The sequence below is a fragment of the Phocoena sinus genome, chromosome 12, assembly GCF_008692025.1.
Source record: "Phocoena sinus isolate mPhoSin1 chromosome 12, mPhoSin1.pri, whole genome shotgun sequence".
NCBI classification, from domain to species: domain Eukaryota; kingdom Metazoa; phylum Chordata; class Mammalia; order Artiodactyla; family Phocoenidae; genus Phocoena; species Phocoena sinus.
In genome coordinates, this window is record NC_045774.1 from 19,343,681 (window position 1) to 19,632,038 (window position 288,358).

Consider the following 288,358-nt stretch of genomic DNA (forward strand, 5'->3'; position numbering starts at 1 on the left):
TTGGCAAAGAGTCTCTCCTTGACCGAACTTTAGTCAGGCTCCTCTAAATCCTCTTCCCAACTAGATCTCAAATTTTGAACTTCTGTATCCTTCTTTGCATGGCCCAGTTTTAGCAAGAACCCTGCTATGTTGGTTTACCTAGAATCCCCTACCTTCCATACCTGATTGCCTTTGATATCTAATTGGGTTCCTCATCTTCCACTATCCCCCAGATGATGCCTGGTCATCCCAGCCTGCCTTTAGCAAGAACCCTGTTAGGTTGGTTTAGCCAGCATCTCCCCTTACACCTGGTGTTTCCACTTAGTAATTTTTCATCTACCCACGCCCGCACCCTGTTCCTTGGCTATAAATCCTCACATTCCCTAGCTGTGTTCAGAGTTGAGCCCAGTCTCTCCCCTACAGCAAAGCCCCATCTCAACAGTCCCTAGACCTATCACTATAATCCTTAATAAAGTCTGCCTTACTGCTTTAACAAGTGTCATGAAAATCTTTTCTTTAACAAAATTTATTTCACAGATGAAGTTAACAAAGGCTTCGGGGGGTTGAGTATTTTTTCAAGGGATCCCACCTAGTAGGAAGCAAGGCCAGATTTGAGCCCAGCAGTCTGACTCTGGAGTCTTCCTCTTATAATACTTTCTCCCAATTAGCCTTTACATTTGTTTTCAAACTGAAAGCCAGGGATTATCATAGCTCTCTGCATGGCAAGAGTCTGATATTTTTCAGAAGATGAGAAGCAAATCTCTCACTCCTTTCAGCAGTGCTCATGTCCAGTTATTGGGCATAGCCCATTATTTCCTCATTAAGTTTCTTTGCCAAGGTTCTTTGTCTTCTTCAGGGCAGAAATGATACTGCAGAAAGCTGAGTTGTGAGTTGTCCATTCAGTGCTGCCCAACAGAATGTTCTGTGATGATCTAAATGTTTTACATCTGCACCATCCAATATAGTAGCCACCAGCCACATGTGGCTATTGAGTGCTTGAAATGTAGCTAACATGACTTGGGGACAACATTTTAAATTTATTTTAGTTTTGGTTAATTTACATTTAAAATAAACAGCCACAAGTGGCTAGAGGCTGCTGCATTGGGCAGTGCAGATCTATCATGGAGAAGTTTCTACTTGTCATCCACAGGGTAGCATAAAAAAGCTTTTTTAAGATATTAATTCAAATCTATGAGAACCAAATAAAGTCTTCCAGCCACTCTCTATGATTTCATTCCAGCCATTCTTCCTTTTCCCCCTTCCCCTCCAGACAATACATACACACACACACTCTCTCTCTCTCTCTCTCTCTCTCTCCTCTCTCTCTCTCTCTCACTCGCTATCACACTAGATGAATAGCTATTTCCTGAGTATATCTTGGACTTCCCTGTGGCCCAGACCTTACTGCTGTTGTTTTACCTGTTTGACATGCCCTTCCCCCCTTGCCTTGCAAATGTCTCCTTCCTTCTCAAAATGTCATCTTCTCTTTCTTGCTCCCCTGGTTTCCCTGGACAGAACCGATTGTTCCATGTTCCTAGGTAGAGATGATATAAAATGAGTATCTATCTATCAAGTCGTGCGCAGAGAATGGATGGATAGGGAAGCAGGGAAAGAGGAAGCAAGAATATCAGAGTCCAAACCGATGTCACAGAACTGCAGAGGGGCATGAAATGTCCCTGGTACTACATCAAACGTCTTTTTGTAATAACCTCAGCTTTGCCACAGTTATCCGTGAGATGGTTTAGTACATATTACCATTTTGAACAGTGTTGCTTTATTTCCTCCAGTTGAGAAATACGAGTTTGTGTCATAAATGTACATCATCATCTCATGCAAAGCTTTCCAGTAGAAAACTATGGCCCCCAGGACACTCAGATATGACTCTCAAGTGGGTTGAGTTCAGGAGCCCAACAGCCTTTACTCTTTTACTATTCAATACGTTCACAGTGTCCCTATAGTTGGTAAGGATAGTGCAGACTACAAAAGAAATCTTTAAAGGCATTTTTGAAGGAGTTAAACATAAAATTTAAGATATATCTCATTACTAATAGGACAGCCGAGATGTGCCACACAGATACAAAGAACCTGCCCTTCAGATGGAGACGTGCAGTGAGCTGACATCCTCCAGCTCTGGTACCTTCAGGAGCCTGGACAGCTCTCAGGCACTGCTTGGGCATGGCAATTGCCATCTCTCTCCAACGTGGAGCTCCTCTTCAGCCAATCTTTCCACCAGAGCTCCCTTCTGGGATGGCCCAAAACAAAATGAAAATAGACTCATAGATGAGAAAAAACAGGTGATTGCCAGAGGGGAGGGGAGGGCTGGGGAGGGCAAAATAAATGAAAGGGATTAAGAGGCACAAATCTTCAGTTAGAAAATAAATAAGCCACCAGGATGTAATATATAGCATAAGGAATATGATCAATAATATTCGAATAACTTTGTATGAGGATAGAGGGTTACTAGATTTACTGTGGTGATTATTTCATAACAGATGCAAATTTCAAATCACTATGTAGTATACCTAAAAAACAAACCTAATAAGTTTTTTCCATATTCACACAGAAGGTTGATTTAGAGAAAATTAACAGTCAAGTTGCAACCAGAAAGGCATAAGACCTGAGAAGGTGGTTAACTGTTGGAGCCCCTGAAAGCAAAAAATATAGGATTCTTTGGGCTATTTTCAATTTTTGATCTGTTCTTTAATATGCCAGGTGCATGGCCTCACCCAAAGGGGTCATTAAAGACCGTATGGATTACAGAAGAAATCTTCTTGGTTTCCCCCCTACCCCAGCACACTTTTATGCACATACTGATCAAATAAGTTTAGCCCACTTGACTAGACACAGCTGTTATCTTCTGAAACATTGTTTCAAATAGATAAGGTGGAAATATTTCAGTTTTAAAGACCATATACAATAGTGTCCCTTTCTAACCAGGAAGAAACGTTACTAATATGGTAGATATTACTAAGTTATGTTCCTTATTTTCAAGTTCAATTCTTCATCTGGGTTCAGATCATCATACAAGAAAAAATTGAGAATATGGAATATTATTTATGAAGAATTCAACATTAAACTTTTCATGTCATATTCATTTACTTCTTTTAGTCAGATTTTAGGTCTATAATTATCCAATTTGAAAACTGCCGAGGTATCCTTCACATAATGCCAGGTTTGATATGCAAAACCCTGCTAGTGAAGAGAACAAATAAAAAAACAGACAAGTACCACACCATATATGAAGTTCTGTAATAGAAGAAATACCCAAATCTAGTCTGGGGAGAGTAAAAAAGTAAGATAAGAAGTGGAACCTGAACAGTGAGGGGGGATTAGCCAGATTTCAGCAGGGTTTGGGGAAAGGGGAAAATGCTGGGTCAGAGTGAACAGCATTTGCAAAGCTTCCTGAAGCAACAGATACCGGATAGCGTTTAGGGTTAAGTATAGAGTTTGGAGGGATGAGGACAGGTGATGGTGAAAGGTAAGATTGGAGAGGCAAATGGGACCAGATCCCAAAGGAAGGACTCATTTGTCAAGCCTTAATTTCTAAACTAAATTTCCTCATGTATACTGACTCTTCATTGATTCTCCACGACAAACATGCTTAGAAAGTGTATTGTCATTTTTATAAAAGAGAAATTAAGGCTCAGAGTAAAGTGATTTGCTAGCATTTATTTCATAAAGGTGCTCTATATTCTGTGCATGAGACTGTCCTTTTGATGAGGTGGAATCTGCTCCTGGTGAAGATGCTGGGAAGATTGTCGAAATGACAACAAAGGCTTTAAAATATTACATAAAATGAGTTGATAAAGGAGCGTGGAGTTGGAGAGGATTGACTCCAATTTTGAAAGAAGCCCAACTGTGGGAAAAATGATATCAAAGAGCATTGCATGCTACCGAGAAATTGTCCCTGAAAGGAAGAGTCAATCGATGCAGCAAACTTCAATTTTTGTTTTCAAGAAGTTGCTGCAGTCATCCCAGGCTTCCGCAGCCACCAGTCACCCTGATCAGTCAGCAGCCGTCCACATGGAGGCAAGACCCTCCACCAGCACAAAGATTATTACTCTCTGAAGGCACAGACGATGGCTAGAATTTTTAAGCAATAAAGTATTTTTAAGTTAAGGTATGTATATTGTATTTTTAGACATAATGCTGTTGCACACTTAACAGGCTACAGTCTAGTGTAAACATCACGATTATGTGCCCTGGGAAACCAGAACAGTCTTGTGACTCGTTTTATTGCAATACTTGTTTTATTGATGGTCTGGAACCCAACCTGCAATATCTCTGATGTGTGCCTGTAATTAATCAGTTATCTATCAGTTTGTCCACATTTTCCACTTAACCTGCCTGCCCATCCCCCTGGGCCCTGGACAAGAGACACTGTGCACACAGGTGCTCAGGGAATACAGGGCTGTTTGGGAACCAGGGGAAAGTCTTGCACCAACCAGAGGAACTGGGAGAATATCAGCTCTGGGAAGAAACTCACATGTTTTTGAACCCAGAGGTCATCACAAAGTGATGAGTGCAGAGGGGAGGGAAGAGGTAATAGGAAATCACAAGTTGCCTTTGCCTGGTTCTGCTCCTGCCTGTTTTGTCACAGCCTGTGGCAAGGGGTGGGGAATTTAAAAGCACTTGTATTGCCTCGGTCAAGCTTAGAATATACTCCGCCCAACATCCCACCAACTGTCCAGGACAAACTCTTCCTCGTGTCCCCACTCCTGCTCCCTCCATTTGTTTACTTCCAAGAGTAGAAAGGAAGCTGCAGTGCAAGCATAAAGGTGAGCATCACCTGGGAAACAAGTTCCTGATAGAATGATGGCATCGTCAGTGGGTCTGTTCTGTTGTCTAAACTACAATTGGGACACTCATAGTCGCAACTGAAACCATCAGAATGTTTAAAACCATAATCATCACTTGAATTGCTGGGAGGAAAGAAAAGCATGCAATTAAAAAACACTTGTTAACCCAAAGAAAAGAACATTGGTCAGTATTTATGCAATTACTTGCTCCATAGCAGAAATGTCTAATTTTTAAAATAAAATTTATTTCTGGCTTTAAACAACCTATTTCCTGTGGTGTTTAATACATAATAACACGTTATGAAAGCAGATCAAGAACAATGAAGGCTACTTGGCATTACTTCTTGAGGCTATTCAGATTACACTGATCAAATAGGATAAAAAGTCAGTTGTACTAGTCAGGATTCTCCAGAGAGACAAAACCAACAGGAGACATATGTATATTAAAAAAATGTTTTTAATAAAAATATATTAAATTTTTATCTAATATATAACATTGTACATATATAATTTACCATATAAATTGTATCCATATGAAATACAGATAAGAAATTATATATATAATCTCTTCTGATATATATAACAGAGAGAGATTTATTTTAAGGAATTGTCTCATGCAATTTTGGAGGTTGGCAAGGCCAAAATCTGCAAAGTAGACCAGCAAGATGGAGACCCAGGGAGAAGTTGCAGTTCAAGACCAAAGGCTATCTGCTCACTGAATTCCCTTTGTCCCTAAGAGGTCAGTCTTTTTCTGTTATGACCTTCAACTGATTGGATGCAGCCCACCCACATTAAAGAGAGTAATCTGCTTTACCCAGAGTCTACTGATTTAAATGTTAATGCTCCATCTCTAAGCTAGTTCTACTTTGATCTTAACTTATGAAGTCCTGAGCTTCTGAGCCATTATTATCACAGATTTACCTCATACTCTTACATTAACCTAAAATATTTAAGGTGTTCCGTACAAACCATAGACCTCTGTAAATTTCTGTCATTGTTGCTGTCTGTTCTTAGAAATGTTCTTTGCCTTCTGGTTTTAGAGCTCTTTCTCTTCTATTTAGAATGACTATACCTATTGCACAAATTTTATTTCATGTAATCTTGCCTCAAACTCTTGAAAATGCAAATGTATTCATAGGGGAAGATAGTAGACACATATATAGGATCTTATTACAGAGTACTTGATAGTTTTATGCTACATAGTCCTCTTATAATGGAGTCACTTTTATTTAAAAAAATCCTCCCAGTGTATATAGTCTTCGGGTTTTTAGTACGCCTCCGTTCTTCATTCATAAGGAAGTCAGGGAGGACAAGGGTCTGGGCAAGAGGGTCAGAGCCACAGGCAGGGGATCACCACCAAACCAGTGGACCAGGGCCAGCCTGGCTCGAGCCAGAGCAGGAGGCAGCAAGCAACAGCCAGGCCAGAAAGAGCTGGCGCGGGAGCCAGGTCATGCAGCCAGAGGCAAACAGGCTGGGGGAGGTTAGAGCAGAGCAGGGCCTCTCAGGGCTCACGGGACAGAAGCTTGGCCCTGGCCCTGCCTTCTCCTGTGAGCGGGCATCTGTAAAGCGGTTGTACTCCAGGCACTGCCTCTAATTGCCTTGCTTTTCTCTCCTTGCCTCCAACACTTCTGAATGACAGTAAATTCCTGGATTTTCGCACCTTCAGCAGCACATTCTGAGTCTAAAGTTGCTGTTAATATTAATCAAATATTTAACTAATATTAATCAGGGCAAATTGCAGAAACTATCAGTAAGCAATTTGGACTGACTGACTTCTGCGAGAGATGTGGGATTTTTTTTTTTAAGCTTAAATGCTTCATTTCCAAACATGATCTTTTTCCTGTATTAAAACATAGTAAGTAGTTTCTTTCCTGTGTGGTTTATCGTAGAAGCCTTTTATGAAATGCTTTATTATTTAAATGAATTTATGAATGAAACGGGACACTTAAAGCCTTTGTTCTCTAAATCACAAATACAGTAAAGCATTATTATAATCTGATGCCTTTTTGAGGTGTCTTTCAATCTAAAATTAGAAACCAAACTACCTTTCTAATTGATTTAATCTAGGCACCACTTTAAAAAATATGAAGTGGTTGGTTTGTTTCCCCTTCCAGGATCTACTTATCCTCACAATCACCATAGGTATCTTTCTCGTTCCACTGAACCCCCTTGTCCTTAACCCATAAATCCTTGATGCCTATAGAATGGATTTAGGACCTAGTTCTTTTTTGTTGTTGTTGTTGTTTATAATTTGCTATTTTTCCATTCTGCTTTTTTTTAATTTAATTAATTTATTTTTTTATTTTTGGCTGTGTTGGGCTTTCTCTAGTTGCGGTGAGCGGGAGCTACTCTTCGTTGCGGTGCGCAGGCTTCTCATTGCGGTGGCTTCTCTTGTTGCGGAGCATGGGCTCTAGAGTGCAGGCTCTGTGGCGCACGGGCTTAGTTGCTCCACGACATGTGGGATCTTCCCGGCCCAGGGCTCAAACCCGTGTCCCCTGCATTGGCAGGTGGATTTTGTTTTTTGGTTTTTTTTTTGCGGTACGCGGGCCTCTCACTGTTGTGGCCTCTCCCGTTGCAGAGCACAGGCTCCGGACGCGCAGGCTCAGTGGCCATGGCTCACAGGCCCAGCTGCTCCACGGCATGTGGGATCTTCCCAGACCGGGGCACGAACCCGTGTCCCCTGCATCGGCAGGCGGACTCTCAACCACTGCACCACCAGGGAAGCCCGGCAGGTGGATTCTTAACCACTGTGCCACCAGGGAAGCCCTAGGACCTAGTTCTTACTGTGCCACCAGGGAAGCCCTAGGACCTAGTTCTTAATCTTCTCATCACCAAAATCTCCCAAGTAGGTAATTCCTTTGCCTCTTCTCTCCATGTGCAAAGTTTGAAGCGCTGATTTCATTGGCACGCTGAGAAGATATAATATCACTTATCAGTAAAGAAGCTCGATCTTTCATTAGCCTGTATAGTATATAATGTGTAGCGGCTATCCTGAGGTAGGGCATACTGGCCACCTCATTCGGAATTGCTGGTTGTGAGCTACACAACTCCATAAAAAAACCTTCTAAACGCTGAGAAAAGAGGCATCAGTTCCACACAGTATGTTGCTCTTTTTCACGTGAAGTGCTGCCTCAAAATGGTACGGGTGTCAGACAGTTGGTTTGCTGAGTTCCAGCTGTTCTGATTCTGCACTGATTAACACCATGACCATGGACAAGAATTCAGTGTCTGCATTTAGTGTCTTCATTTATAAAATGATGGGTTAATTATCTCTAACTTATTTGTTTGTCTTGTTCCTGGAAGAGGGCCAATACAGAATCAGCAGACCCCAGCTCTACTTTCTGTTCTGTGGTTCTGTGCTGTGAGACCTGGAGATCGAGCTCGATTGAATGCTGTTTGTCCCTATTTCCCCAAATGCTAAGTAGGGACAACTTGAGTTACTCATGAGATTGATAGTGAAGTTACAATAATTGGTCATAAAAACAGTTTGAAATAATTTTAAATGAATTATACAAAAGTAAGGGGCTCTTCACTTAAAATTAGCTTAGTTTAGGGCTTCCCTGGTGGCTCAGTGGTTGAGAGTCCGCCTGCCGATGCAGGGGACACGGGTTCATGCTCCGGTCCGGGAAGATCCCACATGCCGCGGAGCGGCTGGGCCCGTGAGCCATGGCCGCTGAGCCTGCGCATCCGGAGCCTGTGCTTCGCAACGGGAGAGGCCACAACAGTGAGAGGCCCGTGTACCGCAAAAAAAAAAAAAAAAAAAAAAAAAAAATTAGCTTAGTTTAATTGTACTTATCAAGGTGGATTCACCTGACTTTTTTGGGGGGAAAGACTTGTCTCTGCTGGTGAAAAAAGCAGAGCAAAACAATGGTGTCTAAGTCAGGACTTCAAGGGAGGAAGCAAGAGCAGAGGGTGAAGGTAAGGATATATCTCCTGACCCAGTGTGTGGACCAGTCCCATCCCTTCTGGCTCAGGGCACCTGCTCTGAATGAACCAAAGTCTGGCTGAGGCTGGAAGTTACTGTGGATATTTCCAGGTTTGCATGTGCCTCAGAGGCCCGTAGGGAATGAAGAAGACTTTCTTGACCAGTTCCCTCTTCAGCCAATTCTTTTACCATCCGGCCCCTCCCATCCCTGATCCTGAGGTCCATATCTTCTCAGACATCTAGGACAAACTCAAGGATGCATTAATGTTGCTGTTTATATTATGCCAAGCCAGGGCTCTCTTAACTATAAGCTTGTACAACAATTAGATCAGGTGCATTTACTGTGATGCACTTTGCATTATGGGCAACCCTGTAAAGTATTACAGTTGTCCCTTGGTATCCATGCAGTTATGCTTCTAGGACCCTCTGTGAATACCAAAATGTGAGGATGCTCAAATCGCAGAGTCGGCCTGCTGCATCCACGGTTTCACATCTGCGTTGGATTAAACAAACCCCAGATCCTGTAGTACTGTATTTATTGAAAGAAATCTGTGTACAAGTGGAGCCACGCAATTCAAACCCATGTTGTTCCATGGTTACCTGTATTTTCCTTCTGTCTCTTTCTAAAGCCTGCTTTCCTCTATTTCATGTTTATGTTCTTTAACAAACATTGAAAGCATTTAATCAAGTGTGGGAAGCAACTGAAATTTATTCTAGTGCTGAGGCATCAGTAAGTTCTGTTTCTCCAAGGAACATTATTGTGTGACCTCAACAGGAAGGGGAGAGATAGACGCGTACACTGTTTGTCATGTTTCTCTGCATAAGATATGCGGAGCAGCAGGCAAGCAGAATCGGGGCGTGGCTGGTTTAACTCTGGACACAGATTAGGCACCTGAAAAAGATGATGAGGCATCTGAGTTGTGGTGATATAGGCTTTAATGAATGACCTATGTGGGCTTGCGCTAGATCTTTCCATTTCAGGTTGGAAATGAAATTAAGCTTCTGATAAGTGAACTGCAAGTCAATTTAGGGTTAATTTAATTTTCTATGTGTGTTTGTTTTCAACATCTTGTTAATTAAATCACAGTGTGTGGTAGTCAGGTCCTAGACTCAGGTCCTGGCTCACAAATTGATTTTACCGTCCTTTCTACTTACAAAATATGGGTGATATGAAAATCCATAATGCCTTGAGGAACATAAAATGCCAGTGAAGCTAGTTCCAGGACTTCCATGAGAAGGATATCAAGGGTAATTCACTTGAGTTCTTCCTCTGTGTCCAGAAAGTCAATAAAACTTCTATACGGAACAAGACTTGCCCAGCAACGTCAAGGAAAATTTAGGAGGAGGTTGTCAGAATTGTACCCTATGCGGTTCTGATTATACCATACCTTAATGGGCAATTCATAGAAAAAAAGAAACAGATGCAGACCTAGGCTTGGGATTGGGGTGAGAGTCCACAGGTGAAACAAATAGGATATAGATATAAACTTTCAGAGCTAAATTTGGAGGCTTCCACCTCTCTTTTTAATCCTTTCACCATCCTGAGACCCTGAGGCTTTCCTAGTTCCATGTTTCAGACCTTCAACTGTCAATAATCCTTCTAAATAAAGTACTGCCTAGTCCAGGGTTATTTATCTTTTAATAGGTGATTCTAGAAGACCTCATAGTCAAGAAAGAAACACATTGATAATCTGGTGTCCCACCCAGAGGACTTGTCTTTCACACAGCTGTGTAGACCTCAGACTTCCCAACCTTGAAGAAGACAAGAAGACACATTCTCTGTTAGAATCTTGTTTTCTTCAAAGGAGAGTCAGTCCAGAGAGGAATCAGGAGGCCATCTGCCAGACACTAGCTTCAGCTTTGTAAGCTGATAGGAATGGAGAAGACTCTTACCCTTTAATCCTTTGAGTTCTGGAAGAAAGAATTAGAAAGGCCCACTCTTGCTTTCTAGGTCTTACTGTTCTCTCATCTACACTCTGAAAGACATCTAACTCTTCTTTTACTGGGAAAACTCCCCTAAGTCTGCATTTTATCTATCAATCCTTACGTGATAGAACTTTTCCTATTGCAAATCTTTCCTACTTTCCTGCTGACCTACTTGAGTGATCACTAGTATCAACTCACACTTATTGATTTGCTTACACACATCTTCCCTCCAGCCTCATCTTCTATATTCTGAACACATTCTGAATTGTTTGTCTACCTAAAGAGAAATGGAAGTAATCCTGGTTAATTTATTTATTCAGGAAATGTTCTGTCTTAGCAAGATAGATTAACTGGTGTGGTCATTTCAGATATTTCACTGGAGTGGAAGATAATCCATTGACCCTGAGGACCAGCTTGCCTCTGCTCCCAGAAATATGCCAAGGTAGCTGTGGGCAGATGAGGGTCTAGCCTAATGTCATTATGCATCCTCTTTCCTTTATTGTCAGTGTTTAAGGTCAGGCTGTGAAAATTGTTCTGCCATCTAAAAGTACCGAATAATAACAATTTACTACTATTGGGGTAACATAAATGTCATTTAGCGCACATTTATTTAACATCATCTGTATCATAATCCCCTAGGTTCTGGGGGAATAAGCAATACAGACAACATACCGTGCCTCTAGACCATTTGGATTGGTACTCCAAGGCTTACTAGAAGGATTTAGCTATAAATCTTGATGGTAGGACTCACCACCCTTCACAGGCTTACCTCACAGGCTGGCTCAGTTGCTTCTGGGTTTTCCCAGGGAGTTTGTCACATGTGCTCAAGAATAAATCCACTGACGATCTTCTGCACTGGTTCTTCTTCAATGCCCAGTGCCCTCCATGAGGACATGGCCCCCCTGCCCCCCGGTTTCCATAGGTAGCCCTGTCACTCTTAGGTAGTTTCCCCATGGTTGTACACAGGTGGGAATGAATTTTCCTCTGCCCAACATGAGGTCACAATTTGTCATTTGGGCTTGAAGCAGTACAGAAACAGCTCTTTCTGCTTCTGCTGCTATACCTTCCTGGCTAAGATGCCTGAGTTCACCTCTAGAATCTGCCTAAGGAAAAGATGCCTGCCATTATAGAGTGCTCATATGTGCCAGGTATTGTTCCAAGCACTTTACATGGTGAACTCATTTAAGCCTCACAATAGACTATGCTGGGGGTAGGGCTGGGCAGTACTATTATCTTTCCCATCTTAAAGATGGGAAAAGTAAGGTGTAGTATATTAGTCATCTACTGCTACACAACAATTGACCGCAAACTTAGTGGCTTAAAACAATAAATACTATGTCACGTTTCCTATGGGTCAGTGCATGGCTTAGTGGTGCCTCTGCTTCAAGGTCTCTCATACGGCTGCAATCAAGGTGTTGGCTAAGGCTTAGGTCTCATCTGAAGGCCTGACTGGGAAAGGATCTGCTTCTGATCTCCGGTACATAGTCATCGGTAAGATTCAGTTCCTTTGGGACATTGAATTGAGGGCCTCAGTTCCTAGCTGGCTGTTGTCCAGTAGATATCCTCAATTCTATGCCACATGAGCCTCCCTAACAGGATGAATTGTTTCATCAAAGCCAGCAAGGGAGACAGTCTGCCAACAAGACAAAAGTCACAATCTTTTGTAACCTAATTGTGGATGCGATAGCCCAACCCCTTTGATATATTCCATTGGTTAGAAGTGTCCATACTAGGAGACATGAGTCATTGGGGGTCATCTTAGAGTCTGTATGCCACATACAGAGAGGTTAAGTAACTTACTCTCTTAGCCCTTTGGGGCTGCTATAACAAAATACCACAGACTAAGTGAGACGTTTATTTCTCACAATTCTGGAGGCTGGGAAGTGGCAAAATCATGGCACCGGCAGATTCAGTGTCTGGTGAGAGCCCACTTCACTGCACCCTCACTTGGTGGAAGGGGCGAGGAGACGGCTGTAGAGATTCTTTTAGAAGAACAGTAACTTCATTTATGAGAGTTCTGCCTTCATGACTTAATCACACCTTAAAGGCCCTAACACCTAATACCATCACCTTGGGGATTAGGTTTCAATATGTGAATTTGGGTGGGGGACATAAACATTCAATCTATAGCACTTACCCAAGAATGAACAACTAAGAGACAATTGAGTCAAGCTTTTGAGTACAGGAAACCTAGAGCCAAAGGGAAGTGAGACTCAAATGGTTTGGAAATTACGCTACACATAGAAATAAGTATGTAGTTCTTTCATCATCTTTTGGATGAGTCACTAAAATAAGAGTTGCTGAAGATGGAGGCTTTTTTTGTGGTTGTTGATTTTTTTTTTTCCCATACAAGTTTTCAAAAAACATGAAAACACTATGTGACTTGAAAACACTATGTGACTTTAACCCAATTATCTAGATTTCCAGGAGCTTTAAAAAAATAATCAGAAGATGTGGTAACCCTATTTCCTTCATTTTCAGGTTGCAGCAACTATTGACTAGAGCTAATTAACAGCTTAGTAACAGTGTGCTTGTCTGATTCCAACAACTCCCTTTGAGCCCACTTCCTGTTTCTAGCATGCCATTTGGCTGTAGGCATTTGACTTTATTACCATTGCAATTGAATAGAGAGCACAGTAGGCCTGAGCACTGAATAGCTAGCCCATTTATGGGATAAATTAAAACTGGTTTCTCCCATATATCTAATCTATATCAAATTTCTTTGAATAATGTGAGATTTATACATAGAAATTAAATGTCACCCCCAAGATGCGTTGTCAGCTTAACAAAGTTACATATATATTTGTAGACAATTGATATGACAACATCATCTGAGAGAGGGCTACCTGCTTATCTGCTCGTGCACAAACTAGTTCCACCTGAAATATAAATGCAACACCTTAGAGGTACTCAACAGCCTTTTGGGAAATAGAATTGTTCATTTGTTCCTTTATTTGGTCAGTGGACATATAATCTGTATGCTAGGAGCTATATTAATATGTCAGTTATAATAGCTCAAATTGCAAAACATTGAAATTTACATGATTGCTAATATCAACAATGTTCCATAGCAAGTCTCTGGTGTACAGGAACAATACCTGGGTCTTCTACTTGTTCCAAAATTCCAAGCTGCCCTGGTTCAAATTCCCTTGATTATTTATATAAAACTGCAAGGTTGATTTGGGGTTATGAATATTATCCCTGGCAAGCTGTTTCTAAGTTACCATATAATTGTATGTTATTTGTCATATTCTCCATACTCCAAATAAACTATATAGGAAGTATAATTATAGCTATTAGATTCTAAATTCTGGCAATTAGGTGATTCAAACTGGCTCCTTCTCTTTTATAATTCCTTAGGAGCATGTCATAAAAAAGGACTGGTATTCCCCACCGCAGTCCCAGCTGGTAACTCCAATTGTCCCATGATTTCACAGCCATAAATCAGGCTCCATCCTCACACGTGTCTCAGGCCAAGGATGCTTTCTTTAAGTAGCACATGACAAACTTTAGTCCTAACTTGTCTGTTGCTTTGGTCCCTGGGTTACCTGAGTGCAGGCCGGTCTAATTGGGAAAGAAAACCTACTTTAACGGTGGTGCTATTTGCCTGACATTGAAAAAAGGGAAGAGCAATTTGTCTGCTTGTTGAATTTGCTTTATCAACTGAATTTGCATTCTCTGACAACTTCTCTCTCTTACAATCTAGTCTGGTGTCTAGGCTTTGTTTCTCTTGTTATTTTTATCCTTATGGTTTTTACACCTTCTCCAACTTGAAAATAGCCTCTAAAAAAAGCCAGTAGGAGCTAAACCTGTGAGAGATGGTCTGCAGAGTATGATTTGAGGAGATGCAAGGCCCTCCTTTTTTAGGGCAGTTGGTAGGTCAAACCTAATACTGCTCTTTCTTCTTTTTTTACTTTAAATTGCCAGGTTTGCTGTCACTTCTCTCCATGGTTAAGCCACACAGATGATAGCTTTGTTCTAGAAGTCCATGTCAAATACATGCATAGTAGAGAAAAGAGCATATTTGAGGAAATTTGTGATTGCTGCCATTCTTTCTGCTTGTCACTAAACTTTAAGATACATTTTCTTAAAAGTTACCAAGAGAAGATTCTCTGAGGAGTTAGAACATAGGACAGAAAGTGAAAATGGGGATAGGATGAAATGAGAGAAGCATACATTTTATTTGTCTTGGAAGTGACAAATAATCATTAAGCATCTACATTATACAGGAGGTATGCCAGATACTGAGGGGAGATACAAAAATAATGCAAAACATGCTTCCGTGGGTCTGGAGATAACTGTAAGCTGACATACATTTGTGAAGCAGGTAACAGTGGCGTGAAGCACAGGTCAAAGTGCTGAAAATAGGTAGTATGTGCTACAGAAGTCCCTCACAGAAGACATGGGGTTAGAGCTGCACAGTTAACAGGGAGGAAGTTCAGGCATTATTATTACACGAGCACAAATGACCTGGAATCGGATGGTGTATAGTGTTTGATGGAGAAAACATGGAAACTAATCAAGCTAGAATGAGAGATTTACTTCGAGCAGTTGAAGACAGGAGTTGAGAATTTACCCCATGAGCATTAGATAGCCATCATAGATATCTGAATAGAGAAGTGACAAGATGAAATGGATGTCTTAGGAAGAATGTCTTAGGAAGATGTTGGTGGTGGGTTTGAAGTGGGAAGCTCTGGAGGAGGAAAGACTGGTTCGGCAACAGCAGAGGTCCAAATTTGCCTAGGATGGTAACAGGAATAAATGGACAGGACAGGAAGAAAGATTTTTTTTTTAATTGCCTGGACACAAGAAATTATTGAGCTGGAGGGGGCAAAGAAGACTGTGAAGTTTACAGCCTAAATGACTCAGCTTGAGGGAGTGAGAGGGTGATCCCGTGTCAGCTAGGCGACTTAGTAAAGGGGAAAGCCCCAGATTTCAATAAGTATAAACATGGAATCAAGAGATTTTAAAGCTGGAAAGGGCTTCAGAGGTCATCTATGCTAGCCCCTTCATTTGATAGGAGGATGGCTAAGGCACAGGGCAGACGTGTGATTCAATCTAGGACGGTGAACAAAGGAGGACAAGTGTAGCAGCTGGAACCCACGTCTTCTCCTGCAGGGTCATCTGCCTGCTTCACTATCTGTTCTGTCTAGTTCTCTGGACAGTGGCTCTCAAACTCGGGACTAAGGACCAGGGCACATCTGCAGCCAAATTAGGCAAAATAAGAAAAAGAGACTGAATTTTTCAAAAAACTAAAATTATTCTTTTAAAGAACTAACCTTTACTGGGTGATTATGTCCTTGCTTAACAATTGGTGTTACAATCTCCTTTCATTCAGGAAATGAAGCACTAATACGAATGGTACAATCTTTACTGTCTTTTTTAGCACAATTAAAAACTAGTAATTTAAGTTCTTCTTCCAGTTCAAAAAAAAAAAAGTTCTTTAAAATCTAAATGTCTGAGAGCCATTTCTCAGCATGACGAATCATGTGTGATCTCTTTTCCAAGACACACCAGTTGTGGGTAAAAACCTAGTCACACAAAGAATTACGGAACAGTGTTTTCCTGTCTCTGCCCCCGTCGGCAAGGGCAGGACTACAGCCGTCTTCTCTTTATCCTTTTCTTGCCTTAGAACTGGGCAGGAGTCCAGGGATGGACACTGGGGTAGAGGTGAGGGGATGAGGGACACCTACTCCCAGCATTTGGAATCACTGTCCCTTCTGTCCCTTGGCCTTGGACCAAGGCATGGTAGTAGTAGCGGGGAAGTGGACCCCAATTCTTTGATATGGCCCTGTGACATTTCTTCAATCCTTTTGTAAAATATCCTGCAAAATCAGCTTCAAGCCACCTTTCCACTAGATCGCGTTGTCTTTCCCACGTAGACAACCTCCCTGCTGTGGTCTGTGTGGAGGATTACAGTCCCTCAGAGAAGCAGACCTTGGTGGGCTGCCCTGCCAGGGCTCCAGAAAAGATTGGCGACGCCTGAATCCTGTTGGTCTGAGCTCGGTCCCAGGGCAGGTAGAACCTACAAGAATCCGGGCACTGAGTCACGGGACTGGAGCACTTTCGGTAAGCCGGCAGGAAGGCCTGATCATCAAAGATTCAAGGACAGCTGCCCCGTTTTTTCCTAAATGTGACCTAATGAGAAGACCGATGCTCCCAGAGTTAAGGGACTTGGGCTGCTTCTCCTACCATTTAGGGAGTTAAACAAGTCACTCTTCTTGGGCCTGTTCTCCTCATTTCCAAAACTACGTGTCTAGGATTCCTTTCAGGAATACAGCATCCTAAAATCGAACAGGATTTGGTAGACCTGCTGGGCAGGAGCCACGTGGGGTCCGGTGGGAACCCCCTAGGGGGAGGCGCTGAGACCACACTCCTCTGGACCTGACTCTCGGTCACTTCCCTTCCGGGGAGGCGGGGGAGTGTCGGTGGGCGGCGTGCGCGTCCCCGCTGAGCTCGGCGTGAGCGTCTCCTTCGGGCTCGGCGTGCGCGTCTCCGCCCGGCTTGCCACGGGCCCCGGGCCCCGGCCGGGTGGGCGGGGCAGAGCTGGGCGGGGTGGGGAGGACCCACACCGGGCGAGCAGGCCGAGGAGCTGTAGGAGGAGGAGGAGGAGGAAGACAGGGGAGGGAAAAGGCGGCGGCCCGGCTGGGCAGAGAGGCGAGGAGGCGGCGGGTTGCACGGGGGTGTGGGGCGCGGAGCGGCGCCGGGACAGCGGGGAGCAGCCGGGCACGGCGGCCACGGCAGCCAGGGTCTGGGCCGCGGTTCGGCAGGGCCGGCCGGTGAGTGTCGGGGAGGCCCGCCCGGGAGGCCGGCGCCGTCCGGGCTGCGCCGGGGCCAGAGGCGGTGGCCGGGCAGTGCGAGGCCCGCGGCCGGGGCGCAGGCGGCCGTGGGGCCGGCGGGCCGGGCCTGGGGCGGAGCAAACGCGGCCCCGTCCGGGCGCCGAGAGGAAGTCGGCGGTGTGGGCGTCCGCGCCCAGCCCGCTGCCCGGCCCGCCGTGGAGGCCTCCAGCAAATGGCGACCCAGGCCCCGAGGGCCGACCCCAGGGGCACCCGGGCTCGCGTGTCTGTGTGTTGGGGAGGGGTGACGCCGGAGTTAAACTTAGGGAGCCCCAGGAACCTCGAAAACCTGGCTTCTCTTTCCTTTTGCTCTTTAGAAACTTGCTTTGTTTGGGGACAGACGGGTTAAAGTAAGCCTGGGAGGCATCATCAACTGTCTCCACGGGATGAGTGAAGTTGGTAACTTTTCCATTCATGGAAGTGAGAGGATCTTAGTCTTAGCCTCAGTCCCTATTAAAGAGAAACATCCTGATTTTATAGATCGGAGGCGTGTGACCATTTACAAGTTATTTGTGTCCTGTCTCGTGGAAGTGCACTGCTTGGAAGGGGGCCATAGAGTGCACGTTGAATTTAATCTCCTTTGACTATGTTTTTTACACGTGTATTTAGAGAATAGAGACAGAACAGCGTGTTGTTTACCATGGTTCTGGTACTCCATTCCCCTCTCCCTGTGTCTTGTTTTTCTTTCTGAGCCATGTCGTAAGTCTCGGATAAAAGATGCTTGGGAAGGAATTGACCTTTTATTCCAAAATTACTTTGTTGACTGGGATCCAAGATGAAGTTATTTATGGGCATGCTGGTATCAGTGTAGATTAACTTAAAACTGTAGATACAAAACCCCAAGCTTTCTTAGCTTTTCATTTCTATTTGCTACATTTCAATACAGTTTTGTGTCGTTTAGAGACCTAGTAAATTATATTAACAGAATTTTGTATTTGCTCATATTTATTAAGCTTTTCCAAAGTTGTTGACGGGCAGAAGGGAAAAGAGTAGCATAAAATGTAAGATGAGGGTTTTTCTAAGGGTTCAGTTTTTCAGTATGCAGTTTTTGCTGAATCACTGTTCTTTATGCTTAGTCACTGTTTCTTACTACAGAAGTTTAATTGGGGATAATATGGTGTTTTGCTAACTTTTTAAATTGTCAATTTGTTTTTATCTGGTAGTGTAATGCGGTGACATAGCTTTTTTGGGTGTGTGATTCTGGAAATGTTAGTGGGTGGAGTTTTGTGAGTGTTACCAGAGAACCGAAGTTTCCGATATAGGCAAACTTTTATGCATTCCAAGTGTACTGGATATTTAATTTCAATCCAGTATTTCTCTATGGTTAGCATTGGAGACTTTTAAAAAAGTATACAAAGTGTCCTAATAAAATACGCTGTTGAAGAAAAATAATACGTATTTTGAGATAATGTATATAGTTAGAGAGGTGCTTTAAGGTCACCAAAGTAGACCTTTTTAATGTATTTACTGTTTGATATATTACTGAAATGTGAATTTTAATGGCATCAGCCTTATGCTGTTCTGTATGGTTTTTGATAAATCTTTTAACTAAGTTATCATGACTACCATGCTGTGGAATGACATTGTATTTGTAGAATTCATCAATATTAAAGTCATCAGTCAAAAGGCTGTATAAAATATTATTTAATTTCAAATTTATTTTGATGAAATAGGTGGGATTGACCTTGGACTGGTGGTTTTTACACTGTAGATAACTAGATAGTTAAATACAGATGAGCATCTCTTAATTACAGCCCAGTCTGTGAAAATCTTTTACAAAAAGGGTATGTCTTTTTCTTAAGAGTGGGTAATGTTAGCATCAGGTAGTTCCTCATATGATTGCTTTTAATCAGCTTCCTAAGTATAAATGACCTGATGTAAAAGTGATTGTACGTAACGGTTTGTGCATGCGGATGTGGCGGTTGTGTAAAGCGGGGTGCGTCTGTTTTCTGAGGAATGCGTGCTTGTATCTTGCTGGACACACGAATACTATAGCCGACTTTTGTGGAGTATGAGGTTGTTTTCACAGCACAGTAATCACCTCAAGGTCACCTCAAGCTGAGATTCCTTGGAAGCCCATATTCCCCTGTGCCGTGCTGCCCCTTTTAATAAGCTGAGTTCCACCATTTGGGCAGATTATTTTTATCTGAGTCTCAGCTCAAATAGCTTCTGGTATGAATATTAAATATTTATTAATATATGTTATTTTAATTTCTGATGTAAGTCTGCAGTAATTTTGCTTGCTTATTTAGTGGAGAACAATTGCACGTAGTTAGGACTTCCACTTTGGAATAAGCTACCCATGTCCATATTTAGAAATGGAGGAGGTATGTTGTGATTATATCATAAATGGAAGGGTGAAAAGTTGAAAACAAAATTCCATATAATTAGGTCATCATTCTGTAAATAAAAAGTCAGAACCAAAATTTAATAAAAGAATGTATACAGTGTAACCATCAGTAGGGCACTGCTTTGAGTTGGGAGTTTAATGATCTTGGATTTTGATCTTGTCTAGGCACTTCACCCCCCTTTTTTAAACCAGTGAAATAAAACGTCCAACTGAGGTTGTAGATTTATTATGGTTTTTAAAACTGAGTGCACCTGATCAGTAAATCAGCCAGCAGATGTTTGTATTTACTATGCAGTAGCACCTCCAACTATACAAGAAGGATGAGACTTGCTCTGGAGGAATTAAAAGTGATTGCTAAGTATGAAATTTCAGTCCTACTTGTGATTATGGTTAACTAATTGAACAAGTCTGTCTATGGTTCCATTTCAGCCTTACATTGAAGCAACATTTTATTGTCTCAGTGGAATTCTTTTTTATCTAATATCATATTAATTGTAATATTAAGGAAGTAGGCTGACGCCACTTCCTTTTCTGAGCTTCCTTTCCTCACCCTCTATATACTCAGGCAGCTGCATACTTGCAGACACCTCCACCTCTGCTTTTCTTTTTGAATCTAATGCCTCTATAGTCAGTAACCTGTAACCAGACTGCAGGGTTGATTAAGGAATTTAAATAGTGCAACAATATACAGGTAGATGTTTCCTTTTGTGACTTTTATTACTATTATTTTTTAAGATTTTAAAACAATGGAATATTGAAATTAATTTTACTTGATTTACTTTTCCCTTTAATTTGCTTTTTTGATGGACAGTTTAGCTTATTTCCTATAAAATGCCTGGAACATATCACCTAGATACTCAATAAATGTTTGAGTACTTTTGACTTTTTATAGCTGGTACAATGAGGTAATTTTGACTCAATCTGCTTGACTAATTCTAGATTTATAAAATATCTTTTTATGAAGTATGTAGTTTTCCATGAAGTCAAGAATTGTTTTGGAATCCATCTGGTTATTTCTTGTATTATAATAATTTCATTTATTCATGTTTTTTCGATAAGTGAAGCTCTAATTGAGGCACAGTTTTGAATTCAGGGAACACAGGAATGAATGAGACAGAGATGGTGCCTCCTTTGTGGAGCTTATAGTTTTCCCGTGGAGATAGATAGTAAACAGGGTAATGATTTACTTCAAGTTATGACTAGTATTACCAAGGAAAAATGCAGTGTGTAATGAGCACATAAGTATAATACGGAATCCATACCATACCTTGCCTTTGGGTATGTGGAAAAGTGACATTTAAGCTGATAAAGATTTGAGGTAACAGTTGGGGAAGTAAAGGAGTGTGTAAAGTATGTGTGTCTGTCTGTCTCTTGGAGGCAGAGGCAGACATTAAGAACAGCCTGAAAAGCTGTGTTGAATATTTGGGTGACTTGATTTAGCATATTTAAAATCGTGCTGATTTGCAGTGCTTTATTTATTTATCGCCTTATGTATTGTAATGAATTTGGAAAAATAAAGGAATTCTTTTTTGAGGGCAATATCTTTCTGTCTAGAAATAGCCTTAAATGACAAAGTCTCATTTCATTGTATGTGAAAATGCCATGCCTTAAATTGTTTTTATGGATTGCTTGTCAGCCACAGATTATGAGTTGGCCTAGAATTTCTGTTAGAGAAAATTGAAACTATTGTAAAACATTTAATCTTTTACAGTATTTTCTAGTCTAATGAAACTTTTTCCAGTCATTCAACTTTAAGTGTAAATAGATATGTTATTTGGAACGTTAAGATTCTTTTTCAAGAGAGTTTATTTTAAAAAAGTTAATACTGAGGAGTTTTAAATTAAGCTCGTCTTGACCTTGAAGCCTCAGTTTTAGCAACAAGTTTTCTGCTGGACCTGCTGTGTCACTGTTCAGCTGATAAATCAGGGATTGACATTTTAAACCCGTTTCATAGGATTTGTGAGCAATTGTGCAATACTTTTTGGAGGCATATTTAATTTGATAATAGCGATCTTGAAAGAGGGTGGATCTGGAACTTTTAAATTCTGAAACAGTACCCCAGAATACTTTTTGGGTATTGTCTACTGCATTTTAAAAAGACTTATTTCTTAATATATTTAATTGTAAAATGGACTTAAACTTGATTCCTTCTTTGTATAGCTGTTTTGAGAATGGTTAAATTTGTACTATTTCATATGTTTATACTGAGCGTTATAAATGTAAGTTATTTTTAAAATAATTTAAAACTCTTATGTTCAAAGCAAAGTAATGTGCTATTATAATTAGAAAGGACCAAAAAGACTCTCTTGACCACAAGGGTGATTAAGTGTTGGAATAAACTACAAACAAAGTTGTGTAACCTCCATTCCTCAAATACCATCTTAAAATTGGATCACCAAGTTACTGAAGTGCTGTCTTATTTTCTTAAACTTTATAAGCATATCTGTTATCGTCCATATGTATTGATGAGATATAGATTTCAATCCTAGCTCTGCCACTTACTAGGTAGATGACCTTGGGTAAGTCACCTACCCTCTGTGTACCTCAGTTTTCTCTGGGTTGTTATGAAGATTAAGTGACATTGACATGATTCTACAAAGAAGGATAAAGTAGGGACATAGTGTTCCATTTTCCTTGAAGTCTACTTCAGTAAATAATAAATGTTGTGGACTCATTGCTGTGGATGCTTTTATTTTTATTATTATTTAATCATTTCTTTTATTCAGAGGGGGAATAGTGTGGAAGAGGGTATTTATTTTGAATCTTGAGAGCCCTCTACTTCTATTTACCTTTCAGAGTTGTTGCTGTTTTGCATTTAACTCAGTTGTTTGTAACAGTTGCTATTTTAAACACTTTTGAATTAAGCATGTTTTGAGATGTGTTCTGCCTGGTATAATCATGTGATGTGCATGTAACATAAGGTGTTCCTACTAGTTCTGAGAGCCTTGGTCACTTCTGTTGGAACTGCTTGTGTTTTTAGGTTTCTCTGTTAGTAACAGTCACGTTTATAACCTTCAGCATGTGAGATGAACTCAGTCTAGTTGTAAAGTAAGAAAGCTACAGCTGTTTTCACAATCTAATCACCCAGTAAAATTTGTCTTAATTCTTATTAAAGTTTCTCTTTGCTTAACTTACAAATGTCATCATTAGTCTGTCATTTCTTCTATTTTAACCCTTTTTAGCATGTCTATCTTCAATTTATAGGTTCTGTCTTTAGCTTTAAAATTTATAGGGATAAGCATTCAGAAGTATTTAACTCATTTGTAATTTTTAAACACAGTTTTAAAATGTAGTTTTGTTGTTAAGTGTGTACCTTGTTTTTTTCTGTCCCTGGCATCAGTTCACACCATAATATCAACTCAGAACTTTTCTACTTAATCAGCAAAGCTCTGTCAATAATAGACTTTTGCTGTTTGAGTTTGAGGAAAATCAAGCCTGGACTGGAGAAAAAGAAATAGCAATTTGGGGAATGATTAGTTTACATTAGCCACCTAGAAGTAAGATAGAATTAATGGAAGAGAATATGTGAGAGAACTAGCAAGGCTTTATGCACTAAAGTGAAGAAAAATAGGCTAAGAATCGGCTTCTTATCCAGAAAATTATTATTAATTTAATTTGGAAAAATTTTAGGTGAGTTGCCTGTGCCATATACACCTAGAGATATATCATAAATAAGTAGCTGTAGAGATCTGAAGTTTGGAAGAGGGATCTGGGCAGGAGGTATAGATGAGTTTTTAGCATATAAGTGGTAATGAAGCTTTTGAGAAATTGGGAGGATGTATAGAATGAACCAGAAATGACATGGATCCCTGAAGAAGAGTAATATTTTAGAAGAAAAGATTAAGGAATAACCAAAGAGGTAGGGGGAACACCAGGGAAATGTGAGACCATAAAAACTAAAGAAAGATAGTAGTTCAGAAAGGAGGAATTAGTCAACAAAATGATATAATGGCTAAGGAAGATGAGGTCTGGAAAAAATGCCCTTTGGATTTAGCATTGAGGATCTACATAGAGCGGTTTTAATGAGTGGTGGTAAAAGTAAACACACATTAGAGGGCTGAAGAGTATATGGGAAGTTAACGGGGTTTGTTTGTTGTTTTTCTTTTTTTTTTTTTTTTTTTTTTTTTTATGCGTTACGCGGGCCTCTCACTGTTGTGGCCTCTCCCGTTGCGGAGGACAGGCTCCGGACGCGCAGGCTCAGCGGCCATGGCTCACGGGCCCAGCCGCTCCGCGGCATGTGGGATCTTCCCAGACCGGGGCACGAACCCGTGTCCCCTGCATCGGCAGGCGGACTCCCAACCACTGCGCCACCAGGGAAGCCCTGTTGTTTTTCTTTTGAAAGCTTGACTGAAAAGGAAAAAAAACAGCAAAAGGGGGATATTGCTTTATTATACATGTTTTTAAAGATGAAATAGTCTTTTAAGTTTTTGCTGCTAATAGGAACAAGCCAATAAAGAAGTTGAAGATTATAGAAATAAGACATTGAATAGGCTAAGTAATTATAAGTAAATCAGTGCATTGTGCCAATACTTTCTCTTTTTTTGTATAAAATTTTTCTTGCTAAAAGCAGGAAAGAACATTAGTTATCTGTAACCCTCTTGTGTTATTTTGTGGGTACTATTTCTGTGCTTAAAATCCTCAGCGGTTTCTAACTGCTTAAAAGTCTGAACTCCTTAGAGTAGCGTATAACACACTTTCCATAACTTTCCTTATTCCTGTCCCACCTCATCTCTCACAGCTACTTTGCATTTCACCTTGTGATCCAGAAATACTGGGAAACTTGAGGTTCCCTCAACATGTTTTGTGAATTTTTGCTTTTCTGTATTTGCAAATGCTGTTACTTCTGCATTGAATGCCTCTCTTCGTTTCTAACCCTACCCTCCTGCGCTTAAGACTTCTCATCTTTCAAGACTACTGTGAACTCTTCTCTACCCCCCACCCATACTGATTTTCTCTGTCATATTGATCATATAAAAATGTGACATGATTTTACTTTCATCTCTGACCTCCTGCTGAAGCTCCTTGAGAGGAGGCACCATGTCTTCTAATCTTCACGTTGCCATACCAAACACAGAGTCTGGTACATGGCAGTTAAACAATAAATAGGTGTTGAATGAATGAATGGAAACTGTGGCCCTCAGAAGTAAGTGATTCGTCCACTGCCACAGAAGTGGAGCTAGAGCTTATATTTTTTGGATAAATGCCCTCTTTGTTTTAATTAAGGCTTACTCTTTATTTGTTGTAAAATTTATTAAGGCGTAGGTAGAAAGAGAGGTCGGTAGATGAAATCATACATCAATTTATGTATTTGGAGGGAATATTAAAGAAAACATCTAATCAGGTTTTAGTTAAGTATATTCATGAAATTCAGATTATTCTCTTTTAGGAATGTGATGAGGTCTCTGCAATGTGGAGTGCATCATAACCAGTTTAGTTAAAATTAAAAAGGTAAAAGCTGGAGCATTCTCTGAAACCTAAAGTTCAATATTCATTAACTGGTTTTTGGCATTAATTTATATACTATACAATATACTAGAATTTAAGTATTATATTGAAATGTTTGGCCTGTTGGGCAGATTGTTATATGGTACATAAAAATGAACTTTTGACTTACTTCTTGAATTAAAGTGCTTAAGCTGTTTCAAGATGGATTGATTATATGTCAAATAAACTTGTTAAATGTTTATTTTATATATTTCATCCTCATATAAGCCAATAAACCTTCATGATTTGATGTTTTTCCTTAAAAGTTTTTAAAAAGCGACCACTTTTTGCCTAACTTGTTCTTTCTTTTCCATCTCAGTAACTAGAGCTGGACTGGCCATTATGGAGGAGGGGCTGCAGCACTCTCACTGCGTGAATTGTGTCAGTAGACGGTGTATGACCAGACCAGAGCCTGGGATTTCCTGTGACTTGATAGGTTGTCCATTGGTTTGTGGAGCAGTTTTCCATTCTTGTAAAGCTGATGAGCATCGACTTTTATGTCCATTGGAACGAGTGCCTTGCTTAAATAGTGACTTTGGATGTCCATTTACAATGGCTCGAAATAAAGTTGCCGAACATCTAGAAATGTGTCCTGCAAGTGTGGTGTGCTGTACTATGGAGTGGAACCGATGGCCAGTTAGTTATGCAGACCGGAAATCATATGAAAATCTAAGCAGAGATGTTGATGAAGTGGCACAATTAGATATGGCCTTGGCCCTTCAAGACCAAAGGATGCTCTTAGAGTCTCTCAAAGTAGCCACCATGATGTCAAAAGCAACTGATAAAGTATCAGAATCTAGAGAACAGATCTCAGTTAAATCAAGTGTCCCAGAAATACCACATACTAATGGTTTGGTGTCTGTTGATGAAGACTCTTATGGTGCACTTTATCAAGCTACTGTTGAAACAACCAGAAGTTTGGCTGTTGCTTTAGATATCCTGAATACCGCCACAAGAGACGTTGGCATGTTAAGTACGAGTCTTTGCGCTTCCCCAAATGAAATGAAAGAAGAAGAAAATGCCAGAGAAAGCTTACAGAACAGAAACTTGAAAGACCAGGACCATCTTTATGAGGATGAGATAGGAGCAGTAGGTGGGATTGACCATAATGACACAAGTCAGAATGCCCAGTCTGAACAAAATGGTTCAAGTGATTTATTATGTGACTTGGATGCCAGTTCCTATGGCACTTCTGCTCTTTGTAATGGCTTTCCTTTGGAAAAGATATGTACACAGGTCATTGAGCAGAATCAGAATTTACATAGTGACTCAAAACAAAGTAACTTAACAAATAGAGAATGTGTAGCATCAGATGGCCCTTCAGAACCTTCTAGTTCACTTTCAGTAGCAGCACAAGTTAGGGAAGTAATACCATCTAATGCTTTGCCTAATGGCACAGTTCAGCATATCCTCATGCCAGATGATGATGAAGACTTGTGTTGGAAAAAAGTAGACTTAGGGGACCTAAGGAATGTGGATGTCTTATCTTTCAGTCATCCTCCTTCATTCACATTTCTTTCTAATTCATGTTGGTCTAAACCAAAGGAAGATAAAGCAGTAGACACATCAGATTTGGAAGTTGCAGAAGATCCAATGGGTCTCCAAGGAATAGATCTAATCACAGCAGCATTACTGTTTTGTCTAGGAGATTCTCCAGGTGGGAGGGGTATATCTGATAGTCGCATGGTTGATGTTTATCACATCGACTTTGGGACTCAGACTTTTTCACTTCCGTCTGCCATATTAGCTACAAATACAATGGTTGGGGAAATAGCTTCAGCTTCAGCTTGTGATCATGCCAACCCGCAGCTTTCAAATCCAAGTCCTTTTCAGACACTTGGGCTGGATTTAGTATTGGAATGTGTCGCTAGGTACCAACCCAAGCAGCGTCCAATGTTTACATTTGTTTGTGGACAGTTATTTAGAAGAAAAGAATTTTCATCGCATTTTAAGAACGTGCATGGTGACATTCATGCTGGACTCAATGGCTGGATGGAACAGAGGTGCCCTTTAGCATATTATGGTTGTACCTATTCTCAGCGTAGATTTTGTCCATCAACACAAGGAGCAAAGATTATACATGACCGCCATTTGAGGTCATTTGGAGTTCAGCCATCTGTATCTACAGTGTTAGTGGAGCCTGCTAGAAACTGTGTGTTGGGATTACATAGTGACCATCTAAGTGGTCTTCCTTTTGAAGTCCTGCAACATATTGCAGGCTTTCTTGATGGCTTCAGTTTATGCCAGCTCTCGTGTGTATCCAAGTTAATGAGGGATGTGTGTGGCAGTCTTCTTCAGTCTCGTGGAATGGTCATACTGCAGTGGGGGAAAAGGAAGTATCCGGAAGGAAATTCATCATGGCAGATAAAAGAAAAGGTTGGTTTAATTTAATTGTATCAGTCCCTTATTTGACATATAATAGGCACTTAATAATGTTGTTGCTGAATTAATAAAATTAACCTTGTTGCAAAATTGACTATCCTTAAAACTTAATAATTCAGTATGATGACAAACCTTTTTATAATGATAATGAAAGCAAGAATAGTTAGAATTGTTAGTCATAATCACATATTTACTGCAGACATCCTAGAACTAGATTCTGATGTCATACGACAGAGGCCACTTCCAGTTCTTCAGTTGAGGGGTTCTGTACCTAGTTACTTCTTCTGTAACAGCTCCCTTTGCTTGAGTCCATGTTAGCCACCTTCTAATTTGGGCTCCATCTGAAACATTTTCACCATAGGACAATGGAGGAAGCAAGGAGAAGGTTTTTTACTGCTTGCAATTGGCAGTTTTGGTCCATTCTTAGCAATTTCTTTCTTAGAACTTGGTTATTACAGGGAGAACTTAAATAAGGAGACATGAAAAAAAATCTACTCCTAGTAAGTGACCAGTGGAGTATTTGGGGTATAGAGAATGTAAATGGATGGATGTGGAAATGTGTTAGGCTGAGGTGAGATAAGGGCAGTAGGATTTGATACTGTTGACTCTGCGTTTAGTACAGTACAAGGGAGTGTTGCAGGTTGGAAGCTTGAGCTGGAGATTGGGAACAAATCCTGGCTCCACCATTTTCCTCCTGTGATATCTTACTTTTGCCCAGCTTCTGTTTGAGGTACTATCCAATAGAAACTAGAAGGCATTACAAATACCTTTGATTGAAGGCGTTTTTTCATTTTAGAACATTTATAATATGAAACTTTGATTTTATAAAGTAGAAAAAAATTTGATAAACTTCACATTGGTTGAACAGGGTTCACATTTCTGGCTACTTTGTTTTTACCACCCTTAGGTTTTCTCTTATTTCCACTCATTGCTCCAGTTTTTCAGAATTCTGCGTCTGCTTTTGTGTTCTCCTGAAGCTTTGACCAGTAAATGAGCACGCTAATTATTTTATGTAGAAAATTTCATACTTGCTGCATATATGTGGGTATGTGTGTATTTTCATTTTCTACATGATTTGGTGTCCTTCTGCCATTTGGGATGAGACACTCAGAGCATGGCCCGTTTTTGTCCTTGCCCCCCCCCCCAGTATTGACCTATGAGGTAAAATATTTTCTGGGGGTTTTATTGCTGCAGAAAACCTCATCTACTCTTGGAGTTTGAATTGCCATCATTTATTCAAATAACGTGTGTATATCCTGGCCATTTTCTCCTCTGAACTCCAATCCATTATATACAAGCATCTACTGGACATCTGCACTTGATTATGTCACAGCTTCAGCGAACTCAACAGGTCCAACCTACTCCACTTTTCTACCCCTCTTAATCTCAGAAAATGGCATTTTCATCTCTGAAGCTGCCTAAACTAGGAATTTGGGAGTTAAGGTTGACCCCTTTTTTCCCCCCTTTATTTCCATATCCAGATAATCACAAAGTCCTGTTGTCTCCCCTTCTTCATAACCTCTCAGGTTTGCTTACTGTTTCTACTGCGGTTTCCCTAGTTAGTCCCGCCTGTAGTTGTCTCCTGGGTTCCTACAGTAGCCTCTTCCTTACTGGGTTTCTGTTTCCAGCTGAGTCCCTCTCCAACATATTCTCTATAGAAGAGGTAGAGTAATAAATAATTTCTTAAATACGGTTCTTATGCTGTAGTGCTTGAAAACTTCTTAAATGTCCATCCATTGCCCTGGGGTAGAGGCAGACTCCTTAATGAAACATTTAAGACTTTTCATAATCTTGTCCTCACTTACCTCTTCAGTTTCCTTTTGTCACTTTATATTCCAGCCATGGAATTTATTTAGAGTTGGCTGATGTTTTCTTCTTGCTTTAAGGTGTTTGAGTACACTGTCCCTGATACCTATATTTGAACACTTGAGATGTTCTAGGCAATGTGTACTTTACTTTCGTTAATGTATTTAATCTACTGTCCCTATTTCATGGATGAAGAAACTGTGGTTTAGAGAGGTTAAGTAACTTGTCCAGTTGGTGGATTCAGACCCTGGGAACCTGTTTCTGGAGGTTGTGATCATTATCTCATTGCTATATCCTGTTTACTCTTCAGATCTTACTTTGTCAAGAAAGCCTACTCCGACCCTGTTGAAGCCCTTAGGGAGGTGCACTGCTCTGTGTTCTCCTGGTGTTCTATTATGTACCTCCTACTCTATATACCCATACTGAAGCACTGACCATGCTGTTTGGAAATTCACTGACGACTTGTCAGTTTCTTTCATTAGACTGTAAGTTCATTGAGAAGTGAGACTCTCTGGGAACCAAAGTATTAACTGCTTTGCATAGCACCTCACATATAGCAGGCACTAAGTAAATACTTGATGTATACTTGGATGCAAAATTGGCCCATGACTAAGAAACCTTGTCATCAGGAGATGGGAGCTGTCCATTTTTTCCTGAGTTTGTTTCACCAGACTCTTGACTATGTGGAAGTAGGGAAACTGTCTGCCACCATTGAATCTTTCAGCAAATTCATTCTGTGAAGCTTAACAAAAACTCCTAATTCTTAGTATAGTTTTGTGGTTATGGGGAATTGTAATCTATAATGTCTATTGTTAGCTGCTGTCCGGGCCTTCACTGACATCTGGGAAATGACTCTATGCAGGGTAATTGATATCAACTTAAGAAGTATAGCGATTAAGTACCTTATGTGCTGAACTATTCTACTGCTGGCTGAAAAATAATTGTGTTCAGAATTTGAAGGCATCTGGCCACCCCAGAATTCATAGCATTCTTTTCTGAGAAGCTCTAATGAGTGCTGAGGGCATCTCTCAAGTTCACAGCTGCTTTCTAGAGTATCTTCTGTTTGCCACGGGTTCAGTGTTCTCTAGACATTTGCTTGTTGATTAGCTTAGCTAGGATGCCTGGGCCTGTCTTGCTTGTTACCCATGTTCAGGTAACTTTATATTTTCAAATTGTAAAGATGAGAGGGGGCCACAACAGTCATTGCTGGACCTATAAGGTGACAGTGCTTCAGGGCTTGGAGCTGCTGAGTGGGCAAAAGGGAAAGTAGTTCTTATTTTTACCAAAACAGGGATGGCATATAAATACTTTTCCCAGAAATGTATTTTACAATGATATGGAATTAAAAAATGATTCATTTTAAAAAAAGCTCTATAAAAATTTCCAGAAACGTTGAACAAATTGAAGCACTTGTGTTCCTCGTTATTACTAAGTGCGTTTACTACTTATAAATAATGAAAAGAAAAAGTACCTTGGCACAAAATATTCTAGAGTATTTTTTAGTTTACTTCATATGGTGTAACAGGAATGGGAGAAAAACTTGGAGAAAAAAATAACACTTGTATTGTCAATATCTCCAGACTATGGATAGGTCTATATATATATATAGAGAGAGAGAGAGAGAGAGAGACATTTGGATAGGATGAAAGCCTGGTGTACAATATGCAGTATTTTAGGAAGTAGCTCTGAATATTTTATAAAAATTGCTTAATAAGTAAGCCAGGTTGGATGTGATTTTCAATGTTGAGCTTTGTCTTTTGTTTTCTTTTTGGTTATTATATTTATTGAAGTTATAATGTCATAGGAATGATTTATCTTACAAATATTTGATAAACAGATTTGTACCCAAATGGATTACTACTTCCAGTTTTGTAGCTAACTACTTGAAACTTTATATTAGATATTTCTCTTAACAGTTAGAAATGTGTGCAGTTAGAGCAAGAATTATGTTTTGATTCTTGTAAGTTGACTTGTTTAAATCTGAAGTAGAATTTTCTTCTAGGTATGGCGATTCAGTACTGCATTTTGTTCTGTCAATGAATGGAAATTTGCTGACATCCTAAGCATGGCTGACCACTTGAAGAAATGCAGTTACAATATTGTAGAGAAACGGGAGGAAGCAATCCCATTGCCGTGTATGTGTGTGACACGAGAACTCACTAAAGAAGGACGTTCACTTCGCTCAGTTTTAAAACCTGTACTTTAAATACTATAATTCCACTTGCACATACATGCAAGCACCTAGTATAATTTCTTGGTAATATGTGACACTTTATTAATGTATTAAAGATTACAGCTAGCTAAATTCATTGTCACTATGTATATAATGTTTTGAAGTGACCTATATTTTTATAAAGTACTGTTTAGTTGGAAAAAAGTTGCCTTAATGTTTGAAATGTGTGAATGTTTTGGAACTTGCTGGACAGGGTGATTTAATTTTTAGCTACGTAATTTTCAGAATTAGTATTTTTAGTGGTGTGCATATTTTGGTTCTTACATTTTTTGCTTCTTAAATAACAAGATCCCGACCAAACAATTTATTCCTCATTTTCCGTGGGTTATAACCTATGCATTCAGAAATCAAAACTTTGATTCTAATTTTTACATCACAGGCTTTTCAGATTCAGAAAACATTCAATTGCTTAAACACTGCATAAGACCATTATAAAGTTTTTATTTTCTAGTTCTCCCCTTACATAATTGTTGATATGTAGATGATCTCTAATATATACATAATATTTAAAATCATGAGTAATGTTGATAGTGCCATTTATCATGTTTTAAAAATAGTCCACAAAAATGTTTTCACCTTACATATTTACAACTCTCATACAGAGAGTTGACCATATGCAGCTATTTTTGGTTAGATGCCACATCCAGAGACTCATGGCAGTGTGTTATGTGACAGGTTAAAGGAAAATCAACAAAAGAGCCCTGTGAATTTACTTTAATTTGAAACTGTATATGGTATTATATGCTAGGTATTTGATATTTGGAGAGAAGAAAATACAGTTGGCCCTTCATATCTGCAGGTTCCAAATCCATGGATTCAACCAAAGGATGGAAAATATTTGAAAAAAAAATTCCATGAAATTTCAAAAAGCAAAACTTGAATTTGCCACTCATCTTCAACTATTTATATGGCACTTACATTATATTTACAATTACTTACATAGCATTTATATTGCATTAGGTACTATAAATAATCTAGAGATGATTTCCAGTATATGGGAAGTATGCGTAGGTTATGTGCAAACACTATGCCATTTTATGTAAGGGACTTGAACATCTGTGACTTTTGGGACCGTAGCAGGGTCCTGGAACGAATCTTCTGCAGATCCTGAGAGATGACTGTATACCTCATCTTAAGTTTGAATTGGGCATATTCCGTGAATAAATTTCAGATATTCAGAATGCAAAGGGCTTAACTTTTTATCACAGGTGTTTAAAATTTTTGCCTTTTGATGTTTATAAAAATCACAATTATGTTGTTTTAAGACATTTTAAAATGTGACACTTGGTATCTTTGTAAGATGACAATCATGAAATGCAGAAACCTTTGCAGGTTAATATTCCGTAGACTTCTCTACCAAGAAAGTAAGAATTGCATCTTTGTGTAAAACCAAAATACAACAGAAAGATATTCAAAGACCTATTCTTGAGGTATTTTATTATAGTTTTCAAATTGATTTATACTGTTATTAACCTGATGTGGTCAGTTTAGAAAAATGAGTATATCAGTATTAAGAAATAGATTGCAAAGATGGAGATTTGTACTTAAATAATTTAGGTAACTTGTGGCATTTGGTAGTCTGAAATGGTTACAAGTTACTTTGCTAAAAAAACTTCAAAACTATTTTGTCTTCTTTTCCTACATTTGTCCCTGAGAATGCTCTGTTAACTAGGTTCTTGATTCCCATGTATGGCAATCGGGCAGGGCAGAGCCCTTCCTTGGGCATTACAAAAGAATTCTGAATTGCTTTAAGACTTGTTTTGGTTGGATCAAGGCCTCATTACAGTTGAAAAGTACAGCATTAAAGACTAATCAGTTGTTTTGCCTCACCTGTCATTTTAATTAGAAGAATATTTATTTCTTAGTGCTTAAACCAACTATTTCAACTGTGAGATTTGAATTACATAACCAGTCTCTTTCTGTGAAAAAGTCAGAAATAAGATATCAAATACTATAGAATATAACTCTGCCTTTTAAAGTTTTGCTGAAGAATGTGTCTGGTTAGGATAGCACAAACATTAACTTTTTGTTTTATGGTTGTGCTTTTTTAAAATCCTTGTTTTTTAAGTTTAGACTCCATGTTTCCACACTGGATCATGAGATATTTAACATTTTCTACCTTTTATTTCTTTTACACGTCTTTGGCTGTTTTCTTTTTTGTTTATGCCACCATACTATTTTGTTAAAATGTTTTCTTTGTGCAGCATTTGTTCAAATTCTAATAAAATTAATATTTTCCTTTATATGGCTCAGTAACTTAAAAAGAAAAAACTTATATTTAAATAAAATTTTAATCCTTGCTTGACAAATTCCAAACATAGTCATATTGTTTCTGTAGTGGGGATTTTCTGTGTGTTGCAGGAGTTGCTTGTTGATTGTCATTGCTCACCCATGTTTTACTGGTGAACATTAACTTTTTTTTTAATATAGAAAACTCATCAGTTAGCTTTCTCTGCCCCTTCAGTGTCTTCTTGAAAGTAGTCCCACCTCGGGGTATTGAAAGGCTGAAGAGTTTCTGGCAATATTATTTTTCTAAAACTTTTAATGGGAACAATCTATCTAACCTTTTAAGCATGAAAAGGTTTGTGTTTTGGCCAAGTAAGTTGTCATTTGAGAAGCCTTTGTTGATACTTTAGTCTTTGCTAACCAGCAAGATAAAGGGCAGGTATTAGGAAGGAGGGAAATATCTGAATTCACTTTTCTCCTCTGCCTTTTTCCCCAGAACTGCCTGTTAGCTTAATCTCAATGCCCACCGCCCCCCCACCCCACCCCCACCACCCTATCTGTCTCTCTCTCTCTCTCTCTCTCTCTCTCTCTCCCTCTCCCCTCTCTTTCTGTAGCTTCTGAGAATCACAGTTCACTTAGAGTAGTGGTTCCCAAAGTGTGGTCCCTGGACCGTCAGCGTCATCTGGGAATTTGTTAGAAATGCAAATTCTTGTGCCCCTTCACAGACTTAGAGAATCAGAAACTATGGGGTGGGAACAAGCAGTCTGTTAACAAAGGCCTCCCCAAGTGATTCTGATGCATGGTAAAGCATGAAAATTTAGAGGAAAGCCTGGGACTATTGCCAGCTCTTCTGAATGATGTGTTACTGGGACAGATATATGTGTGCATGTAGCTACATGTATGATCCAAAATTAAGAGTAATAGTAATTTATTAGTATTACTTAAATGATCAAATTTAATGATATGTGTTGTCTCAATGTTACAGCCATATGACAAAATACATTAGGTACCATGGTTGTTGGACATTCTTCTAAAAAGCTAGTATTTACTAGTAAATTTAGTATTGCACTCGTGTTTCTTCTGGTCAAGGTTAATTGCAGATTGTTCATTAGCACTGACATTTAGCCTAGTCATCATTCATTCTCTTGTTGAGTGGTTGCAGAATCATGTGAACATATTAGATTTCTAGGATAGAGTCTAGGTAAAACGATACTGGATTAAGTTCTACAAGAATTCTGTAGGAATTCTTTCAACACTGTCAATAAGAGGTATTAAAGATTGGGTTTCTGGTTTATCAGTAGTATAGAATCTTTTTTGGTCTTTGACCCTGTGCTACATGTCCCAACAATGTTGTTGCTATTATTAACTAACCCTTAACATTGGAATCCTTGAAGATATGTTAGTTTATACTGCCATATTAATAGCAGGTTTTTAATCTCTGGCAATTTGAAGGTAGGTTTTGGTGTTCAGAAGCAAAACAGATTTCATGTTTTGCATCCCCAACCTAAAAAGACATGGAGCTTATTTATTTTAAAAATTTTCTAAGGAATAGTTATACAAACATTAAAAAATATGTTTGTTTCATGCATGACATTGGAAAGTGATAAAATTGACACCTGCAGAGGTGGGTGTTTAGAATTACAGTAGAAAGAAAGCGATTGGCCTTCGTTCTCTCAAAAGGCTGGATAAAGCCTTCTGATGGAAATAATTTCTCTGATGTGTGTTTGGCTGGTTATCTAAATATAGCTCTTAGTAGTCTTAACATGCTTGTGAGGCCTAGAAAGCAAGAGTGTATTAGTGATAACCTTTAAAGAAAATTAATCAGTGACTCATCCACTGTGTTTAAAGTAATTCAGTGATGGGTTTTTTAGGATTTGATCTAAATCTGATTTCCAAACAAAAAAGTTCAAGATGTACAAGTAAAGGCTAATGCTTGTAAACTCCGTTTTAAATGAAATAAGGGGAGAGGAAGAATGGTTTCTTTTAAAGTCACCTTTTTCACAAATTTCCTTGATTTAAAAGATCAAAGTAAGTTTTAAGTTTCCATTGTATGGATGAAAAAACCTAGGTACTCAAAGTTTAAGTACCGATGAGTGTTTTGGACACAGTTCACTTTTCTTTACAAATGCAGAAAGAGAAGGGAAGTTTAGATGTAGGGAAATTATTTTGGAAAATATTGTTGCCTAGAATATTTGATTACTAATAAGTGTTTTGGAAAGAGTTATTGGGTAATACCAAAAGGAGACAAAGTAGAAATTAAGTACCATACGCTGTTCTGAAAATCCTTTGTAAAAATAGGAACTTTTGTTGAAGTTTTACAAGTATTTTATTGCATCTGTGATTGGTAAAATCTATAAATGTATTGCATGTGTTATCTCCATGAATCGGCCAAGTAGATTTTAATACATCTTGAGATATACTAATGGAGATACATCTCGAAGTGCTGTTTTACCTTAGAACATTTCAAAACTGACATCTTGTATTCAGAATGTTTGACGTTCCAATGTATTATGTGGGGAGTAACTTTTCATTAATAAACTACAAAGAAATGAGTTACAAGGATGATTCATAAACTATAGAAATACAGTAAAAACTCATTGATATGAATCTCCTGTTTTATAATTTTTTATCTTTGATGTACTGTACTGAAGCATCTGTTACTTACTATGAAGAGCATTTCTGAAGCAAACTGACAACAGAAACAAGGGAAATCTGTTTCCTTTTCACTAACACCAGTAAAATTGTAAGCATCCCCCAGATCATATTATTAACCAATTTGCATGCAAATATGATAGGAAAGGAACTACATGGGTAGCTCTAGTGGTGGTAATAGTGTGTGTGTTTGAAAGTAATATAACTGCATTTGTGTTGAACTCTTAAGACTGACCAACTAATCAGGTCAAATTGTCCTTTCCCAGTAAAAGCAAATTCCTCAGGTTTAACCTTTTTCTAATACAAATTGTTAGAATTTTTTTCTCAGACAAGATCTTCAAACAGGTAAACAGGTTGATATATGTGTTGGTTCATCCTTGGGCAGAGGAACTGACTAGAGTTAGATGGCTTTCTAAACCCCTTCCAGTCAGAGAGTAACATTGTTAGATTATTATTCAGTGGTCTAATGATACAAGAACAGTAGCAATAATTTGTGATTGCTCAAAAGGTTGAAGTTGAAAAGAGATCCTGCCTTCGACTGTCCTAGAATTTTTTCTTCATTGAAGTCCTCCATTCCACATTAATTGTCATTATTGCTTGTTTATCCTATGACTTCAATTTTCTGATCAGGTGATCAAAAAACCTAGATTAAGTACACAGAGGTTTTAAAAACTTGTTTTGCTGATCAACCTATGTTTAGTAGTTTTGATCAATAAAGTTTAGATTTGATTAAGTAACTTAGTTTCTTTTAAAGTCTCAGCTCACAAATAAGTTTGTAGTGTTGAAAAATTGAAATATCAGCATTCAGGTTTAATCACGTTATTTGATTAAAAGAAATCAAGCTATAGAAATAGAAGCAATAGGGTACTACACCTGTTCGAGTGTAAAATTACCCAGTGAATATTTAATTATGTCAGCTGGATGTCCTTTTTATCAACTGATAACTTTAAAAAATTGTTACCTGTATTACCTTCCCATTTAGGTCACCACAGAGCATTGAGTAGAGTTCCCTGACCTATATAGTAGGTTCTCATTAGTTACCTATTTTATACATAGATAACTCAAAGTTTAGGTATTGATGAGTGTATTGTAGTATTTGAGAGCAGTGTGTTCTGACTTTTCCTTACAAATGCAGAAAGAGAAGGGAAATTATTTTGGAATACATTGTTGTCTAGAATATTTGATTCCTAATAAATATATGTATACATACAGCTGATTCACTTTGCTGTACAACATTGTAAAGCAACTGTACTCCAGTAAAAATTAATTAAAATGGTTTCCTGTATTAGAGATCTGAAATAAAAATAGAGAATAGTATTGATTCCCTACAACATTCCAGTAGTTTTATGATTAAAACTGACATATGAAATAAATTGCTTTAAATGGTTAATAATTTGGTGGATATGAATTCTAAAGATTTTTATGCTGCATTTAAAATGTTAAAGCTGTATTGTTCATTTGATCAGTGTTTAAGCACCAATCAGTCCTGAAAACTTGAATTGGATTCTGAGAGGTAATTGCACTGACTCATTAACTTACCTCAGATGTCATTTAGTTTCCAAAGTATCTTCTTTTTCTCATGATTAACAAAATCATTTTTTATCTTAATTGCAAAAGGATATGGTATTTATTGAAAAATAATGCAAAGTGAAAGAAGCTAGACACAGAAGGCCCCATACTGTAGGATTCCATTTATATGAAATAATCCAGAATAGGCAAATCTATTGAGAGAAATCAGATGAAGGGTTGTGGGGAGGGAATAGTAGGAGGTGACTGCCTGATGGATACTGGTTTCCTCTTGGTGGTGAAGATATTCTAGGACAAAAATAGTGTTGATTGCACAACATTGTGAATGTACTAAATGCCACTGAATTGTTCACTTTAAAATGGTTAAAATGGTAAATTTTATGTTATGTGTATTTTACCACAATTTTTTTAAAAAGGGAGTATTTGCAGTCATTACTCAAGGTAAAAAGTACAGTGTTCTCAAGTGTGAAATGCTTAAGCTATGGTTTAGAATTAAATTACAGCCTTAGTGATGTAACACATTTATTCAGAGTCCTAATGAAATTCATGAATTCCATCACGGAAGTACTGCTGACAGCAGTGGAAATAAAGTTGTAATTCATCACAATTTTCTTACATTTAATACAACTGTAACAGTGAGTAATTGGCTTCCATGTTAATGTTCACTTTTTACATTTTCTTATGATTCCTTGCGGCACATCTCAATCACATTTTTTAAAGATCCGTATTTAAAATCATGCTTTGAAAAAACATTTGTATAGTTTTCATGATCATTTTTTATGGTTTTATACTTAATGTTCCTTTTAAAGAGCAAATACACTGATGTATTAGGTAAGACTAAATAAATTGAACTGATGTATACATTTTGTATTCTTTTGAATTGTCTTGTGGGAAGATACTTGAATCTTGGCATTGGTAGGTACTTTAATGATCATTTAGTTTCTCATTTTATATTTGGAGAAATCAAAGCTGAGGTTGTCAGTGTTCGTTCATTCAACAAGAATTTCTTGAGCACTGATGCCAGGCACTGTGTAGGCTTGATTCTGGAGGGTTGTGATATGCCTCATGAATTACTACTACTTCCCCCTCCTCCTATGACTACTGTGTATCTGGTAACGTGGACAAATGGACAAGTTCCAAAGAAGGAAAGGCTTTTAGGCCCTTTAAATGGTTCTTCATATGTATCTTCCTCAAACACTAAAGACATATTCTTTAGTACAGTAAAATACACATGATTATAAATAGTCTATTACTTGAGGAATGCATTTATTAACAAGTTTGCTTTCATGACTTTAGGAAGGAGGTATTTTTAGATTACATTAAGCCAATTACTTTCCACTGTGTTCTAAGTAGCTGACTAGAAAATTGTTGGTTAAAATCAATATTTAAAAAGTTAAATTGGGGCTTCCCTGGTGGCGCAGTGGTTGAGAGTCTGCCTGCCGATGCAGGGGACGCAGGTTCGTGCCCCTGTCGGGGAAGATCCCACATGCCGCGGAGTGGCTGGGCCCATGAGCCATGGCCGCTGAGCCTGCGCGTCCGGAGCCTGTGCTCCGTAACGGGAGAGGCCACAACAGTGAGAGGCTTGCGTAACGCAAAAAAAAAAAAAAAAAGTTAAATTGCTTTGCAAATAACTTTGCCTCTCCTATGATTGGGGTGTATGTGCCAACTAAGGTGTGTGTGTGCTCCACCTTGAACAACAATAAGTATAATTAAATGAGCTGAACAGATTGAGGCTGATAGTATGATCTAAACTATCAGGATAAACAGAGTAGACAAGAGGAGACTTACACCACAACAGGTCTACTCAGACACTGCAACAAGGCCCAAGGTCAAAGGGTGGGAGGAAGGGAAATAACTGATAATTCTACTCTCAATTTGTTGGGATTTTTTACTTCAGTGATTTCTCAGCAATTTTGTGATATTTCTACAAGACTTAGGACTTTTATCAAATAGGTTATTTGACCCAGATTTCCTTAGTCATCACCTCTTATTCTGTCCTCTTGCAGGCTACATTTCTGCACTATTTCCCAAACATTTATATCCTTTCGTGTCTCTGAGCCTTTACATATGCTGTTTATTTGGCCTAGAATGGCCTCCCCCAAATTCTTTGGTAAACTTCAGATACTTGGTGAGGATCCACTTCTGATGTCACCTGTTTTTTTCCTAGACCTTCCCAAGCCAATGAGTCGCCCTCATCTATGTCCCCACCCCTTTTTAAAAAATCGTACCTTTTTTCAGTATTCAACACACTGCACTGCCATTATCTCTCTGCTGATATCTGTACACTGCTGTATATTGTGGGCCCCTTTAGGCAGAAACCGTGTCTCACTTGGCTTTGGATCTCTGTGCCTAGCAAAAGGCCTTACACATAGAAGGCCTTCAGTAGATGTCTGTTGGACTAATCATGAAAAATGACTGAATATTTTTAAATGCTGTTTCAGTTAGCTTTTGCTGCATAACATGCCACCCCAAAACTTCATGGCTTGAAACAAGTTTAATTAGCTCATGATTAGTTGGCTAGGTTCGTTTGGTCTGGTCTGACTTGGCTGATTTCTGTCTGGTTGGCTCGTGCATCCGTGGTCAGCTGATGGGTCAGCTGGAAGTTAGGTGATCTCAGACAGCTTTACGGACATGTCTGGCAGTTGGCAGGCTGTTGGCTGGGGTGATGGGGATGATTAGGCCACATGTCTCTCATCATCCATTAGGCTAGCCCAGGCTTATTTACGTGGCAGTAGCAAGAACAGCAAGAGAGTAAGCCCCAATGTGCAAACCACTGCTTGTCACATTTGTGAATGTCCCATTTCCCAAAGCAGGTACACGGCTAAGCCCAGATGCAAGGGATGGAGAAATAGACTCTACCTCTCTGTGGGAGAAGCAGTAAAATCATGTTGCAAATGAGTGTGTAGATAGGAATGGGGAGAATCTGTCCATTTAAATTTACCATAAATGCCCAGGACATTTCTAATTTGATAGTCCCACCTTTCCTCTTTAGAGTTTTCTGGCAAAATCCCCTAAATGTTAAAAAGCTATTCAAAAATGAAGAACTAATTCAAAAATGGAGGAGGGCATCAAGTTTTGTAGGGACAGCAGGGAGGAGCTGTACAGGACAGAGAACAGCAGCAGGCAGGGAGCATTGTGGTAGAAAAGTGACTTCTTAAACTTTTAATGTTTACAGCATCTGTAGTCACCACCACCTCTCATTGCTAATATTAGTAACTTGTAAGTTCTTTTTTTTCTTTTTTTTACTACTTTTGATAGGGGTTTATGAGTTTATTAATTTTTTCAAAGAACCAACTTTGGCTTTCTTAAGTTTCTCCCTTGTTTGTCTGTTACTATCATTTATTTTTGCCTCTTTTCTTTATTATTTCCTTTGTTTCTACCTCGTGTTTAATTTGCTCTTTGTTTACCACCTTCTTACTGTGGAAACTTAGATCATTGATTTTAAACCTTTTTTCTTCTATAATATAGGCTTGTACGGATACAAATTTCCCTCTTAATCACTGCTTCAGTTGCATCCCACAATGTTGACATGTTGTATTTCATTATCATATAATTCAAAATATCTTCTGATTTCTCCTATGACTCATTCTTTGTTTATGTAGAAGTATTATTGTGTCTTCTTGACAAATGGAGCTTTTATCTTGAAAACATTAGCAATATGGCTATCTAGGGGAAGAGTGCTTCGGGCAAGGGATAGCGGCAAGTATAAGTGCCTGAAACCAGTGTCCAAGTATTTTCAAGGAGTAACAAGAAAGCCAGAGAGACTGGAGGGGAGTGAGTGATGCGGAAAATAGTAGGAGAGTCAATGAGACAGGCAATGGGAGACCAGATCATGTAGAGCCTGGGGGGTTTTGTGAGACTTCTGACTTTTAGTGAAATGGGAGCCGTGACAAGCCTTTAAGTATGGCTTACTCCATGTTCTTTCATGTTAAATGGGTTGTCTGGCTACTGATCTGAGAGTAGGTTGTAGTGAAATGAGGGCTAAAAGCAAGGAAACCTGTTTGCATCCTATTGCTGTCATCCAGGAAAAAGAACAGGATGTTGTGGGCCAGGGTGTTAGCAGTGGAAACAGTGAAGTATATGAGAAAAAGAGGGATCAGGGATGACTTCAAGTCCTTTGTGCTGAGGAAGTAGAACTGTTATTCCCATTTACAAGTAGGAAACAGATTAAAAAGATAACTCTTGCTTGTAAACTTTTTTCCTCCTAAAAGACAACTATCAAGCAATAATTATAAATCTGTGTTCAAAGGCATACAATGTATAAAGATGTAATTTATATAATAACAGCACAATGGAAGGGGAAGGAAAGGAGATATGTAGGAACACAGTTTTTGTATACGCTTGATATTAAGTTGCTATTACTCTGAACTAGATTGTTATAAATTAAGATGTTGTATTAGTTTCCTAGGGCTTTCATATCAAATTACCATAGCGGATGGGCTTAAAACAATAAGAATGTATTCTCTCACAGTCCTGCAGTCTGGAAGTTTGAAATCAAGGTGTCAGGAAGGTCACGCTCCCTCTGAAGACTCTGGGGAAGAAGGCTTCCTTGCTTCTTCATAGCTTTTGGTGCCTTCTGACAATCCTTGGAATTCCTTGGCTTGTAGCTGCATCACTTCAACCTCTGCCTCTGCAATCTCATGGTCTTCTTCCTTGTGTCTATCTCTGTGGGTCCTTTCAGTGACACCAGTCATCGAATTTAGGACCCATCCTAATCCAGTCTGACATTATCTTAACTAATTACATCTCAAAGACTTTATTTCCAAATTTAGTCACATTCTGAGGTTCTTATTAGACATAAATGTCTGGGTAGACGTTCAACCCTATGTTAATTGTAATCCCCAGGGTAATCTTTTAGTTAAAGAAATAACTAAAACTACAATAAAAGAGACAAAAATGGGAAAAAGTGGTACACTGGAAAATATTTAACATAAACGAAGGCAGCAATAGAGGAACATAAAAAGATGTTTAGAAAACAAATAGTAAAATGGTAGACAGTCTAAACACTTCAATCAGAAGGAAGAAATTGTAAAAAGCAATGCAATCCAATGATACACGAGACACTTTTGGATTCAAAGACATGCATAGGTTAAAAATAAAATAATGCAGGGTCATATGGTAGTTCTACTTTTAGTTTTTTAAGGAACCTCCATACCGTTCTCCATAGTGGCTGTACTAATTTACATTCCCACGAACAGTGTAGGAGACTTCCCTTTTCTCCACACCCTTTCCAGCATTTACTGTTTGTAGATTTTTTTGATGATGGCCATTCTGATTGCTGTGAGGTGATACCTCATTGCAGTTTTGATTTGCATTTCTATAATGGTTAGTGATGTTGAGCATCTTTTCATGTGCTTTTGGCAATTTGTACATCTTCTTTGGAGAAATGTCCATTTAGATCTTCTGCCCATTTTTTGATTGGGTTGTTTTTTTGATACTGAGCTACATGAGCTCTTTGTATATTTTGGAGATTAATCCCTTGTCGGTTGCTTTGTTTGCAAATATTTTCTCTGATTCTGAGGGTTGTCTTTTTGTTTTCTTTATAGTTTCCTTTGCTGTGCAAAAGCTTTTAAGTTTAATTAGATCCCATTTTTTATTTTTGTTTTTATTTTCATTACTCTAGGAGGTGGATCAAAAAAGATCTTGCTGCGATTTATGTCATAGAGTGTTCTGTTTTTCTCTAAGAGTTTTATAGTGTCTGGGCTTACATTTAGGTCTTTAATCCATTTTGAGTTTATTTTTGTGTATGGTGGTAAGGAATGTTCTAATTTCATTCTTTTACATGTAGCTGTCCAGTTTTCCCAGCGCCACTTATTGAAGAGACTGTCTTTTCTCCATTGTATATTCTTGCCTCCTTTGTCATATATTAGGTGACAATAGGTACGTGGGTTTATCAATGGACTTTTTATCCTGTTCCATTGATCTATATGACCCAGCAATCCCACTCCTTGGCATATACCCGGAGAGAACCGTAATTTGAAAAGATACACGCACCCCAATGTTCATTGCAGCACTGTTTACAATAGCCAGGACATGGAAGCAATTTAAATGTCTCTCAACAGAGGGATGGATAAAGAAGATGTGGTACATACAATGGAATATTACTCAGCCATAAAAAAGAATGAAATAATGCCATTTGCAGCAACATGGATAGACCTAGAGATTGTCATACTGAGTAAAGTAAGTCAGAGAAAGACAAATATCATATGATATCACTTATATGTGGAATCTAAAAAAAGGGTACAAATGAACTTATTTACAAAACAGAAGTAGAGTCACAGATGTAGAAAACAAACTTATGGTTACCGCGGGTAAAACGGAGGAGGGTTAAACTGGGAGATTGGGATTGACATATACACACTACTATATATAAAATAGATAACTAATAAGGAACTACTGTATAGCACAGGGAACTCTACTCAATACTCTATAATGGACTATATGGGAAAAGAATATAAAAGAAGAGTGGATATATGTATATTTCTAACTGATTCACTTTGCTGTACACCTGAAACTAACACAACACATTGTAAATCAACTATACCCTAATAAAATTTTTTTTTTTTTTTTTTGCGGTACGTGGGCCTCTTACTGTTGTGGCCTCTGCCGTTTCGGAGCACAGGCTCCGCATGCGCAGGCTCAGCGGCCATGGCTCACGGGCCCAGCCGCTCCGCAGCATGTGGGATCTTCCCGGACCGGGGCACGAGCCCGTGTCCTCTGCATCGGCAGGCGGACTCTCAACCACTGCGCCACCACCTAATAAAATTTTGAATAAATAAATAAAATTAAAAAAATAAAATAATGCAAAAAGATACATCCTGCAAACAGTAACCAAGAGAGAGTTGAGTGGCTATATTACCATACAAAATAGACTTTAATAAAAATATGTTACTAGATGCAAAGAAAGATATTTTATAACGATAAAATGAGCAATCCATCAAGAAGATATATCAACTATAAACATACACGCATCTAATAAGGGAAACACAAAATACATGAAGCAAAACATGTCAGAATTAAAAGGAAAAATAGACAATTGAACAATAATAGTTAAAACTTCAATAATTTATGTTCAATAATGGATAGAATGAGTATCCCAGAAAATCATCAAGGATATAGAAAACCTGATTAAACACTATTAATCAATTAGACCTAACGGACACCTATGAAATATTCCATCTAACAATGGCAGAATACCTACTCTTCTCAAGTGCACATGGAGCATAATCCAACACAGATCATAATTTAGACATAAAGCAATATATTTAAAAGGATTAAAACCACACACAATACATTCTCTGATCACAATGGAATGAAATTAGATAACAATAATAGAAGGAAATTTGGGAAATTCACAAATATGTGGAGACTAAGCATCACACTCCTAAATAACCAATGGATCAAATAAGAAATCACAAGGGAAATTAGAAAGTTATTTGAGATGGATGAAAATAAAAACACAAAATACTAAAACAAATGGGACTCAGCTAAAGCAGTGTTACAAAGAAATTTATAACTATAAATGCCTACATCAAAAAAGAAGAAATATGTCTAATCAATAACCTAATCTACATTAAGAACCTCAGGGAAAAAAAAAAGCACAAACTAAACTCAAAGCAAATAGAAAGAAGAAATAATAAACTCTATAGGAGAAATAAATGAAATAGAGAATAGAAAATATCAATGAAACCAAAAGTTAGTTTTTTGGAAAGATCAACAAAACGGACAAACATTTAGCTAGACTGACCAAGCAAAAACAAAGAGGACTCAAATTACGAGAACAAAGAATGAATGAGAGAACATTACTGTGTCTTTTACAGAAAGAAAAAAAAAATTGGGAACACTCTGAACAATTTTATATCAACAAATTAGATAACCTAAATGAAATGGATAAATTCTTAGAAAGACACAAGTTAACAAAACCGACTCAAGAAGAAATAGTATATCTGAGTAGACCTGTAACAAGTAAACTCATTTAAAAACTTCCCATAGAACTATTAGAACTAATGAATGGGCTCATCAAGTTTGCAGGGTACAAGATCAAGTTTAAATAAGTTGAATAAAAAATTTTTTTAAATCAACGGCATTTCTATATACAGTAGCAATGAACAATGTGAATTTGAAATTAAGAAATCAATTTCATTTACAGTAACATTAAAATAATACTTAGGAATAAATTTAACTGAAGAAGTTCAAAACATATGTTAAAATGCTACAAAATATTGTTTAAAAGATTGAAGAAGATCTAAATAAATAGAAAAACGTCCTGTGAGGACACAATATTAAGATAGCAGTACTCCCCAAACTGATCTACAGATTAAATATAATCCCTAACAAATCTCCTAAATGCCTTTTTGTTTTTTCCAGAAATGGACAAGCTAATCCTAAAATTCATATGGAAATACAAGGGGCCCAGAGTAGCCAAAATAATCTTGAAAAAGAACAAAGCTGGAGGACTTACCCTTTCCAATTTTAAAACTTAGTTCAAAGCTACAGTAATCAATACAGTATGGTCCTGGTATAAGGATAGGAATATAGACCAATAGAATAAAGTTGTGAGTTCAGAAATCAACTCTTACATTTAAGGATTTTCAACATGGGAGCCAAGATAATTCAATGAGGGTAAGACTTTCAACAAATAGTCTTGGGGCAATTAATATCCACACAGTAAAGAAGGAAGTTAGACCCTTTCCTCACAACATACACAAGAATTCACTCAAAATGGACCAGCAATCTAAATGTAAGAGCTAAACTATAAAACTTTTAGAAGAAAAAATAACATAGGCATAAATATTTGCAATCTTGGGTTAAGTGATGTTTTCTTGTATATGACACCAAAAGCACAAAAATAAAATTAAAAACATAAACTGGACTTCATCAAAATTAAAAACTTTTTGTGTCAAAGTACACTATCAAGAGAAGGAAAAGATGATCTACAGAATAGGAGAAAATATTTGCAAGTCGTATATCTGATACATGCAGTATAAAGAATATGTAAAGAATGCAAAACAAAAAGATAAATAACCTAAATAAAAAATGGATGAAGCATTTGAATAGACAGTTCTCCATAGGTGATATGCAAATGGAAAACTAGCACATGAAAAGATGCTCAACATCATTAGTCATTAGAGAAATGCAAATTGAAACCACAATGAGAGAACTTCACACCCATTAGGACTGCTATAATTAAAAAGTAGGGAAAGGCTTCCCTGGTGGCGCAGTGACACAGTGGTTAAGAATCTGCCTCCCAATACAGGGGACACAGGTTTGAGCCCTGGTCTGGGAAGATACTACTTGCTGTGGAGCAACTAAGCCCATGCACCACAACTACTGAGCCTGAGCTCTGGATCCTGTGAGCCACAACCACTGAGCTCACGTGCTGCAATTACTGAAGCCTACACAGCCTAGAGTCCATGCCCTGCAACAAGAGTAGACACCACAATGAGAAGCCCACACACTGCAACAGAGAGTAGCCCCTGCTCGCCGCAACTAGAGAAAGCCCGCCTGCAGCAACAAAGACCCAATGCAGCCAAAAATAAAATAAAAATAAATAAATAAGTTTATAACAAAAAAACTGTACATAAAAAGTAGGGGAAAAAACAAGCATTGACAAGAATGTGGAAAAATTGGAACCCCCATACATTGCTGATGAGAATGTAAAATGCTGTAGCCATTTTGGAAAAAGTATGGAAATTTTGTTTTTAGCTTTATTTTATTTTATTTTTATTTATTTATTTATTTATTGGCGGTACGCAGGCCTCTCACTGTTGTGGCCTCTCCCATTGCGGAGCACAGGCTCTGGACGCACAGGCTCAGCGGCCATGGCTTACGGGCCCAGCTGCTCCACGGCATGTGGGATCTTCCTGGACCGGGGCACAAACCCGTGTCCCCTGCATTGGCAGGCGGACTCTCAACCACTGTGCCACCAGGGAAGCCCAGTTTTTTGTATTTTTGAAAATTAAAAAAATTTTTATTGAAGTAACATTGATTTGTAACATTATATAAGTTTCATGTGTATAACATTATATTTCCACTCCTGTGTACCCTACAGCATGCGCAACACCAAAAATTTAGTTCCATTGATCTATCACCATACAGTTGATCCCCTTTACCCATTTCACCCTCCCCCCCTTCCCCTCTGATAACCACTACTACGTTCTCTATATGTACATGTTTGTTTTTGTTTGGTTTGGTTTGTTCATCTATTTCAGTTTTTTGGTTTGTTTTTCTGTTCATTTGTTTATCAGTTTTTATATTCCACATGTGAAATCATACAATATTGGTCTTTCTCCATCTGAATTATTTCACCTAGCCTGATACCCTCAAGGTCCATCCATGTTGTTGCAAATGGCAAGATTTCATCTTCTTTTATGACTGTGTAGTAGTCCATTGTGTATATATACCACATCTTGTTAATACTTTGATGGACACTTAGGTTGTTTCCATATCTTGGCTATTGCAAATAATGCCACGATGAACATAGAAGTGCATAAGTCTTTTCAGATTAGTGTTTTCATATTCTTTGGATAAATACCCAGAAGTGGGATAGCTGGGTCATATGGTAGTTCTATTCTTAATTTTTTGAGGAATCTTCATACCTCTTCCATAGTGGCTGTACCAATTTACATTCTCACCAGCAGTGTATGAGGGTTCCCTTTCCTCCACATCCTCACCAGTAAATACTTATTTCTTGTTTTTTTTTTTTTATAATAGCCATCCTGACAGGTGTGAGGTGATATTTCATTTCAGTTTTTATTTGCATTTCCCTAATAACTAGTGATGTTGAACATCTTTTCATGTGCCTGTTGGCCATCTGTTATATCTTCTTTGCAAAAATGTCTATTCAGCTCCTCTGCCCATTTTTAATTGAGTTGTTGGGTTTTTTAGTTGTTGAGTTGTATGTGTTCTTTATATATTTTGGATATTAACCCCTTATCGAATTATTATTTGCCAATATCTTCTCCCATTTGGTAAGTTGTATTTTTGTTTTATTGATTGTTTCCTTTGTTATGCAGAAGTCTTTTAGTTTGATGTCATTCCATTTGTCTATTTTTGCTTTTGTTTCTCTTGCCTGGGGAGACATATCTAGAAAGATATCACTAAGACTGATGTCAAAGAGTGCACTGCCTATGTTTTCTTCTAGGAGTTTTATGGTATCTGGTCTTACATTCAAGTCTTTAATCCATTTTGAATTAATTTTTGTGTATGGTGTGAGACAGTGGTGTAGTTTCATTGTTTTGCATGTGGCTGTCCAGTTTTCCCAGCACCATTTATTGAAGAGACTATCCTTTGTTTTAATTTTAATGTTTAAAAGTTCTTAATTTTAAAAAGTTAAAAATAAAGTTACTGTATGACCCAGCAATTCCACTCTGAAGCATATATCTGAGAATTGCAAACATATGGTCACATACAAACTTGTACAGAAATGTTCACAGGAACTTTATAATTATTTGTCAAAAGGTGGAAACAGCACAAATGTCTGTCAATGATAAATGGATTTAAAAATGTGGTATATCCATACAATGAAATATTATTTGGCAGTGAAAAGAAATGAAGTACTGGTACATTTTATGACTTGGTTGAACCTTGAAACGTTGTGCTATGTGAAAGAAGCCAGACACAAAAGGTCACATATTGCATTATTCCATTTATATGAAATATCCAGAATAGGCCAACTCATAGAGAAGGGAAGTTGATTAGTGGTTTCCCAGGGCTGAGATAAAAGGAGTGTGGGGAGTTACTATTTATGAGTATGGGGTTTCTTTTTGGGGTGGTGGAAATATTTTGTAAATATACTAAAGAGCATGGAATTTTACACTTAAAAAGGGTAATTTTGTGGCATAAGCCCTATCTCAATTTAAAATATCCACTCACAGAGTTTATTACCATTGACCTACATAGGGTTTTGAAATTTTCACGTGTGCTTTGTTCTGTCTGCTCTTAATTTGATCATCAAAATTGTGTGTTGTTACAAACAGAAATGTTCAGAACATTAATCTCATTTACATGCTGCAGAGTAGATGTAACACTCATAATTTCTTCATTTATCTTTGCTTCCTTCTGCATTAAAAATTTATCCATGGGGGGCTTGCCTGGTGGCGCAGTGGTTGAGAGTCCACCTGCCGATGCAGGGGACACGGGTTCGTGCCCCGGTCCGGGAAGATCCCGCATGCCGCGAGGCGGCTAGGCCGGTGAGACATGGCCGCTGAGCCTGAGCGTCCAGAGCCTGTGCTCCGCAACGGGAGAGGCCACAGCAGTGAGAGGCCCGTGTACCGCAAAAAAAAAAAAAAATTTATCCATGGGTAAATTAAAAAAAAAAACTGATTACAGCCTCACAACTCATAAGCACTTAATAATTGATAATCCTGCAACAGTAAATGGTTCAGCAGTGAGAGTTATCCGTTAATGAGTGTGGCACAGAAATAGACTTAGGTTATTTACCATCCTCTTCATGTTGACCGTAATGTCCTCTCCTTTTTTCCTACTCAGCCAAACTTTTCTGGAAAGCCAGTGAGTGGAAATGATGTTTACATAGTGATGAACTTTAAACAGTGCATTATTGTCAAACTTTGGATCTTTGATACCATAGCAAAATTAGCAGTATAAGAGACACCGGAGTTGAGAACTTGAGGACAGCGCAAACCTTGGGTTACTGAAACATTTACCTCTTACAATAATTTCCTAAAAATAGTAACTCTTTATTGTATTATGGCATTGGCATTACTGCTCTCTACCATCATTCAGCTCTTCTTTCAACTTTAATCAATGCTTTCTTAAGGAGGTATACTGTGAACCCTAGAAAGTCCTGGTATCAAAGGGTACATGGAAACTTTTAGCTCACTGCTCTCATTGAGGGTCAATGTCAAGAAAGTATTTTCTAAACAAAACACCAAAGGGCAGGCAGAGCTACTCAGCCACTCTGCATTCCCTGTCTAGAGCATCTCCATTCCTTCCCTCTCAGTCAGGAGACTTGCTTGTAACATCACAGGAAACTGAAGACTCAGTAAGACGACCCAGTATTTTCCTTCCCATATTTATTCTAACTTTTTCTGCATGTGTACTTATCTTTATTTCTCTTCCCCCTTGTTTTTTCTTAAAATACTATTCCTAATTGGTTACAAAGTTAATCTCTTATATCAGTGCTCTGGCTCCCATCTTCCTCTCCTACGCCTTAGGGGAAATATGCTCCATCAGTCAGCATTTGTTGCCTTGTACATTCAAATTCCATCTCCATACTAAACATTCTCTCAGCTTGTAAATATGATGTGTTCTTCATCTTAAAATAAACAGAAGCTTCCATATGTGCTTCACTGCCCTCCTTCCTTCTCTCTATCTCATCATATCTCTTTATGGCAAGCTATTCTTGAAAGAATAGTTTACCCTCACTTTGTATTAATTACTTCATGTCTCATTCACTAGCCATCTTGAGCAATTTACTTTTCCTTACAACAATGGCAAAGAAACCATTCTCAGCAAAGACTTTTTAAAAAAATTAATTAATTAATTTTTTTTGGCTGCGTCGTGTCTTAGTTGTGGCACTCGGGATCTTCATTGGGTCATGCGGGATCTTTCGTTGCTATGCAGGCTCTTTGTTGTGGTGCGCAGGCTCCAAGGTGTGTGGGCTTTGCAGTTGTGGTGCGTGGGCTCTGTAGTTGCGGCACACGGGCTCTCTCGTTGAGGCACACAAGCTCAGTAGTTGTGTCACACATGGGCTTAATTGCCCTGTGGCCTGTGGGATCTTAGTTCCTCAACCAGGGATCAAACCCACTGCCCCTGCACTGGAAGGCTGATTCTTTACCACTGGACCACCAGGGACGTCTCATCAGCAAAGACTTTTTAATTGCCAATTCCTCTGTCCTTATCTTACTTGAACTCTGTGACATTTGAAACTCTTGTTTCCCATATCTTCCTTTAACTACTTCCTCGTACTTTTCCTTTAATTTATTGTGGCTGCTCTTAACTGGACTTCTGAAGGGCATAGACTATATCTTCTTTGTCTTCCCACTACCAAGCTCCTGCATCACATAGAGCAGACACACAAATATTTGTCAAATGAATGAATAAATGGTCTTTCCCAGTGTCAGGGCTCTTCTCTAATACCAGGGCACCCCAGAGCTTCATCCTTGAAGCTGGCCCTTTCTCCACTCATTCTAACCATTTAACTGGATAATTACATTCACTTTTCACCTTCAGGCACTCTGGATTTGGTGACTTTCAAATCTAAACCTCCTTTAAACTCTATAGTGATTGACCTAATTGTCTTTCAGTTCACATCTCCTGGATGGCCTGCAAGTACCACAATTCAACATGGACAAAGCTTTCCTCATCTTTCCTTTCAAAATAACTTCTTTATATCTATATGAATATCGATTGGTTGTTAGCAGCATAGACGCTGTGACCAGATTACCTCTTTTCCCATTTAGTTTCTTCCTGAGTGGAGAGTGCTTTGATTCCTTTAGTTTTCAAAGAGAAACATCCATGAGACAAATCTTTTTCTTACTAATAGACTGCTTTTTATAGCATAACCTATGTGGGTCTCTGAATCTTTTCTATGCTCTGTCAAATCCTAAAATTTTGTTTTGGATTATTCTGTTTTGGGATGGACCAGAGCCTGAAGGGATCAGTGGGATAAGAGTGTGTGTGTGTGTGTGTGTGTGTGTGTGTGTGTGTGTGTGTGTGTACATCATTAAGTGAAAAAATTTGAGAAGAAAGGAGAGAAAAAATTCCATTTTGCCACACATATAATAAAATGTAAAAGCATCTTTTAAAATATCTTTCTATTTATCTAGATACAGATAGCCATTAAGCATCAAAAAGTTTGACCTTATCAAGCACAAATGTAATGTTTATGTTACAGTCACATTGCTAGCTCCTGACAATTGACATTTACTAAATAATTTCATTTTTTAAAGCATATTCAGCTACATGTCATCAGCCCATCTGCTTGTCTACAGTTGCCTCAGATACTGATTATAAATAACCACTGGTTTAATACTAATAAACCTAAAGTTTTTCCCGCTTATATATTTAAGTAAAAAGCCAGTTTGTTCACAATTTGTAGATTAAATATCCTCCTGTCATTTTACCCCTGAGGTGATCTCCTAGTAGCCACTGTTCATATCCATGTCCTTGTGATTTGGAGCTGCTCATGTCTGCTTCTTCCCACAACGAGAGTGATCTCTCTTCCCCATTCCTAGGCCTGTTAGTGCTCTTAAATACATGTCCCCCCACCCCGCACAGAGCCAAACTACTTTGAAAGGTTATTATTTATTTTCTACCTCATTACTCTTCTAATGGCTTACTTTTCTTCTAGTTATTAATCAGCAGACACACATCCTAAGAGATGTGTGTTTTTGCCATCTTATTGAAAAAGACTCACAAATTCTCTTTAGGATTTGCCAATCCCAAACCGTATGATATTATAATTTAACCAAATCTTTTAGGCATTCAAAATCAAATCTTCACTGGTCAGGGATTGAAATGATATTCCTTTTGCAGAATCAGACAATTAAATTTACTTTATTACTTTACAATTTTCAGAAATCCAGAAAAATGCTACCTAACATTGCCTTTTAAAATCATATGAGTTTCTCAGAAATCTATCATTCTTGATTTTTTTTTTTTTTTTAATTAATTTATTTATTTATGGCTGTGTTGGGTCTTTGTTTCTGTGCGAGGGCTTTCTCTAGTTGTGGCAAGCGGGGGCCACTCTTCATCGCGGTGCGCGGACCTCTCACTATCGCAGCCTCTCTTGTTGCGGAGCACAGGCTCCAGACGCGCAGGCTCAGTAATTGTGGCTCACGGGCCCAGTTGCTCCGCGGCATGTGGGATCTTCCCAGACCAGGGCTCGAACCCGCATCCCCTGCATTGGCAGGCAGATTCCCAACCACTGCGCCACCAGGGAAGCCCTCATTCTTGATTTTGAGACACTAAGTTAGTAATATTGTCCAGAGTTTCCTTCATGTGTTATCTTTAGCTTAGATAGCAATAAAAGAATCAGTGAGCAGAAAGTTATCTTGACATTTTTAATATTTTTCCACTGAAGATGTGGCATGTATTACATTTGGGAACTTATATGTAATTTTACTACTGAAAACTTTTTTCCTTAAACCATAATACTTTATTTTGTATTTATCCTCAGTAAGGCCAAAGTTCAAAATAAATATAGTTCTTTAAAGTATGACCTTTGTTTTTAATAATGGATCACTTTACTATGAAGAAAGACAGCTAATGTGGTTCAGGCATTTCAAAAGAATTTTCTAGAAGTTACAAAGTAAGATAAATAAAATAAACAAAGGTAAGCCAGAGGGTAATAAGACTAGAGAAAAATGGTGAGTAATTTATGGAAATTAGGTGGAAATTAGCTGGAAATAATAAAATGGAAGAGAAAAAAATTCTTATGCATGATGGGCAATGAGCAGAAGAACAATGAAAAAGAATAGTTTCTGCTTCAATTCATCTTGAAAAAGTTTATACAGGGGCATTATTCCAATGATTTCAAGTTTTCTGCTTCAGAATAATATGAGACTTTGATGTTATTGCCCATCATGCATAATAAAGTTTTTCTCTTTCATTTTATCCTTTCCATCTAATTTCCATAAATTAATCACCATTTTTCTCTAATCTTCTTATCCTCTGGCCTACCTTCTTTTATTTATCTTAGTTTTAAACTAAACTAAAATACAAAAGTACAAGATGAACTAAAAGTTTATCCACCAAAGTGAAATTTTGTCATAACAAAAATTGGATAGACTTGAGAGGCAACCAAAAAACATGTCTTACCTCTGTAAATTTGGACGTTAAATTCCTCCTACTTGATTATCTACATTATTCTACTAATTAATACATATTTTTTTCTAAATTGACATTGTTTAAATTGACTTCTGAAGAATATGAAATTCAATATTTATTTTAAAATAGAATTTTTTCTATTTCCTAGATTACATCAACCTCTTTAATGTTTAAGTATTAATTTTTTTAAGCTTAGAAATATACTTTCAAGGAAAGTGTAGATTGGTTTTTAAAGTGGGCCCCTAAATCTCTGCTTAAATTATTTTGAATTGTTTTGGTAAACTAACATCCTCAAGTCTCAGTAATATGTTTTCTGTCTCTATTAACTTAATGTCACCTGAACTGTAGCATCTTTTATGTGGTAGCAAATAAAACCAAAGCCTTGCAAATATCTTATAAAAGACATAAGGCCTTTGGAGTCAAAAAGCTTTGGGTTCAAATATTGGCTCAGCCACTTAGAATTTACTTAACCACTTGAGCTTCAGTATCTTAAACAGCAAATGTGATCATAATTTCTAGTTAAGAAAATTAAGGAGATTTTATTAGGTGATGTAACTGAAGTTTGAAGCTTAGTGACCACCACAAGGCAGCTCCTATTAAACGGCCAATTCTATTATTATTACCAAATTATTTGAGAAAATCCAAGTATTTCTGAGGCAATTAGACTTTTCCCCAAATATTTTACTTTTTTATTCAGATATTTCACTTATCTAAGCAGTGAGATGCATTGTAGGCTGTTCCATATAAACAAATACTAACACTGTGAAATTTCTTTTTGCCTAAAATAGTTTTGTTTTGCACATTTCTTCTTGCAGAAAAGTGTCACACTTTCAATTTCCCAGGTACAAATTGTCAAACGGGTCCTATCTATAAGAGAACTGTTTTCTGAAGCCAGTGAATACAAGGGTAGTTAGCAAAATTTCCCCCATTTTACCTTCTTTCTTACCGTTACTTAGCAACCAGCTAATACTTTTGAAAAATCTCCTTTGAATACTAAATTACCATGAGATTTGTGTCTATTACTAAATGGAAGATCAAATATGCAGTCACAATTTCCCTAAAGGGCACAGTTGAAACCTAGTTAGTATTTTTTCGTTGCTGCTAAGAGACCAATGTTTTGTCCGTGCTGTTTAGGAATACCATTATGTGCCGTTACTTAGGCATAATAAATTCACAGTAATGTCTCTGAGACTGAGATTGTAAATGGGAATGTGTCATGTAGCCAACCCCTTCTCTTTAATACTTAATATGAGCCAGTCCTCCAGAAGCATTCCTTATTTGGTTCGAGAACACACACATAAAGTGTGATATGAATAAAGTACGTTCTGGTTTGCCTAAGATGGATCTTGTTTACACTGTTGTTAGCACTGTTAATTATTTTAACACCTCTTTCCATTCTCAAAATTGACCTGCTTTGGACAATACATTTCACAGTTACCCTAGATTTGAAAAATTTGAGGGCAGTCCAGAAGAGATTAATGGAAATAATTAGAGGCATAGTCTCTATGAAGAAATAACTAAAGGAATTGGGTTTATTTATTTGTAAGAAAAGAGAAAACTTACGGAGATTACCCTCTTCGAGGAGAAAATATAGAAGGCGATAACTCTAAGAGGAAACAAAAGCCCCTGTTTTCTTTCCCACCCAGGGCTGCATAGAATTAAAATTCTCAACTCGGAGATATGCTGTGTAGAAAGCAGGGGTTAGGAAGATACTGTACGCACTGGATTGTACCCTAGTAAAGGTTATTTTTTCTTATTTTGAGTATTCTTTAAAGAACAAGTAGAATACAAACATATGCTGTGGTTTAGCAATTCTGCTTCTAGTTATATACCCCAGAGAAACTTGTGCATGTACATCAGGATGTATATACCAGGCTCTTAGTAGCTCCACTGTCTATAATTGGACCACACTGAGAATAATGATTCTCTCCATTAACAACAAAATGTATAAAATGTGAGATATTCAAACAATGAAATATACTGTACATAAACAAAATTAATTGAACTTCCATGCCCCAATATGAATGTATTTCAAAAACATAATGTTGAGTAAAAGACTTAAGTTACAGAAGAGTGTATACAGTATGGTTGCATTTATACAAAATTCAAAAAATAGTGAAACAATTTTTTAGTATGAGTGTCCCCAAAAGCAGATCCTAAATCAAGGATTCAAGCTCAAATATTAGGTTGAAATGTATGAAACTAGTGATATTCATTTTTTGACCTGCAAAAATGGCAACTATGGGTCAATCCAATAGTTTATTTGGGAAGGAAAGAAAAATAGCAGTAGAAGTGGAGAAATAAATAGACAAGAAGTGGAAGCAGAGAATATATGGTGTTTTTCAAGCCAGCTACCACTATGGATGACTAGAGTGTAGTCCCATTAGGGAACTCAAGGGAGCCAGTGAAAAAGCACCAGAATTAACTTATTTTAGGGGCAAAGCTAAGATATTTATGCACCTTTTCCTGTTAATTTTTGTTGGAGAGCTGCTCTAGGGTTTGCCGAGATGCCACACAGCATTGCTGTCTACCTCGGACATCTCTAGTTTGATGGGATCAGATGGGACCTACGTTACAAAAGGCATTGTCACTTGTACCATATACTGGAACTGCTGCAGAGACCTTTTTTGTTCTGGCTCAACTGCAACTGGTGATCTTCCAAGTTACCCAGTGAATGGGTTGAGGCAACATTCTCATGTGGTATGTATTCTCCAAAATTCAAAAAGGCTTACGAAAGTGCCGCCTTCTTAGTTGTAGGAGTTGCAAGGTGCAATTCTTTACTTCCAAGGGGATATGCTGGCATATCTCAGACTACTGAATCTGAAAACACTCTTTTGGCATTGCAGACCTCTGAATCTTTGAAAGAATTATTTCCAACCCTCTGGTGTGCATTTTGCCTTGCAAAGGCATCCAGAGTATTACAACTTCTTGATCCTCAGTTCCAATTATTTTACTATCGGATACAGTGGAGTTCTGAGAAAAGTCCAGATGACTGAGGTACCCTTGAACTATGTTGTGCTCGAGATCAGGAGAGTTATCATAGTTCCGGAAAGGCTGTGATGTATTCTGCCATCATCCATCATGATCCATATGATTTTTTCAAAGGCCAGATTAGTGAATTAAATGGAGATGTGATGGAGTCGTGTCCCTGCATCTTTTACATTTTTGAGGGAGACACTAATCTCTCCCATTCATCCAGGATAAGAGTCTGGCTTGGGCTTCCCTGGTGGCACAGTGGTTGAGAGTCCGCCTGCCGATGCAGGGGACACGGGTTCGTGCCCCGGTCCGGGAAGATCCTACATGCCGCGGAGCGGCTGGGCCCGTGAGCCATGGCCGCTGAGCCTGCGCGTCCGGAGCCTGTGCTCCGCAGCAGGAGAGGCCACAGCAGTGAGAGGCCCGCGTACAGCAAAAAAAAAAAAGAAAAAGAAAAAGAAAAATAGAAGAGTCTGTCTTGCCTGAAGTGAAGGTATTCAAGGACATACATAATTTTCTACGAACTTTTATACAATTATGATTTTACTCCACTTATTAGTTAAGTTTCTCCAGAGAAACAGAAGCAATAGGATATATATAGAGAGATTTATTATAAGGAATTGGCTCACATAATTATGGAGGTTGAGAAGTCCTCCAATCTACCGTCTGCAAGCTGGAGACATAGGAATGACAGTGGTGTGATTTAGCCTGAGTTTGAAGACCTGAGAACAAGGACCACGAGGGCAGGAGGTTTATGTCTCAGCTCAAGCATCCAGGCAGGAAGGAGAGAATTCCTCCTTCCTCCACTTTTGTTCTGTTCAGGCCCTCCCTCTGCGGGATGACACCGCGCATACTGGGGAGGGCAATCTACTTTACTGATTCCACTAATTCAAATGCTAATCTCATCTGGAAACACCATCACAGACACACCCAGAAATAATGTTTAATCTGGGCACCCCATGGTTAGTCAAGTTGACACATAAAATTAACTATGGCGTTCCACAATTACGGAGCCAATTTAAGTTTAACCAGTTCTACCAGTTACTAAGTACATCCCTTCCAATTATACACTCAAGGACTGGGGAAATGACCATGGATGATTTCATGGACCCATTGGACTCATTGTGAAATGGACATGGACCAGGACTCCAATTGTCAACAGATCTCTGAATGCCTCCTTTCTGATTGAATATCCATGATATTTTGACTTCCTGACAGTTTCAAGTCAGATCCAATAGCTAAGAGCTCTTAAAAGATATAGGTATTTTCTTTTCTGCAGTGTACTTGTGTATGGCCCTTTGGTGGAAGGATTTGGAAATCACTATGTAAGTACTTGCTGAGGCACTGAAAAGTCCTTCCTTGAGGGGACATGTCTCCCCTTCAACTGATGATATATCCACTTCCCTTCTGATGTCAATGGGCTGCCTGCCACCTGCCATTTTCTCTTCCAGATTCTTATTTTTCTCACTGACAATGAAAAGCTCAGTCCCAAAGCAGTGTCTTCCACCATTAGCCCTGGCTTCAAAGAAGAGCTGCCACAGAAATTCTCAAATACTGATGCTTCCCTTAGTACTGCATTCCTTATTGCTTTAGTAAAAGGATATCCTCTGGGCACCCCCAAGGAGCATGGCCAGCTGGTGGCTTCTCTTACCCTATATTCTAAATATTTAGTCTAGCCTGCTCACCCCGTTAAGTTCTCTGATCCCTTCCTCAATACTCTCTCTGCCAAAGCAGTTTTGAGATTCACATCATTCACTATGTACCATCTTTTTCCCCAAATTTGAAGGAGCCATTCCAACAATGTATTGGGACTGACCTCTCGAGACCTTGCTAAAGATGGTACATCCTGAATCACAGGAGAGGGCCTTCAAATTAATAAGCCAATACTATATCCAGCTTATATTCCACCCCCTCATTTTCAGGCATATCCTCTCAATTTCTTCCTGTATGTATTAGGCCATGTAGCACATCTGATAAATTGTTTCCTCTCATAGAAGAATAGTTCATTTCCTATCGTGAAATGATAGGGCTTGAGACTTAACCCTAGTAATTGCTAGGGGATATGAGTGGGATACTAGTAACCTCTGCTACACTATATTATGGTTGTGTATGTAGGAAATAAAACTATAAAGAGAAATAAGGAAATGATTATCACCAAATGAAAGTTTCAATGTTCTTTAATAGACAGGAATTATTTAACTAGTTCTAAGACTAGTCTGGATTTGCACAGGTAGTTTTCTCCTTGGCATCTCAAACTGCTGAAACATTAATATGTTTTAAAGATTAATGGGAAGAACCTAAGGGCAGGACAGGAATAAAGACGCAGACGTAGAGAGTGGACTTGAGGACACGGGGAGGGGGAAGGGTAAGCTGGGACGAAGTGAGAGTGGCATGGACATATATACACTACCAAATGTGAAATAGATAGCTAGTGGGAAGCAGCCACATAGCACAGGGACATCAGCTCAGTGCTTTGTGACCACCTAGAGGGCTGGGATAGGGAGGGTGGGAGGGAGACATAAGAGGGAGGAGATATGGGGATATATGTATATGTATAGCTGATTTACTTTGTTATAAAGCAGAAACTAACACACCATTGTAAAGCAATTATACTCCAATAAAGATGTTAAAAAAAAAGGTTAATGGGGACATATTATTGGATATCCAATTTACTAGTGAACATATGCCAGCTAGGTGATCTGTGTAACTTAGCTAAGAAATAAAGCAATCTGACTTTTAAGCCCTTGCATTTTAAACATAGACTTCACTTTCCTATTCTTATGGCCCATGTATTCCTGAATTCTGAAAATATCAGCCTTAAAATCCATATTATTGACAGTTCTTTCCTTCCTCTGCCATCACAACCCTTATTACGAAGGGAAAATTAATAAGCTAGATTTGCCAAGGAGTTTTGCCTGTGTGAACTAATTGTTCTGTATTTTAATGAAAATGTAACATTCTAGATTTATGTTATATTTTTGCAAGCAACCAAATTCTTAACAATGGTAATGACGATAATGATGATAATATTTGCATAGGGTTTATTATCTGCCAAGCATTGTTCTAAGCCCTTTCCTGTATATGATATCTCATTTGATTTCCTCATCAACCCAGTGAAGCAGGTTCATTTTTGTTCCCATTTTATTAGTGAAGAAAGTGAGACAGAGTTTGGGAACTTAAATAAGATTGCATAGCCAGGGATCATAAGCATAAGAGAACAAGTTGAATCAGCTTATGCCTAAAAAGTGAGGGCTTCCCTGGTGGCGCAGTGGTTGAGAGTCCGCCTGCCGATGCAGGGGACACGGGTTCGTGCCCCGGTCCGGGAAGATCCCACGTGCCGCGGAGCGGCTGGGCCCGTGAGCCATGGCCGCTGAGCCTGTGCGTCCGGAGTCTGTGCTCCGCAACAGGAGAGGCCACAGCAGTGAGAGGCCCGCGTACCGAAAAAAAAAAAAAGTGACTAGGTAGGTACATATAACCAAAGCACAGAAGGCAGGGGAAGTGTTGACCTCAGGAAAAAGTTGGATTTACAGCCTTGAATACTGAGATGATTCTGTCTCTTGTCTTTGTTAGCTCCATTCTCTCAGACTAATTGTCCTTATGAGGCTAGAAACTTTGATACAAGTAGCTCTCAGTTTTAGTCTTAAAGTCTGATATTTAAAGAACTTTCCTTTTCCACTTGGGGAAGAAATCTTATTGGACCAGCTTAGATCATGTGCCCATTCCTTCAATCAATACCCTGCACCTGTTTTTGTAATAAAGCTTTATTGGAGCACAGCCATGCTCATTATCTCTACATATTGACCATGGCTGTGTTTGTGCTACAAGTTGAATATCTGCAACAGAAACCATATAGCCCATGAAGCCTAAAATATTTACTATCTGGCCCTTTACAGAAAAAGGGCCTTGGGGCAAGATTGCCTTGGGGCAATCACTGTGGAGAATTAATCATAGCCCTTCATATTGTTGCCACTTCATTTGAACTGTGTGCTTGGTTGTTACTACACATGTTTGAGTTTGCCCTTCAAAATATCTTCAAAAAGATTACAGCATGATCCAGACTAGAATCTGAAAACTTCTTGTGTACAAAAAAGGCAAGGAATCAGCAAAATGTAAATTTTGTACTATTGAAACAAGTATTTATCATTAGTGGAAAGATCACAATTCCCTATTTTCATGCAAAGCAATATCCAAGTGCTTTATGGAACCTGATGAAGACTGCCACAAGTAGGTGAAGCAGAGTTGTTTTGTTACCAAGATACATGCAAAAGGCTTGTTTATCACATGCCAGGTGATGCAACTAAAGGCGAGAGAGATGCCATACCCCTTCAAATAATTATACAGTATTTAAAACAGGTACAGGCTGATGTGAACAACTATCACTAAGGTATCAAACTTCAAATTTCAAAAACTACCTACTGCTTTAAACAAAAGGTGGGCATGTGATTCGGGTGAGAGAAAACAATGCAACTATAAGTTCAGTGAAAAAAGAAAGTACCAGCATCAAAGTTTGTAGGCTGGATATCAGTGGCTTGTAAAGACATCTCAGAGACAACAGTGGAACCCTTAAGATGATTCCAATTGTATGAAGTTTCCAGAACAGGCAAATCCATAGAGACAGAAGTTGAATAGGGATTGCCAGAAGATGGAGGAAGAGGGAAATTGATTATGAATACGTATGGGGTTTCTTTTTGGATTGATGAAAAGTTCTGGACTTAAGATTTTGGTGATGCTCGCACAACATAATGAATACATTATTATCAATCATGGATTGAGTATGTTCCGGTGGATGTATCATTGACATGAGGTTACCACACAGTTAGTCCTTCAGGAAAGGGAATGAGAATGAAAAGCATGGAAATAAGAGGAAGTGTGTCTCTCAGATAATCCTTCATGTTTTAGGAATCTAGATCTATAGGTGAAAACAAATAAACAGAAACTTTAAAAATTGGTTTTATAAGAGCTACAGTTTGCTCGTATATGAAACAAAGAGTCTGGAACATGGAGGTCCAGACGGCTCTTAAAAATCTGCAGTTCCAAATATAACAGTCCTTTGAATTTTCTAACTAGGGGCAATGTGGTAAACTAACTATATTAAACTGACTGAATATTAAAGCCATTAATCTGGTGAAACAAATTATGTTTTCATTTATTCTATGGAGGAATTTCTAAATTGAATTATAGAATCAATTGCTACTCCACCTGGGACATACAAACTTAATTAAACCACAGAATTTTTTTTTCTGATGAATTTAGTGGCGGGGCAGTGACTATGTCAGAGCTGGACATTTATTGAAAATTAAAGACTGGAAAATTGACCCTTCCCTCAAAGTGATAATAAATCACACTTTCTAAAAAGAATGTTACTGCATCCCAAAGATATTTACTTAAAAAAGCAATCTTGTGTACCTAACCTAATACTTCAAAAAGTTTGATAACTAAATGAGATGATTAAATGTATCTTAGCCTTGCCATGATTAATACTCACTGAAGGAGGCAATGAGCAAATTATAAGTTTGCAATTTACTCATTTTTGCTGTTATGAAATAGCATAAATGAACTCATCTTCATATTGAACTAAGGTACATGAAATGCCTCACCTCTTGATTTTAATAAGTTTGATATTCTCTCTATGGACATGAAACACCCAAAATATTTTCTTTTCTCTTTTATTTTCCCTTTCTTCCTTATAGAACTACTATAACATGCTTGTCTCTTTATCCATTATTTTTTATTACAAATTGTAAAATGTGGAACATATGAGTTAAAGCGCATGATTTCTCTAAAATGTAACCAAGGCAAAATACATGTTTGTTATATAATTATCTGAGAAAAATGATTTTTGGAATCCTTATCCTTTGCTCCTCTAAAATGACTTTACCTTAAACATGTTTTGAGGTTTTCTGCCTCTGCTTTTGTGGATGCATTTCTCTGACTTGGGATATCCGTGTCCCCTCACGTTCATCTCTTGTTTATTGTCTCTCCCACATTCTGCTTCCAGGGTCCTTTACGACCTTTATGCTTCCAAGGACCAAACCATCCAGGTCCTTGGTGCTTCAATCCTGTTCTGACCTTTATGATTCCCGTTTCTAGTTGTCAGTCATTGCTCTGTGACAAGTAATTTAGTATCTTTATATTGAAAAAAATGAATATCTGTGATGTAACTCAACTTTTCATGTGTATTTATCTCTAACAACTGCACCAGAAACTCCTTGAGGGCAAGGATCACATCTTATATTTGTGAGGTCCAAGTCACCTAATCCAATGCTGTCTACTTCGACGTTATTTGTATATTGATTGTCTGATGTGAATTAGTTGCCTCTTTTGGAAGGATTTGAAAAAACCTGAAAAGGTCTTTTTTCCTATCCACCACTGCAAAGTGCAAATCAGTACCTCTGTGTATGCTGAAGGGAAAAAATTCTTCTCTTCTAGATTTTTAGGAACCAGGTTTATGTGTTTTCCTTTGAAAAGCAGGGGTTCAAAACTCAGATGACTTAAATGTGCAATATAAGCTGGTCTAATAGTTTACTTGCTTTTTTTTTGGTACATTCTGCAAGTTCTTTTTTGTGCGGTGGCCTAGAGACTAGAGCCTCCCTCCATCTGGTAATATTTATAAATTGAAGTGAAATGTGCTCAGTCGGGTTCAGTAAACTGTTTCCCTCATCATAGCCTTCTCTGGCCTCCTTTTAAGGAAGGAAGCAGTAGAATTTTTGTTTCCTGTTTCACTCATCTCTCAGAGTTCCCAGAGCTACAGAACGGCTGTGAAGTTTCCTGTGAAGTTCTTGCAGAACTAGGTCTTAGCAGAGGGAGTGGAAGCCGCTGCATGGCAGACCCCTACAGCCAGGCAATCTCGTCACAGCGCATGTGTATAAAGTCTAGGCTACTGTTCTACATTTAGTTAGATACATCTGTATTTGTCCAGGCTGTTATATATAATCTGCTTATAGCTGTAATTTTGCTAAGGATCTGTGTTAATGAGTAAAAATACTGAGATTTACTAAACTGTGTCTATACAGTTGTCATTAATTTTTTCTAATTAATTCTTATTGGGGTATGGTTGCTTTACAAGGTTGTGTTAGCCTCCACTGCACAAAAAAGTGAAACCTCCATACACATACAGATACCCCCTCCCTTTTGGACTTCCCTCATTTAGGTTACCACAGTGCATTAGGTGAGTCCCCTGTGCTACACAGCATGTTCCCATCAGTTGTCCATTTTATACATAGTGTCAATAATGTATATGTGTCAGTCCCAGTCTCCCAATTCTTCCCACCCCACCCCTTTTCCCCTTGGTGTCCATACATTTGTTCTCTAGGTCTGTGTCTCTATTTCTTCTTTGCAACTAAGATCATCTAAACCATTTTTCTAGATTCCACGTATATGTGTTATAGTATACAATATTTGCTTTTCTGTTTCTGACTTACATCACTCTGTATGACACTCTCTAGGTCCTTCCACGTCTCTACAAATGACACAATTTCATTCCTCTTTATGGCTGAGTAATATTCCATTGTATATATGTACCACATCTACTTTATCCATTCCACTGTCAATGGACATTTAGGTTGCTTCCATGACCCAGCTATTGTAAATAGTGCTGCTATGAATATTGAGGTGCATGTGTTTTTATGAATTATGGTTTTCTCTGGGTATATGCCCAGTAGTGGGATTGCTGGGTCATATGGTAGTTCTATTTTTAGTTTTTTAAGGAGTCTCCATACTGTTTTCCATAGTGGCTGTATCAATTTACATTGCCACCAACAGTGTATTAGGGTTCCCTTTTCTTGTCATTAATTTTTTTTTACATTTTTTTAAAGAGTTTTTTTTCTTGTCCCCTTCCCCTCCCTCCTTCTTACACAAACTTTGCACTGTGGTACTGTGTCTATGACAATATTATGTGGCAGACTGTCTGGTCTGCCTTTATTTTTGTTCTTGTTTTTTTGGCTACTTTTTAAAATTGAAGTAAAGTTATAGTTGATATACATATTATATAAGTTACAGGTGTACGATATAGTGATTCACAATTTTTAAAGGTTATACTGAATTTATAGTTATTAGAAAATATGGCTATATTTCCCATGTGTACAATATATCCTTGTAGCTTGCTTTATACCTAATAGTTTGTACCTCTTAAACCCCTACCCCTATATTGTCCCCCACTTTCCTTTCTCCATTGGTAACCACTAGTTTCCTCTCTATATCTGTGAGTCTGCTTCTTTTTTGTTATATTCACTAGTTTGTTGTATTTTTTAGATTCCACATATATGTGATATCATATGTTATTTGTATTTCTCTGACTTATTTCATTTAGCACAAAGCCCTCGAAGTCCATCCATGTTGCTACAAATGGCAAAAATCTCATTCTTTTCTATGGCTGAATAGTATTCCATTGTGTGTGTGTGTGTGTGTGTGTGTGTGTGTGTGTGTATAAACATCTTCTTTATCCATTCATCTGTCAATGGACACTTAGGTTGCCTCTATATCTTGGCAATTATAAATAATGCCATTATGAACATTGGAGTGCATGTATCTTTTTGAATTAATGTTTTTTTTTTTTTTCGGATATATATTCAGGAGTGGAATTGCTGGATCATATGGTAGCTCTATTTTTAGGTTTTTGAGAAACCACCATACTGTTTTCCAACTTACATTCTCACCAACAGTGTACGAGAGTTCCCTTTTCTCCATACCCTCGCCAATACAAGATACTTGTGTTCTTTTTGATGAGAGCCATTCTGACAGGTGTGGGGTAATATCTCATTGTGGTTTCAATTTGCATTTCCCTGATGATCAGCAATGTTGAGCATCTTTTCATGTGTCTGTTGGCCATCTGCATTTCCTCTTTAGAAAAATGACTGTTCAGTTCTTCTGCCCATTTTTTAATTGGGTTGTTTGTTTTTTTATACTTTTGGAATCAGGGCTTTAGCTTGTACATACCTTTGTGGGAACTGGGAGTATTTCCCTCTGGGAGAAGGAAGTAGTGACATATGTCACTCCTGGGCACTCTCAGCCCCCATGGCTTTCTACAGATTTACCCTGTGGCACTAGGATTACCAAGGAGCAGGTATTTTATGGGAAGGAAAAAGCACCCAGAGGAAAAGGCTTTGCAAGCCGAGCATCTGCTATGTTTCAGCCCCCACTGATCCCTCCAGCCCAGTGCTTCCGTGCAGTATCTTAACTGCACAACCATATGCTGAGTCCCTGGCTAGAGAGACATTCTTGGGTAGAGTTCCTGGCTCTGTCATTTATTAGCTGTATGGCCTGAGGCAAATCCGTTAATGTTTCAGAAACTTTCATCCTTCTTCTGTCAAATGGAGATCATAACTATGTCATGGAAATGTGGAGAGGCTTAAATAAGGTATGTTAGACACCCAGCGCAGTGCCTACCTCATGGTAGATAGGCACTCAATAAATGAGAAGTTATTATTATTATTATATATTGCTAATAAAAAGTATTCAAAACTTAGAGGTAAGATGCAAGATTGACTACATGTTGGGCAGTCTGGAGCAGTGTCCACCAGATGCATTCAAGAATTATTCAGCTTTTTATGAGATTCTTCATGTCTTGATTTATGTTACTGTTTACCATTGATTAGGGCCCTACTCCCAAAGTTATATATTAAATTTTCTAAATGTTTATCTGTGAAAGACGTAAGTGATTTCTTTGTGGTAGAATAGATAAACCCAAAGGTCACATTTTTATTGCCTCGTGGGAAATCAATCAATTTTGTGTTTAACCTAGTAAACTTCTAGCAGTCTTTCAGTGTCTATATACATTGCATCTTGAATTCTTTTTGAACCGTCTTTACCATCCTGCTGGTTCCCTCCTTAATTTGCAAGAGATTCATTCTGGAAAATTATACTTGGACAATGTCCATAATGCATGCTTGGACAAGTATATGTCTTTTAAAAAGTGGCTTGTTCCATTGATTAAAATACGAGGACACCCCCTCCTTCTAACTTATTTCTGCATTTCCAGGGAGCTCCTGAGGTCTTAGTAAGAACTAGAGATTTGGGGAAGGCCCAGAGCATTTACTCAGATCCTGCTTTATCCTTTCTTTCCTCTTGAAGGCCGATGGGGTTTCACCTCAGGCTTCTCCTTTATAGCTCCCACCAATGCTTACTTTCCTCTCCAGGATCCTGGTCTTTGTCCAGCTGATGATGTAGTAAAGGAATGTCTTCTAAACAACTTTCTGCCTTCCTTCCTCTCCCAATCTTAGAAATAGGCACCCTAAATGGTTTCATGTTTAAAGTACTTTTATTCTTAATGCAAACACATACAATGGTGAGGAAAAATAAGCAAAGGGTCAATTACAGTGTGCGCAAATTCTTAAAAAGTACTTTCAGGTTTGCCTCCTGGCCTGCCTCCCCACTAACAATTGCCCACCTCCTCCACTTTAGTCTCCATTCTCCATTTAAGGATAAATGAGTCAGCTCTGCTTCCAGCTAACCTCCTTCCTTTTTCTCAAACTCTTTGAAAGTTCCCTTGGGAGTTTCAGATCTTCCCTTCCAGCCATGACTCTTTTATTCCCAAGGGTTGAGTTATCAGGCCCTCTACCCTCCTTGAGAAAGGTGTTAATGAGCCTGCCATTCAAGTTACCCCAGACCTAGAAGGATCTTTTTACCACTGAAGGACGCTCTAAGCTGGTGTCTCTAACCTCAAGGTCTGGGCACCTGGCTTGGCCCACTACTTTCCCTAGGAAAAGTCAGCTGAGGTCATTGCCTAACAGAACCCAGGCTCGACTGACCTGTTGCGTAGAGGTTTCCAACTGAGAAGTGTAGGGAGGTGGGTTTTACAATGCGGATAGTGGGAAGGGATGTGTGAAGGAGGGATGTTTGAGGGGAGGGGCAGAGTCAATGTCTTTGGAAAAGGCATACATTTCATTGTAATTTTATACTTGGAGCATTTCTAACAACATTTTTGATCATATAAATTACAGAGAAATATGCATGACAAAACTGGCTGTTGCTGATGCACTGAAAATGCAGTACTTCCCTATGACTGTGTGGGGTGGGAAGTCGAATTATTGGAATCTCCTGGAGATAGAAGATTTTTTTTTTTTTTTTTTTTTTGTGGTACGCGGGCCTCTCAGTGTTGTGGCCTCTCCCGTTGCGGAGCACAGGCTCCGGACGCGCAGGCTCAGCGGCCATGGCCCACGGGCCCAGCCGCTCCGCGGCATGTGGGATCTTCCCGGACCGGGGCACGAACCCGTGTGCCCTGCATCGGCAGGTGGACTCTCAACCACTGCGCCACCAGGGAAGCCCCAAGAAGATTTTTATATATACCAAAAAGGGACATGGATTTTTTAAATAGTTGAGAAATGTTGTGGGATTTTTGAACAAAGCCTGGTATAGCTCAAATCCTATTGCTCCAGATCCTCAAAGAGATTTCAAGTAGCCTAACCTACAATTTTCCAAGCCAGAAAAGTCAGTTGCAATATGCAAACATCTCTAAGCTGTATTCAAATTCTCCCTGGAATGTTTTGTCTGGTTTTGCTTTTATTATTTTTTTTTAAGCTATGAAAATGGAAATAGTATATGTGACACATTTAACTCAGTATGTTCTGACAAGTAATAAACTAATACTTATAATGGTCCCTAAACTACTTGGTTGAAATATGTTTTACATCAGTGAGTGTGTGGATACATACACAATATTATAAGGAAAGACTTATGATAACTCACTGACTAGTGAAAGATTGCTTCAGAAAACATAAATTACCAGAGATCCAAGTAAGAGCTTTCCCTGGGGGGGCTTTGAAAGAATTTGCATTTGAATTGGATCCTGAAACTCTAAATTTGAACTTATCACCCATTCTTTAAGATACATTGTAGTTATATACAAGATAGCACTATAGAAATGAAATTCAATGACAACAAATTAGTTTGGTCTTTTAAAAATTATTATCAGAATTATGTTACTCTGCTGGGCTAATTCTTGTTCTAAATTCAGCTTGTCATTATAGCATCAAGAATCTGACCCCAAATGGATTTCATAACTAATCTCTTTTAATAAATATCCCGAGTCATTGAAATGTAAAAGAAATCTTACATAGAGAACTCAACAAGGAAAATGAGTTGGGAATAACACAGCTTAATAATTGGTGAATTTTTTCACCTTGCCTTCTTAAATCTGTGTTACTACTGCCAACAAGATAGGCATATTAAGGCATAAAAATGACCATTTTCTAGAACCTGAGGTCAAATCCACTTTAGATACCAAGATATTTATGTCTTTACAGATCTCGTTGATCAGTTTAGACTGCCACTTACGATTCTTCTATTCCATCATTCCTAAGCATGAATTTGGTCACAGGAAATATTTACAGAAAGTTAATTTCTTTATTAAGAATTAATGGAGAATAACTTATTTAAATATGCTGGGATTTAAATGCATTCTGTAAATGATTTACTTATCAGAAATCAAATATTATGTTATATTATCTTATCTTTAACTATAAGATGAATGGGTGTCTTTTAGCATCTGGCTCTGCCCCTTCCTTGCTGTGGGCTGTTTACTGGACCTTCCTTGCTTGTTTTCTCGCATATAAAAATAGATAACAATTGCAGTTATCTCATAGGATTGGTGAGAGAATTAAATGAGATAATATGAATATGAAAACCATGTATCTGGCACATAAAAAGGGCTCCATAACTATCATAGTTAATAAATTAAAATGATTGACAGTCAAAGTATGATTGAGACTTTAAAATATGTATTTTTATATTTTGGTATTTCTCTCTTTCCAATTGCATTTTACTTGGGGCGCAATGTAGCCGTCACATTCGTACTATATTTAAATCCATGCATGCCATAAAATAAGCTGTTATAAATTTTATTTACGGGCTTAAAAGGGTGCTTCCAACTGTTAAAATTATGCAACTTCTTTACGAGGAGAGAGGAGAAAAGGAAATAATGTCTATTGAAAAAATATATTGTCTTTTTTGTCATTGTTTCATCTACAGAATGGGCAGTATTCCCTTTGGAAGAGCTGATGGGAATAATGCCATTTGGAAAGTAAACAACACAGCAGCATGGCAGAACACAAGAAAGTTCTGAACTGTCAACTTCCAGGGTCCTTGCATGGCCAAATGACTCTTATTTTCCTAAAATTACTCTAAGAATATTTTGTAGCAGCAATTTGAATAAACGGACTCACTCGTCACTGTGATTTAATGTCTGCTTTGCTACTGAATCAGCTGTATTTGGCCAGCCCTGCTGTCTTCACATTTTTCTTTGTGTTTATCCCTAAGCTTAGCAACTAACCGAACACTGAGTGGAATATCGATATTTAAAAGTGAAATGTATTAATAGTTTACTAATTGTTCCACAGAGAGACTGAGTTTGTATGGTTTACATTTTTGTATTTCTTTCTGTTCTACTTACGATATTCTGAATGTCTGAAATTTTTTGACTTCCCCCCACTATTCACAAGCTTTCAAATACTGGTAAAGACGTGTCTTTGTGTGTCTTTAGTTCACGTAAGATTGCTATGTTAAGTGCTGATGAATATAGAAATGTTAAGACCACAAGAACAATTTTAATAAAGAATCAAAAAGTAACAGATTATGTAAACAGGACAGGTGGTTTTCTTAAGGTAGTGACCAAAATTAAAGCCTCCCTCCTCCACGCCCTACCCCTAACAGTTTTCTTTTGATCAAATAACTATAAGCCTGTGTTTCTGGACACAGAATGATGTTTTAAGTTGAAAAAATATTACTGACTTTTACTGAAAGCAAATTCAAAGCAAAAAGCTTTATTTTATGCCATTTAAAAATTGTCAGCCATATATTTACAGTCATAGAATTACCGTTTTGGGGTTTTGTTTTACCTTGGAAAGGCTTGAAAATATTTACTTTAAACCCATTTTTATACGTACTAAAGTATTATAACACTCTTTCAAAAAAAGAAAGTGATCATGTGTCATTTCAGGCATCAAATTGGTCTAGGCAAGGGAAAAGTATTCAGTGTTTTTGCACTGAGCTCTGGGCTCTGAATGGCACCTCTTCCACTAATCAGAAAAACTTTAGAGCCGGCAGGGTCTTTAAAGATCATTATTTTATACCCTCAGTTTAAAGGCTCAGAGAGTGTAAGTGACCTGTTGAAGGTCCGGAGCTCTCCAGACAGCGCTGCAGGATCTTTCCCCAACTTCACTATTGTGGAGGCTGCTTTCTATATGCCATTCTCTTCTTCCTACGACCCTCACAAAAATAATTTCGAGGTTTTTGGAAAGATTACTGGAAAATCTCGGGGCTTATGAGATGTTTTATTCCTTTCCTAACCCCTTTTCCTTGATTCCTATGCGTCCCCAGCCGTCCGCGGAGCCACTGGAAGAGGCAGCGGGCAAGAGCCAGGCTTCTTTTCCGGGAGACACGGATGGTGGCCCCAGCTGACCACTTCCCGCGGCCAAAGGCCCAGGCCTGGATCATCCTCGGGCTCCTGGGCCCCGTGATGCAGCCCAAAAAAGGTACAGCATCGCACGTGTCCCTGCCAGCGTCCGCGCCTCGCGCGTCCAGGCCTCGCGCGCCGCCGCCCAATCGCCGCTGCCGCCTGGCGCTCGGGTCGCGTCCGCCGGTCGCAGGGAGACTGGAGGCCGGGAGCCGCGACGCCCGCCGCCATGCGGTTCCGCTTCGGGGTGGTGGTGCCGCCCGCGGTGGCCGGAGCCGGGCCGGAGCTGCTGGTCGTGGGGTCTCGGCCTGAGCTGGGGCGCTGGGAGCCGCGCGGGGCGGTGCGGCTGAAGCCGGCGGGCACGGCAGCGGGCGCTGGGACGCTGGCGCTGCAGGAACCGGGCCTGTGGCTCGGGGAGGTGGAGCTGGCGGCCGAGGAGGCGGCGCAGGACGGGGCGGAGCCGGGCCGCGTGGATACGTTCTGGTACAAGTTCCTGAAGCGCGAGCCGGGAGGAGAGCTCTCCTGGGAAGGTACTGGGAGCTGCGCCGGCCTGCATCCCGGCCTCGGCCTCGGCCTCGGCCTCGGCCTGGGGCGGGCCCCACAGTCCCCGCCGCGACTTCCCGGGCGCTTTGCCCGGCTCTCGGGCTTCACAAGCTGTCTGAACTCCCCGGACGCCCTGGGCTGACCCTTCTCTGTCCGCCCAGCTGTCGCCCCAGCCGCGCCTCCCGCACCCGACAGGTTCGCTAGATGGAGGCTGGGTTTCTGTCCTCCCGCCCCTTCGGTCTTTGCTCCTCCGACCTCTTTCCCACAAACACAGGACCCGGTTCAGGCCTCGGTCCCCCTCGCCCTCCGCGTCCTCCCTGCGCGGGTCCCCGGACTGCCAGGTCCCCCGCCGCTCCTGGGTTCGCTCCTCAACTCTGCCTTGACGGTTTTTGTGCCCTCATTTTCTTGCCCCGATTCACTAAAGAATGACCCAACCAGTGAAGCTACCCTTTTCGCTAATCCTAAATTGCAACGTACTATCTCTAGTGTATTTTTTTTTCTTCTTTTCGATTTGAGAATGAACTACTGGAAAAACATTGAGCGTTTCTCTTTTTGATTTTTTTTTAAAGTCCCGAATATATGACAGTTGAGATATGCTCTGATTTCTTAAAATATAAAAACAATACATGCTGGCTGTAAAATATCAAAAACAAAAGCAAAAAATGTACAAAGTAAAAACTTGTGTCCTCCACACACCCTGAGTCCACTGCACACCGACCAATATATGACATGTATCTATCTCACACATAAATTGGTTAATATATTATTCTCTATCCTGCTTTTTCTTGCTCTGTAAAGGTTGTGGATACCTTTTAGTGCCAGTCGTATAAATGTATATTTCATTTTTTAAATGGTAACGAAATATTCTGCATCTACCAATGTGCATTTAGGTTGTTTTCTGTCTTCCTCTGTTATAAACAGTAATAGCTTAATTGGAAATCCGTGTATAAAGTTATCTTTGAGCATTTGGGAATGTTCCTGTATGGTAGATTCTGAGAAGTGAAACTGTTAGGTCAAAGCGTGGCCATATTTTACATTCCAGTAAGGACTACCAAATTATTCCCTGAAAACTTTATGCCAGTGTAGAATCCTGCCCGCGATGTGTGAATTTAGACAGTCCTTTCTTTAAATGAAATGTGCAAAGTTGGGGATTGGAGTATGTGTGGCTCAGTAGTTGTCTAAAGTGGATGAAATGTCTCTGTGGAAGTTTATATGACAAAAATGGGCCACTTAGCCCATAATGATGTGGAATCAAAGAATCTGCAAAGAGCATGAGTGTTCTGTAATATGTTTATATATATATATATTTTCCTTGTTCCTCTTTTTGTACCCCACTGAGTTTCATGGTCTGGTGACATTTATTGTCCTTTTGTATTATGATGCCGGAACTGAAAGGTACTCTCATCAATTGTGCCCTTCTTTACAGGATATTACTATTATTAATAGTATCATATAATTATTTTTCATAATAAAGTAATATCTGATCATTTTAATAAAAATTAGGATGGTAAAAAAGAAAGATTCTTCCCTTTCCCCAGTCTGTCTCCTTTTCTATTTTTAGTTTTTCTGCTATTCCTCCCAAAGTTCTGAATAATTTGCTTATATTGCTATTTCTTAATATAGCAACTTGAATTTTTCTGTTTTTAGATTTTCTGAGTTACCATACAAGTTATATATTACATTTAAATTAAAATTAGACAATATCTATTGACAGCTGCTGTATACCCATTAAATTAACCATCATACTTGCTGTGAAATATGAGGAATTTAGCTCAAGTTCATTATCTCTCTCCTCCCTGCTGGTTTTTATATTATTATTTTATACTGCATATATGTAGTTTATTGTTGACTTTCTATTATATAGAAATTTCTGTATTATGCTTCTGTTACATAGAAAGTTACTCCTATGTAAAAGGATAAGAAAAATAACTCACCTACACATTCCTCCCCTTCTCCTTACTTTGGTTAATCATCATTTCTACATTAAGTTCTATTAATATATGATTTGTATTCTGTTTTATAATTGTTGCTGTGCCTTCTTGTTTTAGGTGGATAGGTTGATTCTAAGAACTGTAAGTTAACAAAGAGCATCACGAGGCGCAGCATAGCCTATTTTGTTTGTTTGTTTGTTTTTTTGCGGTACGCGGGCCTCTCACTGCTGCGGCCTCTCCAGTTGCGGAGCACAGGCTCCGGACACGCAGGCTCAGTGGCCATGGCTCACGGGCCCAGCCGCTCCGCGGCATGTGGGATCTTCCTGGACCGGGGCACGAACCCGCGTCCCCTGCATCGGCAGGCGGACTCTCAACCACTGCGCCAGGGAAGCCCGCATAGCCTATTTTTAAGAGCAAGGATTCTAGAGCCAGAATGGCTTCACCAACCAGTGTGTGACCTTGGGCAAGTCACTTTACTGGGCTGTTGTTGAAAGGACTAAACTGGCTAATAAATCTAAAGAGCTTAGAATAAGACATATATTAAGTGTTAAATAAGTGTTTGTTATTGTTACTATTATGATTAGGAAATAATTAGTGTGGAACTAAGTAGTTCAGTTGCACTCATTAAAAGTTTGGAAATATAATTCTGTGACATGAAACCTGTGTACCAGGAGGAAAAGCTCTCTTCTCTCACACTGTAAATCATGCTCAGATTTTTATTTAAAGTGATACCAGAGTTCATTTTACTTTATATTTGGGTGGCCATGCTCTACACCTTGTTTCAAACTTTCTAGTTACTTTTTAAAAACAGAAACAGCATGTTGATCGTCAAAATTTCCTAGCTTAAATGCAGTATTGGATGAATGCAAATTCCCCACTTTTTGAAAACATCCTTTTCCTTGAAGAATTAGGATTTTTGTTCCAATTTTCACTAATATATAGCTTTCTGAGCACAGCTATCTGAGACTTTTATTTTTGTTGTTTTTAATTGAACTCTGATGTGTGTTGCATTGTTAAGGATTCCAAATCTTCCACTTTCTTGAATGTCTTAATCATTTCATTGGATTGTATCCTCAAATAATTTTTTTTTATACTTTTATTTTTCACATACACACCCTGTATTTTATTTTTACAAGCGATAAATAAACTGACATCAAGCATTGTAAATGGATGCCCACAACAGAAGCAACAATGATTGCAATTACCAAACACGAAACACACTCACACTATGTCATAATATTGACATTCAGTCCAGGAATCCTCCACTGTAACAGCTCCTTTACTTTGCAGTGAAAATTGATTTGTATATTTTTTGCCTCTGAGTCTTTGTGGGATTTTTTTTTTATTCAAGCAGAAAGTCACAAAAATTATAATCATCCTCATCAGTTCACTCAGTCCCATGTAATTAATTTTTATTTCATCTTGATCTTTTGTTAGCACTTTTATAAATTCATCAGTTTTCCATTAGAGTTCTGAAAATCCTTATTCATTCAGTTCAGCAGTATAGTCAGTTACCAGAAACCTGTACTTGTCAGAGTCTTTTCCATGAATTCCTTGAAGATGAAACCCTTTTATAGGAATATATTTGCAAAAGCATCAGAGTACACCCAGAACTGTCTGCAAATGACAAAAGACTTCAAAATGACTGTGGTTAAAGATTTGATGAAAGTTCATAATAATGCAATTGACAAGGAAATTTAGTTATTTCTGAGATACATATTTTAAAATAATAACTAGAATAATGATATAACATTATACCAGAACATATAAGATTTTTAGAAATTTCATGTAATGTCTGAAACATTTATATTAACATATTTCCATACAAATAACCCAAAGAAAATTTAGTATTAGTTGTTTTTGTTTGTTTGTTTTTTTATACTGCAGGTTCTTATTAGTCATCAATTTTATACACATCAGTGTATACATGTCAATCCCAATCGCCCAATTCAGCACACCACCATCCCCACCCCACCGCGGTTTTCCCCCCTTGGTGTCCATATGTTTGTTCTCTATATCTGTGTCTCAACTTCTGCCCTGCAAACCAGTTCATCTGTACCATTGTTCTAGGTTCCACATACATGCGTTAATGTATGATATTTGTTTTTCTCTTTCTGACTTACTTCACTCTGTATGACAGTCTCTAGATCCATCCACGTCTCAACAAATGACTCAATTTCATTCCTTTTTATGGCTGAGTAATATTCCATTGTATGTATGTACAGCAACTTGTTCATTCGTCTGCCAATGGGCATTTAGGTTGCTTCCATGACCTGGCTATTGTAAATAGTGCTGCAGTGAACATTGGCGTGCATGTGTCTTTTTGAATTATGGTTTTCTCTGGGTATATGCCCAGTAGTGGGATTGCTGGATCATATGGTAATTCTAGTTTTAGTTTTTTAAGGAACCCCCATACTGTTCTCCATAGTGGCTGCATCAATTTACAGTCCCACCAGCAGTGCAAGAGGGTTCCCTTTTCTCCACACCCTCTCCAGCATTTGTTGTTTGTAGATTTTCTGATGATGCCCATTCTAACTGATGTGAGCTGATACCTCATTGTAGTTTTGATTTGCATTTCTCTAATAATTAGTTATGTTGAACAGCTTTTCATGTGCTTCTTGGCCATCTGTATGTCTTCTTTGGAGAAATGTCTATTTAGGTCTTCTGCCCAGTTTTGGATTGGGTTGTTTGTTTCTTTAATATTGAGCTGCGGGCTTCCCTGGTGGCGCAGTGGTTGAGAGTCCGCCTGCCGATGCAGGGGACACGGGTTCGTGCCCCAGTCCGGGAGGATCCCATATGCCGTGGAGCGGCTGGGTCCGTGAGCCGTGGCCGCTGAGCCTGAGCGTCTGGAGCCTGTGCTCTGCAATGGGAGAGGCCACAGCAGTGAGAGGCCTGTGTACCGCAAAAAATAAAAATAAATAAATAAATATTGAGCTGCATGAGCTGTTTATATATTTTTGAGATTAATCCTTTGTCATTTGCAAATATTTTCTCCCATTCTGAGGGTTGTATTTTGGTCTCATTTATGGTTTCCTTTGCTGTGAAAAGGCTTTGAAGTTTCATTAGGTCCCATTTGTTTATTTTTGTTTTTACTTCTATTACTCTAGGAGGTGGATCAAAAAAGATCTTGCTGTGATTTATGTCAAAGAGTGTTCTTCCTGTGTTTTCCTCTAAGAGTTTTATAGTGTCCGGTCTTACATTTAGGTCTCAAATCCATTTTGAGTTTATTTTTGTGTATGGTGTTAGGGAGTGTTCTAATTTCATTCTTTTACATGTAGCTGTCCAGTTTTCCCAGCACCACTTATTAAAGAAACTGTCTTTTCTCCGTTGTATATCTTTGCCTCCTTTGTTATAGATTAGTTGATCATAGGTGCGTGGGTTTATCTCTGGGCTTTCTATCTTGTTCCATTGATCTATGTTTCTGTTTTTGTGCCAGTACCATATTGTCTTGCTTACTGTAGCTTTGTAGTATAGTCTGAAGTCAGGGAGTCTGATTCCTCCAGCTCCATATTTTTCCCTCAAGACTGCTTTGGCTATTCGGGGTCTTTTGTGTCTCCATACAAATTTTAAGATGATGTTTTCTAGTTCCTTAAAAACTGCCATTGGTAACTTGTTAGGGATTGAATTGCATCTGTAGATTGCTTTGGGTAGTATAGTCATTTTCACAATATTGATTCTTCCAATCCAAGAACATGGTATATCTCTCCGTCTGTTGGTATCATCTTTAATTTCTTTCATCAGTGTCTTATAGTTTTCTGCATACAGGTCTTTTGTCTCCCTAGGTAGGTTTATTCCTAGGTATTTTATTCTTTTTGTTGCAGTGGTAAATGGGAGTGTTTCCAGAATTTCTCTTTCAGATTTTTCATTATTAGTGTATAGGAATGCAAGAGATTCTGTGCATTAATTTTGTATCCTGCTACTTTACCAAATTTATTGATTAGCTCTAGTACTTTTCTGGTAGAGTCTTTAGGATTCTCTACGTATAGTATCATGTCATCTGCAAACAGTGACAGTTTTACTTCTTTTCCAATTTGTATTCCTTTTGTTTCTTTTTCTTCTCTTACAGCCGTGGCTAGGACTTCCAAAACTATGCTGAATAATTTTGGTGAGAGTGGACATCCTTGTCTCGTTCCTGATCTTAGAGGAAATGTTTTCAGTTTTTCACCACTGAGAATGATGTTTGCTGTGGGTTTGTCGTATATGGCCTTTATTATCTTGAGGTAGGTTCCCTCTATGCCCACTTTCTGGAGAGTTTTTATCATAAATGGGCATTGAATTTTGTGAAAAGCTTTGCTGCATCTATTGAGATGATCATATGGTTTTTCTTCTTCAGTTTATTAATATGGTGTATCATATTGATTGATTTGCATTTATTGAATTTGCATATATTGCATCCCTGGGATAAATCCCACTTGATCATGGTGTATGATCCTTTTAATGTGTTGTTGGATTCTGCTTGCTAGTATTTTGTTGAGGATTTTTGCATCTATATTCATCAGTGATATTGGTCTGTAATTTTCTTTTTTTGTAGAAAAAAAGAAAATTTCTTTTTGTCTTTATTTTTTTGTAGAAAAAAGAAAATTTCTTTTTCTTTATCTGGTTTTGATATCAGGGTGATGGTGGCCTTGTAGAATGAGTTTGAGAGTGTTCCTTCCTCTGCAATTTTTTGGAAGAGTTTGAGAAGGATGGATGTTAGCTCTTCTCTAAATGTTTGGTAGAATTCACCTGTGAAGCCATCTGGTCCTGGACTTTTTTTGTTGGAAGATTTTTTTTTTTTTTTTTTTTTGGCAGTACGCGGGCCTGTCACTGCTGTGGCCTCTCCTGTTGCGGAGCACAGGCTCCGGACGCGCAGGCTCAGTGGCCATGGGTCACAGGCCCAGCCACTCCACAGCATGTGGGATCTTCCCGGGCCAAGGCACGAACCTGCGTCCCCTGCATCAGCAGGCAGACTCTCAACCACTGCGCCACCAGGGAAGCCCTTGTTGGAAGATTTTTAATCACAGTTGCAATTTCATTACTTGTAATTGGTCTGTTCATATTTTCTGTTTCTTCCTGGTTCAGTATTGGAAGGTTATACCTTTCTATGAATGTGTCCATTTCTTCCAGGTTGTCCATTTTATTGGCATAGAGTTGCTTGTAGTAATCTCTCATGATCCTTTATATTTCTGCTATGTCAGTTGTTACTTGTCCTTTTTCATTTCTAATTTTATTGATTTGAGTCCTCTCCCTCTTTTTCTTGATGAGTCTGGCTAATGGTTTATCAATTTTGTTTATCTTCTCAGAGAACAAGCTTTCAGTTTTATTGATCTTTGCTATTGTTTTCTTTGTTTCTATTTCATTTATTTCTGCTCTGATCTTTATGATTTCTTTCCTTCTGAGAACTTTGGGTTTTGTTTGTTCTTCTTTCTCTAGTTCCTTTAGGTGTAAGTTTAGATTGTTTACTTGAGAAAAGATGCTTGATACGATTTCAATTTTCTTAAATTTATTAAGGCTTGATTTGTGACCCAAGATATGATCTACCCTGGTGAATGTTCCATGAGCACTTGGGAAGAAAGTGTATTCTGTTGTTTTTGGATGGAATGTCCTATAAATATCAATTAAGTCCATCTTGTTTAATGTATCATTTACAGCTTGTGTTTCTTTATTTATTTTCATTTTTGATGATCTGTCCATTGGTGAAAGTGGGGTGTTAAAGTCCCCTACTATGATTGTGTTACTGGCAATTTCCCCTTTTATGGCTGTTAGCATTTGCCTTATGTATTGAGGTGCTCCTATGTTGGGTGTATAATATTTACAATTGTTATATCTTCTTCTTGGATTGATCCCTTGTTCCTTATTTAGTGTCCTTCTTTGCCTCTTGTAATAGTCTTTATTTTAAAATCTGTTTTGTCTGATATGAGAATTGCTACTCCAGCTTTCTTTTGATTTCCATTTGCATGAGAAAGTTTTTTCCATCCCCTTACTTTCAGTCTGTACGTGCCCCTAGGTCTGAAGTGGGTCTCTTGTAGATAGCATATATCTGGGTCTTGTTTTTGTATCCATTCAGCCAGTCTATTTCTTTTGGTGGGAGCATTTAACCCATTTACACTTAAGGTAATTATCGATATGTATGTTCCTATTACCATTTTCTTAATTGTTTTCCATTTGTTATTGTAGGTCTTTCCCTTCTCTTGTGTCCTGCCTAGAGAAGTTCCTTTAGCATTTGTTGTAAAGCTGGTTTGGTGGTGCTGAATTCTCTTAGCTTTTGTTTGTCTGTAAAGCTTTTAATTTCTCCTCCAAAACTGAATGAGATCCTTGCTGGGTAGAGTAATCTTGATTGTAGGTTTTTCCCTTCCTTCACTTTAAATATGTCCTGCCACTCCCTTCTGGCTTGCAGAGTTTTTGCTGAAAGGTCAGCTCTTAACCTTATGGGGATTCCCTTGTATATTTTTTGTTGTTTTTCTCTTGCTGCTTTTAATATTTTTTCTTTGTATTTAATTTTTGATAGTTGTTTTAATGTGTTGTGACATATTTCTCCTTTGATTTATCCTCTATGGGACTCTCTGTGCTTCCTGGCCTTGATTATCTTTTCCCATATTAGGGAAGTTTTGAACTATAATCTCTTCAGATATTTTCTCAGTCCCTTTCTTTTTCTCTTCTTCTTCTGGGACCCCTATAATTCAAACGTTGGTGTGCTTAATGTTGTCCCAGAGGTCTCTGAGACTGTCCTCAATTCTTTTCATTCTTTTTTCTTTATTCTGCTCTGTGGTAGTTATTTCCACTATTTTATGTTCCAGGTCACTTATCCGTTTTTCTGCCTCAGTTATTCTGCTATTGATTCGTTCTAGAGAATTTTTAATTTCATTTATTGTGTTGTTCATCATTGTTTGTTTACTCTTTAGTTCTTCTAGGTCCTTTTTAAACGTTTCTTGTATTTTCTTTATTCTATTTCCAAGCTGTTGGATCATCTTTATTATCATTACTCTGAATTCTTTTTCAGGTAAACTGCCTCTTTCCTTTTCATTTGTTTGTTGTGATGGGTTTTTACCTTGCTTCTTAATCTGCTGTGTGTTTCTCTGTCTTCTCATTTTGCTTCACTTACTGTGTTTGGGGTCTCCTTTTTGCAGGCCGCAGGTTCGTAGTTCCTGTTGTTTTTGGTTTCTGCCCCCAATGGCTAAGGTTGCGTTGTGTAGGCTTCCTGGTGGAGGGGACTGGTGCCTGTGTTCTGGTGGATGATGCTGGATCTTGTCTTTCTGATGGGCAGGACCATGTCCGGTGGTGTGTTTTGGGGTGCCTATGACCTTACTATGATTTTAGGCAGCCTCTCTGCTAATGGGTGGGGTTGTGTTCTTGTCTTGCTAATTGTTTGGCATAGGGTGTCCAGCACTGTAGCTTGCTCGTCGTTGAGTGGAGCTGGGTCTTAGCATTGAGATGGAGATCTCTGGGAGAGCTTTCGGCATTCGATATTATGTGGAGCCTGGAGGTCTCTGGTGGACCAGTGTCCTGAACTCGGCTCTTCCACCTCTGAGGCACAGGCCTGGGACACCCAGCCATAGAACCAAGACCCTGTTGACCACATGGCTCAGAAGATAAGGGAGAAAAGAAGAAAGAAAGAAAGAAAGAAAGAGTAAATAAATAAAATAAAGTTATTAAAAGAAAAAAAATTTTAAATTATTTTAAAAATATTAAGAAGTAATAAAAAAGAATAAAAAAGAAAGAAAGAACAACAAAACCAAAAAACATATCCACCAGTGATAACAAGTGCTGAAAAGTATACTAAAAAAAAAGCAACAACAAAAAAACAGACAGAACCCTAGGACAAATGGTAAAAGCAAAGGTATACAGACAAAATCACACAAAGAAGTATACACATACACACTCACAAAAAAGCAAAAAAGGAAAAAATATATATAAAAAAAAAGGAAGAGAGCAACCAAATCAATAAACAAATCTACCAATGGTAATAAATTCTGCATGCTAAACTATGATAAACATAAAATCAGAAACAAATTAGATGCAGAAAGCAAGGTTAAGTCTACAGTTGCTCCCAAAGTCCACCGCCTCAGTTTTGGGATGATTCTTTGTCTATTCAGGTATTCCACAGATGCAGGGTACATCAAGTTGATTGTGGAGCTTTAATCTGCTGCTCCTGAGGCTGCTGGGAGAGATTTCCCTTTCTCTTCTTTGTTTGCACAGCTCCTGGGGTTCAGCTTTGGATTTGGCCCCGCCTCTGCATGTAGGTCACCTGAGGGCATCTGTTCTTTGCTCAGACAGGACAGGGTTAAAGTAGCAGCTGATTAGGGGGCTCTGGCTCACTCAGGCTGGGGGGAGGGAGGGGTATGGAATGCGGGGCTTCCCCCTCTCCCCATCTCCACCAGTGAAGCGGCTTCCTAGTGTGTGGAAAGTTTTCCTCCTGCACGGCTCCCTCCCAGAGGTGCAGGTCCCATCCCTATTCTTTTGTCTCTGGTTTTTCTTTATTCTTTTGCCCTTCCCAGGTACTTGGGGAATTTTTTTGCCTTTTGGGAAGTCTGAGGTCTTCTTCCAACGTTCAATAGGTGTTCTGTAGGAGTTGTTCCACATACAGATATATTTCTGATGTATTTGTGGGGAGGAAGGTGATCACCACGTCTTACTCCTCTGCCATCTTGAACGTCTCCCCTCAAATAATTTTGAAGAAACAGTAAGTGGGTGATAAAATATCTGAGTATTTATTTATTTATTTATTTATTTTGCTGTATGCGGGCCTCTCACTGTTGTGACCTCTTCCGTTGCGGAGCACAGGCTCCAGACGTGCAGGCTCAGCGGCCATGGCTCACGGACCCAGCCGCTCCACGGCATGTGGGATCTTCCCGGACCGGGGCACGAACCCGTGTCCCCTGCATCAGCAGGCGGACTCTCAACCACTGTGCCACCAGGGAAGCCCTCTGAGTCTTCAAATGCCTGAAAAGGTCTTTCTTTTGATTTCACACTTGATTAGTCATCTGGTATTCCAGTCTCAAAATAATTTTCCCTTTGACGGAACTGCCACAGTACCTTTTAGCACCTGTTGTAGCTGATATTTCTGATGTCAAACTAAGCCCATTTCTTTGTAGCCACTTTTTTCCCCTCTTTTGAAGCTTTAACACTTCTCCTTGCACTATTTTACCAGGAGGTATCTGAGTTTGTTGTTGTTCTTATGACTTGACAATTGGTTGGTTGTGTTTTGATTCCAGGAATTGTTTTTTTCAACTCATGGAAATTTTCTATTATTCCTTTATTTCCTCCTCTCTGTTTTCTCTCTTCTTTTGTCTGAAATGTCTGTTGGCCATATATTGTACCTTCTGCTTTTATGTGAGTATCTCTTAACTTTTCTCCTGTATTTTCCATCTTTTGTTTGAATAGATTTCCCTGGCTGTGTTTCCAGATCACTGTTTGGTTTTTAACACTAACCATTCCATCATTTACTCTCTACACTATATTTTTGAAATTTTTGGCAATTGTATTTTTAACCTCCCACCTTTTTTTCTGTTATTCTCTGATTACTTTTTTTCCAGAGCTGATTGTTTTTCTTGTATGGATAATTTACACTTGAATCTTTCTGAGGACATCAAATAGAATTGATTAAAAGTTGTTTTTGTCTTACATTAACTTTTTTTCCCTCACTGTAGTCAATTTTTTTTTTAATGCTAAGGGTTTTCCTCAAGTATCTGGTAATCCCTAGGTGACCATTCATTTTTATGAATAAAGGTTATGTTGATTTGTATAGGCAGCTGTGCTGGTTCCCTGTTGAAGTTGCTTATGTTTATCCAAAATCTTCTCTAAATGGGTGGACACTCATGGGCTACCATGTAATCTGGCAGATTTTGTGGAGGGGAAGGTTTCTTCACTTAGGGTTAATGGTTGAGGATCTAGCAGGCTCCAGGTCCTTATCATTAGCAAAGTAAAGAAACAGAACAAACAAAAACTTGACTATAGGAAGAGATATTTCAGTCTGTTTTATTCCTGAATGGTGTTGCCTTTTTCTCTCATCTTCAGGTATGTCATTGGGTCCATAGATGTCTCAAGATCTGTTCTGTTCAGATATCTAGCCCCTATACCCACACTAGGGCCCTTTCCAGGAAAGCCATTCTCTACTGTGTTTACAGCACACTTATTTCATGTTAGGGGTAAGGTGGGGTGGAAGGAGGCAGGTGGGAAACCTTTCCTTCAACTCCTTTCCAGGTTGGCATCTCTCTATTTATTACGTCTCCTCTTATAAGTCTTCCCTAACTACCTTCTTATTCTTTCTCACAGCACCTGTTTCTTTCCTTATATCTCTTATTATAGTTTAAAATTGCATTAGTTATTTTGGCTTGGACTCTGATTGCAAGTAATAGAAACTGAGTATGAACATGCCTATAAAAGAAATATTATTAACTCATATAACCAAATTAAAGACGCATGGGGTCCAACCTCTTTCCTCACCTGCCCTCTAGTTTTCTGTCTCTTCCCTGTGCATTTGCCTTACTCAGGAACTTCATTTTCTGAAGCTAACTGACTCTGTCAAGCTGGATTCTCCACACAGAGCTCCGGGCTTACATACTTAGAACCAGAGAAGAAAAATATAATCTTCCCTGCCAGCTCTAGTTAGAAAAATCTGGGAGAAAGACTGAAATTCACCTTGTTGGAACCAATCACTCTTGCCAAGGAAGTGGGAGTACAGTGATGAGCATTTCCAACAACAAACACTTCCTGGAGTTGGGAGGAGGAACTGCCCCCCACCCCACCGCCGCCCCAGAAAGCATGTACTGTTTCAGAGGCAGATTGGAATGCAGTGGGCCACAGGTTAACAGAAAACACAACAAGCCCTTGCTTTAAAAAATAAGGGTTTGTTTTTCTGCTGTAAAAAGTTCATTGGTGGGTGGCAGTGGAAATGGGCCATAGCTCATGGATGTCAGGTGAGGTGTTATTGCATTTTCTTGGCTTTTCCCTCAAGGCAGCAGCTGCTGCTCTAATCATCACATATGCATTCAGTGGAACATGGGAGGAGTGGGAAGGATGGAAATGTCAGCCGTGGGTATCCCCATTTATCTAGAAAACATTAACTTTGCCAGGATTCTCCCCACCCCTCAACATACATACAGGTATACCTTGTTTTATTGTACTTCACTTTATTGAGCTTTGCAGATATTACAATTTTTTTTCTTAAATTGAAGGTTTGTGGCAACCTTGTGTTGAGTAAGTCTTTAGGTGCCATTTTTCAACAGCATTTGCTCACTTCATGTCTCTGTGTCACACTTTGGTAATTCTTGCAATATTTCAAACTTTTTCATTATCATTATATTTTTCCTGGTGACCTGTAGTCAGTGATCTTTGATATTACTATTGTTATTGTTTTAGGGTGCCACTGACGGTGCCCATATAAGACAGCAAACTTAATGCTTAATGGATAAATGTTTGTGTTCTGTTCCACTGACCTGGCCATCCTCCCCTACCTTAACCCTCTCAGGCCTCCCTATTCCTTGGGACACAGCAGTATTGAAATTAAGCCAGTTACTAACCCTACAATGGCCTGGAAGTGTTCCCATAAAAGGAAGAGACACATTTCTCATTTTAAATCAAAAGCTAGAAATGATTTAACTTAATGAGGAGACCATGTTGAAAGCCAAGACAGGTGAAAAGCTAGGCCTCTTGCATCAGTTAGTCAGGTTGTGAATGCAAAGGAAAAGTTCTTGAAGGAAATGAAAAATGCTACTCCAGTGAACACATGCATTATAAGATAGTGAAAGAGCCTTATTGCTGAAACAAAGAAAGTTTTTGTGGTTTGGATAAATCAAACCAGCCACAATATTCCCTTAAGCCAAAGCCTAATCCAGAGAAAGGCCCTCACTCTCTTCAATTCAGTGAAGACTGAAAGAGGTGAGGAAGCTGCAGAAGAAAAGTTTGAAGTTAGCAGAAGTTGGTTCATGAGATTTGAAGAAAGACGCCACCTCCATCACGTAAAAGTGCAAGGTGAGCAACAAGTGCTGATTGGAGAAGATGCAGCGAGTTATCCAGAGACCTAGGAAGATAATTAATGAAGGTGGCTACACTAAATCAGATTTTCAATGTAGCCTTCTATTGGAAGAAGATGCCATCTAGGTCGTGCATAGCTAGAGAGGAGAAGTCAATGCCTGGCTTCAAATCTTCAAAAGACAGACTGACTCTTTTGCTAGGGGTTAATGCAGCAGGTGACTTGAAATTGAAGCCAATGCTAATTTACTATTCTGAAAATCCTAGGGACCTTAAAAATTATGCTAAAATGACTCTGCCTGTGCTCTATAAATGGAACAAGAAACCCTGGATGACAGCACATTTGTTTACAACATAGTTTATGGAATATATTAAGCCCACTCTTGAGACATACTGCTCAGAAAAGAAGATTTCTTTCAAAATATTACTGCTCATTGACAATGCACCTTGGTTACCCAAGAGCTCTGATGGCGATGTACAATGAGATTAATGTTTTCATGCCTGCAAACACAACATCCATTCTGTAGCCTATGGATCAAGGAGTAATTTTGACTTTCAAGTCTTATTATTTAAGAAATACAATTCATAAGGCTATAGCTACTGTAGATAGTGATTCCTCTGATGGATCTGGGCAAAGTCAATTGCAAACCTTCTGGGAAGGATTCACCACTCTAGATGCCATTAAGAACATTTGTGATTCATGGGAAGAGGTAAAAATATCAACATTAACAGCAGTTTGGAAGAAGTTGATTCCAAACCCCGTGGATGACTTTGAAGGGTTCAAGACTTCAGTGGAGGAAGTAAATGCAAATGTGGTAGAAATAACGAACTAGAATTAGAAGTGGAACCTGAAGATGTGACTGAATTGCTGCAATCTCATGTTAAAACTTTCACGATGAGGAGTTGTTTCTTATGGATAAACAAAGAAAGTGGTTTCCTGAGGTAGAATCTACTCCTGGTGAAGATTGTTGAACTGACAACAAAAGATTTAGAATATTACATAAACTTAATTGATAAAGCAGCAGCAGGGCTTGCGAGGATTGGCTCCAATTTTGAAAGAAGTTGTTATGGGTAAAATGCTATCAAACAGCACTGTATGCTACAGAAAAATTGTTCATGAAAGGAAGAGTCAATTGATGTGAGAAATTTCACTGTTGTCTTATCTTAAGAAATTGCCACAGTCACCCCAGCCTTCAGCAACCACCGCCCTGATCAGTCAGCAGCCATCCTCATCGAGGCAAGACCCTCCACCAGCACAAAGATTATGACTCGCTGAAGACACAGATGATGGTCAGCATTTTTTAGCAATAAAGTATTTTTAAGTTAAGGTATTTAAATTGTTTCTGAAGATATAATACTAATTGCACACTTAATAGACTACAACATAGGGTAAACATAACTTTATATGCACTGGACAATAAAAAAATTCATGTGATTTGCTTTATTGTGATATTTACTTTATTTTGATAGTCTGGAACTGAATTGGCAGTGTCTCTGAGGTATGGCAATACTTCTTTTCATGTTTAGAATTGGACAGAACGGTTGTGCTGGGCTACCTCTACTGCAGAAGAGACTGGAAAAGTACATTATTTAGCCTAGCACATTACTGCCCTGAGGAAAATTAGGATTCTATTTACCAAGAATAAGGAGAATTGATTTTAGGGAGGCAATTAACAATGTCTGCTACATTTTAAACAAAAGATATCAACTACAATATTTATTTGTTTAATGTATACCTTCCCACCAGACTGTGAGCTCTTATGAGGGTAGGGACTATGTCTGCTTTATTCACTGTTTTATATCCTGCAATTGTAATTGGCACATAGTAGCTGCTCAATAAATATTGGTTGAATGAGTGAAGCACAAACAGAAAGATCAAAGTTTTTCTTAAGTATCTATCATGTGCTAATTACTTCTTAGGTGCTTTCAACTAAATTACCCTTTGTTCTCCCCAGCTATGCTGTGAGGAGGAAGAAATTCAATTGCCTCTTACACAGATGAAGAGACCGAGGCTTTCTGCAGGGTCTAATCTACAATCTGCTGTTAACCTCATCCAGTGAAATTTTTTTTCAGATATTGTATTTTTCTTCTCTGAAAGTTTCATTCATACTCTTTTGCATATTTTCCTTTTGTTCTTATTTAGTTTATGTTTTTCTTTAAATTCTTGGCCACATTGAAATTATAGCTAGAGTCCATATCTTCTAGTCCCCTTATATTTGTTTTATATTTGGGTCTGATTTCTACTGACTAATTTTCCTATTGGTTATTAATAATACTTCTCTGCTTCTTTTCATGCCTTTCCCCCTAATATAATGGAGCTTTATTTGTGGATTTTATTTTTACACATTTTGGACCATACTGCATGTATTTTTAAAATGTTAACTGTATTTGGAATGGTTTTAGCTTTACAGAAAAGTTGCAAAGATAGGGCAGAGTTCCCATACACTCCCCACCCACTCTTCTATTGTTAACGTTTTATATTAGTATAGTATACCTGTCAAAATTAATTAACCAGTGTTAAAAAAAAAAATTAATTAACCAGTGTTGATACATCATTATTAACTAGGGTCTATACTTCATTCAGATTTTTTTTTTAAAACATACCTTTCCTCTTCCAGGATCCTATCCACAATACCACATTATGTTTTAGTCATCATGGCTGTGTTGGTTTCTCAGATTTCAGTTGTTTTTGAGATGACCTTGACAGTTTTAAGGAACTCATCAAGTATTTTGTAGAATGTTCCTCAACTGGAATTTTTATGGTGTTTTTCTCATGATTAGACTGGGGTTGTGGGCTTTTGGGAAGAAGATCATAGAGGTAAATTGCCTTTCTTATCACATCATATCAAGGGTACATACTTTGAACATGATTTACCTTGATCACCTGGCTGAGGTGAGTTGTCTATTAATCTTCTCCCCTGTAAAGTTACTCTTTCCCCCTCTCTTTCAATACTGTACTCTTCGGAAAGAATTCATTATGCACAGCCTACAGTTTAGAAGTGAGGAGTTATGCTCCACCCCCTTAAGGATGGGCTATCCTCATAAATTATTTGGGATCCATCTGCATGCAGGATTTGTCTCCTCCAATTATTTATTTATTCAATCCCTTTGATTTTGGTATGGATTCATAGATATTTATTTTATACTTTGGGTTATAATCTCAGTATTTATTTTTTATTGAGGGATAATTGACATTTAACATTATATTAGTTTCAAGTATACAATATAATGATTCAATATTTGTATATATTGCAAAATGATCACCACAGTAAGTCTAGTTAACATTTGTCACCATACATAGTTACAAAATTTATTTATCTTGTGATGAGAGCTTTTAAGATCTGCTCTCTTAGTAACTTTCAGATATGCAATATGGTATCATTAACTATAGTCACCATGCTGTACATTACATCCCCATGACTTGTTTATTTTATAACTGGAATTTTGACCCCCTTCATCCATTTTGCCCACCCTCCCATCCATCCGCTACCCCCACCTCTAGTATTTTATTTATTTTGTTGCTCAGTTTGATCCAGCTTTGGCCACTGAGAGCTGTTTCAGTGGCTCCAGTGGCTCTTTGAGCTGCTCGCATCATTGTGTATGTGGTTTGTTTCTTTGTTTGTTCAACTTGAGCACTTCCTTACTTTCTGGTACTGCAAAGTACTCCAGGCTCATCTTTTGTATTTCCTGCCCTCATGCTAAATCAGCCATTTTCCCAAAGAGTTCCGGTTTGTTTTATTGTAGAATGGTATTAGAAACCAAGATCTGGGCACTGAGTATGCTCCTTGCTTCCGGGGTATTGCTGCTTGTAGGCCCTCTTAGCCAACAGAACAAAGAAATATGTATGTGTATATATGGGGAACAGATATGCAGTTTGTAATATAAAGTTTTATGGGTTTTGACAAATGCACAGTTGTATATCATCCACCATTATAATATCATATAAAATAGTTTCAAAATTCCCTTGTCTTTTGTCTATTCAAGCCTCCCCCATCCTCAAACTTCTGGTAGCCACTGATCTGTTTACCATCTCTATAGTTTTGCTTTTTCCAGAATGTCAAATAATTAGAATCATTCAGTGTGTAGGCTTTTCAGACTGGCTTCTTTCACTTAGTAATATGCATTTAGGATCTACCCATGTCTTTCTGTGGCTTGTTAGATGATTTGTTTTTATTGCTGCATAATATTCCATTTTGTGGATGCATCATAGTTTGTTTATCCATTGTCTTATTGAAGGATATCTTGGTTGCTTCCAGGGTTGGTGATTATGAATAAAGCTGCTATAAACATTGATGTGCAAGTTTTTTTTTTTTTTGGTGTCTTTTCTTTCACATTTTAAAAAATTGAAGTATAGTTGATTTAAAATGCTGTGTTAGTTTCTGGTATACAGCAAAGTGTTTCAGCCATATATATATTATATGAATATATATTCTTTTTCATATTATTTTCCATTATGGTTTATTACAGGATATTGAATTATTGAATATATTGATAGTTCCCTGTTCCATAAAATAGGACCTTGTTGTTAATCCATTCTATATATAATAGTTTGCAATTGATGTGCAAGTTTTTACACAAACCTGAAGTTTTCAGATCAGTTGGATAAATACCTAGGAGTGGATTTGCTGGATCATATGATAAGACTATATTTATCGTTGTAATAAACTGCCAAACCATCATCCAAAGTGGCCATAGCATTTTTCATTCCCACCAGCAATAAATGAGAGTTCCTGTTGCTCCACATTTTCATCAGGTGGTTTTGTTCATTTTGGGGGTTTTAACTATTCTAATAGGTGTGTCGCGGTATCTCACTGCTTTAATTTGCAGTGCTCTAAAAATAAATTATGTTGAGCATCTTTGTATATACTTATTTGCCATCTGTGTAACTTCTTTAATTGGATGTCTGCTCAGTTCTTTATTTTTTAGTTGGGTTGTTTGTTTTCTTATTACTGATTTTTAAGAATTCTTTGTGTATCTCAGATACAAACTCTTAAGAGATATGTTATTTGCAAACATTTCCTCCCAGTCTATGACTTGTCTTTTTATTCTCTCAACAGTGTCTTTTTTAACGTAAAAATTTTAATTTTAATTGAGTCCCATTTACCATGTTTTTCTTTCATGGATTGTGCTTGTGGTTTTGAATAAACAACTCTTCCCCAAATCCAAGGTCATCTAGATTTTCTCATATGTTATCTTCTAGAAGTTTTGTAATTTTGCATTTTATATGTAGGTCTATAATCCATTTTGTGTTACTTTTTATGTGTGGTGTAAAGTCTGTATCTAGGTCTTTTTTTTTTTTTCCACCTATAGGTGTCCAATTTTTCCAGGACCATTTGTTGAAAATACTGTTCTATTTTGAATTGCCTTAATCAAAAGTAGGTTGACTAGATTTGCATAGGTCTATTTCTTGGCTCTTTATTTGGTTCCACTAATCTGTGTCTATTCTCGCACCAGTGACACACTGTGTGGATTACTGTAGCTTAATACTAATCTTGAAATAGTGTAGTGTGTGTCCCCCAAGTTTGTTCCTCTTCAGTATCATGTTGGCTTTTCTTGTTCTTTTGCCTTTTCGTATACATTTTAGAATCGATTTGTTGAATCTACAAAATGGCTTGCTGTAATTTTGATTAGGGTTGCATTGAATCTATAGATCAAGTTCAGAAGAATTGACATATTAATACTATTGAGTTTTTCAATCTGTGAACATGGAATATATCTCCATTTAATTAGGTCTTTGATTTCTTTTATCAGTGTTTTGTAGTTTCCATATACAAATCCTGTACATGTTTCATTAGATTTATACGTAAGTTTTTTAAATGGGGGGGGGGTGCTATTTTTAATGGTATATTTAAAATTTTTTCAGTTTTAAATTTCAATTGTTCATTGATGGTATATAGGAAATAAATCAACTTTTATATATCTCTTGATTTTTGTTTGGATTGTAGACATTGTAGTTTTACATTGTTTCAAAGAAAGTTTGGGATTTTTTTTATAGCAGTTAAGTTATTGTTTCTTCTGAGGTTTATTTTGAAGGTTTATAAGAGAATAACTGCAGTAGCTTTTACTGTAGGACTAGTTTAGCCCCACTACTAAGCAATGATCCTTCTGTGTTCTCTGCTGGATGCTTCACATATTAAACAAGATCTTCCCACTCTATCTGGTGGAAACTCAAATGTTTCCCAGTTCTGTGTGAGCTCTGCCAATTCTTTGGCTTACAATTTTCAGAAATTGTTCTTTTCTTGTCATTTGTTCTTTGTATGGCTCTGTCAAATATCAACTTATGCATCCACAGATAGGCATGAAACCAAAGAATCTAAGAGACCTTTATGAAGATTTTTAAAAATTAATTATTTGTTTTTATTTTTGGCTGTGTTGGGTCTTTGTTGCTGCACACGGGCTTTCTCTAGTTGAGGCGAGCGGGGGCTACTCTTCGATGAGGCACACGGGCTTCTACTGTGGTGGCTTCTCTTGTTGCAGAGCACGGGCTCTAGGCACGCAGGCTTCAGTAGTTGTAGCACTCAGGCTCAGTAGTTGTGGCTTGCGGGCTCTATAGCGCAGGCTCAGTAGTTGTGGTGCACGGGCTTAGTTGCTCTGCGGCATGTGGGATCTTCCCGGGCCAGGGATCGACCCTGTGTCCCCTTCATTGGCAGGCAGATTCTTAACCATTGTGCCACCAGGGAAGCCCGAGACCTTTATGAAGATTTATGGACCTCTTTGTATGGCTTTCTCATCTCTAGAATTTGACCCTACAAATTCTAGTTACTTCATTCTCCCAAATTTGTATTTCTAGTTCCTCGATCAGTGACACTGTTGGGTTCTCTTTGGGATTCCATCCCTGTGTCATGGTTCAGAAATTCTCTATAGGCAGAAATCTGTGGCATTCATACTGTTCACTTTGTTTTTCTTTTCTCAGAGATTTCACTCCTGCACTGCCTTTTGTTCAACATCTCAAAACCGTTGTTTCATATATTTTGCCATTTTTCTAGTTGTTGCTTTTATAGGCAGGAGAAGTCTCTGACTGATTTTTAAAAGTTTACTGTTAGATATTTTTATAGCCTATTATTAAAAATTTTGTGAAATGGCAATTCCTGATTTTGTCATTTAATTTATTTCTAATATATTTATGTATGTGTGTATATATGTATATATGTGTATACACACACAGACACACACATATATGTATAGTCTAACCTATATCTTTCTTGTTAAAATTAGGTTATTTTATTTGGTAATAGCTTCTTTCATGCTGAAGATTCCTAACTAATTATAAACTGGCATTAAATTCTGTTTCTACTGATTTACACTCTGGCTTAGGCATCCTAGTCTTAGATTTTAATGGCCATAAATTCAGCATTCAAATTATCACTATTTCTTACTCCACTTTTATCCCTCTGCAAAAACTGTAATTTGTCTTCATTTCATATTACCTTTCATGCCACTACAAAGATTGTGTTAGAGTAGAATTGACATGTTAAAATTTCTAATCCTTAAATAATCTATTATTATAATTTAAGAAGATTAAGCAAATCAACATGCAATTTTATGTTTTTAAGATAATGCGTTAGTTTGCTAGGGCTGCCATAACAAACTATCACAGACTGGATGGGTTAAACAACAGAAATTTATTATTTCACAGTTCTGGAGGTTAGAAGTCCAAAATCAAAGTGTCAGCAGGATTTCTTTCTTCTGAGGCCCATGAGGGAAAGATCTGTTCTAGATCTCTCTCCTCAGCTTGCAGGTGGTTTTCTCCTCCCTGTGTCTTCACATCACCTTCTCTCTATGTGTCTCTCTGTCCAAATTTCCTCTTTTTATGAGGATACCCGTCAATATTGGAATAGAGTCCACCGCAATGGCCTCATTTTAACTTTATTACCACTGTAAAGACTCTGCAAATAAGGTCACGCTGAAGAACTGGGAATTGATTAGGGCTTCAACCTGTGAATTCTGGGGACACAATTCAACTGATACCAATAGCGCATCTCTTCCAATATTTATTTAATTCATCAAATTGTTCTTTACATTCTAAATTATTAAAGAAGGTTATCATTTGCCTTTGGGTAGAAAAACTTACCCTAGAGCTACTTCACTGTTACGTGTATTCAAGATAAAAACATCTATTTGGAAGGCAATATAGAGGGACACCATAGTATAAAGAACAAATGTTTGCAATAAGGTAAACCCAGATTAGACTCCAGGTTCTGCCATAGACTTGTTGTATAACCTCACATGAATTACTTAACCTCATGAGTTTGTTTCTTTCTTTCTAAAAAGGGATGATTAACCACACCAGGCTTGTTGTGAGGCCTAGTTTGTAAGGTGTCCAGAACAAGGTAGTAGGTATAACTTTAAGATAGCCAGCAGCTCTGGCAGCTGAATTACCTCTGCCTTTCCATTTTTACTAAGACGAAATTTCTTGATCTTAAAGACAGTTTATGTTCACAGAGGCATCAGTTTTATGTAATATTGGACTATTGCATACACTGACCCCAAACTATACCAATGTTCCAGTATATTCTAGACCATGCTGCAAACTCTTGAAAATTACTTGCATTGCCCATTTCTACTTGTGCTTCTACTCTGGCTGTGCTACGCCTTGGTGAAGACTGGGTTTGACTATGCCTACTACGCTCAAACTATCAAAGGAATCATTAAAAAGGGAATATAAACTGGTACCTGGTAGAGAGTTACATGAGATAGCTTAATGAAATAGATATGAAAGACAAGTATAAATAAAACTTTGAAGAGTGACGCATTAAATGGTCAAGAGAAATATTCATTTTGACAATAGTTTATTGCTGTTGAGTGAAAAATGCTACTCACTAAAAATTACAGTAGGTTTAATTTTCCTGTTCCTTGATCACCTGAAACCATCCAAGGAAACCTGAATCTATGTTGAACCATAACATCATCAAATTAACCCTCCTTATTTTTTTATTTTTATTTTTTGCGGTACGCGGGCCTCTCACTGCTGTGGCCTCTCCCGCTGCAGAGCACAGGCTCCGGACGCACAGACTCAGCCGCCATGGCTCACGGGCCCAGCCACTCCGCGGCATGTGGGATCTTCCCGGACCGGGGCACGAACCCATGTCCCCCGAATCGGCAGGCGGACTCCCAACCACTGCGCCACCAGGGAAGCCCCCTCCTTATTTTTTGATGGAGAAAGTGGGACCCAGAGAGGTTAAGCTCACACACTGCTAGCCTGTGAGAAACACTGGGGTAGAAGGCTGGTGTCATGATTTAGCACTTTTCCTTCCAGATTAGATTACATCACCTCTGCTAGGCAGGGCATGGAGATTTGGTGAGTGAATCTTAATGTCCTGTATATAAACTCTGAGCTCTGGGACTTCATAGGTGAGAAGAAGTTCACGGTGGCTGTGTAATACCTGGGATATCTCTGCATGATCAGTGAGAAGGGAACTGATGGAGAAAAATGAGAAAAAAATGGAGAAGTGAGTTGAGACTCTGTTCCAAATGGTTCTTTCTTTTAACATTCTCTTAATCCTCTTCCCACCTTCTTTTTCTTCAGAGCATTTATTTAATGTGTTGCTTCAGCTAAAACGGCCCAAAGTTTTGAGAACATCAATAAGAATGGTATTTAAATCAGAATAAACAGCATTTTTTTCTCTGCTCTTGGACCAAACCACGGTCTACCATATGTCCAGAATAAGTTGTGCCAGACTAAAATAATCCAGGAATAGATATTACTGCAGTTTCTCGTTCCATCTTCCCCAGTACCTGACCCTCCATCATTTGCCAGAGAGCTGAATGGGAGCTGAAATGAAAATCCTTGCTGCTTTTAGATGACTTATTCATGTCCCCAGAAGCAGAATGGGGTTCTCATTTTAGGGAAAATTAAAGAAAATGTTGTTGGATGCTCACACAGTGGAGAGGGAGAGATGCTCTGGAAAGTTTTTTTCAAAAAGTGGTAGAACAACTAAATGTTCCTTTGTGCTCCTGTGGAGACAAAATAATAAGCTGGATAAAGCATTGGTTTAAACCAGTATAACATTCTGTGGTGGGGAGTTTAGGGTAGTGAAATGCATACGGTGCAGATTTTATACTTCATTAATTATGTTTCTTTGTGTAAAGATAATGCTCATGAGTGTTTGGGACATGAGAGTGAATGAGAAAAAGATTTATAAATTGTGATTTGTAGAAAGCCAGAGATGGAGAGCTTAATGAGATGAAAGAAGCCTGAGGAGATTTCAACTTTCTGTGCAAGAGATGGGCTTGGCTGGCAGGTCAGGTCTGACTAGCTGTGTGGGTCGCTGCTGGGCGTGAGAGGTGGCTCTGTCTTGGTACCAGTGTTGGTGCCAGTGCTTCCATACTCGTAAGCTCCTTAAAGTGTTTTGTTATTCCAAGATGATCATCAATTCGAGTTTCATTATGTAGAACATTTCTCAGTTTTCTGCTCTGATGGTGGGATCATGGGCCAGTATCCAGCTAGTTGAGGTCTGTAGTACAGCCAGTATACAACAAAATGAGAAGCTTAACATTTTCAATTCTATGACCTTCATGTTTTTAAATGTTAAATCATAATGTCACATTAACATAGAGCTTTATTCCAAATTTTAGCTAATTAAACCATAGAGAATCAGAGGAATGGTTACTTTGAAATCATTTCCTTTTTCAGTTTAGTTGTAAAAGGCTCTACGCTATTTCTAGGAGAAATAATAGATCATCATTTGATCTGTTATTGCCAAAATTTCTGTATGTTATAGTTGTAGATTTGTACCTTTGGAAAAGGTTAATATAGCATTTACATTTGTGTCTTTTGCCATAAATTACCAATTTACTACCACCTTTATTGACTGCAATCACTAAAAATCTATTTGATGAGTGTGAAAGTCATTATCCAGAACTAGAATAATTCAGGCTCCCATATACAGAAAATTATATTTGGGAGTTAACACTGTTATTTCCCTGATCTTAGATTCAGAACTATTCTATACATCACCTACTGAATTTTGAGGTTGTGCAAATTCTGAATGTGGTGCAAAAGACATCGGTTTAAAGTGTTGCTTTAAAACTTACTAGTTCAGAATAATTATGGGGAAGAATTGAGTTAATATATAGGAACATTCTGTGTAAATGGAAGTGATAAATATTTTGTATTAAAATATTGCCAAGATTTTGTCATTAGTTTATTTATCTTTATTATTTTTTGGTGACATTTCACATTTTATTTGCAATGAAGGAGTATCCCATAAAAAATTTATTAGAAGTCCTTTACCCCTGAGGTGTGTATACTTTTTTGCACAGACTTCTGTCTTTACTTAATCTGTTTTGTAATCTGAATCTGAGATTTTCACTGGATAATATTGTCTTTTGATTGTGGTTGAAGAGGTTTTATTATTTCTCAGAGAGATGTACTTAGAATTCATTAGTGGATCAAACTAATTAGGTGTGGGCAATGTAGAGGGACATAATCCAAATCAAACTTAAAAAAGTAACTCTTCTAGGTAGTCTGCTATTACAAAGGGAAAAGGTGCCATGAAAATACAAATATATTAATACCATTAAACCTCGAATTTTAGTATTATTAAAAACCTTATTTTGGTTTTAGCCTTTGAGAAAGGATCTCTTTACTTTCCCTAACTCAATTAGGAAAAACAACCCCTAAGAAATCATAATCAGTATTGATTCATTTATTCAACTCATCTAACACAATTTTGAGGCTCAGTTATCCACCTGGAATTGCAATAAGTGCTGGCAAACGAAGATGAAAAATCACAGGTCTTGCATTTAAGAGACATATTCTAGCAGAGGGAAAAAAAAGGCTTTCAATCAAGTAAGGACTGTAACAGAAATCTGAAGATCTTTATGGAGTGTAGTGGAGCAAGTTTATCCTGGTGGGAAATCAGGAAATGGAGGAGGATGGGAAAGTCTCTATAGAAGGCAGAATATTTTGAACTTGGTATTTAAAGAAGAGAATCTTCCCTCGTTTATTTTCTTTCTGTAATTATGAAAATAAAAACAAAATTATTTTTTAAAACCTGCCTGATGTGAATCCAGCAGGAAATTGGTGCCCTGACTTTATCCTCCACAAGCGAGAGTCATGGTTTTACTAAACTGAGAAGGAAAAAGCCCAGATCTGAGGGCTCAGAGGCACGTAAGCCTTTCACACTTTTGTGGAGGGGCTCCTTGGGAGTCCTGGGATGGGGTGGGGTGAAGTGTAGGAACATCAGTTTTTGGTAAAGGAATCCTGAGGGAGGTGCTTTAGGGGCATCTGGTGAGGAGGGTGGGAATGGGGTCTGCAGGGGTCTGGGGGCATCCACAGGAGGGCCTTCTTTCTCGGGACCTGGAGGACTTGGGCAGAGATAGCCTCTCTTGCTGCATTGCTCATTTTGAGCTCTCTCTGTTGGCATCTTTTCTTTTTCTTAAAATGTAACTCAAGTAACTCTCTGGTGAAGTTTCTAGGTACATCAATGATTCCCCAACCTGACTGAGCATTAGGATCACCAGGGGAGCTTTTTAAACATACAGATTCTTGGGTCAATCACAGACTACAGAATATCCAAGGATGAAGCTTGGAAATCCATATTTTTGTTGTTGTTGTTGCCACTGTATTTATTTATGTGGGTATAGTTGCTTTACAATGCTGTGTCAGTTTCTGCTGTACAATGAAGAGAATCAGCTATGCGTATACATATATCCCCTCCCTCTTGGACCTCCCTCCCACCCCCATCCCACCCATCTAGGTCACCACAGAGCACTGAACTGAGCTCCCTGTGCTATACAGCAGGTTCCCACAAGCTATGTATTTTACACATGGTGATGTGTGTATGTCAATCCTAATCTCCCAATTCATCCCACCCCCGCTTCACCCCCGTGTCCCGTGTCCGTATGTTTCTAACAGTTTTACTGAGATATAATTCACATATCATAAATTTCACCCCTTTAAAGTGTACAGTTAAGTGATTTTCAGCCTATTCACAAAGCTGTGTAACCACCAACACCAATCCCCCGATATTTTCACCACTCCAAAAAGAAACCCTGTACTCATTACTAATCAGTTCCCATTCCTCCCTCCCCCATCCTCCGGCAAACACTAACGTACTTTCTGTCTCTATGGATTTGCCTGTTCTGGGTATTTCATATAAATGGAACCATACAGTACGTAGCCCTGTATAACCTACTTCTTTCACTTAGCATAATGTTTTCAAAGGTTCATGCATGTTGTAGCATGTCTCAGTTCTTCGTCTCCTTTTATTGCTGAGTAATATTTCATTGTGTGGACGCACCACATTTTGTTTATTCGTCAGCCCATACAGACATATAGGTTATCTTCACTTTTTGAATTATGCTGCTATGAACATTTGTGCTCAAGTTTTTGTGTGGATGGATGTTTTTACTTCTTTTGGGTCTATACCCAGAAGTGGAATTGCTGAATCATATGATAACTCCATTGTTTACCTTTTGAAGAACTGCCAGACTGTTTTCCAAAGTGACTGCAGCATTTTACTTTCCCACCAACAGTGTATGAGAGTTTCTGTTTCTCACATCCTTGACAGTACTTGTTATTTTCTGTATTTTTTATTTTAGCCATCCCAGAGGGTGTGAAGTGGTATTTCATTATGGTTTTGATTTGCATTTCCCGAATGATTGATGATCTTGAGCATCTTTTCATATGCTTATTGGCCATTTGTCAATCAGAAGATACACGTGTCTGTGTATCTTCTTGGAGAAAAGTCTATTCACATCTTTTTACCCATTTTTAATTGGGCTATTTGCCTTACAGATGTTGCGTTATTGAGAGTCCGTGTTTTTATTTTATTTTATTTTGTCTTCTATTGCATTCTTTTTTTTAACATCTTTATTGGAGTATAATTGCTTTACAATGGTGTGTTAGTTTCTGTTTTATAACAAAGTGAATCAGCTATACATGTACATATATCCCCATATCTCCTCCCTCTTGCCTCCTGAGGTGGCATGAATGCAGATATTTGGATGGATAATAGAAAACTATAGAATAGGCAGCTGGTACATCTAACTTGGGCTGAACATTGAAGCTTTTACTTTGAAATGCATGAATTGGTTTTCCATAGTGCTTCACTTGTAAACAAGTGGAGCAATTTGGTTTAATGGATTTATCTGTTAAATACATTTGTCCTTTCTTGGCCAACCCTAATATTAACATGTTCATCTTTCTGTGCACTACTGTTCAGTGTAAGTGCTCTTTAAGCTTCTTTCCTCGGATCACCTGTTATATTATGTTCTTTCTTTGGAAGACCTCCTCCAATCCTGTGATGCTATAGCTCTAGCTGTAATCCCTTTTTTTTTTTAACATCCTTATTGGAATATAATTGCTTTACAATGGTGTGTTAGTTTCTGCTTTATAACAAAGTGAATCAGCTATACATATACATATATCCCCATATCTCCTCCCTCTTGCGTCTCCCTCCCACCCTCCCTATCCCAGCCCTCTAGGTGGTCACAAAGCACTGAGCTGATCTCCCTGTGCTATGCGGCTGCTTCCCACTAGCTCTCTATTTTACATTTGGTAGTGTATATATGTCCATGCCACTCTCTCACTTCGTCCCATCTTACCCTTCCCCCTCCCTGTGTCCTCAAGTTCATTCTCTACGTCTGCATCTTTATTCCTGTCCTGCCCCTAGGTTCTTCAGAACCATTTTTTTTCAGATTCCATATATATGTGGTAGCATACGGTATTTGTTTATATCTTTCTGACTTACTTCGCTCTGTATGACAGACTCTAGGTCCATCCAGCTCACTACAAATAACTCAATTCCATTTCTTTATATGGCTAAGTAATATTCCATTGTATATATGTTCCACATCTTCTTTATCCATTTACCTGTCGATGGACACTTAGGTTGCTTCCATGTCCTGGCTATTGTAAATAGAGCTGCAATGAACATTGTGGTACATGACTCTTTTTGAATTATGGTTTTCTCAGGGTATATGCCCAGTAGTGGGATTGCTAGCAGATATGGTAGTTCTATTTTTAGTTTTTTAAGGAACCTCTGTACTGTTCTCCATAGTGGCTGTATCAATTTATATTCCCACCAACAATGCAAGAGGGTTCCCTTTTTTCCACACCCTCTCCAGCATTTATTGTTTGTAGATTTTTTGATGATGGCCATTCTGACTGGTGTAAGGGGATACCTCATTGTACTTTCGATTTGCATTTCTCTAATGATTAGTGATGTTGAGCATCCTTTCATGTGTTCGTTGGCAATCTGTATATCTTCTTTGGAGAAATGTCTATTTAAGTCTTCTGCCCATTTCTGGATTGGGTTGTTTGTTTTTTTGATATTGAGGTGCATGAGCTGCTTATACATTTTGGAGATTAATCCTTTGTCAGTTGCTTCATTTGCAAATATTTTCTCCCATTCTGAGGGCTGTCTTTTTGTCTTATGTTTTCCTTTGCTGTGCAAAAGCTTTGAAGTTTCATTAGGTCCCATCTGTTTATTTTTGTTTTTATTTCCATTTCTGTAGGAGATGGGTCAAAAAGGATCTTGCTGTGATTTATGTCATAGAGTCGTCTGCCTATGTTTTCCTCTAAGAGTTTTATAGTGTCTGGTCTCAAATTTAGGTCATTAATCCATTTTGAGTTTATTTTTGTGTATGGTGTTAGGGAGTGTTCTAATTTCATTCTTTTACATGTAGCTGTCCAGTTTTCACAGCACCATTTATTGAAGAGGCTGTCTTTTCTCCATTGTATATTCTTGCCTCCTTTATCAAAAATAAGGTGACCATATGTGCGTGGGTTTATCTCTGGGCTTCCTATCCTGTTCCATTCATCTATATTTCTGTTTTTGTGCCAGTACCATACTGTCTTGATTACTGTATCTTTGTAGTATAGTCTGAAGTCAGGGAGCCTGATTCCTCCAGCTCCGTTTTTCATTCTCAAGATTGCTTTGGCTATTCAGAGTCTTTTGTGTTTCCATACAAATTGTGAAATTTTTTGTTCCAGTTCTGTGAAAAATGCCATTGGTAGTTTGATAGGTATTGCATTGAATCTGTAGGTTGCTTTGGGTAGGATAGTCATTTTCACAATGTTGATACTTCCAATCCAAGAACATGGTATATCTCTCCATCTGTTGGTATCATCTTTAATTTCTTTCATCAGTGTATTATAGTTTTCTGAATACAGGTCTTTGTCTCCTTAGGTATGCCTAGACATTTTATTCTTTTTGTTGCAATGGTAAATGAGAGTGTTTCCTGAATTTCTCTTTCAGATTTTTCATCATTAGTGAATAGGAATGCAAGAAATTTCTGTGCATTAATTTTGTATCCTGCTACTTTACCAAATTCATTGATTAGCTCTAGTAGTTTTCTGGTAGAGTCTTTAGGATTCTCTATGTACAGTATCATGTCTTCTGCAAACAGTGACAGCTTTACTTCTTCTTTTCCAGTTTGGATTCCTTTTATTTCCTTTTCTTCTCTGACTGCTGTGGCTAAAACATCCAAAACCATGTTGAATAATTTTGGTGAGAGTGGACAACCTTGTCTTGTTCCTGATCTTAGAAGAAATGGTTTCAGTTTTTCACCATTGAGAACAATGTTGACTGTGGGTTTGTCATATATGGCCTTTATTATGTTAAGGTAAGTTCCCTCTCTGCCTACTTACTTTAGGGTTTTTATCACAAATGGGTGTTGAATTTTGTCGAAAGCTTTTTCTGCATCTATTGAGATGATCATATGGTTTTTCTCCTTCAATTTGTTAATATGGCTTATCACATTGATTGGTTTGCATATATTGAAGAATCCTTGCATTCCTGGGTTAAACCCCACTTGATCATGGTGTATGATCCTCTTAATGTGCTGTTGGATTCTGTTTGTTAGTATTTTGTTGAGGATTTTTGCATCTATGTTCATCAGTGCTATTGGCCTGTAGTTTTCTTTCTTTGTGACATCCTTGTCTGGTTTCGGTATCAGGGTGATGGTGGCCTTGTAGAATGAGTTTGGGAGTGTTCCTCCCTCTGCTATATTTGGGAGAGTCTGAGAAGGCTATGTGTTAGCTCTTCTCTAAATGTTTGATAGATTTGCCTGTGAAGCCATCTGGTCCTGGACTTCTGTTTGTTGGAAGATTTTTAATCACAGTGTCAATTTCAGTACTTGTGATTGGTCTGTTTATATTTTCTATTTCTTCCTGGTTCAGTCTTGGAAGGTTGTGCTTTTCTAAGAATGTGTCCATTTCTTCCACGTTGTCCATTTTATTGGCATAGAGTTGCTTGTAGTACTCTCTCATGAACCTTTGTATTTCTGCAGTGTCAGTTGTTACTTCTTCTTTTTCATTTCTAATTCTATTGATTTGAGTCTTTTCCCTTTTTTAAAAAATTTTATTTATTTTTGGCTGGGTTGGGTGTTCGTTGCTGCACGCAGGCTTTCTGTAGTTGTGGAGAGCAGGGGCTACTCTTCGTTGCAGTGTGTGGGCTTCTCATTGCTGTGGCTTCTCTTTTTGCAGAACACAGGCCCTAGGCACACAGCCTTCAGTAGTTGCAGCACGTGGTCTCAGTAGTTGTGGCTCACGGGCTCTAGAGCACAGACTCAGTAGTTGTGGCGCACAGGCTTAGTTGTTCCGTGGCATGTGGGATCTTCCCAGACCAGGGCTCGAACCCGGATCCCCTGCATTGGCAGGCAGATTCTTAACCACTGCGCCACCAGGGAAGCCCATCTTCTCCCTTTTTTTTCTTGATGAGTCTGGCTAATGGTTTGTCAATTTTGTTTATCTTCTCAAAGAACCAGCTTTTAATTTTATTGATCTTTGCTATTGTTTCCTTCATTTCTTTTTCATTTATTTCTGATATGATCTTTATGATTTCTTTCCTTCTGCTAACTTGGGGTTTTATTGTTCTTTCTCTAATTGCTTTAGGTGTAAGTTTAGGTTATTTATTTGAGATATTTCTTGTTTCTTGATGTAGGATTGTATTGCTATAAACTTCCCTCTTAGAACTGCTTTTGCTGCGTCTCATAGGTTTTGGGTTATCGTGTTTTTGTTGTCATTTGTTTCTAGGTATTTTTTGATTTCCTCTTTGATTTCTTAAGAGATCCCTTGGGTATTTAGTAGGGTATTGTTTAGCCTCCATTTGTTTGTATTTTTTACATATTTTTTCCTGTAATTGATATCTAGTCTCACAGCGTTGTTGTCAGAAAAGATACTTGATATGATTTCAATTTTCTTAAATTTACCAAGGCTTGATTTGTGACCCAAGATATTATGTATCCTGGAGAGTGTTCCATGAGCACTTAAGAAGAAACTGTATTCTGTTGTTGTTGGATGGAATGTCCTATAAATATCAGTTAAGTCCATCTTGTTTAATGTATCATTTACAGCTTGTGTTTCCTTATTTATTTTCATTTTGGATGATCTGTCCATTGGTGAAAGTGGGGTGTTAACGTCCCCTACTATGATTGTGTTACTGTCAATTTCCCCTTTTATGGCTGTTAGCATTTGCCTTATGTATTGAGATGCTCCTATGTTGGCTGCATAAATATTTACAATTGTTATATCTTCTTTTAGGATTGATCTCTTGATCCTTATGTAGTGTCCTTCTTTGTCTCTTGTAATAGTCTTGATTTTAAAGTCTATTTTATCTGATATGAGAATTGCTACTCCAGCTCTCTTCTGATTTCCATTTTCGTGGAATATCTTTCTGCATCCCCTCACTTTCAGTCTGTATGTGTCCCTAGGTCTGAAGTGGGTCTCTTGTAGATAGCATATATACGGGTCTTGTTTTTGTATCCATTCAGCCAGTCTGTGTCTTTTGGTGGGAGCATTTAATCCATTTACATTTAAGGTAATTATCGATATTTATGTTCCTATTACCATTTTCTTAATTGTTTTCGGTTTGTTATTGTAGGTCTTTTCCGTCTCTTGTGTTTCCTGCCTAGAGAAGTTCCTTTAGTGTTTGTTGTAAAGCTCGTTTGGTGGTGCTGAATTATCTAAGCTTTTGCTTGTCTGTAAAGGTTTTAATTTCTCCGTCAAATCTGATTGAGATCCTTGCTGGGTAGAGTAATCTTGGCTGTAGGTTTTTCCCTTTCCTCACTTTAAATATGTCCTGCCACTCCCTTCTGGCTTGCAGAGTTTCTGCTGAAAGATCAGCTGTTAATTTCATGGGGATTCCCTTGTATGTTATTTGTTGTTTTTCTCTTGCTGCTTTTAATATTTTTTCTTTGTTTTTAATTTTTGATAGTTTGATTAATATGTGTCTTGGCATGTTTCTCCTTGGATTTATCCTGTGTGGGACTCTCTGTGCTTCCTGGACTTGATCAGCTATTTCCTTTCCTATATTAGGGAAGTTTTCTACTATAATCTCTTCAAATATTTTCTCAGTCCCTTTCTTTTTCTGTTCTTATTCTGGGACCCCTATAATTTGAATGTTGGTGCATTTAATGTTGTCCCAGAGGTCTCTGATGCTGTCCTCAATTCTTTTCATTCTTTATTCTTTATTCTGTTCTGAAGTAGTTATTTCCACTATTTTATGTTCCAGGTCACTTATCCGTTCTTCTGTCTCAGTTATTCTGCTATTGATTCTTTCTAGAGAATTTTTATTTTCATTTATTGTTTTGTCCATCATTGTTTGTTTGCTCTTTAGTTCTTCTATATCCTTGTTAAACATTTTTTGTATTTTCTCCATTCTATTTCCAAGATTTTGGATCATCTTTATTATCATTACTCTGAATTCTTTTTCAGGTAGACTGCCTATTTCCTCTCCATTTGTTTGGTCTGATGGGTTTTTACCTTGCTCTGTCATCTGCTGTATGTTTCTCTGTCTTCTCATTTTGCTTCACTTACTGTGTTTGGGGTCTCCTCTTTGCAGCCTGCAGGGTCGCAGTTCCTGTTGTTTTTAGTGTCTGCTGCTGGTGGCTAATGTTGTTTCAGTGGGTTGTGTAGGCTTCCTGGTGGAGGGGACTGGTGCCTGTGTTCTGGTGGATGAGGCTGGATCTTGTCTTTCTGGTGGGCAGGACCATGTCCGGTTGTGTTTTGGGGTGCCTGTGACCTTATGATTTTAGGCCGGGTTGTGTTCCTGTCTTGGTAGTTGTTTGGCATAGGGTGTCCAGCACTCTAGCTTGCTGGTTGTTGAGTGGAACTGGGTCTTAGTGTTGAGATGGAGATGTCTGGGAGATCTTTTGCCATTTGGTATTACGTGGAGCCTGGAGGTCTCTGGTGGACCAGTGTCCTGTACTCGGCTTTCCCACCTCAGAGACACAGGCCTGACACCCAGCCAGAGCACCAAGATCCTGTCAGCCACATGGCTCTGAAGAAAAGGGAGACAAAAAGAAAGAAAGGAAGAAAAAAGTAAAATAATATAAAGTTATTAAAATAAAAAATTAAAAAGGAATAAAAAGGAAAGAAAGGAAGAAGAGAGCAACCAAACCAAAAAACAAATCCACCAATTAAAACAAATGCTAAAAACTGTACTAAAAGAAGAAGAAAAAAAAAACGGACAGACAGTACCCTAGGACAAATGAAATGGTAAAAGCAAAGTTATACAGACAAAATCACACAAAGAAGCGTACACATACACACTCTCAAAAAGGGAAAAAAATATATATATTGTTGCTCCCAAAGTCCACCGCCTCAATTTGGGATGATTCATTGTCTATTCGGGTATTCCTCAGATACAGGTACATCACGTTGATTGGGGAGATTTAATCCACTGCTCCTGAGGCTGCTGGGAGAGATTTCCCTTTCTCTTCTTTGTTCGCACAGCTCCCGGGGTTCAGCTTTGGATTTGGACCCGCCTCTGCATGTAGGTCACCGGAGGGCGTCTGTTCTTCGCTCAGACAGGACGGGGTTAAAGGAGCAGCTGATTCGGGGGCTCTGGCTCATGCAGACCGGGGGGGAGGGAGAGGCACGGTGTGCGGGGCAAGCCTGCGGCGGCAGAGGCCAGCATGACGTTGCAGCAGCCTGAGGCGCGCCGTGTGTCCTCCCAGGGAAGTTGTCGCTGGATCACGGGACCGCGGCAGTGGCGGGCTGCACAGGCTCCCGGGAGGGGCGGTGTGGAGAGTGACCTGTGCTCGCACACAGGCTTCTTGGTGGCGGCAGCAGTAGCCTTAGCGTCTCATGCCCATCTCTGGGGTCCGTGCTCATAGCCGCGGCTCGCGCCTGTCTCTGGAGCTCGTTTAGGTGGTGCTCTGAATCGCCTCTCCTCGAGCACCCTGAAACAATGGTCTCTTGCCTCTTCGGCAGGTCCAGACTTTTTCCCGGACTCCCTCCCGGCCAGCCGTGGCGCACTAACCCCCTGCAGGCTGTGTTCACGCCGCCAACCCCAGTCCTCTCCCTGCGCTCCGGCCGAAGTCCATGCCTCAGCTTGCAGCCCCGCCCGCCCCGGCGGGTGAGCAGACAAGCTTCTCGGGCTGGTGAGTGCTGGTCGGGCCTGATCCTCTGGGCGGGAATCTCTCCGCTTTGCCCCCTGCACCCCTGTTGTTGTGCTCTCCTCTGTGGCTTCGAAGCTCCCCCCTCCGCCACCCTCTTCTCTGCCCGCAAAGGGGCTTCCTAGTGTGTGTAAACCTTTCCTCCTTCACAGCTCCCTCCCACTGGTGCAGGTCCCATCCCTATTCTTTTGTTTCTGTTTTTTCTTTTGGCCTCCCCAGGTATGAGGGGGAGTTATTTGCCTTTTGGGAAGTCTGAGTTCTTCTGCCAGCGTTCAGTAGGTGTACTGTAGGAGCTGTTCCACATGTAGGTGTATTTCTGATGTATTTGTGGGGAGGAAGGTGATCTCCACGTCTTACTCTTCCGCCATCTTGAAGGTGTCCTCTAATCCCTTTTCTACATTCCAAGCTTATATAGTCTATTGTCTACAAGACTTTTTCATCTGGATGTCCTGCAAGTACTTTAAACTGAATATATTCAAACCTCAGCTTATAATCAACCTTTGCAAAGCCTGTTTTTCTTTGTTCCCAATTTAAAACAATATAGCTTAGTCACTCAAGTATATGGAAACATGTACTTCTTAGCCTGGGCTGCCTGCATCATGAGCCCCTGGGGCATTTTCTAGGCCACATCCTTAAAGATCCTGATTTAATAATTCTGGAATTGTCCAGGGAATAAGAATTTGACAGTTTCCCCAGGTGCTTTTGATAAGCGAGTGGCTTGGGAAATCACGGAAAGTGCTTCTGCAGTTGCAGTATTTCAATCTGCACCCCGCCCCTTTTTATGTTCATCTTCCTGCCTCTTGCATAAGTTTGGTTCCTTTGCATTTCACTGGCCTTCTACAGATCTAATTCCTTTGCATCCCTTCTCTATTCATTCCTTCCTCCATGCTGCTGTTTTCCTAAAGCACAGATTGGATAATAGCCCATGTGTGATTAAAAATTCTTTGATGATTTCTTATTACCTATAAAATAAGTCTGAACTTCTTAGTATGACCTTTCAGGTTCCTTATAATCTGGCAATTATGTATTTAAAAAAATTACTTTTGCCTGTACTTTTCCTGCCACTTCCAAAGAAAGTCTAAGTTTCAGCCACCTAGACTCTTATTTTTCCCCAATATTTTATGCAATTCTTTATTAGTGCTGTACCCTTTTCTTGGATTTCTTTCAAAACCATGGCAGTCTTAGATCTGCAACAAACCATGCCACATTATTCCATTGGCTTTGGTGGAATAATATGAAAACCAGTTAGAGGTAACCTCTTGAAATAATTTATATTTATTATATAATTCTTAAGTACAACAAATGATTGTATAATGTAAAATGATTGAATCTGTCTAAAAAGATCTTATGACTAATGCACAACACACACATGCATATATATACTTCTTGGGATTAGGGATATAGGGGATGAGTTTCTTACTCTCTAAGGGGTGTCTGCCACAGTCCATTGGTGGCATTTGTAGGTAAGGTTGCTTTCTTTTTCTCTGGCAGCTGTCTAGGTTATCAGTGTTGGTTAGATTCAGTATGAAGGTTTTCATTTTAGAGCTTCTGGTCAGAGACTTAACCTTCCAGCATTGGCAGAGGGAAGGAACAATATGCATCCCCCCTCCTGCTAGAGCAAGTGTTTTGAGCTACGAAAATAACATGCAGTTTAGTGAACTCATATATTTTGGTCATATATGTGATTAGGGCACCTGCTGGCTCTGTTGACCCCACTTAACTGGTTGTGGGTTTCACATACATGCAAGTTAAGCATCCATTTGAGTTGACACTGGATATAATTTGCATGCATCTCGCTCTGATACCCCACCCACTTGGCTATAGTTTTGTGTTTATGTAAATTAAGTAATCCTGCCATGTTGCTTCTGATGAGATATGGTATCCTTCACTGAACACAGGCAGCTTCTGTGAGTTTGTACTGATAAAGTGCTATGTCCAGAACTAAGAGTTGTAATTCATACTTACAAATACTCTAAATCCCTTTTCTCTGTCTACTTGTTTAATACACACTCATTTATATCTCACATATCTGAAGCATCAATATTCCAAGTCCTCTAGGCTTCTGTGATAACCCTTTCTTTTGATATTTAAGTAAAGTTGCTTGAATTCCCATCCCATATATTGAGGGATCTGACCTCTTTCCTCTGTGTTACCCAGCACCACCTTTTCTCAGCATATTTGGAAAAGTTGGGGTGTGTAGATGATTGCCGTTTACCAATATCCACACCATCTCCCTGTGGGAGGACTATTCTTCTTTGCCCTGTTAAAGAAGTATACCTTTGTCACGTGGCTTGCTTTGGTCAATAAAGTGTAAGAGGAAATGATGTGTGTCATTTCCTGTTGTTTTGCCTCACTTTTTTCTCTCTGACAAGAGATTACTATTGATGTTCTAAAAATGATTGCTCTGTCTGATGGTCCCAATATGAAGATATTGGCAATGTGAAGAAGAGCCCTTACTTAGTCAGTCTACAATGAGCTCTAGCATGGGAGAGAAGTGCTTTTCTATGCCACTGCTAACTTAGACTTGTTTGTTATCACAGTATGTCCTAGGATCTAAAACAATGCCGGGCATTTGGCAGGTGTTCATTAAGTACTTGATGAATGAATGAACTTGAACAAGGCAATTTCCCGCTGTCTCGAACTAGTACAGTCATACTCTCTGTCTTCCCATCTTTGATGTGGTCCTGGACTAGTGAGTCTGTAGCACAGGATAGAAATGCACCATTGTCTTAAAGCAACACTTTTTGTAAAAGATCTTTGAGGAAAAAACCTCATTATTTTCAGATTAAAACAGACATGCATATGATATGGAAGAGAACACAGATTCCACAGAAATTTTAAAAGGAAAAAATACAAGAATTTTTATGACAGTAGGGTTCTGCTTTAATCTATATTCCTATAGATTATATATGCCAGTCTGTATATTAGAAATGTTTGAGAAACCCTGATAATCTCTGAGTCTCACTTTCCTCCTCTGTGAAATACAGGGTTTGGACAAAGGAAGAGATGTCAGAGTCTCTTTAGGAGGAGCTGTGTGGTGTGAGCAGCAGTGGACTGAGAGCCAGAAGCTTTGGGCTCCAGCGCTTCCTTTGCTGCTGGTTAAGCATAGGACTCAGTCGTCATGGAATCTGCTAGAATCTCAGACTCAGGAAAAAATGTACTCACACGTCTGCTATCTGTCCCACGGGATTTTTTTTTGAGGAATAATATATTTGAAAATACTTTGAAAATTATTAAGTTCTATTATCCCAATTGAAAAGTGATATGAAATTCTTGGCAATCTTTTCATTCAAATTTGAAGATTTTATTTATATTTTAAGTCCACTGGGTGGCAGTATTTCACTTGTACTCTACTATAATTTTATAGTTTGCATTAATCTCAAAGAAAAGAATTTAATCACCATCTCATTTTCTCCCAACCTTATCTTTACCCTTTCCCATCCTGTGCACTCCCTATCTCCCAAAACAATTCTGAGAAACTGTTACCATTTGTTTAAGAGTGATTTAATGACATATATGTGAGGACAATCGCAAAGGCTTAGCAATTTATGCGGAACTTTTGCGTCTTTTGGGAAGAAGTGTTAGGTAACCTAATTTTGCTCAGATGTAGGTAAATTAGTTTGATGTAGGTAATTAAAATCAGTAAAATCACCTACAAATATCTTGCCACTGGCTTTTTTTGTGAATGCTTTAACAATTTTTTTCAATAAACTCATGTAGACGTTTTTGACTGATAATACCACCGATGCTTATTTTATCCTGTGTATCCTAAGATGATAAAGTTGTTATGCTGAATCTTTTGACGTCTATGACATGTTTGTGAAACATGTTGTCATGGTTCCATATCAGTTTACTTTGCGTCAGAATTTCTTAGAAAATTAATTCTACAAGATGAGTTAAATAGGAAAAGTATACTTGTAAAGCTTGATAAGTTATTCCTTGCTGACTTCTGTTGATATTAAGGCTTCCATGTAAGTGATGATCTAGGTCTACTAGAGCAGTCTTTCCCTGTATCATGAAAAAAATATAAAGATTCTTTAGCAGTATAATGGATTGCTAGTTTTTAGTTGTAAGGAGACCATCAGTGCAGTTTTAAACTCCCGTAGTCACTGCTTTCTGTACAAGAGAAAATAGCTGCTTTGAAACTTAGGCTGTTGAAAAGTTGCTTATAAAATGGTGTGGATAGAGAAATCTTATTTTTAAATGGCTGACATTTGATAGAAAATTTTAATAGTTTTGTGCCAAATAAACTGTTGCTGTTTTCACGGAGGAAAAAAATGTTAGATAGATGTCTAAACATGAATTGATACGTTAATGAAAATTTCATTTCTTTCTCTTATGGTCATAGTTATGAATCAAATTTCCTCTTCTAATATACAGGGTAGTGATAAGCTGTTTGCACTGTGTGCATGAACATTTAAAAAAATTTTTTGTGGAAGATGATCCATAGCTTTTTACTGCTTATCGAAAGGATTTACGACCCACAGTAGTTAAAAAAAAAAAAACAAAACCTCTGGTATTTCATCATCATTACATATTTTAAAGTAGGTTTAAAAATTGTTTTAGAAGTTTTACCTCATCAAATATCAATCCTCATTTGTACAAAGGGAAAAAATGGAGGAGCAGTGTATCTTAGATAAGGATTTTAGAAAAACCTCTCAATTTCTTTGTCTACAAATTAGGAATCGACTGGCTGGCTAATAGATTAATTAGGTGGATTCATTGCAAGTTGAACAACTGAACCTAAAGTGCTCTGATTAATAAACCAGTAGGAACATGAGGGTGAATGCAACTGGCATTTCACAAGTCACTTTATTCTAGGTCCTTTCCTGCTAAATAATTTTATTAGTAATTTAGGAAGCATGCTTATCAATCTTGCTGATGAGAGAAAACTGGGAGAGAGAGTTGCTATTTCATTTGAGAGCAGCAGTCTGGAAAATTTTAAATCCCAAAGTAGGAATAAACCAGTGAGAAGAAATTAATAAAAGTCAAGTCTTGTATTTGCATTAGTAAGTTATTTTATAAAAATAGAGAACTAGAGAATTTGCTTTGAGAACAATTCAAAGTGAAAAGATTTGGGGGTTTCAATTAGTTTTGGTTTTACGGAGAAGTTAGCATGGTTTGGAAAGAGATTGATCAGAATTTGTAAACTAGGTGAGCTGCTGGAAAAAAATGGGTGATCTTATCTTTGGAACATGTAGGTCTGGACAGAGCTGTTAAAACAATTTGGACTTATTTTAGGGGTATACCTGTTTTGCAAATCAGTAAACAGTTTTGCAAACAGACTAGGAGTGGAAGAGTTGTAAGAGAAGACTAGTCAAAAGTTCTTATTGAGTTGTTATTGAACACCAACTGTGGTAGGTCCTGGGTTAAATCTTTAAAAGGATCATCTGATTGGCTTTCCTCACAACAGCCCTATGAGATAGATAGTGCTACAATCCCTTTTCCACAAACAGGAAAACAGAGGCACAGATTGCTTAAATGACTTTCTTAATACTACTTACAAACAGTAAATGGTATAACATGGGATGGAGTCTGAGTCTGGACCTTGAGTCCATGCACTTCACTGCTATAATATACTGCCGTCCTGGGAGAGAGTATTATGCAGCCAACAGAGGAGACTTTCAGCAGAGTGGCCACTATCATTACATGCTGCAGGCAGGTAAAGAAAGGTGAAAAATAAATCTGACATGAGGTGACTTCAGTTAAAGTTTTTTTTCCAGTGGGGTGATGAGGGCAGATGCCAAATTGTAGACCCCTGAAGACTGAACAGGGAAATGAGGGTATTTGTTGGGGACCAGCCTAGTTAGAAGAAAAAGCAGGTTATCAGAGAGGGCAGTGGGGCAGAGACTAAAGGAAAACTTGAAGAGGAAGGATGTGGAGAGATTTAAGGCTAGGAGTAGAAGGGAGGAGAGTCTGTGTGATAGCAAAGAGGTTATACAAGACAGGCACAGTCAAGAACTAGACAGCCTGTAGTCTCTCTCTCTCTTTTTCTTTTTCTTTTTTTTTTTTTTTTTGGGTGAGGGGATCGTGTGTGGGCAATTTTTAAGGTTTTAAAACCTTAAACTGCTTTTAGTTGATTTATTTTCCTGTTGATTTATTTAAAAATAGTTTACAATTAAAAATTTAATGCATTGGGTACTATTGAATTAAATCAGGTAGAGACAAGTGCTACCTAAAGAAATGTGGTTTATCTTCCAAAATGATCTGCTGGAGAAAGATGATGTGTTCCAAACCACTACCATTACCATCAGTGGCCTAATTAGTATTTGTTTTCCCCAGCTTTCCCAAGATAGCAGAAATCCTGATTTGTTTTGGTAGCAGTGGGATGAAACATTATTACTTTAATCAGTTATGGTACTCTTATTCATCTTGGCTAACAATTGGTCTAAGGATGACCGTGTTGCCTAGTTCTAGCTAATGAGATGTGGGAAGTCTTTTGGGTGAAGCTCCCAGGAAAGCTTTCAATTTCTCATGAAAAGGAACAAGGGCGCTTCACTCTTCTTCATGGCTAGTGGAGTGTCAGACATTATGTTTAGAGGTCACCCTTTGAACATGGGTTGACAAGCATGACAACAAAGTCAATGTGTGAAGGATGGCAAAGCAGACATTTAGAAGGCACTTGGTATTTCACCAGTTCTGGACTGCCTGGCTTTGCACCTCTTGTTACATGAGAGATATATGTGTATTTGTTGAAGTCACTGTTAGTCAGCTTTTCTGTTGCTTGTAGTCAGTTGTAGGACTCAGAGAAGCAAAATTCTTTATCAACTCTTTCTTATACATGTGTAGTTTATGGCTTTGGTAAATTTTAAGATAATCTACCTAATTGACACTTTTCTTTTTACAGCCTATATGTATCATTAAAAAGGTTTTAATCTGGCTTATCAATTTCAGAAACAATTTAGTCTTTAAAACTGTTTGACCACTTTATTCAATTAGCTGTTCATTTCTAGTTTCTTTTCAGTAACTAGAGCAGTGCCTCTATGATGTTTACATCAGCTGTATCTCTATACTATCAAAAAAATATTTTTGCCATGGAAGAAACCAAAGCATGAAGCAGAGATGGTTTTCACATCAGATCTAGATCAGCTCAAGGGAATGTCTCATTAAACCATTTAGTCCACATTCTAGAAAATCGTAATTGAAGAGAGATTTCATGCCAAAGCATTTACTTACTATGAAACTACTAAAATGCCTGTCTGCTGGGTGAGCTGGGTTAGGATGGGGTTAAATGTAAAATAATCCTCAATGTTCTTCAGAGTTCCTGGGATGAATATGACTATTTTATGTTCTTTGCATCCAAATGTTGGACACTTGAGATATGGCTACTAGGGAAGGTATTGCCTTCTGCCTCAGCATTATTTGACTTAAAGTACACAAAGGTAGGTGACATGAGAGCTTTTGTCGTGGGCTTCACAGTATGTCAAATGAAGTAGTGAAATTTGCTCAGAGGAATTTATGAGTCTAATATTAGTATAGATGCTTTATTTTTATAGTGTGACTTGGATTTGTGTTCAGACAATGAAACACAGTGAAATTTCTAGTCAATTCTGGGAGTGCTATGGAGAGAAAAATTGACCTGACAATTTAACAACAGAAGTCTAGACACTATTATAAAAATTACTTAAATGACAGTAGGAAAATCAACATTAAAAATTATTAGAGAAATCAAATAAAAATACATTAAACACATGAATAAACATCTCTGCATGTGACTATAGAAAGTAAATGCACTATGTAGAAATATATCCAATTATGCAGAGATGGAGCATTTTAATATTCCCATCTTGTTTAATCCCTTGAGTCATGGCATTATTAGCTACCAAAAGATTTGATCACTTCAAATCAGGTGGTCAAATCTTTTGGCTTCTCTCTAGATTATCATCACATTGAATGAATTATTAATAATTCAGTCTTGATGCTTTGAGTAAGCCTATTAAGAACAATCTAAGTTTCAGATTTTCTCTAAAAATTATATAAAAAGGAGAGCTCTGTTATTGTATTTAATTTTAAGTGGAAGCATAATTGCTTGGTCATGACATTTTGGGGATGTTTTTAAAGAGAATCTTCAATCTCTGAAATGCTTCCCATTTTAAGATGTGTGTATCCTCATGAATCACTAATTAATGTAAATTGTCTGCAATAAAAAAAGTCTGACTTCCTAAATAATGGTTAGAAAAGTGGTAATTCTCTTTTCTGCTTTTCCAAGTCATGAAATCCAGTTGTTTTACAGTGCTTGCTTTAGAATTTGGTAAGTAATATGAACTCCCTATGAGTCCATATTATGTTGTCACTTTACCCACTGAAGTAAACATTTGTTCTTGTTATCTATTTTCTTCTTTGAATCATACTCATTCATACATTGTTGTGCTCTTTGTTATGTATCTAAAGCATACTCTGTTGTCATCACAGTTTGAGACCCATCCCCTTTATCACAAAACTTTTCTCAGTAGATGTAGCTCATACTGATATTCTATTTTAGTCTTCTATATCCATGTACACACCGCAAATCTATCATAGTTTCCTAGTGAGCCAATTACTCCTTAAAATAAATCTCAACATAGCATTCCAGTCATCATACACTGAAAAATGTCATTGGAGATGCAGCTTATTTGCAGTCCTTGAACAGTCTGCTCATGTATCAGTGTCCTGAGTAGTTATAAAATTATTTTCACCATTTAGTTTAGTTTTGTTTCATTCACTAATTGCTTTGTGTAACCTTTGTCTAATCAACAAGAGTCAATTCATTGTGACAATCATGTTTTAAATTTCATTTGTCTACCTCAGTTTACCACAGGACTCGATGTACAGCAAGCTCTCATTAATACTTGGATATTAACTGGATTAAATTCTAGAATGTTTCACATACATGAGTGCATTAGTCTGTTCAGACTGCTATAACAAAATACCATAGACTGGGTGCCTTAAGTTACAGAAATTGATTTTCTCACAGTCCTGAAAGTTAGAAGTTCCAGGTCAGGGGGCCAGCAGATTTGGTTTCCGGTGAGGACTCTTTTCCTGGCTTGCAGATGGCTGCCTTCTCACTGTGTCCTTTCCTCTTTGCCTGCATGCAGAGAAAGATCTCTGGTTTCTCTTCCCCTTCTTATAAGGACACCAGTCCTATTGGTTTAGGGCCCCACCCTTATGATCTCATTTAACTTGAATTCCCTCCCTAACAGCCCTATATCCAGCTACAGGCACATTGGGGATTAGAGCTTCAACACATAAATTTTCGGGGTACATAATTCAGTTCATAACAATGAGATATTAAATTATTAGTAAATCTTTAAGAAAAGAACTATTGAATTTTGCTTTTCCCATAACCATTTTAAAATTATATTTCTTCAACCTAGCTTGATCTAAGCCTCCACTTCACCTATATCTTCTTATAATCATGGAAATTTTCCCTTCTAATGTTTTCTGCTCTGTATGGTTTGGCAGGTGTTAAGTTTTTTTTTTAAATTCTTAGCTGGAACTGATCAAGCCTCTTTGGGGAGTTTTACCTAAAAGATCCCCTCTGGAGACTTGGTAGAGAGTGAACCCAAGGCTAAGCTTTATTAATCACTCCTGCTGTTCCTGTTTTCCGCACACCTCAAGCTCACCTTTGAGAGAACCAACACATCACACCTGCCTACTAAACAACCATCTCAAGGACTTTTGTCGTCTCATAGCATTTGAAGAATATGTGAATCGTTTTAAGTCTGATTATTAATGAGAGCAAGTGAGGCCAGACCTATTATGTACAAAGCTTGGAGACCCCTGACTTGTGGTTCTATCAAGTAATTGTCTAAATTTTGACTGAAAGGGTTAGGCAGTGTACAGATTTACAGAAAGGATAATGCTTATGTATCACATTTCAACTTACTATTGGCCATAAAAATAATGATCACCAATAATAATCAGTTTTTTACCTTGAAAGACAGTCACACACACATATACATATTTGCATGCATGCACGCACACACGCACACACACGCGCGCACGCACACACACACACACACACACACACACCCTGAGTCAGATGTTTGATTCGTTACCGTAATCATCCTGTCACATTTGATGTTTTCCTTTCTGGTCCTCCAAACTCTAGCCTCATTAACAATAATATTTTCTTATCTATTGTAGAAAAACATTATTATCTCTAAATCTAGTTCCTACTTTCATCATTGCTAAGTGTCTTTGTAGTCATTATAATTATTTTATTATTATTATTTTTTTCTTCATTTTAACATCTTTATTGGAGTATAATTGCTTTACAATGGTATGTTAGTTTCAGCTTCACAACAAAATGAATCAGTTATATATATACATATATTCCCATATCTCTTCCCCCTTGCATCTCCCTCCCTCCCACCCTCCCTATCCCACCCCTCCAGGCGGTCACAAAGCACTGAGCTGATCTCCCTGTGCTGTGCGGCTGCTTCCCACTAGCTATCTACCTTACATTTGGTAGTGTATATATGTCCATGCCTCTCTCTCGCTTTGTCACCGTTTACCCTTCCCCCTCCCCATAGCCTCAAGTCCATTCTCTAGTAAGTCTGTGTCTTTATTCCTGTTTCACCCCTAGGTTTTCATGACATTTTTTTTCTTAAATTCCATATATATGTGTTAGCATATGGTATTTGTCTCTCTCTTTCTGACTTACTTCACTCTGTATGACAGACTCTAGGTCTATCCACCTCATTACAAATAGCTCAATTTCGTTTCTTTTTATGGCTGAGTAATATTCCATTGTATATATGTGCCACATCTTCTTTATCCATTCATCCGATGATGGACACTTAGGTTGTTTCCATCTCTGGGCTATTGTAAATAGAGCTGCATTGAACATTTTGGTGCATGACTCTTTGAATTTTGGTTTTCTCAGGGTATATGCCCAGTAGTGGGATTGCTGGGTAATATGGTAGTTCTATTTGTAGGTTTTTAAGGAACCTCCATACTGTTCTCCACAGTGGCTGTATCAATTTACATTCCCACCAGCAGTGTAAGAGGGTTCCCTTTTCTCCACACCCTCTCCAGCCTTTATTGTTTCTAGATTTTTTGAAAACTCTTGGAGCTCTTTCCTGAATTTGTTGGATTGTTTTGTATTGGATTTTTCCTAGGAGTTATTTTAGCTTTAACTCTTGGCATGGCACTCAACTATATACACCTCCTATTATTTTAATGCAATATTATTATATAGAAACTGGACTTTTGTCTACATACCTACCTAAGTTAGTATAGAACTTTTTTCATACCCACAGGTAGTCATTGATTTCCTAATTTTCATTAGCCAAATTTCATTTTTTTACCATTAGCATGAAGTGTTGTCTACTTAACTCTTTGCATTTAAGGGTTTTGCGTTCCTATAATCAAATGAGATAAAAATCTTGTAAATCAAAATATTCTTCCTAAATCTTGTATTATTTATTATTTTCTTATTAGCTTTCCTTGTTTTCTTTCTTAAAATTTTATTTATTTATTTTTTTTTTGCGGTACGCGGGCCTCTCACTGTTGTGGCCTCTCCCGCTGTGGAGCCCAGGCTCCGGAAGCGCAGGCTCAGCGGCCATGGCTCACAGGCCCAGCCACTCTGCAGCATGTGGGATCTTCCCGGACCAGGGCACGAATCTGTGTCCCCTGCATCGGCAGGTGGACTCTCAACCACTGCACCACCAGGGAAGCCCCTTAAAATTTTATTTTGTTGTGTGTGTACAGATTCTGAAAGCTTGTAAAGACTGTATAATTACATGTTAGATTTTAACTGTGGTCTTCCTCCTTATGACATCTATATATCTAAATATCTATACATCTATATATCTATGTATATCTATCTGAGTCCCTGTTCCTATAGATTAGGGAGGATGGAACCCTGTCTAAGATGCCTGTGTAGGAGGGAAGGTTTAAATCCTCCTGTAAGGATTTACATTTGCTTTCCTGCTTCTGCTCTGCTTAGCAGATAAAGCTTCTTGTTGCCCTGTTATACATCATCAACACAGGCAAGAAATTGAGTTTTTAAATAAATTTTCATTAATGGACTATCCTCTCTGTCTCTCCACACAAGAAATTTGTGTGTGAATGTAGTAGGTTGAATTGAAGGTTGGGTGGGAGGAGTAGAGAGGAATATTACAGAAAGGCAAAAACAACTTTAAATTATTAAAATGCTTGCCTTTACCTGCTCTCTGGTGGTCTCATGACCAATGTGTTTGATTACTCACTTTATGTAGTTTGCCAGCTGCATCTTTCTCTCTTCTCTTTCTCCATCTCTTTCTCCATCTCACCTTTCCTTCTCCTTCTCAATCTTCACACCATTTTTCCCCATCTTCTCCTTTGTTGATCGCACCTGTGTCCTCTATTCTATCATGCAGTTTACCTGTCTCCCATTGCTACTCCCAAACTCAGCTATTTTCTACCGTTGCATACTGCAATTTACCAAAGTGCTCAAGCAGAACAGGATCCACTCTCTCAAAGAGGCAGTTGGTTGAACAAAAAGATTTTTTGCATTTTAGTTTGTTTTGCTTTTGCCATTGGAACAGAAAATCAAAATACCAGAGTTGGTAATGATTATACCATATTTGTACAGCTTTATGCACCAATAGTTTCTGAAGTAGTAAGTAACAGATGGGGCATGAGAGAGATCTGATTTGGGTAAATTACTAGCTAAAATTAGAGATTAATGTGTTAGGTTCAAAACTGATGTTCATGTGCTGGAAATAAAAACTGCAAGGTAATTAAACTCCAAAGAGGATAGATTCAAATAAAATAATATATGCAAAATAATTAGAATTTTAAGTAGACTACACTATCCAATAGATTTTGCTTGTCCAATATAATTTCAAGCCTTCTGAGTTTATTAAAGAAGTCATTTTTAACTTGAACTTTCAAACTTGTAGAAATATTTAAAATAATATGTTAGTCCAGATTTTTAAATTTTTGAGGTTTCTTACTTCTCTGTCTTTAATTGGAGTGCCAGAAAGCAGGCCTCTTACTCCTTCACATTTATTTGCTTTATTTTAACTTACCTAACTTGCTTCAGTGAACAAATAATATTATGGCCAAATCTGCTCTAAGGAAATAGGTGTTTATTGTTAATTAAACCAACTGTTTTCTACTTTTCTGCCAATAACACATGTTAGTTTATCCTGCCTTAGTGAGTTGTTTGTATGTTTATTTATTTTAAATTAATGCTAATGAATGACTGGCAATGGGCGGCTCTAATGGAACAGATAATTCACCTCCTACAAGCTCCCTCCCCACCCCCATCCCCCCTCCAAAGAAGCCACAAAGTTACTCCTTTAACCTCGTTACAGCACAGGCGGCTGACTCCTTTATGAGGTAGAAGAGACCTGTAAAAGTCAACTGAACTTCTAGGCGTAAATGATTACTGTGGTAGTAAACAATGTGTTATACATTGTACTCTTATGCCAGTCCTATGGAAAAGAAAGTGAGTTGGAAACTTAAAAATTCTCCAGTCTATTTGGAAAAAACAGACAAACCAAGATTTATTTATTTTTTAATTAAACTTTTTATTTTGAAGTGATTGTATATTCACATGCAATTGTAAGAAATAATACAGAAAGATCCTGTGTATCTTTTACCAGTTCCCTCAATGGTAACATTTTCATCACCACAGGGATCTCCCATGTTCCTGTTTTCTAGCCTCACCTACTTTCTTCCTTCCCCAACCTCTAACCCCGGGCAACCACTAAACTGTTCTCCATCTCTATATATATATATTTTTTTATTTCAAGAATGTTATATAAATGGCATTATACAGTATGTGGAATTGGCATTTTTTTCACTCAGCATAAGTTTTTGGAGATTCACCTAGGTTATTGCATTATCAATAGGCCATTCCTTTTTTTGGCTAAATTATGGTATCCGATGTACCACAATTTGTTAAATCATTCAGTCACTAAAGACATCTTAACACTTTTGCTGTGTTTTGTTTTGTAGATTCCACATTTAAGTGAGATCATATAGTACTTGTCTTTCTCTGTCTTATTTATTTCACTTAGCATAATGCCTTCAAGGTCCATCCATGTTGGACTGATACTTTTGGCACCATATAGTTTCCCTCCCTATCTCTGATTTTCTTTGCTCTGAGGTTCTACTTTACATGATAATAATATAACCATTTCTGCTTTCTTTTAATTCATGTTTGCATGGTGCATTTTTTTCTATACTTTTACTTTCCACTTACCTGTATAATTTGAAGTGAGTTTCTTCTGGGCAGCAAATAGCTGGTTCACTAAAAAAAAATCTATTCTGACAATCTCTGTATTTTAATGTGTATTTATTTAGACAGTTTACATTTAACGACATTATTGGTATGTTAGGACTTAAGTTTGCTATTTTATTTTTTGTTTCTGAGGTTTTTTTTTTCTCTCTCTGTTTCCTTTCTCTGCCTTCTTATGGCAATATGGTTCATACTTAAACATTTTTTAGAATTCCATTTTGATTTACCTACATTATACAAACATAACTTGTCATAGTTAACTGGTTTCATCATTTTGACAGTTTAAATGAATTGGAGGAATCTTATTTCCCTCTTTATTTCTTTGCCTTTCTCCATATAACTGCCTTAAATATTTCCGCTACATCCATGTAGGGCCACATCAGAGAGCATTGTAATTTTTATTAGAAACTCACGAGGAGAAAGAAAGTCTATTGTATTTACCCATATTTTCTTACCGTGTTCTTCTTTCCTGATGTTCAACAATTTCCTTTCTGTTTATAGAGATCTTCTGTTTAGCCATTTTTTTTGAGAAGCCTACTGACATTAGAATGGTTGTTTTCCTAAATTGTTATTTTTCTCTGGCTACTTTCAAGATTTTTCTTTGTGTTTAGTTTTCAGAAAGTTAATTATGATGTGTTGTGGCATGGATTTCTTTTTGTTTACCCTGTTTGGAGTTTGTGCAACTTCCTGAACCTGTAGATTTATGCTTATTGGCAAATTTGGAAAGTTTTGAGACATTATTTTTCTCAAATATTTTTCCACCATACCCTCTTTCTCATCTCTTTTTAGGACTCCAATTACTGGAATGTTACATCTTTTGTTATAGTCTCACAGGTCCCTAAGTCTCTGTTCTTTTTTTTTTTTTTTAAATCTGTTTTCTCTCTGTTGCTTAGATTGGGTAATTTCTGTTTTTCTATCTTGCAGCTTGCTAATTCTTTCCTTTGTCCCCTCCATTCTGCTCTCCCCTGAAGTTATTATTTCAATTGTTAATACTGATATTTTTCAGTTCTAAAATTCCATTTAGTTCTTATTTCCATCTTCTATTTCTTTGCTGAGACTTTATGATTTTTCATTTGTTTCAAATGTGTTCAGTGGGTTGTTGAAGCTTCAAATCTTTGTCAGATAGTTCTAACATCTCTGTCATCTTGATGTTAGCATCTTTTGAGCTTTTCTTTTTTCATTCAGTTTGAGATCATTGTGATTCTTGATATAATGAGTGACTTTGTATTGAAACCTCGACATTCTGAGTATTATATAATGAGACTGTACATCTTATCAAACCCCTTTTGGTTTAACTGGGTTCCTCTGATGCTGCTCCAGCAGGAGAGTGGGGGTATCACCTCATTACCCAGGTTCCTCACCCAGTCTGCATTGAGAGCTGAAGGAATTGGACTCCTTATTACTACTGAATGGGGTGGGAGTTCCTGCTCTCCCCTACACCTGCACTGATACCTCCCTGGCTGAGAGAGATGTGTCTTGTTTCTTCTCCTAAAACATGTATGTGTAAAAATGAATAATTCAGAAAACTAATTCTAGGAATGAAGAATTCTTAGGAAGTCAATGTTACATACATACTTTTGCTTGAACAGTGTAATTTATGTATATTTGAGCTCCTTGATAATTAAATTTATTTAAGTTACAACATTTAAATTGTTGTAAGCCTCTTATACTGAACAGTAGGAGCCATAGATATTATTCTTTTATTACTAAAAAGTAATAACTTCCCTTTGTAGCAAATCCAATGGATTCAAAATAGTTGAAAGTAGTCCTTCCATCCCAGTTACATTCTTCAGATGTAACTACTGTTAACAGTCAGACATGCATCCATCAAGTTTTTAGTCTACGTTTACAGTTTCAATCATGCTCCCCCACCTCATTTACTCACTTCTAGTTTTCCTCTCCAGCTTCTCTTTCTGTGCCTCCTTTGTAAGCTCATCCCTCTGTCCAGCTTTTAAATGTTGAGATCCTTTTAAACTTGGTTCTAGAAGGCTTTTCTTCTCAATCAATATTGTTTTTCGAGGCTTCCCTAGTGGCGGAGAGGTTAAGAATCTGCCTACCAATGCAGGGGACATGAGTTTAAGCCCTGGTCCGGGAAGATCCCACATGACACGGAGCAACTAAGCCCGTGCACCACAACTACTGAGCCTGCGCTGTAGAGCCTGTGAGCCAAAACTACTGAAGCCCACACGCCTAGAGCCCGTGATCCGCAACAAGAGAAGCCACCTCAGTGAGAAGCCCACGCACCGCAACGAAGAGTAGTCCCCGCTTGCCGCAACTAGAGAAAAGCCCTTGCGCAGCAATGAAGACCCAACACAGCCAAAAATAAATGAATAAATAAAAATTAAAAATAAAAGAATGTATAAAGTATTGTTTTTCTTTGTGACTCACCTATATCCTTGTCTCAGTTACCATCTATACTTAGATGACTCATAAACTTATTTTTCTAGTTTAGATCTCTGGTCTGAGTGTCAAATCAATAACTCTAACTCTCTACTTGACATCTCCTTTTGTATCTAAATAGCACTTCAAGCCCCAAATGCCAAAACCAGATGGATGATCTTTTCTTGCAACTCCTCCAGATTTCACATCTCAGTGACTGGTACCACTATATATTGAGTCGTATTTGCCAGAATCCTAGGAGTCATTATTGGTTCCCTTTTTTCTTCACCTCCCATATCAAATTAATCACCAAGTCCTGTGGCTTTTCCCTGCTGAATCTTCCCACTCCTTTCCATTTCTATATCCAAGCTTTTACCATCTCTTTCCTGGGTTAATGCAGTATTTTTCTAAATGGACTTTCTATTTCTAATCTCATTGTGCTTGAATTAATATTTTACTCTATAACCAGAGAGATATTTTCAAAATAAAAATGTGGTCATGTCACCTGTCTGCTTAAAAATATTTTAATGTTTCATTGCTCTTATGGGAAATACCTAAATCTTTAACATGACTTAGTATAATGCCTGTCATATAGTGAACATTCAACAAATATTTGTGGAAAAATGTATAGATGAACTTACATAGTTTACAGTATTGCTATTAAAATAGTATTGCCACACACACGTATGCATCTATGTATCTTTCTTTAATCTTATATTTCTGTTGGATATACTTCTAGAAGTGAAATTGCTAGTATAGTTTGATTTTCATCTATTAAATATCAAGGTTAATAGGGCAGTTACAAGGTGTAGTGCCTTGTAGCCATCAAGAGAAAAAGAGGAGTCTGAGCTGGGAAGATCAATGATGATGTATTAAAGGAGCCATCCTGTACCTTCTATCTGATGGAAGGGAGTTACATTCTAAAGAAATGCCCAATGACTTAAGGATTTTTTAAAAGAGATTTTATGCCAAATAACCTTAGGTAAAATGTTTTGTAAGATAGAGCAAGGAACAAATGAGTCGAATTTTCATATTCATAATAAATGTGACTTTTCCCGTTTTATTTTGCTTACATGTTTTTCTTATAAATGACAATATATGGAAATTAGGTAATTTAAGGAAAAGAATTATTTGAAATGGGGAGGTCACATAAGGGCTAATAAAAATAATGTACAAATTACAATTTTCATAGAAATAAAAGGTCTGTTTACTAGTGTAGTTGATACTGGGGAGAATTGTGATATCGGCAAGTAGTGTTTTCAGAGACATGTTCTGTCTCTGCCTCTTTTGCTCCACTCACTGGAAAGAGGATGTGTGTCTTGGTGCTTGTGAAGTAGGCGGAAAACAGCATGAAGGTGTCAGGTGCCTGAAAGTTGGGGTCTAGGGGTATCAGTTTACTGATAGCTCTGCACTTATTAGTTCTGGACAAGCTAGTTAATCTCTGTGATACTTAGTTTTCCCATTTGAAAATAATACTAACCACTGATTTACATGCAAACTGGATTGGATGTGGTATTTGTTTTATTAATGTGTTTTTTAAAATTGATTGCTTAAGCTGATACTGAAACACTTTATTACTGATTTTAGTCATAAATTTGCATACCAGGAAGATAAAAGTATGCAGCGCAGGGACATTAATGGCTTTAAAAACCCGTTTCAGCAGCTTATCAGGCTACAAAATGACTCACAACAGGCTCTTAAGGCTCTGAAAGGTCCCAAGAAATTCTGAGTTAATATGCTTTTGGAAATACTCATGTATTCAAAGGGAGCATAGGACTCTATGAAATTCATAAGTAACTCTACAAATTGTTACTGTGTTCCCTGTTACTCTAGTCTATTTTTGTTTATACGGAAATCTGTAGATTATGCAGCTTTGTATTTATTTTCATCTTACTGTTAATTTTGCATCAGCAACTCTGTGGCTGTTTAAGCAAAACATTGATGTAATTGCTTTGTTTGTCATTTCTTCTTGTTCTAGGCAATGGGCCTCACCACGACCGTTGCTGTATTTATAATGAAAACAACTTGGTGGATGGTGTTTATTGTCTGCCAATAGGACACTGGATTGAGGCCACTGGGCACACCAATGAGATGAAGCACACAACAGACTTCTATTTTAATATTGCAGGCCACCAAGCCATGCATTATTCAAGGTAAAAATAGTGCCATGTTTATAAGCATAGAAGTAGGACAAGGGTAGCATTAGGACAATGGAAGTATTCACTGTGTGTAAAACTGCAGTATCTCCCTTTGGAGGGTTATATAGGCCTGCAGTGCTTTGAGGAGGTAAATTACAGTGAATTACTGTGTGAGATTTTCTGGTTCTAGATGTGAAGGATCCTTTTTATAGAATTCTTTTATTAAGTATACACCCTGGCATCAACATATTTTGACCAGACAGTACTTTACCAATCTTTGTACTTACATAGTGGATTAAAAATAAAAACCAGACTAAAATATCATAAATCAGCATTTGTATCTTTTATGCTACAGACCAGCTGTGAAACAAAAATTGCTGTCTCTTTATAAAATATTATCCAAATAAACATATGTGAAAATCTAGACATAAAACTAGATAGGATGTGATCATCTGCTCTATTACTGGGAGGGCTAAAAAGTGCCTTCGGTTTTTTAAGTAAAAATAAAAGAAACATTTTTCATTTTCACCAAGAACTTTATTGAACAACGTATTCACCCTTTTGTTCCACTACCTTCTGCCATTTTTCAGGCAACTTCATAATTCCATCTTCCCAAAACTTTTTATCTTTTTGAGCAAAGAACTGTTCCAGGTGCCTTTTACAGTCTTCCAGGGAATTGAAATTTTTTCCATTAAGAGAATTTTGTAAAGACCAAACTAAATGGAAATCCAAAGGTGCAATGTCTGGTGAATATGGCGGATGAATCAGAACTTCCCAGCCAAGCTGTAACAGTTTTTGCCTGGTCATCAAAGAAACACGCGGTCTTGCATTATCCTGATGGAAGATTACGCATTTTCTGTTAACTAATTCTGGACACTTTTCGTCAAGCGCCGCTTTCAGTTGGTCTAATTGGGAGCAGTACTTGTTGGAATTAATCGTTTGGTTTTCTGGAAGGAGCTCATAATAGAGGACTCCCTTCCAATCCCACCATATATACAACATCACCTACTTTGGATGAAGACCGGCCTTTAGTGTAGTTGATGGTGGTTCATTTCGCTTGCCCCACAATCTCTTCCGTTCCACATTCGTGTACAGTATCCACTTTTCATCGCCCATCACAATTTGTTTTAAAAACGGAATGTTTTCATTATATTTCAGTACAGAATTGCATGAGGAAATATGGTCAAGAAGGTATTTTTGCTTAACTTTAATATGTGGAACCCAAACATCAAAGCTATTCCCATAACCAAGCTGGTGCAAATGATTTTCAACGCTTGATTTGGATATTTTGAGTATGTTGGCTATCTGCCACGTGGTATAGCGTTGATTGTTCTCAATTATTGTTTCAATTTGATCGCTATCAACTTCAGCTGGTCTACCCGACCGTGGAACATTGTCCAGTGAGAAATCTCCAGCACGAAACTTCGCAAACTACTTTTGACACATTCAGTCAGTCACAGCACTTTCTCCATACACTGCACAAATCTTTTTGTGCATTTCAGTTGCGTTTTTCCCTTTCTTGAAATAATAAAGCATAATATGCTGAAAATATTGCTTTTTTCTTCCATCTTCAATATTAAAATGGCTACACAAAAATTCACCAATTTTGATGTCTTTCTTAAAAATTCATGCTGATATGACAGCTGTTATGTAGAATCTAACAAAATTTTTTCGAATGAAGTTAAAGACAACTAAACACTACTAGGGCCATCTTACGGAAAAAAACGAAGGAAGCTTTTGACCCACCCAGTATTTATTAATAGTTTTATTTGTCTATTTAATTATTACACCAACAATATGTGCCAAAATACAAATTCAAACACCAAAGAGGCTGCTAAATGAAAAGTAAGGTTCAATATACTTTCCTTCATTCCCACTCACCAGAAGTGATTTTTTTTAACCATTTTATGGTTAGTTTTTCTGGAGCTTAAATCCAAGTCTTAAATAATATGCATATACTTTATTTGTTAATATGTCAATTTAAAAATAGCTTTTGATTCCCCTCTATGACATGAGAGAAATTTAGCTCACTTATCTTCTCTCCCCACTACCAAGCTCATGAAAAAAATTCTTTTGTTATTTAGCTTCATAAAAATTCTATTTCTTGACTCGTACGTTTTTGACAGTGCCCCTTGATTTCCTACTGTGTAAGATAAGAGAGTTACTGCCCCTATATCTTCCTCCACATCTACTTCCACCCATTAACTCCTGTTTTTCATTACTTTTACATTTCCAAGGGTTATAGAACTTAGATTTAATTTAGCAAATATAAATGAGTCTTTCATACTCAAGGTGTACGTGTGCATGTTTGATGAATCTAGTAGATCTACAAGCTTTCTTAGGAAGAGAAGTCTGCCTCTCCCCCGCCTCTGCACCTCCTCTCGTTTGGGCTGTCCACAGGCAACCACTTTCACATCTTTAAGCTGATTATCTGCTAATTACTTTCAGTTAAATGATAAATAATATGATTATATTACTGCTTCTTGATTTTAGTTTTTGGTATTATTTATTGATTTCACACCTGAAAAATGAAAATGTAGCTCTTTTTTCTTCCCCTTCCCCCACAAACCTCAGTGACATCCTTCTGTTGTTCAATCCTCCCAACATAGTTATGCCATCATTCTGATGAGATTGGTATGCCACATGTTTATTTGTATGCCTGTGTAAATTCCGTTTAACACCCCCTAACTGTTCACACATGTCTAAGTCTTCTTTGAAGAATGTATAGCTTTCTGGTTTGCTGCTGAGTAGTTGAAGCCTTTATGGCTCCTAACCCTTTATGTTTGAGCTGAGTTTCCCTCCCCCCACTCTGGAGAAGCTGTCAGAATCTTCATTTTCAATATTATGAAATTTCATAATGGAATGTCTTGATGTGGTTACTTTTTATGCATTTTGCTAACCTCTCAGTGAGTAGATTTTTTAATTCTGTAAATTCTGCAAATTCTGCAATTTCAAATGTTTAAAGGTAAATTACTCGAATTATTTCTTTGATGATTTATTTCCCTTTCTGGACCTCCTATTACTTAGATATTGGAAACTTGGTCTGAGTATTTTATATGTTGCATATCTTTGGGTTTTTTTTTCTCTCCTTTCTAACAGATTTTCTCAACTTACTTAATCATCCATCACTACTATTTAGTTTTTTTTCCCCCAATTAATTAATTTATTTATATTTGGCTGTGTTGGGTCTTCGTTGCTGTGCGAGGGCTTTCTCCAGTTGCGGTGAGCGGGGGCCACTCTTGATCGCGGTGCGCGGGCCTCTCACTGTCGTGGCCTCTTCCGTTGCGGAGCACAGGCTCCAGACGCGCAGGCTCAGTAGTTGTGGCTCACGGGCTTAGTTGCTCCGCGGCACGTGGGATCTTCCCAGACCAGGGTACAAACTGTTTTGTCTAGCACATTTTCCAAATGAATGGAATTAATTACTTTCGAGAAAGAGTGAGGAACTTGGTGCCAGCCCAGCTCTCTCATTTACTACAGGGCAACCTTGGGACAATCCTGTAACAGTTCTGAATTTTAGTTTCCTGATTTGCAAAGTGAGTTGGTTAAACTAGATGAATACTGAAGTCAGTTCTGGAAATAATCAAGGATTAAAGTTAATTTAAAAAGCTAAGCCTTATTCAACATTTTGCCAATATATTATATTGACTTAACAGTGACTATACTCGGTATCAGCTTCTTTGGTTTCAGATTCAGCCATCAAATGCCTGCAATCCAGTGCTGCCTCTAGGTGGCACTTTCCTTCATTTTTGTAGCCCAGGACATACATTCAGTCCAACACTACAGAAATACTTGGAAATACACATACGTTATAGTCATTTTACAATTAATCCCTAATAAGTATGTAAATACTTATTATAAAATGATATTTTACATTGCTTATATTCATAATCAAAATTTGACAGGAGATCTCTTTTGGACTAAATACAGAAAAATCACAAAATTCTGTGTGCAGCAGGACCTAATTACATTGTCCTGCTTCTGTAGTTCACAATCAAGAAATTACTGGCCAAAGGACGAATCTAATTTCAGTTGTTATTTGCATCTGATTGAATGATTTGAGATTTTTCTAAACAGTAAAACCAAGATTATAATTGTTCATCCTACTAGGAAAGGAAAACAGTATAATCTTCCTTCTTACTGAGTTCTTCTGATCGGGCAATGATTTTTATTGAGTATTAACTGAGTGTGTGAGATTTCCTTGAAGAGTTCCTTTTCCCTAAATAGATAATGCTGTTCATATTTTATGAGGTCAACTTAATTGATGGATGTCCCCTTTTTCATATGATTAAAATACATTTTTTTTTTTTTTTTTTTTTTGCGGTACTCGGGCCTCTCACTGTTGCGGCCTCTCCCATTGCGGAGCACAGGCTCCGCTCCGGACGCGCAGGCTCAGCGGCCATGGCTCACGGGCCCAGCCGCTCCGCGGCATGTGGGATCTTCCCGGACTGGGGCACGAACCCGTGTCCCCTGCATCGGCAGGCGTACTCTCAACCACTGCGCCACCACGGAAGCCCTAAAATACATATTTTTATATAAAACATTTAAATATATTAAAATAGATTATATATTTTATATTATGTATAGTTACATTGGGATGATTTATTTTCAGTATCATTTTAAAAATTAGTGATAGATATTAGCGTCCTAATGGTAATATGAACTAATTGTAAACATACCCCTTAATTCTTGTTTCTTAGAAGTTATTTAAAACATATTTGCTAAAGTTTATGGAGAAGTCAGTTTTTGCTGATAGTGCTGTTGTGGGTTCAGTACAATAATAAAGGAAGCAGCTGGATTCTTTGCTGCCTTTATATTATCAACAGCATTGTTATTGAAATTATGATTGAAATGTCTCTGTCAGGCCAATGAGAGAGAAGCTTGATTAAAGGAGAGAACTTGGTGGTCAGATCTCAGATTGTGTCTATAGGAATGGTAGTAAGAAAAAGGGAATATTTTATCATGTAAGTTAAGCAATTTGGATTCCTAAGTCATTATGTGGGGAAAACTTGGCAATTTTACTATAAAAATATGAATTTTTACTACAAAAGAGAGCAGAGAAACAAGGAAATTTAGGATAGGGGAAGGTAATTTATAAGGTGGGTGCTGTTAAAGAATGTTTGGATGTTAATGACAATGATGTCATAGAGTGGAGAAAAATTAATGATTAAGAGGAGAAAGGGGAGAGTCATAGGGGCAAAATCTTTTTGTAAACAAGAGTGATCTGAATGCAGGAGAACAAAGAGTTCATCCATGGTCCTTGAGGAAGCGGAGAATTGACATGGGTGCAGGTATGTCAGTGAAGTAGTGAGGGCATGTGGAAGTTCAATTTCTGATTTCTTCTCTCATTTTTTTTTCTTTACCGTCTTTATTGGAGTATAATTGCTCTACAATGGTGTGTTAGTTTCTGCTTTATAACAAAGTGAATCAGCCATACATATACATATATCCCCATATCTCCTCCCTCTTGCGTCTCCCTCCCACCCTCCCTATCCCACCCCTCTAGGTGGTCACAAAACACCAAGCTGATCTCCCTGTGCTACTTGGCTGCTTCCCACTAGCTATCGATTTTACATTTGGTAGTGTATATATGTCCATACCACTCTATCCCTTCGTCCCAGCTTACCCTTCCCCCTCCCTGTGTCCTCAAGTCCATTCTCTACGTCTGCGTTTTTCTGATTTCTTCTCTTTTCTCCATGAAATAGGAAGCAAGGTCATCAGATGAGAGTGAGAAGAGAGAAGAATTTTAGGTTTGAATGAGATATATAGACTGGGTAACTAATGGAATGTGAATGTACTGACTCATGAATTTTTATTTTTACAAGACTCTCCCAATTCCTATATTACAGTGACTATGACAAACAAAGACGTTATTCTCTTCTTTTAAATGAGTACAGAAGACAGAATATTTTTGACAGTTTTCTGTGTGACTCTAGCCAGATCAGAAAGAAGTCTAAGTAATATGCTAAAATGGAGGCTTTGTAGATTGGGAATTATATGACATATTTTTCAGAGCTAGAATTAAATTTATTATGCTGGCCATTATGGAAGGTCCACTTCTGGAAGAACAATGGATCTATTTATATTGGAGTCAGTGAACACATTGGGGAATGCTCCTTTCTTGTTTTCAAGGGGTTGGTATATTTCTATCACTTTGCCAATCCCTGTGATCATTTAAATTGACTGAAAATGATTAGTTTCTTAGAATATAGTCTCATCTTTGGTTGAACAGAATGCAAAGATTATGAAACCCATGGAGGAGGGGTCAGTGAAGAAAGAGTAGTGAAAATGCATATGTTACATACTAAATAAGATAATCAGTTTTCCTGTTGACTATTTCTATATCGTAAAGGTCCTATAATGACTTGTACGTTTACGGACGTTTTTTGAAGAGGAAGATCTTTATTTTCATGCTTTGATACATTGTGAATTGCCTTTCTCAACCTTCTTTCTCAAAGTTAATTTTTTTCTTTGAATGCCTTGTAGACTTATCGTCCTTGATAAATGAATCAATAATTTAATTGATTAGCATATGTAAATGCTAAGTGTTTCACCACGTAGTTGGTAAATACTCTGAAAAAAAGTACTGGGTGTAGCAACACACACACACACACACACACACACACACACACACACACACTGGTAACACCTACTTTGCAGGCTCTCCATTTTATAAGGAAAGGATTGTTTTCTACCCGCAGCCACGTGATGTGTTTGACAGAGTGCTGGGTGGGGCACAACTCAGATTCAGGCTAATGAAAGCAGGGGGTAGATTTTAGGTGTTGTCTGAGGATTTTGGGCAAGTAAAACCTTAATAATGCTTTATAACCCTGAGGTACTTCTGACTATGAGAGAAAAGGCATCCTACACAGTATCCCTCCTGTTGTAGAGAAGCAAAATGGGAATCAACTCTACAAGGTCCTGCTCTGAGGTCACGACAGCTGACCCCATTCTCAGACTCTCCTCCACGTGCCTCTGTTTCCTCCTCATGAAATGGGGGCTCTGTTTTCTTCTACCATCGCGTTCTGCCATCAACTTCTGATCCAAATACACATCTGAACACAAATAAAGGACAAAAAACTCCTGCTTATTTTCACGAATCAACGTTTAAAGTTTAGATAGTCTGTATAAGTCAAAATAAATTGAATTAATTATAAGAAGTACCTAAAAACGTTTTCTCTCCCCAAAACGTTTTCTCTCCCCCAGCACCTTTATGCCATTTTTTGGAAGTTGCTATTTATTCAGGCAATCAACTTACCTCATTATCCTTCCTCACCATATAATCTTAAGTTGTAGTATTAATTGCTTGTCTCATTTTCCCTTTTCCTAGATTGCAGATCCTGTCCCAACACCCCTTTCTTCCAAAAGATTCATTCGTTTGGGCTGTTTTGCAATTATTATTAATCTTCTTAATTTAATCACTGGCATTTCCATTGCTACGCCCTCTCCTCAGACATGTTTACCCCCCTGCCCCATTATGACTAGGCTTATTAATGGTAGAGGAAGACATTTTATGAGAGGATCTTCCAGTATAAACTACATCACATTGTTTTTCTGCTGCTACTCCAGCTTAGTTATAGTTGGTGTGACTCCTCATGCTAAGTTCTATGGAAACGATATATAAAATCCCAAATCTCAAAGAGACATTTTTGCATTAAACAGGAAGTTACCAGAGAATTTACATAAATCGTGACCTTCCCAAGGATCTAAGAGTTTGTTTCCAGACTTTTATTTTTCAGTCTAGTTTTAGGAGGGAAGAGAAACAAACCTAAAGCCAAAATTAATGATTAATCAGGAATGAAAATTAAGCATCTCAAAAATGATAAAGAGAAGCATGATCAATTTGTTACAAAATAACAGGTTTATACAACTTTTTAAGGACCCCTTTTGTTGTGCAAAGTGAAATATATCTATATCTATACAGCTACTTATATGTTTGTAGTTGCTTCTTCATCATATCCTAGAAAAATTAGAAAGAAAAAAGGAGGGAGATGGAGAAGAAAGTGGGAAGAATGAAGGAACATAGACTTGGCCACTTGTCACTTAGCTATTCTGTGATAACAGGGGGAACCATGGATTATTTTCTTAGTCCCATTTCTTTCCGTTGCTCTGTCCCTTTAAAGTTCACCTTGATAAATCTGTTGTTTCTGACGTTACCAGAGGTTTGAAAATAGGGCCTCTTCTGTGTCTCATTGCTTTTAGCCATGACAGTGAGTTTTTATTACTTCAGATGTTTAAAAACAACAACAAAAAAAGCTCAGGGATGCAGTGAAAGTGAAAGAACCATTCTGAGAGGGGTCAGCAATGCATTGATCAAGGATCTGCAGCCATCATCATAGCTATTTACAGTTGCTGGGGTTTTGAGAGCTGCCCTTTAATTCAGGATATTCAAATAATATATTGTTAATTAAGTCAAGATGGAATAAAAAGGATGATAAAAATGGTATCACAGAAGTGGAAAATACGTGTAAGTAATCGATTATAGAAATAGATTTGAACATCAGAACACCAACTTTCAGAATGCCCTTTTCATGAGACTAACATTCTCTACTTAAAAAAAACCCAACAACCTCAAAAGCTGAATTTAGAAGTATCATTTTGATTGTATAGCATGTGCCCAGTACTGTGTTAGGTACTGTTAACAATTTTCAACTTAAATAATAATGAAATGATGTGGTATTTGTTTATATCACAAAAGTGTTCTTCCCTTTGTGAAAGGATTCTCTTGCTTTAGATGGTAGACAGTATCAGGATAGAGCTGATGGGAAAGGATCGCTCCCTGACCTGAATTAATAATAGGAATGTTTTTGTTTTGGCCTCTGCCACTATGACTAAGAAAAATTAATTACAGGGAAACAACCCCAAAACTGTGAACAGTAATTAACCAGCTAACTCACATTTCAAAGATGAGTGATGAGAAGTTTAGACTCTGAAATTCATGGCACTGGTGAGCTGCAGATTGCAGGAGGGCAGTTATAAATTTTTTGGTACAAATGCACCTTTGTCTATTAGGTTTTGCCCTTATTCTTTGCCACCTTTCCTATTTCTCTACCGTTTTCTGTATTTCCAGTCTACTCCTCTCCTACCCCCACTCCCCTTTTATTCCCCACTGTCTCTTACACTGTACCTGTTTCCCTGTTGGTCCTTTACCCTCTGTCTTTTCCTGTCCCCTTTTTGCTTGTCTTAACGTCCTTCTTCCATTCCTTCATTTTTGTCTTGATACTTTATTCACTGACCAAAATATGGAATTGAAGTCCATGTCTAAACAAATATTTAAAACATTTAGTACTTTCTGTTCTTAATGTGATAATCAACTGACTTTGGTCTGTCTCCATTCATTTATTCAACTATTTTTCGAGTGCCTACTTTTTGCCAGATGCCAGATACTGGGGGTACAAAGTTAAACACGACCTAGTGTCTCTCCTTCAGAAGCTAATAGTCCCACAGTAGAGAGAAAACAAATATGTATTACTGTGAAAACCTTAATCCATTAATTTAGTTCTTTTCTGAGATTTTTCACCCTATTTTCTTTAAGTGGCTTTGAGTGAATCAAGGTCTTGAATTCCTGCTGAAATCTCTCCACATGTAAAATGTGACTTTGCTTACAAAAACTTAGTTAATATTTAATTCTCAGGAACAGACTTTTTTAATAAAGGGAGAGACCATGATGCTTAACATTTTATGAAGTAAGGAAATTAATAAAAGTGTTATTTACCTCACATTCTTATTTTCTCACCCTAATAAAATCTTTTAAATAATTATTCTGTTGAAGTGCAGAAAAAGCCTTCCGGGTAAAGTACAGCACTGTCTTAAAATTGGGCTTTAGATTTTTATCACTATTCAAAATAAGTTTTCATAGAGGCTTGGGTCCAGGACCTCTTCTGTGCACAACTCCAGAATCTATGACTCACATAGTAGTTTACGTGAATCCCCTCTCCACCCACCCTGCTACCACTCACTCTGTGCAGTACAAAGCCTGCCTTGCTGCATGTGGTGGTCCTGGTTGGGTAATAATTTTAGACAGTACACACAAATCTGTGTGGTGGGCATTATAATGTTTTGGATTGACATATACTTAAAAACTTTATAGTATGTTTTGGACCCAGATGTAATAACTTCTAAGAAATTACCTGTGTTAAACTATTTAGTTTGCAAGGCAATTGACTGATATTCCATCACATTTCCTAAGGGACTCTGAGTGAGTTAAGGCCTATTGTTGCCAAATCAAACTTGGGTCCACTTGCCCACATGCAGTAAAGCCAATCTACTGATAGCGGGTTGTGGTGAAAGAAAGTGCAGCATTTACTGCAGGGTGTCCTATAAGGAGTCCGGGATAGCTAGTACTCAAAAAGCCCGAACTACCAGATGGGTTTTAGCAAAGCATTTTTAAAGGCCAGGCAAGGGAAGGAAGTCCCAGGGTATGATCAGCTCCCCACACAATCCTCTGATTGGTTGATGGTGAGGTAAAGTAAAAGGCCAGATAAGTCGTTGCAAATATTTCCTGGTTCCCGCCATACTGCAGAGGGGATGTGTTAATTTCTTCCACTTGGTGGGGCTTTAGCATCTGTAAAACTACCCGGGAAATGTGCATCTGATACTGTTATCTCAGTACTTCAGAGAGGAGCTAAAGCAGAGTGTGGGAGTGGGGGTGGCCTGTCCCGGGAAGGCCCATAACGTCCTGGTTGGTTACACTTCATGTTATATAATCTTCGCATATGTCCAGTTTCACAGTGATGGGGTTTAGTATACGCTACTCCAAATATGGCACCTTAGGATATCAAATATTTTAAGCTGAAGGAATTTGAGAAACAGCATGTATCTGAGCTTCTCCTAAAGCAGGTATCAAGACCTTTGTGTGAATAGTGCCCTCCCTATACCCCTACACCTGGAGGAAAGGAGCGTCCTTGTCTCTGAAGACTGAGAGGAATCCAAATGCACATACCTTGCTAGTTTCCCCCAGTTCACCACCCTTAGCTCACATCCTTTTGTTCTATTACATTTTCCCACTACTCTCCACTCTTCATCAAACCTAGTATAAAAATGCTCAGGTTTAACCACTTCTTCAGGTCTTTGTGTCCCTGTGAAGGCTCCTGTGTCTTGTAAATTTTATATTAAATAAGTATATATTAATATAAATAAATTTGTATGCTTTTCTCATGTTAATCTGTCTTTTGTGAGTCTGACTTATAGAGCTCCAGTCAGAGAACCTAGAAGGGTATTAGAAAAAGAATTTATTCCTCCCCTGCAACAGTCTGAAAAATCTTCCTAGAATTTGCGTAGGGAAAAGTATCTAAGCCTAGAAACAAATATTTCTAAACACGACTTGAAAATGGAGATTAAAAAATTATATGAAGGCCCCTAATGTACTGGGAAGATTAAGAGTTGACATTAATTTAATTAAAAATCAAAGCCACTTTTAGATTTTGAATTTCGAAAACCATTATGGCTTTTCACTACATTAACTTATAAAAGGCAAAGTAGATTTTTCTACATATATGGGTTTTTGAAATAGCCTTATAAGGCATGTGTCATCCCAGAGTAGATTTTTTATTGCTTAATTATGAAATGAATTTTAGTGAAAACAACATAACTTTCATCTGGAATTCAGGGAACTATGCCATTACAGAAAAAGTTATTTTAAATGAAAAAGAATAGGAAAGTCCTCTTCTAGGCTTAGAAGTAAAAGTAAGGAAGAACTAACTCTCTGACTGAAACTATCTCAGAGTTCTAGTAATTGTAATGAGAAGGAGAAATAATGAGTTTAGGAGCAAAAGCCATCTATTGTATTGTAAATGGTGAATCCAAACTAACAGATCTTCAGTAAAAATAAGAAGCCCATAAATTTTAAAAATGCTGTGGGCTAGTACGGAACAGGTCAGTCATTTAACGGAGCATATCTGTAAATAAAATGCAAAATAAAGAGACAGTAAAGTATGACTGCATACTGCCGACAGTATTTACTATGCAATTTTGGCTTAACGTAGTGACTAATTTCTTCAGCTTATTTAAAGATGTTTGTCTTAGGCTGCTCTCTTGCTAATTCAAATAGCTTTTTTGGGAAAATCAAAATAGCAAATATAGAGTGCACATAAAGGTAGCTAGTGTACTAAAAAATTAAGAAAACAAAGTTTTATTCCAGACAGTCAAAGGAACACACGTAGTCTTATGATATACTAAGCTGATGGGAATTTGGTATTATCAGTTTAGGACAAAGTTGAAGGGCAGTCCCATGAGATACATCACCTGAGTGACTGTATGTCTGAGTTCAGCAGACTCTGGGAAGAGGGATTGTAAATCTTCTGCTATTTTAAGAGTGAAATGATAGTCTTTTGATTAGAGCATGAAATTGGCCCTTAAAATGAACTTGAAAATCTTAGCAAAAGGCTGCTTCGTGTTCCTAAAATTCTAATTAAAACCTGCCTTGTGGTAGCTTGAGGCCCCAACTGACCAAAAAGATTATTACAAAAATGCCACTTAAATTGAAAGTCAGATCTCTGATTATGGATCAAGTGGTTAAGAGAAGCCAGCACAGAAGGAGCATGAGCAAATGGAAGAAAAGGAATAAAGAATGTAAATGAGAAAAAGCAAAGGCCAGAAAGAAAAACCTAAATACAACTTAATGATGAGAATAAATCCCGTCCATTAGATAGGAAGCATAGCTTCCATTAAAAAAAATTACCATACATGTCTGGAAAAAAAATTAGAAAGATGAAATTTCTCAAATAAAAAATAATGATGGAGCATATTCTTTTGTTTATTGTAATTTATCATTCTTCAAATTTTATTGTTGATTCTAAACCTATTGTAAACATTCTCTAAAGTGAGTCCTGCCTTGTTTTATGAGAGGACACTGAAAAAAATTTCTAACATTTCCTGAAAATAAACTAATAAACATAAGATTCAGGAGATTATTTGACCTGTAGAAGTACAATATTGAATTGTACCCATTTTTATCTACAAGATTGGGCAAATTTCATGCTGCCACACTGTCAAAGGAGTGTTAAAGAGCCTTGAAGAGCAGGGATGTTTTTGAGACTTAGAATACTATGCATGGCATTCTGCAGATAGAACATAGTCAGTCACACTGGATCAGGAAATTATCCCATCCGGCTTCATATGGCTCCTTTGGCAACAGCACTTTACCTGTGTCAACTGTTTTCCATGATGATGACATTGTGTCATCATGTTGACATATCCAGATATTGATTAGGCCCATTCTCTGATGCCACCTGCCCTTTCTCTGGTAATAAGAGTAAAGACTTTGTCTATTTCAGTCACTGTTGTATTACCAGTTACGGTGCCTACACTTTGTAATCCATCACTTCTTATTTCATATAAAAGTTATTTAATCATGCATCCTATAAGACTATATACTCCTTCGATGTAGGATATATGTCTGAATTCAGTGTCACATCTATTCACTGCTTTTAACACAATGCCTTGCACATAACTGATGGTTATATGTATAGATTGAATGATGAACTTCATTCAGTGGCTCACTGTTACTTGCCATCTAGGAACTTACCCAAAAGTTTTGCAACTCATAGGTAGGTCGTGTGCAGTGCTGGGGTGGGGGCTGAGAGGTGGAGGAAATGATAACTGAATTGCTACAGAGTCATAGCTTGGCCACCAGCAGGCACAATGCCTTCTCCCCTCTTTGAATCTCTGGAGTGCCAGAGAGTCTGACTGTAATGTCAGCAATTCAGAGGGGGTGTTTTTCAGAAGTAACTAATGATGATGAGTACACATTTCAGTGGATAGAGTGAGTAAGCAGGTGGGAGTAGAGAAAGGTGAAGAAATCTAAATTATAAGGAAACTAAAAATATAGGACTGTAGAATATTATAGTGTCAATTCACAAATCATAGAGGGAAACTCAGAACGGGGTAGTTGAATGCTTCATGTTCACTGTGCAGAAAAAAGAATAGTGCAGGTCTGAAATTGCCTATTCTTAGAAAAGCCTGCTTGCAAGGTTGGCCCTCTTGCTGGTCTTTGGGAATTTGGCTAGTAAACGGTCCCACACACTGATATAAAACTCTCCCTAAATACTATTTGTGGTTCACTGTGCCTAAACTGTGCAAAGAATATATTTATACTTAACACCTGCCTTCCTTTTGGGAATCTAGAATTTTGGTACATACTGGGCAGAGGATACCTACATACCAGCCTCCAAAAAAACCATTGGTGGTGTCTCTAATGAGCTGCCCTGGTAGACAATACTTCCCATTTATTTTAACAACTTGATGCTGGAGGAATTAAGCACGTCCTATGCAATTACACTGTGTGTTTGGGGGACTCTTGGAAGCGTGCACCTAGTTTCATCTAGACTTCTTCCATGCACCTTTTCCTTTTGCTGATTTTCCTTTGTATCCTTTTACTGTCATAAATCTCAGTACAAGTACGACTATATGCTGAGTCCTGTGAGATCACCTAGCAAATCACCAAACCTGGAGTGATCTTGAGGAGCCCTGACATATTCACTTTATGGGATTCAGCCTAGCTAATGCGTTGAGCCAGTCCTGGCTAGGACTGCAGGCTCTCAGAGGGCCCTTCACCACCAATCAGTAGAGGTGCAGGTAGACTTTTAGCCTTAGACTGGTATCTGGTCATCTTGGTGCAAATCCCAGGTACATGCGTCCCATTCTGTGTGAATGGGGTTTTTGTTATTTTTTCCCACCATATTTTAATGTAGTCATTAAAAGCATGTGCTCTGAGTTGGGCTGCCAGGGATTGAGTTCCAGCTTTACCACTCCCTAAGCAGTGGGACTTTGGGTATGTTACTTCAGTGCTGTGCATCATCTGTAAGAGAATGTTAATAGTAAACTTAAACCTCAATAGGCTGTTGCTAGGATTAAATGAGATAAAACGTTAACACAGTAAGTGCCAAATGTGTTTAATTATTTTCATAACTGGCATTATAAACAAGCAACAAGTTTATTTTGTCTTCCAGAATTCAGTAGGGAAATTCTCCCTGGATAAAAATATGGGGAGGTCAATAATTTCTTTGGCCACTTATAGATAATAAAAGCTCTATATTCATTTAAGTCATAAAATACAATCTTAATTTTCTACTCAGAAGGTTGGCTCCTTTGAAATAATCAAATCTTTCAGTTTAATATAAAATGAAATCCTTTAATATTCTTGCCTTGAATTCAATCTTGCCTTCTATTAAAATCTTGTTCCTTGATTTATTTTTGCAAATAATAATTTAATGATAAATTAATAGTAAAAAGATAAACTTTTGTCTATCTATTTACTTTACCCATTTCCAAATTACATTGTTTTTACTTTGCCTTTTATATTTAATATGTAGTTAGATTTGTTTTTTGAATCAGTGGGAGAGTAGTTTTTCTTTAATAGGTATAAATATAGCCCATTAATATTTAGTGTTATAAAATGCTCAGTCTTAATTATACCATCTTAAGTCTCCTGTTTTTAATGCTTTTTAAACATTTCCTGTCATTCTGTCTTTTATATATGATCATCTTTCTGATAATTAGAAGATATATAGAATGTTTCTTGTTCTACTATAGGTTATCTTTTGAATGTGAACATACTGTTACTTCAAATTCAATTTAATCAATTGAAGGCACCCAGAGAGGCCTCCTTTTGAAAGACCATAGATATTATTACATAGATAGATAAAGAACCCACTATCCCTTGGCTACAACCTCAGTTTTTAGTATTAGTGGGATTTTTCCCTGTCCCTTATAATTATTTATTTTTATTTTTAATATTGTATAGCTTTACTTTTATAAGTGACAACACATTGTTTTGTCACTATAATCAATTCTTTAGATATAATTACATATTTAAATAAATTGCTTGACCATCATATCTTTCATATAAGGGCATTATCTTTCCTGAGTCTTTTTAAAGTCATCACTGGGTTGGTTAGATTAAGTCACAAGGTAGTTTTTCAAGAAGGATTCATGAGAGTTTATTTCTTAAATCTTTTACATATTTAATATGTCTTCATATTGTCTTTATACATAGACGGCAACTTGATTAGATACAGAATTTTGAACTACTTTCAAATATATTTAGATGTTGTTTTTAATCTCCTGACTTGATTATTGCTGTGGAGAATTTTGAGGCCAGGCTTATGTTTGGGGGGGTCAATGAGGATTTGTAAGATTTATTTTATTTTATTTTATTTATTTATTTGTTTATTTTTGGCTGTGCCGTGCAGCTTGTGGGATCTTAGTTTCCCGACCAGGGGTTGAACCTGGGTCCTTGGCAGTGAGAGTATGGAGTCCTAACCACTGGACCACTAGGGAATTCCTGATTTGTAAGATTTAATGTGCCCACCCTTGACCCTATGGAACTGACATCTTTAGGGTTAGGAGAAGTTCAGAAGTTCAGTTATCTTTATGATGAGTAAAAAGGAGTGTGAGGAGAGTCTTCTAGCGCCTGGTAGAAGTTCTGTTTCTGAATCTGGGTGCTGGCTATATGAATGCCTTATTTGTAAAAAGAATTATTTAGTAGTACACTTACGTGTATTTTTAATGTATATTACATTTCAATAAAAAGTTTTTAAAAGTTCATGTACCCAGTCTTGCAGATACTTAGAAAAATTGATAGGGTGCAAGCTCTTAATGTGTTACAAATATAAATAACCAAAATAACTTGTTGCAGAATTTCCCTTCAATAGTTTCCATAAACTATTCCATAAGAAAATTAGATTCCCATTAGAGGCAAACAAAAAGGGATGGTAACGTATAGGCAAAGAAAAACAAATTTCCTTGAAGTCCATTAACTGATTCTCAGTAGATCCACATAAATTGTGTCTTAGATCTTTGGTACTGTACTTATTTTACTTGTTGATGTTCATCTCAAGAATGCAGAGAGACCAAAAGATTGTATTTGTAAAAGTGCTTTTAGATGTTCATTAAAACAGGATGGAAAATCCAAAGTAATAGCCGTGTAGCCTTTTTATAGATCATAAAAGGAATAAATAAAGCCTCTTAAAAGTATATTTGAAGCTTCACTTGCCCTAGTCAGAAAATGGAATTATTTAGTATTTCAATAAAGCAGTGGGACCATCCTCTTTTTATGAACCGTTAGTATCGTGCCAGCTGCCTGCTTTTAACGTCAGTGAAAAGAGGATGGATGGAATTTTCACACGCACAGTGTGTGTTGGAAACAATAAAACATACACGAACCTTTTCTGCAGATCCCCTTTGACCTATTTAATAAAATAACAGAATCCCAAATTGTGAATTTTTTTTAAAGCACCTGAGTAGCTGAGAGATCTCATTGCAGGTGGGCGGGTCACTAGGGCAGATATCAGTGTAGCTCAGTCCTCTCAATCACTGCCACACTCCCTTTTCTCTTTTTGTTTTTTTATATTCATGACCATTCTTTCTTTCCTTATGTAAATATAAAGATATACCATTTAATTCCTGACTCTGTTTGCTAAATAGAGAAGGCAATTCATTAATGCATCACTCAGTATTTCTCGTTGTAGAAATGTTGTGCCTTGCTAAGCAGAGGAAAAGGCTCTCAGGAAGGCTTCCTTTACATTGATAGAAACAGGTGTTCTCTTTTAGTTGTCGAGTCAGCTCCCTTCTGAGAATCTCAGATAAGTGGTCCAAATTACATCTAAGAGGAAAATTTGTTAAAGCATAATTACTTTTCGTCAGAGAGCCACAAATAATGAAAAGAACAGAACACTGGAAGTATATTGTAGTCTACTTAATCACCATCATTTTAAAAAGCTGATGTAGAATTCCTTACTTCAAGACAAAACTATATAGGTTTGGTGGTAAATTAGGCATATTTTCTAAACACTAAATTGTATTTCTTCTAATTCACATTTGGCTAAGAAAAGCTGACTAGTCTTTGTAGCAGTGGAATATAAGTGATAAGATTTGCAGCTGCCATTTCAAACAGTGCATTTTTGTCTGTTCTTCAGTAGCTTCCTGTGTTTCTATTCATCCTGAATGAATTCCTTTCTTTATCTTTCTTGATAAATTTCAACACGGTTGCCTCTCTATGCAGAATGCAGTCAGACTCCTTACATCACCTTGCCTATCCATTCCCCTCCTCCCTCACCCCCACCCAAGAGCTAAACTTGTGGAGATCGATAGATTGTTTGTATGGGTAGAAACAGTAAAGCTTTGCCCAGTGATAAACAATTATTTAGAATAGTGCATAAAAAATTCTGGTCATCAGAATTTTATCTAGCATTTATCTGCATTTAAGAGAATGTCTAAAACCAAATAACTTCAGCTGAGGCATAATGGAAAATCTGAGATCAGTGAAACTAGTTTTGACTAAGAGCTCAGCCATTGATCAGCTATGGGAAAGTTGCTTGAACTTTGCTGTTTATTCCTCTAAAATTAGGATAATAATTATATAACGAAACAAATAGCATAACATTTGACATATATACACTACTATGTATAAAATAGATAACTAATGAGAACCTACTGTATAGCACAGGGGACTCTATACTCAGTGCTCTGTGGTGATCTAAATGGGAAGGAAATCCAAAAAAAGTGGGGATATACGTATATGTATAGCTGATTCATGTTGCTGTACAGCAGAAACTAACACAGCATTGTAAAGCAACTATACTCCAATAAAAATTAATAGAAAAAGAAACAAATAGCATAACAAAAGCATTTTCTAGGATTGTACTTGATTAATAGTAGTAATTATAAAAGAAATCTAATATTTTAGGGAGGATGAGTAGACTTTTGGAAGGTTATGGGAGAAGATGCCCATCCTATGTCAGCACCTTTAACTAGTGTCAGGGTCTTTGGGTCACCTTCTGTTTTTCCAATTGCTTTCTGTTTTTTCGCCATCAGCAGTTCTTCCTCTATGATCCTTGCTGTTTATCCTTTCCAGACCATATAATCGAGAACCTCCCACCCCCATACCCAGTCTCTTTTTGCATCCCACATTGATGACTGTTTCCTCTCTCCAGCCAACTGGGTCGATGGAATAGAAATGCCTATTCATAAAATAAAATTTGTCTCGATTAAGTTACCATGGAGAAGAGCTGTAGGCTTTGCAGTACATTACACGTCTAAAGCAGGGATTGGCAAAGGGTCGGACAGTGTATATTTTAGGCTGTGTGGGCCATATGGTTTCTGTTGTAGCTATTCAACTCTTTTGTTGTAGTGTGAAAGTAGATATAGAAATATGTAAACAAATGAGAATGGCAGTGTTCCCTGAAAACTTTATTTACAAAAACAGATGGTCGTCTGGATTTAGCCCATGGGCCATAGTTTTCTGGGTCTCTAAGACATGGGGATGAGTCATACAATACTACTGTTTAAAGGGATATGGCAATCATGCAGTCCAGCTTTCCCCAATGTGTGATCCATAGACAGCTGTCCCCCTGCGATCAAAGGTTAACTGGTCAAATATATCTTTGAAGTGCTACATGATGTTCCCCCTTCTTAGAGGCTCACCAATACATTAGCAATACTCAAGGCCCTGACTTTCTTCAGGGGTGGAATATAAGTAATAAGAATGATAACTTATGCTTTAATAGTGCTTACTGTGTGCCCAGAACTATTCTAAATGCTTTTACATATATTTGTTCATTTAATCTCAAAGCCCTATGAAGTATGTAGTATTGTTAATACCATTTTATAGTTGATGAAAGTGAGGCACTGAAAGGTTAATTAATCTGCCCAAGGTAGCATAATTAGTGGTGCCTCGATACAAATTTACGCAGTCTGCCTCCAGGGTCTGTGCCCTCAGCTACCCTTCCACCTCTGTGTAATATCTAGACACTTCTGGGAAACAGTGTGAGCTAAGAAAGTGCTTCTTTCATCCAGTTCTCTCAGTTAACACATTGGAAAAGCAAGGTCTAGAGAGATTCAGGTGACTTTGCAAAGGTCACAAGTCTAATTAATAACTGAGACCAGTCTACAAATCAGTTAAATCACCACCTGGTACTTGAAGAAATGCTCGAATTAATCCTTCGTAAAGACAGAAATCCTTTTAAAAATGAGTAATCGTCTCTAATTTTCCCTTTTTAATTCAGGCTTTTATAACCAGCTTCATTTCAGTGGGGGTAAATACAGTTTGATTTTTAAAAAGTAGAATTATTTTCACTTTAAAAAATCTGATAGGCAATCTTCTGTTAAGAGAAATATGACCAATATTTATCTCTAACTTGGACCTCTTTCCCCGGCACTGAGCCATTGATTCTCAAGTCTCAATGTACAGTAGAATCACTTGGGGTACTTGGAAAAAATGATGGTAGGCCCCACCCTACTTCTTCAGAAATTACATTTTAATTGAGGATCTGGTTTTAGTGTTTCAAAAGCTACCCCCATGAGGTTCTTGTATGGAGCTGGATTGTGAACCACGTTTGTTATCGTCTGCTAAATTTGTCCACCTGCATTAATAGCTAATATTTAAAATGCTACATGGCATGAAATGAAACTTACGGCTATGGTCCACGGGTTATAATTAATAACAATGTGACCACATTCCAAGCATGAGTGGAACTTCAGCATTGCAGATAAATTGTACTGGTGGCTATAATATGCAGTCAGTTTTATGTGAGTGGGACGTTTGGATCGACGTGCATAGCTGCAGAATCAGACTAACCAGAAAACTCAGATTCTGATAGGTTGCCAGAAGTCTGTATGGCTCAGATAGAGGCTGGTCTTGACTTTTTAAAAAATTGAAGTATAGTTGATTTACAATATTGTATTAGTTTCAGGTGTACAGCAAAGTGATTGTTATTTTTTTTTCTGATTATCTTCCATTATAGGTTATTACAAGATATTGAATATAATGCCCTGTGATATACAGTAAATTCTTGTTGCCTATCTATTTTATGTATAGTAGTTTGTTAACCCCATACTCCTAATTCGTCCCCCTCCCCATCCCGCCCTCAGTCTTCACTTTGACGTGGCTCTTTTTTCTTTCTTTTTTTTTTTTTTTTTTTTTTGCGGTACGCGGGCCTCTCACCGCTGTGGCCTCTCCCGTTGCGGAGCACAGGCTCCAGACGCGCAGGCCCAGCGGCCATGGTTCACGGGGCCCAGCCGCTCCGCGGCACGTGGGATCCTCCCGGATGGGGGCACGAACCTGTGTCCCCTGCATCGGCAGGCGGGCTCTCAACCACTGCACCACCAGGGAAGCCCTGATGTGGCTCTTTAATGCCTGGGACTTAAGGTGGAAGAAACACATATTTTGAAGGATTAGGTTTTGCCACCATTCTCTACCTACTTACAAATATTAAAATCATTTATAATAGAAGAATTTAGAGAATAAATCATGTGTAGTAAAGTAATTTAGGATAGAAATAGAACACTTATGAGAGGAAATGGGATAGAAATTAGCAGGAACTTGAGATGGTCTAATTACTACTACTGAACACTAAATTTGTCTTTAACTTTTTTGGTAGTTAAGGCAAAAAAAAGATATAAATATAGTTTTATGTTTTGGCTAAAAACAGCTTTCACTTTGTCTGCAGAGAAAATTGTTATTTTTAAATTAATTTCAACCAGCAGTTTAACATATATCCTTGGGATAGCACAATTAAAAATATCTTCACCGCAGTTTTGCAAAAGTTATAGAAATGCTGTTCAATTGGTGATAGTTGTAAGAACCATCATGTAGTCGAATGAACCAAATATTTTGAGTAAGTAAAGACATTTCTACAGTTGTTCATTCACTCATTCATTTATTCAATCACCTGTTTGCTTTTAATTGCTAACGTTATGCTGGATACGATGTTAAGTTCTGGAAATAAGGTGATCAATAAGATGTCATGCTTGTTCTCAAGGGGTACACAGTACAGTGGGAGAAATGCTCAGAAAACCCAAAATTTCTAGTGAGAGAGGTCAGAGACTGAAATAAAGGTGTGTATATGTTATGGGAACACAAAGAAGGAGGACCAAGGAAGATTGAATAGGTTTAATCAGGTAGATGAGCAGTGAAAATGCATTCCAAGAGGAAGAACAGCAGGATAAATATCAGGGAAGGGAGAGTGCGTGGTGCTTCAGAAGAATTACAAGTATCTCCCCTAAATTGGACGGTGGGGTTCATATGGGGCTTCAGAATGAGAGACCTACGTCGGGGTCAGATTCCAAAGGGTCAGGCCAACGACTTGAGACTTCATATGGAAGTGATGGGTAGTCACCTTAGTATTTTCGGCAGTAGGGTCATGTGATCAGAGTTGTGTTTTAGAAAGATCACTTTAGCTACAATGTAGAAGGGAGACCGACTGGGAGATCACTTAGGAGGCTGTTAGTGTAATTCACTTCTTAAGTGTTGAGGCTGTGAAGGAAAGCAATGGGAAGGGAGAACAGGGGACCGATTCTGCAGCTTTTCAGGAGTTTGACTTGTATGACTGGGTTAATGACTGTAGAGAGGGGAAGCAGAAAGAAGGAAGAAAAGTTTCCTGGCTTAGATGACTGGGCAGCTTCTGGCACAATACATGGAAATCTAGAGCAACTGGGGAGAATCAGGTTTGTGGGTCGGGAGCAAAGATTGGAAGATGGTGAAAACGAGTTCAGGTGATACTTACGGGACTATAAGTGGAGAATTCCAATAGAGCGTTGAGGTCTGAGCTGGAGACAGTAGATTTGGAATTTACCAGCATGTAGATAGCAGTTATAGTTGGCAACATATATTAGTGAGATAACTTAAGAGTATATAAATTGAAGAGAGACCAGAGTTTGGAACCCTGAGAAACACTCACACTTAAGGCTTGTAGAGGACACAGAGTTTATGAGGGAAACAGAGCATAAGTATGAATAAACTAGGAGTATGTGGGATAATGGAAGTGATCAATAGGATACATGTAATTTGGGACAGAGATGTAATTTGGGATAATAGAATAGGGATGTAATTTGGTAATTTGATAGATGTAATAGGGAGGTAATTTTTTTTTTTTTTTACGGTACGCGGGCCTCTCACTGTTGTGGCCTCTCCCGTTGCGGAGCACAGGCTCCAGACGCGCAGCCTCAGCGGCCATGGCTCACGGGCCCAGCCGCTCCGCGGCATGTGGGATCCTCCCGGATCGGGGCACGAACCCGCGTACCCTGCATCGGCAGGCAGACTCTCAACCACTGCGCCACCAGGGAAGCCCATAGGGAGGTAATTTGATAGATGTAATAGGGAGGTAATTTGAGACAGAGATAGAAAGTGTACATTAAACTGTGAAATATCAACTATGTCAGATGGGACTTGATAGGTGTTGGGTCTCTGGCTGCTGGACTGAATTCTCTTAGTAGAAGCCTATGGATGATTTATATTATTTAAGGGACAGATGTTTTAGATATCAGGTATGTTTCAAAAGTTGGAAATCCAAACATTTCTCCACACACTTAAGCCCAGGTGTGAATGCAGAATAATGTTCCTGAAAAATCTTGAAAACATCTAAGCACAGCAGTCGGAGGCGATGATGTCCTTGACCATGAAACATGGAAGAGACAATTTTAGCTTAAAAAATGTAAGACCAGTTTTTCCCAATTAAGCACTTCAATGGATGGAAGCTAATATATGCTCAGTGGAATGGATGATCTGAAATAAATCTGTATTGTGAAGGTATTGCCAGAATGAATTAACTGCATATAAGGGCACCACATAACTGAATTCACTCTCGTGATGATTAGGGTTATTTGAAATTCACCAATTTAAATATGACAGTTTTCGTTTGGGTATTACTGGTGTTTAATTCTCTTTGTGAATTGTATTAGACTACATGCCCGACTGTTTATTTAAGACCTTTCCTAGTTAGAAATAATGTAAGTAGACCAAGTATCACTGATATCTGACATATCTGTGGATTTTCTTCCCTATCTATGGATTCTCAGAATCTGTGGGTAACGTAAAGTAAACAGAGGCCTTTTTGATTTGTACCTCTTTAAGTGGGTTTATTGACTGTCATGACTTTGTTTTGGTCCTCATGAAATATATGTGCCCTGATTTCAGGCTGAATGAAAGAAGCAAAACTTCCCAGGGATTTTCTCAGTCCCAATATTACAGTATTCGTAGCTATGAATCTCTCTTCTGTACCTGTCATCTAAACTACTTACATCTCATAGGGGAGAGGAGGTGTTTCTGTTTGTCTTTCTGGAAGCTTATCTAATTCCTGACACTCCTGACTGCAGCACTGCTAATTGCATCAGAGTTCTCAACCATTTAAATTCCTTGGTGTTCCCTAAATTTCAAGTCTTGCGTGTATCATCCCCAGTTTTCAGCATCCACATGTAAAAAAGTCTCAAGCTTCACTTTTTTTTTTTTTTTTTTTTGGTACACGGGCCTCTCCTGTTAAGGAGCACAGGCTCCGGAGGCGCAGGCTCAGCGGCCATGGCTCACGGGCCCAGCCGCTCTGCGGCATGTGGGATCCTCCCGGACCGGGGCATGAACCCGTGTCCCCTGCGATGGCAAGCGGACTCTCAACCACTGTGCCACCAGGGAAGCCCCAAGCTTCACTTTAAAAAGATAACACAAAAGGGAATTTTTCCCCCTATCAAGAGGCCAGTGAGCACTGTAAATAAGGAGAAAAGAGGAATGTTTTAGAACCAAGGAAGGTCATTATGTAAATACAACCATTTGGCTTCCTACAGATTCTTCACTGAGAAATCAAGAAAGAGGGCTAAAGAGATTTAAAATTTTTTCTGTAATTAGTAGAATTTTTAAAAGTAGCAAGCCTCTCTACAGTTATTACTGTCTAGTATTAGCATCAACAATAGAGATAAAATGCTTCTCTTTTTGTTTCTACTTGCAAGAGGGACCTTATTTTGTTTACTTCTCAGTGCACCTGAGCATTATGAATTGCATTGATCTATTGTAGAATGATATCATAATAGCATATAGATTAAATATCACTATTAGAGTACTCCTTGCTACTCAAAGTGTGTTCCAAGGGCCAGCAGCATTGATATTACAGGGGAGCTTGTGAAAATGCAGAATCTCAGGCTCTAACCTAGATTTACTGAATCACTATCTGCATCTTATCATAATCCCCAGATGATTCCTCTGTACATTAATATACTTTTTTTTAATTTATAAATTTATTTATTTATTTAATTATTTTTTGGCTGACTTGGTCTTTGTTGCTATGCGCGGGCTTTCTCTAGTTGTGGCAAGTGGGGGCTACTCTTCGTTGCAGCGCGGGCTTCTCATTGCAGTGGCTTCTCTTGTTGTGGAGCATGGGCTCTAGGCGCGCAGGCTTCAGTAATTTTGGCATGCGGGCTCAGTAGTTGTGGTGCATGGGCTTAGTTGCTCCACAGCATGTGGGATCTTCCCCGACCACGGCCCAAACCTGTGTCCCCTGCTTTGGCAGGTGGATTCTTAACCACTGTGCCACTAGGGAAGCCCTGTACATTAATATTTAAGAAACACTGGTCTAGATGAATAATAACCATACAAACACCCCAGATGATTTTTTTTGGTCAAGAAAATTATAAGGAAAACGCCTACTGTGGCTCAAAGTACATAATAGAATTCCTTTCACAATAGAACTTCCTTGTATTTCAGTAAATCAAATGATTAGTTGGCAATGATGAACAATTAACATAAAAAAGAAAAAAATCATTTTTTTCATTTTTCCAACCGTCTTGTTTTCTAAATTCATTTTTGTTCCAGAGCTGAAATAACGACCCACAGGTGCAAAGAATAAATTTTAAAAAATAACTCTTTAGAGAACTGATTAAATAAATCAATCAGTTTCATTGTGTATCACTTTGCCTACAATGGATATTTCCTTGATGTGAGTTAAATGTAATTGATGGGCAACATGTCCTCTGTACAAAGTTCTTACATCAAAAAAACAAAACAAAACCCTACCTTATTAACAGTTCCATAATAGAAATGAAAGAGTTGAGTGGAAAACTGAAAGGAAGTTTGAATAGTTTGATATTCTCAAGACTTTGGGCATATGGATGCCATTAGCATGATGTCTAGTCAATGAAATGTTGGTTAATCTGAAACTTGTAAAAATATGTAGTAAGGAAACTTAGAGAGATAGGCTTCATTGAGGGCAGACCTGGTTAAGCAATTGTAAATGATAATATTACATTAGTAAACTTAGTCATTTTATAATCTTCCCTTTTCTCAATCCTTTCATCCATTTAATGTGCAAGTTCTGTTGGTTCCACTGCTAATGTACATCTTGAATTAATCCACTTCTCTATCTGCACCACTAACTATACTCAAAGCTGTCACTATCCAAAAGGTCTTCCCTCTTCCTCATAGCAGCCAGAGTCACCTTAGAAAAATTATGAAATAAGTCCATGTGACTCCTATACTTAAATATCGTTCATTGACATTTCATTGGTTTTATATTCTTATACGAATTCCTTAGTACATCAATGAGGCCTGGCATGGTCTTTTCAAGCTGTCTCATGCCACACTTCTTCCTTATTCCCCTCACTCCTGTCTCTACGTTTCTCTTGGTTCCTAAAGTATATACCTCTCTTCCTCACCATAAAACATTGTATGTCTTGCTCCTTTTTCTACATCATGTCTCAGGGGTTTTTTTGTTTGTTTGTTTGGGGTTTTTTTGGCCATGTCAAGCAGCATGTGGGATCTTAGTTCCCCGACCAGGGATAGAACCTGTGCCCCCTGCAGTGGAAGCTTGGAGTCTTAACCACTGGACCACCAGGGAAGTCTCTCTATATCATGTCTCAGTTTTAATGTCACCTTTTCAAGGGACATTAAACTGTCTGTAGGAATGTAAGTTGGTGCAGCCACTATGGAAAACAGTATGGAGGTTCCTCAAAAAACTAAAAATAGAATTATCATATGATCCAGCAATCCACTCCTGGGCATATATCCAGACAGAACTGGAAGTCAAAAAGATACATGCATCCCTATGTTCACAGCAGCACTATTCACAATAGCCAAGACATGGAAACAACCTAAATGTCCATTGACAAATGAATGGATAAAGAAGATATGGTACATATATGCAATGGAATACTACTCAACCACAAAAAGGAATGAAATAATGACATTTGCAGCAATACGAATGGACCTAGAGTTATCATGTTTAGTGAAGTTATTCAGAAACAGAAAGACAAATACCATACGATATCACTTATATTTGGAATCTAAAATATGAGACAAATGAACTTATCTACAAAACAGAAATGACACAGATATAGAGAACAGACTTGTGGTTGCCAAGGGGGAGGGGGAGTGGATGAGGGATGGGGGGGAGTTTGGGGTTAGCAGATACAAACTAGTATATATAGAATGGATAAATAATAAGGTCCTACTGTACAGCACAGGGAACTATATTCAATATTCAATGATAAACCATAATGGAAAAGAATATAAAAAAGAATGTATGTATATGCATAACTGAATCACTTTGCTGTACGGCATAAATTAACACAACATTGTAAATCAACTATACTTCAATTAAAAAAAATAATGTCACCTTTTCAGGAAGGAACTGCCTGATTGTCTTACTTGAATTCTGATTCCTCTGTGGTTCTCTATTTTAACTCCCTGTTTAAGTCCTCAATAGCACATGACAAATTAATTTATAAATTTTATACATTTTGGATATTTATTCATTTATTGTCTGTCTTCCTCAAAGAAAGTAGGCTCCAATAAGGGCATGCCTTGACTGTCTTGCTCACCACCAATTGTTGAGTACCTGGCAAAAAGCAGGCATCATTACACTTTTCTTGAATAGAAAGGATGACTGTAGAATAAATATAAAAAATTTCACATGCTTAATTTTTTATTACTTCCTTGATCTTCTGTGGTTCCTAATTCATTATGCAAGTGATTAATTTTGAAGAAATCCTTTCAAGTTCATTATGTGAAGAAATATTAAACATGACATTTTACTCTTTCAAGGAATGCTCAGCATTGGAAACAAAATTAACATGCCAAGAGGATATTTTAATGGAACATTTTGTTGCAATTTGTATCAAGGGAACCAATTGAGGCTGCTAGCCTAGTTATTTGTCTTAGTCTGTGGTACCTTGTGATTGACTTTAAGAAAGTGAAGTGTGCTAGTTGCCATATTTACCAGTACAATCTGTCAATATGGCATATAAACCAAATTTCAGGCCAACACATATGCAAAAATAAGAAGAACAAACTCTATGGGACTAAGAGTCTGAAGAAATCATGAGTCTGAGAGACTGTGCTCTTATACATTTCAGGTAATTCTCCAATGAGGTGCATTCCCTGAAAGCCAAGCAAAGGGGCCCAAGACTCTACTGTATTTATCAGAACTATTGATAGATACCTCAGGACTTTAGAACTGAGTTATTAGATCAAGAAAAAAGACAAATAGCCCAGCCAGGGGCCTGATGGTCTCTTCCCCTACATTGGAGGTACTCAGGTGATGGATTGAAGGACCTGAGTGAAGGAAGGAGTGTGGGTAGTATTGTGTATAAAGAACAATTTGGCACCACAATCAAACGTTAGTTGCAATTTTAGAATTCCAAACATCAGGATGAAAGGTGAAAAATATCTATTCAAATGCTTAACTTTAAGTGCACCTGATATATGGATATTTGAAGAGTCTGGATAATTGTATATATTTTAAGTCTGAATTTTACACCTTATATTCATTTCCTGGGGCTGCCATAAAAAAGTGCCACCAACCAGATGGCTTAAATAGCAGAAATTCATTGTCTCACGGTTCCGGAGACTAAAAGTATGGGATCAATGTGTCTGTAGGGTTGATTTGTTCTGAGGGCTGTGAGGAAAGGATCTGCCTCTTTCCTTGCATTGGAGATTGACATCTTATTCCTTTTATCTTCACATCATCTTCTCTCCATATGTGTCTGTGTCCAAATTTTCCCTTCTTATAAGGACACCATTCCTATTGAATTAGCCTACACTAGTGGCTTCATTTTAACTTGATTATCTCTGTAGAGAACCTTCTCTGAATAAAGTTACATTTTAAGGGATTAGGACTTCAACACAGGAATTTTGGGGAAATGCAATTCAACCCATAACAGACCTTCATAATTAATTTACTTAAATGGCATTTTATAATATAGAAAATAAAAGAACATGTCAAAAATATTTGCTTTATGTGGCCAAAAACTACACAGCACATCCAAAAAATCTAAGAAACTAACTGCACTTATAAAAATTCACATATGCTCTATATAGACTATAGTCTATGACCCATAAGCAAACTATAATAAAACTTTTTAATTGGGACTTCCCTGGTGGTCCAGTGGTAAAGAATCCACCTTATAATGCAGGGGACGCAGGTTTGATCCCTGGTCTGGGGACTAATATCCCACATGCCGCGGGTCAACTAAGCCCGCATGCCACAACTACTGAGCTCGCGCGCCTCGACTAGCGAGCCTGTGTGCTGCACACTACAGAGCCCACGCACTCTGGAACCCATGCATCACAATTAGAGAGAGAAAACCCAGACGCCACAGCTAGAGAGAAGCCCACACGCCACAATGAAGAGCCTGCATGCCACAATGAAAGATCCCGCATGCCGCAACTAAGACCTGATGCAGCCAAAAAAATAAATAAATCTTAAAAAAAAAATACAAAAACTTTTTTATTGAGGAAGTTAATTAGCATCATTCTTTAAATTGGAATTTGTCTTTGAGCATTTATTCAGCCTTAACTGGAGTCTGTTATAAGCACCCTTTTGGGGTAGAAATTTGGCATTAATAACTTAACACCTGACACCAGAGAACACATTTTCAGCGGAAGGAGCTATATGTGCTAATGAAGCTTGGAGCTTACTAGAGGTTGATTTTAATGTTTCTCTTGCTTTCCCCCTAATGAGATCTAAATTACGGCACTAATAGACTTATTTTCTTCACCTATTGTTTAAAAGCCAGATCACATTTTAATTGCACATCGAATTGCCCATAAAATAATAAATAAGGTAAAATGCAGCACAATTACGCATCTTAAGAAATGTGCTAATATCTTTTTGTTCCTGAATTCTTAGCTGGATTTTGTGAAGAACCTCAGCAAAATCCATTTTCTCTGTCTTTGAAATGGTGCTGTGTTCGTATGGCTAAGAAGAGGGTGCTACAATTCAAGAGTTGTGGTCTCTTGGTGGGATAAGAAATAAACAAAAGCCTATGTTCATACATTGATCCCACCATTCCTCTGGTTTTCCTAATTTTTTTCCTGTGGACAAAAAATAATGCTAATTTTCACCTTCAGGAAAAGGCTATTCTGCCATTTCTTGTGGCCATTAAGGATGGAACCCGCGATGTGGAGTCTATTCAGCTGTCTCCTTTCCTGATATCTCTTGTCTTTTCCACGCTCCCTCCTCCTGTCCGTCCCCTGTGATGTTTTTGAAAAGTGCTTGGGTGCTCATTCTGCTTGATGTGCTCATTACTGCCAGTGAGGCCTCCTTTAACTGACAGCTGAGATGGAGCGAGTGAGTTCTGATTCAGATGCTTCAGTGGCTGTTGTACCGTAGGTCCTAGCCTGACAAATGAAGCAATTGGTGTGGTATTGCGATGGGATTACCTGGGACCACAAATCCAGATTCACTCAAATGAATGAAACTGATTTTGATTTGCAATCCAAGAAAGTGAGGTTCCAGAATGTCAGCCATCTATTTCTTTCCCCTGGTCTTTAGCCAAGTTGTGATATGACTGGGATGGGTTTTATTTAAATTCAATCTTGTTGAATCATAGTGGCAATAGTCAAAACCCAAGTGAATAATTTTTTTCTACTATAATACATTCTTAGTGGATATAACTGTGTTAAGTATTTGGCATGACTCAGAAAGAGATTTAGTTTTGATGTTTTGGAAGATAATATGCATTAAACATAAAGACACATGTTCTCACAGCTACTCTCTTATAACAGAGTTTCCCATTCTTCACTCTCTGTCTAGGAATCAGTTGCAGTCTTGAAACTATTTTTGGAGAAAGTAAGGGCTTCACTTTATATGTCCATGTGTAGAGCTGAGCAAGTCCACATCCTCTCATCTCCATATTTTTCACCGCTACTAAAAGGTATTGAGATCTATATACTCAGCTCCTCCTGGATGTTTATTGGGATCTGCTAGGCTAGTGGTTCTGGAATCTAGCTACATATGTAATATATGTAATATGGTTAATTTCTAAAAAAAATAAAGTAAGAATCAATTCGCAGAATCTGAGGCCTCCCTTTAGAGCCACTTTATGAGTATCTCCGGGGTAGATCCTGGTAATAGAAGTTTTTATAAAAGCACTGCATGTGACTTGAATGCAAAGCCAGATCTGGTAACTTCTGTTCTGGGTTGACTGAGTGTCAATGCCCATTTGGTACAGTGGTTTCTCTTTGACCTTTCCAAATAATCTATAGTGGAGCTGTGAGAAATCTCTGCTGTAATTCGTGATTGATAGTGAGTTATTCATAAACTAGTTCTCTGGAAGTTTTATGATGTCGTTTACAATATAATTGTAAGCTCTGCTTTTTTTTTTTTTTTTTTTTTTTTTTTTTGTGCGGTACGCAGGCCTCTCGCTGTTGTGGCCTCTCCTGTTGCGGAGCACAGGCTCCGGACGTGCAGACTCAGTGGCCATGGCTCACATGCCCAGCAGCCACTCCACGGCATGTGGGATCTTCCCGGACCAGTGCACGAAACCATGTCCCCTGCATCAGCAGGCGGATTCTCAACCACTGCACCACCAGGGAAGCCCTAAGCTCTGCTTTTTATTCTGTTATTGTATCTTTGAGGTTTGGTATGTCTTGCATTAAAACTACCTTTACAGAAGATTTTTTATTCCCTAAATCTTATATTTCAATAAATTTCTTCTCACCTTTACAAAAAAATCCTGATTTAAAAAATCATTTAAAGTATCATTGACACCAAAAGAAGATTAAAACTAAGATGACATCAGTAAAAATTGATTTTTAATGGTGTCAAATCATTCTCTTTTGAATGAAGTAAAAGTTTAATTACTGTTTAGAAAGGACATCATGCATCTTATTACTGTAGTGTATCGTGTAACTAGAAATGTATCACCTACTATTAGAGACAACAAACTGAAATAGGATGCATATAAAGGGCACTTTATCTGTCTAAGTAGAATCTATTGATCTGTGTGTTTCCAACAAGTCCAGTATTTTGTCTCTATATCCCATGTAATGGTTCAGTATAATTTACTTTACAACTTCAATTCTCTATCCTTCACTACACTGCTTGTTTTCAGAATTTATCTTTAGTTATCCACCTCCTAGGTTCAGAACATCTTACTCTAAAAAAATCAGGAATTATTTTATATTAATTTCTTGAATATGTACTCTGGCTTCTAGCATTGTTAGAGGAAGAATTAATTATGTTAAGTAAAAGTTGGAAGTATCTGGTATAGAAACTGGTGTTATTTGTGTGTGAGTGAGTATGTGTGGGTGTGTATTTCAAGGGCTTATTTCCATTAGAAACTTGATGTGGGAAATATATATGTTAGGGTACCAACTTTGGACCTATTTATCTTTGATTTGTTCTGAGTTTCTTAAGGTTACTGGCTAGTTTAAATGCATTTGAAGGCCAGGGCTGAATGAGATGATAAAATAACACCTTTTTATTTAGCAATACAATGTGATCTATATATTGAGTCTGGTTTTGGATTCTGATTTCTTATTTTATAGGGTCAAGTGTCCTGATTTACCCTTTATATCTCTCTATGAACTACTCTTTGGTATATATGCAAATCTGGCATGCCAACCACTTTGTTTTGGCATTTATTTACTAGTTGAATACTAAATGCTCCCACTCAAAGAGTACAGTACTCAAGAGAACTCTGGATAACATTTGGAATTTAGCTTACCTGTCATGAATATTCATTCTAATATGTAACCAGTCCACTTCAAGATTTGGACAGTAAAAGTACACTGTTGTTCAGAAGGTTGTATAACTGAGGTGTCCACTTCCTTCTTTTTCCAGCTGAGTGTTCTCAAGTACGCTCAGTTAAACCCCAAAGTATAGGTAAAGCAGCCCAACACTATTACCTACTAGGCATCCAGCAGGTTGCTGCAGGAGGAATCTTTATGGAATAATGGAAGGAAGGATGGAACATCTACACAGGGGAAGGTTCCTACTCTCACTGAACAGCCGGAGTGTAGGGGCAACGACCCAGGGGATGTGAAGTTTCCATTCCTGCAAAGACCAAATACTCAGCTAACAGTGTCCTGGCCAAGCGTACCTCTGGGATACTCTAAATGTGTCCCTGCTGGTGGTCTTTCTCTCAGTTCACTGGGCCCAATGCGGTGTCTGAGAATTCTTTGGAGTCAGAAATAAAGTTTAAAAAAAACTTTGGATCCTGTGCCCTTCTTCACAGCACCTGGGTTTCTCTTTGTTTTAAATTGTATCCTTTTATTGCTTCCATAATAATCCTCAATATCCACAAGGAAATTCCTAATAACCTATTATACTTAGAACCCAAGCGGCAATAAAAATTGGTTTATCCTCTCTTGGAGAGTAAGTAGGGTTCAAGCTTTAGAAAGATGATGCTCGCCCTTGTAAGATATTTTCATTGAGGATGAATAATACCCACATTTGGGGATTAGTCAGTTGGCTTCTTAATGTTAACATCCACAGTGACAACAACAACAACCAAAGGAGAATAACTAGCTGGATTTCATATTATAAAATAGGGTGAATAGTCTACGCTCTGCAGCATTCAAACGAAGGATATATAGGACAATGAAAAATTATATCAATAGTCATTTCAATATCAAATAAATTACTAAAATAGGTAAATTATAATAACTAGACATAAAGTCCACTGGTATTTATTGTGTATCCACTAGTGTCAGACTTATTCAAATACATTACTTAATTGTATTTACTCCTTACAAAATTCCTGTGAATTAGTTATTTTGAGACCCATTTTAAAGATGAGCACACCAAAGGCTCAGAGATGATAAATAGGTTGGCCTAAGGTCAGACAGTTACTACCAAGTGCTTTTAAAAATACTGTGCTAAAATTGGTATTTGAACCTAGTTTTTCTAGCTTGTGTTTAGTGCCCTTTCCATTATGCCACACTTAACATGTTATCCTGCTGTTCAGCTATCTAATATTAGGCTTTTGCTTCATTCTCTATATCTCTCTTCATATACACACATACATGCATACTTATATATTTCCAAATACGACATGGAATCATATTATCATCAGAATATTGTAGCTGATGAGCTACAAATTCTGTGTCAGGTATGTTGGTCTTACTCCAGCTCCACATTCCTTTTCTTCCTACAAAAAGTAAAGAGTTCTAGTCCACTTTTACTCCCCTAAATGAAGGTTTCCTAACCTCCACTTTATTGACATTTTGGAGAAGATAATTGTTGTGGGGCTGTCCAGTGCATTGCAGGATGCTTAGCAACATCTCTGGTCTCCATCTACTAGATGTCAGTAGCACCACCCAGTGTGACAATCAAAAATGTCCCCATAATCACTGTCAGATATCCTTCGGGAAGCAAAACTGTTCCCAATTGAGAATGACTGCTCTAAACTTAAAATGAAAGTAACTAAATAAAAGTGTAGTCCCTCTGCTCTGTTTCTTCCCTGCATATTAGAGACTTTAAGCAATTAGTTTATTTAGCCTTTATATTAGTCAGAACAAGTCAAGTTAGGCTGTGGTAACAAACAATGCCCAAATTGGCTTAACACAATGAGCTGTTAGCTCTCTGGGCTGCTGTCCTCCCTGAGTTAGGTTACCATCCAGGTGACTTCAGCTCCTAGAAGCTCAGCATCCACATGTGCCTTCATACTCATTGCAGCAGGGAAAGAGGGAGTGGAAGATCATGCATAAGGTCTTAAGTATGTCCCTCTGAAGTCACACTGGTCACTTCAGCTTACGTTTTATCGACAAAAGCAAGTCACGTGGCCATATCTAACTTTGAGGTGGAGAGGAAGTTTAGTCCTCCATGCTTGAAATGGGATACCTGGGAACACTGGTGAGCATCCGTGATGCCTGCCACCGTCATCTAAGGACTATAGTCTGAACGCCCTGTAATGAACCTAGTAAGGTTCTAGGTTACATGAATCAAGTAAAGTTTGAAATAGATTATTCACCTATTAGTTCTGGAGAGAATGTACACATGTGAAATAATCAGTGAACAAGACAACATATACCATATGCAACAGATTATAATAACGTGTTCAATTTATATATTAATTTGGAAAATATTTACATTTTTAAGATACTTACATTTTATGATTTTAAGTCTTGCAACTAAAGAGCGTGGTATATCTTTTGGGTCCTGGGACCTAATTCCAATGTACGGGGTAGGGAGTGTTCTCACATATCCAAGCAATTCTCCAGAGACCAGCTTGGTGTCCTGCAGTTCAATGCAATTCTGACACTACCTACCTACAGACAGCATCAGATTCCACAGGTTAAGGGTTCAGTCACACAAGACCCAGCCCCCAACCTGCCTTCAGAAGCCAGTCGCAAACCCAGGTTGTTACCCGTGTTTCTGACTGGCTACAGATTGGAGATTCCCCATACCTCTCCTTAGACTCAAGTTTCATTAATTTTCTAGAGCAGCTCACAGAACTCAGATAAACATTTTACTTCCTAGATCACCAGTTTATTATAAAAGGATGTAACTCAGGGACAGTCAGATATAAGAGACACCTAGGTGAAGCATGGGGAAAAGGGCAGGGCCCTCTCTCAGTTCCATGTGTTCACCAACCTGGAGGCTCCGCAAACCCTGTTCTTTTGGGTTTTTATGGAGGCTTCATTTCATAGGCATGGGTAATAAAATCATTGGCCAAAGGTGATTGATTCAACCTCCAGCCCCTCTTCCCTCCCAGGAGGTCAGGGGGTGGGATGAAAATTCCAACTCTCTAATCACAAGGTTGGTACCCCCTGGCAACCAGTCTCCATGCTTGGGTGTATTCCAAAAGTTACCTCATTAACAAAAGACACCGTTACAGCTCTCATCACTTAGGAAATTTCAATGGTTTTAGGAGCTCTGTGCCGGAAATGGTTATGAAGAGCAAATATATATTTCTTATTATAAATCACAATATCACAGTATGTCTCTCTATTTATTCGTTGTTGTTTTCATAATGTCCTCTAATAAAATTTTATAGTGCTTTCTGGTTAAAGGTATTCCTAGATGTTTTATAATTTTGTTTTTTGTTTGTTTGTTTGTTTTGTTTTGTTTTTGCGGTACGCAGGCCTCTCACTGTTGTGGCCTCTCCCGTTGCGGAGCACAGGCTCCGGACGCGCAGGCTCAGCGGCCATGGCTCATGGGCCCAGCCGCTCCGCAGCATGTGGGATCCTCCCGGACCGGGGCACGAACCCGTGTCGCCTGCATCGGCAGGCGGACTCTCAACCACTGCACTACCAGGGAAGCCTTTGTTGTTATTTTTGAATGAAAATTTCCCTGGTCCTCCCATTCTATTTCTACCTGGCTATGGTAGTACAGAGAATGGTTGCTTGATTTTTTATATTTTTCTTCATCCAGATATCTTAATACTTTTAATATTTTTCATAGCTTTTGTAGTTTAATCTCTTTTTCAGAGTTACATTTCCTCTTCTTACATTGTAGCATTAAGTGAATCATACAATGTTGTTACTGATGGAAATAATCTTTACTTTGATTTTATTTACAAGAAGATTGTTGATTATTAGTTTCTGTTAACCTCATGCTATTTGAAATTTTTGTGTAGAGTTTTAAACAGGAATGAATGCTGAATTTTAGCACATATTTTCCAGAATTAATCATAGGAGTTTTACATTTAATTTGTTAGTATTTGAAATATGTTGATGGGTTTCCTAATATTGAACCACATATACATTCCTGGAATAGGTATAACTTGGTGGACGTACTTTAATATATTGCTAGATTTGGTTTGCTAATGCTTATTTCCTGGCGTTCTAGTTAATTGAATCATTTGTTTCCCCCAAAACACCACCACCAGTGTTTCAGTCTTTTGCTAATAATCTTGGTTCTCATATTCTTAATACAGCTTTTCCTGTTCCAGCTTTAAAGGTTAATTGCCTTTTAACACTACATGTTTTATGCAGCTCCTATAACACCAACAATAGTAATAGTTGACTCCATGTGTTCTTATTAGAATTCTACCAAATATCTGGCTGGGTAGCTGCCCTCGCCAAGTGGAACATGTAACCATCAAACTGAAGCATGAACTGGGGATTACGGCTGTAATGAACTTCCAGACAGAATGGGATATTGTACAGAATTCCTCAGGCTGTAACCGCTACCCAGAACCCATGACTCCTGACACTATGATTAAGCTGTATAAGGAAGAAGGCCTGGCCTACATCTGGATGCCGACACCGGATATGAGCACTGAAGGTAAGCATGAGAAGGAGCTTTCTGGCTCCTCGTTGAATGTGTTTCAAAGAAGCCCTTGCTGGTTTTTCGCCTGTCTGTCTGTCTATCTGTCTGCCTATCTACCTACCTACCTTGCTGTCTATAATTGAATGACCTAAACGTGAATGACAGATATGGAATAAATATAAGGATTTTGGTTTAATTTATTTAATATATATATCTTTTGACACCTTGGCTTAGATTCTGTTTAACATGGGTCCTTTGATTTATTTATTCATTAAACATGTATTTACTGTGTATCAACTATGTGTGGGGCCCTAGGCTGGTGGTTGGGAATACAACAGTGAGGAAAAGCAGGCACAACTCCTGTCCTCATGGAGCTTCTAGTTCTATAGGGCAGACAAGCGTTAATCAAATGACTACAAATAGAGTTGTAAAGCTATGATGAGTTTTTGGTTAGAAAGATACATAGATATTGCTGTGAGAGCCTAGGCAGGCAAATCAGACCTAGGAAGAAGGGCCAGAGAAGGTTTTCTCGGGTGTGTTTGAGCTGAGATCTGAAGCGGGAGTTGGCACGGGTGAGGTGGGAAAGAGGCTTCCAGGCAGAGGGAACAGCTTGGGAAGAATTCCCGTTGCAGGAGAGCACAGAGTGTTGGAGGAACTGAAAGAAGGCCAGTTTGGCTGCAGGGCTGGGAAGGAGGGAACAGAGTCTTGCAGGATTTGGGGCACAATAAAAACTTTAGATGCTATCCTAAAGCAGTGAGAAGCAGTTGAAAGGGCGGGAGGCTGGGAGATGTCAAGTTAACTTTTCTTTTCCCCTCTAAAAGTGCCCTTCGTTTGCAGTGTAGAGAATGTCGGAGTGGGTCCCAGCTGATCTGGGGACGCCAGTTAGGAGGCGACTGCAGTAGGTAAGGTGAGAGATAATGAGAGAGAACGCAGCTCGGGGCAGGGTGGCAATAGTGACGCTTCATTTACTGCACAAACACTGGCTGAGCGTGTCTTTGTGAAGAGGGAAGTAGGGTGTGACATGGATGCTGCCAGGGAAACAGAGATAAATAGGCACACTTTTTTTTTTTTTTTTTTTGGCTGTGTTGGGTCTTCATTGCTGCACACGGGCTTTCTCTAGTTGCGGCGAGCGGGGGCTACTCTTTGTTGCGGTGCGCGGGCTTCTCATCGCGGTGGCTTCTCTTGTTGCAGAGCACGGGCTCTAGGCGCCCGGGCTTCAGTAGCTGTGGCACGTGGGCTCAGTAGTTGTGGCTCATGGGCTTAGCTGCTCTGTGGCATGTGGAAACTTCCCAGACCAGGGCTCAAACCCTTGTCCCCCGCAATGGCAGGCGTATTCTTAACCACTGCACCACCAAGGAAGCCCAAGGCACACTTTTGATCTCATGGTAAGAGGCAGTAAGGCAAGTTCAAAACTAATTATAGTAGAAAGAAGAATGTGATGAGAGAGATGAGCCCTGCGCACTAGAAGGGTTATAGCGTGGGAGGAGCTCTTTTACGGCAGAGCGCAGGGAGGCTACATGAGTATCCTGGGATTTGAGGTGGGCGTAGCAGGTCCAGGTAGAGGGAGAGAGAGCATGCCAGGTGGAAGGAACAACCAAGGCCCAGAGGCATGGTATTTTAGAGGAACAATCTGTATGTCAGCCTGGCTGTGGAGGAGGGTTCTTGTTTGTAGAAAGGAGTGGAGCCAAGAGAACAAGTTACACGAATCATATCAACCAGATGTCAGCAGGGGGCAGCAGAGAGCTATGGACTGGTGCAGGCTGAAGGAGTTGGGTGAACTGCTATTCTGGGGGAAAGAAGGAAGACAGTGATGGCCAGGGAGGAAGCGTCTCTATCATCAGCCCTCTTCCCCGCAAAGTACATTATGTATCAAACACTCTTCTCAGTAATTTCATACATTAGCTCATTTAATTCTCAAGACAAGAGTCCAGGCAGATGTTGTAGTTATCTGCATTTTGCAGAGGAAGAGAATGAGGTACAAAAAAGTTAAGTAACCTGGCCTGTGTCACATAGCAGAGACACAGCCTGGATTTCAACCCAGGCAGTCAGGCTCAGAACATTGCTCCTGACACCATACGATGAAGCTTCTCTACGTGCTCACGTGGACTCTTCATGCACTTTCTGCAGACCACCACCCGCACTTCAGTCTGTCACGTACATCGTCAGCTGGAGTTAGACAAAGTCACGAGTTTCCAGGGAGGTAGCTTGTCACCCCAGAGTGTCCCAGGACCTTGGCCATCTTGGCTCTTAATGAATCTTTATGGTCCTCCTGTCTGGGCTAGACCCCTTTGTGGGTCTGTCTGAACTGAACTGTCACTGGGGATGTATAATTTTTCTTCCTGAAGGAGGAGATAGTTTGGTTACTCTTCTTGGTAATTAATGCCGATCCAAAGGAGCTTGATTCAGCTGCAAGAGCTCTGTCTTTTTTCAAGGAATTAAAAAAAAAAAAAAAAACCCACCTTATTTGCACAGAAGAGCCCTGGTCGAATCTAGGCCATATCTGCCCTGTCCAGTTTGTTTCTCTGGTTTCAAAATGGAGAAGGTCGTTAGGACAGTGTGCCTGTAGCTTCTTGGGAGTGTTTTGATTTTTGCTTCTTTGGTCGTCATCTTAGAGCATTGTTATCCTGTTGGAGTAGGATGTGAGACGAGGCTCAGAGAAGCTGAGATGAATATGGCCTGCTCCACCCCATGCACTGATTCTCCAGAACCCTGCTGACTGATAGGCAATTTGCTCGATAGTTTGGGAATATACAGAAGCCTGGTGGAAAATTCTACCTCCAAAGACCCGCTGTAATGGTATGAAAACCTTTGTCAGGGGTGGGGTGGGGTGGGGGAGGTTACGGAGTCACCAGGACCCAGTCATACAACGGAGTGTCTTCCACCCTGAGGCACTTTGGAAACATGAAATGGCAGCAAAATGAAAGCTCCCACTTGAAAAAGGCCAAACCCCAAGACTAAATAAAGGGTTTCTTTGGTTCAGCATAACCTGGGGGAGTAATCAAAGAGTTAACAACACTCCTGAGTCGCCGAGGAATTTCTGACCAATAGATCAATCTCCGTGGCTCACAACATTAGCACAATGAACACACAGATTAATTCAGCTGAATATTTTTAGAACTCTAGAGAAAAATCCATCTGGAAGTGTTTTGAGCCGCAGCATAATGCTGTCAGATAAAGTCTGAGAAAGAAGACAGTTTGTTAGGCCTGACTGTCACCACTGGTTGTCACAGCCCTGGTACAGTCAACTGTGCCATCGATTCTTTCTCTTGTACTTTTTGTCCTATGCAGTGGGACTGGGGCTGTTTAGGGTTTTCCTTTTCTTTTCTTTTCTTTTGATTTGTGTCTTTCACCTGAGGAACAAAAAGCTCCCAAATCTAGCACTCACCTGAAAACATAAAATCTGTTCATTAAAAGTCAGTTTTCCTTCACACGGGAAGTACTCAGATTGGGTTTTGACCTCTGTAAGCGCAGTGCTGTTTATAACAAATGGTTTACCCTTGTCTCCCAAATGGGTTAACATGCTCCCCAGAGCCACTCATCTGTGGTCACAGTCTTAGTTCTTTCTCTGACTCAGCATGCTAAATTCAGTGCTGCCATGAGGCGGAGATACTGGCCTTGGAGCCTCACCGCCCGGGCTTGAGCCTTATCACCATCGTGTGATACGGGCAGGCTTGTTCCTGCACTTGGAAAATGGGGAATAATAATTGCAGACTTACACGGTTATAACAATAGAATAAAATAATTGATATGAAAGTGCTTTCAGAATTCCAAAGTTGGGACTATAATATTAGTGCCAAGTTCTTCAGTTTCTACGTTACAGATAACATAGACCTTATCAATATTAAGGAAAAGAAGATATGCTCAAATAAAATAGTAATATATTCAGCGATAAATCTGCCTCTGGATTAAGAAAGGAAAGATGTGTGTGTGTGTGTGTGTGTGTGTGTTGGAAGGCTGAAAGTTGTGCCAGGAATGATTTCGTTCAGGGTCAGACTTAGGTCAACCTCAGATATCTTTAGGGACCCCCCACTCCCACTTATTTCAGGCCCCCTCATGCCTCAGGCTGCCCCACCATGCCCTTGTCCCCTTTCTCACCTGTGCTTGCTTGCTCATTGCATGTTTTCAGGTAGCTTTTAATCATTCCAGAGTTGGATTAGCCTGGAGGAGATGTGGACCAGAAATTTAGATAAGAGGGGTCTCGGACTGTCTCAGATCAAATCGGTATTAACGGGTTTTTTTACATTGTTTTAATTCATGTATTTAATGAGTGTTTATTGAGCATCTGTGGAGAGTCAAGGCTTGTTTTAAATTCCAAAGTAAGAATCACAGATGGTAGAGTGTTTTGTTGGACCTGCACAGGCTTTAAAATTTTCAACTTAGTTGCCAACACTTAAAATTTGGAATATTTCACATTAAAAAATCAGTGGTTCTCTTTTGCCTTGGGGTGTTATTGTTTTTAAAAATGGAAACATTTTATCAAATTAAATTCTATATGGAGCCTAAATATATGAAACATAAAAATTAGGGGATCTGGTTGACGCTGGCTTTACTGTGTGAGCCCTGACCCTGGGGACCGTCTTGTGATTCCTTGGTGGGTTACGTATTAGCTCAGCCTCCCTAGGATGGGTTTTCAAGCAGAAGGACATGCGCCTGTAGGGCACAGATGGCCCCTCTAGGGTAGGGGCAGAGGTGCTGAGTCTCACAGAGGGTGTTACTGTCCCACAGGAGTGAGAGCCGCAGCATAACCAGGTAAGTGGGGGGCAGGGACTGACTGAAAATTCAGATTGACAGCATAGTGGCTAGCAAGTGCCATTGACCAGGTAGGTTAGGGAAGGACAGTAGTACAGAGGTTAAAACCAGAGGCTTTAGAATCTGGATGGCTGGGTTGGAGGTGGCCATTAGGGAATAACCTTGGGCAAATCTCAGATATAACTGAGGATAATAATAGTACCAACCTCATAGCTGTTGAGAGGTAGCCATAAAGGAGCTATTGCACACAGAGTGCTTAGATCAGCGCTTGGCAGGTAGAAGAGGCTCAGTATGTGTTAGCTGTCATCAATCAAAACAGGGTCAAAGTAAAGGAGGGCTCCAGCTGAAGCCAGGCTGAGAGGGGTGGGCCCCCTAGACAGACTGCTTCTCCGGTGCTCCTTTTTATTCTTTATTCATTCTTTATGTTATTTAAATAATTGTTTGACAGTTCTTAAGTGGGACGGCCGAGTGATTCTAGGAGAAGACCACTGGTGGGTGAGACCTGTGTTTAAACTGGGAGCCTGCTGGAGTTTCCACGTGGCAGCTGACATTTACATTCCAGGATTATGTGTCTGAGCAGTTGAACCTTAAACTAACACAAATCCCTTTTCAACTGCTAAGCTGTGTACATACCTGTTGAAGAATCTTTTACAGATAAAAAGGAGAGGGGGAGATACTAGGTCATTTCGGCCATTTGGTGCAGACCCTTCCTTGGGGAACCTCTGGCCAGGGTGAAGGTCAGCGGAAGGGATCCTGATGGGTCCATATAGACGTGGCCGGGGCAGGCTGGCTCCACGGATGCTGGAAGAGCTGAGCATTGACTCTGGGACTCTGCAGCAGCTCCTCCTGCAAATGTCCACTGTGGTTTACTTGTGTATTTGGCATTTGATGGAAACCCATATTAAAAATGTTTATGTTTATTTCCTGGCAATGAACATGGTAACTGGAGAGGCAGCCGTAACAGGGAACTTGAAAAGTGATGCCAACTTTGGCAGAAGCAGGAGTGACCCAAGCTTCCCAGATCCGTCACTGGTAGTTCCCTTCCTGGACAACATCACTTGAAGTAAACCTCTAACATGCCCTCAGCGGAACAAAAGCTGTGCCCTTGAACAGGCCTCACCCTTATCAGCAGGGCCACTCAAACAGACCTTGGAGGTTTTGCCGCCTCTGATCCCTCAACTCAAATGGTGGACCAAATAGTCCTTTCCCTGAGACATACAGTGAGACACCTCTCTGGTACATATGGTGTCTTCTGCCTTGTTACATCTCCGGAGATACTTACTGCCTCTAGGAGAGGGCCATGAGTAACTGACTGAATGGCAGGCCCACCTAGCTCTAACCTCAGATCACCCTGCAACCAAGCGCAGAAGCATAGATCAATTAAAGTTTATGTTTGGACTCTGAGAAATCAATCAAGGCTTGGAGCTGGTGTGTCTCCAATTCAGATGCCTTCAGGGACAAGGCAGGGAACATGAAAGTGTGGCAACAGGTACTGGCAAGAGATGGAGCTTCAGGAACTTCAAAGTGTGCTCTGCCTCAAGCATTCCTGTTAAAAGCATCTCTAAACTGCCGCGTGGGGCCTTCAGATCCCTTAGTCAGAGGCAGCAACAGAGCACCAGGAGAAACTAGAATATTATCTGGCTTCCATATAGATCTCCTGCTCTGATCCCAGAGCAGGCTGAGCCTGAAGCCAAGTGCTAGCCCCCTCCCACCCGCTGCCCCAGCAGGGAGGTGACTTCAGGCCACAATGGGATTTTGGTAACTCTCTCCTTCTAAGGTGGTGATGCCTGATTGCAATGTGTTGTGTTGGTCCCTGCAAGGCACTTTAAAAAAGGACATCTAAGGAAAGTCTAAACTTCCTTGAGCAGCTCTCATGGGAGAATTCCAGGCCTCATGAAACCATTTGAGGGAGGGGTTTTTCCCACCTCTGCCGTCATCCAACGGGATGGCAATGTGAGGGCTGGACAGGGCATTCTCTGTGGCCCTTGGAAGATCGCCCCAGGACTGTGGTGTCTCCATGTGGTTGAGGACGAGAGCAGCTGGAGAATGTGAGGTCATAGCACAGAGTTTTCATCCAGGACTCTGTATAGTTTCCCTCTTTAATTGCTTCTTGAAGCAATTTATAATGACCATCCTCCACTCTCCAAAATAATGCACTAAATTCATTTTGCTCTGAGAATCTATGAGCAGAAGAAACTCCAGGCATCCAGGAGTGTGCTGGTTCTAGGGGGCTCTCTGTCCCTAGAATGATGAAAAGGGCCTGAGTCCAACGAGCCTCAGCAGAGCATTGTATATCCCGTCTCAGTGTGACGAGGGGAAGACGTTGGATCCTCTAATCATCAAGATAGTAGCCATAGAGCAGCAACACCTATAATCATAATTGCACAGTAAAGGAGAAATTGGATCCGTCTTTTTGTTTGTTTTGGTTTTTTTTTTGCGGTACGCGGGCCTTTCACTGTTGTGGCCTCTCCTGTTGCGGAGCACAGGCTCCGGACGCGCAGGCTCAGCGGCCATGGCTCACGGGCCCAGCCGCTCCGCGGCACGTGGGATCCTCCCGGACCGGGGCACGAACCCGTGTCCCCTGCATCGGCAGGCGGACTCTCAACCACTGCGCCACCAGGGAAGCCCTGAATCCATTTTAATACACACTGCATCGTGAGGGAATACATGAATGACTGGCTATCCCACATGTATCAGTTAATAAGTTAGCCATTTCATTGGACAAATTAAAATTAGCCTATGTTGAAAGAGCCAGATTGACTCCTTTAACCAATGTGGACTAACTCTGTTTTGGATTTACCTGGAAGATGCTTTTGGATTAAAGGAAATTCAGGTGACAGGACCTGTGAGCTTCTCTTTGAAATCCTTTAAACCTCTGCCCAGTCTGTACAGACCATTCTGATGAATGTAAAAATCCATTCTTCTGAGGATAGGCGGTAGTGAAATTATCTTTGAAGGGAGATTTGCACGGATGCAGACGTCATTCAAAGGAAAATCAAGTGAAGGTTCAGAGCTGACCTATTGCCTCTGGCTGCTCTTTCCACTTTATAATTAGCAGGTTTTGGTCTTGTCTCACCTTTTCTTTCAAAACAAAGGAGTGAAGCAAGCTCCAACATCCCTGCCCCTCCCGCCAAAACATTGTGATTTCTCGGTGCTCTGGAGGAGTGACTATTAGCGGCAACAGGGAGTTCACTTCTCACTGGTCTGTGCTGTGCTCTCTCAATCCCAGGCCGCGTCCAGATGCTGCCACAGGCGGTGTGTCTCCTCCATGCGCTGCTTGAGAACGGACACACCGTGTACGTGCACTGCAACGCCGGGGTGGGCCGCTCCACCGCCGCCATCTGCGGCTGGCTCCAGTACGTGCTGGGATGGAATCGCAGGAAGGTGCAGTACTTCCTCGTGGCCAAAAGGCCGGCTGTGTACATTGATGAAGACGCCTTGGCCCGGGCAGAGGAAGACTTTTATCAGAAATTTGGGAAGGTTCGGTCTTCTATATGCGATGTATAGGTGACGGATCTGCCTCCCCTCCCTCCCGGTTTCCTTATGAAGTCTGGAGTGATGCTTGTAAATGACCTAGAAACCAAGATTCTTCCTCAACTGGAAAGACGGGTCTTGGCTTCTCCCCTGACCTGCCTTCTTTAGTCTGGCACTGACTTTTGGTTATGCTTTGATTGAGCTGTATCTTCTTTGGAATATTTTACAAAGGAAGCTGTAATTGACACACAAGAAAAGTCCACAAGCAGCTGAACTGTGCAGTGTGGTTCTGGCATCAGACAGAAAGTGAATGGGTGCGGTTCTGTGCCTGCAGGCGGCTCGGCCCCTGCAGCATGGTGGCTGCTGTGCGGTACTGTGAATGCACGACTGCCCTTGCTTGTTGCGTTGTGACTTGTCTTGCGGAAGAAAAGGTTGGGAGTTATGTAGATGGCATCACTGCGTGTGTCCATGCACACACACACACACACACACACGTACACACACACACACGTACATACATGCTCAGCTTTTCTGCTGAACTGAGATGGAATTATAAAGTAAGAAGGTTGGTCATTTGACCAAAGAAGGGAATAAGTGTGGGCGGGAGCCTAGGCTATGATAAAGTGAGAGCCTCGTATGACCCAAAGTGATGACTTTCTAGATTTTTTTTTTTTTTTGCATTCTGCTTCATGGTTGTTAAAATGTGTTCCAAGGCCTCGCCTTCCTTCTCTACCCACAACCCTGTGTGACAGCCTCAGTAGCATTATTATCTCTATTTGTTTTAGCTGAGGCTCCGGAAGCAGAGGGAGCGTGCCCAAGGTCTCATGGCTGGTGAGGGACAAGCTGGAGTTTATCACCCGGGTTTATTTGACTCCGCTCTTTTTCAACACAACCTGTGGTTTTGCCAGCACAGAGTTCAGTCTCTGTCAGAGGAAGGTCGATTTTTTTGCAGCAGTTTTTACAGTAAGAAATGGAACAGCGTTCTGACCAGTTGCCATAGAATTCAGGAAAGCAGTTATCCTAATTTAAACCATGGGGGCTGTCTCAAGGCCAGAGTGGCCTGAGCCATACATAGCTCACAAGAGGAGCTGTATTCCCAAAAGAGCCCCAAGTGCCAAAGTCCACAGACAATTGTTCCACAGTTTAGGAGTGATCCACAGTTTAGGAATGATAACATAGGCGTTATCCCTCAGTTTAATACAAAACACAGTTACTGTGCCTCCAGACTATGCAACTCACTATCCTGGGCTCTATAGGAAATATAAAGATTAATAAGATGTTGTCTTCAAAAAGCTCATAGCCTAGAAAAAGCCCTGTGTTCAATCAGGTGCACTGCAGGATTGAACTAGTAATGATTTGCTGGAATGCGGAAGGGGAAGTAACTTTTATTGGGCACTTCTTGTGTGCTAGATGCTTTAAATCTTATTTAATGTAATCTTCATGGTACCTTATGAGGGAGATTTTATTTTCTTCATTACACAGATGAGGAAACTAAGACCCAGAGAGATTAAATCAACTGTCCTCTATCACATGGTGAATAAATAGATGAAATAAGATACAAAACTAGATTTGTCTGACTCAAAGCCCATACTTTTTCTGTTAAACTAAAATGCTTATTTATTTTTCTCCTCCTCCTTTTCTTCCATAAACATTTATTGATAGATATGAGAGACTCTGATTTAGGAAGTATGGGGAAAAGCAGGACGAAAGGTAAGTCCCAGTGGAGTTCAGAGGAGGGAGAGGCATCTTATAACTGGGACTCAAAGGCGATGGCATTTAATTTGGGCAGAGAAGGCTAGACAGTACACATGTATCCTAGTTTTACAAAGTTAGATTTATAAGCCAGGATTAAGTAATGTGAAGTCTAGTTCTCTTGCTAAAAATAAGTAGAAATAACTATGGTATTCGAGTAACCCATAGTCATAATGTGTTATGTAAAATTTAATCTTAAAAATGGAATATTTCTAACTAATTATATAAATGTGTGTGTGTGAGAGTTTCTTGAATGCCTATGAAGTCCAGCTACGTAACCTCCACCATAGAAAGACTTTTTTGGGGTGGATTTTCCCCTTTTTTGCTTTGATAGACAAAATCAGTTTAGGGCTATTGAAAATGTTTTGGAAAAACTTCTCATCCTCAATGAATGGAATGTCCAATGTATTTCAAAATCACCTGGAGCTTTTGTTAAATAAAAGCATTAAAAATGACCTCTGTGTACAGGATTTTTTAAAAAATGTTGTTAATTTAGTCTGAAATCCAGAAGAACAAACTGTGTTTCCTTATTTGTCAAAAGAGGCATTCGGTCGAGCTAAATTGTTTTTTCCTTGTCGCTCTCATTAGCTGATCAAAACTGGCAGTTACAGGACAAAAGAAAGTCAAAGGTGAGGCCACCACAGAGAAGTGAGGATGGAAAGCTCAAGGGTGTGTCAGAGAAAATCAAAGCAGATGTTGTGCCACTAGCTGCTCGTCACTGGCATTAACAAAACTTTCCAGTCACAGATTTTTCAAAGAACAACATAAGATCTCACTCAGGGTAAAGAGATGTCCCAATAAGTTTACTTTCTTTTAGACTTGAAACATTATCCTTCAATTATTTTGTGTGCTAATGTTAGGAAAAATTTAAGAAAAGAAACGCTCTTTTGACTAACATTAAGGTGTGGGTGAAAACCACTTGGCTTGGCCTAAGAAATAATGATGAAAAAATGTGGTTAGGACTTTGGAACCTATAAAGAAGTAATGAAAGGAAACATCGAGGACGAGCTAGCTAGGAAATGAGAACTTCCACACATGAAAGAATACTGAATAGCTAAACGTAGAGTCAGTTTGATCAAAAGTTAAAGCTGAAAGTATCTTTGAAGATAATCTGTTTAATTCCTTTATTTTATAGAGGAGCAAGCTAAGTCTCAGAGACCTCAAATGGGTCTTCCTGCCGCAAAAAGCTTTAGTTGAGGGTGGTGGAAAGGGATGAGCTAGGTAGATAGGTCAGGAGATTTATTGCGGTATTGAGGGGTCATAGGAAAGTTCATGGGAGTGAGAGCAGACAGTATTGTTAGTGGGGAAGAGTTAGTGGGAAGATTAATGGAAACTAGAGTAAGTGGAAGAAAAGTGGCTAAAATGAGAAAAAGCAAAGGGCAGCGAAGTTTCCAAAAGAAGAAAAAGCAGGTGGTTCCTTTCATAATGATACTATTGGGGGGATTGAGAAGGAAGATGTGCATGTAGAAACAGGCATTTAGGGTCAAGTTTATGTTCCCAGGATAGGGGGTCATGCTAAGTATCCATCTATAATACTTCTCTTTGGGACTAAATCACAGTAGGAAAAGGGACCAGTCTGATGTAATGTGCTGACCAAATAGAGGGGAGGGATGCACAGAGGTTTATTACCTGCTGGGAAAAAGAGAAAATCTGATAGGAGATGGGACTAAGAATAAAATGGGAAGGACTGATGCATCTACCTCTCATTACAACAATAATAATGGCAATAATAATAAAGGGAAAAAGCAGAACAACTTTGTTCTTTCCTTCCCCAATTACTCCAGCACTCTTTCCCAACTCGTTTAATGGAAATATGCTTCCAGAGTCTCAGGTTCAAACCTCAGAGACATTCTTAACTCCATTCTTTCTTTCAAACATCACATTTAATCCATCAGGAAAACCTGTCACCTCTCCTGTTAAAATATCTATAGCCTGACTATGTTTTACCTCTTCCCCCAAACCACCCTAGGTAGAGCCACCATGATCTCTAGACTGGACCTCAGAAACAGCCTCCTACCTGCTCTGCCTGTGTCTTGCCTTCCCTCTCCCTCTGCCTCTACTATTCTCATACAGTGGCCAGGGTGATCCTCTAAAAATGTATGTCAGATCATATCATTCCCATGTTCAAAACCTCCAAAGTCTTGCCATGTCGCTCAAAATAAAAGCCAAAGACCTCTAAGAACTTACACAACCTGGTCCCCTGTTATGTCTCTGACCTTACCTCCTACTACTTTCCACCTCACTCTGCTCTCCCCACACTGACCTTCTTTCCATAGAGCCTTTCCATAAAGGCTCCTATTTCAGGGCACTCGCACTTGCTCTTCTCTCTGCCTGGAATGGTCTTTTTCCAGGCGAGAACATGCCTCACTCCCATCCCTCCTCCAGGGATGCCTCTCTGGACCACCCTACTGAAAACTGCCGCACCCAATCCCAGACCTCCCTCTCCTAATTCTCTGCTTCATTTCTCTTCGTGGAACTTACTACTGGCCAGTATATCACATAATCTGCTTATTTGTTTTATTTTCTACATCCTCTCACTACAGATGTAAAAATCATAAATGCCAAAATTTGTATTTGTTTTGTTTGGTGATGTACTTACAGTGCCTGTAATGGAGCTTGGCATGTAGCTCAATGAGTCAAGGCCAAGAATAACTAGTAATTATTGAGAGCGTATATGGTCCATGTACTTTTCTCCAAGTGCTTTACCTATACTTGGGAGCTTATTTAATCTTCCCAGCAAATCCTACGAGGTAAATATTATTATTATCCCATTTGACAGATAAGAAAGCACAAAGAAAATGTGACCTTATTCTAAGGCAAATAGGACAGTTTCACTCCTGGTTTGGTGGAGAAGCGCCTATATGAATTCTGGGCACACCACATGTATTAGTTTGTTAGGACCTTCATAAATATGTACTACAAACTGAGTAGCTTAAACAACAGAAATGTACTGTTTTACAGTTCTGGAGGCTAGAAGTCCAAGATAATGTATCAGAGGGTTGGTTCCTTCTGAGGGAGAATCTGCTCCAGGCCTCTCACCTGGTTTCTGTGATTTGCTAGCAATCTTTGGCAGTCATTGGTTTGTGGAAGCATAACCCCAACCTCTGCCTTCACCTCCCCATGGTATTCTCCCTATGTGTGTGTGTCTGTGTCCAAACTTCCCCTTCTTATGAGGACTGGTATAGTCACATTGGATTAGGGGCCCACCCTACTCCAGTATGACCTTGTCTTAACTAGTTACACTGCAGAGACCTTATTTCTGAATAAGGTTGTATTCTGAGGTGCTGGAGGTTAGGACTTCAACATATGAATTTTGGTGAGGATGCAGTTCAAACCATAACACTACAGAAAACAGCTTCCAGTAGACTATGGTGAATGAAAAACCAGGCAGGTTGGAGAAGAGTGGAAATGTGGAAGAAGGGATCAGAATGGACTGAGTTTCCTGTTTTTACCGGTTTAGCCTGATGTCAGACCACAGTCACAGTAAAACACTTGACAGGAAACACTCTCCTCCTTGGTTCAGGAACCCAGAGTTGAGTAAAATTAAGTATTTCCCTGGTAATAGAGATGAGTTCAGGAAAAATACGTGACTTAACACGGTCCCCTGACATACATAAAGCATTTCTGGGGGCTTCTGGGTAAAGTTTTCTCCCTCTTGAGAAAGAACTACAGGAAGAGATGCTCTTTCTTTTTTTGGCGGTTGTTTTGTTTAGATATGTGATCCAGACTAGTGGAACCATCTTCCTACCAGCCTGAGAATAACACAAAAGGAGAGAAAAGAGAAGTGGTGAAGCTGGAGCTACTAGATAGGTTAACCTGAAGTCTTCCCAACTTCTTGACTTCAGTTGTGTGTGACGACTTATTTGTGTATAAACCAGAGAGCTGGGTTTTCTATTGCTTACAGCTGAAGGCATTGTATTTGGTTCATTAACGATATATAAGTTCTAGTTTTATGAAAAAAATATTTTTGTCATAACTTGTGGCATTAAAATGTATTCTGATTTCTGATGTCACTTCAACGGCTTATGGTTTAGATTTGCTGCCACTGGGATATTGCCCAACAGCAGTGTTTTCACTACCGGGCTTCAGAGGATCGTTCTTAAAAGGAAGATGGAAGCTCTTAAATGATGGTCTGCAAATGAAAATGTTACAGAGAAAAGTCGTTTGTGATGCATTTCTTAGACTGAGAACATTTTTCTATTTGTGATTTCCAGTTATTGTCCTTTGAGTAGTGGTTCTTACCTAGCTAACTGAAAGCCAACCCCAAATGAAAGATATTGAAAACTCACCATTTTTCTTGGCAATAAACAAATATACTCTGCAGGATTACACCTTCAGATAGTCTCCACGCCTTATGTGAGCCAGGTAATCTTAATATCTAGCCAAGTAGATGGTGAAAAATTAAACGGACTTGGGCTGATTTGAAGTTTATGACTTCATTTCCCTACCTTTAGACATAAATTATACTGAGTATAAAGTTTCTTTTTTTTAAAGAAGAAAAGAAACAAAAGAAAAAAGTAGCATGTAAAGGAAGAAGCAGTAAAAATAATGGACTTTCACAAATGGAATCATTAGCTCCTTAATATATGAATTGGATTTTCACATTTTAAAAGCAGAATTTTCAAGTAGGTAATTTAGATGAGGGAAACTTTAAAATATGATTCATATGACAATGTTCAGTGTTTCTAGTTGTATACTTACACTGTAAACTTGGACCAAGTTTTTAATCTAATAAAACTTATATTCAAAACCCTAACACAAAACACATTCAAAACTTTGCTTGGTTGAATTATTAGCTATTATTATTATGTGAGATCATTTAGAGTTTGGTAAAAATGTATTTGTGTGTTTCATATTATTAGTCTTCTACTGAGCAGCTCTTTTATTACCTTCTAAAGATGTCCCATTAGTCTTGTTTGTTTTTCTTTGATTCCTTAGCATTAATTTAGTGTCAACATAAAATATGTGGTTAGTTTACATTATAGTAGGCATGGACTAGCTCTGGGCTCCTGTAGCTAGAGGATATAGAATATCTAAGAATATGTCCAATGGGGGAAAAGCTTTAAGCTTAAAGTTATCATTTGGCCCAAAGGACAGAAACCCAAGAAGAAAATCCAGAGACAGCTGAAAGAATAGTCGGAGGCAGACAGAAAATGTTGGGCCATTCAAGTAACAGGCAGGATGAATTCCTGTACTATAGTTGTATCAGGCATTATGCCAATATTACTAAAGGAGTACTACTTAGCATTCAGTGGATAAGATTGTTGTCATTTAAAGCCTGAACTATAAATAATTAGTATTAAATGATCTGGCCTAGCATCAAAGTGGTATGGATTACAAAAAAGAAATTCAGAAGAAACTGGCAAGTGAAAGAGTAAAGAGCTGGACCTAGCACAGAACAGAACAGATAATTGTCATTATCACACCTATCAAGGCTTTCATCAATTTCTAGTGAGAGAAAACTCAGAATCACTGAATAAAATTTAGTTTGCTGTATATAATTATTTAAGAAATTGGAATATATTTTTCATTTAATAGAGATCCTTATTGTTGCTTCTTAAAGTTAAATGACAAATCCAAAGATGGATTCATGGTCCAGATAATTGCAGTGAAGATGTTGTACCAACTGTGGACAAACAAGATAAGTATCCTCCATTTCTTATAGAATGGTATTCAAACAAAGTTTACGTCTGCCCAGCACCTCACGTGCTTCGGGGACTTAAGCCATTTCTGTTCATTATGATTACTGATATATTTGAACTTGTTTCTATTGTTTAGTTTTTATTTCAAAATCTTTCTGCTTTTTCTATGCCTTATTTTCTCCTTTCTTGCTTTTAGTTTTGACTTTATTTCCTCTTCCTTAAAGGAAAGAACATTAATGTTGACCTACAGCCACTTGTGTTTATCCCTCCTTCCTGTTGACATTATTACAATTATAATTATGAATTGTTTTAGATATACTTTCTTTTTTCCTTTTTATATTCCTCTTTTTTAATTGTTAGGGAGGGCAAAGCAAATGTTGGTGAGGACGTACTCTTTATCGCCAGACTTATAATTACCACCCCATCTCATTTTTGCCTTTCTATATCTCCCAACTTCCATTATATTTGAGAACTTTAAGCTCAGTGAGTCTCAAGGTTCCAATGAGCACATTATTGCCCATCTTCCTGCAGTACGACATCTCCTCATTCGGTGATGAAATGTCTTATCTGCTGGTCATCCTTCTTAACTTTTCTATTCATTGTTGTAGGTGGATTTCTATCCTCAAATTTTATGTTGTAATTTCCATTCAGATATCTGGAGGGATAGCATGTTTGCCATTTTAAATCAGAATTTTCTCAATCATCATCTATACCAGTGACACCCAAATCTCAATTCTAAAGCTCTTTCTTGAGTGCCAGGCCCATATATCAATTTTTTTTTCTGAACATTTTTATTTGGACATCTCCCAGGATAGCTTTCAAATTCAACATGCCACAAAATGAAGTTTTCTTTCTTTTGCTGAACTTCCCACATTTTCTCCTTTGGGCAAACAGTGACAACATCTTCCCCCCAGTTGCTCAAGTCAGAAGATTGAATGTCATTTTTGCCGTTTTCCTCCCATTCACCATCCCTCTAATCACTCAGCAAGTTCTTTCACTTATACCTCCTAAATATCTCGTAAGTGTGTCCACTCCCAATTATCAGCTCTGCTATAGATTATTAAAACATTCTGAGTTATCTTCCTACTGTTATTCTTACCCCTTTCCAGACCATTCTTTATGTGGCTACCGGAGAAACCCTTCTAAAATTCAAATATGATACTGTCTCTTCCTTGCTCAGCGTTTCTCAATGTCTCCTCATCGTTCTAGGGAAAAAGTTAAAAAGTTCTTATTGGGTCATATAAGGCCTCTTATGATCCAGACCATGTCTTTCTCTCCAGTCTCTCTTGTCACTCGTGTAACTATCCTCCAAGAGTACACTTCAGTCACAGTGAATTACTTCAATGTTCTATGAACTTTTTTACCCTCTGGTTTTTGCACATACTCTTTTGTTGGGAGCCAAGAAGTTTTCGCCATTAGAAGATGGCCGACATCCTGCTTCTCTTCCTGCTTAATGAGATAAAAGCCCGCGCCTAAAAACAAAAGCCCGCGCCTAAAACGAAAGCCCGCGCACGCAGCACCAATGATAATTTGCCAAATACTTCCCTTATTCTGGATCCCGCCCCCCTTTCTCTGTACTGTATAAATACAGCTACTGCAGCAATAAAGGTTTGAGGCTTGATCAGGATTTTGTCTTGCCTCCATTCTTTCGCGTCTCCTGCCCCTTCTTCTCTTTTCAACCCCTACAGGTTCCTCCTCGGACTCACAAGGATTTGTCCTGCTGGTCGGGACTCCCGGGGACGCCCGGGGCCGAGCACAATTGGCGCCCAACGTGGGGCTCGAGGAACGGATCCTAACGGAGGTAGCACGCTTACGAAGGCCTGGCCAGGCACCCACTGAGCCGCCGCGAGAGTGAACTCGAAAGTGCGGCTCGATTAGGTCCCCGGAGGACTAGCCGCCCTTCGGCAGTTGTGACCGGTAGAGAGTAAGGTAAGTGGAGCTTAAAAATGGGACAGGAATTGAGTTCCCACGAACTCTTTCTTCAGGGGATCGAGGATTCCCTCAAGATGCGAAAGATTAAGGCTAGAAAAAAAGATTTGCGTGATTTTTTTATATTTTTGTCTGATGTTTGTCCATGGTTCCCACAAGAAGGGACGATAGATAAAAAATGTTGGAATCGTGTAGGAGATTGTTTAAATGATTATTATAAGGCTTTTGGGCCTTCTAAAGTACCTGTGACTGCATTTTCATATTGGAACTTAGAGAGATTCTTATGGGTCATTCTTTTGACCCCGATGTCCAAAAGGTTGTTGAGACCGGAGAAACAATTCTTAAAGCAGCCTCTCGCCCCCCTTCAGTTTGTCCATCCGTTACCATTGATATGGGTTCAAATGAAGATTTCCCAAAAATTCCAGAAACTGATCATCAATGTCCCACAGATAATAAAACTGTCCCAGGGATTTATCCTTCCCTTACTGCTATTAAAGGTGGTCCCAATGATGACCAGCTTTCCCCCCAAGACCAGGAAACTCTCGATGAGCAGGCTGCTCGTTATCATCACAAGGATGACCCCTGGGGATCTCCCCTTTTGAAGCCTCCACCATCTTATAATACTTCTCACCAGATGCCTGCCTTTAGTGCCCCTGCTCCCATTGTCCCCCTAATTGATCCCCTTCGACAGGCTAAGACAGCCTTAACCCAGGAAATTTCCTCTTTGAGAGACGTTTTACAACAAAAACGGGAACGTTTAGATCTCCTAAAGGAGCTTAGAGCCCTTGAAGTGGAGCTTACTTCTTTAAATTTCTCAGGAAGTCCCAACAAACCCCCACTTCGACAAAAATCAGGACCCATTAAATTAACTTTCCCTGTTACTCGCAGTCAGAGTCTACCCACCCAGGGTGGGATTCAAGCTGAGGATAGTGAGGAAGGAGAAGAAGAAGAGGGAGAAGAATCTCCTGAGCCTGATGAGAGACCAGATATTCATGATCCTTCTAGGGGTGGTCATTTTGAACATAAATATCGCCGCCTCAATTTAAAACATATAAAAGATCTAAAATCTGCTGTTAGCAATTATGGGCCCACAGCCCCTTATACATTGGCAATCTTGGAGGGATTAAGCGATCGCTGGCTGACCCCAAATGATTGGCTTACCCTGGCTCGCGCCACCCTTTCTGGGGGAGATTATGTTTTGTGGCGCACTGAATTCGTGGAAAGTTGTAGAGAAACTGCTCAACGAAACGCTGAAAGCAAAACTTCCCGGACATGGACCCGAGATAAATTACTTGGCCGTAGCCCCTATGATTCCAATGAGGCTCAGGCTGCTTTTCCCCCTGGTCTGTTGGCTCAAATACAAAATGCTGGCCTTAAGGCCTGGCGCCGCCTTCCGCCTAAGGGTTCGGCCACAACTTCTTTGGCGAAAATTCGCCAGGGACCAGAAGAGCCTTATTGTGAGTTTATTAGCCGCCTCACGGACGCCACCGAACGTCTGGTGGGCGATAGTGAAACTGATAACGCCTTTGTTAAACATTTAGCTTATGAAAATGCTAATCCAGCCTGCCAGGCTGCCCTTCGGGCTCATCGTGGTGGTAGCCTTGCTGATTATATTAAATTGTGTTCCGGAATTGGTCCTTCCCATTCTGTTGGTCTTGCAATAGGAGCCGCCCTAAAAGATTTTATTAAAGACACATCCGCCCTAGACAAACAACAAAAAACTTGCTATAATTGCAAACAACCTGGACACTTTGCCTGGGATTGTCCACTATATAGACAAGGACAGTCATCAAAGGCTAACCCACAACAACCCCAACATCAATCCCGAGCTCCTCCCACCACCGTTTGTCCTCGCTGTAAAAGAGGCAAACATTGGTCTTCGGAATGTTATTCAAAAACGGACATAAATGGCCACTACTCCCCAAAAAACAGGGAAACTTTTCATGGGGCCAGCCCCTGGCCCCTTCCTTGGAACCGAACCAAGGGGCGATTCGGTTTGTTCCTCAAAAATCTGGACAAGTTCCCCTCACCCAGACGTTGGCTGCCCGAGCGTCTTATTAAACCTATAAATTCTATGAAATAATGAAAATTATCCAGGGCCCTTTTCCCTGAGATTGTATTTCTTTTCCTTTTCAGAAAAAGATGGAGATCCTCTTGGGCATTGAAAAGACGACAAAGACAACAAGGACTATCCGTTGTGACCCTGATCCTGTCATTGCTGGTTGTCAGCCAGGCTGAACCCCCTCCACACTTGCCTCAGAATTTAACCTGAAGCAGAACCAAAAGATGATTCTGGCTGCCCCTCCACTGGAGTGGCATGAGACAGAGACATGCCTACCCCCCTCTTTGATGGGAGGGTATGGGTACCGAGTTGAGTGTGACAGCAAAGCATGCACAAGGGAAAACCTTTATACATAAGGTAATCTCTGTTATTCCCTGTGAGTATACCTGAATTATGAAAGAGGGTGGTATCTAAACATTGTTTTTGGCTTCAGTATCTAAGATTATTCTCGGCTCTGCCTCTCCTCCCCAAAAGATACCAAGAGCCAGCAATGGTGGACACACATACATTGTCCACGGGAGGATTCAGGTCACTACTCCCTCACTCGGTTAATGCCCACCTCCTTAAAAGAAATAAAAAGGGAGGAGATGTTGGGAGCCAAGAAGTTTTCGCCATTAGAAGATGGCCGACATCCTGCTTCTCTTCCTGCTTAATGAGATAAAAGCCCGCGCCTAAAAACAAAAGCCCGCGCCTAAAACGAAAGCCCGCGCACGCAGCACCAATGATAATTTGCCAAATACTTCCCTTATTCTGGATCCCGCCCCCCTTTCTCTGTACTGTATAAATACAGCTACTGCAGCAATAAAGGTTTGAGGCTTGATCAGGATTTTGTCTTGCCTCCATTCTTTCGCGTCTCCTGCCCCTTCTTCTCTTTTCAACCCCTACAGGTTCCTCCTCGGACTCACAAGGATTTGTCCTGCTGGTCGGGACTCCCGGGGACGCCCGGGGCGGAGCACACTCTTTCCTCTGCCTGGAACCCTCTTCCCTCCCATCTATGTCTGGCCTGTCCTTTGTTCTCCAAGGTCACCGTCTCCGAGGTGTCTTCGTGGGTCCTCAAGGTTGCTCCTCCCAGGCATTTTCATAGGACCCACGTTTGCTGCTCTTCAAGCACTTAACACACTGCACTCTAACATCTTTAGGTAGGAATTGTAAATAGTGTTTAGCAACACAGGCTTTTGCACATTCTCAGATATCATTTAAGCCAAATACTTCTTTGGCTCCTGTGCTCAGATCTGATGTATATTTTAACCTAAGAGAAATACGAAGAAAACATTTCAGAATAACTTTTTTTCATGTAAGTTAATGATTGGGTAATTTATTGAAAAGTACTATCAGAGGCTTCCTTTTGTTGTTTTTTGCTTAATATCCATTTCTATATATACCACTAGTATTTAATGTTATTAAATCATAACAAATATATATCAACAGCAGAAAGCCATGAGTCTATAAAATTTTATATTGCATTTTCAACCCAATCTCTTGCTGAAAATTGCATTTATTCAATCCCCCTTTGGTTTGCCGTCATAGGCTAATGCTGATGGCATTCAAAAAAGAACAGCCTTGTGAAATACATCGCTAAGTGTACTAAGAATATTATTGATTGTATTGCACTGCACAGTATTCTCACAGTGAGTGATCTCGTGGAAGAAATTTCCTTCTGGCCAAGGAATTAGGCACAGTTCTTGTTTTCTTGAGCAATAAAAAATACTTCATGCAAGTGTGAAGCTTACAAATAACTGTTTTCCTCTTCTCAGTAACAATTAGGATTATGTAGTACAAATTTCTTGAACTAAATTTACTCCGTGGTCTACCGTGTTTTTTCTTCCCATTTTTACTCCATTGCCTTATCTTTCTTAGTTACTTAAAATTTTATTTTCATTTTGCTGCATTGTTTGATTCATTATAAGTGTCATATTTAATCCCTTTTGGAGAAAGAGGTATAAATAAATACACAAATAAAATAGTTGCCATGTTAAAACACTTGCTCAATAAAGAATGAATATGAATACTATTTGTGTAAATGTCAAAAAGTGGTGAAATGTCATGAAATGTCATATATGTTTCAGGATAAAATTCCATATTTTGGAAATGAAGATACTCTAAAAATAGCATCATCCTTTATACTTTGCCTCATGGACACAAATATCAGATGACTGTCTCAAACCCACAGATTGTCTTCCTGCCTATGTGTTGATTTGATTGATAGATGCATTCTTATGATTAAGCAAGGATGAGCTAGAATTCAGGTCATCATCATAAGTTTCCTGTATGTCTAAAACGTTACAGAGGGAGGAATGTGTTTTTGTGTCTTTCTTTTCTTTTTCTGATTAATCCAACAAATTGCCTCATCTCCATAATTTCATTTATAATCAATGGAGTAAATAATCAGATGTGAACACCTGTTCTTCCTCTGTACATTCTCTTGAGCATAGAAACAGCTGCAGCAACTTGCCTTATCAGGACTGGGTGGGGTAACGCCAGGCTTTCCGGGCAGGGTGGGCTGGGAACTACTCTCAGCCTCGGCTCTGAATTAATTCCCCTACCTGGGCGGTAGCACCAGAACCCTCCATGTGGTTCGGGCTTTTCTCGGGACGCTGTCAGCCCCGCCTACCCACTTCTCAGCTCCAGCGCTGTTGGCTGCACAGCTTCCAGGTGTCCGCTCCTTTGGTGAGACGGAGCCGGGAGACGCCTGCCTCAGCTCTTTGCCTGGGTGGGCAAGTCAGGCTCTAGGGTCAGCAGAAATCCTTGTTTGAGGGTCCCACCGAGTTCCCTGCTCAGAGTGCTGCAGCTGAGCGGAGTGGCTGCTTGGGAATACTGCTCAGGTGCTGCAGAAAGCCTTCTTGGAATCTAACATGTTATCACTTTGGGACCATTGGCCAGCTGCTCCTGACTTGGCTACATGAAGCCTCAGACTGTCCCAGTCTCTGAACTGAAGAGAACCAACACTATTAGCATATCTCTCACCACCATAAATGCAAGCTTTGTCCTGTGACACATGTACCTTCAGCTGACTTTCGAAAGCCTGCTATTTTGGAGGTCATAATTTTGACTGATGGGCCTATAATTAGTATTTCAGGGAAGAGGATCAGGAGGACATCTACAAATCCCAGACTGGCATGTGCAAGTTCTGAGGAATGGTGGAGTAATCCAATGTATCTGGGTGACCTTTGGAGATAGCTGAGACAGAGCTACAACAGGGCAGTGGCTAACACACAACTCAGAACCCATCTTCTCCAGCTGTGTGGCTGACAGGGTCATGTTGCTCCAGCCAGCCAGGCCTGAGCCTCTGAGGTGGGAGAGCCGAATTCAGGACATTGGGCCACCAGAGAACTCCTGGCCCTATGTAATATCAATTGGTGAGAGCTCTCCCAGAGATCTCCATCTCAATGCGAAGACCCAGCTCCACTCAACGACCAACAAGCTATAGTGCTGGACACCCTATGCCAAACAACTAGTGAGACAGGAACACACCACCACCCATTAGCAGAGAGGCTGCATAAAATCATACTAAGTTCACAGACACCCCAAAACACACCACCGGACACGGTCCTGCACACCAGAAAGACAAGATCCAGCCTCATCCACCAGAGCACAGGCACCAGTCCCCTCCACCAGGAAGCCTATACAACCCACTGAACCAAACTTAGCCACTGGGGGCACACACCAAAAACAACAGGAACTATGAACCTGCAGCCTGCAAAACGAAACCCCAAACACATTAAGTTAAGCAAAATGAGAAGACAGAGAAATACACAGTAGATGAAGGAGTAAGGTAAAAACCCACCAGACCAAAACAAATGAAGAGGAAGTAGGTAGTCTCCCTGAAAAAGAATTCAGAGTAATGATAGTAAAGATGATACAAAATCTTGAAAATAGAATGGAGAAAATACAAGAAACGTTTAACAAGGACCTAGAAGAACTAATGAGGAAACAGACAACGATGAACAACATAATAAATGAAATAAAAAATTCTCTGGAAGGAATCAACAGGAGAATAACTGAGGCAGAAGAGGGATAAGTGACCTGGAAGATAAAATAGTGGAAATAACTGCCACAGAGCAGAATAAAGAAAAAAGAATGAAAAGAATTGGGGACAGTGTCAGAACCTCTGGGACAACATTGAACACACCAACATTCAAATTATAGGGGTCCCAGAAGAAGAAGAGAAAAAGAGAGTGAGAAAATATTTGAAGAGATTAGAGTTGGAAACTTCCCTAATATGGGAAAGGAAATAGTCAATCAAGTCCAGGAAGCACAGAGAGTCCCATACAGGATAAATCCAAGGAGAAACATGCCAAGACACATATTAATCAAACTATCAAAAATTAAATACAAAGAAAAAATATTAAAAGCAGCAAGAGAAAAAAACAAATAACATACAAGGGAATCCCCATGAAATTAACAGCTGATCTTTCAGCAGAAACTCTGCAAGCCAGAAGGGAGTGGCAGGACATATTTAAAGTGAGGAAAGGGAAAAACGTACAACCAAGATTACTCTACCCAGCAAGGATCTCATTCAAATTTGACAGAGAAATTAAAACCTTTACAGACAAGCAAAAGCTTAGAGAATTCAGCACCACCAAATGAGCTTTACAACAAATGCTAAAGGAACTTCCCTAGGCAGGAAACACAAGAGAAGGAAAAGACCTACAATAATAATTAAGGCCTACAATTAAGAAAATGGTAATAGGAACATACATATCAATAATTACCTTAAATGTAAATGGATTAAATTCTCCAACCAAAAGACATAGGCTTGCTGAATGGATACAAAAACAAGACCCATGTATATGCAGTATACAAGAGACCCACTTCAGACCAAGGGACACATACAGATGGAAAGTGAGGGGCTGGAAAAAGATATCCCATGCAAATTGAAATCAAAAGAAAGCTAGGGTAGCAATTCTCATATCAGACAAAACAGACTTTAAAATAAACACTATTACAAGAGACAAAGAAGGGCACTACATAATGATCAAGGGCTCAATCCAAGAAGAAGATCTAACAATTGTTAATATTTATGCACCCAACATAGGAGCATCTCAATGCTAAAAGCCATAAAAGGGGAAATCGACAGTAACACAATCATTGTAGGGGACTTTAACACCCCACTTTCACCAATGGACAGATCATTATAAATGAAAATAAATAAGGAAACACAAGCTTTAAATGACACATTAAACAAGATGGACTTAATTGATATTTATAGGACATTCCATACAAAAACAACAGAATACACTTTCTTTTCAAGTGCTCATGGAACATTCTCCAGAATAGATCATATCTTGGGTCACAAATCAAGCCTTGGTAAATTTAAGAAAATTGAAATTGTATCAGGTATCTTTTCCAACCACAACACCATAAGTCTAGATGTCAGTTACACAAAAAAAAAAAACTAAAAAATACAAACACATGGAGGCTAAACAATACACTACTAAATAACCAAGAGATCACTAAGGAAATCAGGAGGAAATCAAAAAATACCTAGAAACATATGACAATGAAAACACAATGACCCAAAACCTATGGGATGCAGCAAAAGCAGTTCTAAGAGGGATGGTTATAGCAATACAGTCCTACCTCAAGAAAGAAGAGAAATCTCAAATAAACAACCTAACCTTATACCTAAAGCAATTACAGAAAGAAGAACAGAAAAACCCCAAAGTTAGCAGAAGGAAAGAAATCATAAAGATCAGATCAGAAATAAATGAAAAAGAAATGAAGGAAACAATAGCAAAGATCAATAAAACTAAAAGCTGGTTCTTTGAGAAGATAACTAAAATTGATAAACCAGACTCATCAAGAATAAAGCCAGACTCATCAAGAAAATAAGGGAGAAGACTCAAATCAATAGATTTAGAAATGAAAAAGGAGAAGTAACAACTGACACTGAAGAAATACAAAGGATCATGAGAGATTAGTACAAGCAACTCTATGCCAGTAAAATGGACAACCTTGAAGAAATGGACGAATTCTTAGAAAAACACAACCTTCCGAGGCTGAACCAGGAGAAATGGAAAATATAAACAGACCAGTCACAAGCACTGAAATTGAAACTGTGATTAAAAATCTTCCAACTGACAAAAGCCCAGGACCAGAAGGCTTCACAGGCGAATTCTTAGAAACATTTAGAGAAGAGCTAACACCTATCCTTCTCAAACACTTCCAAAATATAGCAGAGGGAGGAAGACTCCCAAACTCATTCTACGAGGCCACCATCACCCTGGTACCAAAACCAGACAAAGATGTCACACAAAAAAGAAAACTATAGGCCAATATCACTGATGAACATAGATGCAAAAATCCTTAACAAAATACTAGCAAACAGAATCCAATAGCACATTAAAAGGATCATACTCCCTGATCAACTGGGGTTTATCCCAGGAATGCAAGGATTCTTCAGTACATGCAAATCAATCAATGAAATAAACCATATTAACAAATTGAAGGAGAAAAACCATATGGTCATCTCAATAGATGCAGAAAAAGCTTTCAACAAAATTCAACACCGATTTATGATAGAAACCCTCCAGAAAGTAGGCATAGAGGGAACTTACCTCAACATAATAAAGGCCATATATGACAAACCCACAGCCAACATCGTTCTCAGTGGTGAAAAACTGAAACCTTTTCCACTAAGATCAGGAACAAGACAAGATTGCCCACTCTCACCACTATTATTCAACATAGTTTTGGAAGTTTTAACCACAGCAATCAGAGAAGAAAAAGAAATAAAGGGAATCCAAATTGGAAAAGAAGAAGTAAAACTGTCACTGTTTGCAGATGACATGGTACTATACTTAGAGAATCCTAAAGATGCTACCAGAAAACTTCTAGAGCTAATCAATGAATTTGGTAAAGTTGCAGGATACAAAATTAATGCAGAGAAATCTCTTGCATTCCTATACACTAATGATGAAAAATCTGAAAGAGAAATTAAGGAAACACTCCTATTTACCATTGCAACAACAAAGAATAAAATACCTAGGAATAAACCTACCTAAGGAGGCAAAATACCTGTATGCAGAAAAGTATAAGACACTGATGAAAGAAATTAAAGATGATACAAACAGATGGAGAGATATACCATGTTCTTGGATTGGAAGAATCAACATTTTGAAAATGACTCTACTACCCAAAGCAATATACAGATTCAGTGCAATACCTATCAAACTACCAATGGCAGTTTTCACAGAACTAGAAAAAAAATTTCATAATTTGTATGCAAACACAAAAAACCTCAAATAGCCAAAGCAATCTTGAGAAAGAAAAGCAGAGCCGGATGAATCCGGCTCCCTGACTTCAGACTGTACTACAAAGCTATAGTAATCAAGATAATATGGTACTGGCACAAAAACAGAAATATAGATCAATGGAACAGGATAGAAAGCCCAGAGATAAACCCACACACATATGGTCACCTTATCTTTGATAAAGGAGACAAGAATATACAATAGAGAAAAGACAGCCTCTTCAATAAGTGGTGCTGAGAAAACTGGACCGCTACATGTAAAAGAATGAAATTAGAATATTCCCTAACACCATACCCAAAAATAAACTCAAAATGGATTAAAAACCTAAATGTAAGGCCAGACACTATAAAACTCTTAGAGGAAAACATAGGCAGAACACTCTATGACATAAATCACAGCAAGATCCTTTTTGACCCACATCCTAGAGGAATGGAAATAAAAATAAACAAATGGGACCTAATGCAACTTAAAAGCTTTTGCACAGCAAAGGAGACCATAAACAAGACGAAAAGACAACCCTCAGAATGGGAGAAAATATTTGCAAACGAAGCAACTAACAAAGGATTAATCTCCAAAATATACAAGCAGCTCACAGAGCTCAATATCAAAAAGACAAACAACCCAGTCCAAAAATGGGCAGAAGACTTAAGTACACATTTCTCCAAAGAAGACATACAGATGGCCAAGAGGCACATGAAAAGTTGCTCAACATTACCAATTGTTAGAGAAATGCAAATCAAAACTACAATGAGGTATCACCTCACACCAGTTAGAATGGGCATCATCAGAAAATCTACAAACAATAAATGCTGGAGAGGGTGTGGAGAAAAGGGAACCCTCTTGCACTGTTTGTGGGAATGTAAACTGATACAGCCACTATGGAGAACAGTATGGAGGTTCCTTAAAAAACTAAAAATAGAACTACCACATGACCCAGAAATCCCACTACTGGGCATATACCCTGAGAAAACCATAATTCAAAAAGAGTCATGTACCACAATGTTCATTGCAGCACTATTTACAATAGCCAGGACATGGAAGCAACCTAAGTGTCCATCAACAGATGAATGGTTAAAGAAGATGTGGCACATATATACAATGGAATATTACTCAGCCATAAAAAGAAACGAAATTGAGTTATTTGTACCGAGGTGGATAGAGTCCAACTCACTAGAATCTGTCATACAGAGTGAAGTATGTCAGAAAGAGAAAAACAAATACTGTATGCTAACACATATATATGGAATCTAAAAAAAAAAAAAAAGGTTCTGAAGAACCTAAGGGCAGGACAGGAGTAAAGATGCAGACGTGGAGGGTGGACTTGAGGACACAGGGAGGGGGAAGGGTGGGCTGGGACCAGGTGAGAGAGTGGCATGGACATATATACCCTACCAAATATAGAATGGGTGGCTGGTGGGAAGCAGCTGCGTAGCACAGGGAGATCAGCTTGGTGCTTTGTGACCACCTAGAGGGGTGGGATAGGGAGGGTGGGAGGGAGATGCAAGAGGGAGGGGGGATATATGTATATGTATGGCTGACTCACTTTGTTATACAGCAGAAACTAACACACCATTGTAGAGCAATTATACTCCAATAAAGACGTTGAAGAAAAGAAAAAAACAGCTGCAGCCCCCTGAAAGTCATAAATAAAACTCACAACTAAAAGATTAGGCTAACCTAATGCCACTCTGTCACTTTGTCCCAGCTTACCCTTCCCCCTCCCCGTATCCTCAAACCCAGAGATCTTTTTGAACTAGTAAATTCATCTTTTTATTTATTTACTTTTTTTTTGCGGTACGCGGGCCTCTCACTGCTGTGGCCTCTCCCGCTGCGGAGCATAGGCTCCGGACGCGCAGGCCTAGTGGCCATGGCTCACGGGCCTATCCGCTCCGCGGCATGTGGGATCTTCCCGGACCGGGGCACGAACCCATGTCCCCTGCATCGGCAGGCGGACTCTCAACCACTGCGCCACCAGGGAAGCCCCGTAAATTCATCTTTTTGAACAATCGTGTAAATGCTTACTATTCTCCAGGCACCATTTTGGACTTTCACTTAATACTCACAACGGTTTTGTTAAACGGATGTAATTATCAAAATATATAGAAAAGAGCTTAGGACAATTCACTTGGAGAAAAGAAGACTGTGGAAAGAAATAACACTCGAAATATTTGAAGAATTGACATAAAAATAAGGCAAGTACCTTGCACTTGCTGCTCCAGAGGGCAGAAGAAAGATTCATGGCTGTGAGTTATAAGGTAGTAGGTTTTGGCTTCCTTTAAGGAAGAACTTTCTAAACAGAATTGGAAAATGGTAACACGGATTGCTTTGTGAGATAATGAGCTTCCTGCCACTAAATGATTTTAAACCAGAAGTTGAAAAACCCCCTCTACAAATTTTTTAAAGAGGGTCGGTTCCTGGATGGAAGACTTGATCCTATGACCACTGAGGTCCTTTCCAAAGTTAACCATCTATGCTTCTAATTAGTGATTTATGTCAACTTTCAATTTCCTCTTTTCCCTTGAACATTAAAAAGCTACAAATTGGCATTTACCAAGGCAACCAAAGGACCTGAGAGGACAGTAAAAATGTTCTACAGTGCTCAGAGAGAAAACTGAACGCTCAACTAGCTCTTACCCCTTCCTAGTGATGTTGTAGAAGATAGGGTAAAGGAATGAATGAATAATGAATGAATGAATGAATGTACAGATAAAAAATAAGTAAGTGTAAACCTTCTGAAGCTATGCAGGGGTCCACATTATGTGTGTAGGGAACACTGGGATAACATATCTGGGGCCAAATGGAATGAGCTGTGGATAGATTCTCCAATGAGAACTTTAAAGGAAAAAGAGGGTCATAGCCTGCAAGAGAGGAGAGGCCATCTTTGCCACAAGAATAAACCCCTGAAATCATTTAGAGTTCATGTAATTGTCTTGCTTGAATATACATCATTATCTTCTCCACGCATTTTCCACGTAAAATTTTTATTCGGAATTCATGAAAATTTCACTTTAAAACATCTCTGACAAAAATCCAGTCTGGTGTCAGTAAAGCAAATTTAAATTTGATCATTCCTGGACACAGTTCTAGTTTACTGGCTGACAGTTCTGTGTTATATTAGGTATATTGACTGGTCAAGTCCTGCTCACCTATTCATTTGGTATTTTAACTTTGAGCTAAGCAATATATCAGATCAATTAACTGACTCAGAACACTACTCAAGGCAAGTGTATTAGACATGCCAGGATTTTACTAATTACCTAGTCTTGTGGCTAACCACCGTCCCCTCCCTGTCCCTGGGAGAACTTGCTTCCTTTTACTGTTTCATAGGATGAGAGCTGTTTGCTGAGACGGTGTCTTAGCCAAGTAAAGAGAAGAATACTTGTGAGTATAATCACATTTCTCAAATAAATAATCTCCTGAGTAGTTTTCTCCCTATTTTCCCTGCTGTTTATTTTTTTCCCTTTAATATAATTTACTGCCTATTCTGTTAAAGCAATTAGATATTTGTGTTAATTAGTATTTGTTGTCTGTGCTGAAGTGGAGGTACTTAGCTCAGGATGGGAGCTGGCTCTCAGATGCTCATTCTGAGAGTAACTTTTAGTTTTGCTCTTTTCTTCGTGGCACACTTGCATGTATTTCTTCAGCACTGTGTTATGGCTCTCTGAAAATACATCAAACTTAAATGGGCCCTCAAAGCAGCACTTCTTCTGTACTGTTGTTTAAAAATGTGTTGCTTATACTACTTTCTTTCGTACCACGGGAGAAGAGAGATGACCAACTAGGGAGGTATTGTGAACATTTCCTCTTATTTTCCACAATTCAACTGTTTATGAAGTGATACATGTGAAACAAATGTAAGGAATAACAAAGATATTTTTATATGAGTAAGTGCAGAAAGCAGGAGTCATTTTACCAAAGAAAAACAATGTGGAAAGGGCATTAATGAAATAGCTTCTTAAGTTTAATTCTGATACTGTTTTCTAGCTTTGAAAGGTGTATGTATGTGCACGCATACTTCAGTCTGTGTGTACATAAAACTATCTTTGAGGGCTTCCCTGGTGGCGCAGTGGTTGAGAGTCCGCCTGCCGATTCAGGGGACGAGGGTTCGTGCCCCGGTCCGGGAAGATCCCACATGCCGCGGAGCGGCTGGGCCCATGAGCCATGGCCGCTGAGCCTGTGCGTCCGGAGCCTGTGCTCTGCAATGGGAGAGGCCACAACAGTGAGAAGCCCGCGTAACGCAAAAAAAAAACCCAAAATCTATCTTTGAATCCTAGGTTCTGTCTTCCCCCTACACAGGCCAGATGCCTAACTACTGGGTAACTGATAGAGACAAAGGGTTAAGAAAAGGAGAGAAGCAGCAGCGAGTTTAGATAGTAAGTGCTGACCTCACATGGTATCAAGAACTTTGAAGTACAAATGTAATTTTCCTTTTGCCTGCTCACACTCTTGATTTACATTTCCCTGAACATAGGATGAGTTGCGATGGAGATCCCATGTCAGCTGAAGATTCAAGAACAATGTTATGTTTTCCTTCAAATCCTCTGTTCCACCCTGCTGTCAATCAAAGCAGCTGTGTCATCATCATCTCTTTCCCATTTCAAGCCACAAACTAGCGTCATTTCACCTCCTCTGCATTCTGCATTCTGTTCATGCATTTTATTGCTAAACTAAACTTTATTCTGCTTCATGCTTTTCCCTCGTATCTGTCCCGCATTTTTACCACCTGTCCCGAGTACTTTTCGTTTTGTGTCTTGATCAATTTTAGTCTCCTTCTGGACTCTCTGCCTACAGCTGTCCTGCACTTCTCGCTGTCATCCTGTGGTCAGCATGGTTTTCTTCATCCATCTCTTAGCCCCTTGAAGTTCTTCCTGAAATGCTCTTGCTTATCTCCCCCCAAAGCCTGATAGTGTCTTGTCACTGATTATGTTCTTGAGAACTCTAAGATCCACATACTGAGCTTCACAGCTCGTCAGGGACAAGCCTTGAACTTCATTTCCTTAGTTTCTATTCTTTGGTTCATGAGTCTTTAATCATGTTAGACAAAATTGTCTCAAACTCCCATGATACAGTCATTCCAGTCCAAATGCCAAGTCTTTAAGATAACAGCCTTGTAAGCCTAGATAATGTTCTTTTCTTTCAAATCCACCCAATTGTGTCTCTCCTCTCTTAAAACTGTCACTGCTCTTCCATGAAGCCATTAACCAGAGGGGATCTGTACTTTTCTTTGTGAAATGCAGAATTCCCAGGGACTTCCACGGGCACCTCCACATCCCTTCCCATTTACCTTTAACCTGTTTCTAATGTCAGCACAGCACATCTGTAGATGATGTCCTTAATTGGTTATTTCAGAGTTTGGTACAGGCCGTTCTATTGCAGGATGTGTGTACATGTGCACATGTGTGGGTCTGCAGGTTTTGAGAGGACTCAACTGATGAACTCATGTACCTAGCAAAGCATCATGTGTCTATAAGTGCAAATTGATTCTTGGGGATGATAGTGAAAACAATACCAAGATATCTCCTCGGCTGACGCTAGACACAATAGTAACAGTAATGGCTTTAAATGAACAGGGCTCATAACAACTCTTTGAGGTAGTTGCTACGATTGTTCTCATTTGCTGATGAGGAAGCTGAGGTACAGAGAGGTTAATACCTTCTGTAAGGTAAAACAGCTTGAAAGTGTTAGAGGCAGAATTAAAATCAGGCTTTTTGATACCACATACCCTGCTCTTAATCACTGTGCCACATTGCCATTATAGCTGATTAATTTTTAAATTTGTATTGAAGACAACTCAAACTGTACACATGGTTTTTTAAATAGAAAAATAACATTTAAAATCGTTAATAAAAAACTATGAAGCAAATATTTATGTCTTGGCATAGCTCAAATGGATTCTGGTTTGTAATTTAGAAATGCCTTCTGCATAAAAGTTTAATATAATATAAAAATATTTAAACATGAGAAATTAACATCAAATGTAAACACATGCTTTAAAAAGCATATATATTTTTTATTTATACCAGGGTATTGAGTATTATTTTTTCTACATATAAGAAGTGCACCAGTGGGGATAAAGAATGACAATGTCTAAAAAATAAAATAAATTACACAGTTAAGAAATGAAAAATTAAAGTATACATGTGTGCTGCCTCCAGAAGTTCATGCAGGGCACAGAAATAGCTGAGAAGGGGACACAAGAACCATAAACAATTGGGTTTCTATTCATGTAGAGTCAAGCTTTTCTACTTTTGTTCCTGGATTTGATTTTCATTTTCTTCTTTTTCTCTTTGGTGGTTATGATATTGAATAAGAATTTAGATGATTGCTAAAGGAATAATCAACTGGCAGAAGTAAATTTCTATAGCCAGTCACCTGGTTTGAGAAGTATCCCATGGGACAAAAAGCCATATGATGAATAGTTAGGGTTATCAATGAATCTAAGGTGTGATGAAAGTTTCCTGTAGTTTTTTTTTTTTCACAATTTCTTCCTAACCATATTAAATATGCTGTCGTTTGATGTATCACTTTCTGAGTTATTTCTTCTGAATCTGAAAGCATATTTTTTGTTTCTTTTTGACCATGGAGTTTTTAATTTTAAATCTTTTTAATTTTAATGTACATAAATGGTAAATTACAGTATACAAATTTGATGCCAAGGTTACCACTCCCTTCTTGTATCTGGAAAGCCAGCATTATTAGTAAGCAATGTGTCTTTCTCTGCCTGAGAACACTCTCTTTTGAGTGTCAGTTTTCCTGAATTACAGTGATGTTGGTTTACCTCTGAGCCATATATAGGAGCCATATATATTCCTTTTTGACACTTGCAGTCTGCATAATCATACTCTTACCTTTCACTGTGGCTGAACTTCAGAATGAAGAATTCCTATTTAGCATCCCAGCTTCAGAGAAGAGGCTAATGGAAGAGCCTGAGCTTATGAAGCACACATGTCCTAGTACAGGGCCAGTTACTGGGGGTTGGTGATATCGAAAGTTAGAGTAGTGCCCAAACTGTTCAGAGTATGTTTTTCTATGTTTCTATAAAAGATAAAAAAAAAAAAAAATCTTTTAAATTCTCAAGTGAGAACATGCTAAACCAAAGAGTATTTTACTTACTATGTATGGCATTTCGGTATAATTGTTGTAACTTGTGAATAACTGCTGCTGCTGTTGTTGTTGCTGTTAGAAATACTGAACGGTCTCTCAAAGGAAGGTGAACTCCAGGTTGGCAGTCAAAGCCACTTTCTGACTTTCAGAAGCAACTTTTCTGTAATAAGTAGACCACGAAACATATAATCTGTCCCTGGCAAAGTTGTAAATTTAATTTTTGCCATCATCTTGCTGTTCCTTTAAGCATCCATTTCTGTTCTCTGTTCCTTCCTTCCCTCTCCCCAACCCCAGTGATACCAATAAGCCACAATATGAATGCAGAGATGCCTCATTCTGGTCCCCTAGGCCTGCCCTACTTGGTTGTAGGTCCTCTCTCCTCATCTCTCCAATCTAACTGATATTCCTTCCGGCTTGTGACTTACTTTCATGGTTGGGCTGACAGTATTCTAAGTTATAGGTGCAACATGATTGAATAGTAAAAGTTTGATATATTTAGTGATCCCCCCCAAATTAGACACCAAAAAGGGACCTGCTTCCCCATGGCAAAAATCCCCAAGGAATGAATCCCTAGTAGTGAAATGTCTGATACTCTGACAATCTAGCTGAGTTCATCTTTCGAGGCCAGTGGTCCTCATTACTGTTTCTCAGACTTAGATCTTTTTCTACATACTTATATTTTAGATCCACACAGTCATTTGAAAGTAGAGGTTGGAAGGAGTTGGAGGTAATATACTTTATTCTATTCTTACAAAAGGAAGTAATCTTGTCGATTAAGGGATGTATTTTTTATGAGGATATGAGAAAGCAGCTACTTTCATTTACCCGGTGTTCTCAAATTGCCTTCCTTTTCTGTTTCTTTGAAACATCTTGATGAATTATTTGATTTATGAAAATTATTCTCAGGCTCTGGAGCAAATGCCACTAAATAAATAATTTATTTTGAAGATAAACAGATTTTCCAGTAGTTGCGTTGTGTAGATTCAATATAGAATTTACATTTGTAAGAGCAGGGTAAAAGCTAAAACAGAATCATTCAAATATACGTGTTTTATTCTTTACCAGAAATCACACTTGTTAAAAGAGAGTTATGTTAAATGGTCCAATGTGCCGAGTATCTACTATATTCTCCTTGAGTGTAATAGTAAATTCCTAAAGGAAACTTTTAAATCTTTGTGTACAGTAATACTACCCAGCAGGCATAATCACATTTCTCAAATTCCCAAGAAGTACAAACTACTTTATTTCCTGAAATGATAAGCTTTAAAAAATGCACACACATTTTAGGGATTTTTCTGGCCCCAGAAGAGCATAAACTCTTTGTGGTTATCCAATTTGGCTTCTGTGAATAAACATTTTATTGTTTATACTTCTGTTGAGTAAAAATCAAATAATTGACAAAATTCTATCCTATATATTTTTATGGAATTTCTCCCCACATCTTCAACTTTACCCTGAAGGCCTTTTTTTCTCATTTAAATTGCTTAAGATATGGCTAGTGATTTGAGATATGAGAATGTATTTTATATTTAGAATCATATAACTTTAAGCTTTTTTAATTGGAAGGGATCCTAAGAGATTATTTCTATTCTAACTTCTTCACTCTACAGATAAAAAAAAAAAAATTGAATCTCAAAGAGGCTATGTAAGCCATCTGATATACATGGCAGAAATACTAATTCCCAGTTCAGGGCACAGATCAGTTCAACAAACATTTATTGAGTAGTTATTGGGGATTTTTAAATAATTGAGAAATAATGTTGAACTTCTAGGGGTTTATACTCTAATAGGGTGTGCAGACCAGTAAATGGATAATATCAACAGAATGTGTTAAATATGGTAAAAAAAAAAAAAAAGGCAAGTGCAGGATGAAAGCATAAAAGCAGAAGAATGAATTCATTTGATAAGTGATTTTTATTTCTCTTCAATGAACATTTATTGGGCACCTACAGGTGATAAGTACTGGTGAAGTAAAATAGACATAGTCTCTGATCTCAGGATTCTTAGTCTTTTGGGGGACAGATGTCAATAAACTAATTGCATAAAATGTATAATGAAAACTAAAATTAGTGCCTTGAATGCAGCTCTAGAAGGACACATAACAAAAGAATCTGACTAGCTTGGGGGTTCAGGAAAGGCTTCCCTCTCATCTAGTCCTTGGGATAACCCACAAATTGAAGGGGTCAGGCTCACTGACTTTTAACAGTTAAGTTAAAATTTTTCTTTTATTTAGAAATAACGGATTCTCTTCTAGATAGTTTCATTGTACATTAAAGGTGTTCACGAAGGCGTATTTGGCAGCTTCACAGGCTTGGTTGGGGGAGTCACAGCCAGAAATGCTGTCCCAGTTGCACCACTGGGCAGCTTTGGCAGAGATGCTGTTGTTTTCATGGCCAAGTATGGACACCGCAGAGTGCACTGCCAACATGGCGCATGTATGCCATCAGGAAGACTTCTGTTGGTCTGTCCCTGGACCCAGGACGTCTCTGGCCACTCTACTGAACAGAAATCCAGGAGGAGCTTACATCTTCATGTTGCAACCTTCCAAAATTGAAGTCTTAAGAGTAGAGGCAGAATTGCCATGAAGGTACTGAAGCTTAAGCTTCAGCTCAAGGCCGCTCACTTGCCACGCCCTGGGTATGACAATGTATTCATTTGGGTCACATATTTTTGTAAAATTTGGAAAAGTAAACTACTTCAACTTCAACAAATTAAGACAGTTGTTTTCTTTTACTCCAACTTCCCCTCCATCACACTTCTGTGTCAGATGGTTTTGAAGTGGCCCCAGAGATTCAGTGGAGTTGGGGTATTTAATTTACATTTAATGGGGTGTGTTTATATAGTTTTCGGGCACTTCTAGGCAAAGTTAAACTATTAATAACCATCCTGGTATAGGAATGGCTTTCTGAAAGAAAAGTCTAAGGAATATAAGAGTAATGGACATGGGAGCAATACCTACCTCTAGGGCTGAGATAGAGCACACAAGGAAGAAACAAATATGGAAGATTCCACCTTCCTCTCCTCTTCCCTACCATGAGATTCAGACCTCATTGGAGAGGGTGCAGCCATGCCCCACTGCATGGTGGGGACCTTCCTGAAATCAATGTAAAATGTTCTAAGAATTTATTACATGATTTTACACTCAATCTGAAAGAATAAAGTAATCTGAGTAGCTATAAAAATTAAAGAAATTTAAAGGTAATATATCATTTCCATAACTAAAACAAGATGGTTCTGATGTCAGAGAAGAAAGGTATATCAAAAGAATGTAATAGAAAATACAAAACAGATCCCTAACTTATAATTAACAATAAATTTAAAGATGAAGGTCAGTGGGGGAAACAGATGAATTGTTATTCCAGAACATACCATGCATTAAATACTCAGATTTTAAATTACATACATATTAAAAAAATAACTTCCTATGGCAAAAACACCAAAAATAGATCTTATAAAAATTCTTATAAATCCTTACTGTATAAATCATTATTTTAAAACTTGGGAGAAAACCTAACAGAAATAAAACAAAACCACCAGAGAGGATACATACAAGCTCAAACAGCTGTCTTAGATTATTGTGGTGGAAATAAAAATTAGGTCAGCTCTCTTGAAGGTAATTTTAATAAAAATCATTAAAATTCTTCAGAATATGCACACCCTGTAATCTAGCAATTCTATTTCTAGGAATTTATCCTAAGGAAATAATTGAATAAGTACACAAAAATATACATACAAAGATGTTTATCCAACTTGGTCATGTTGTATAATCTTTTTTATGTATTTATGGATTCAATTTGCTAATATCTTATTAAAGATTCTTCATGTATGTTCATGAGCAATGTTGGCCTGTAGTTTTCCTTTCTTATGATGTTTGTCTGATTGTAGTATTAAGGTAATGCTGCCATCATAGATCAAGTTAGCAAGTGTTTCCTCTGCTTCTATTTTCTGGAAGAAATTATGGAAAACTTGTGGTTTTCTGTATTCTCTTATGTCTCCAGTCTTCAGTGCAGCAGTTTGCTGTATGACCGCAAGTCTTTGATGGAGGTCATCGGTTTTGAGTTTTTTGTTGTTTTTTTCTTAATATTAAGGATGGGAGTGACAATTTCTAAGCTCTTTACATGTCAGAATGGAAACTGGAAGTTGGGATTGCTTTTTGAAAGTTATGTTTTACTTTTGTCATGCTTCTTTCTTTTAAAAATTTGAATTGTACGGTGACCACGCATTGCTTGAGTAACCCAGATATTAGCAGTCTTCTCACCCATTCAAGTTGATCCTCTTTTGGCCTAACATCAATCAGTACATGAAATTCGACCCTTCACTTAGTTTCAGATGAAATCCAATTGCACTTACCATTCATCATCATTTTTTTCTTCTTATTTTTGTAAGTGCTACTTAAAGAGTTATAGAGGCTCTGAAAAGGATGACAGTCACAACACTACACATCCTGCTCCTAGAAAAATCTCCATTGAACACAGCTCTTATAAAATCTGTTTTGTTGCTACGTCAGATAGCCTATTTCCAGGTCCTCTGGATACCCTTCATACCCTCCATACCCTCCCCAGCAATGAGACTCAGCTTCCATTTCTCTAGTAAAATTTGGATTCTACACATAAAATATATTATTTTGTGGAACTAAGCACATTTGTAAATGAGAAGTGAAATAATGAAATACTCTGTGCAGTTGCATTTCTGACCATCCTTTCCTCACCAGTAACCACTTCCAAGTAGGTCTAATCCATCCACAGTCTCTCACAGTGATGGGCTGCTTCTGTAAACCAACTCCAGGCTGCCCTCATACTCCAAAACATGGGCTGTTTCTACAGAACGGCACTGTCCCTTTCCCTCTGGCAAGTTTCTTTGTCAGCAGCAGATTTTGTGTTCCTGTCATAGACATGCCCTTTTCGAAGAGGGCTAGATCTCGGCCTTGGTTGGGGGCAAAGTCCTCTCCTAGTCATTAGTTTCCATATTTTCTATTCTTCCTTAGCCTGGGGGTAGTAGCTTTTGCATTTGCTACCTGTGGACCCCTTAGAGTTCTCTTTAATCTCCTAATTAATAATTCCTTGTAGTACAATTTCCTTGTTCAAATAACACTGTGGTTTCTGTATCCTGATGGACCCAATCCATTTGTCACAATGCATTGTTTCTGAGTCTTTACCTGTTGCTTTACGATACTAAAAGTTTAAGTTTAAAGACTATAAAACATAAGTCATAGACTGTATTTTGGTCATCTTTTAATGTTTAACATCTTGCACTATTTCTGGCATGCAGTAAGTGTTCAAAAATCGTTTGGCAAATAAATAAATGAATAATGGTGATGATTTTTTTTAGCAGTAACCTGGGGATGTTTATATACATTTATGATACAAAAGGAAAACAAACTTAGAGCAATGAGTGATAGTTAACATGATTATTTTAAAACTTTCATACTTCAAAATTTTCCCAAATTTGAATTACTTTCAAATTGAATAAAGTTTCCTGAAGGCACTTTCTCAAATATAACTCAATTCTCCAAGTTAAACATGTCCTACATGAGGAATTTAACTTCTGTTCTCTAGGAATAAATTCATGAATTGCATGATTTGTCCATTCTTGTTAAATGAAGAATATATAGGCCTCCAAAGTAAAACTAATTTATTTCACTGCAGCACTTATGCTTTTTATTAGGTTCTTTCCAATATTAAAGAATGTTAAACTGTGAGATTATATTTTTTTCCCAGAAGATAAACATGTCAATACTATACTCAATGGAGTCTAAAAAATCCTGTATTTGGCAATGAAGACACATTATTAGGGCATTCCAGTCATCTGGGTAGTTCATCAGAGAAACTTACCCTGAGGTTTTTGGTGTTCATTGTTAGCAGTTGATAAGCATGCCCTCAATACATTTTGCAACAGAGTGAATGACAGCTAAACCTGTAAGCGGTTTTCCAAACAGGCTACTATCTGATTTGCGCATATATAATTTATATTTAATTCAGAAACTTTACTTATGAGATTTCACTAACATTTTCAAATCTCTTGATAAATTGAATTATAGAGAGTAAGATGGATTTGTTTAAGAAAAATGGCATACCCCTCAAGGTTTTAGATATTTTGTTATGGTTTATACCTCATCAAAAGTTCCTTTACTCAAATTCTTGGTTTTTTCTCCTCTTGGGAATGATATGAGTTGGGTAAATTGAGATTTATGCTCAGTCATGACAATTAGAATATATTAATTGGGTACTCATTTTGTGTGATACGTTACAAGGAATTACAAATATGTTTTGGGCCTAGCTTCACCAGTTTGGAAAAAAAAATAACTCCCTTCTCTCCCCAACTTGCTGTACTGAGAGAATTCTTATCTAGAAGTCAAGGAACAGATCTTTGCTAATGGATCACAGCAGGCGAATAAACACAGCAGCCTGTGCAGAGGATATTTTTCACTCTTGTGCAACTTGTTTCTCAATATTTTGTCCTCTGTTGTGGATTATAAAGTGCGTATGTGAGAGTAAACATCAGGCAATCACTCTTCCTCTCCCTGCATGAGGAATAACACTTTGAGGCATATGAGTAATTCATATATTCTGAGCCATGTGCAATACAGTTCTTTATTGAATAAAATGGGGACAAAATAGAAACATGGATTGAGTTTACTTTTCTCATTAATCATAAGAACATCATGTTAAGGTGGGAATATTTCTTTCAAAATGGGACATCCCTGATTTGGCTGTTTCTATATTCTACCATATTATGCTGTTACCAATTACTTCATGCCTTTCATAATTACATGGCTATTGTAATAGTCTAGGTGAGATATTATGAGAGTGAACCAGAAGAAAAGTGATTGGAATAAGAAAATTTCAAGAAGATAAAAGTTTTCAAATACTTCAAAGAAGTCATATATAAAAGAAAAAATAAACCTAACCTAAGAACTCTAATTAAATTTGGCAATTAGGAAGGTTTTGGTAATGTTTCAGTACACTTGGGAGCCATACTACAAAGGATAGAGATTTATTACTGATTAGTCTTTCAAAGAGATTGGCATTAAAAACCATCAGATTTCATTTGGGGTTTTGTTTCAGATAGAGTAGGCAGTATGCATTTCTTTGGATTGGGAATAATCTGGAAATATTCCTATCATATTAATTTTTAAATTATCATATTAATTTCTAAAATTTTCTGTTTGGAATTTGGGTTAGGGCTATGGAGGATGCTTAGAAATTACTACTAAATAAATAGGAAAGATCATTTTGGGGGACAAGGGATTGTCTCCACATCATACAAAAATCTAAAGGAATAGATCTTTGAGTGTGTATCTTGTACATAATTTACCATGTCACTTTATCTTCAAATATAGTGGCATTCACTGCTGTTCAAAAAGTAGATGCTTGGGCTATACCCTTAATGACACAGAAAGTTAAGATATTTTCAAAGCATAAATAGTTCTGAAGGGATGTTATGGTATTTGATAACCCCTTGCTATTACACCTAAATTCTGTTGCTCCTTCCCTGAGGGCAAGCCCCCATTCTGAGTGCCAAAGTTTAGCTCATAAAAATGTAGAAAGAATAAGCTCTCTATAAAAAAACACTAAAGTTTTTTTTTTAAAAAAAGGACTGTGAATATGGTATAACAGGAAAAAGATTTATCATCCCACATTAAAGAAGCAAAACACTAGATAAAATACATGAAAAAATAGTCAAGACACTATACATCAGGTAATGAGGGTAAATGACCCTGAGTGATGAGAAACAAGCGGCTTGAGCCCAGTGACTGCCCCCAGAATACTGCCTTAAAAGTGTTTCCAGGCTGCAGCCCAGGGAGGGGGAATCTAGGAAGCCGAGCAGATGCCCTGAGTTGAGGAGATGGACTGAGGAGTTAGGCTGATTAAAGAAGCTAGAGTTTGCAGGACAGAGTACTGAAGAGGTAAGAACTAGATCGAGAGAAAAAGAAGAGATGTGAAAGTTTCAAGCATTCATGCAAAGTTGGGAATTGTGCCTGTTTCTACTAACCAGAATGGAAAACCTGATAATTCGTGGGAAATTGGATAAGTACATAGAAGAGATTTGCAATCAGTAATGAGGCAAAATTAGCCTTAGACTAAAGGTTGTTCTTATCCTCCTTGAAATATTTTAAACACAAGACCCCAAAAGATCAAACTGTTTCCAAGCAACTTAATTTTATACCAAAAAAATCCTTGAAAAGATTTACAGATACCTATATTATAGTCATGTAGCAGACTTACACTATGTGAAGTAATGAATAAAGTTCATTAGATGGACAAAAATACCAGATGGAAATACGCATCTAACCAGAGAAATAAAGAGCACTGAAAATAGTAAATACACGGGGTAAATTTATAAGAACTTTTTATTATTATTTAAATATTTTTGAAAAAAATTGACTCTAAAAAATAATAAAAATGTAGTCTAGGGTTTATAACCTATGTAAAAGTCTTAAAGACCAAGATAAGAGATAAGTGGAAGTATTCTATTGTAAGGTTATTATATTTTACCTGAAGTAGTATACTATCACTAAAATATAGACTATTATATGTTAGAGATGTCTACTGTAAAACTAAAGCAACCACAAAAATAAATATACAGAGAATAATAGCTAATAAGCCAACAAAAAAGATAAATTGAAAAAAAATTCATTTAATCCAAAAGACAGAAGAAAAAGAGAGACAAGGGAAACAAATGTGGCAATTAAAAAACAAACAGCAAGATGCTTGGTTTAAACTTAACCATATCAGTAAGCACAATAAATGTAAATGACCTAAATATCCCATTAAAAGGCAAAAGTTGTCAGACCCAATTATATGCTGCATACAAGAAAGGCTTTTAAATAGAAAGACACTACTAGGTAAAAAGTTAAAATACAGATAAATACACACTATGCTAACACTATCAAAAGAAAGCTGTAGTAGCTGTATTTCTGTCAGACAAAGTATATTTCAGAGCCAGGAATAGTACAAGGGGTAAACAAGATCATTTCATAGTAATAATGGGGTAAATTGGTCAAGAAGACATTACTGAAGAAGACAATACAATCCTAAGTGTTTATGGGTCTAGAAATAAACGTTCAAATACCTTAGGAGAAGGCTGATAGAACTGCAAGGAGAAAGACAAACAATGATAGCTGGTGATTTCAATCTCTCAATAGTTGATAGAATAAGTAGTCAGAAAATCAACAAGGGTGTAGAAAACACAAACAACACTACCAACTTGAGCTAACATTTATAGATCATGTCATCCAACAATAGCAGAACATTCGTTTTCAAGTGCACATGAATCATTTACCAAGGCAGACTGTGTTCTGGGCCATAAAACAAATCTCAATGAGTTAAAAAAGATTCGGGTCATGCAAAATTTTGATATATTCTCTGATCACAATGGAATTAAATTAGAACTCAATAAGAAATCCTTGAGAAATTACCAGATATTTGGAAACTAAACACCACACTTCTAAATAACCTGTTGGTCAAAGAAGAAATCAAAAGAGAGATGTGAAGTATTTTGAACTCAATACCAGTACACCAGAATTTGTGGAATGACTCTAAAACCATACTTAGGGGAAAATGAGTAGCACCAAATGCCAATATTAGAAAAGCAGATCTTAAATCAATGACCTCTGCTTCCACTATAGGAAACTAAAAACATAAGTGAAAATTAAACCTAAAGTAAACAGAAAAAAAGAAGTAACAGAATTAGATTGGAAATCAATTAAATAGAAAGCAGAGATACCACAGACAAAAATCAATTAAACCAAAATTGTTTCTTTGAGAAGATCAGTGAAACTGATAAACTTCTAGCCTGAGTGATCAGAAAAAACAAAGAAACAAATGAATCAGATCAAGAATGAAAGTGGTAACATCACTATAAATTCTTACAGATATTAAAAGCATTAAAGGAAATGTATGAACAACTCTATCCCATAAATTTGACAATTTAAATAAAATGGACAATTTAATTAAAAGACACAATTAAATATATTATTACCAATTAAATATATTATAATTAATTAAATAGAATAATTTAATTTATTAATTTACAACCAATAATCTTATTAATTTAAAAAATAATTATTAATCAATTAAATTATTAATTTTGTAAGTAAAATTTTTTCCACAAAGAAACTCCAGGGCCAGATGTCTTCATAGTTATTTTCTACAAAACATTTTAAAGACATATTCCTAATTTTACAGAGACACTTTGAGAAAATTGAAGAGGAGGGAATAACTTCCTAACTCATTCTATGAAGCCAGCATTACTCCAATAACAAACCAAAGATCTAACAGGAAAAATTAGACTATAAACCAATATCCCCCATGAGCATAGATGCAAAATTTCTAACCAAAATTTTAGCAAATTGAATTAATCATATATAAAAGGAGTATAACATCATGACTAAGTAAGGCTTATTCCAGGAATTTCAGGTTGGTTCAACATTCAAAAATCAATGAAGGTAATTCACATACTACAAAGCAAAAAGTAAATCTATATGATTATCTCAATAGATGCAAAAAATATATCTAACAAAATCCAAAATCGATTTCTGTTAAAAACTGTCAGAAAAGTAGGAATAAAAGCTTCAATATGAAAAAAAGGGCATTTACCAAAACTTGGGCTACCATCATAACTTAATGATGAAAGACTGAATGCATTCCCCTCAGGGTCAGGGACAAGACAAGTATATTCACTTTCATTATTTTTATTTAACATTGTACTGGAGGATTTAGCCAGTGCAATAAGGATAGTATTTTTTAAAAAATACTTGATCAAAATACTACAGATTGGAAAGGGAAAAGTAAAACTGTTGCTATCTGTAGACAACGTGGTCATCTATGTTGAATATCTGATGATATCTACGAAAAAGCTTCAAGAACTAATTAATAATTTAGTAATATTGTAGAAAGCAAAATCAAAATACAAAATCAATTGTGTTTCTTTGTACAAGCAATGAACAATCGAAAACTAAAATTTTAAAAGTGTTTCATTTACAACAGCATTAAAAATGAAGTACTTATGCATAAATCTTACAAAATACATATAAAACTAGTATTCTGAAAACTACAAAATTATTGAGAAAAATTAAAACAGACCTAACAAATGGAGTGATATACAGGGTTTGTGACCTAGAAAAGTCAATATTATTAAAATGTTGATTCTCCATGTAAGAGCTCTATAGATTCAAGGAATTCTATTCAAAAGCCAACATGCCTTTTTTTTTTTTTTCGGTAGAAATAGATAAGTTGATTCTAAAATTCATAAGGAAATGCAAAATAATTTTGGAAAATAAGAACAAATTTTGAAGACTAAGACTACTTGACATGAATGCTTACTATAAAGACAGTGTAGTATCAAGACAGTGTAGTATCAAGACAGTGTAGTATTGGCATAGAAAAGGACAAACAAATCAGTGAACCAGAATAGTGAGTCCAGAAATAGACTCACATATATATATTGCGGCGAGCCGCTTCTGACCAGCAGAATGACGAATCACCACACGCTAGATTCTTCTCGCATCACACTTTATTGGAGTACAGCTTGGTTTCGGGTGGATGGAAGGAAGACCCCGTACGCTCGAGCCTGTCTGCTTATATAAGGGCTTAAGGACTCGTGTAAGTCCCTGATTCGTCCGTATGGTTATCGCATTTCGCAAGTCAGACTTTGGATAGGCCACTGCTTCAAAACCTGATTAGCATATTAGGTGCATACGCCCTAGCGGCATACTTAGTGCATGCGTAATGGCTATCCGGCCGCGCCCTACATCTCCCCCTTTTTTCTTTTCGACCATTGCAGCGGACATTGACCTGTACCAGTGCTCATACCGGGGTATGTACACGGTGTACCGGTAGTTTCCACTTGCATTCGCAGACACCCTCCTGCGTGCAATGCTCGCAATCGAACTGCAGGGTGCAAGGGCTGTCTTCACGTGGCATGGGCTCCTCATGGAGGTGCAATGGTAACGAGACCTCTCCGTGCAGAGGCAGCCCCTAGGGCCGATCCCCTATAGAGGTGCAATGGCGGCAAGGCCCCTCTGTGCAAGGGCGATCATATGTTTTTTAGGGTGGAGAGCCAGGCTGCGGGGGACTCGCCTTCACTGATGGTCACAAGCGCCTGAGTGAGCATTATCCTATCTCGCCGGGTTCGAATGCGAATACGACAGACCAACCAGAGACACAACACTATCCCAAACAAACAGCAGGCTGCGAACAGTCCCACACCCACCCATTCCTTAAAAAAGGAAAATGCTCTAGCTAGCCATGCGGTAAATTCTCCAAGAGTCACTGGATCCATTCTGGTTGCATTCAGCTGCAGGATATTCAACTTCTGCTTAAATATCCCCTGGCAGCCTCTGCAAGATCCTTAAGTATTTTATAATCCACCATCTCATAATATCTTTGACGCGTGGCTGGGTCTTCAAACACCGGAAAAGCTGTGGGTACCTGAGACCAGACTTCTCTGGGTATGAATGTACACTTTGGCGGTTCCCGAACCGCAGCGCCAGGGGGGGCGCTAGCAATAAAAGCGGAAGTCTGAGTACATGTTAAAGCTTTTGATTTAGCAGAAGCACAAAATGGCGGACGAGCACCCGCAGAGGCACAAAATGGCGGACGAGCACATGGGGAACTGCCATATCGTCCTCTTTCATATTCGGCAGCTGCTTCTTCCAGATCCGCCTCCTCCTTGGGATTCAACTCATCTTGAGACAAATAAAGCGCTTTAAATTCATCTAAAAGTGGATACAATCCTGGCGTTGCATCCGATTTTTCTATTTGTTTTTCTCTCTTTTTCCTAGGATTCTTAGGCCTATCTACCGTAGTCCCTATATTTTCACTTTCTGACGGACTATCTTGATGTATGCTAAGAGCTTTACGGCCCATCTGTACAATATCTTCGCATTTCCCTTCTCTTAAGCACAAATGTATCATTCTCCATAACGGAAACGTGCCTCGAGAGAGCTCCCCCATTTTGTGACGATCAGCCAAGTCCTTCCCCAGTTTTTCCCAAGATGGAACAGTCAGGCTTCCAGACACCGCAAACCATGGGGCGGCACCATCAATATCCTGCAACAGTTTACTAATAGTTTTATGTGAAATCTTAAGTCCTCGATCGTTCAGAAGGGCTTGGATGGGCTCATGGAATCCAACGGTTGGTTCCACGGATGAACTATTCCCCATAGTTCACTCTCATATATGAACAACTTGCTAAAGCGGGAAGATCTCTGACCTATCTAATGGCCAGGGGAGACACACTCGGTCGGGCTGATGGCACCGTAGCCACACGCAGACAAAAAGTGCGACAGCTACGAAGAGAACGAAAGCGAAAATAAAAATCTCGGGCTCTATTGCAGCAAAAACATACCTAAACTGGACTACTTAACGGCGGTTCACTCCGTGTGTCGAGTTCTGAATCGGTCCTCCATGTGGGGCGCGCAGGTTCCCGGGTTTCGGCACCACTTGCGGCGAGCCGCTTCTGACCAGCAGAATGACGAATCACCACATGCTAGATTCTTCTCGCATCACACTTTATTGGAGTACAGCTTGGTTTCGGGTGGATGGAAGGAAGACCCCGTACGCTCGAGCCTGTCTGCTTATATAAGGGCTTAAGGACTCGTGTAAGTCCCTGATTCGTCCGTATGGTTATCGCATTTCGCAAGTCAGACTTTGGATAGGCCACTGCTTCAAAACCTGATTAGCATATTAGGTGCATACGCCCTAGCGGCATACTTAGTGCATGCGTAATGGCTATCCGGCCGCGCCCTACATCTCCCCCTTTTTTCTTTTCGACCATTGCAGCGGACATTGACCTGTACCAGTGCTCATACCGGGGTATGTACACGGTGTACCGGTAGTTTCCACTTGCATTCGCAGACACCCTCCTGCGTGCAATGCTCGCAATCGAACTGCAGGGTGCAAGGGCTGTCTTCACGTGGCATGGGCTCCTCATGGAGGTGCAATGGTAACGAGACCTCTCCGTGCAGAGGCAGCCCCTAGGGCCGATCCCCTATAGAGGTGCAATGGCGGCAAGGCCCCTCTGTGCAAGGGCGATCATATGTTTTTTAGGGTGGAGAGCCAGGCTGCGGGGGACTCGCCTTCACTGATGGTCACAAGCGCCTGAGTGAGCATTATCCTATCTCGCCGGGTTCGAATGCGAATACGACAGACCAACCAGAGACACAACACTATCCCAAACAAACAGCAGGCTGCGAACAGTCCCACACCCACCCATTCCTTAAAAAAGGAAAATGCTCTAGCTAGCCATGCGGTAAATTCTCCAAGAGTCACTGGATCCATTCTGGTTGCATTCAGCTGCAGGATATTCAACTTCTGCTTAAATATCCCCTGGCAGCCTCTGCAGGATCCTTAAGTATTTTATAATCCACCATCTCATAATATCTTTGACGCGTGGCTGGGTCTTCAAACACCGGAAAAGCTGTGGGTACCTGAGACCAGACTTCTCTGGGTATGAATGTACACTTTGGCGGTTCCCGAACCGCAGCGCCAGGGGGGGCGCTAGCAATAAAAGCGGAAGTCTGAGTACATGTTAAAGCTTTTGATTTAGCAGAAGCACAAAATGGCGGACGAGCACCCGCAGAGGCACAAAATGGCGGACGAGCACATGGGGAACTGCCATATCGTCCTCTTTCATATTCGGCAGCTGCTTCTTCCAGATCCGCCTCCTCCTTGGGATTCAACTCATCTTGAGACAAATAAAGCGCTTTAAATTCATCTAAAAGTGGATACAATCCTGGCGTTGCATCCGATTTTTCTATTTGTTTTTCTCTCTTTTTCCTAGGATTCTTAGGCCTATCTACCGTAGTCCCTATATTTTCACTTTCTGACGGACTATCTTGATGTATGCTAAGAGCTTTACGGCCCATCTGTACAATATCTTCGCATTTCCCTTCTCTTAAGCACAAATGTATCATTCTCCATAACGGAAACGTGCCTCGAGAGAGCTCCCCCATTTTGTGACGATCAGCCAAGTCCTTCCCCAGTTTTTCCCAAGATGGAACAGTCAGGCTTCCAGACACCGCAAACCATGGGGCGGCACCATCAATATCCTGCAACAGTTTACTAATAGTTTTATGTGAAATCTTAAGTCCTCGATCGTTCAGAAGGGCTTGGATGGGCTCATGGAATCCAACGGTTGGTTCCACGGATGAACTATTCCCCATAGTTCACTCTCATATATGAACAACTTGCTAAAGCGGGAAGATCTCTGACCTATCTAATGGCCAGGGGAGACACACTCGGTCGGGCTGATGGCACCGTAGCCACACGCAGACAAAAAGTGCGACAGCTACGAAGAGAACGAAAGCGAAAATAAAAATCTCGGGCTCTATTGCAGCAAAAACATACCTAAACTGGACTACTTAACGGCGGTTCACTCCGTGTGTCGAGTTCTGAATCGGTCCTCCATGTGGGGCGCGCAGGTTCCCGGGTTTCGGCACCACTTGCGGCGAGCCGCTTCTGACCAGCAGAATGACGAATCACCACATGCTAGATTCTTCTCGCATCACACTTTATTGGAGTACAGCTTGGTTTCGGGTGGATGGAAGGAAGACCCCGTACGCTCGAGCCTGTCTGCTTATATAAGGGCTTAAGGACTCGTGTAAGTCCCTGATTCGTCCGTATGGTTATCGCATTTCGCAAGCTGGACTTTGGATAGGCCACTGCTTCAAAACCTGATTAGCATATTAGGTGCATACGCCCTAGCGGCATACTTAGTGCATGCGTAATGGCTATCCGGCCGCGCCCTACAATATATGACAACTGATTTTCAACAAGGTACAAAGGGGATTCAGGGGAGAAAGTACAGTCTTTGCAACAAATGGTGCTAGAACAAGTGGGTGTATATAGGCAAAAAAAACAAAAAAAAAAATCACAGAATAACAACAAAAGCATTGATCTACATCTCACACCATATAAGAAATTAACTCAAAATGGACAATAGACCAAAGAAATACTAAATATATAAAACTCCTGGGAGAAAATATTGGGGAAAATATTTGTGACATTGGGCTAGACAAAGATCCCTTAGATAGGAAGCAAATTCACTATCCATAAAAAAGAGAAAAGGGAAATTGGACTTCATGAAATTTAAAACTTCTGCTCTTTGAAAGACACTATTAAGAGCATGAAAAGAAAAGTCACAAAACTGGAGGAAATATTTTTAAATGATATATGTGATAAAGAACTTCTACTTAGACTATACAAAGAATCCAACGCTTATCAATAAGAAAACAAGCAACTAAAAAATGGGCAAAATTTGGGGTCAGACATTTCACCAAAGAAGGTCATCCAAAGATAGTGGCAAATTAGCACATGAAAAGATGCTAAATACAATTGGCCATTAAGGAAATGCAAATCAAACCTATGATAAAGTACTGCTGCACACCTATTAGAATGCCTAAAATGAAAAAGATTTAACCATACCAACGTTGGAGAGGATGTGAAAGATCTGGAACTTTATATATGGCTGCTGGGAATATAAATGGTGCAAACACTTTAGAAAACAATTTGGCACTTCCTTAAAATTTTAAACATATGCCCACCATACGATCCCGTCATTCCACTCCCAGTTATTTATCTAAGCGAAATGAAAGCCATACAAAGACTTCTACAGGAACATTGCCAGCAGCTTTGTTTGTAATCGCCCCCAATCAAACATAACCCAAATATCCATCAATAGGTAAATGGATAAACAAACTGTGGCATATCCATACAGTGGAATACTACTCAACACTAGAAAGCATAAACTGTTGATATATCCAACAACTCAAACTAAATCATGCTCAGCAAATGAGGCCAGACCAAAAAAAGAGCACATAGTGTATGACTGATTCCATTTATACAAAGCTCTAGAAAATCTAAATAAAAAACAGATGAGTGAGTGCCTGAGGCTGCGAAGGAACAGGAGGGAGAGATTACAAAGGGGGATGAAGAAACTCTGGGGGATAAAGGACTATGTTCACTATCTTGACTGTGGTGATGGTTTCATGGAGTTTACATATATCAAAACTTATCAAATTGTACACTTTAAATATGTACAGTTCATTACACGTCAGTACCACAATAAAGTTGTTTTTAAAAAAAGAACTGCTATTTATTCCTGTGCATTAGCTTTTAAACTGCTACATTTTTGCTTTGACTACTTCATAAATTAGGGTAAACTGTTGCTATGTTGTCTGGATGAGGATATTTCTTGCCGCCTAAATCTGACCCCTAGTCTCTCCCCAGCTAATCTCTCCTTAATCGGACAACAAAAGACAAGAAAGTGCAGCCAGAAGAGGGCAGCATTCCCCAGAAATCCATAATGACTAATTCTTTCCATTCCCCATCTAGTGTTGCTTCTAAATTTGAGGACAGTAGTTTTAATCAGTCTGAGGAGACCTTATTCCAGGGCAGGAATTGTGGGGTGGGAGAGATGGGGAGAGGATGGAGAGAAAGAAAATATTAACATCTTTGGAGGGTAGGATGATGCATGTAGTTTAAAAACAAAGCTGATCTATGTCCTATTTATACATTTTCTTTATTATGCTTCTTAATTTATTTTGATTCATGAAAGAGAAGAAGGTTTATAAAGATTGGGAAATACTGTTTTAGGATATTCCTATTACTTTTGAAGTATTGGCTCTTAACTTATTGAACAGTTTGGAAAGTCAGAGGCCCTTTCCTCAGGAAAATGAGCAAGACTTAGTGTTTTGTAAACGTGTAAGGGTTCTACAGAAGCAGCCCCCAGTGCTCATGGATTCCAGGCTCAGGTCCTGTATCTTCAATCACCTTGTTTTCAGATGCCCTCCCGTTGCGGAGCAGAGGCTCCGGACGCGCAGGCTCAGCGGCCATGGCTCACGGGCCCAGCCGCTCCGTGGCACGTGGGATCTTCCCCGACCGGGGCACGAACCCGCGTGCCCCGCATCGGCAGGCGGACTCCCAACCACTGCGCCACTAGGGAAGCCCGCCTCTCAGGAGAATTTTTTAAAATGAGTCTGACTGGTAAACATTGGAACAATGAGGCTATGTAGTCTTGTATCCTTTTGAAAGGAAGCAGGAAGTGAGTCTTGTCTAGGAATATTGGTTTTATTTCCTGCTAGCTGTGTAATCATGGGCAAAGTACCTAAATTCTCCGAGTCTCACATTTCCTCATATTTAAATAGGGGGATAATAATATCTGTCCAATCTACTTTGAAAGCACTGTATGAGGCTCGAAAAAGACATTATTAAAATCTGGCTGTGTACGTGCAAAAACTATCAAATGTAAATAACTATTACTCTGCATAGAAGGATAGGGACTACAAAAGTCAAAGGGGTATTTTAAATAATGCATTTGCATATATGCTTTTGAACTGGGACAAATGAAACTACTTTGCCTTCCAGAATGATCAAGAGCTATTTGAGATTGCAAGGGTACTATGAAAATGCCAGAGATGAAAATCAATTCATTTGTTTTCTATAATGCATTTGCCATTGCCACTAAGGTTGTGCGAATTTTCATCAAAAGCTTCTGTAATCTGCTGCTGCAGGATGACCTGCTGGAGTTTTACGAGGTCCCGTGTTGTCACGAATGTTCTGTCCCTTCAGTAGTCGTGTGCCACAGCATCATACACTTCCCAGATGCTATCATGGAATAATTCTAGTACCAGTGAAGAATAAAACATGTTTGCAAAACTTACGGCTGCTTAACAGCAGCTTTTTAAAACTACCTGTCTAGGCTATTATTACAAAAGTGAATGTTGACTACACCATCCTGGCAGGAGTCAGGGCAGAGTCAGTGTTGAAGTGCCGTTTTGCCTTTTCTTCCTCCAAGTGTAAAGCTTTTAAAGAGGTGTAAATTCTCCTGAACAGCATTTCAGCAATTCACATATCATTTGGTTTCGAAAACACCGTGCCTGTGGCTGCCCCCTCCCCCTTCATATTCCATTGTATTGGCTGCGGTGACACCTCCAGGGCAGACTCATTTATAGTCTGGGCACTGGCAAACTCGAGCTGCTTGAATACCCCATGGGGAAGCAATTATTCCATCAGAGGCCTCTTGTCCTCATCATGCCACTAATTTCTGCATGACTTAAATGGGCATTTGCCACTGCCTATTATTTCCCTGGCGCTGACACCACGGGTGCCATTATCAGAGAGGGCGTGGCTATATATCTTTTTCTTCCCTGCAGTGTCAGCTTGGTATTCTGACATTTGAAAAGAGAAAGCTTGGAGGTGATTGTAATCTAGTTCTTGGCATGCCCTTAACATAGCACTTGGCGCTGGATTAGAAGTCACAGATCCCGGGCTCCTATTCTGGCTTTGCCATTTACAGGTCATGTAAACACAGATAATTTACTCGATCTTTCTGAGTGTCAGTTTCCCATTTCAGAGTGGGATGACAAAATAAGAGTTTCAGCCTGCTGGAGAAATCTTATGTGTATTTCCTAGATATCTTCTCACTTTCAGCCCCTTGGAAGTATCTGAAATGCAGAACGGATAACATAATTTTAATTAACATAAAATGACGTCGTTACCTGACATTCTTCCTTCATGCTGTCAAATTCTTAATCTCTGAATCTGGAGATACAAGTTCAAATGTTCCAGAGTCAACAACAAATGTGAACGGCTGGGATCCCTCTAAACGCCCAGCCTATTATGGGAGAAAGTCACATATTGTGGACAGAGACAGAAGAAGGCCAGATGTTAGACTCTGAAGGAATGACCGCTGGGCCATCGCTCCTGATCAAAGAAGCACCTACTATGCCTTGCACAATCTGGTTTCAGGATTCAGTATCACCGTGATGGATCAAATCGTGGTACACGCCTCATCCTTCCATCAGCGTGCTTGGTTGGGGATACAGGATGTGGCAGACACAGTTGGCACCCACTGAATTCCTACATTTAGTGCTTTCCTTCATTTCTCAGTTTTTAAGGCATCCAGATTTGGGGATTGTCAGTTGCAGTTCCGAGCAATGAATTTGGAGCAGATGTGTTGGCACTGACAGACTGAAGCACTAAGAGCTAGTCTGCTCCCCCCAAATTTCTGTTATCCGGCCTTGGCAACACGTTCCAGATGGTAGAGCTCTAAGATGGAGCTGGCTCTCCAACCTGAATTGGACTTGAGCAAGAAATAAACCTTTCTTGTTTTAAGTCATCCAAATTTGGGGGCTTGGCTGTTGCAGTAGCTAGTGTTTAACTGTCCCATTTAAAACAGGGTAAAATCTATGGGAGAGTGAGAACCAGTATTTGAAAGTTACCTAGAAACAATTTCAGTTCTTAAGGAAGAGTGTTCTAAGAGAACTTTTCAAAAATAGGCTGGTCAAGAAAAAAAATATTGACCCATCCAATGAGACAGTAAGCTCTGGGTCAGGACAGTGTTTAAGAAGAGCTTGCGTGCAAGGATGCTGTGAAGTAGCTGCCAAGATCTTCCTGCTGCCCCAGTCCCCTAACCGTCAGGATGCTGGATAGGATGACACCTGTGAAAGGCTACGTGAGCCTAGGACAGCATTAACTCATTAATGAGGGTTTATGGAAAGTGTACCCAGCGTGTCTCCCTTCACCGAAGTCAACTCACTCTTCTGTGATTTCTAGGGAAGAAAAGACTCCAGACTCGGCTTATTGGATTTTCACTGTCCTTTTAGGACTACTAAAGCAGAATGACTTTGACATGGGCAGCAGGCACTTTTCTTTCTTAATTTACTAGATCCCTTCAGGCCTTAGGCTACTCTTGCCTTTAGGATTGTTTCCAGGCAACAGCCTAAAGCCCTTGTTCTAAAACACCTCAGAGAAGCTCATCTTTTAAGAGTCAAACTTTAGTAGTTACTTTTGACCCCAGTGAAAAGCAAAAGATTGACTAGCGTTTTGAAAGGTGGCCTGAGGTACCTTCAGAATGTTCTTTGCTGTTTAGGGTGTTGGTAATGGCTCTTTGCTTTCTTACTCTCAGGCCATATAAAGGCAACTCACCTTCAATAACCTTCACTGGCTTATGCTTAGGAAAGGAGGTAACATGGCAGCCAAGGTGATCACCGCTCAGCAGACAAGTGAGATTGTGGTTCTCACCTTGAAAGAGGTGTTAGGGGCAGTAGGAGAGTGAGAGATTGGACTGGGACCTGTACAATGAGATAGAGAAAATTCAAGATAACAAGTTGACTAGTCGGGTGCAAACATAACATACCTAAATAAGAGAATTGGCCACCAACAATCCAGGAACTGTCCAATGTGTTGTTTAGCATTTCTATTTTAAACCAAAAAAAATTTTCAGAAAGGAATAAAATGTAATGAGCTTCGAGCTCTTCTAGTTCAAATTCCCCAATTTTCAGAAGTTTGAATATCAGCAGACAGAGATAAGAAGTGGTTCACGGTGATCCAGGACTAACACTCAAGCCCCCCAGTTTCCAATCATTGCCTTTTGTCTTATACCCACTGATACATTCCTTGGAGATGTACTATGCAGATAACTTTTGGTAAAACTCACCCACCTAAGAAAAGATGGCCTCAGATTGTGGAGTTTCTATGGCATTCATTCATTGTTTCTGATTTCAAGGAGCTTTCATGCTTACATGGAAATGGTATTCACTGACACTGACTTAAAGGACAGATGTGCATATTCCTCTCCTTATTAAGCACGTCAGTGTTTACCAGGGTTCAAGTCTTAAGCAGCAGCGATCCACAGTGTGCCCCCCATTCCTGATTTCTGCAGGTTAATGCCTGTCTCTCTGCCTCGTGAGCAGAGAGGATTCAGCTCACCTGTTCTGCTTTTCCAGAGCTTGTCAGGGACAAGAAGGATGGAAAGTCCTTCCAGGATCATTCAGACAAGTTGACACCCATCCTTTCAGGGCTATGTGGATTCCATGGGGCCAACCTCTTTCCAGGAAAAGCAGTGCTCTCCTGCCTACCCTTGGACTTTCTTTCCTGGGTTTCTGGGCTTTGGTCAGGCTCAGAGAGCAAACATGCAGCCTCTCTTGATCTAGGCTCTGACAGCCGCCCTGCTTGGGAAGGGGGTTGAAACTGTGAAGGCAGAGGGGGCAGGTACATGTTTTAGGATCGTATTTTTCCAGGAGTCCCAATTTGAATCTATAGTTTAGTTCATGTTGTTTTTTTTCTTACCTAGGCATCTCCTCCCCACTGCTTCATAGATAGCCACCTCCTCTGAGCTCACAAAGAGGTTACAGCTGCTTGGGGGCCCTGCTGTAACCTCTCGTTTGCATCTAGTCACCACATAAAGCCATATTGCCATGAACACCACATGTTAGTGCCATGTGTTGGGAATAAGACACTTTGGGAGCAGAATCGAGCAGCAGGTGAGTCAAAAAACCATGGGCTTTACCTTTTGGGATCATAAAATGGGCATTCCACTACAAAGGGGGGCCAGTCTGAGGATGCCAAGCTGAGAGAGAGGACACAATCCATGAATGCTGTGAGCTGGAGGCCAAGGCTGGAGATGAGACCCAGGCAGAGAGGAGGCTTAGTGTAAACAGAAAAATCAAAGTTCAGACAAGTCAGAGAAGGAAGAAAAGCAGAAGTCTCCTGTGAACTGCAAAGTGTGGCATGCAAATGCTCTTCATCATGGAGCCCTCTCTTAAGACAGAGGCGCCCACTGACAGAGGAAGAGGCTGAAAGCTGCTCCACACCTATATTACAGTAGCAGTGATGATAGAAGCCCTTCCTTTGGCACAAACACAGAAATAAGCTTCAGGCAAATTTAAAGGGCTACAGGTTAGCTGGCTCACCTTCCCTGTGAATGTAAGTCCTGGCTTTGATGGGAATCTGTTACCTCTGTGTCCACTACAAGACTTCCCACCCTGACCCCTAAATACACAAACACACACATATGCACACGTGCACACATACCCTGTGTGTGTGCATATATACATGTGTGTATATACAGTATAGTTTATATATTACACATGAGTAATATACATAAAATACTATATATATATACTTATACACACACAAAACTGAGTTTTGCAGGACTCTCGTGTCCTTTTCAGAGATCGACTGTCTTCCTCTTTCTAAGGCTGCCTCCTTACCCCCACCCCATCCATCGTGATTTCTCGGTCATGGTCACTTCCTGTGCCTTGGGCAGTGCCATAGGCTTCAAACCTTTTCAGATTCTTTCTGTTCCTCAAAACTGATCTGTTCAGTGCCCCATTTTCTAAGAACCCTTTTGATGGGGTTGGTTCTAATCTAATAAGCTAGTTCCATCAGGTGGTTGTTAATGGCTTGCCATGTTATACTCTTTGCATGTTAACTGGATTCTTCTGGGCTTTATCCCAAATGACTGCTGCCAGGGCCTGGATGAGGGCGAGGTAAGTGGGTGCCTTGGATGCAAAATGCAAGGAGATTCTCGCACAACCCTGAGAGTGAGTGTCTCTTAGATTTAGTGCCTTAGGAGCTTCTCTTGCCTCCCCTGAATTCAGACCCTGACTGCCAGATCGTGGAAATGTAAAGCTTTGTGATCAGCAAGAAGAGAGAAACTTCTTGTCTCCAGAATCACATTCTATAAGTATCTGCTCACTCTAAGGCTTAACCTGGGGACACCCTAGGTCTTTTTTTTTTTTTTTTTTTTTTGCGGTACGTGGGCCTCTCACTGTACGCGGGCCTCTCACTGTTGTGGCCTCTCCCGTTGCGGAGCACAGGCTCCAGACACGCAGGCTCAGCGGCCATGGCTCACGGGCCCAGCCGCTCCGCGGCACGTGGGATCCTCCCGGACCGGGGCACGAACCTGCGTCCCCTGCATTGGCAGGCGGACTCTCAACCACTGCGCCACCAGGGAAGCCCACCCTAGGTCTTAAATTCATTTGCTAAGTCAAAATGTAAAATATCACATAAGACATGTTTACTTGTCAAGATATTTCTTAATGCATGACAGTTTTGAAACAGCAAAAAAAAAAAATAAGATTCTGGGTAATAGCAACAGAAGAGAGCTGGGCATATACAATAATGCTGATTTGGCCTGACTTCATCTTATTTTTGTAGAATAGAAATTCTGAAATAGTATGGTATTAAGGATAAATTTAAGATATAAAATTAGACAATTATGAACATAAAGCTTGTGAGGTCAAAATACAAGTATATTTCTCAAATAGACTAATTGCTTTAAAGGCAAAATTTACAAGATTCCCAGGGACACTCATCTCCATGGGTGTGTTTCACCACTGAGGTGGAATCTGCATATTTCCAGGTCCTAATGGATGAATGTAATGCTGACGTCTGGTGACTTACTGTCACCTTGCCTAAGTCAGGAGTGCAAAGGCAACGTTCTGATCGTAAGGAATGTGTGGCGCAATCATTTTGGAGGTTCTAGAAATCATTTTGGTCATAAACATGTTATCCAAATAGGAAATTAAATGAACAGGAAACTATTACATTATATTCTTATTAAAGGGATAGTGGTTTTGAACAATTGCTTTTGAAAACAAATGGGCAATTATTTCAAATCTATCACTAAAGGCGAACAGCCTTAGCTGAAAGTAAGTGACGTGAGCTTTGTTGCAGAGATTCCTATTAAAGAAAAAACAGGACATGATTTCCTCCAGCAGGCGCATAAGGATGATTTTCCGGCTTCAGAATTTCCCTTTTGACTTCGAATCATGCTTCTCCAAGGGATGCTTGCTAGACTGGAGCTACGGAATGTGACCATGGAGGGGGAAAGAAACTGATGAAGCCGTACTGAAACGTGATGTGCATCTTTTCAGCAACACTAAGGAAGGGATGATTAAGTGTTTGTTACTTTTCTATATCATCTATTTTTTTCTTATTTTTGGATTCATGTTTAATTATTTATTCAGTACCCATAGAGTACTTTCCTGGAAGTGATTCTCTTTATTGACACTAATGATGTTGAAGATAACTGTAATAATTATTATAAATCATTTAACGTTCTTACAATTTAATCTCCATCCATTATTTATTAGCTGTATATAGGCTTATGCTACCTTTAATTTTCACAATTCTATTATCTTTATAATAGAAACTGAGGCTAAGAAAGCTAAGAGACATGGTCTAGATCACGTAGTCAAGAAATAGAAACTGGGATGAATCCTGGCTTTATTTTTTTTTTCCAAATCCTCTGCCTCTGATGTCTATTGGCTTTCCAGGACCATCCACTCAATCCTGGTCTTTTTGGATATTTCCCTAGGCTCTAGGCACTTCCTATTTACCCTTCCTCTCTGTTTCTCACCAAACCAGCCCCCAGATAGGTTGTTGATTGTCAGAAATAAGATAAATTAGTTCACACTGGGACTGACTGGGACTAATTCATTTCTGTATTCTACAAAGAGTTAAGGATGACCTCCTTTTACCACACATTCTGCCTGCCTCTGGGTTCTACAAATGAAGACAGCATATTCCTGTCCTCAGGGAGCTCTTTGCTTACAGACATGTCTACTGGATAAATCATGACCATATATTATCTCTCCTGTGTGCTATATCTATTTTAAGAGGGATAGAGTTGTAACGATGAAACTTTAGGCACCAGCCTGCCAGCCTCATAAAACCGTAATGGAGGGGTGGGGTGAGGGGTCTAAGGTGCCCCAGGACCTGTAGGAGCAGGACTTTGCTTCTGCCTGAGGCTGATCCTGTTAGAAAACAGTCCACTTTAGACTGTTACCATGCCTACAGTATTAGTAATTTGGAACTTTGCTCAAGTTTTATCTCTTAAATCTAAATTCGGTAAGGTAGCCTAATAAGTTATTTTTCTCCAACAATATTTAGAATCACAATTTTGGCAAAGCAGGATGTCAGGTGCCCCTTCAATCATGTTTCCTGTTATCTTCTTTCCTGTTTTCCTGTTATCTTCTTTCTACTTCTTTCTGCAGCCCTATCGTTGTGCTTGTAGTTCAGCCAGTGGCTCTGATGGGGTTCAGGACATGCTATCCCAAATTTGATACCTTGGTATATGGACTGTCTTAAGCTGAAGAAGTTTGAGAAAATGGTAGAAGCAGGAAAGTTACTCTGACTTCCCCACCCCGTCCTCCTTCCGTGAAAGCAGGGGTAAATTTGCCCATGTGAAAAGTACCCTCCCTGTATCCAGAGGAGGGAAGACATGGTTTTCACCAGCGATGGGGAAGCCATTCAAACAAACTTCATTAAACTAACCCTTAGTATCTTCCTCACCACTCACTACCCCCAGCCCAAACCCCTTTGCCTTGTCAAATCATCACAAATATATTGTTTTGGTGTCTAAAAGGTATAAAAGCTTCCTGCTCTGGTCACTTCTTAGGTCTTTATTCTCTTGTAAAGACTTCCACATATATGTAAAAATGCAATATATCTTGTATACTTTTCTTCTGTTAACCTATCTTTGTCCATTTAATTTTCAGACCCAGGCAGGACCCCTAAGAGGGTTGAGGAAAATGTTGTTTTCCTTCCCTACAGCTCTATGGAACTCCTGCCAGAAAATGGATGGAAAATTACCTTCAAAATATATCATTTCTAAATTTAAAGATTCAGTGAAACACTGTTGTAATGATATGATGCTTGCATATTTAGAAACATCTTTTTTATATGTAGAGAGATATGCACAGATAATCTATTAATCTTGCTAAACTTTTATTTTCTGTTTTCATATGAATGTATCATATCACTGGAGATAGACTAGAACCAAGATATAACATGATTTTCTATGAGTGAAAGGCCATCTGTCTTGCTTTTTTACATGACTATGTACAATATTTGCTAATATGTACCACCAGACTTTCTTAAATGATTGCTGTGAACAAATTTAAATACAAACACTAAAAGTCTCAACAAAAATCACTGTAAACATTTCAAACATATTCAACTAGGGAATGGAAATCAGAGACATAAGTAGTTCTATGATATGGTTGCATATACTTTTAAGGAGGGGAAGGTCAGATTTCTTCAGCAAACAGGTGACCATCATTCTAGGGAGATGATGATACTACCTGAGAAGGTGAATTGAGAACTTCAAGTTCTCAAGAGTTTTTCAGGAAGCCTTCCCGTAGCCTGATGCCAAAGCCTGCTCTCAGGTAACGAAATGGGCTGACTCTCCTTTCCCATACAGCAGGGGTCCCCAAACCCCAGGCCTGTTAGGAACCGGGCGGCCCAGCAGGAGGTGAGCGGCGGTGGGCTGGGGAGCGAGTGAAGCTTTATGTGCGCTCACCATCTTTCCCCATCGCTCTCATTACTACCTGAACCATCCCCCCTCACCCCTCCCCACTCCGTGGAAAAATGGTCTTCCACAAAACCAGTCCCTGGTGCCAAAAATTTGGGGGACCACGGCTACCTTACATTTATAAGTGCTTCTCCTCGTCCTCTTGCTACCTCACTTCCCAGAGCTCTAAATACTTTCTGCCTCCTAAATACTCCCGTATTAACCCTAAAGCCATGGGGAGGCCAGTAGGGGAATTTGGAAGGGCTACTCATTTTCTGAGCTCAGAAAATTCTATCACGTCAGGGTCAAGCTCATCAGAAACGAATTTGAACCTTCTGGCTTTGCACAAGGAAATACGAAAATAGTTGGTGGTCACCCCTTCTCACCCGCCAGAAAAATTGAAGAGAATATTCTCCAATTTGTCCGGTTGAAGATATTTTTGCAAGTCTACAGTTTGAGGCCTGGGGAATCCTGGCATGCTCTTGTACGTTTTATTTACAAGTATTATTTGTTAAAAATATCGTGCTGGGACAAAAAAACTAATTTGTAAAAATTTAAGTTTAAAAACAATTGTATTTGACAGAGTGGCTTTAGTTGTGGAACACAAAGTGTAAGCAGATAAAAAAGTAATGGGGGCTTCCCCGGTGGCGCAGTGGTTGAGAGTCCGCCTGCCGATGCAGGGGACACGGGTTCGAGCCCTGGTCTGGGAAGATCCCACATGCCGCGGAGCGGCTGGGCCCATGAGCCACAACTACTGAGCCTGCGCGTCTGGAGCCTGTGCTCCGCACCAAGAGAGGCCCGCGCATCGTGATGAAGAGTGGCCCCCGCTTGCCACAACTAGAGAAAGCCCTCGCACAGAAACGAAGACCCAACACAGCCCTAAATAAATAAGTTAATTAATTTAAAAAAAAAGTAATGGAATCCAGAAATAGATTATGTATGCATAGCATGCTGTGACTGCAAAAAGAGGTTAATGTGTAACTTAATTAATTTCCTCCTTTACAGAAACTTTGTCTTTGCTAGGCAGCACCTTTATTAGGTAAGCACAACAAATTTGAGTTGTTTACATAAGAAAGCTCAGGGAACTACTTATGGGAAAGCAAAAGAATAAATCCAGAAGGTGAGAGGGGAGAAAAAAGAAAGATGAGAGTGCCGAGCCCAGGTCAGGCCAGAGGACCAGATTGAGCTATTGGCCTAGGGGCCCATGTGATACAGAAATACATAACATGTATGTATGCATTCCCTATATAGAAATACACACACACACAACTTTCTATCTGTGTGTGTGTGTGTGTGTGTGTGTGTGTGTGTGTTTTGAGAGACAAGAAGAAAAGGAATTTTAGAGATTTGATTTTTGGATTAAAAATTTAATGCCTTCATTTACTTTGAATTATTTTTTAATATTGGCCTGGGGTTTCTTTTTAAACTGCATTGATAGTGCTACAAAATAGCTTAGTTTTATTAAGCTACGCTGTATGAAATTGCTGATTTTTGTATGTCAAAGATGGTCAAATACTGTTGTTTTTCCTGGTTCATCCTATTTTATGGTCCACCTCACATATAGAGTTAGCTAGTTCGCGCACAAAGACTGAGATTTAAATGCTCCAGGCAGAGGAAGCCTCGTGCAGGTAGGCTGAGAGGAGAGGAAAACGGGGCACCACCAGGGCCTCTGTCCTGTGGCTGGTAAGAGGTTACCCAGAAGGGCGAGCAGCAGATGAACAAATGCCAATGATGCCAACATGGTGGCACCTAGCATGAGCTTTCTTCCAGACACTGTGCCAAGCCCAGATAGAACAGATCTCAGTACAATCTCACAAGGATCCTGTGAAGCAGGTATTATTAGTTTTCAGTATTCTCATTATTATTATTTTACCGATGAAGAACTGAGCCTGTGATGGTTAATTTTACGTGTCAACTGACTAGGCTATAGTGTTAAGTTGATGGGATTACCATATAAACTATTAGACTTTGAGTGAAGCATATTACCCTCCATCAGGTGGGTGGGCCTCATCAAATCAGTTGTAGGCCTTGAGAGAAAAGACTGAAATCTCCTGATGAGGAAGGATTGTGCCTCCAGACTGCCTTTAGACTTAAGGCTGCAACATTAACGCCTGCCAGAATTTCAATTTCAGACTTGGCAACCCTCACCGTCACACGAGACATTTCCTTAAAATATCTCGTTCTCTCTGTCTTTCTATATATGATGTATATGTACACATCCTATTGTTTCTTTTTCTCTGGAGAACCCTAACTAGTATAGAGCCGATAAATTATAGAGCAGAGATAAGAACGCAGGATTTCCTGGTTCCAAAATCCATATTTTTAATCACTACTTCATGCTGCCCCCTTCTGTTTCATTATAGAAGGTGTCATCCTTTGTTTGCATCATTTGTTAATGTGTTTGCATCCCCATCTAAGCTATAAGATCAAGAGGGCAAGAACTTTTTTATTCCCAGCATTCAGCACAATGCCTGTCACATGGCATCGCTCAATACATATTTGTTTTAGATTGGGGACAAAATATTTATGGTTATGTGCTACAATAACTGTAAAGCACAATAAAAATGAGTTGTTTCTGTTGTGAGGCAAACACACAATTCTTGTACAGTTATTTAGAAGCAAATATAGAATGTATGTATCTAAACGTCTGACTATGTGCATAAGCCAGTGTGAAATTTTAAGATGGTATTATTACTTGATAAGCTTTTTTCAGCCTTTGCCAGCAACCAGGGGTGAAGGAATATTTCCAGGATAAAAAAAAAATATTGTATTTCTGTCCCTAACAGCTGAAGGAAGAAGTAGGAATGACAGACCCTTTTCCATGCAGGGTAAAGTCAGCAGCCTTAAGCTCAGAAAGGCAACTAGGTTTGATGTTTGTTAGTTTGATGTTAGTTCTGATTGATTGGTGGTGGCTGCCTGCTGCACTTGAGAAGATTGTGAGACCACAGTCGGGTCCTCAGCAAAGAGTGCCTTGATTAACAAGCAAGCTCCCACCTGGCCAAAGGATTGGGCGTGTGCAGCAAAAGTGCCATTTTGTTTCCTGCCCTGATTTAAGCAATCCAAGGCTAGCCCTTCTGGTGCTCTTGTGAATTAGCAAGGCTTGCTGTTGAGAAGGAGAAGAGGAATAAAGGTTCAGTTTAAAAGGGAACCAAAACAAATTTCTTGAATCGCAGGGAAAACATTCTCAGTGTCTAAGTGAAGATTAATCTCTTTAGCGCTATCTTTAACATATAGCATATTCCATAATTTTTTTCCCTTTAATCACCAAAATCAGATAAAATCAAATTAACCAACACTTTTAAGAACATGTTTGCTGGACCAGAAGAATTAGTCATCAGGGCCCATGTCCAAAGCCTATACCAGGATAGAAATATATACTATTGTTAGGGAGTATTTCAGTTTTCTCCTGTATTTCACCATAAACTGGACATTAATTTCATAGAGTTAAGCAGTTAATGGCTGCTTACTTTTACTCACATATTTATTAATGTCTTTGCACATTGTTCTTTTTTGCACATCAAACCTTCCATCTGGAATGGCTTTTCTTCTGTTTGAAATACATAGATTCTTTAGAATTCACTTTAGTAGGGATATTTTGGTGGTAAACTCGCTTAACTTTTTCTTTTGTCTGAAAATGTCTTTGTTTCCTGTTTGTTCTTTTTTATAAATTTACTTATATATTTGCTTTTATTTTTGGCTGTGTTGGGTCTTCGTTGCTGTGTGTGGGCTTTCTCTGGTTGCGGCGAAGAGGGGCTTCTCTTCGTTACAGTGCACAGGCTTCTCATTGCGGTGGCTTCTCTTGTTGCGGAGCACAGGTTCTAGGCGCGTAGGCTTCAGTAGTTGTGGCACGTGGGCTCAGTAGTTGTGGCTCGCGGGCTCTAGAGCACAGGCTTAGTAGTTGTGGCTCACGGGCTTAGTTGCTCTGCAGCATGTGGGATCTTCCCGGGCCAGGGATTGAACCCGTGTCCCCTGCAGTGGCAGGCAGATTCTTAACCACTGCACCACCAGGGAAGCCCTCTATTTATTCTTGAAAGACAGCTTTTCATGGTTTGGAAGTCCAGGTTGACAGTGATTTTCTGCTGTCTATTTTCTGCAGTCTGCTGGTTTCTGCTCTTTAAGATGTGAGGTCAGCAATCCATCCAGTCGTCATTCCTTTGCAGGTAATCTGCTCTTTCTTCTTGGAATCTTTTAAATATATTTTGCTTTTCTTTATCATTCTTCAGTCTCAGTATTGTGTCTAAAATTGAATTTTAGCCTCTTGGATCTGAAGATCTTTTAATACTTCTTGAAAGTTCTCAGTCATTTTACCTTCAAATATTGTCTATTCTCAATTCGTTACCTTTTCCTGAATCTTTTTTTTTTTTTTTTTTTTTTTACGTGGGCCTCTCACTGTTGTGGCCTCTCCCATTGCGGAGCACAGGCTCTGGACGCACAGGCTTAGCGGCCATGGCTCACGGGCCCAGCCGCTCTGCGGCATGTGGGATCTTCCCGGACCGGGGCACGAACCCATGTCCCCTGCATCGGCAGGCGGACTCTCAACCACTGCACCACCAGGGAAGCCCCTGAATCTTTTTTTTTTTTTTTGGTGGTACGCGGGCCTCTCACTGCTGTGGCCTCTCCTGTTGTGCAGCACGGGCTCTGGACACACAGGCCCAGTGGCCATGACTCACAGGCCCAGCCACTCCGCAGCATGTGGGATCCTCCCAGACCGGGTCACTATCCTGCGTCCCCTGCATCGGCAGGCGGACCCTCAACCACTGCGCCACCAGGGAAGCCCAACCCCTGAATCTTTGAATAGGCATTATTAAAACCCTTGTCACTCTTTTCTCTCGATTTTTCATATTCTACACCTAATTTTTTCATAGTTACGTTCCAGTCCTCTGATTCTCTATGAAAGCTACAAATGCACATACCACTTCATGAACTTTCTGTTGTACTGGACTTTGCAATGAATGAAAATAGGAGAATTCACATTAATTCTAGTTAACAGGTTCCTGGAGTCAGGTTGGCCACCATTAGCTCTTACCTGTATATGACAGGTCATGTCAGGGCAGGTGAAGGAGAATATTGAAGTGGATGGTAAATGAGGTAGCAGCAGGGAAACAGGGCCATATGGCTTTGCAAAGCTTCCTAGCATTATTATGCCACACATACACTCTCCCTCTGGAATGGAGGACCTGTGACCATAATTTTGTACTAGGAAGGGGAGGCTGCTCATCATAAGACACCATCTGGGACAACTTATCCAGATGTAATTTTCCTTAGCAATTTTCCTATGCTTGGCTCTGTTACCATAATGGATAGGTTTCTGTCATCTGTTCCTTGGGAATATTTTGTAATGTCAGTGTGAATAGTGTTAGGATTTATTTATTTGGCAACGAATTAAGAAGTGTGACAATTTATTGTCAATGAATTTGAAGAGGAAAATATTCCCTTGCTCTAAGCTCTTAGCTCACTTCTACTTATGAATACCCTGTTCAAGTTACTTGAGTCTGGAGCCAACATACTTAAGTAAAATTCTGACATGGAATTATATCACTGCAGATAAAATACCTTGTTTAAACCATAAAAACAATTTTAGGATTCTAATTCTTCAAAAAAATGTCATATTGCTTTATACTATTTTGCAATGACAAACAGGCTTGTACATTTTAAAGTGAAAATAAGGATGGCATTTGAAATAAAATTGCCTTTTGTCTTCTTTAAATCTAACAGATAATAGCATCTAAAGAATTGAGCAGGGGAGGAAGAATCTTAGTGTCTATGGCTCATACACACGCACTTTCATCATTTCTTAGGGCCATGACCTCTTGCTGTGTAATTTTGCCCAAAAGTTTTAAATGTTATCTTTGGAGCATTTTTGTATACAATGGCAAGAGAGAATTAAAAGCAATATTTAGGGAGGTGCCAAATCAGGTACAGGTGTCTCCAGTCCTCAGTGTAGTTTATGCAGTAAAAATTCTTAATATAATCTTACAGGGTATATTATTCAACCCACCATACAGGGGTTTGGATGAGAGATATTCTATCAGTTTAGATGAATCAGGGAAGGCTTCCTGAAGGGCATGCCATTGAATCAATCTTCGAAGGATGAGCACTAATGTGGATAAAACATATTTTCTTAGCCAATAGAATTTTCCCCTAGGAAAAGCCTTGTTTTGTCTGATGGATACTCTGATAATTCTTTTTGGAGTGGGGACCAGAGACCACCAAGGTGCAGGCATAAGTTAGGTATCATGCTTTTGATTTACTGAGCACAGCAAGCAAAGTGAGTGTGAGCTGAACTTAGCTCTTAGGAAAATAGGATTTTTAAAGGTAGTAGAGGGCAAGAAGTGGAAGACTTCTTGATGAGGTGTCTCAGGGGAGAGGATTTTAGGGGAGGAAGAAGAAAGTCAATGGTCAGTCACATTGGGTTTTGTGTAGGTGTTGCTACTATGTGAATCCTTCTCCTCTTTCCACAATATATTTGGTTAGCTATCTACTTATTATTAACATATTTTAGAATTAGACCTATCAATGCCCTGCTTCAAGGCTGTTATGAATTAAGTAAAAAGGCTGTTGTTCGCAGGTTCCTAATGGATAGGACTGTGAAGACAGTGAAGGGTAATACTTTTCTTATTTGGGCTCTTAGTAGAAGTTAGAGAACAGATGCATGAGGCTGCATTTCCTCCTGAGTGCTTAAAGTACAAATAAACTGGTTTCTTTTTTTTTTTGCGGTACGTGGGCATCTCACTGTTGTGGCCTCTCCCGTTGTGGAGCACAGGCTCCGGACGCGCAGGCCCAGCAGCCATGGCCCATGGGCCCAGCCACTCCGCAGCATGTGGGATCTTCCCGGACCAGGGCACGAACCTGCACCCCCTCCCCCCATCAGCAGGCGGACTCCCAACCACTGCCCCACCAGGGAAGCCCAAATAAACTGGTTTCTTGATTGAGAGTTCATTAAAATGTTATAGAGGGCACATAACAGAGTAAAGCTGGTGTGCTTTTGTGGAAATTAAGGAGTCTTGTGAAAGAGTTATGGGAATGGAGGATCATTTCAGCTCCACGTGGAGAGAGAAATAGAGTATGGTTTGATTGTAATATGGCGGAGTACAAGGAAAGTGGTAAGAGACAAGGCTGGAAAAATAATCTGGAGCCAAAGCATGAATGACCTTTCATGCATGAAAGACCTCAATGCCAGGATTAAGTAATTGGGTCTCATTTGTTAGGAAAACAAAAAAAGGAGAGTCAGAGAATATTTCTTTTGGGGTGGCAATTTAGATTTATAAAGTAAGTTTTTTTATTCTGAAAATAATGCATTTTTGTCATATAAAGCCAAGAAATATAGAAAAAGCATAAAAAAGAAAATAGATGCTTTGGTAATGCGACCACCTATATTTTGTTGTGTTCTTTCTGGAATTTGTGTGTGTGCATAGACACAGGTTTTAAAAGGTAAAAATGTCATTTTGATGCACATACTGCTTTACTTATCATTGAAGACTGGGTTAGAAACCCTGCCCTAAGTGAATAAATGTGGCTGCAATGAAGTGCTGGATTGTAGTGACCAGAGCCTGGATACTGGCAAAGCCCAGAAGAGGTCTCAAGAGAGGTAATGTCAGGGTCAGCACAGAGAAACTGGGAAAGACCAAGCAGAGCTGGGTGGGCATGCTGGAGGCCAAGACTGGGGCAGAGGAAGGCTTGGTGGATGATGATTTCCAGGCTCTCAATCTGAACCTATTGAAAAATTAACCAAAGTAGGGAATTAGGATGAGTTGTCAGTTTTGATAGAAAGTTGATAGGTTTGATTGGCGGTATGTATGGCTATCAGCAAATCCGGGTGAAAATGTCCAGTAGAAACTGGAACAGTCAGGCATGGTGGCTAGGCCAGGGGACTGGAATAGAGAAGGGAGCAGCGGCCTGAGTGCTTGTTCATGCATGGCTCATTTAAGTCCCCCAACCTCGCAAAGTAAAAATTATCATCGGCATTTCAGAGAAGCCTCAGCAAGATTAAATCATTAACCCACACAGCTACTAAATGGCAGAACTGAGAGTAAACAGCGTCCAAACGCTTTCTGTTTTGCTAAGCAAAGAAGTGTTGAAGGGGCAGAATGAGTAGGGGAGATCATTAAAGGAAAAAGTGTACAACTATTAATATGAGTACATTTAAATACATATATATATAACCCCCCCCACACACGTCTTCCTGTGTGTGCATGTGTGTGTGTGTTGAATGTTTATTATGATAGAACACAGAGGCTAAGAACATAACATATCCCTACACTAAACAATGTTTGTACAATCATGGAGCTTACATTTTAGTTATGGAAACGATCATTAGACTACTAAGTGTCCATTAATTACAACTGTGACACGTGATGAAGAAGCATCAGAAGGAATTAATAATCAATAAGGGGATCTGACCCAATCTTTTCAGCTAAGGAAAATTTCTCTGAAGAAGTGACATCCTTCAGATATAAGTTTAAATGAAAGAAAAGGGAGAGGAAGTTATACCAGGCAGAGTGCATATCTTGAGGAAATCTCCGAGGTGGGAGAGGCTGGCACAGCAGAACTTCAGGATGATAAAGTGTAGAAATGGGGGAGGAAAACGGTGAGAGACTGGGTTGGAGCACCTAGCAGAGTCCAGTTCTGCAGGGTACGTTTATTGTTTATTGTAACGGTAAGGAAGCCGTTAAAGAGTGTGGGAAGGGGAGCGACAAGTTTGTTTAAATTTGTTTACTTAGAAGACCTCTCTGGCTTGATGCAGAGAATAGATAATAACAACGTGAGCTGCATTCACGCTTCTAATTCCGCATTCCCTCCACAGTCGTAGAATAATCGGTCCTTGATTTTTACCACATGACTACACCCCCTCCCACTAGATTGGGGGGAGGATATTTCCTCACCAGCTTGATCTGAGGCTGGCCGCGTGACTTGCTTTGGCCAATGGAAGGTTAGCGTGTGTGCCTGGAGCAGAAGCTTTAGATGCGCAGGCATGGTTTATCTTGGCCTCTTGCCTCCACATCAGTCCCAAGAAGAACGTGCTTATGCAACCACTGGTCCCATAAAGAGACACAGAGCTGAACTAAGCCAGCCCATATCCCTCAAGTGAGAAAAACAAATGACTTGTGCTGTAAGCCACTGAGAGTTCACTGCAGCTTTTGCTAACTCAGACAGGAAGATGCAAGAATGAAAGCAAAGAGACAAATTAGTGTTCTAGGTAATAGATAATGGTGCATTGGACTAAAATAATGGCAGTGTGGAGATGATAGAAGGAATAGATTCCAGGGATATTTAGGCTTTAGAATTGGTAATATGGATGACTGATTGAACGCAAAAGTAATGGAAAAGGAAACGTCAAGATGGTGTTTCAACTGGAGGTTCTTGCAATATTGTTCAACTCTATGATCCTAAAGACAATTGAATATACCCAGAGTTTTCAAGTGATGTATGTCATTTTATTTGTAAAAAAAATAGATTATTATTTTGGTGACAGAATTAAATAGTGAAGGTCCCTTCCCCCGGGAGTCCACAGGGAGGATCCAGGCTGCTGCGTATTTACTACCATTCCTTGCTGAGAAAGCAGTACCAGCCCAGGTTTCAGAGGACCTGCTGCCAATGGTCTAAAAGCCTTCACTTTGACGTGATGTCCTGTTAAGGTTTTGGGGTTGTTACAGGCATGCCAGCTTCTGCCGTTAAGAAGCACTAAATCGGGCTTCCCTGGTGGCGCAGTGGTTGGGAGTCTGCCTGCCGATGCAGGGGACACGGGTTCGTGCCCCGGTCCGGGAAGATCCCACATGCCGCGGAGCAGCTGGGCCCGTGAGCCATGGCCGCTGAGCCTGCGCGTCCGGAGCCTGTGCTCCACAACGGGAGAGGCCACGGCAGTGAGAGGCCCGTGTATAACAAAAAAAAAAAAAAAAAAAAAAAAAAGAAGCACTAAATCTATCACTTTTACAAGGAAGCAAAAAACCCCGCAATTTATTATATTTTAGTGCAGGATTCTTGTCAGGCTTTCTGCCTAAGGCACACTTTGTGCCTGAACTTGGATCCACAGCTTTATAGCCTGTCCTTTCACCGCACAATTTCCTGATCAGTTCTGGACGATCCTAATGGTTGCTTATTTTGTTTTTCCCAAGGAAGCAATGAGACATTTTCTGTCCAATGTGAGTGAGCAGCAAACAGCATGATTTTTTATTAAATTAGTGAGTAAATAAACGTTTGGCAGCCCAGTTGTTGAGAAAACGGGGCTGTGAACTCCAGAAAAGTCACTAATCCAGGCAAAGACTGACTCTTTCTTTCACTGTTCTCTCCCAGCAGCCAGAGAGGTTTAGGTGTCTGTAAGGGTCTGTAAGCAGCACACTTGCTGTGGCCTTTCTGATGGAGGTTAGCGAATCAGAAGCACTGTGACTCATTTATCAGCCAATTTGGACTGTTGGGTCTGATTTTCTGGGTTCTGCCCGCTGAATTTGCCTCTGTTAAATTTAACTCCAGCTTAATGGTTTGTTGATCTTCTTTCAACAGAGCCCAACCACTGTGGGATTACCAAAAACTTCACTTTTTGACATCAGAATTAGATTAATGAGAAGTTAATTCTTAAATGTGTCATAATAACTTGGAAACGATGAGATATACAATATCCCGTTTTGGCTCTTCATGTTCAATTTTCCTTTAATCACTGCAGCAGCTAACAAATACTAAAATATACTGATGTGTATTTCTGTCTTTTCCATTTCGTAGTTCTTGGAAGTCTAGGGGAAATATAGCTGCCTATGGAGGAGGGACAGGAAAAAGATCAATGTAGGAGGTGGTCTAGAAAATCCACAAGCCATGTAATCAATATAATCAACATCTCGCTGTTTAAGAGTTACCTGGGATATGTTTTCAGCATCCTCACTTCCCCCATGTCCTGAAAAAAAAAACTCCTTCTTTTATGTAAAATACACAAATACAAAACAAATACTTTTTTTCTGCTTTTCACTTAACAAAGATACCATTTCAGCAGAAAGCGCAGGAGGTTTGGAACCAATAAACTTTGTGTTTGTTTAGTTCCGGCTTTGCCAAAAATTCACTGTATGGCCTTGGGCAAGTCACTTAACATTTCTGAGTCTTCATCTGGTAAATGAGAAGGTTTTCTTGGGTGACCTCCTTGAAGATCATTTTAGGCAAAAGGCTATGTTCTTCATTCCATGGGTTGCAATTTACACGAGCCTGGATCTATTGTTTTCATATTAATATTTTTGCTTGTGTAAACAGCTCTCAGAATTCACTAATCATTCTTTGACCTGATGGTAATTTGTTTTGCTAATATTGATTACAATAAGTGCCATTCATTTTTCATGATTAAGAAGAAAGTGTGTCCTTTGCCTCCATTCTATTCATATTTTTTGAGGCTATATTTCTCATCCTTTTAATCTCATAAATCTAGGAATGAAAATTGCTAAGAAGTGCAAACACAACAAACAGAACAAAATACAAAGACAAAATCAAACACACAAACCAACCAAAAATAAAGGTTAATATCAGAGGCTAAAAAATCCAAAGCAAGATTTAGAGGAATCTAGCAAGGAACTGTGATTTAAATTACCCACAAAATGACATCAGGTGAAGATGATCTCACTGGTTTTGTGAAAAGTGTTTCATTTCCTGGCGATTTTGACCTTTCAGTGAAATCTCTTTGCCTTATCTTCTTCACGTGCGTTTCTTAAGATGCCCTTTATCTGGGTGTCCTGAAGGACATTTTAGACAGAACTGAAGATGACTTTCAGCAGCCTCCGTCCAGTATATGTTCACCCAATTCTGTGAAGGAGTCCAGATGTACTACCCCAATTTATGCTACTTTGGCATATTTATTTTTCAGCTAAAGGCAATTGAGAAATAACAGACACAAGGAGAATTCATTGCCCTCTTCCTGTCTGCCTGAAAGTAGGTCATAAATTCCTTCCCGCCAGCTATCTAGGATGAAGAAGAAACCCTTATCACTGGAGATGGAGAGTCACACCAAGATTAGTCTGCATAAACAAACCTTACTAAAATAATTATATTCCATTCATTTCTGCCATATATTTCCTAGTCACTTTCTCACAATTTATCATCCCTAGAAGCCCAAACCCCCTTCCTTTATCTAGTCATGTCTGCACAATTTATTGCCCTTTGTTAAAATAGTATATAAGCTCCCGAGTCTGTTTCTTTGGGTTTCCACTTTTCTGTGATACCCCTATGCACATAAAATTAAAAACGTTAATAAAATTTGTATGCCTTTCCTACTGTTAATATGTATTTTGTCAGTTCAATTCACAGGCCCCAGCCACTGAACTTGAAAATAGAAGAAAAGGTTTTTTTCCTCCCCTACACCTGAAATCCATTTACTTTCTGGGAGAAGGCCAAGAGACCCTCTGCCAACAAGCCCTAACTGTGGCCTTTTAAAGAGGAAGAAGAAGTGAATCTGTATAGCTGTAATGGCCAAGGGACATCAGGAAGGTGAAATGCAGTGATGCCAGATGGAATTTGGCTAGCAGAGAATCTTCGTGGTTGGTAAGAGGTCAGAACCTTTGGTAACTACATCCTTGTTACAATGTAGACTTTGACTTTCTGACTGTTTTTCTCTAGGTTATGTTTTATGTTTGTAGTCTGATAATGTTTGCCATTAATCGCAAATTTTCTTTTTCACATCTTTAGTGGAGTATAATTGCTTTACAATGGTGTGTTAGTTTCTGCTTTATAACAAAGTAAATCAGTTATATATATACATACATCCCCATATCTCCCCCCTCTTGCATCTCCCTCCCACCCTCTGTATCCACCCCTCTAGGTGGTCACAAAGCACCGAGCTGATCTCCCTGTGCTATGCAGCTGCTTCCCACTAGCTATCTGTTTTACATTTGGTAGTGTATACATGTCAGTGCTACTCTCTCACTTCATCCTAGCTTCCCCTTCCCACTCCCCATGTCCTCAAGTCCATTCTGTGTGTCTGCATCTTTATTCCCGCCCTGCCCCTAAGTTCATCAGAACCATTTTTGCCTCAGATTTCTTTGCAACAACTCTTCTTTTATTCAAGAAGCCTTAATTTATTTATCGCCATCTTTTTATATATAAAACTAAGTTATTAAAGAAAAGTAAAGGTGTTTAAAAGGAGTCCAAAACATGGTAAAAATTACTTGTAAATGTACAGTATTTTGCCATGTAACTTTCTATGACTTTCAAGGGACAGAAACCAAGCAGAACGTGGTCTGAGTAGATTTTTGCGCGCAATAATCTCCTCTAATATATCAAACTTAGAGAAATTTATGTTAATTTGACCACTGCTTACCTTTGGAGGAGCTTTAGCATTTAATAGCCATCATTACAGCTGTATCCTTAATTCTGCTTCATTCATTTATTTAAAACACCTATTTAATACTTAAAATACGACAGACACTGTGCCAGTGCTGAGGATACAAAGATGAAAATCCTCAGTTCTTTACTCACTTTGACTCCTTCAATTGGCAAATATGGAGGCATTTGCTGAAAATTAGGTCAAGTGCCTATAAAATCTCTAATTTTTACTACATGAGTTACATAGCTTGTTTTCATGCAAATATGATCCTAGAAAAGTTTGGCTTAATGAATAAAAATAGCCCAAAGTATTTTCATTTATTGGAATAGATTACCATTAAAGACTGATTCCAATAAAGAAGAGCAAATACATATTTATGAATATATGTATTCAACATTTCAATATCTAGGCATGTATTAATTCCTAAATATAGTTTTAAATTATTTTTAGTTCTTCACAAAACTGTTTTCATACATGCTTAATTTCTTGGTCACAAGAAACTGGTCATGTACCTTTAAATTAGAAAAAAATTGAGCGTGTGTGTGTGCACGCGTGCATACGTGTGTTTACGAGTGTTGCATCCTCACATATAGTCAAAGTGGCTTCCAGTTCTGTCTTTTATAGACCAAAATTTATATTTGGCTTTGAATTGCTTATTTTTATTTTGTGATAGATCAGAAATAAGAACAGACTCAGCATAATCATAGTTATTCTAAAATTTAATACATTTTTAAAGTGGAAATTGAAAATAATTTCTAAGATATATGCCTGCTTTTAAAATTATCCAAATTTCTACGTGATTTTAGGATTCTGGATTCACCATGCACTTACTTTTTAATATTAATTTGTACATTTTTTAAAGCCTCAGGATGTGTGTATAGGGGATCTCTAACAACCTAAACATTTAGCTAGATGTTAAGAGATCTTATGAAAGGGTGAATGTTTTCATACTATTTTTTTTTTCATGTTTCTTTCCTTCCTCTCTTGTATAAAGTTTGGGTTATACAATGTGTGCTTATTACCTAAAAGACAAATTTCCTTAAAAAGAAAAACGTTTTATTCTTTACTCACCATTCAGTTCAGATCAAACTTGACCAGGGATGTAGGATTGGAGATCCTTGCTTTGGTTCAGAGCTGAAAATACACACTTTTATGATCTCTCCCTACTATATGATTCTCACATGGGTATGAGAATCCCTGGTGTCATCAAAGAAAATCTCTGGGGGTCGATTTTTTTGAATTACAAATTCATTCCAGGTAAAAGGAGAAGGGAGATAGGTAGCACTGAGAATAAAGCAAAGACACATCCTTCTGAAACAAGTGTGGGGCTTTTCTGACCCTCAGAGACGTAAGTAAGTTTGGCTGAACCCCAACTTGAGTGTCTGAGAATTTAGAGCCCTTCTCACCATGTCAGTAACTTCTGACATATTTTTTTCCCTCGTTGTTTCCTCTGGACTTTTTTCCACTAGTGTTTTAAAATATAGTGTATTAATAGAAAAGTTGAGATACAGTAAGGTCAACAGGTCAGGAGATAGTTGCCATGGCAAAGATATTTACTCCCATTTCCCAAGAGGAGGAGTCATGCCAAGCCATGGAGACCGCTTGGGGAATTATCGAGGTCAACATGAAGCAGAGGGAAGGCGGGGAGTTGGGATGTGAGCAGGGGCCTTTACTGGAGTTTCTACAGGAAACAACAGGCGAGGGAAGGTAAGCAGGCTTAAGGCTCTAGGAGTTAGGAACTGTTCCTAGTTGTGTGGTAACTGGCACTGGGGTGAGAGATCAGATAGACAGTGGCCCAGAGTACGAGAGCCTGACAAAGGAGGTGGCTGGTGGTAAGGACTGTGGACTGGTTGGTTTGTGTTTGAAAAGTCTGCTCCTAGGTGAGTTGTTGATGATGTCCAGGAACTGGCTAACTCTGGGAGGGTCCACAAGACCTCAGATGTCAAAGCATCAGAATACCGAAAACAAAAGGACAAACACCTAGGTCCAACTCCCTATCTTGGTTCTTGCCCCTAAAGGCCTCAACCAAAAGTACAGCCCTTTTATCAGTTCCCACAAAAGTTCTCATCACACCAAGAATTTTGTTACTTTTGGCTTTAAAGCGTGAAAGGAAAGTTACAAGGAGTTATAGACAACTGTTTTTTCTAGCTCCTTCTTTCCTGTCCGGTGCAAACAACGATTTCCCCCTTCTTCCCTCCGGTAGGGCAAATCCTTACATTTAGGCCCTCCAAGTTCTTAGTTTCTACTACAACCAGGGGTTTCAAATAATTTTCTGAGCATTGGTAGATCACTTCTCCTTGTGATAAATGCTTCTGTAGACTGCTAAGTAAATAAAAATTCCCTATCTCATACTGATCACATCAAAACATATAGAAACATCACACTGATAAGATGGTTGGAGGAGAACCGAAAGTAGCAAAAGCAAGAAGTGACTTTAACCATGGAACTGAAGTGGAGGTGCAGAATGTGGCGCTGTTGACTTCTAAGCGACAGTTTTGGCAGCAGTGTTGATAAACATGCCATGACTTTGCTCCCAGAGGCAGGATGTGGTCTGTGAGCTTATGTAGAAGGAATTTATTGTATGTGCTTATACTGTTATAATGCAATTTGTGTTACCATTTTGGAGGAATCAAGGACGGTTTGCTAGACAGTATGGGAAAGGGCTCCTGGGCATACACACCCTGCCTGGTGTGTAGCTGTTTCTATAACTGCATACAACTTGTGCCCTTGGTTATTCTGGGCCAAGTGAAAACCAGGAAACAACCTGTGAGTATCTTTATGAGTATAAATATCTGCCCACATAAGGCACATGTGATGGTTAATTTTATGTGTAAACTTGACTGGGCTGTGGGATATCCAGATAGCTGGTAAAACATTATTTCTGGGTGTGTCTGTGAAGGTGTTTCTAGAAGAGATTTAGCGTTTGACTTGGTAGACTGAATAAAGATCACACTCACATGTGAGTTGGCATCATCCATTCCCTTGTTTTTTGTTTTTTTTGCGGTACGTGGGCCTCTCACTATTGTGGCCTCTCCCATTGCGGAGCACAGGCTCTGGACACGCAGGCTCACAGGCCCAGCCTCTCCGCAGCATGTGGAATCTTCGCGGACCGGGGCACGAACCCGTGTCCCCTGCATCGGCAGGCGGACTCTCAACCACTGCTCCACCAGGGAAGCCCCATCCATTCCTTTGAGGGCCTGGAGAAAACAAAAAGGCAGAGGGGCAAATTTGCTCTCCGAGCTGGGACAACCAGTGCTCCTGGGGTTCTCAGGCTTTTGGACTCAAACTGACTTACATCCCCAGCTTTCCTAGTTCCCTGTTGGTTATGTTTCTCTGGAGAACCCTGAGTAATACATGAGTAACTGGGAGCAAGTGTTGCTGATCCGTGGACTAAAAGCTGTGCGGTTTGTTTGCTGCGTTCCCTTGGACCTGACTGAGGCTCACAATCTCCTCATTTGTGAAATGGAAATAACATCTGGATCACGTGACTGCATGAATTCCTCCGAAGAATGTATTTAAAAGTGTTTAGCCTCAAGTTTAGTGCTGTTGGTGGTTACCATTCTCTGGCTAAATTAATCTCAACTACAATTACAACCTAAATCTCAGCATAATCAACACTTTCATGTGTCTGAAACTGATTGATGGGGCACAATATTTGTTACAACGTTCAGACATTCTAAGGACAAAAGAAATTGGACAGAGATTTACTTTTGAAGTACATGTTGGCTCGTCTTGCCAGCTGCAAATGTTTTGAGCTGAACTGGAGGGGTAATCAAGCCTGACGGTACGAGATGCTCCTCTTGATGGAGCCAGGGATGCTAATTGTGGTTCAGGCTTCATCATCGTCAGATAAGTGGTGCTTCGAGGAGCTGGAGAGGGAGAGGATGCAGAGTGGGCCACAAAGAGCTCTTGATGAAGAGCTGTGAGTACTCTCTGATTTGCATTCAAAGAAATCAAGAATTTACTGCCAAGGCATCTTGATTTTGCCATAGCTGCTTCCTTCTTATTTCCAAGTTATTATTATACATGTATTAAGCTCTCACGGTGCATGGCACAAAGCAAGTAAAGAAAGCCCTGTCATAGGGCAGCTTCCGCTTTATCTTTTAAACCAAAGTTTAGGATTACCCACCGATAGAATAGCATGGTAAATGAAGCAGCTAATAGGATACTTCTGGACCTTTTCCTAGTTATTCTGCGATATGAAGACAAGTTATATTTAATGGCTAAAATTATCAGTATATTTGTGGCTACAGTCAGAATGTGGGACAGACTGGAAAGCAGAGGATTAAATAACCCCCATAATCCACTTTCTGTTGGTTCTGAGAGACTGAATATACAAACAGACAATGGCCAGACCACAGACAAAAACAGAACTTCGACCCACAACCTGAAGCAACCTGCCCAGGAAACCAACCCCTTATCAACAATAAGCAGTTCAGGGACTTCCCTCATGGCGCAGTGGTTAAGAATCCGCCTGCCAATGCGGGGGACACAGGTTTGATCCCTGGTCTGGAAGATCCCACATGCCGTGGAGCAACTAAGCCCATGCGCCACAACTACTGAGCCCGCATGCCACAACTACTGAAGCCCCTGCTCCTAGAGCCTGTGCTCCGCAATGAAGAGTAGCCCCCACTTGCTGCAGCTAGAGAAAGCCCGCGTGCAGCAATGAAGACCAACACAGCCATTAATTAATTAATTAAAAAATAAGCAGTGCAGGAAGAACACAGCCTACAGTAAGTCACACTTGAAGGAAGCCAGATTTCTAGCTCTAGTGACAAGACACAAAGCTAAACAATAACTTCTCTAACAATCAGCCCTAAATGGCCAGGACATGATTACTAATTGACAGCTTCCCGGGCTTCCCTGGTGGTGCAGTGGTTGGGAATCCACCTGCCGGTGCAGGGGACATGGGTTCGAGCCTTGGTCCGGGAGGATCCCACGTGCTGCGGAGCAACTGGGCCCGTGGGCCACAGCTACTGAGCCTGTGCTCTACAGCCCACAAGCCACAACTACTGAGGCTGTGCTCTGGAGCTGGCAAGCTGCAACTACTGAAGCCCGCGCGCCTAGAGCCCGTGCTCCGCGGCGGGAGAAGGCACCGCAATGAGAAGCCCACACACCACAACGAATAGTAGCCCCCGCTCACCACAAGGAGACCCGCGCAGCAACGAGGACCCAACACAGCCAAAAATAAATAAATAAAATAAATATATTTAAAAAAATAAAATAAAATAATTGACAGCTTCCCTAATTTTTGCCCCCACGTTCAACTTAGGACCAACCAGAGAAAGCCAAATATGTACCTCTAACCAATCAGAGAGCACTTCTGCTTATCCCACCCACGGCTTCTCTGTGCCAACATCCTCCAATCTGGGTACACTTGAAGTCTTCTCCTTTTTTCACTCTGAAGTTTTCCCACTCCTGTGCCTGCCTTTGAGTGTCTACCAAGTGATGATGGCTGATACCCTTGCTGTAGCAAGTTCAGAATTGCCTTTGCTTTCCTCATTTGGTTGGTCTTCATTCACTTTCATAGCTCTAAGGGCAAGAGGGCTGAGTATGGATGGTTCCATACAAATACTTCTCCTCCCCCACCCCCGGGGAGAACTCAGTGACCTCCAAGGCTGGCCAATGGCGTCTGTATCCTAAGTGGACTGCCCAGTGCGTTTGTGTGCAAGTGGGTGAACACAGAGACCTGAATGTGTGTGGGCAACCAAACCTCATATCTTAGCAATGAACCTGAGAGACTGGGTATAGAAATGGCAAAAAAAAAAAACAAAAAAAAAAACAGCACAGCCCCTCCAGGACTCTGAGAGAATTAAGTTGGAAAGTCAATAGCTTGCAATGAACCACAAAATACAAACTGAGCAGTACTTTCAAGTGTTCAATGTACTGCTGTGACATCTCAAAACACTACCAACTATAGCAATTTTATGACAATATTTTTCTAACTTTTAAACTGTTTTTGACATAGCCTTGAAATTCATTTAAAAAGATTTTCCCCCTACCTTAAACATATCAAAGCAGGGCTTCAGGCAGAGGGATAACTCGGAGTTTCAGTACTATGAAAGTCAATTTGGAAAAGGTAAACTCACAAAGTAAAAGTGCAGTTACAAAAGCATCATTGGAGGAAACAAAACTCGATAGAAGTTACTAACAACAGAGCATTTTCACTCAGTTTCACTTACCAAAAATAACTGTAGACACAACACAATTGTGATTAAGACCTTTTACCTGTAGAATGGATCTTCCTTACCTCACTAATTTTCAGTGCTAATTGAGCTGTATTTCTTCAGTTACTTGATTGCTTTTTATTTGTGTGTTATTAGCTACAAGGGTCATTGCTGCAGTGCTGGGAACCCCCAATGGGGCTTTAGAAATCTGGAGGCTCCTACTTACCCCCTTAGGTTGGTAGTTCTTAACCATGGCAGTTCATTATAACCAGCCCACCTCAGACCAATTAAATCATAACCTCTCAGTATATTTTCAAAAAGAGCTCCCCAGTGATTCTAATGGGAACAGAGTTGAAAAAACACTCTCCTTGAAGAAGCAAGATTTCCTTGACAGTAAGTGTCACCTTGAATTGTATTCACTTTGTTTGAGGGTTGTCAAAATTTAATAAAGCAACTTTTACCTTGTCCGTTTTAAAGTGATAGTATCACAGAGTTACAAACCGGACTCTCTGGAACCTTGCCTGACTTTTTCAATACCGTGTGTCCCAGGACCAAAGCTGGTGGTGGTGGGGTCACCTGACTTGGAATTATAGGATGTGGAAGGCAGATTCACAGATTACTTCTCTGTTGCTTCAGTTTTCAATATGAAAATGATCAGCCTCATATAGGAGGCAAAGAGTTGAAGAGTGATCACATGCCAAGTTGGTTGTCTAAATGGCCAGTGAGGACACAGTATCTCATGCTGGCTATGTAAGACAGTCCAGTGTTCTTTCACCATTGCCAGAGACTGCCCAAAGGACACGGGACCTACAGATGTGGTGGCACGTTTGCATTGATGAATTAGAGAAAGCCTTAGGAAACTGATTTAGAGACCTAGGTTCTGCACTTATTGGGCCTCCAAGGTCTCAGATTTGGATGCAGAGATATCACCAAGTGACTCTTCATGAGGGACTTAGTTTTTTAGAATTCATGAGATCACAAATAGAGTAAAGATCACCTTCAGAATAGAATAAAATCAGAACAGTGTGACTAAACTGTCAAAACCTTCAGTACCTGGGCAATTAGGGGAGAAAGCTAGAGTGCCAGCTCCTTCACCAATCCTCTCCTACGGTGGCAGGGGATCTGGCCTTCAAGCTCCCATTGCCTGGAACTTTCCTTGAACAGACACGTCTGGTGACAGCATTTGAAGCCTCCTGAGAAGTGAATATTTAGAAAGGGCTCTGCATTCCTGATTTACTTAGAATATATTTTTGTAGAAATGACTGCTTTAGATCGTCTCTTAATTTCTCCCACCCCCTTTAATTGTCAGAGCTTCATCCCCTATTAAATGGGTATGGTTTACCTTAGCATTTGGAAAGATATAAAATATTCTCATTGTTCTTAAACTTCCCATTAGTCTAGGAAAAAAGAGTTTCGACAACTAGCTGCTGGACAATCATCGACAGGAAGACACAGGAACTCACCAAAAAAGATACCCCACATCCAAAGACAAAGGAGAAACCACAGTGAGATTGTAGGAGGGGCGCAATCACAATAAAATCAAATCCCATAACTGTTGGGTGGGTGACTCACAAACTGCAGAACAATTATACCACAGAAGTCCACCCAATGGAGTGGAGGTTCTGAGCCCCACATCAGGCTTCCCAAGCTGGGGGTCCAGCAACAGGAGGAGGAATTCCTAGAGAATCAGACTTTGAAGGCTAGTGGGATTTGACTGCAGGACTTCAACAGGACTGGGGGAAACAGAGACTCAAATCTTGGAGAGCACACACAAAGTAGTGTGTGCATCGGGACCCAGGAGAAGGAGCAGTGACACCATAGGAGACTGAACCAGACCTACCTGCTAGTGTTGGAGGGACTCCTGCAGGGGCAGGGGGTGTCTGTGGCTCACTGTGAGGACAAGGACACTGGCAGCAGAAGTTCTCAGAAATACTCATCAGCGTGAACCCCACCAAAGAGCCTGGGTAGGCTCCAGTGTTGGGTCGCCTCAGGCCAAACAACCAACAGGGAGGGAACCCAGTCCCACCCAACAGCAGACAGATGGATTAAAGTTTTACTGAGCTCTTCCCACCAAAGCAACAGCCAGCTCTACCCATCACCAGTTGCTCCCATCAGGAAACATGCACAAGCCTCTTAGATAGCCTCACCCACCAGAGGGCAGACAGCAGAAGCAAGAAGAACTACAGTCCTGCAGCCTGTGGAACAAAAACCACATTCACAAAAAGATAGACAAGATGAAAAGGCAGAGACCTATGTGCCAGATGAAGGAACAAGATAAAACCCCAGAAAAACAACTAAATGAAGTGGAGATAGGCAACTTTCCAGAAAAAGAATTCAGAATAATGACAGTGAAGATGATCCAGGACCTCGGGGGAAAAGATGGAGGCAAAGATTGAGAAGATGCAAGAAATGTTTAACAAAGATCTAGAAGAATTAAAAAACAAAAAAACAGAGATGAACAACACAATAACTGAAATGAAAACTACACTAGAAGGAATAAATAGCAGAATAACTGAGGCAGAGGAACGGATAAGTGACCTGGAAGACAGAATGGTGGAATTCACTGCTGTGGAACAGAATAAAGAAAAAAGAATGAAAAGAAATAAAGACAGCCTAAGAGACCTCTGGGACAACACTAAAAGCAACAACATTTGCATTATAACACTAAAAGCAACAACATTCGGGACCCAGAAGGAGAAGAGAGAGAGAAAAGACCCAAGAAAATATTTGAAGAGATTAAAGTCGAAAACTTCCCTAACATGGGAAAGGAAATAGCCACCCAAGTCCAAGAAGTGCAGAGAGTCCCATACAGGATAAACCCAAGGAGAAACATGCCAAGACACATAGTAATTAAACTGGCAAAAATTAAAGACAAAGAAAAATTATTGAAAGCAGCAAGGGAAAAATGACAAATAACATACAAGGGAACTCCCATAAGGTTAACAGCTGATTTCTCAGCAGAAACTCTACAAGCCAGAAGGGAGTGGCATGATATACTTAAAGTGATGAAAGGGAAGAACCTACAACCAAGAGTACTCTACCCGGCAATGATCTCACTCAGATTCGATGGAGAAATCAAAAACTTTACAGACAAGCAAAAGCTAAGAGAATTCATCACAAAAAAACCCAGTTCTACAACAAATGCTAAAGGAACTTCTCCAAGTGAGAAACACAAGAGAAGAAAAGGACCTACAAAAACAAACCCCAAACAATTAAGAAAATTGTCATAAGAATATACATATCTATAATTACCTTAAATGTGAATGGGTTAAATGTTCCAAACAAAGACAAAGGCTTGCTGAAATGGATACAAAAACAACACCCATATATAGGCTGTCTACAAGAGACCCACTTCAGACCTAGGGACACATACAAACTGAAAATGGGGGGATGGAAAAAGATATTCCATGCAAATGGAAATCAAAAGAAAGCTGGACTAGCAATACTCATATCAGACAAAATAGACTTTAATATAAAGAATGTTACAAGAGACAAGGAAGGACACTACATAATGATCAAGGGATCAATCCAAGAAGAAGATATAACAATGATAAATATATATGCACCAGACATAGGAGCACCTCAATACATAAGGCAACTGCTAAGAGCTGTAAAACAGGAAATCAACAGTAACACAATAATAGTGGGGGACTTTTAACACCTCACTTACACCAATGAACAGATCATCCAAACAGAAAATTAATAAGGAAACACAAGCTTTAAATGGCACAATAGACCAGATAGATTTAATTGATATTTATAGGACATTCCATCCAAAAATAGAAGATTACACTTTCTTCTCAAGTGCGCACGGAACATTCTCCAGGATAGATCACATCTTGGGTCACAAATCAAGCCTCAGTAAATTTAAGAAAATTGAAATCATATCAAGCATCTTTTCTGACCAAAATGCTATGAGATTAGAAAGAAATTACAAGAAAAAAGCGTAAAAAACACAAACACATGGAGGATAAACAATACATTAGTAAATAACCAAGAGATCACTGAAGAAATCGAAGAGGAAATCAAAAAATACCTAGAGACACATGATAATGAAAACACGACAATCCAAAACCTATGCGATGCAGCAAAAGCAGCTCTAAGAGGGACGTTTATAGCTATACAAGCCTACCTCAAGAAACAAGAAAAATCTCAAATAAACAATCTAACCTTAACCTAAAGGAACTAGAGAAAGAAGAAACAAACCAACCCAAAGTTAGCAGAAGGAAAGAAATCATAAAGATCAGAGCAGAAAAAAATGAAATAGAAACAAAGAAAACAATAGCAAAGATCAATAAGACTAAAAGCTGGTTCGTTGTGAAGATAAACAAAATTGATATACCATTAGCCAGACTCATCAAGAAAAAGAGGGAGGGGACTCAAATCAATAAAATTAGAAATGAAAAAGGAGAAGTTACAACAGACACTGCAGAAATACAAAGCATCCTAAGAGACTACTATAAGCAACTCTATGCCAATAAAATGGACAACCTGGAAGAAATGGACAAATTCTTAGAAAGGTATAACCTTCCAAGACTGAACCAGGAAGAAATAGAAAATATGAACAGACCAATCACAAGTAATGAAATTGAAACTGTGATTAAAAATCTTCCAACAAACAAAAGTCCAGGACCAGATGGCTTCACAGGTGAATTCTATCAAACATTTAGAGAAGAGCTAACACCCATCCTTCTCAAACTCTTCCAAAAAATTGCAGAGGAAGGAACACTCCCAAACTCATTCTGTGAGGCCACCATCACCCTGATACCAAAACCAGACAAAGATACTACAAAAAAAAAATTACAGACTAATATCACTCATGAATATAGCTGCAAAAATCCTCAACAAAATACTAGCAAACAGAATCGAACAACACATTAAAAGGATCATACACCATGATCAAGTGGGATTTATCCCAGGGATGCAAGGATTCTTCAGTATACACAAATTAATCAATGTGATACACCATATTAATAAATTGAAGAAGAAAAACCATATGATCATCCCAATAGATGCAGAAAAATTTTGACAAAATTCAATGCCCATTTATGATAAAAACTCTTCAGAAAGTGGGCATAGAGGGAACCTACCTCAACATAATAAAGGCCATATACGACAAACCCACAGCAAACATCATTCTCAATGGTGAAAAACTGAAATCATTTCCTCTAAGATCAGGGACAAGACAAGGATGTCCACTCTCACCACTATTATTCAACATAGTTTTGGAAGTTCTAGCCATGGCAATCAAAGAATAAAAGGAATACAAATTGGAAAAGAAGAAGTAAAACTGTCACTGTTTGCAGATGACATGGTACTATACTTAGAGAATCCTAAAGATGCCACCAGAAAACTACTAGAGCTAATCAATGCATTTGGTAAAGTAGCAGGATACAAAATTAATGCAGAGAAATCTCTTGCATTCCTATACACTAATGGCGAAAAATCTGAAAGAGAAATTAACGAAACACTCCCATTTACCCTTGCAACAGAAAGAATAAAATACCTAAGAATAAACCTACCTAGGGAGACAAAAGACCTGTATGCAGAACACTATGAGACACTGTTGAAAGAAATTAAAGATGATACCAACAGATGGAGAGATATACCATGTTCTTGGATTGGAAGAATCAATATTGTGAAAATGACTATACTACCCAAAGCAATCTACAGATTCAATGCAATCCCTATCAAATTACCAATGGCATTTTTTACAGAACGAGAACAAGAAATCTTAAAATTTGTATGGAGACACAAAAGACCTCGAATAGCCAAAGCAGTCTTGAGGGAAAAAAACGGAGCTGGAGGAATCAGACTCCCTGACTTCAGACTATACTACAAAGCTACAGTAATCAAGACAATATGGTACTGGCACAAAAACAGAAATATAGATCAATGGAACAGGATAGAAAGCCCAGAAATAAACCCATACACTTATGGTCAACTAATCTATGACAAAGGAGGCAAGGATATACAATGGAGAAAGCACAGTCTCTTCAATAAGTGGCGCTGGGATAATTGGACAGCTACATGTAAAAGAATGAAATTAGAACACTCCCTAACACCATACACAAAAATAAACTCAAAATGGATCAGAGACCTAAATGTAATACCAGACACTATAAAACTCTTAGAGGGAAACATAGGAAGAACACTCTTTGACATAAATCACAGCAAGATCCTTTTTGACTCACCTCCTAGAGTAATGGAAATAAAAACAAAAATAAACAAATGGGACCTAATGAAACCTAAAAGCTTTTGCAAAGCAAAGGAAGCTACAAAAAAGACGAAAAGACAACCCTCAGAATGGGAAAAAATATTTGCAAATAAATCAACAAAGGATTAATCTCCAAAATATATAAACAGCTCAATATTAAAAAAACAAACAACCCAATCCAAAACTGGGCAGAAGACCTAAATAGACATTTCTCCAAAGAGGACTTGCAGATGGCCCAGAAGCACATGAAAAGCTGCTCAACATCACTAATTATTAGAGAAATGCAAATCAAAACTACAGTGAGGTATCACCTCACACCAGTTAGAATGGGCATCTTCAGAAAATCTGCAAACAACAAATGCTGGAGAGGGTGTGGGGAAAAGAGAACCCTCTTGCATTGCTGGTGGGAATGTAAATTGATACAGCCACTATGGAGAACAGTATGGAGGTTCCTTAAAAAACTAAAAACAGAGCTACCACATGACCCAGCAACCCCACTACTGGGCATATACTCTGAGAAAACCATAATTCAAAAATACACATGCACCCCAATGTTCATTGCAGGTCTATTTACAATAGCCAGGACATGGAAGCAACCTAAATGCCCATCAACAGATGAATGGATAAAGATGTGGCACATATATACAATGGAATATTACTCAGCCATAAAAAGGAACGACATTGGGTCATTTGTAGAGACGTGGATGGATCTAGAGACTGTCATACAGAGTGAAGTAAGTCATAAAGAAAAAAAATATCGCATATTAACGCATATATGTGGAACCTAGAAAAATGGTACAGATGAACCGGTTTGCAGGGCAGAAATAGAGACACAGATGTAGAGAACAAACGTATGGACACCAAGGGGGAAAGCAGCGGGGGGTGGGGGGTGTAGTGGTGTGATGAATTGGGAGATTGGGAATGACATGTTTACACTTATGTGTATAAAATTGATGACTAATAAGAACCTGCTGTATAAAAAAATAAATAGGGCTTCCCTGGTGGCGCAGCAGTTGAGAGTCCGCCTGTTGATGCAGGGGACACGGGTTCGTGCCCCGGTCCGGGAAGATCCTTCCGGATCTTCTGGAGAGGCCACAACAGTGAGAGGCCCGCGTACCGCAAAAATAAATAAATAAATAAAGAGTTTCAGGATAATATGCACCCTCACCCTCACTCAAGGTAGAGAAGTGCCTCAAGGATATTGTTTTGTGTATGATCCCTTTGAGGTGGGTGAGGTACCCTGGCACCCCTAATTGTTCCTTTATTGCTTACCAGTTACTGAGCCCTACTCTTGCAGAAGCACAAAGATGGTCTATGAGTAAAATCATTTTAACATAAGCGATGGTTTTACCATTCAGCAGATTCTCAATTACATTTGCAAGTGGAATAAGGGGCATAAGTAAGTGAAATCATAAAGTTGTTGTTGTTTTTTTTTTTTTGCGGTACGCGGGCCTCACTGTTGTGGCCTCTCCCGTTGTGGAGCACAGGCTCTGGACGCGTAGGCTCAGTGGCCATGGCTCACGAGCCCAGCCGCTCTGTGGTATGTAGGATCCTCCTGGACTGGGGCACGAACCCACGTTCCTTGCATTGGCAGGCGGACTCTCAACCACTGCGCCACCAGGGAAGCCCAAGTACGCTTTATTTCTTAGACCAGTTTTAGCTTCACAGCAAAACTGAGTTGAAGTTACGGAGATTTCCCACATACTCTCTGCCCCCATACACGCATAGCCTCTTCCATTATCAGCATACCCTACCGGAGTGGTACATTTATTACAACTGGTGAACCTACATTGACACATCACTATCATCCGAAGTTCATAGTTGACGTTAGGATTCGTTCTTGATGTTGTATATTCTATGGGTTTGGAGAAATGTATGACATGTGTCCACCCTTACAGTATCATACAGAGTAGTTTCAGTGCCCTAAGAGTCCTTTGTGCTCTATCTATTCACCCCTCCCCTGCCTTAAGATTTAATTAGTCAATCCAATAACTCCTGTAACCAAACTCTTCCAAAACTGTGTTAATTTATTCAACAAATATTGTGTGAATGCTTGTCAAGTGCCACACACTGATCCAGGCACTAGACATACAGCAATAAACAAAGCAGCTCAAGATCCAGCCTCTCCAATAAAAATTAATTAAAAATTAATTTTAAAAATCCGTTCTCTCTCAAATTTTAGAGGGAGAGAGAGAAACAATAAACCAGCACACGAGTAACATAATTTGAGAAGGAATTAGCGTTGTGCAGAAGACAGAACGGGTAACATACTAGACAGTGATGGGGGTGGTGCAAGCCTTCTCTATAATGGGCAGTTGAGGTGTCACCTTTCTGAGGGGGTTGCATTTGAGCTGATACCTGAACCATGAGAAAGACTCAGCCATTCAGAGACTGGGAGGAGAGTGCGGCATAGAGCAAAACACAAATTTAATTTTGCCCCTAAACAGGAATAAACGGGTGCATTTGAGAAATGGAAAGAAGCCCTTTGTGCCTGGGGCACAGTGAGGGCACTGGAGAAAGGCAGGAGGGGAAGAGAGGTTCATGGGGCCAGACAGTGCAAGGCGTCCGAGGTCACGGTAAGGCACTGAGGTTTTCTCCCAAATGAAACGGGAAGGCATGGTAGGCTGTGAAAAAGGGGAGTGTGTTTTACGAAATCACATGAACTAGTTGGTGGAGACTAGCGGAGACTTTGTGGAGAGAGGAGGGAGGAAGAACGGGAAGCGGTAAGATGGGTTAAGAGGCTCTTGCAGTGGTCTAGGTGAAGGCTGGCTGTGGCTTGGGCGATGGTGGTTACAGTGGACACAGAAGGACACGAACAAGGAGGTAGAGTCAACAGGCCTCGATGATGGATCAGAAACAGGAGGTGAAGGAACAAGGGCAATCAAAGGTGACCGACTGTGGTATCAACTTACAAGACAGGAAAGAATAAGAAAGAAACAGGTATTTTTTGTTTTGTGGGGGAGGTTTGGTGGGATCAGTAGTTGTGTTAGAACTGTTAAGTTCGGGAAGCCCATCAGTGTGGTCGGGCTGAATCAGCAGCTGGGTGGAAAAGATTTTTGGTGCTCTAGAGAGAGTTGGGCTGAAGATGTAGATCTGGGAATCATCAGTGAATAAATTGTATTTAAAGTCAAGGGACTAGATGAGATCATCTAAAGGAGGAAATTCAGGGAAGAAAGAAGAGGACCTGTCTTGGACCCTGGCAGGGGAGGAAGAGATGGTACAAAGCCTGAATAGAGTGGCCAAAGTGGAAGCAACTTGTCATTTCAGTGGAAAGGACATCAGCCAGATGGGAGTGTGTGGAAGAGAAAACGGGAGGTGGATGCAGCAAATATTTCCATAAGTTTCGCTGTGAAGGGGAGAGAGAACAAGTAGCTGGAGGGGGTGTGAGGTCAAAGGAAGATTTATTTATTTACTCTTATGACAGAGCTACCAGAGCCTGTTTGTCAGCTGATGGTTATGCTAGAGTCAGACAGCAAAATCCAGAGGCTTGGTTGTAACGTCTTCCTACCACCCCCATCCAGCAGGATGAATTATTCTCGTGTTTCAAACCATGGGGTTTGCTTAATAATATTTGTAACATTTTATCATGGTAAATTATGTAAATTTCTGTCTCCCAAGTGAATTATACACTCCTTGGGAGAACAGCTCTCCTTTATTAATTGTCAGCTCTGTCAAGCTCTTTATTAGGCACCTTCTACGTGTGATCTCAGTACCTCTTCACAACAGCCCTTTCTGGGAGATATAATCTTTATTTTATAGATGAAGAAATCCAGGCTCAAACAGGCTAACTGACATACAGTAATGTGGGTGGTGAGTCAAACGCCGAGCTGAGATTCCAGCTCACGTCTGCCTGACTCTAAACCACACATTTTCTGTCCCTGTACGTCTTCTTCAGTGTCTTCTACTATGCACCCTGGTGCCTGCTCAGCACAGTTCGGCATCGAGCGTGCACTAACCAGAAATTCCATAACGGTGGAGGAAGTAAACAAAGCTCCAGTGATAGACCTTAACACCCTGCTATTCAATTGCTCCGTCATTCTCCTGTTTCTGATAATATATTCCATTTGTGGACCTAGAGGGGATATCCTAGATGGTTCACACCCATACTGGTCCCTCTGCTGGAATCCCACTGCAGGTCTTGATCAGGAGAAAGAAAGAAACAGGGGAGCTGGTGCTGGAGGGCAGCTGAGCTCCTGGCGGCAGCTGCTGCCTGCTTGCGACTGGCTCGCTGGGGGAGGAGCGGCTGGAAGCCGAGAACCGTTGGCTAAGTAAGTGAAGGTGATTTGCTGCAATTAGGCAATGGCACAAAGTCAGAGAATTTAATTCTTTTTTTTAACGTCAAAGTGATGATCATTTCCTTTTGTTTGGAAGTTTTCCGTCTCTGGAGTCTTTTGCCAATTTTATCACATAGTTAAGATAACCTCATGCAATTTGCTTGCAAAAAAATCGAAGATTTCATTTTAGGAGCTTTGGTATTTTATTTCAGTCATCAAATACACGTGCTTCTTTCTTTCGTGTAAATTTAATGTAGAAAAACAATTTTGTCCAGTTGCCAGAAAGGTAGATACTGAGCCTAGAGCCAAATATTTGCTGTAGCTGAATGAAACCAATCCAGTGTACCTTATCTATGCCAACAGTTTTCTATATACTTTGGGGACTACAAAATAATTGCTATTCTTAGGAATTTTCATGTAATTGGGATCCCAGGATGTGAACATATACTTCAACCACCATAACAGTAGGATTCAATTAAGTGCCAACCATTCATTCAGAAAGCCCATACTGTTTACCTGTTGTGTACTCAGATGTTATGTTAAGAAGTATGGGAAGTTTGACTAAAAAAACAATGTTCTGGGCTTCCCTGGTGGCGCAGTGGTTGAGAGTCCGCCTGCCGATGCAGGGGACACGGGTTCGCGCCCCGGTCCGGGAAGATCCCACATGCCGCAGAGCGGCTGGGCCCGTGAGCCGTGGCCGCTGAGCCTGTGCGTCCGGAGCCTGTGCTCCGCAACGGGAGAGGCCACAACAGTGAGAGGCTCACGTACTGCAAAAAAAACAAAAAAAACCCAAAAAAAACCAAAAAAACAATGTTCTGCCCGCAACGAGTTCACAGCTCAGAGGGGAGAAAGACAAATTAAAAATAACTAATTTACAATATGAGAAAGTCTTTTGTTTTTATAGATCTTTATTGGAGTATAATTGCTTCACAATGCTGTGCTAGTTTCTGTTGTACAACAAAGTGAATCAGCCATATGCATACATATAGCCCCATATTCCCTCCCTCTTGTGTCTCCCTCCCACCCTCCCCACCCCACCCTTCTAAGTCATCGCAAAGCACCGAGCTGATCTCCCTGTGCTATGCAGCTGCTTCCCACTAGCTATCTATCTTACATTTGGTAGCGTATATATGTCAATGCTAGTCTTACTTCACCCCAGCTTCCCCTTCCCCCCAGACCCTGTGTCCTCAAGTCCATTCTCTATGTCTGCGTCTTTATTCCTACCCTGCCTCTAGGTTCATGAGTACCATTTTTTTTAGATTCCATATACATGCGTTAGCATATGGTATTTGTTTTTCTCTTTTTGACTCACTTCACTCTGTATGACAGACTCTAGGTCCATCCACCTCACTACAAATAACTCAATTTCATTTCTTTCTATGGCTGAGTAATATTCCATTGTATATATGTACCAGATCTTTTTTTTTTTTTTTTTTTTGCGGTACGCAGGCCTCTCCCGTTGCGGCGCATAGGCTCCGGACACACAGGCTCAGCGGCCATGGCTCACGGGCCCACCTGCTCCGCGGCATGTGGGAACTTCCTAGACCGGGGCACGAACCCGTGTCCCCTGCATCAGCAGGCGGACTCTCAACCACTGCGCCACCGGCGAAGCCCTACCAGATCTTCTTTATCCATTCATCAACGGGAGGCTTTGGGGACATATAATGAGATCCTAAACGCACTAAGAACCTCTGAGAAGGCTTTTGGAAGAGGACCTGCTTGAGTTCACTATGAAGGATGAGCCATAGTTAAGGAGGTGAAGAAGGTGATGGGCATTTCTGGGAGACAGAAAAGTACTTGCAAAGGTGAAGATTTATGAATAAGGAGAGTGTCTTGGAGAAATTGGTTGTAATTCGATGTGGCTGGAGTGCCAGCTGAATGTGGGGTGGGGCAGGTAGGGGAATTCAAGGCTGGAGTTAGGCAGCACGAGATAATACGCAGCTGCCTAGCTTTGCTAAAGGAGGGTGGATTTGGTCCTGAAATCCTCCTCCAATGAAACACTTTAAGGAGGTTTGCATTTTAGAAATAATACTCCCAAAGGAATATGGAAGATGGGTTTGAAAATGGACAAAACCTGAGCAAAGAGGCTGGGAAGTTACTGCAGTAATCCAGTTTTGACATGGTAAGGGTATGCATTCCAGACGGTGGAAGTGGGACTGGAGAAAGAAGACAGTTTAAAATATAGATTCACGATAGATAGCTAGTGGGAAGCGGCCGCATAGCACAGGGAGATCAGCTCGGTGCTTTGTGACCACCTAGAGGGCTGGGATAGGGAGGGTGGGAGGGAGGGAGACGCAAGAGGGAGGAGATATGGGGATATATGTATATGTACAACTGATTCACTTTGTTATACAGCAGAAACTAACACACCATTGTAAAGCAATTATATTCCAATAAAGATGTTAAAAAAGTATAGATTCATGAGATTAAACCAACAAAGGTTGTTAATTATTTTAATGTTGCTGGTTGGGAAAGGAGTCTAGTAAGTCCTTGTTTCTGCCTTAGGTAGATTAAATAAATGACATCATTTTCTGGTTCTGCTGGTGGAGGGGCAGGGGAAGGGTAAAATGATGAGTTCACCCCAGGACGTGTTCTATTTGAGGTACTTGTTCCACATCTAAGTGGGGACAGCCAACAGGTAGAGAGTATCTAAGCTGATGGTACAAACAGAAAATCATCTCAAAACATGCAATATTTAGAACCAGGGTAGTTAATGTGGAAACGATGTGGAAACGTGGATCTTCACCAGTTTGTAGGTATTAAATTCTTTGACAACCTGGTCACTCACATGATCATACTCTAGACATTGTCACTCTCAATACATCCAACCAACCCCTCCAGAATCTTAATTTCATTCATTCCACTCTCTGACAACTACTTCCTATATTGACAGCTTACTTCCTCTAGTATATTAATTCCAATGATGTGTCTACCCCACCAGGTCCAACAGTTCCATGTTTACATATTTTTCATTAAGTCGTGTTTCACCATTTTTTCACTATAACTTATTCCTTCATTGCTCACGATCCCTGCTTGTACACCTTAAATTTATGGTCAGTCCTTCTAATCACTTTCCTACTCCCTCTTGCTTCATTGCACTTAGTTGTTAAACAATAGCACTGGTTACATACAACCCTTTGCCCACTATAAGTGCCTGAACCTGTGTAACTGACTGTAGTTGGAAAGAACACACAACTTTATTGACTGGTCTCATTTTAACATTCTTGACCTTGGATTGCAAGTGGGTCCTTCAAGAGCTGCCTGGCAACCAGGTAAGATTTCCTTCTCTCTTATTACGCTAGATGGCCTCACCCCAATCCCTTCCTCACTTTTAGGAGATGAATTTGCTTTCTCTTTCAGTGAGAAAATTAGATAATTGGATAATTTACATGAAAACATCTACAGAATCCTCTATAACATCTATCAGATCCAGCACACATACTCTGCTTCCTTGTCCATTATCATAAATAAGGTCTTCATGCTCCTATTGCAAACCAGACATTCCAAATGTGTGTGCATTAGGTCCTTTATCATCTTGCCTACACAAAGACATCACTGCAGCAGTTTTCTCTCTTATCTCATCAATTTTTCACTCTTTGCTCAATCATTCCCACCAACACACCAACTGAAATATTCTCCATTTTAAAAATAACCTTTTTCACCATCATTTTTGCTCCTCTTTGCTGCAGAATTCTAATTCTCCTTTTGTTCACTCTTAGTCCTCCTCCAATGAGGCTCTCATCTTTTCCATTCCACCAAAACTGCTCTTGTCAAAGTGACCATCAGCCTCCATGTGGTCAAATCCATTTCAGGTCTCATTGTCCCTCTATGTAGCACTTGACATAGTTGATGACTCCCTCCTTCCGGATACTTCCTTTGGCATCCAGCCTTCTTTGTTTTTCTCCAACATTGCTGTTGCCCCTTCTAAATTGCCTTTTCTCGTGTCTTACCTCTTAATATTTGAGTACCCTAGATCTCAGTTTTTGGTTCTGTTCTATTCCCCGTCAAAACTCATTTCCTTAGTCATATCATCCTGTTACTTAGTTTTAAATACTGGTTATATGCTAATGTCTCCCAAATTTATGACTTCTGTCTAGACCATTCTCCTAAATACAGATTTGTATATTCAACTACTTGCTCAATATTTCCACTTAGATGTGTAATAGATATTTCACACTTAACAAGCCCAGAACTGACCTCCTGATACTTCCTCCCCTCTCAACATTATCTACCCACAGACTTCCTCATCTCAGTTGATGGCAGCTCTGTTCTACCAGATGCTAGAGCCGAAAATCTTGAGTCATGCTTAACTCTTTTATTTCTCATATCCTATATCTGGTTTATTAGAAAATACTGTTGGATATAACTTGCAAACATAATAGGGAAGTGAACACTTCTCACACATCATCATTCCCATCCTTGTCCAAACCACCAACATCTCGTGTGGATAACTGCAATAGCCTCTTGACTGGTCTCCCTGACTTTACCTCTGCCTCTTTACGTCCATGCTGAATATACTAGCCAGAGTGATCCTTTTAAAACATAAGCTTGATTGCAAACCTTCTAAGCTCAGAACACTATAATGGCTCCTTATTTCACTCAGCATAAAAGTGCTATAACGATCTAAAAATCCCTGCATGACCTGAGTCATCATCACCTTTCTGAGTTCATCCTTTACTATGTATGCTCCCTTTGCTCCTTTGCTGTTCCTTGGGCATCTCAAACATGCACATGCCTTAGGACCTTTGTACTTGCTGTTCCTTCTGCCTTACTTGTTATATACATGGCTAATTCTTCACATCTTTGAAGTCTTCGATTAACCATTATCTTCTCGATGAAATCTACCCTAACTACCCTATTTAGGATTACCAGCTGCCTGCCCCCCACTCCCCTGGTCCTTGTGATCCCTTTTACCTTGTTCTATATTTTTTTCTGTAGCTTTTGATGTCTTCAAACATTATATGATTTATTTATTTATTTTGTTCATAGCTTATTGCCTATTATAAGTTCACAGGTATCTTTGTGGGTTTTTTTTTAATTGCTTTATTTCAAGGACCTAGAAGAAAGCCTAGCACAATGCAGATTCTCCATAAATATTTATGGAAATAAATAATATTGAATGAGAGAAAACATTCATATGCAAAATAATTTGTGTCAGTTTCAGGAGGCTCCCTTACCACCATATGAGGCTGATCTATAGACTCTGGGATAAGTACCCCAGGTAGAGGTTGGGAGTAGCAGAAACCAATGAACACATTACCATTTTAAGAATGACTAGAGGAATATAGGAAGGAGACAGACAGAGGGTCAGAGATGCAAGTAGAAAATCAAATCTAAGAGGTGCCACAGAGATAGAGGTGGGGCTTTGGGAAGAGTGTCAGATGCTGCAGAGAAAGAAAATAAAGTGAAGGCTGCCGGTGTCTACCGAGTGTTGCGATTAGGAGGCCATCTCCCACCTAGGTAGAGAAAACAGGCAGATGCAGCAGGAGAAACGTGAATGAAAAAAGAGAGAGCAGAGAACAAATACAGACAGCATTTCAAGACATTTGAATATGAGAAAAAAGAATTAGGAAAACATAGTCGAAGAAGCTTCTTTGTTACAAAGATGGGCAAGATCGGATCATGTTTAAGTGCTGAAGAGAAGGGGCTGTAGAGTGAGTGAAGAATGCGGAATCGGAGTGAGAGAGATCAGTGTAGTTTGGGGGAGGAAAACTAAACTTAAAGGGTGGGGAGGATTTGGCTATGCAAATATTCAATCTCAAAATATGAGGCAAAGTTTACGTTATACTGGTTGAGATTGTACCAACGGTTGGAATCCGTAATGTAGTCCTGCCCTGCAATTTATTACTAGATATGTGACCTTGGGAATGATTCTGGGTCTAAAATTCCTCATCTTCAGAATGCAGCTGACAATAGAATCTTCCCCATGGAGGTATTATGAGAATTGAGTGAGATGGCTTTTTCATCTAGATGCCAACCTGAGACCTACCTGCCCCTCAAGGTCTGGGGCAGATTGGCTTAAACCTTTGCCAGTTTAACAGTATGCGGAAGTCTGAAGGCTTTCTCCAGAGCTGTTTGATCCCCTGGGATCTTACACCCTGGGGTCACTTAGCTCCCTTCTGTGTGCTCTTTAGCTGTGCTACACTGTATAAGCTCCAGTGAGGACCTCTCTTCTTTCTGTGGCTTCTTCAAGAAAACTTTTCTTAATTTTAAAGTATAACTTAAAAGCCATTATTAAAAAAATCATTCAGTGATTTTTACAGAAAACCAGTAGGGAGAAGAGTGAAGTGGAGGGGGGATTATATTAGCAATTTCTTCCTGGAGGGAAGAGTCAATGGCACTCTTGTACTATTTCTTCACCGTATTGCATTTTTTCCAAGTCTTGAGTCTGTCTCCATGCTGCTACTCTTCACTCCCTCCCATTCTCCTTTGCTCTTCTATTCCCTTTCCGGAGTTAAATCTCCATAGTAGATTATACAGGGACACTTTCTCTCTCCTCTGAAGTCCGGAAGGCACTTCAAAACAGAGCCCTAATAGGGGCTTTCCCCCCTAATCACTTATCAAGATACTCCTCCAAAGGAAGACAATTCTTCTAAGAGAAATTCAGGAGCCAACTATTTAAATAATAAAAGTTTCTTCATCCTGTGACACTTATAAAGTACCTGAGTTAGCACGTCTCGCTATTAGAAGGAGAGGGAGCATTCAGTTCTCATCCTAACCCGGCCTCTCGCAGCAGACTGTGGGATACTTACAGCACTTCTTGATTCCGTTTTTGCCATATTTGGGCACTCAAACCTTTCTTCCATGTTCCAGCCCTGCCTCTCCAGCTGCCAACTCAGTCTCTACTTCTGGATGTCTGGTTGGCATCTCACAGTTACGCCACTTATGTTTCAATAGAATGGGCCCTTCCCTATGCTATGCTATGTTGGAGTTCTAGATTGCGACTCTGGGGTCATAGCATAGGCTCACATGGTAGTTGATGGCAGGGGGCAAAGTGAGTAAAGGAATGATTCATTTCTCTTACCTCAGGATAAATATGTGACATCCTTAATCTCTTCCACTCAAAGATAACTGTTAGTCAATTCCAAACACGAAAAGTGATTAGTAGACTTACTATGTCATAACCTTTATTTCTTTGAGTTTCACACAAACCTGGAGCTGATCCCTGGGTAAATGCCATTCTGATTCCATTAAAGTTAAATTTCAAACAGACAATAAAGGGCAAAGCAAGAGCTGAAAGTAATTACAGAGAAGAGTACACATCTGCTCCACCAGAGTGTCCATCGTGCTGCTGATGGCGACACAGATTAATCCTTGCTCAGAACTGGCTGAGCAGCTTGAATGGTAGGATGCTATTAAATGACGAGATGAGTCCATTTGGGAATGAAGGCTAAAAATTAAGTTGCCCCAGATAAATCACCCGAATAACAAAGGACATTCCTCTACTTCTCTGGAATCAGCTAAAGTTCTCTTGCTGAGAACACTAGACACTGACCTTTATCTTGACCAAAAACTTGTAATGTGTGTAACTGGGATATTGGAAAATTGATAAATGGTTCACTGTACATAGAACATTAACCACATTCACCTTCGTGCTTAGCTCACTCTCTAGAAGGAAGTTGTGATTTTAAGACACTTTACAAAGTCCTTCAAGCCTTCGGAGAAACATTGGTTAGTGTTACAATAATAATGGGGGCAAATCTTTTAAGTGGTTTATCAACTGGCGTGGCCTTGGGGATCTTCCCTTTGGAGGCTAAAATGATGTTTTTCTCTAAATCTAGTGTCCCGAGCTTTCTTTTTGTGTCCTTTAGATCCAGAAGTAGAAGTCTAATCATGGTAGTGTCGCACATAGTACTATTGTGTCATGACTTGAGTGTATGATAATCCACCATAATCCTAGAAGACCCGTATTTCTGTCCAAATAGGACCTGGAATTTTTTAATGTGTATCTTTAAGTGCCTGCCTGACTCCGGGGGGATAATGCACTATCTACTTAGTGCTTTAGTTGTCTCCCTTCCACAGACACTGCTGAATTGAACATGCTAAAGATACTGCCTACCAATCATATAAATTAGGTAGTTTTTTCACAGTGACCCAAATAATTTATGTCTATTGCCATTTAAATAGTTCTTACATTATGCCTTTTGAAACTCTTCTATCTGTGATAATGGGTTATATGAAAATAATGAAGTTTTTGAGAATGTCATATCTAGGCAACTCTTATTTGTAGTCACGTGAGATGGTCCTTGGGGACCCTCAAGCACGGAGCTCCTTTAGGAAGATTTACATTGCTACTTGGCTCAGGCAACCCTTTTATGCCTCTGCCTGAGAGACTGAGGCCAGTGAAGTTCAGGTCCTTAGATCCAAGGGCTATTGCCTATTTTCTTTGGTTACACTCTTCCCTAATAGAGTCCCATGGAGGCTCTATACATACACAGTTTGTATTTGCAGGTGAGAAAATCTCTGGGCACATGTGATACAGTTAAGCCAGCCCTGTGGTATCACAGTGCTGGCACAAATTTAAAATGCTATTTGTCTCCTTGATGCTTTCTGTTCTTCTGTCCTTACCATGATTTTAGGGATCACTCTTGTTTTCTGGCCAGTCTTCTTGCCCCCTAACTTTTTTTGTTGTTGTTTTGGCTGCATTGTGCAGCCTGTGGGATCTTAGTTCCCCAACCAGGGATCGAACCCAGGCCCTTGGCAGTGAAAGTTCAGAGTCCTAACCACAGGACCACCAGGGAATTCCCATGCCCCCTCCCTAATTTTATCACTAGGCATCAACTGGGCTCTTAGTTTCTCTTGGCTGCCAGGTTCACAGACAGGCAAGGGCAGCTTCTACTTAGCTCTCTGAAATGTTCCACTTGGTCACAGGTTCAGTTCCTCTCCTGGAAGTTCTTTCACCTTCCCTACGACTCTGCTTAAGTAACAGTAGCTACAGTTGCCACCTGAATGGGTTTATGGTACTTCTCTCCCCATCTCATATGCACATTCATATGTTCAGATTGGTGCGTTAACGAGGCTGTGGTAGAAATCTCCACCCTTACACCTCGTAAGCCAGGGAAGGAGGCAGTGATCCCTGCAGTTCTCCCAGGAATGTGGTAATTTTGGTTGGCGGTCCTGTTAGGGAAAAACAGTTATCATTGGCCTCTATAAGCCTTCACTCTGACTAGCTCCTAGTAGCACTGGATCTTTAGGTGTCTGTGTCATCTCAGGGCCAATGACGAGTCATCCTCAAAAAGCACTAGTTTGTCCCCTTCCCCCTATGCATAGTCACTGTGGTAAATGAATGCACGTTCCCTTGGGAAGGCTTGGAGGAGAAGCTACTGTATAAACATGTGGCAGTATCTTACGGTCCTTCCTCAAGGGAACCTGGCTTCCCCTCTAAGGGCTCCAACACTGTCTATTAAGTTTCTGTATCAGCAACTTCACCCACCAACCACTCAGTAGCTGCTTAAGAATGGCCCAGACAATGGCCCAGACAATCTTTGCAGTGTGTGCAGGAAGCATTCCGAACCCCACTTGCTTGTTTGCGATCTGCTTGCTCTCATTATGTTTCACAAAATAAGGAACTGGAGAGTGGGCCAATTTGAAACAGGATCAGAAATGGGCCAGTTGGTGAGGCCACCTTGGCCTAATCATTGCTAATTGGACCATGGACTCCAGCTGGAGCTTGAGCCAAGCCTGCAAGGCCTGCTTAGTGCCTGTGGAGGTTTGTATAACCAGGTAAAACCCCTGTTTTTGTTTCTGTGTTAACTCTTCTTAGTCATGACGTTATGAACACTTTTGTGTCTAAGATTTTGTTTTAGTTAAGACTATTTTGTGGGGGGAGAAATGCTGAATGGAATCCATGGATCAAAGGAAAAAGCTGCTGTATAAACATTGCAAATTCTTTCCAGAAGCGATCTGATAACTGCTATGCCAAAAATCAGTGATTAGATTCCTCTCTTCATACCACAAGGAGCCCAATAAAGAGGAAAAAATAACATTACATACCATACTTCCCTGTAACGCAAATCAAGCCATGTTGCCTGTGCTGAAAGGAGCTTCACTATTTATGGCGATGTCCCCTAACATGGGACTGTCTCCTTCTCCATCACTCTTCTTGACAGTAGACTGCATGTTGTAAGTGATAATACCGCTTGTAGGAAGTTCATTTCACAGTAGAGATCAAAGCCAGCCTACTCCTCTTGTGATGCCCTTTCTAGTGGCCCTCTGTTCATGTAATTCTTTCTCACTGACCTTCGACGAACTAAGGATTCATACTAGATTTTTCTTTTTAATTTTACAGTAGGTCCTTGTTGGTTATCTATTTTAAATATAGCAGTGTGTACATGTCAAGCCCAAACTCCCAATCTATCCCTCCCATCTCCCTTCCTCCCAGTTACCATAAATTCATTCTCTAAGTCTGTGAGTCTGTTTCTGTTTTGTAAATAAGTTCATTTTTTTAAGATTCTGCATATAAGTGATATCATATGATATTTGTCTTTCTCTGACTTACTTCACTTAGTATGATAATCTCCATCTCCATCCATGTTGCTGCAAATGGCATTATTTCATTCTTTTTAACAGCTGAGTAATATTCCATTGTATATATGTACCACATTTTCTTTATCCTTTCATCTGTCGATGGGCATTTAGGTTGCTTCCATGCCTTGGCTATTGTAAACAGCACTGCAATGAACACTGGAGTGCATGTATCCTTTCAAACCATGTTTTTCTCTGGATATATGCCCAGGAGTGGGATTGAAGAATCATATGGTAGTTCTATTTTAGTTTTTTAAGAAAACTTCATACTAGATTTTTGAAAAGAATTTTGTCTTTAGAGGTAAATGACAACTTTAAATGTCTAAAAAAAAGTAGTGCCATCAACTTTTAATTGCTTTTTTTCTCATTCATTAGTTACAACTACACATATTAATAGAGGAAGGGACTCAATCATGATGTTTTGTGATTTTTATTAAAGAAATAATCACATTACTTAATCTTTCAGTCACATATACCTGGTTGAATCCATGTTAGTGATACCTGGTTGAATCCCATTTTATATTAATCCAAACATTAGTTTTAGACAGATAGAGATATAATATGCAACTAAGACTTTAGTTTTTTAATTGAAGTTGGGGATTTACGTTTTCTGCTTTACAGGAGGTTATTGGGACAACTGGTGAAATATAAAAAGGTCTGAAGATTTGATAATAGTATTGAATAATATTCTGTTAATATTCTGATTTTGGTAATTATAGTAGTTACATAAGGGGTAAAGGTGCATCATGACTGCAAATTACTCCTACGTGGTTCGGAAAACTAATTTGTGTATATATATATATATATATACACGCATATATATTCTTATATTTGTATGTGTGTGTATACATATATATATATACACATACACACACACACACACACACACACATATATATATATATACAGAGAAAGAGAGAGAGCAAAATAAAAAGAAAGAGAGAGAGATGAAGCCCATATGGTAAAATGTTAACAGTTGGGGAATCTGGGTGCAGGATATACAGGAATTTTTTGTCCTATTCTTGCAAATTCTCTATAAATCTGAAATTATTTTAAAATAAAAATTACAAGAGCAAATAATAAATGGATCAGAAGAAAGACTCCCCCAGACTAAAGTTTTCCTCTACCCATTGTGTAATTTTAGTACTAGCATTTCTTTAATAATTTTCATAGAAGGACAGATGATAATCTGCAGATTAGGGTTTATATCTATAAATCATGTGGAATCATGGTTATAGGAGCATCACTAGAAAACATTTAAATTGGATGTGGCAAACATAAGCTAAAATTAATTGTCCTTTCATTTAGAATCAGTGCTTTGCAAACTAATTATGCATTCAAAATTATTTGAATGCATATTCAATGTAATGATTATTCAGTGAAAGCCTGAAGATCCCAAGATGTTAATTTTCTTATTGATTTGCACATGCAATTTTTATCAAACATATATTAATAGTCATGGTTTATGTAGGGTTCATTGACTTTAATGAAGCACTTCCAGTTTGCTAAGTGGTACATACATGATAGGAGACAGTCCCTGTTTATTTTCAAGGTGCTTTCCTAAGATTGAATAATAAAGACAGTTAGAGCAAGGCTGGCACTGCACCAGGTTTTAATAAGGCTGCTACCCCTCTCCTCCTTCTTCCAGGTGGGGAGGAGTAGGCCCATGACATGTGCTCCTTGGGGATGTAGAAGAGAGAGCAGGTGACTTTGACTACCTCCTCCCTGTAAGCAGCTTCCTCAGCTGTCATCTCTCCTTCAAGAAAGACATTTATTTGGAGCTGTGCAGTCATTTAGAGGATTCTTTTCTGTGGTTCACCTCAGGATGACTTTGCAAAATTAGGGAACTCTGGAAAAGATGCAGGCTGAGATTGGCCCTGGCTGGAGTTCACAGAAGATGGCAGCTATGGGAGGCAAGAGCTGGGCTGCGCTCAGTTTGGCTGGCAACCCTGGACGGCAAGAAGATTCTCAGACATCAGAGGAATTCCGTTCCTCTCTCATAGCCCCTCTAATCCAGCCTGACGCTTTCCTACTCCAAAGAGTTTTCCCTGATTAACCTCAATTCACAACACCTTTCTTTTCATCGACTCCCAAAGGTTTAGCTGTGTGCTTTATGCCATTTTCAAAGTGTTCCTTTTACCTCTATTCATGCCTTTGTTGCCTTGCTTAGGACAATTCCTTCAGTGCTCAATCAGGTAAAAAGTCGCCTTCTTCCTCCTGGCGTTCAAGGGCAAGAGTTTTAGAGTTCAGTGGATCAGGGTTCAATTCTGGACTCTACCATTTATTCCAGCTCTAAGACCTTGAACAATTATTTACACTCTTGCAGCCTGAGCCTCTATGTCTACAAAATGAGAATAATAATAACAACAACTGTTACTTGTACCTGTCCTTTTTAAGATCTTTCTCTGGACATTCTGGATTACATAGACGTAAACAAGACACAAACAAGAGATTTCACTAACCTTATTATATCTCTCAGAAGATAGGAGATAGGTAAGGATTGGTCTAGGCTCATACAGAAAAGAAAACTTTCCTAAGCATTGTATAGATGTGCCCCTACCTAACAGAACAAATATTCTTGACACTCTTTCCTCCCCCACTCTTTCGCACAAAGTAGTAATATTAGGTATTCCCTATATAATTGCAGCCACATGGGAAGTTACGCCTCCAGAGTTTCTGGAGGGAAATGCAGTTTGTGCTTTGGGACAGATGGGTTTACCAGTTACCTCAATTTTATATACCAGTACAACTAGAGGCAATGGCATTGAGTTCCACCAGAAGGCCACAAAATACTATGACAGGCAAGATTCAGGAACTAATATAATTAGTTGGGACAACAAAAAGACAAGAGTAAAAAAATGTGTGGCCATTCACAGCTATTCTACCTTGCAATCCAGGGCCACACAAGTTGGGTATTGCACAATCTTCTTTGGTGCCCCTGGGATTATTTCCAGATCCATAATTGGGACACACAGAAAAATTTCAAAGTTTTTTCCTGTCTACCAGGTTTGTTCCAAATTCATTTGAATATTAAGACTTTTGTGATTTTCATTATTACTCAGTAGTAACAAGAGTCTGACTCTTTATATCACTAAACTCTTCAACATCTGCTTATAAAAGTTAAATGACAAATACCACAGTGCCTGATACATTGTGAGTGTCCAGAAAATGTTAGTTGTTATTATGACAAATGTCATATCATCATCGAATACTACCGCACGTGAAATAAATGCTTGACGAACCTAGTCAGATTACTCCAGCACCCTTCCTTATACAGTTATCAATAAGTTGAATCTACACATCTAACCTACTTGACATTCCCCACAAACCACACCTGCACCAGCCCCAATCATCAATGCTGGCCCACCAACCTTGGTCACATAGAAATCTGGTAGAACCATGTGGTAATTCTATATTCTGAGTTCTTTCAATAAAGCCAGCACACTCTGATTCTCCTTTCTATTTCCCTTCTGTTGAGTTTTACAAAGGGGTGGAGAAATGGGTATGGGTTCTTTAAGTGTTTCTTAGTCTAATTAGACTTGAGGACATTTGCTAGAGGGGAGAGAGAAAGTCAAGATGAAATGTGAGAGCAAGTAATTTTTGAAGACAAATTTCCACATCTACACTTGATTCAATTATAGTTTAAGGTCATTTTCTCCCATGCCAGATTGAAATGTATAAAGTCCGTTCATCCTTGGAAGGTAGGAATCTGAGCCTGTAGGAGCCAGGGGAGGGCTTCAGAAATATGTATAATGTAAGGTCTGCAAATCTCAGGACCCAGATGTTTACATGAGCAAATCTGAGGTAACATCCATAGGAACAAAACAGCCTCGCTCTTCTCATTTCACTTTTGTCCACTGACTAACCTGGTAAATACTACCGCACCATTTGGTGGTAGACCAATGGGACAAGGGTGGTCAGTAGCTCTCTGTGTCCCTGCTGGTGGTTCCACAGGTCTTTGTACAGTTATCAGATATTCATATAGATAATTAGCTGCCTTCACTGCTTAGGTTGTGTAACTGGAGACATAACTTCTAAGCAATTTCCTTTTTGCAGTTTTTTCAACCTTACTGGGGCTTTAACCTCAAAATGCAAGCTGTAGAACATCCAACAGAGTAGGATTTACATGTTCTGGAATCAAGACTATTGCTCCTGTTTTATTTACTTCAGTCAAAGGAATTTGATGAGGGATGTTTTGATGAGTATATCTCTGAACAGTTGGAACATTCATGTAAATGATTGTTCTACAACTGAAAATTCTTTCATACCAGCTCACGAGTTCTTTTTCCCCAGCTCTAATTACATAAATGGTTATATAAACATATGTCTGTTACACCAGTCTACTTCACTTGGGAACTCATACGCCAGTGGGCTAAAGGAATCATCTTTTGATGTTACCAAGGAACATTTTATGCCATCAGGATGAAGCGGAAAGGCAGTCATCAATCAGGCTCCTTTGCCTTCATGCTCCAAGGAACAGAGAGAAAAGACCCAGAAGAGAGCACACTACAAGTCTCAGCTTGATCCCTAACAGAACTCTTTATCTTGGTTAAATTAATTCCTTTTCGCAAACTACATACTTTTGTCAACGTCTCCTCTATAACTGTGATAAAGACAATGGTATACAAAAGGCTTTCCTCTGGAGAGTTTTATTTGATCTTCATAAGACAGTTGTGAAATAAGTAAAAAGGAAGCTATGGACTTCCATTAGCAAAAACTCGTATCTAAAAGCCACTGAGCTAAAAATAATTCATTCAACCATTCATGCATGCAGGAAACAACATTTCTGATTGCCTTCTATGTGCCAGGCACAGTGTTTATGCTTCTATAGAATGATGATTAAAAGCAGACCTGAACATTGCCCTTAAAAATCTTATAGCTGGGGAGACCTTCAAGATGGTGGAGGAGTAAGACATGGAGATCACCTTCCTTCCCACAAATACATCAAAAATACATCTACATGTGGAACGACTCCTACAGAACACTTACTGAACACTGCCAGAAGACCTCAGACTTCCCAAAAGGCAAGAAAATTCCCACGTACCTGGGTAGGGAAAAAGAAAAAACAGAGACAAAAGAACAGGGACGGGACCTGCACCTCTGGGAGGGAGCTGTGAAGGAGGAAAGGTTTCCACACACTATGGAGCCCCTTCACTGGTGGGGATGGGGGATGGGGGGGAAGCTTCAGAGCTACGGAGGAGAGCGCAACAAAAGGGGTGCAGAGGGCAAAGCAGAGAGATTCCCACCCAGAGGATAGGTGCCGACCAGCACTCACCAACCAGAGATGCTTGTCTGCTCACCTGCTGGGGTGGGTGGGGGCTGGGAGCTGAGCCTTGGGCTTCAGAGGTCAGATCCCAGGGAGAGGACAGGGGTTGGCTGCGTGAACACAGCCTGAAGGGGGCTAGTGCACCACAGCTAGCTGGGAGCGAGTCCAGAAAAATTCTGGACTTGCTGAAGAGGCAAGAGACCATTGTCTTGGGGTGCATGGGGAGAAGAGATTCCTTTCCCATCTGCCCACAGAAGTCAGAGCACCGCTTAAGTGAGCTCCAGAGACAGGCGTGAGCCATGGCTATCAGCTTGGACCCCAGAGATGGGCATAAAACGCTAATGCTGCTGCTGCAGCCACCAAGGATCCTGTGTGCAAGCACAGCTCACTAACCACACCACCCAGGAGCCTGTGCAACACACCACTGCCAGGGTCCTGAGATCCAGAGAGAACTTCCCCAGGAGAACACACGGTGCACCTAGTCTGTTGCAATGTCACTCCTGCCTCTGCCGCCACAGGCTCGCCCTGCATTCCAATTATGACTACCATACCCCTCTCTCTCCCTGGCCTGAGTTAGGAAGAGAGCCCTAATCAGCCACTGCTTTAACCTCCTCCTGTCTGGGTGGGGAACAGAAGCCTGAGGGTGGCCTATGTACAGAGGCGGGGCCCAAACCAAAGCTGAACACTCGGAGCTGTGCAGAGAAGAGAAAGGGAAATCTCTCTGTGCAGACTCAGGAGCAGTGGATAAATTCCCCAATCAACTTGATAAACCCTGCATCTGTGGAATACCTGGGTAGACAACGAATGTTCCCAAAATTGAGACAGTGGACTTTGGGAGCAACTGTAGACTTGGGGGTTGCTTTCTGCATCTGATTTGTTTCTGGTTTTTATGTTTATCTTAGTTTAGTTTTTGGTGCTTGTTATCATTGGTGGATTTGTTAATTGGTTTGGTTGCTCTCTTCTTTCTTTCTTTACTTATTTCCCTTTTTTCTCTTTTTATGAGTGTGTATGTATATGTTTCTTTCTGTGATTTTGTCTGTTTAGGTCTGCTTTTACCATTTGTTCGAGGGTTCTGACTGTTTTTTGTTTCTTTTGTTTTTTGTTGTTGTTTGTCTTCTTTTTATGACTGTGTATGTGTATGTTTCTCAGTGTGATTTTGTCTGTTTAGTTTTGCTTTTACCATTTAGTTTGGGGTTCTAACTGTTCATTTTTTTTTTCTTTTTCTTTTTTCTCTTCCTTTTCTTCTCAACCGTGTGGCTGGCAGAGTCTTGGTGCTCTGGCCGGCTGTCAACCTGAGCCTCTGAGGTGAGAGAGCCGAGTCCAGGACATTGGACCACCAGAGGCCTCCCGGCCCCACGTAATATCAATTGGTGAGAGCTCTCCCAGAGGTCTCTGTCTCAACACTAAGACCCAGCTCCATCCAATGGCCAGCAAGCTCCAGTGCTGGACATCCCGTGCCAAACAACTAGCAAGATAGGAACACAACACCACCCATTAGCAGAGAGGCTGCCTAAAGTCATACTAAGTTCACAGACACCCCAAAACACACCGCCAGATGTGGTCCTGCCCACCAGAATAGACAAGATCCAGCTTCACCCACCAGAACACAAACACCAGTCCCCTCCACCAGGAAGCCTACATAAGGCACTGAATCAACCTCACCCACTGAGGTCAAACAACAAAAACAATCAGAAGTACAAACCTGCAGCCCGCAAAAAGGAGACCCCAAACACAGTAAGTTAAACAAAATGAGAAGACAGAGAAATATACAGCAGATGAAGGACCAAGGTAAAAACCCACCAGAAAAAACAAATGAAGAGGAAATAGGCAGTGTACCTGACAAAGAATTCAGAGTAATGATAGTAAAGATGATCCAAAATCTTGGAAATAGAATGGAGAAAATAAAAGAAACATTTAACAAGGACCTAGAAGAACTAAAGAGCAAACAAACAATGATGAGCAACACAATAAATGAAATTAAAAATTCTCTAGAAGGAATTAATAGCAGACTAACTGAGGCAGAAGAACAGATAAGTGTCCTGGAAGATAAAATACTGGAAATAACTGCCACAGAGCAGAATAAAGAAAAAAGAATGAAAAGAATTGAGGACAGTCTCAGAGACCTCTGGGACAATATTAAATGCACCAACATTCGAATAACAGGGGTCCCAGAAGAAGAAGAGAAAAAGAAAGGGACTGAGAAAATATTTGAAGAGATTATAGTTGAAAATTCCCTAACGTGGGAAAGGAAATAGTCAATCAAGTCCAGGAAGCACAGAGAGCCCCGTACAGGATAAATTCCAAGGAGGCCAAGACACATATTAATCAAACTATCAATAATTAAATACAAAGAAAATATATTAAAAGCAGCAAGGGAAAAGCAACAAATAGCATACAAGGGAATCCCCATAAGGTTAACAGCTGATCTTTCAGCAGAAACTCTGCAAGCCAGAAAGGTGTGGCAGGACATATTGAAAGTGATGAAAGGGAAAAAACTAGAACAAAGATTATTCCACCCAGCAAGGATTTCATTCAGATTTGATGGAGAAATTAAAACCTTCACAGACAAGCAAAAGTTAAGAGAGTTCAGCACCACCAAACCAGCATTACAACAAATGCTAAAAGAACTTCTCTAGGCAGAAAACACAAGAGAAAGAAAAGACCTACAATAACAAAACCCAAACAATTAAGAAAATGGGAATAGGAACATACATATTGATAATTACCTTAAACATAAATGGATTAAATGCTCCAACCAAAAGGCATAGACTGGCTGAATGGATACAAAAACAAGACCCATATATATGCTGTCTACAAGAGACCCACTTCAGCCCTAGGGACACATACAGACTGAAAGTGAGGGGATGGAAAAAGATATTCCATGCAAATGGAAATCAAAGAAAGCTGGAGTAGCAATACTCATATCAGACAAAGTGTTCTTTAAAATAAAGACTATTACAAGAGGCAAACAAGGACACTACATAATGATCAAGGGATCAATGCAAGAAGAATATATAACAATTGTAAATATTTATGCACCCAACATAGGAGCACCTCAATATGTAAGCCAAATGCTAACAGCCATAAAAGGGGAAATCGACAGTAACACAATCATAATAGGGGACTTTAACACCCCACTTTCACCAATGGACACATCAACAAAAATGAAAATATAAGGAAGCACAAGCTTTAAATAACACATTAAACAAGGGGGACTTAATGGATATTTATAGGACATTCCATCCAAAAACAGCAGAATACACTTTCTTCTCAAGTACTCATGGAACATTCTCCAGGACAGATCATATCTTGGGTCATAAAGCAAGCCTTGGTAAACTTAAGAAAATTGAAATTGTATCAAGTATCTTTTCCGACCACAACGCTATGAGACTAGATACCAATTACAGGAAAACATCTGTAAAAAATACAAACACATGGAGGCTAAACAATACACTACTAAATAACCAAGAGATCACTGAAAAAAATCAAAGAGGAAATCAAAAATACCTAGAAACAAATAACAATGAAAATATGATGGCCCAAAAATTATGGGATGCAGCAAAAGCAGTTCTAGGAGGGAAGTTTATAGCAATACAATCCTACCTCAAGAAACAAGAAACATGTCAAATAAACAACCTAACTTTACACCTAAAGCGATTAGAGAAAGAAGAACAAAAAGACCCCAAAGTTAGCAGAAGGAAAGAAATCACAAAGGTCAGATCAGAAATAAATTAAAAAGAAATGAAGGAAACAATAGCAAAGATCAATAAAAATAAAAGCTGGTTCTTTGAGAAGTTAAACAAAATTGGTAAACCATAGCCAGACTCATAAAGAAGAAAAGGGAGAAGACTCAAATCAATAGAATTAGAAATGAAAAAGGAGAAGTAACAACTGACACTGCAGATATACAAAGGATCATGAGAGATTACTACAAGCAACTATGTGCCAATAAAATGGACAACATGGAAGAAGTGGACAAATTCTTAGAAAAGCATAACCTGCTGAGAATGAACCAGGAAGAAATAGAAAATATAAACAGACCAATCACAAGCACTGAAATTGAGACTGTGGTTAAAAATCTTCCAACAAACAAAAGCCCAGGACCAAATGGCTTCACAGACGAATTCTATTGAACATTTAGAGAAGAGTTACACTTTTCTTTTTCAAACTCTTCCAAAATATAGCAGAGGGAGGAAGACTCCAAACTCATTCTATGAGGCCACTGTCACCCTGATACCAAAACCAGGACAAAGATGTCACACAAAAAAGAAAACTATAGGCCAATATCACTAATGAACATAGATGCAAAAATCCTTAACAAAATACTAGCAACAGAATCCAATAGCACATTTAAAAGGATCATACTCCCTGATCAACTGGGGTTTATCCCAGGAATGCAAGGATTCTTCAGTACATGCAAATCAATCAATGAAATAAACCATATTAACAAATTGAAGGAGAAAAACCATATGGTCATCTCAATAGATGCAGAAAAATCTTTCAACAAAATTCAACACCCATTTATGATAAGAATTCTACAGAAAGTAGGCATAGAGGGAACCTACCTCAACACAATAAAGGCCATATATGACAAACCCACAACCAACATCATTCTCAATGGTGAAAAACTGAAAGCATTTCCTCTAAGATCAGGAATAAGACAAGATTGCCCACTCTCACCACTATTATTCAACATGGTTTTGGAAGTTTTATCCACAGCAATCAGAGAAGAAAAAGAAATAAAAGGAATCCAAATCAGAACAGAAGTAGTAAAACTGTCACTGTTTGCAGATGACATGATATTATACATAGAGAATCCTAAAGATGCTACCAGAAAACTACCAGAGCTAGTCAATGAATTTGGTAAAGTAGTAGGATACAAAATTAATACACAGAAATCTATTGCATTCTTATACACTAATGATGAAAAATCTGAAAGAGAAATTAAGGAAACACTCCCATTTACCACTGCAACAAAAAGAATAAAATACTTAGGAATAAACCTACCTAAGGAGACAAAAGATCTGTATGCAGAAAACTATAAGACTCTGATGAAAGAAAGACGATAAAAACAGATGTAGAGGGGCTTCCCTGGTGGTGCAGTGGTTAAGAGTTTGCCTGCCAATGCAGGGGATGTGGGTTCATGCCCCAGTCCAGGAAGATCCCACATGCCGCAGAGTAGCTGGGCCCGTGAGCCATGGCCGCTGCATCTGAGTGTCCGTAGACTGTGCTCCACAATGGGAGAGGCCACAACAGTGAGAGGGCCATGTACCACAAAAAAACAAAACAAAACAAAACAAAAAAAACAGATGGAGAGATATATCATGTTCATGGACGGAAGAATCAATATTGTGCAAATGACTATACTACACAATGCAAGCTACAGATTCACTGCAATCCCTATCAAACTACCAATGGCATTTTTCACACAGCTAGAACAAAAACTTTTAGTTTGTATGGAAACACAAAAGACCCCGAATAGCCAAAGCAATCTTCAGAAAGAAACATGGAACTGGAGTAATCAGGCTTCCTGACTTGAGAGTATACTACAAAGCTACAGTAATCAAGACAGTATGATATTGGCAGAAAATCAGAAATATAGATCAATGGAACAGGATAGAAAGCCCAGAGATAAACCCATGCAACTATGGTCAACTAATCTTTGACAAAGGAGGCAAGGATATACAATGGAGGAAAGAGATCCTCTTCAATAAGTGGTGCTGGGAAAACTGGATAGCTACATGTCAAAGAATGAAATTAGAACACTCCTTAACACCATACCCAAAAATAAACTCAAACTGAACTAAAGACCTAAATGTAAGGCCAGACACTATCAAACTCTTAAAGGAAAACATAGGCAGAATACACTATGATATAAATCACAGCAAGATCCTTTTTGACCCACCTCTTAATGAAATGGAAATAAAAACAGAAATTAACAAATGAGACCTAATGAAACTTAAAAGCTTTTGCACAGCAAAGGAAACCATAAACAAGCCAAAAAGACAACCCTCAGAATGGGAGAAAATATTTGCAAACAAAGCAACTGACAAAGGATTAATCTCCAAAATATACAAGCAGCTCATGCAACTCAATATCAAAAAAACAAACAACCCAATCCAAAAAGTGGGTGGAAGATCTAAATAGACATTTCTCCAAAGAAGACATACAGGTGACAAACACATGAAAAGATGTTCAACATCACTCATCTTTAGAGAAATGGAAATCAAAACTACAATGAGATATCACCTCACACCAGTCAGAATGGCCATCATCAAAAAATCTTCAAACAATAAATGCTGGACAGTGTGTGGAGAAAAGGGAACCCTCTTGCACTGTTTGTGGGAATGTAAATTGATACAGCCACTATGGCGAACAGTATGGAGGTGTCTTAAAAAACTAAAAATAGAAATACCATATGACCCAGCAATCCCACTACTAGGCATATACCCTGAGAAAACCATAATTCAAAAAGGGACATGTACCACAATGTTCATTCCAGCACTATTTACAGTAGCCAGCATAGGGAAGCAACCTAAGTGTCCACTGACAGATGAATGGATAAAGAAGATGTGGCACATATATACAATGGAATACTACTCAGCCATAAAAAGAAACGAAACTGAGTTATTTGTAGTGAGGTAGGTGCACCTAGAGTCTGTCATAGAGAATGAAGTAAGTCAGAAAGAGAAAAACAAATACTGTATGCTAACACATATATATGGAATTTTTTTTTAAAAAATGGTTCTGAAGAACCTAGGGGCAGGACAGGAATAAAGACAGAGACGTAGAGAATGGACTTGAGGATACGGGGAATGGGAAGGGTAAGCTGGGCCAAAGTGAGAGTGGCATGGACATATATACACTACCAAATGTAAAACAGATAGCTAGTGGGAAGAAGCTGCATAGCACAGGGAGATCAGCTTGGTGCTTTGTGACCACCTAGAGGGGTGGGATAGGGAGGGTGGGAGGGAGGGAGATGCAAGAGGGAAGAGATATGAGGACATATGTACATGTATAACTGATTCACTTTGTTATAAAGCAGAAAATAACACATCATTGTAAAGCAATTGTACTCCAATAAAGATGTTAAAAAATAAAATTAAAATAAAAATTAAAAAAGATATATGTCTGTTACTGTAATTTCTTAATGCTCCTTATCCATCTCAGACAGACTTTTAGAAACCCAAGTAGAACTATTGTTGCTGTTAAGATCGTTTCCACGAGGCAAGCCTCTAATGAGCAGAGGTCATCACTGGATGTGAGTGATACCTTGAAAACAAAGTAGAGTTGAGGGGTTTGATCATGGTGTTAGAATGGCATGAAAGATAAATTAGGCTCAAAGCAAAGAAATTATTAAGAAGCTAGCATTTTCAAAACCATTATGTGCTCAGGCACCCTTATTTACCATTACAACTTGTTCTCAGCTAATACAGAATTGCTTACTTTTCTCTGGCGTTCTGATCCAAAGTCACCCTGAAACATAGCAACAAATATTATGCCTGGATGATTCACTTCCTTAACAGCGTGAGGTCCTTTTTGTCATTACTTTTGGGTAAGAGAATGAATGAAATAATACCACCGGTTGTATTTCAAGTCTTCAGGGAAATGGCGGATTGATGATTCTCTTGCCTACTTAAATTCCAACCTCAAAAATAAGAGGCTAGAAAAATCTTACTTAATTTTCCATCCTTGTTTTAAGGGGGAAGCAAACCAAATTAACTTTCTTTGCTCAAGAAAGATGTAGAAACATTCTTCCAGTTATAGCCGACTAAAGACTGAGATGTGTTGAGACTGACTGACACTGGAAGAATTCCAACATGGATAGCTAGACATTTGGCTTACATGGTACAGCAAGTGTTCAAACACCAGAGAGCAGGTTTAACTGGGTTATCTTAGAAGCTACTTTCAACTTTAGAAGGCAAGTTTAAATAAAAGGGATTACTTCATGCTAAGTGACAATACTTTGATTTGAAAAAAAAGGAAAGAAAGAAATCTGATGAGCTTTTGTTTTTCCATTTGCTCTTCTAATTGACATTTACTGTTGTGCCAGTACTACAACATATAGCAAATAAACTGATGACGATTATGTTAGCTAACAAAATGATAGATCCTAAAGCATGTGTCAAGATGACACCCACAGTTTTATTTCTTATAGAGCAGTCTATGCATTGCCAAGTAGCCCATTCAGACATTACGTTTTATACTTGCCCTTGAAGCTACTCTTTAAGTCATAGAAAAAAGAAGAAAGAAGAGCTATAATTTAAGACATAAATAATCAATGCAATGAAACAAAGAGTATGGATGACAAATGGAGACAAGAAAGCTGACTTTAGATATTAAAGCTGATCTAAAAGAAAGAGATTCATAGAGCAAAATGGGTTCTTCTTGTATTTTATGTCATCTGGCTTGAGGACATTTTTGCATTCAATAGCTGAATGTCACTGTTTATCTGCGCAAAACCTTTCTTCCAAGTTCATGTGAGGTTTTCATGTAATATGATTACTAATGGGCCAGAGTTTCTCATTTTGCCCAAGAAAAGATCATATGAAGTAATTTTTTCGATTTACACTAGCAACAATTACTTTATTTAAATAAAATTTAAAAAAAAGATAAGAAGAGGCTCTCTTCATTGGTACTGTGGACCAGAATCAAACATAGTACCTTTTCACAGCCTTTATTGTCTCCTGCACACTGTAATGAAAAGTAGATCAAGCAAAGAAAGAGAGCTCCATTTTCAAAAATTGTCATATATTCCAAGCATTAACAGTGATCATTATATTCAATTTGTAGAAGACCTATTTAACCTCATTGCAAACTACTATATTTTTCCAACATTATTTCTTTTAAGCCTCAAAGTTAAAGCTGGAAAAACTGCTGAATAATATTCTGTTAACAAAGGATATTATTTCTAATTATTACCTCAGCTAATAGTGCTACTTGAAATCACAGTGAATCTGAAATTATTATTTGCAAATTCTGTATTGCTCTGTTTTCCATGAGAAAATGTAAATGTGAACACATAAAACACAGGAACTCTGTCAGTTGGATGCTCATAATTCCCCAGAGAAAAAGAAGATGAGAAACATGTCTGTCGGTTTCATATAGTGCCTCTCTTCACAGGGAGAGTTAGGCACGAGATTTGCTACTGTGAATTTGTTTGATTGTCTTAGTGAATGTCCATAGTTTGGTCTTATTATTTATTTTTCCAAATATGTTGCTTATCGTCTGATTATATTATCCATGAAGAAACTAAAGCATCAGACTGATTTTAATTTAGAGATCATATACACACATTTTCTGTCAGAACAAATAACGGATCTTAGTTTTTTAACAGAGATATTGTGTATCAGTTATAATTGCTGTATAATAAGTCATCCCCAAACTCGGCAGCTTAAAACAGCAGCAAGCAATTATTATCTCATAGTTCTGTGTGTCATGAATTCTGGAGTAGTGTGGCTGAGCAGTTTCGGCTCGGGGTTTCTCATGAGATTGTCCTCAGATCTTGGTTTTGGCTGCAGTCACCTGAAGGCTTGACTGTGGCTGGAGGATCCATTACTAGGGTGGTAATTACAGTGAATTGTAACAATCAGGTTACTGATTGAATATCCCTGATGGGCGGGACCTAGCGTTTGGCAAGCCTATCAAAGTCAGCTATCTGGTATGCTCTTCCTGAAACAGCAATCTGCTTTATCCTTGAATTAGTGTGACATTCAGAAGTAAATCATTTTGGACCTTCTCTTCTTGGCAGTATGACAGAATACATTTTCTAAAGATTCTCCAGCTTAAAAAACCAACAAACAAATGAAAAAATAGCTTCTGTCTGGATAAAATAAGTCTTTTAATTTATTTCTGGCCTCAAAGTAAGAAGTTAAGGAAATCTTTGAGGGCATTCCTGACCACTACCAAATGGATATAAAGAATGAACAAGAAGCAGTCACAGACAGCCAAGGTTGCTCTGAGGGCAAATGATTATACTAGTGCTACCATCTATTGGGAGACCAAATCTTTGAAAGTTACAAGGCAGGAAAGCTGATAACTGAGATTCTTCATTATTATACGTAAATTTAAGGGGTGAGGTTTGTCCCAGAACATAAATACTTTTAACTTTCAGTACAAGAAAATGCAAATTTTCTCTGGCCCATGCTCAGTATTAGAAAAGAAAAGAAAAAAAGAAGGACATATAGCTACAAATACAGACACCTAAAACACAGTAATTGAATACTGTGAGCAACTGGAGGCTGAAATTTTTGAAAATTTATGAAATGGATAAATTCCAACTCTAATAGAATTCATCAATCAGAACTGACTCAAGAAGAATGCCTAAATTGTCCTATTACCAATAAATAAATAGAGTCAATAGATAAAATATTCCAACAAAGAAAATACTAGTTCCCAACAGTGTTGTAGGTGAATATTACCTTAAATTTTCACATTATGATTGCATGTTCTGTCTATGAGGTCAATATAACTTTGACATCAAACCTGGCTCTTATCTTTATGTCATTGTCCCCAAAGAAGCTTCACCAGTTAGCCTGGTAGTTCAGGGAGCAGACCAGACACTACCTGTAGCTTCGAGTCGAGTATACCTAGGCCTTATCTAGATCAGCTTGACCACAGCCTACCCACAGATACATGAATGAGTATAAGTATTGTTTTAAGTCACTGAGTTTTGGGGTGGTTTGATATGCAGCATTATTTTGACAATAGCTAACTCACTGTAGAAAAAGCACTTAATACAATTTAACAACTATTCATGCAAGGCTATTAGTAAACTAGGAATAAAAGAGAATTTCATTTTCTGTGTAAATTTATCTCCAATAAAACTATACTAAGTATTGTGGAAATTTGTACATTCATAATCCCTATACCTTACAAATTTTATTTCTAAGCACTGTCCTAGAGAAACTCTTGCACATATGCACCAAAATATATGTGCAGGTATATCTATAACATTATTAACATTGCAAAAAACTAGAAACAACACAGTGTCTTAAAAGTGAAAATGAATGGTTGAATATTCACACAATGGAATATTAAACAGCAGTACACACGAATGAACTACAATAATATATGACATACACTGAGAATGGCAAAATGTTCAGGACTACACACATCATGAATTCATTTGCATAAATCTCAAAAACATGGAAGCTCTTAAGTTGAATATGGTTTCATAGTAGTGACTTTGCTATTATGATTGTAATTTCTATATCTATTATGTATATCTTTGTATCTATAAATACTGTATAAATATGATAATGTGGAATAAAATATAACAAGTTTGTTCAGAATTACTTTTTATAATAATTTCAGTTGACAAGTCAATAAAAATTTATTAAAGACACGATATTTTAGCCTTGGTGGCTTTTACAAAGAACTTACAATGGGCAGCGATGGAAGAGATTTGAAGTATTGCTTATTATGCACAGTATTATATTTCATGGTTATTTTTGCAGCTATAGAAATGCAAATGTCCCCTGAATAAAACAGGTGACAGGAAATTTGAAGCTTTGGAATATTATGTCTTATTTATTTGTGAATGGCCATTATGCTCAACGTAACTATTCAAAATTTTATAAAGACTGAATTTAAACAGGACACACACACGCATATGTATGTACTAATTAGGCAAGGATAAAACTATCATTTGTACACAATGTAATCATCTACCTAGAAAATCCAAGAGTATCAATCAGAAAAAACTATTAAAATTAATAAGTTGCTTGTATACACAATAGTACATAATAGCTTTTCTACAGAGGTCAGTAACCAATTAGAACACATCATGGAAAAAATCCTAATCACAATAGCAAATGAAACCAAAAAACAGTGAGAATTAAACCTAACAAAAGATCTGAAAGACCACTGAAACAACAACATAACACTTTCTGAGGGATATATAACCCAACCTAAATAAATGCAGGGGGAGAGCATGTTCTTGGAAGAGAACATTTAACATGTAAAAGATGTTAGTTCTTCCCAAATTAATCTCTAAATTTAATGCAATCCCATATAAAATCCTAAAAGAGCTATTTATGGGGCTTGGAATGTTTAAAGTTCAATTGAAGATGAAAATACAATAGCCAGGAATATTTTTCAAAAGATCAAAAAATGGTATTTCTTCAATCATGTTAAAAATATCTAGTGTAAAACTATATAAGTAATTGTTCAGGAATAGACAGCTTGATAGCACAGAAAAGTAGAGCGTGAGAGCAGATCCAGATAATTAGGGAAATTTAACACGTGACAAAGGCAATGTCAGATGTTACCTTGTGAGGAAATTAGTGGGGAATTCAGGGACGATTTAATAAGAAGTCATGGGACAATTAGATGACAATTTGAAAAAAATAAGTTTTGTCCTACCTCACATCCTCACAAAATTGTTTTGAAACATATCAAGCAATTATACATAAAAACAAATATAAAATTATGCTGAGAAAATAGAGTATTCATTTATAATTTAGAGTCTTAAAGGGTTTCCGGAGAATGGCTCTAAATTCAGAAATCATAAAGGAGAATGTTGTCATATTTTCCTATGTAAAAATTACAAACTTTAAAATGACAAGAGTCACAGTATTTAAAAGACAAGTCACAAATGTCTTTTCTAGAGAAATAACTCCCATTTGCCCAAAGATGCAAAATCAACCTACACATCCATTGGTCATGGACTAGTTGAACTGTAGCACTTGTGTCCTGGGGCATAATCACATAGTTCTATACATATAAACATGGAAAGATATCCAGTACATATTAGGAAGTGGAAAAAATAAATTGCTGATATTCAGTATATAATTATGTAATTTAGAGAACTGTTTAAAAACAAAATTAATGTATGTATATATAAATTTACATATATATATATATATATCTTACATATTGCATTGAAAGTGATCTGGGGGAATTCACAATCCACTGTTAACCCTGGTTACCTAGGGAGACGGGAGTGAGATTCAGGTATGTAGACAAGAAGTCAAATTGGACTCTTCATTCCTACATTGTAATGTCTCTGTGGTTGAACTGTTTTCATAAAATACATTTTCTTACATAATTAAGAACAAACCAAAAACAGATGTAAAAAGAGAGTGACTGAAAATGTGAGTAAAAGAGTATGATAGTTTAATACCTGGAGAGAAATTTTAGTATTAAAAGTCAACTGTAGCATAACACAATTTATCATACTACTTGCATTTACCTACTTGATTCGCATTTGAAGCAAAAGCAGGAGTCCTCTGTACTGAAGTAAAAAAAAAAATTAACAAGTTGTTGATGGTGATAAATTGAGGGGCCTAGAAATTTCTTGCCCTGGGTTTTAGGGCAATGGGTCACCACTGCGTCATACTTGTCGGGGAGAGAAAGCAAGATGGCCTTTCCATGCACAGACTTCTGAGTTCTGGCTGTATTGTCATTCCGACCTCAATGAAAACTCCAACAGACATCTGTGGGGTCATAGCTGAGTTGAATACCAAGCTATATCTTAGGTTATGAGCAACATAACTTTTAATTAGTTGCTAAAGGTAGGTGTGTGATAAAAAATTCTCTATAAAAATGTTTATGGATGAGTAAGCTAGAAATATCTAATCTTTTGAGAATTGATGAAAGGACCTTCTCCTTGGAAAAAAATACTTAAGTATACAATTTGCATACAATATCTCTTCAGTTAATTTCCTGCTTGATGCAAAGAGGAATGACATATATGTCAGACAGGGGTTAGTCCCCCAGCCCCTGTCCTCATCCAACCACACACAATCTCATAAATTCCCTTGGGTAGTTTCAAGTACCATAGACAGCTTGCCATATTTTCCTTTCTCCTGTTGGACATTGCTGGAAATATTCAGAATACAAGACAAGAACTCTTCAGCATGGCTATATTATATTGGTAAAATAAATATGTATGAAATGATAAAATAACATGTTTGCTCATTGGTGTTTAAATAATAGTTAATATGTCCTCAGCACACACCAGCGCTAAGCACTATTCTAAGAGGAAATGGGAAATTAAGGAACTTGCCCAAGGTCTCGCAGCTGGTAAGTAGCAGACCTGGGATTTAAACCCAGGCACTCTGGCTCCTGAGCCTATACTTCTGAGTACTGTGATAGATGGACTGTTAAGCCCTAGTTCATTTATACACCCACAGCCCAGCTTCAAGGTGAGAGAGGGTCTTCACATAGTTTTGCTATGGTTGAGCTTCTGGTTGCCCTTGAAGTTTCTCCCCTTTCTAGGGTCCCTCTGAAATGCCTGCCCCAGCTCCTCAAGGACATGGTGTGCTGACTTGTAGCTGGGGCTCACACCATCGCGCAAATTCAAATATTTTGCTGGGAATAAAAGAAACCAATTTATTTTTTACTTACACTCACCATCTTTTCCGTGTTCTCTGTTTCAGAGACCTTATTTATCTCTCCCTTCTCTCCGCCAGAAAGTTACCTCATTCCTCAGGAGACCTCTTCTCTTCAGACAATTAACAGACTCTTTCCTGTGACACCTCACGCAACATATGGCACTGGATTTTCTAGTTATTGCTCAATCATTCAACTTTACTGTAAAGGTACATATAAGTGGAGCTTAATCCAGTGCAGAAGGAAAACAGGTTGTGTCTCCTTTTTAATCTCTTCATCTCTATTTTATGCACTGCTTTTCTCAGAGGCTGCTTGTACTTTGTTATACATAACATTGACATTGCCTTTTAAAATTGCTCCCTGAATATGAAAACCTCCCTAGCTGCCTCATATTCACATGCATCCTCCAGTCCTGACTGTATTGACTGTAGTGCATTGGAAACAAAGCCCATCACCTGCTTCAATCAAACCCAAATGACAGATTTCTACACAAAACCGAAGTCATTGCCTATGATTTTTGCTCAACTTCTCAAATTAGGCAGGAGTATTTCTTTGGGATAAAAATATTATTCAGTCTTCTAAGTGGACTTAGATCCCACTTTAAAAGAAAGAGCATAACTGATAAGAATTGGAACAGGAATGGGGTTTAACTGCACTCTCTCTGAGCTGATGAATGAGGGGTTTGGTGAGAAAGAGGGCATATTGCAGTCATAGTGTTTGATCTTTGGTTAGAAAGGCCACTGAATGGGGAATAAAAAACACTAATTACCAGTTGTACATTAATATTTTATGTTGATATGTTCATGTTGGATATTTGATGTGTCAGATCAGGTACATTTTAGAGAATACATCTGGATTTGACTCTTAAATGTTAAAGCTACAAAAGTAATTACATTGGTGACTTGCTAAAGAGAATATTCCTTTTGTTAGATGGTTAAGAATTTTTTAAAACTTATTTTGTACAGTTTTCCCTTAGGATCAAAGTAGCATATTCTAAAATTCCAATCAAGTAAGTAGTCTATGGTCTACTGCAGTCTACTATCTAATGCTCACCTGCCCACCCATCCTTCCCATCATCCTCCAGTGCTTATCTTCCAGTTCACACCTGAAGAAAAGAAGGAGGGAAGGAAAGAAGGTAGAAAGGAAGAAAGAGAGTAAGGAGGGAAAAGAGAAAGTGGGTTAATTTTATTTTGAGGGTTTACTGTGCAACAGCTGAGTGGGAGCTGCTTTCTTTACATATGCTAATTTTATCCACCCCACCCAGTTTAATCCAAGATAAAACTAGGATTTTTTTTTTTTTTTTTTTTTTTTTTTTGCGGTACGCGGGCCTCTCACTGCTGTGGCCCCTCCCGTTGCAGAGCACAGGCTCCGGACGCACAGGCTCAGCGGCCATGGCTCACAGGCCCAGCCACTCTGCGGCATGTGGGATCTTCCCGGACCAGGGCACGAACCCGTGTCCCCTGCATCGGCAGGCGGACTCTCAACCACTGCGCCACCAGGGAAGCCCTAAAACTAGGATTTTTAAACTGTAAGGGACATAGGTAATGATCTCTTCCCTCTTATTTTATAGATGAAGAGACGGCGATCAGGAAAGTTCAGACATCGCCCAAGATCATACAACTGGTTAGTGACAGAGCCCCAACTGAGCTCAGCATAGAGGGAGGGGCCATTCCCCCACCCCCCACCTCCCCAGAGCATTTATCCTTGCAGTGGGAGAACTGACAGGGACTGGCACTGAGCAGTGGTGGCTGACTACCCCTAATAAGTGACTAATGATAGACTGGCTCATGTACACATACTTAAATGGAACACTAGAAATTCCCAGAAATACTTTCAGGACGGGAACACCAGAAGGGTCTGGACTTCCCGCATGGGTTAGTGGACGATCAGAACTCTCTGTATTTGAGTATTAGTATTAATGCGATTGTCATTGGATTCAGAGGCTCGGGACTTTAAGCATTTGTATTAAAGGCATCACTGTTTCAAGTTACACAGATTTCATAAGTATTGTCTAACAAGTTTTTTTGTTTTAGTTATTCTACTCAGTATTACATTTGTATTTGAAGAGACCTTAATAATTCTCTACATTCAGACAAATCTATCTTGACAAATATCACAAAGAAGTAGGACTCATTGTGAGAATCACACTTCAACCTCTGGCTGCTCAGAAGAAAAATCAGCCCACATTTGAGAGTCAGGAAAGGGGAGTTTCATTCCCAGCCCCATACCCATCTGACTGCACCTCCTTAAATCACCTCATTTCTCTGGCCTCAGGTTCTGATTGGCCTCTTAGGATGATCATTACTGTCCTACGTATGCAATAAAAAATTAAGTGAATAAATGAGGTGATATAAATGGAGAAGGGAGACAGATGAAGTAAAGGCAAAATTGCCTGGTTTGAATCCTAACTCTACTGCTTACTAGCAACAAAACTTTGCACACATTATTTAAATTTTTGCCTCTATTATCTGTAACGTAGGAATAATTATTATGGTCATTTGTTTATTGTAAGCATTAAATGAGCAAATATATTTTAAGTTCTAATAAACCTCACTTAGTGCATAATAAACAATCAAATATATTTATTCAGCTTTAAAACATTTGTTTTCTCATAGAGTCTATTTGAATATTTCCATTTTATAATGTTGTCTTATGATCTTTTGATATCACCTACAGTGTCTAAAATATATACATTTAAAATTTCAGGGTGATCTATATTTGGAGAGAAATATGAATAAACATAGCTTAGAATGCTACCTGACGGTAGCGTGTAACTTAACGGGAAAATAAGAATCTACACATCTGTTCTTATTTCCTTATTACCTCTTTTGTTCATATAATTGTGAAATATATTTGTTCGTATATTTTTGTAAATAAAAATAAGTCCTCTTCAATCTTCATCCCCATTTTCTCTACCTTTGTCTTAATTTTTTCCTTTGTTTGGCACACAGTCATCCCCCAATAAGTTGTACCTTTTGTCACGATTAGTTAAGAGAAGAAAAAATGTAATTGAAATGATCAAGGCTTTGGGGCAGTAGGAACACACTATGAATTTCTGATAAAATGGAAAGGTGATGCTTTCCTATTCTCTCTCTCTCTTTCTCTCTCTGTCTCTCATTCTTTTCCCTTATAAAGATTTGGAGGGGTTGCAAATGGCCCAATTATAGATTAGTTCCTTTGCATGCAGGCACACATTTGTTCATTTACCCAAAAGTTTTATTTAGCTCCTGGTGGTTGGGTACTGAGTATAGTATTTTGAGGTTTGTGT

The 288,358-nt window shown here is 39.1% G+C and overlaps 2 protein-coding genes across 10 annotated transcripts; both read left to right on the forward strand.

Annotated features, from left to right (window-relative positions):
* The first annotated feature begins 17,192 nt into the window (after window positions 1-17,192).
* On the forward strand, window positions 17,193-36,498 carry FBXO30 (F-box protein 30). Of its 5 annotated transcripts, XM_032650939.1 has the most exons (4): window positions 17,276-17,408; window positions 25,202-25,263; window positions 25,619-27,675; window positions 31,490-34,034. In XM_032650939.1, the coding sequence occupies exons 3-4, from the start codon at window positions 25,642-25,644 to the stop codon at window positions 31,691-31,693; spliced, it is 2,238 nt and encodes a 745-aa protein (XP_032506830.1). In that variant the 5' UTR covers window positions 17,276-17,408; window positions 25,202-25,263; window positions 25,619-25,641; the 3' UTR covers window positions 31,694-34,034. The 5 variants fall into 5 exon arrangements, with proteins under 5 accessions (XP_032506829.1, XP_032506833.1, XP_032506830.1 ...); XM_032650938.1 differs by lacking the exon at window positions 25,202-25,263 and having other exon boundaries at window positions 17,193-17,408; window positions 31,490-36,498; XM_032650942.1 differs by lacking the exon at window positions 25,202-25,263 and having other exon boundaries at window positions 17,199-17,286.
* EPM2A (EPM2A glucan phosphatase, laforin) lies at window positions 17,287-174,389 on the forward strand. Of its 5 annotated transcripts, XM_032650945.1 has the most exons (5): window positions 17,287-17,408; window positions 72,200-72,354; window positions 126,619-126,793; window positions 163,742-163,983; window positions 171,947-174,389. In XM_032650945.1, exons 2-5 carry the CDS (start codon window positions 72,264-72,266, stop codon window positions 172,222-172,224), a joined length of 786 nt encoding a protein of 261 aa, XP_032506836.1. In that variant the 5' UTR covers window positions 17,287-17,408; window positions 72,200-72,263; the 3' UTR covers window positions 172,225-174,389. The 5 variants fall into 5 exon arrangements, with proteins under 5 accessions (XP_032506836.1, XP_032506837.1, XP_032506834.1 ...); XM_032650946.1 differs by lacking the exon at window positions 17,287-17,408 and having other exon boundaries at window positions 72,037-72,354; XM_032650943.1 differs by lacking the exons at window positions 17,287-17,408; window positions 72,200-72,354 and adding an exon at window positions 72,505-72,805.
* Window positions 174,390-288,358: the final 113,969 nt, after the last annotated feature.

Coding starts and splice junctions, on each gene's coding strand:
- FBXO30 (XM_032650938.1), top strand. CDS start 25,642: ATGGAGGAGGGGCTGCAGCACTCTCACTGCGTGAATTGTGTCAGTAGA. Junction 27,676..31,489: donor CATGGCAGATAAAAGAAAAG/GTTGGTTTAATT, acceptor ATTTTCTTCTAG/GTATGGCGATTCAGTACTGC.
- EPM2A (XM_032650943.1), top strand. CDS start 72,505: ATGCGGTTCCGCTTCGGGGTGGTGGTGCCGCCCGCGGTGGCCGGAGCC. Junction 126,794..163,741: donor CAAGCCATGCATTATTCAAG/GTAAAAATAGTG, acceptor TGTTCTTATTAG/AATTCTACCAAATATCTGGC. Junction 163,984..171,946: donor ACCGGATATGAGCACTGAAG/GTAAGCATGAGA, acceptor TCTCAATCCCAG/GCCGCGTCCAGATGCTGCCA.